Source organism: Corythoichthys intestinalis, chromosome 5, assembly GCF_030265065.1.
Source record: "Corythoichthys intestinalis isolate RoL2023-P3 chromosome 5, ASM3026506v1, whole genome shotgun sequence".
Lineage (NCBI taxonomy): Eukaryota > Metazoa > Chordata > Actinopteri > Syngnathiformes > Syngnathidae > Corythoichthys > Corythoichthys intestinalis.
The window spans coordinates 13027056-13280128 of NC_080399.1; the positions used below are offsets into that span (position 1 = coordinate 13027056).

The following is a 253073-nucleotide window of genomic DNA, read 5'->3' on the forward strand; positions in this document are numbered from 1 at the left end:
GGAGCAGCTGGATTCAGCCATGTGAATAGAGGCAGACCAGAGGGAAGTGTATCCACCCTAATCAATAAAACAAAATGCAAACACTTTCAAAATAAACCATTACAACGCCACTTTAATTAAACGAATACTCGAGGCAACAAAATTTAATTCAAATATTTTTTTCTAATCGAATACTCGAGTTAATCAATTAATCGTTGCAGCACTAATATTTCTATTCCATTTTTATACAACATTTTAATATTCATCGCTTATCCTCACAAGGGCTGTGGGGGTCCTGCAGTCTATCCTATTTAATTTTTATATATGGCGGTAAACACAGACAAGGCTGAAAAAGCAGTTTCTGCTGTTGCACCCCTCTTTAAAATAAACTGCTGTATTTTAAGCCAAAAGAACTGTTGTGTATGATAGAACAATATGTCTATATGCTGCCATAGCAGATTCATGGCGCAATAAGCCCCCAAACTATTTTTAACTTGTCCATTTTACCCTGGAGACCCCCGTTTACAGACACCGCACAACCGCTTTTGTTTCAGCCCAGCCATGAAAAGAATAATTATTATTCAAAATGTCTATCACTTTTAGCTTAGAATCATTTATTGATGTCTAATATTTAGTAAAATAAATAAATAAATAAATAGAGATTTTAAGCTTTGCAATCATGTATCACACATGCATATAGGACAATTTTTAAATTTAGCCAAATTGGGGGTCTCAGAGATGAAGTCACCTGTTTTCCGCCATTTGTATTTATTGATTTATTTCCTTTTTTATTACATATAGTTTAACATTTATTCATTTTGATATTTTGAAATATTTAAATTTGTATTATTTTTTAATTTTTTTAATTTATTTTTATGTATTGTATTTTATTTTTTGTTATTTTTATTTATTTCTTTTTTTTTTTTAATGATTTTAACATTTATTCGTGCTGGAGCTGAACCAATTCATTTTTATTTATGTTATTCAATTTATATTCATTTGTTTAAACTTTTATTTGTTTATTTACATTTTCATTTAAGTCATAATTTTTTCATTTCAACATTATTTATTTTCACTCATTTCAATTTCGCACTCTTGTTAGCTCGCGCAGCATGAAATAATTTGATCTGTGAATAAAAACACCTTTAAAAAAATAATAATAATAATTCATTCACATTCCACACCACTGATACACACAAGGGTGGCAGGGGTGCGGAAGCCTCTTTTGTTTTAGTTTTTTTCATTTATTAATTTCAATTTTTATTTATTTCATTACTTATTTGACATTAATGTACTTAATTTTTTTTTTTTAATTGGGGTATTCTACCTTGTGCAGCATGAAATAATTGGATCTGTGGAACAAGAATAACATTTAAAAAATGAAATTAAAAAATGTTTTTAAAAAATGAAAAAATGAAAATTACACCAAAAAAAGTTTAAATGAATACAAAGTTGATTACTGAATTGAATTTTTTAAATAAATTCTGAAATAAGTAAATGTAAATACATCTTCATTCAATTTTGAGATTCCTGGTCCTCCACAGCACTGGGACAAATTCTTACATCATGCCGAGTTAGCACCATTAAAGAGGAACACACATCCCAGGCTAGGTCCGCTACTGATTCCCCCACCCCTTGCATGCTCCAAGGCCACTAGAACGTTCTCCAAAGAAACATTGCATACCTCATAACAAGTAGACGCCATGTGCAAAAGTACGGAAGCGTATCGTTGCCACGCCAAAACAAACAACCAAAAAAAAGTCCAGTATTAAGTTTTCGCATATTATCATCATGTAAACACGTGATAACAATTACCGGTATGTAAAACACATGATAATTAGGTAAAAACATGAAAATCATCACGTGGTAAAGTGATGATTATCAAGTATTAATGTCATTATCATGTATTAATGTGATAATGTGTTAATTTAATAATTATTATGTAACGCGATAATTATCATGTAATAATGTGGTAATGATCATGTAATAACGTGATACCTCATGTTAAAACGTTATGCAAAAATGTTATGTAAAAAATAAAACTCACAAAAAAAATTGTGATAATTATATAAAATGTGAACATTTATCACTTTGAAACTTTGAAAGATGAATCTGTCTGCAGACTGGCTAACAATTTGAACAATTTGATTAAGTTTTATTTTATTCTTGGGTTGAGACATGGCAAGATTTTAGTTTACTAAGCATCGTGCATGGTGTTAGAATAAGTATGTGTACACTCAGATGGAATTTAAAGTGCATGCATTTCATGTTTTTACATGATAACCATTACATTTTTACATAACTTTTATGTTTTTAAATGATAATTGTCAAGTTTTTACATGATACCATCATGTAAAAACGTGATAACTCATGTATAAATGTGATAGACTTTTTTATCGTGTGGCAGCAATACGCTTTCGCACAAAACCATTGATAGAATAGCACAGTCAAAAAAATGCTTAATTTGCCCCTCTCTCTGTCTCTCAATACTTACATTAAAGGGGACATAATATGAGAATGTCCTTCTTTTTCTTTGTTTTTTTAAACATTTTGTATCGAAATACAATACTACCTCGACTAAGGAGTTTAAATCCTTGGCTACCATTCACGTCTGCAGTCGTCAATGGCAGTGAGTGAGTCAAACACCATTTAAATAGTGACCAAAAAAAGCATAGTATGACTCATTTACAAGGCTTCAAGACCCCTCTTTTTGCGCCTGAGCCAGACAAGCCTCAACACGTCTAATCCCGAAGATCCGCAGCTCTCAGATGAAACTATTTTCCCACCAGCAGCTTGCAGTCCACTAAGGAGGGAATTCGGACTCCCGCGGTCTCCCGGCAACCTCAAACCCGAGTGCTTTCCTGTCCCGAGTGAACAACCAATGAAGCCCTTTGTTTCATCAAAAAAGATTGAGGCATGTAACAGAAGTGTGCTTGTGAGGATCACCTGCAGTAAACGTCTAGATTTTGTGCTCAAGTGTATCCAAATACAGTGGAACATCTAAAGAGGTAATTTATTGGGACTTTTTTGTTTAAACCTTTATAAAGCACAATGAAATTAGAAAAAATGAACTTGAGAGTGATAAGCACTGCAATGACCAGAGTATATTTCTGTTTTTTATTATCTTCGCCAGTAGGTGAAACTTAAGGAATGTGTTTTTTTTTCTATATGTCTGCAGTAGAGATAACCCTTTTATCCATTCTTGAACTATTACCAAACTTGCAGGATATGGTTAAACTTTGAGGTGATGAGTTCAGAGGTCAGAAGAAGAATTTTGCTATGACTTAATAAAAGAATAGCCTATTTAAAGCAGCACTTGGTAACTTTTCAGTTCTGGTCGATTTTAGCGACACCGGTGGACAAAAGCGGTAGTGTTTTGCCTTAAGGAAGACTGATGAGGTCCCATTAAGACCAGCGCTGCGTTTCCAATGCGGATCAGCGCACTCCCGCAAATTATCATTAAATCATCAATTAATCAAAAATCAATTACCCAGCCGCCTGCAGATGGATTAAACAACATTTCTGTTTCCAGTTGCTGTGTGAAGGATGAATAGTAATAAGGGAATGAATCAAGTTGTGGCTAAACAATAGCATATGATGGTTAGCAACCCGTGTGGCTACACCCCTCCACCCTACCTGAACTCGCCACGTGAACGAGTTAAAGACGGGCTTTTTCCCCTCTTCAGACAAAACTTTTTGTTTCTTTTGTTGCTCTGCCATCTTTGCAGAATTCGCGCGAAAGCGTCGACTTCAGTCTTTATAATGAATCGGGAAATGGGGAAGTGACATATAACTTAAATCAGTCAGCACATTTGTAGTTTTTTTGTGTGTTTCAGGGTTCCTGCCACCCTCCTCAAAGTTAATTAGTGCCGGTGAAAGCGATAAAGACCCCCTCAAGATATAAAAGAGGTGTCATTCAACTAGTTGTCAGTCAACATATTATCACAAATGTAAAGAAAATATTTTTATAAAGGTTTATAAGTTACCTAGTGTTGCTTTAACTCAAATTTCCAGGGTAGGTGGTATGATAACAGAAAGGTTCAAAGGTCACAAAATTGCTGCTTTGAATTTGTCTGCTTAGGTGGAAGTCTGCTCCTCTAGTTGATATTATCATTATGTTATATTTTTTTAAGACATTGTATTAAATTATAATTATATTTATCCATGAATACCTATATAAAATAATGATTTATTGAATTATAATTTGAAGTTGGGACATACCCATGTGGACAATGACATTTTGTAGGCAAATCTGACCCAAAATGTGGTCTTTAAGGGGTAATTATTGTTGATCTTTAAATGCCCTCCAAAAAGTCACTTGCTATATAAAGAGTTCAAATGCATTTTAATGTAATCATAATTTATTTTTTCCTTTCAATTGTTAAATCTGCGATGTTACAGCGGCTTGTAATAATGCAAAATACACATTTTAGGGGAAAAAAAACTTTTTGATGAACACGTGGACGTTGTCTTCTACTGTATTTCACTAGCCTAATAGCATAGTTGTCTCAGTGTTATTTGAGTTTTCAGAAAACAAGAAAAATAAATTTGAGTATTTTATAATTCATTTGGTAATAGTATGTTTCTAATCGTTTTTACATTTTAATTCATTTAATTGTTTTACCTTAGAAGTTCCACTGTATCATAAGTACAAGTGTGTAAGTGCAAATCTTATATGGACAATTGTGCTGTTCTCTTAACTAGTGACCTAACACATTTTTGGTTTGGTGGTGAAAAATTAACTAAATATCAAAATAGGGCAGGAAAGCACCCCCAAAAGATTTTTACTCCAGTGGTGCCGCCACAGAGCGCAAGGACAAAACCTGGGCTGCCCCGGTGGGTCAGCATGACTCCTCCAGGGCGTTGACGACCTGCTCTAAGATGTCAGGGCAGCAGTCAGCAATCTGTTGCAGGACACAGTTGGCGTACTCCTGCAACTCGCCGCTCTCCTTCTCACAAAGTTCCAGCTCTTTCTCCAACTGGAGAATGGAAGGAAGAGGGTCAGTAACATATCGTATGATTCCGACAATAAGATGCTACTATTCTCTCTCGCTTGGATCCCGACAGCTTTAATCACAGTGTTTCATGCTTTCTTATAGCATTTAGCATTAGGAGTGTGACAAAATATCGAAATGGTGATATATCGTGATACTTTGTATCCCCAAAGGTTATCGATATGCTCCTGCCAAGAATCGAGATATCGTTTTAAAAAAGTACCAATGTCTAAAAAAAATAAATAAAAAGGAACCAACAAGTTGCTAACAAAATCTTCCACTATAGTAGTGTCTCAGTTAACTCTAAGATTGCATTGACGCTGACGGTGCTCAACGCCCAATCCATTTAGACTAGAAACGTTCGTCCATTCGAAACCAGAGCATTAACAGTCATTCTGTCTGATTTTCTGGGCATTTACAGGTCATTTCCTGTTGAGTTTGAGTAACTGCCTATTACTTTGGGTGATTCCCAGGTCACTTCCTGTTATGTAACTCAAAATAAACAGGAAGTGACCCATAAAATATCCCAAAATCAACAGGAAGTAACTGAAAATCAACAGGTAAATGACCTTAAATGGCCCAAAAATAACTCATGACCTGGCATTGGCTGCCACTGACGGCCATAACCATTCAATCCGTTTGATGTGGGAAGGATGGCAGCGAATGAACAAATATTCATTCACTGCCACCCTCCCAGTTCAAATGGATTGGACGTCTACTAGTGATAAACTCATTCCAATTCACAGCAGAAGCTTGTTTTTCTGTTTATTCTTCATTTGTAGAATATCATTGAATGATTTCCTGACCAATATATCGATAATCGTTGTATCGCCATATCGTCAGATCATCGTTATCGTGAGCTTTGTATCGCAAATCGTATCATATCGTGAGCTACCAAGAGGTTCCCACTCCTATTTAGCATACATTTAAATCATTTTGCTCAGCCTCACAGTGGCGCTGCGGTTTTTGGTACATTCAGAATCTAGAACCCCTAGCGCAAGTGTTTCATGATCCAAAAATACTCTGATTGTAACAACACTCTCACTGAGTGTATTGTTCAACATACCTTTAGCTTTGTTGTCTAGATGTAGCATTCTCATGGCTACCTATGTGAGACGTCTATGATAGTACTAAATAAGAATAATTCAGGATAACCATGTGTGGGTTGACAGATAAAACAAATTTAAGGATAGTCACAAAGTGCTATGCTAGCCAGATTCATTAAGCATTGCGTACGCAGATTTTATCACCGAAAAAGGCTGCGCCTGATGCTTAGTGCCATTACAGGAGAACATCTAGAACATCTAGTTTGCTACGACAAAGCAGCTACGCTAAGTCTACCAGTGAAAGTCGGTAGCTCCGAGCTAATCTAGCATAATTGGGTTTTTTATGAGGACTCTGAGCTGCAAGATATTACATGGTTTATGTTCTGTGTCGACCCTACGCCGTCAATAAGTATTTGAAGCTCTATGAAGAAGTGACGAATTGCGCTGTAGTGCGCCGCCCAGTCACTAGAGGGGTGTACCCTTATCTTTGTGTGGTTTCGCAGGCTTTCGCGGGGCTTCACATAGCACTCCTTGGTTTCTTTAATGTCAGAGACAGAGCAGCTGTTTCTCAAGCTGGAGCTCTTCGAAATCGAAACAGAATTGATTTTATTCTAAATGTTGAAATGCAGGAGATGCAGAAAATGTTTGCGGATGTGGTCTATCTGACCACTGAACCGGTCGAGGCAGAGAACGGGTAAATTTGCCACACTTGTTCACCCACTGAAGGGCATGGACATAGAGATGCACTTTCCAATATTTTTGGATGTCAGCGGGGAAATATTGGACGGCCTTCTTCGCCAAACTGAACCTTTAATTTTACACCAGGTGTGTGGACCAATCACAGTCCGTGCCAATCACATAGCAACATGTCACCTGACGCGTAGTCAGAATTTTTGGGAGGCGCAACAGGCGTAGGGTCCAAGCATGGTACGCCATCGACGGCATCGCCCTGACGCAGAAGCATAACAGCCCCTTAAGAAGTCAAGGCAATATGAATTTTTTCTTATTCATATTTGTAATGACCTGGGTTTTGTGGTTTCAAAATGGCTGTGAAAACACCAGCGGGACTTGTCACACTGTTTGATTGCATATGAATGATAAGGACACAATTGGCCGTGATGATGATGTTAATTTGGTTAGTAACCTATATTTAAAGTAATGTATATTCCCTCTACCTGTTCCCCCGTCATCTTCAGGAGCTCATCCTCCCAGTCGTCCGGGTCGCTGCGGTGGTAGTGGGCGGGTGGGGTGAGTTGGCTGAGGATGCTCGGGTCACGGTCGTGGCATAGGTCGGTCAGGTGGGCGATGTAGAGCTTGAGCTTGCTGCGGTTCTGGCACAGAGCTACAACAGGGGCTATCATCTGTGGCCAGAGGGAGACAGGAGAAATATGTTGTATTGCTGCAAACTGAGTGTCGTCCTGTTCATTTATGATAATTTATGGAGCCAGAACACTTATATGAAAATAAGACATATTTAAAACAAAGGGTACCTAGAATTCTGGGTTTTTTTAATTAAGAAAATGCACTCATTTATAATAAAACAATGCCTACATACAAAGTTGCACCTTGCAAGTCTTCTCATTTCGCATCTTTGTGTTTGGCGTAGCATGTGAAAGTATTACAGTGACAAAACTACGCCATTTATTTGTTTTCGCTTCACTCTCGTGGCAGCCTAGCTGAAGCTTATGCCTACAGTGCCTTGCAAAAGTATTTGGCCCCCTTGAACCTTGCAACCTTTCGCCACATTTCAGGCTTCAAACATAAAGATATAAAATTTTAATTTTTTGTCAAGAATCAACAACAAGTGGGACACAATCGTGAAGTGGAACAAAATTTATTGGATAATTTAAACTTTTTTAACAAATAAAAAACTGAAAAGTGGGGCGTGCAATATTATTCGGCCCCCTTGCGTTAATACTTTGTAGCGCCACCTTTTGCTCCAATTACAGCTGCAAGTCGCTTGGGGTATGTTTCTATCAGTTTTGCACATCGAGAGACTGACATTCTTGCCCATTCTTCCTTGCAAAACAGCTCCAGCTCAGTGTGGTTGGATGGAGAGTGTTTGTGAACAGCAGTCTTCAGCTCTTTCCACAGATTCTCGATTGGATTCAGGTCTGGACTTTGACTTGGCCATTCTAACATCTGGATACGTTTATTTTTTAACCATTCCATTGTAAATTTGGCTTCATGTTTTGGATCATTGTCCTGTTGGAAGATAAATCTCCGTCCCAGTCTCAGGTCTTGTGCAGATACCAACAGGTTTTCTTCCAGAATATTTGGCTGCATCCATCTTCCCGTCAATTTTAACCATCTTCCCTGTCCCTGCTGAAGAAAAGCAGGCCCAAACCATGATGCTGCCACCACCATGTTTGACAGTGGGGATGGTGTGTTCAGGGTGATGAGCTGTGTTGCTTTTACGCCAAACATATCGTTTTGCATTGTGGCCAAAAAGTTCAATTTTGGTTTCATCTGACCAGAGCACCTTCTTACACATGTTTGGTGTGTCTCCCAGGTGGCTTGTGGCAAACTTTAAACGAGACTTTTTATGGATATCTTTGAGAAATGGCTTTCTTCTTGCCACTCTTCCATAAAGGCCAGATTTGTGCAGTGTACGACTGATTGTTGTCCTATGGACAGACTCTCCCACCTCAGCTGTACATCTCTGCAGTTCATCCAGAGTGATCATGGGCCTCTTGGCTGCATCTCTGATCAGTTTTCTCCTTGTTTGAGAAGAAAGTTTGGAAGGACGGCCGGGTCTTGGTAGATTTGCAGTGGACTGATGCTCCTTCCATTTCAATATGATGGCTTGCACAGTGCTCCTTGAGATGTTTAAAGCTTGGGAAATCTTTTTGTATCCAAATCCGGCTTTAAACTTCTCCACAACAGTATCTCGAACCTGCCTGGTGTGTTCCTTGGTTTTCATAATGCTCTCTGCACTTTAAACAGAACCCTGAGACTATCACAGAGCAGGTGCATTTATACGGAGACTTGATTACACACAGGTGGATTCTATTTATCATCATCGGTCATTTAGGACAACATTGGATCATTCCGAGATCCTCACTGAACTTCTGGAGTGAGTTTGCTGCACTGAAAGTAAAGGGGCCGAATAATATTGCACGCCCCACTTTTCAGTTTTTTATTTGTTAAAAAAGTTTAAATTATCCAATAAATGTTGTTCCACTTCACGATTGTGTCCCATTTGTTGTTGATTCTTGACAAAAAAATTAAATTTCATATCTTTATGTTTGAAGCCTGAAATGTGGCGAAAGGTTGCAAGATTCAAGGGGGCCGAATACTTTTGCAAGGCACTGTACGTCAAATAATTCTGGTGAGCTGCAAAGATCAAAATCAATACATAAATAAGAATATCAATCAAGCCACAATTTGTAACACAAACAACTCTGAAGTCAAGGTACAACTTTATTTTGATGGGATTTTCTTTTGACTTTCAACTTAACATTAACATACTATTCTATTTTTTGAAGTGAGTGTAAGAAGGAAGTACCGTGCCGACTTCATTTATACTGTCTCATCCGCTTTTATACGAGCCGAAATCTCTGCGATCAGTGAGAATGAAATCAAAAGAGGACCCTAAAATTGTGAAGGATTTTTAAAAGTGAAAAAATAACAACAACATGAATAACCGAATGAAAATATGATTTCTATCAGTGTCAATACTTGTTTCGTCAACGAGTCAATTTACTTTTAATGCAAAAAGTTTAGTGTTCTGACACCATAAATAGTGAGAAGCGTCATTTTAGGAAAACCATGCAAAACCATGATGTTCTGTATACTCAGCTTGCGCATGCAGACATAAGTAAATAACAAAAAAGCAATTGAGACCAGCCAACATAACAATGAGCACCAACTCTGAGGGAAAGAAAATTCTCCGATGGATAAACACCAAAACAACAAATGAAGAGGAATAATACAGGAAGTAAAAGGTGGAATTTTGAAACGACAAATGATAAGACAGTGTTTGTTTTTTGTTTAGACGCGCTCACCCTTCCGAACAAAATGGCAGACAGTGAGAGAGATAGAGAGGGGGGCGGGCACAATGTTGGCTATGCCCAAATACCCTCCTCATCGTCCTGTTAGGCCATAATATAAGCCAGGCGCAGCGTAAGAGAGGAACATTTGGTTAGTGTGTATTATCGGCACACAACATTTAATCTTAGGTAATCAGAAAAGAGCAGTCAACTCATTGGCTGCCATTGACGGCGCTAGACGTCCAATCGTTGGACGTCTAGCGCCCTCAATAGCACGCAAACATTTATACATCAACAGTTTAAATACACTGGGCGTTTATTCTTGCTATGAGTGAAGGAGAAAGAACAATTTAGCCATTATCAGAGGTTGAGTACTCTACCTGGTCTGGGGAGGGCTTGTGGTTTGAGTGGTCGGGGGCCGTCTTCAGGTGTTCGTCCTCATAATTGTCTGCCATCAGCTTCATGCGGTTCTGAGTCTTGACCAGAAAAAGACACAAACACAGTTCAAAATATTATTTTATTTGATAACATTTGCTTCAATAGCACTGAAACGCGATTATTCACTGCTACTTTTTTTTGTACCGAAAAAAGTCCACCCCATTTAAACAGTTTCCAATTTCAATTTTGTATTTCTTTTCAGTATAAAACATGGTCAACACACCAAATATAGTACATGTATACAAATTACCCTTCGACTGCAATACCAAATGTAGCAGGAAATCCATAACCCAAGTGGAATTAGTGATATAATTTGGTCAAATCTTGCTTGAACTGTCTGAAATTTTTAGGGCTGTCAAACGAACAGATTTTTAATCGCGCTAATCACAGCTTTAAAATTATTTAATCGGAATTAATCGCAATTCAAACCATCTATAAAATATGCCATATTTTTCTGTAAATTATTGTTGGAATGGAAAGATAAGGCACACGACGGATATATACATTCAACATACAGTCATAAGTACAGTATTTGTTTATTATAACAATAAATCAACAAGATGGCATTAACATTAACATTCTGTTAAAGCGATCCACAGATAGAAAGACTTGTAGTTCTTAAAAGATAAATGTTAGTACAAGTTATAGAAATTTTATATTAAAACCCCTCATGTTTTCGTTTTAATATAATTCATAAAATTTTCAATCAAAAAATAAACTAGTAGCTCGCCATTGTTGATGTCAATAATTACACAATGCTCATGGTGCATAAAATCAGTCGCACCAAAGCGCCAGCAGAGGGAGACAAAAAACACAAGTAACAAGTGGACATGACACTGCTGTCATTTTAATCTGTTTGAGCGGGGCATGTGCGTTAATTGCGTCAAATATTTTAACGTGATTAATTTTTTAAAAATTGATTACCGCCCGTTAACGCGATAATTTTGACAGCCCTAGAAATTTCATATTTTAATATGAACTGAGCTGCCAGACAACCTTCCACATTGAGCAGGTTATTTAAAGGGGTGAAAAAGGACTGAAATTTGTGTGCTCTGTGAAAACATTTGAACTAAGTTGATGAGGAGTGTCTTATTCATTTTTGGCATATTTATCCGGAACTGCGCGGGGAGGGCTGTGCTGCGCTCGCTCCCACTCCGGTTGGCTGGGGCGGTGCCAGGACCCCCGTGGCGGCCCCTGTGCAACTTTTCTGCCGGACTATCACACATCGGAGTGGGCTCATGCATGACTAGGTGCAAATACGCACATTCAGGTAAATTAGATTGTCGGCGCCAGGATTAGCAACCGGGTAGCATAGAGTCGGATGTCAACCTATCAACACTTTGCCTGGCACAGCCAAACTATTCTCTGTGTATTTTTCAAACACTGTGAGAAATAGTCTGGGACCCAGCCCATTAACGGCCTGTCGAGCAAGGTACAAAATCAACCGTCCAATCAGATTCGTTTATTTGCGTGACGTGTTCTTAACGAGTAACGTCACTCTTGTGCGCCGAAAGTCGTCTCTACAACAACACAGATGGTGAACGGGAGAGCCGAGAATAAGTTCCAATCCGCGGTAAAACCAGTTTTAAATTACCAAAAACACATCGAAACAAGCCACTGACAACAGTCAAGATGGCTCGCGCTAGCCATGTTTAATAAACTTCTCCATTCTCCGCTCACGCTAATTACTTGTCGCTTTAACAACGTCATGTCTGCCCGTCGCTGATTGGTCCAATCCACTGTCTGTTTGCTGTGTCTTGCTCCGCCCCTCGGAATTTGATCCGCCGGATGGTTGCCAGACTCAAACGCTGGAACAGTGGTGAGTCTGGTATACCAGGCAAATCAACACTTACAAGTGATTTTCATAATACTGGGTTCCCCACCTCACATTTCCGGGAATGTGTAAGCTCCACCGTGCCTAACAATCTTTCTTTTTGACTTACCTTCCCTCCTCTTTCTCCCCGGTTACAAGGCCCCCCTGGTGTCAACGGGTAAATACAATTAGATTACGATAGCACCACTATGTTCTTAGGTAGCATAGGCGTTTAATAATGTACATTTTTTTGTTGTTTGTTCTTTTCCTCTTCTGTTTCCCTTCTTTCTGTCCCTCCCTGTTTGTTGCTTTCTCCAAATAAATAAAACAAAATGAACAACCACAATGGGACTATATAAAACTCCCATGTGGCACATTAAAACTGTTCAAACCATAAGAACACTCAGATTTGCATTCTCAATGTCTAAGCAGCTGAAAAGGACAGGTTAAATAAAAATTCTAATAATAATCCATGTTATTAAATTTGTTCCTCTCACCTGTTGCTTTAGCTGTTGCACCAATCGATCTTTCTCCCTCTTCAACAAGGACACTTCATCCTGGGTCTTTTTCTTCTTGGAGGACGACAACTCCAGCAGGGCTATGTTGGCATCCTTCTCACTGATTGCAGCCAACAATGCCTCCTGTCTGTTGAGGAAAAAACAAGAAAACCTACTTAACACTAGGTCTGGGACGATCCGCTTTCGTCACGATCCGATCCCGATACCTGTGTGGCGATTTGATACGCATTGCGATACTTCAACTATGGCAACATATTACCTTTTAAAATTTGTTAGGTTTATACAAACGCAATGATGCGGCGTCTTTCAAGTATTGCGCTCCCAGGCTTCTCTGGCAACAACAAAGCCTCAATAGCTGTCACTAATTGTTAACTTTAACAAGCATTCTCGAGCGCACTGTGGACTAAGAAAAGCAGCAGGATAGAGAGTGATCAGATCGGGACATCTCTAGTTGCGTTGGCGCAGCACATTAGAAGTATCTAAAGTATCGATAATCATAAAAAAAGTAGCAATACTCAGATCGTGACATAAAGGATTGCGATATATCGCCAGATATTTTTCCCAGCTCTACTCAACACTCTCTCTCCCAATTCATATGAACAGAACGTCTATTGTCGTCAATGGCACAAGCTGGTTTGCCATACATTGAACTACAGTAGTATGAAAAAGTATCTGAACCTTTTGGAATTTCTCACATTTGTGCATAAAATCACCATCAAATGTGATCTGATCTTTGTCAAAATCACACAGATGGAAAAAAAAAAACTGTCTGCTTTAATAAAACCACCCAAACATTTATAGATTTTGATAGTTTAATGAGGATACCATGCAAACAATACCAGAAGGGGAAAAATAAGTGAGGCTTATGCCTATGGAGACTTAAAGAGCAATCGAAACCTATTTTTATCAAACAATTTAAGTCAGGTGTGTGCCCAATCACTGATGAGTGGTTTAAAGCTGCCCTGCCCACTATAAACACACCTGGTAAGAATTGTCTTGATGAGGAGCATTGTCTGATGTGCATCATGGCTCGGTCAAAAGAGCTGTCTGAAGACAGTTGTTGATGTATATAAAGCTGGGAAAGGATACAAAACCATCTCAAAAGTCTGGATGTTCATGAATCGACAGTCAGAGAAGTGTTCTACAAATGGAGAGAGTTTGGCACTGTTGCTTCTCTCCCAAGGAGTGGCCGTCCACCAAAGATGACGCCAGGAGATCAGCGCAAAATACTCACAGAGGTAAAAAAGAACCCTAGGTTGTCTGCTAAAGACTTACAGAAATCACTGGCACAGTCAAATATCTATGTGTACACATCAACTACATGTAAAACTATGGCCAAGAATGGTGTTCATGGGAGGACTCCATGGAGGACATTGTTGCTCGTTTAATGTTCGCAAAAAGGCACTTGCACACTCCACAGATGTTTTGGCAAAATATTTTGCGGACTGATTAAACCAAAGTTGAATTTTTTGGGGACTAACACACAACGTCATGTGTGGAGAAAAAAATGGAATAGCTAACCAACATCAACACCACATCCCCACCGTGAACCATAGTGGAGGGAGCATCGTGATTTGGGGCTGTTTTACTATCTCAGAGCCTGGACAACTTGCAGTCATTTATGAAAGAATGAATCCAAAAGTTTATCAGGAAGTTTTGCAGGAAAACCTGAGGCTGTCTGTCAGGCAGTTGAATATAAAAAGAGGATGGATGCTGCAACAAGACAATGATCCAAAACACAGAAGTAAATAATCTTCAGAACGGTTTCAGAAGAACAAAATACACTTTCTGGAGTGGCCAAGTCAAAGTCCAGACTTGAACCCCATTGAGATGCTGTGGCGTGACCTAAAGACAGCGATTCATGCCAGACATCCCAGGAATCTGACTGAACTCCAGCAGTTTTGTAGAGAAGAATGGGCCAAAATTAGTCCTAATCGATGTGCCAGACTGATCTGCAGCTACGGGAAGCGTCTGGTTGAAGTTATTGCTGCCAATGGGGGCAGGGGGCACAAAATATTAAATGTGATGGTGCACTTATTTACCCCCTTCTGTCATTGTTTGTATAGACCCTACCCACGTGACGTCACAACTCCTTCCTCCTGACTGGTGCCGCCCAATTGTCCGTCAACACATCATGTTTACCTGTTACGGCTACGTACATTCCTCCTATTTACGACGTGTTTTTCTGCTCGTTAACATTAATAATCAAAATGGTGAAGGCGTGTGTGGCGGTCGGTTGCAATAACAGAGAAGATAGACGGAGAAGACGGAGAGACTTGGAAGTTCTACCGGATTCCGAGAGACCCGGAGAGAAGAGAGCGAGATGGGCTGCTGCAATTCGACGAGAAAACTGGGCTCCAAACGATTACCACAGATTATGTAGTAGTCATTTTATATCTGGTAAGATGCATTTAATATATATTTAGAGGGTTTTGGGCTGACAACCACAATTAAGATCATTGCTAGGCTAATCGCCGACAACATACACGTATGTATGTAGTGAGAGTGCTATCGCTAAACCATATAAACATTAAAAGCCCTAACTCCATTGACAAACGACAGGAAATACATTAGACTTGACAGTGGATGTTAGCAATAACTAAAGATTTTGAATGGAAAATTTCGTAACTCACCTTTCCAAGCACAAGATAGATTCCTGCCGAATTTTCGTGGACGAGGACCTGTTTCACCCAACCAGCAACGAAGTATTTATAAGCCTCCAAGCTCTTAAAGTTTTTCAAACTTTCGTGAGAATAGGCTGATTTTGTGTGGACAAGATAGTTGTACATATCAGGGTAGCTAGCAGATGTCAGGCAAATACGGCGGGGACAGCGGGTCGAAAAACATCGATTTAGGCATCAAATATGGATCTGGCGAATGGATAAACTGAAGCTTTTCCACATAACGCCTTTTATGCAACGCATCAAGTGAGTTTACGGCATCCGAAAGCACCGGGTCTTCCATGAAATGCATTATAAATTGCTCGATCAATTGAGACCATTGATAATACAGACACAAAATGACGGACAAGGGGGCGGAACCATACAGCGAGCACGTGATTTTGTGACGTCGGTGGGTAGGGTCTATACTATCCTCATTAAAATATGAAAACCTATAAAGGTTTGGGTGGTTTTAGTTAAAGCATAGTTTTTTCATCTGTGTGATTTTGACAAAGATTACATCACATTTGGTGATTTTATGCAGAAATGTGAGAAATTCAAAAAGGTTTAGATACTTTTTCAAACCACTGTAGCTTTCTTCCATCAATCATCCCCTTACTTCATTTCTAGCACCTCCTCTAAGTGCTTCCTGCGCTCTGCTCGCAGGGTGGTGAGGTGTGCCTCTTTCTCACATAGAGACTGCTGGGTGGAGGACAGCTTGGCCCGCATGGACTCCAGCTCCTGTTTGACCTTCTCCATGGCACCGAGAAGCTCCTCCATCTTGAAACACACATACACATGTTAGTTTAAAATACACAACAAAAAAATAGAATGTCATGAAGTTCTCTTATAAGACACGGGAACAGCTGATTACTGTGGAGGTGGCGAGTGAAGTAGCATTCAGTGATGGTTAAAGTTGTATTTACCTGTTATTTGCTACTTTTATACACACAACAATTAGGTACACCAGCACAAACTGAGTAAATCTGATTGCTCTAGGAAAAGCGCCTTAAAATAAGGCTGGATTTACATCGGGTTCCCAACTTTTTTTTCTCCTCTTGTTGCAGCATGTGATTCACCTCCATGAAATTTGCAGTAAGCACCAAAGGGAGTAACTTTTTGTCTTCTCAAATCCCATAAGCACGTGATTGTTATTGGGTTTTTTTTGCTTTAAGTAGCAGTTGGCAATTAAGCAACAGACATTGCAAGAGGGGAAAAAATCTGAGGTTTCGTTTTAGGCATATTGTCCAGCCCTAGTTTGTAGTTTGAAATACTGATGAGTTATAAAGATTTGGTCCTATTATTTTGAATGTTGACCAAGCTAATATCTAGGACAAAATATTGGAAAATTCATCACACTCCAAACTGCAACTTTGTATACAGGTGCACCTAATGCTGTCTGTTGTTCATAGGTATACTGTCGGTATAAGGTCACCAGAAAGTATTTGCTTTATTGTTAATAATCAACTTTTTAGAAGCAACCAGCAGGTAAACAAACAAGACGACTAGACAGCAACAAATCCAACACAACGCAAAACTGTGTTGACGTCCAATCCATTTCAATGAGCCAAGGAGATCAATGCCTATTGCCTTTCAGGCTGCACATGTGCAGAATCTGTTGCTGTTGACTGTGTTCTGTCATCCCTGAATGGAATTCTCACAAACACGTATACTGGGCTCGTACCTTGGACCACTTTAAGTGGGCGAGGTTGGACTCATGCATTGCATTGAGTGAGTACTTCTGACAGGCGGTGAGTAGCGGAGAAAGAAGAAAGAGAGGGGAAAAAATGACAAAGGAACTAAAAGAAGAGAAAGGGCGGCCAGTAAAGAGGAAGGATGTCAATTCAAAAAAAGGATGATGACCGAGACGCCGGTTTTCCTCCAGATAAGAGTACGCAAACCACGCTTGTACCTGTTTCTCCTGCAGACACCTGGCGGCTTCCTCCTGGGCGAGCACCATCTCGCGCTCGGCGGTGATCTGCACACTCTCTCTCAGGGCTTCCTCCAGCTCTTCTATGCGCTCTGACTTCTGACGCAAAGAGTCCTGTACACAGGTATAGCCGTGTACATTATTGGTACCAAGCTCAATATGTTTGCCTTACCTTCACCTGCAGAGAGCTCTCAGACATGTTGTCCTCACGCTTTTTGGCCTCCTCCATCAGTCGGGCGTTTTTGCTTTTCTCCACTTGCTCCTTGTGCTTCAAAGACGCCACTTTCTTTGTCTGGTCCTTCATCTGCCTACAGAGGGATAAGAAATCAGATGGGTTACTCTTCAACTAGTTAAACCGCAAGACATCATATTTATCATGTGCATCCTTGCAGGGAATCTTGTTTAATAAAGTTTAAAAAAAACACTTTCATTTTTTTTATGTGTAATAGTGGAGAACAACAAAAAATAATTTCCGGGAAGCAGTCATTTTATCAAAGCAGGTACTATTTTAGCCAAGGAAATGAGAGTACGTATTACAGATTTCAAGCCCATCTTCGTGACATCATTAATACCAATTATCACATGCATCTGTGCTCTATTTTGTTGCAGTACAACTGTAAATGAAAATAAAAAGGATATGCATCATACTGGAAAAATTTTCATTTGGCGTTATTTTTATTGGTCTAAAGTAGTATCGATTATTTTAGAAGTCGAATAATTGAGTAATCGGATGAGGAACATAAAAAATAAAAATACCTGAGCAGAGCCTCAAACAGTCCAAAAAAAATAAATAAATGAATGAGGATCTATGTTCAACAAAATAACAATTCGCTAAAGTCCGCTAGCTTAAATGCTATAATACATTTTTTTTTTTTTACAATGCTCTTAACAAATGGTCCAGACACATATTCCCACAAAAAAAAAAAAAAAAAATATATATATATATATATACCTATGAACTAAATTACGAATGCCTTAAAAAAAATTAGCTCAAACAAAAACTTAGCTTATGTTGGTCTTAACAGGGAACAGCTGGATTCGGCCATGTGAAATGAAGCAGACTAGAAGGCAGTGCATCCACCCAAATCAATAAAACTAAATGCAAACACTTTCAAAACAAACCATTACAACGCCACTTTAACTAAACCAATGCTCGAAGCAGCAAAATTTCATTTGAATCTTTTTTTTCTAATCGAATACTCGAGTTAATCGATTTATCGGTGCAGCACCAGTCTAAAGGGCCGTTTACTCTGCAACAGGGGTGAAAACGCAAAAACCTTTCCAGAGAGTCCTATCGTTTACATGGCCATAGCGTTTTGGCGGGCTGAAAACCCCTTGCACAGTGGAAATCTTGAAAGCGATCCCCCCTGTCGTCGCAGTCTAATAAGTTGACAATGCAAAGTGAGTTTTTGATGACAACCGGCTTCAGTACTCCGGAACAATAGGTGGCGATACGCTCCAATATATTTGTCAGTGAAAGGGGTAAAGAGAGGCATTAATGACATTAGTGCATGCAGACAGTCTGACAGTGTATGACAACATGGCTTCAAGTAGCAACCTTGTACACCGCCTAGCTGCGTTCAACATTATTCAAGAATCTAGTCAACTATTCACTACTGTAATTACAGAAACTGATTTAAAGTAGAGAACATTTAGCCTCACCATGTTGTCATTTTACCAGGACGAAAGAGGGAAAGGAATCAAGTTTTGGTGGTGCTGACAAATACACATTAGGAATGCATACTAAATCAGCAAATTGGAGGTTTCATGCACTTTTATGCTTCCGTGTAAACTCAGTTTTCCCCACACATAGTAGTCGTGTCAACGCGGAATTAAAACAACAGCAAAACGCCACTTTTGCGTTATTGCGTAAGATCGTTGTCGTATAAACGTGGCCTGAAACTACAGGTATCGGATCAGTATCGGCTAAATATATCATTAAATTGGATCGAAACTCAAATCCGTATTGTGACATCATTAGGCTTAGTGCTGTGCTCAAGACCCCACTATCCAAGACCAAGATTTGCTGAGGCTAGGACAAGACCAAGACTATAAAGATGTATTTTAAAAATGACAAAAATACATAATTTAACAGGCATTTACAGGGGTGGTGCAATGTTAGTACCACAAAACCGAGAACCAGTAGATCTTTGATTTACCAAGTATTTTTCTTTAAAATCACAGCCAATCCCAGACTGAGACAAGACCAAGACTTTTGGGAATTCATACCAAGACAAGACCAAGACCCTCAAAATGTGATCTCATGACTATGACAAGTTTTGAGAATTACAACAACAAAAGATAATGAAAAAAGTCATGCTTTGACAACAAAATAAATTGCAGTGAACAATGAAAAAGATGATCTGAACAAGTGCAAAGGGAGTAAAATGTACTAACCTGGTTGCCAAACTTTTAGGGTGAAGGATTTCCATTACAAAATAGAAAGCATTAAAAAAGATGAATTTAGATTAGAAGGAAAGCGAAAGAAGACTTTTTCCATTAAGCACTGTGTGTTCCGGTGCTAACCATCTCACCAGCTAAACATGTCAATTTATTCAGCGCTGGTGAAAAGTTTCACTGAATACTGTACTGTATACTGAATGTTCTTTGGCCAATGAGTTTGTGTTCCTTCCGGGACGGTAATGAAAGAAAATTTTATAAACACAGAGAAAAATACCTACCCTTCGAGCTCATTGATCTTCTTGTCTTTGTCATTTTTCTCATTTTCCATTTCCCGCAGGATCTCGAGCAAGCGGTCCACCTCTGCTTGTGCCTTCCCAGAATCCTCTTTGTGGCGGACCACTTCCTGCTCTAGGCCCTTAATGCGCTCCGCCAGCTCAGTGTTGGCTTGAGCTTCCAGAGCCGCATTCTGAGCCTAGTAATGATAGAGGAGCGACAAATCTTATATATGTTTATGAAGGCGTATCATCCTAAGGAGCAACAACATCTTACAGTGGTATGAAAAAGTATCTGAACCTCTTGGAATTTCTCACATTTCTGCATAAAATCACCATCAATGTGATCTGATCTTTGTCAAAATTACACAGATGAAAAAACAGTGTCTGCTTTAACTTAAACCACCCAAACATTTATAGGTTGTCATATTTTAATGAGGATAGTATGCAAACAATGACAGAAGGGGGTAAATAAGTAAGTGAACCATCACATTTAATATTTAACCAATAACTTTAACCAACTTCTTTTAGTTGCAGATGAGTCTGGCACATCGATCAGGACAAATTTTGGCCCATTCCTCTCTACACAACTGCTGTAGTTCACTCAGATTCCTAGGATGTCTAGTATGAATCGCTGTGTTTAGGTTACGCTACAGCATCTCAATGGGGTTCAAATCTGGACTTTGACTTAGCCCTCCAGAACGTGTATTTTGTTCTTCTGAAACCAATCTGAAGTTGATTTACTTCTGTTTTGGATCATTGTCTTGTTGCAGCATCCATCCTCTTTTTAGCTTCAACTGTCTGACAGACGGCCTCAGGTTTTCCTGCAAAATCCGGATAAACTTCTGAATTCATTCTTCCATCAATGATTGCAAGTTGTCCAGGCCCCGAGGCAGCAAAACAACAAAACAAACCATGATGCTCCCTCCACCATGTTTCACAGTGGGGAGGAGGTATTGATGTTGGTGAGTTGTTCAGTTTTTCCTCCACATGACGTTGTGTGTTAAGTCCACAAAATATTTTGCCATAACTTCTGCGGAGTGTCCAAGTGCCTTTTTGCGAACATTAAACGAGCAACAAAGTCCTCCGTGGAGTCCTCCCATGATCACTGTTTTTGGCCATAGTTTTACATAAAGTTGATGTGTGCATAGAGATATTGGACTGTGCCAGTGATTTCTGTAAGTCTTTAGCAAATACTCTATTGTTCTTTTATAACTCTCTGAGTATTCTGCACTGAACTCTTGTAGTCATCTTTGGCGGACAGCCACTCTTTAGGAGAGAAGCAACAATGCCAAACTCTCTCCATTTGTCAACAACTTCTCTGACTGTCGATTAACGAACATTCAGACTTTTAGAGATAGTTTTGTATCCTTTCCCAGTTTTATACAAATCAATAATCCTTAATCGCAGGTCTTCAGACAGCGCTTTTGACCGAGCCATGATGCACATCAGACAATGCTTCTCATCAAGACATTTCTTACCAAGTGTGTGCTTTATAGTGGGCAGGGCAGCTTTAAACCACTCATCTGTGATTCGGCACACACCTGAGTTAAAATGTTTTGTGAAAATTGGTTTCAATTGCTCTTTAAGTCTCCTTAGGCAGATGGTTCACTTACTGATTTTTCCTTCTTCTGTCATTATTTGCATACTATCCTCATTAAAATATCAAAACCTATAAGTGTTTGGGTGGTTTTAGTTAAAGCAGATACTGTATTTTCGGCTGTGTGATTTTGACGAAGATCAGTTCACATTTGATGGTTATTTTATGCAGAAATGTGAGAAATTCCAAAAGGTTCAGATACATTTTCATACCACTGTAACTCCTTCATAGCCATTGACAGCGGTAGACGGCTGGCCTCTCATTCATTTATTGTCATTGGCAACTATGGATGAAGTAGCCATCTTACCCTCTTAAGATGATTATCTAATTTCAGACATTCCTCCCTCTTCTGCTCCAGGGCAATCTCCAGACTTTTTAGTTTTGAGTCCTTCTTTAAGCCAGAGGAAGCTAGCGATGACGCGTGCTCCTTCAGGTCCAAAAGAGACGTCTACGTAAACAAACCAAAGTAGAAAACAAATTATTTCCAGCTTATTAAAGAAACACAGCAACCGTGACTCATCACGGAAGAAACTTGGAAATGTGTGAGTGCTTGTTTGTCACCTCTCTGTCTGACAAGTCTCCCTGCAGCAAGCTGAGCTTCTCCTTTAGCTCTTTCAACTCCTTCTTAGTGCAGTCCAACTCCTCAGTCTTCTCTCGGTCGTCTCTGTCTCGTTGCTCCTTTAGCCGCTCAATGATACGCTCCTACCGTAAACCGTAGAGGAAGTAAAATTAAAAATGCTCCGGACACAAATGTACAAAAATAGATGGTAAACAAGAGTCAAAATGGATGCTAGTTTACCAGCCAATAATAATCGACGAATACTGTAGCTTATCAAATTACCGTCATTTTGGAATTAGGAGATGATACTTTTTCACCTGCTTTGAGTCCAGTGCGGCTTATATGGGAACAGAGTTTTCTTGTTGTGATTTTCGCTGCGTGTACCTTGTAGTCTAAAAACTATGCTTATCACCAACTATTTTTAGTTGATTAATTCCTCCGAGACACAATTGAACTTGAAAGTCTTCTAAATTTTCTTTTTTGAGCCTCTTTAGAGTAAATATTCTCCTATTCAATTTAAAAATTTTTACCTCTACCAGTAAGTGAATCCTATGGAAGGGAGCAGTTATGAATTTGGTTCCGTAGGTCTGTTTGTATCCAAGCAAGTCTATGATCCAAGATAACTCAAGAACAAATAAAAGGATTATTAGCAATTTTGCAGGATATGTTTATAACAGGGTTGGGAACCTCTTGGTACCTCACGATACGATACGATTTGTGATACAAAGCTCACGATAGCGATGATCTCACAATATGGCAATACAACGATTATTGATACATGGGTCAGGAAATCATTCTAGGATATTCTACAAAACAAATAATAAACAGAAAAACAAGCTATCTTAATCCTTCTGTTGTAAATTTATCACTAGTAGACATCCAATCCATTTGAACTGGGAGGGTGGCAGCGAATAAACCCCTCCCACTTTAAACCGGCTCCTGGTATAATTTTGACTATGACGGTAAATTCGGTTTTTTACTGAAACGAAAAAATCAAGTGTTTTCAGCCCGCTTTGACTATGTTTGAGCGCCTTGAAAGGTGGAAAAGCGCTATATAAGCGTAACACCAACCAACCAACCAATGTGTTGTTCGGCTAAGCTCATTCTCCTTTAAGAAAATAGCCAGTGTGCTTATGTGTGAAGTCACATGGCTATCAGGAAATCAAACAAACAGAAGCCCGGTACGCTCCCACTAGCGGCTAACGCTATAAGTGAACGTGATGGAGTCGGATAATAGTGAAACGGCTACTGGTAGCCAGGCCACAGGCATTTCGAGTAAAGCATGAGTCAGCGCTCATAGTGTGGTGTTGGTGCCAAGAAAGAACTTGATGTCGCATGTCTGGAAAAAAATTCGGATTCGAGAAGGATGACGAACCATGGAGCCCATCAGTTTGACAGTCCATTTCATTGACATAGACAACATGTGGGAGCTGTTTCTCAGACGACCACACGGGTAAATTGATCTCTCCGGCCCAGAAAAAAATGCTCTCTGCGCAGGACGTGAAGTCGACATCACCACCTGTGACAGCGGCTCTAAACTTATCGAAGCGGCTGAACTTAACGAGTGGATTGGGCATGGACTGCATCTAGCAATCAGTATGTCGCGTTATTTTTTATCTGTGTATGATTTCTCTGATAGCTTTTATAATGGTATAGCATTCAGCATAAAGTATAATTCAAGAGTGTAGCCTATAATATGACCGTTTAATGGCCACAGCTATTTTTGTGTATGTGCTTGCTTTATTCTGTGTCATTACTGCCATCTTAAAATCAGTTCATTGGCATAAGAGTTAGAGCAGTATAGCTTAATGTGTGTGTGTGGAGGGGGGGGTACATGTGTGCGTGTGTGTGTTCAGAAAATGCTCTGGAAAAAAAACTGAAACCTTGAAGTAAACACTTGTTTTGAGTAATCATGTCACAGCAGCCATTAACAATAAGATGTCTGATACTCGGTCCTCTGTTTGAAGTGCCCTGTTCAAGCCCCTCTTGCTGTAAGTCATTTGTGTGACAATGCCATTTTTGCACAGTGACCATATTGATATTTATAATGTTGTACATTGTTCAAGTCATACAAGCTGTTATAGATGTTCATACTTGAATGCTTATTGTTTACAAGATAGATATTTTTATATACTTAATGTTTACACTGCATGTACAATTGTTAATTATGTTAAATTGAAAGGTGGTAAGTAATCAACGAGAAACTTAATTTGTATTTCAGCAATGATTCAGATTTTCAAATTATATAACAGTCAGCTTGGGCGATTTTATCATCATTTATTGTTATCGAGGTAAATCTGCTCACTTTACCGTGATAAGTACTTAAGGCCATATCGACCAGCCCTAATACAGATGCTATAGTTGCATAATATTTAGAGGTGCACGATAATTATCGGTCCAATAATAGGAATTATGACGTCATCCCAATAAATCCGATAACATAATATATTATCGGCCCTATTAATAATATTTTTGGCACGGTGTCGGATTGATTCCAGTATGCAAAGTTTTGTTACTGTCTTTGTTTTGTTTTTTCATTATAATAATGTTCATGTCATCATGAAAATTCTGGTTCGGTCAAAGGCAAATCTAAGATGAATCAACCACTAGTATTTTTGACCTACAGGTGTTCAAAGACTCCGGTGAACATACATTGAAAAATTATATATGTATTATCAGTTATCGTATCGGTATCGGCCTTGAGGAGCAGGAAGTTATCGATATCGGTATCGGTTTCAAAAAATGGATCTCGTGCACCCCTAATAATATTCAAAGTCCAACTTTTCTCAGTGAATGGTTTCTGGTTCCAATACATATTTCTGATTATTTGCCTCATCACAAAAATGTTCAGTGATCCGTTGACTATAAAAATAAACGTTTGGGCAGCCTAACGCCAATGTAAACTGGTGTACTATCAGGTACCTTTTCAGCAAGTGATTCCTCCAGCGTGGTAAGGGCAGTATCAGTGTTGGATGTGTCTGCCTGCAAGGACTTGACTCTCTCCTTCAAGCTGCTCATCTGCTTCTCCTTGTCCCTCAGCTGCTCCTGAAGGTTCTCAATCTGCAAGAGAAACAAAGTCAGTTTTGGCTTGCAACCTTTGGAAAATGTTTGGAATACTAATTTTTTTTAGGTGTTAAGATAATAAAATTGAAACTGAAATTACCTTCTTTTGTAGCACGTTGACTTTGCGCTCCTTCACATCAAGCATGTCTTTGAGGTCATGGATCTCTCCACTAAGTGTACCCTTCTCTTCCGAAACTTCCTGGATCTGCTTGCTCTTCTTATTTAGAGTGGCTTCCTTCTCTTCCAATCGCAGACGCAAGGCATCCACCTAACCAGGAAAGAATTGAAAGAACCTTCAGGCTGTGATTCAGTTCAGATAATTTTAGGCATATGTGTGTATACTGAATAACCTAAACCGTGGTTTGAGTGGGGAATCTGTACCTCAGTCTGTAAAATGGCAGCTCGCTGCTCCTTGGCAGTAAGAGACTCCTTGAGGACTTCAATGTGCTGTTTGCTGTCAGAAAACTGATTGGTGAGCGTCTCCAGCTTGGTCTGAAGGCCGAGAAGCTCAGTGTCCTTCCTGGAGAGGTCCTGCTTCACCTGCTCCATCTGAAGGTTGAACAAAGATTTCTTAATGGAAAACTTTAAATTAACTCAAATTTTTTATGGGAAGTTAAACATTTTTCTCCAAAGAAACCACTCATTTAATTTCCCCTAAATTCTGACCTTGTTCTTCATGAACTTTGTGTGGCTGCGATACACCTCCATTTGCTTCATCTCCTCCTGCCGCTCCTCACAGCTCAGAAGTCCATTTGACTTCATCATGAGCAGCTCCTCCTCCATGTCCCTCATGTTCCGTTCCATTGAGTTGATCTTTGCATCCTGGAGATAAAGAAATTAATGTGTCATGACTATCAATCAATCAATCAATTTTATTTCTATAGCCCTTTACAAAAACCCGAAAGGTCCTCACAGTGCTTTACAACAAAGAAAAACATGGTTCATGATAAATAAAAGGCAGTAAAGTACTATACTATGACATTTCAAAAATTTTTTTTTTTTAAATGAAAAAAAAAAACGCATCGCGATAAAAGTCAAAACAGCAAATAAAACCAATAAAATCCCAAAACATTAAAACCCTTAAAGAGCATATGACACGAGAAAAAAAGTCTTAAATGGCATTATTATGTGAATTAGAATCATATTTTGAGACGATTCGACTATATAAAACAATTTAGCAAAGCACAGATGACGAGAAATTAGTCTTTTAATCTGCCGATTAGCCACGCCTACCATTATAGGGCTTTAGCGTCCCCAACAGGTGGATGACGTCAGCGGTAGACTGGGCTCATCGGTTTTACTAGTCAGCCCATTGAGGGGGAATTATTCAGAACGAGGAAAACGCGACGAAGAGAGACGCAAAATGTCATTGTTTCAGTCTCTCTACTCCAATATTTTTACAGGATATTCTTTTTATCCAAGTATTTTTCCCCAATAGCTATATAAATGGCTTGAGAAGGACCAGTCAGCCCGTCAAAGGGGAACTATTCACAACGAGGAAAACGCGATGAAGAGAGCGGCAAAATGTCAGTGTTTCTGTCTCTTTACTTCAATATTTTTACAGGATATTCTTTTTATCCAAGTATTTTCCCCAATTGCTAAATAAATGGCATGGTCATGACAAATAACAGTCTTGTGCTGAACGGAATATGAAATAATAAAAATGCATTTATTCAGGACGACATGGCAAAATTACTCCATAATGGTCAAAACTGTCGACTTCACCTTTACTGTCGCACCTCCCAAACGATATTTTATGACACCTAAATCGGACATATGTCATTTCCCTTCCCCGGCTTCGGAGAATGTAAACAAACCAGAAGGCGTGACAGCTAGCCGACATGCTAACCCGGACCGAGTGATGTTTCAAAGTCTTCGAAGCGGAAAATCACACATAACTAGCCTGGATTATTTGACATGACGACCTGATTGTCGACTGTCTTCGCGGATCGGCAAACCGCCCGGCGGAGCGCAATTTACAGTTCGTTCCCGGAGGAGGGTGGCTGGAGTTATTGTGTAGCTAACGTGCTGCTGCTAATGAGCATTAGGAGAGCTTTTTACATGCCTATCAATGATCAAACGTAAGTAGTCCTTTATTTAGAGGAAGTTTGTAGTGTTTACTTTGTAATCGCTGTATTCTTATTTGACATAATACAAAACAAGATGTTCACTCACTTCCTCGTAAATCCAATGGTCCCACAGTAAATATCCACGGTGAATGGAAGCCTTTTGAAACTCCAAAAAGGCGCATACGCCTCTCCCTCATACAGAATGATTTTTCTGCAGCCGTTTGGCTGGCGTGATGCGAAAAATAAACGTATTAATCCGCAAAATCAGCTGAATCCTTCGTCCTCATACACAACAGTACACTGTAGCGTGAAGAGGACGTCTTCTACCGTACACGTCACAGCCCCTTCCTCCTCAATGCAAGACCGAAGCCGGAAGTCACTCATTTTCCTGGCGCGGGATTCAAAAAACTAAATAAAAATAGCGATCGCTTCCACACACATCCAAGGGGTCCATATCATTCAGGGGCATAAAATACCGCGTGTATTATGAAATAAACATGCTTTTTCGTGTCACAGGCACTTTAAGAAATAAAACCAGCCTACCCTGGTCTTGGGAAAAAAAAAAGTCTAAACAAGTCATCTTTAACCGAGATTTAAAAAGGCCTAGATTCGTAATGGAGTGGATTTCAGGGGGTAGGCTATTCGACAACCTTGGGGTAACAACTGCAAAAGATCGGTCTGCCCACTGTTTTAAGTCTCGACCTCGGAACTTGCAAAAGAAGCCGGCCGGTAGAACGAAAAGCCCTGCCAGAGTTACGGAGATTTAAAATCTCCGATAAATAAGAAGGAGCCTGGCCATTAATAGAATTAAAAACAACCAGTAAAAGTTTGAAATCAATTCTAAAATGGACTGGAAGCCAGTGGAGCAATGATAGCCTGGGGTAATATATTCATGTGACGTCTAGGCGTACCGGTTAAAAATCGAGCAGCAGCATTTTGAAAAAGTTGCAGACGAGAAATAGAGGACTTGGGAGAACCAAAATAAAGTGCATTGCAGTAGTCTAGCCTTGAACTTGAAAAAAATGACTAGGGTTGCCACAGTAAACGTACCGTACTAAGCTTTCAAAGGACGCGCTTTGTCCCGTATTAACATGAAACTCAAAAATTGTGTCTTTTTTCTAGAATGAACAAATGCTGGAATGGTGCTTTACAAGAATATGCAGGGAAATGGCATTCTCCCGCCTCTCCTGCTTTTTGACCAATGAGCTGACGGAACAATGACAATATGAAATCCCACTCATCTCATTGGTCGAGGTGCTGTCGCATACCATGATGATACCGGAAAACAAAATAAGAGTGTGGGAGAAAAAGAGGCTCGTGTTAAGCTTGAGTAAAAAGTATGTTCAAAATGATGATCATTCTTGTTCTTCTCTGTGTACAAAGACACAGGATTAGGGTCAAAAAGAGGAGAAGAAGAAGAAAAAAAGGACTACGAGGTTAAAGTCCTACTGGTGCTGCGAGAAAAAAAGTCGTATTCTTACTAGGGCTGTCAAACGATTAAAATTTTTAATTGAGTTCATCACAGCTTAAAAATTAATTAATCGTAATTAATCGCAATTCAAACCATTTTTAAAATATGCCATATTTTTCAGTAAATTATTGTTGGAATGAAAAGATAAGACACAAGACGGATATATACAGTGGGGAGAACAAATATTTGATACAGTATCAAATATTTGTTCTCCCCACTGTACATTCAACATACTGTACATAAGTACTGTATTTGTTTATTATAACAATAAATCCACAAGATGGCATTAACGTTATTAACATTCTTTCTGTTAAAGGGATCCACGGATCGAAAGACTTGTAGTTCTTAACAGATAAATGTGAGTACATGTTATAGTAATTTTATATTAAAACCCCTCTTAATGTTTTCGTTTTAATAAAATTTGTAAAATTTTCAAAAAACTAAACTAATAGCTCGCCATTGTTGACGTCGCCGAGCTGGACGTCACATGGGCTCCCTGCCGTTCTTCCACAATGTCTTTAACCACGTAAGGTAGTAATTGAAATACACCACAAGGTGTCGATGGAGAGTTTTAAATTAATTAGAGATCTAGCCAATGAGTGCGTTTTGCCCCTCGACTGATGCCGTAGTTTCAGGGTTCACTGTTCCTTACGTTCATTTGAGTGTGGACTTCACAACATACGAGACCTCTGATTGTTTGTATTTTGTGACTAAATATTGCCATCAGTGTATTTGGTGAGCTAAACGAAATGTTTGAATAGAGTTTGACCAAAGTCTGAGTAAGTTTTATGTGTATTTTGCATAGCTATTTTGATTGGGAATGCCAGTTCTCTTTGCATTGAGCGCTTTTCTTTTTGTGAATATTATTTTATTTTATAGTATATTATATTATAAATATAAATATTTATATTATTTTATTTTTTGTAGAGATAGGAATATTATTTTTGTTGTGCTTTCACTAAATTACATGCCCAAATGCATGATGGGAAGTTGGGCAACCATGACTGTCAGTGGTGGCTGCAAATGGTATATGTTCTGCATTGTGTTCAATGAAGTGTGTTAAGGAAAAGATCATCTCCTGTCATTCTTCCCCACGTTGCTCGCCACGTTACTCCCTTTAGTATGTTATTTGTGAAAGAGTTGTCAAAGCTACCACCAATAAACGGCACGATCCAATGAACGCCTGTGTCCACTCGTGTTTCTCTGCCTCTTAGCTCTCAATGTGCAAAAAAACGGCGTCATTGTAATCTGTTTGAGGCAATGCATGAGCGGGTCATTCCGCGCGTGCGTTAAATGCGTCAAACATTTTAACGTGATTAATTAAAAAATAAATTATCGCCCGTTAACCCGTTAAATTTGACAGCACTAATTATTACATAGGGTAAACCATAGGTGGGAGCTACGACGAAGCATCAATATAAAGCCAACTATTGTGGATTATAAAGGAGGCACAACATTACCGCTACATAATAGTACGACTTTTTTCTCGTAATAACCGTAGGAGTTTTTTTCTCGTATTATAGTATGGCTTTTTTCTCGTACTATTACTACGACAATAAAAGTCGTATTTTTTCATTGGGCTAATGTAGCGGAATGGACTGCGACTTACTTTACGTAGCGCTTCGCCTCCCTTAATCCAATCCACAATATTGAAATCATCATGTGTTTTAGAATCGGTTTTACAATTAAGAAAAGGAAATCCTTCAAATTTTGGCTCATCTATATCAAATCATTATCAATAGAATGATTTATTGGCTACCAACACTTCGTCGTAGCTCCCAGCTACGTAGTAGCTTTACAACGTAAGTGACATAATAGTGAATTGAAATAATATTGTGCATCTCCTGAGTCTATATTTTAGAATCTGCTTCATAAATAAGTAAATCCTTTATCTTTAATCAATAGATGACTTTAAATTAATGCTTCATCATTGCTCCAAGCTAATGTACATGTACGTAAAGTGCGTAGCGGTTTACCCATATGTAATAATACGACTTTTTTTCCCATAGTACCAGTACTACTTTAATTTTGTGGTCCTTTTTTCCCCTTCTCCGTTATTTGGCCCTAATCCTCCATCATAGTCTACTTTATTTTCACTAATTATTAGGGCTGTCAAACGATTAAAATTTTTAATCGAGTTAATTACAGCTTAAAAATTAATTAATTGCAATTAATCGCAATTCAAACCATCTATAAAATATGCCATATTTTTCTGTAAATTATATATATATTCTGTAAAATAATTTGTTGGAATGGAAAGATAAGACACAAGATGGATATATACATTTAACATACGGTAGGTACATAAGGACTGTAGTGGGCATTTCACTCCACTGTCATTTAAATCTGTCTATGCTGTCCTCACTCTGAAGCGTCTACTTTTTCCAAAGCTAGACAGCTAGTGAACGACGCCTTAATAATCAGACTTCTTTCTTTTTCATCTGATTCATTAATAAAATGGCCTCAAACCATTGTCCTCTTTAGACCGTAGTGAAACTACAAAAAAAAAAGTACACAAGCATTGCATTAGCAACAACGTTAGCTTAGCACGCTATACAGGTTCACTAAACATAAACAAAAAGCGTCTCATACAAAAAAATATAACATTTCGCTTACTAACATAATATGTACTTGCCTGGTACACCAGACTCAACGCTGTTCCAGCTATTGAGTCTGGCCACCATTCCCACGGATACAATTTCCAGGGCGGAGCAAGTCACAGCAAACAGACAGCGGAGTGGACCAATCAGCGACGGGCAGACGTGACGTTATTAACTGACGACGAAAGCACGAGGGACTTGCGCGCGGAAGTAAACATACGAAGAGAGCGGAGTTTATTCAACATGGCTAGCGCGAGACAGACTATTGTCAATGACTCGTGTCGATGTGTTTTTGGTAATTTAAAACAGAATTTACCGCGGATTGGAACAGGTTCTCGGTTATCCCGTTGACCATCTGTGTTGTGGAGACGACTTTCGACGCGCAAGAGTGACGTTGCTCGTTAAGAACACGTCACGCAAATAAACGAATCTGATTTGTCGATTGATTTTGTACCTGCTTGAAAAGGCCGTTAATGGGATGGTTCCCAGACTATTTCTCTCAGTGTTTGAAAAATACAGGGAGAATAGTTTGGCAGAGCCAGGCATAATATGTACATTCTTTACAACAACCATACTTACGGACAAATCTTGTCCAAGGATCATATAAGCACAACATTACAACGTAGGCGTCAGCCCGAGACGTCGTGCAGCCATACTGAACTGGCAAGAAAGCAATAAACCATGTCGCAAAGCGACCACAAGAGTTCGCTGTTAGACAGCACAAAAAAACCTTGCTGTAAAACTTACCAAAAGGCAGAATACTGTCTGAGCGGCAAAAGCCCCCCCAAAAAAAAGGTTAGCTCAGATTTTATGTTTGCACTTTATAGAAAAGTATTTGGGGGGAAAAAAATGACCAAAAACACACACACGCACACACATACAGTAACAAGGTTCAGGACCTTCAGGGTTAAATAATCCAGTTTTAAATTTAGCAGGACAGATGTTAATTTTATTCTAGTAGTTTTTGCATTAAAAATATATTGCTGATAATTATTGTTGTTCCATGTGCTTGTATCACTTGAATAAATACCTAATTAATTCATGTTAGAGCAAATCATTATAATATTAGAATTATTACAAAAATAAATAAATCAATAAAAATTAAAAAAAAAAAAAAATAAGAAAACTTTTCACATATAAAAATATTATCCTGTTGGCCGGCTCTACCAATAAGGTCTCCCTTCTATTTTTCAGGAATTTGGCAAACCTAGTCATGACCTACTGATCCACAGAATTCAGGTACATGTAAAGTCCTTACCTTCATGTCAATGACTGTCTGTAAAGCCTTCGTTTTGGTGGACTCTGGTGTTCCCTCATATCTACGATGAAGTTCCTGGACAGGATTTACCAACAGTATTACTGTATTATTATGTTTTCATTCTTCAATAAATTCACACGTTTTTCAGAACTTCCCAAATTGGAACATGGCATTACTTCTCTCAACGCTGTTATCTCTCTGTCTCGCTGATCCAGTAAACTTTCAAGGTGATGCCGATGCATCTCTGCATCCGCCAGCCTCCTGGTGCGCTCCTGGTCCTCCTCTGACGCTTTAGCAGATGGACCTAAAAGCACAACTCATTTTTAATGTCCTGCTTATACAACAGCAACACTGTGCTCATTTGGTTCACTTGGTTTTGGCAGCATACTAAGAGCACATGCATTTTGTATGGATATTCATTATTTTGAGAGTTAAATAATGCAACACGATGATAATTGTCGTTAGCGTGTCAATGATAACTTCCACTGTAAATTACCTTAAACTAGCACATTTTTGGGAACAAAAGACTGCAAGATTTATTTTGTATTTTTATATACAATTATGTCATTTTCTTTTTATGTGTGTTAAGTTTTACAGTTTACCTCAAGTGGAGTGTAATAAACAGCTTTAAAACCATCAACGTTGGACTCTTTGAGGGACTGCTCACTTGTCTGCCAAACTATAATCAGGATATATTTCTGCTACGTTTGATGATTAAATAGGTCACAGATGATCACCGAACTCCACCTCAATTTCTTCTCGAGAATATAATCGTCCAGGGCTATGCAGATATTTTAAATGTATTGCACAAGTCACCAACCTACCGTGAATGTAACATTATTGTCAGGCTTTTATGGCAGAACATGAATACAGGCTATGAAATTTGACTCACAGGGGTTTTGTCATTTTGACAGACAGCAACAGTTTCTCCGCGCATCGTGAAGGCATAAAAGCTGCAATCTGAACGACCAGACAAGTGCTTTCCCTTGCCAGGGATCCATAAATAACTTCAATGCGCACTGGGTCGGATGCCAGGAATCACAAACTCACAATAGACAATCCTTAGCTAAAGCTGTAAAAAAAAAAATGTTTTAGAGCTACCACCCACCTTTGCTCTGCAACATCTCCAGGAGTTTCCTGATGGATTCATCTCGAGCCCCAAGGGTTTGCTTCTGCGTATCAATCCTCATCTCCATCTCCTCCAAGGTTTTCCTAAGGAGAAAGAGCTCCTTGGCCTGCCGGTCGTGCTCGCAATGGAGCCGTCTGAAATTCTCCTCGGTCGGTTCCGACGCCAGGGCAAGGTCTCGGCCTTGGCTTGCGGGGTCTTGCTGGAGCAGCTGGTTCAGGTCCCTCTGGATCCTTAGCTCGTCCTGGAGAGCCTGCACGGTCATCTGGAGATGCTGCAGGAGGGAAAAATAATCTTAGGCAATAGACAATTATCTCGGTGGCTGCCATTGGTGGTGATAGACATCCAGTCCATTTGATCCAACCCAAATGAATTCAACATTTATCACAGCCAACAGCAGCCAATGAGTTAACAAAGATGAAAATGGACAGACTGATAAATTCCGGCTATATTGTAGATTCCAAATAGTCTTAAGCCACGCAGCAACTGCACAGCACATTTTTTTCACATGTTATGCTTTCTGAAATGCCACAAGATGGTGCCAAAAGCTTATGTACTAGTAAAGTAGTACCTCCGTGTGAGGAGCCATGTTGACATGACACCTCATGACTGAGAGACGCACCGTCTAAATGGGAGGAGCTATGGTGACGCAATAAACGGGAGGAGCCAAGTTTAACCTTGGTTGTTATTAGACCTCCACGATATGAGAAAAAGATCGGACACAAGTTTTGAATCTTATGATATTGATAATATTAATATATAAAATTACATCTTTATCGTGCCACTAAAAGAACAAAGACAACACCTTTATCATGCGCATTCCAGCATATGGAATCTTGTTTAATAAATTGAAAAAAATAGACATCACACAATGGCTGCACACTTAGGTATTATCATATTTTGTGTGTAAACAGTTTCTCCATAATTAGAGGTCTAAGAAATTCGCAGTTTATTTGAAGCGACAGTCTTTTACATGACTGTCACTGATACTATTGTTTTCCCTTTAAATATTCAGGCTGTATGTCATCTGATCTAACTAACTTTAATTGAGTCTAAACTATTATATAGGGCAAACATTTAAACCTAACAAGTGTAAACCGGCTACTGCGGATGAGGCACTGCACTGATATTGCCCAAACCATCCAACAAATGGCTTAGCCGCGGTAACAACACAGAGGAAATGTGGCCTGACGGTGACGCCTTTGCGATCGGTGTTACGTTGCACACCCAGAGCAATGCAAGTGGCGAAACCCAATCAGGATAGTTTGTGGCATTTGACGCTGGGCTCCGTTGCTATAAAGCCGTAAAGCGAGGCCGTGTCGCACTCTGGTCTGAAGCCACACGCCTTTTCACAAGGCAGAACAAAGAGACAAGTCTGCCTTCTTTTCAACCCCCGCTCGCCGTTTCTCCCACCTCCTTCCCTCGCTCCTGACGTTTGCATCCTTACACAACGTTCAGCCTCCTTCTCATCTTGCATCCAATTCTTTTCGCCTATCTTCACGCTAACCCTCCCCTTTTATCGCCTTTTCTACCCCATGACTACCGCTGACTCATTGCTGTGATGGCACCACTCGCCATCACCCACCCGCCCAACAAATATATACAGGCCAGCATTCACACCCCTGCGACTGTATATCGCTGAAACAGTATACAAAAGGTAAAAAGATACATTTATATAGTGGTACCTCAAGATTCGACATGTGCCGATTACTGGTTTCAAGGTATACCGTGGTATGAAAACATCAAGGTTTCAAAACCGCAAACGTTTCCCCTTATGCCGTCCCTGAGATATTAGCTAATTTTTTTATGTCCCAAAAATACATGGAGAAATCCCTCACTTGCAGCTGTAAGGCTCAACCCCCCCATCACTGGTTGTTGCTCAGTGTCAGTAATTCAGCTGTGCTACATGATAGCTGGAGGAGGTGAAACTCCTGAACTTTTTCCTCCATCGAAGAAAACGAAATCGCTGGTATGGGAATACTTCGGCTACAGAAAAGTTACCGACGGCCGCGGCTTAGAGGAGGAGGGCCGGCCGACATGTAAAACATGTTCGCGGGGGGTGGCTGCCGAGGAGGCAATACCTCCAATATGATTTCGCATTTATACAAAATTAAAGCTTAGTAAACACTGTCATGAACGTTTCCCAACAGCTACGAGATATGTTTATTAACAACTAGGGTTGTTCCGATCATGTTTTTTTGCTCCCGATCCGATCCCGATCATTTTAGTTTGAGTATCTGCCGATCCCGATATTTCCCGATCCGATTGCTTTTTTTTGCTCCCGATTCAATTCCAATCATTCCCGATAATTTTTCCCGATCATATACATTTTGGCAATGCATTAAGAAAAAAATGAATAAAACTCGAACGAATATATACATTCAACATAAAGTACAAAAGTACTGTATTTGTTTATTATGACAATAAATCCTCAAGATGGCATTTACATTATTAACATTCTGTGTGAGAGGGATCCACGGATAGAAAGACTTATACAGTGATACCTCGGCTCACGAACGCTTAAGCTCACGAACTTTTCGCCTCAAGAACATTAAATTCGCGAGCATATAGTCTCTGCTGGCGAACTAGTTTTCGGCGGACGAACCAAGCCACGCGGTCGGACAGCGCCACGAGAAGCTGACGCACGCTCACGGCGTCCCAGTTCGTCCCCTCCCTTTCGTTGAGTGCGGACGTGGTTTGTGTTTGATAGACATTTTGGACCATATTGAGTGTACTTTTGCTATTATGGGACCGAAAAAGAGTTACATACAGTCCTTATGGAAGGTGACTCGTGTTACCAATTCGCCCTCGACTGGTAATTGGCGGTGCTTTCAGCTTCCCACCGTCGTGAGAAGTGGACCGGCGAGTCACGTTGGCTCGTTGTCGTCGGTTGTCTTCGGTGCGCCCGATGGCGGCTTGCATACAAACACCCAGAGGTGTCGGATGGCTTTTTGTGGGCACTTTTATTAACAACCAAAAGCATGCGGGGGGCACAGCAGTGGAGTCTACGCTAACTGCGCACTTTGCCGGTAACACTCTCCTTCCAAACAGTAACTCCCTCCCTCCTCCTCCCACTCCTCCCACTCCCATACCATCGCAAAGGTAAATAAAACAACTTTATTATACAGTACAGTTTATTTCTTTAATTATAATACAATAGCACACTTATTATACATAAAATAAGGTATATTTTTGTGTAGTTTTAAGGCTTATTTAGTAGAAAATTATGTTTTATGGGGACCTGGGAACGGATTATTCTCATTTTAATGGTTTCTTATGGGAAATAAATGTTCGGAAGACGAACTTTTCGCCTCACGCACACTTTCTGGGAACCAATTATGTTCGTGAGCTGAGGTATCACTGTAATTCTTAAAGGATAACTGTGACTTTGTATATTGTGACTAAATATTGCCATCTAGTGTATTTGTTGAGCTTTCAGTAAATGATACTGTAGCCATGCCCAAATGCATGATGGGAAGTTCAACCTTGACTGTTCGTAGTGCTACCAATTGATATATCTTCTCTGCGTTGGGAAATAACCTAGGGTGTTAAGAAACAGATCAATTACTACCTTGCTTCCCCACATTGCTTCCCACGATATTTCTAATCGTAGGGAGAGGGATTCTAAGGCTTTAACCATTTAAAAATTGCTCCAAAGGCTCCCAAAATTCACTCTACTCATTTTACGCAGCCTTTTAGCTCTCTATATAGGTAAAACGGCACTATTACAGATTGAGTGCGACAATGCGTGAGTGGGTCATGCAGCGCATGCATTAATTGCGTTAAACATTTTAACGTGATAGTTTTTTAAAAAATTAATTACCGCCATTATCCTGATAAATTTGATAACCCTACCTTAAGCCTAAACTAAAGACTCTGGATGAATGTAACATATTATGTCTGTCGTGTTAAATACAATTAGAAAACGATTTAATTAAAAATATATATATATATATATTAAACAAAGGCATGTCCGATATTTTTTTGCCGATTCCGATACTTTGAAAATGACGTGATCGGACCCGATCGATCGTACATATTCTCCTAAACATAGGATGCGAGACTAGCAGCAAAAGTGGGGTAGGTGGCCTCAGGTGTGTGCCGATCGATCGGAACATCTCTATTAACTACACAAAAACATGTGGGAACGCAGCACTTGAGCCTGCTCTAACTGCGCACTTTTTCTACTCTCTCGCTCCCTCTCTCGCTCGACCACTTTCTTCCTCACTGCTCAATCTGACAATGCCTGTCACATTGAAAATAACAGCGGCCCCCTTGGCGGGTGCCGGTAACACCTGCGTCCACTCCACTTGCTTGTCTCTGCCCTTAGCTCCCAATATACTTCAAACGGCGCCATTGTAGTCTGTTCGCGGCAATGCTTGAGCGGGTCGTTCCGCGCATGCGTTAATTGATTTAAATATTTTAATTAAATTCAAAAAATTAATTACCGCCCGTTAACGCGCTCATTTTGACAGCCCTAAAATCAATTTGTGCTTTTTATTGTAATTGATTTTTAAAAAATAATTAATTGGAGTTTTTTAAATTCTTTTTTTTGATAAATTGGGCAAAAAATAATAATAATTCAATAAATTATTCCATGAGGAACTATTTGTTTCTTTGTGTAGTTTTACTTTGTTTTTGGAGGTGGGCAGCACATATAGGGACAAAGAAAATGTTATATTTCAGACATTAATTTATGTTACTTTTGTTTAACATTTTTTGTACTTCATCGGTGTCTGAAACAAATCTTAAAAAACATCTTAAATCAAATTTTGGGTAAAATAAATATGACATAATATGTACTTCTTATAGCCCAGACCTACTGTGTCATCATATCATACAAAGTTATTCCGAGATTCCCACCTTTAAATAGCTGCGTGATTAGAACAAAAAATAAATGTCAATTATTTGGGGGATTTCAGTGAGTCAATAAGAACAAAAACTATTTGGCTAAAACTAAAATGATGCCATGAATAGAAAATATGATTGTACAGATTATTGGAAAATGCCAAATGAAGGATGAGAGATGCTTTTGAGAAAAAAAAAATTATAAGACAACAAAAACAAAAAGTAAACAATGACAACAGACAGCGGACGTATTTAAGAAAAAACAAAACGCCTTAAGAACGTGCATGTGTGCTAGCGTGGGAGGTCGATGTGAAAGCAGACATCTTTAAATTACAACACCCACTGATTAGCCAGCAGCTGCTCGGGCATTACTAGAATTACTCCACGGCGATTCTGCGGCTCAGTGGGGGCAAATTACCACGATCTGCCCTTTCATTAAGGATCCCAACACAACAAAGATATTTGCATTGATTCAATTCTGCTTGCCTCGCTCTACAATCATTGTCAGTTTAGGGACAAATAACTCTTTCAGGAAATGATCAGGCATATTTATTTAACGATAAGACTGTCATCTAGGTCCTATGACAGAAACTATATGATGTTGCCCACAAAGAAAATGACTTTCACACCCAATTATTAAAGTAAGCGATGTAGATAAACTCACCTGAGATTCATCCTGAATCACGCGGTATTGTTCCTTCCACACAGAGATTTTAGACACCTCGTCTTTGCGGAGCGCTCGTTCTTTTTTCAATTCTGGACTCCAAAATGTCTTAATGGAATTCATGGATGAGCTCAGCTTGCTCTCTTTGATTTCCACTTCCCGTTGCAACAACTCGTTTTCCCTAAGAACCTAAAACACGATAATTATGACTTTACTACTGTTGTAGCATAGGTTACTGATGAATGTTCCGACTGAACCTCTGTATTGCATTTGACCTTTTTTAGGTAAATTTACCTTTTTTCATAATTTGAAAAACTTATCCTAATAAAGACCTGGTGGACATTTTGGGTCATGTAGGTCAGTGTTTTTCAACCACTGTGTCGTGGAGTAGTGTCTGGTGTGCCGTGGGAAATCATCCACTTTCACCTAATTAATGTTAAAAATGTTTACTGATGATGAATCCCCAAATTTGCCATTGCTGAGTGTGTGCTGTCAAATGGTCAGAGGTGGGTAGAGTAGCCTAAAATTTTACCCAAATAAGAGTAGCGTCACATCAAAATAATATTACTCAAGTAAAAGTAGTCATCCAAAAAATGTACTCAGGTACAAGTAAAAAAGTATTTTGTCAGAAGAATACGCAAGTAATGAGTAACATTGTGAGTAACTGCTTATACACAGATTTTTTTTTTTTTTTTTTTTTTTTTTAAACAATGGTATTTTTTTTCTCAGCGCAAAGTTCTCTTTACGAACTGTTATTACCGTATTGGCCCGAATATAAGACGACCCCCTCTTTTTCAAGACTCAAGTTTGGAAAAAAAAGACTTTTTGAACACCAAATTAATTTTTATACAGAAAATAATTACAGTACATCTGAAACAAATGATTACAACAATATATTTGAGAAAAAGCATGTTACTTTGCCTCATTCAAATCTTAATATCTGGACATTTAAATATGTAAACTAAAGTGCAATCACATTTATATAGTGTGTATATATATATATATATATATATATATATATATATGATTCGCAATAACTGCGTTAACCATCAAAGTGAGGTCTAACTGTAACTGTAATCTTGAAACAAATCTGAATCAGGAAAAACATTGCAATAAAATAATGCAAACTGGTTAAACTTGAGAGTAGCTGAGATCCGTCATGACAGAACATTACTCCTCAAGTTACTGGTGCACGGTATCGGTCCGATAATTATCGGTCCGATAATAGGAATTATGACATCATCCCGATAAATCCAATAACATTTATGATATTACCGATAATGTGTACTGTTCTGGCTTTACAGTTTCTAGTATGGGAAATCAGTTGACCATTTGCGGGCCATTGCTCCCACCTGCTGGTCAGAATAATTCACTGCATTTATTTTTTGTTACAGTAGTTTGGTTCAATCACTTACACATTGCGGTGTCTAACGGTAGCATTGACAGTCGTGAATGCTTTCTGTTACGTTTCCACCTCGGAAATATATGTAAGTATTTTATGTTTACTATAACATATGGATGTGCAATATATGTTTACTTCTGTGGTGAAGGGTCATATGTACAGAACATCATAAGTTGTTATAGAAGCCAGCCAATGCTTTAGTAGCTCAAGCTAGTGTGCTATGCTATAGATATAATAGTTGTGTATATAAGTTTATTGTGCAGTTTGTTGTATTGAATATGTGTATATTTCTGTTGTACTTTCACAATATTAAGACGAGTGTCTTCCCACAAAAGCAAAGAAAGACCAAGCCTTGTGGTTTATGGAAGTGCATTCATTCTTAGCTGGCTGTCGGGCAGTGCAGAAGTGAACCACACTGTTTTGTTCATGTCATTATGAAAAATCTGATGAGATCAAAGGGAAATCTATGTTGAATCCACCACTAGTTTTTTTTTTTTTTTAAACCTCCAGGTGTTCAAAAACTCAGGTTAATACATTTTAAAAATTATATATTTATTATCGGTTATCGATATCGGTATCGGCTTTGAGGAGCAGGAAGTTATCGATATCGGTTTCAAAAAATGGATATCTTGCACCCCTACCTCAAGTTCAGCATTCGCTTCAATGATATCTGGCTCCATCTAGCGTCGTGAATGGGTATAATGTCTAGACCCCGAATATAAGACAACTCCCACTTTTTCAGTCTTATTTTAATGCAAAAAACACCGTCTTATATTCGGGCCAATATGGTATTATCCTCTACTCTATAACCTACTACATAACCACTTTAATCCAAAGAAATACAAAAACGTCATTGAATTCTGACGAGAGAAAAAAAAAAAAAGTCTACAGAAAAGAAGCATTATTCATCCGAAGAGCATGAGCGCCCTCTAGTGGAGGAAACATATTTCCTTTTATAAAACTAAAAGGATCATATCTCCGGGTTTCTTTGGTCAATCGTTGCCCAAAAAACTGGGAGAGAGATTAAAATCCGCTCTTTCGAGTCATGTTGACAGCGGCACTCTATGTCAAATACTTAACTTTTTACGGTGCTGTAAAGACACCAAGTGATTGAACAGGCAGGCGTGATCATAGAACGGCAAGCTTGAGTATGATTGAGATAATGGAATAATGCGATTATTGTTGCGACTAGAGATGCACGATAATATCGGTCACCGATAATTATCGGCCGATAATGGCAATTATAACGTCACACAGATAATCCAGAGAAAACAAAATTCAACCGATAATGCAATCCGATAATTATATACTTGATTTAGCCTCCAAATGTGCGCAATCAACAGTTTTGTCCAATTCTGCTAGTTTTAGGGAGGTGTTTTTCCAGTGTAGTAATGTGATATGTTAGGAACAGCTTACTTTTAAAGGCATTTTTGTGCAACTTGGGTATTTATTCTCTAAGTAATTGTTGCCAAAAGCGTACCTTTACACAATGTCATTGCCATTGTTTAGATGTTCGAATTTACTACTTGTTCACATTTGATGTGGAAAAAAATAGCACTAAATTACATTTTTGCACAGTAAAATTTGATCTTTGTATACTTTAAAATTTTACATACATAATTGAATAGAATTATCGGCGTGACATTATCGGTTATCGGGTGGAAGGGGCAGGAAATTATCGGTTATCGATATCGGTTGAAAAATGTATTATCGTGCATCACTAGTTGCGACATCTCATTGGAGAAATTGGTAGAGCCACTTTTGGTGTCTCTGGCAAGAAAAAAATAATAATAAATCTAATACTGTATGTACATTAAAGAGGAAAAATGTAACGACAAGTGTAGCCCAAAAGTAGTGGAGTAAGAATAGCGTTTCCTCTACAAGACCCAAAATGGGATGTCCATACATCTAGATGCCAGCTCTCAGTGATATGATATCTATACTGTACATATTTTGCATTAAATCTATTAATCATTTTTTTCCAGAATAAATGAAATTAAAATAAAATGTTAATAAACACAAAATCAAGATGACTAAAAGCAGATTTACACTCCAGTTATTGCACACAATAATGTCAAAATGTTGATAATAAAATAATAAAAAGAATTTAAACAAAAAAATAAGCAAGTTGAAATATTTTTTTAGTAAATATGATAATATTTACTCAGAAATGACTGCCCTGGAAAAGGGAAAAATACCTCTTTAAGTTGTGCCTGAAGGTCAAGTATTGTGTTGTCCCGGGCCTGCCTTAAAGAATGAGGTACAGTGGACGCCATGTGGTGGTCCCCAAAAGCCAAAGCGTCACCCGCCATCAAGCCCGCAGGCAGCACCGCACTCGAAGGCACCGAGGTGGAGATGTTGGGCGTACTCGCGGCGACCACGCCACTTCCGCCGCCGCTTCTTGATCCGTACGTCACCCGCTGCCGCCCCATGGTTGTCACAGCCACGCCTGAGCTTTTGGGAAGGTGCTCCCCTACGGCCACTTCATTGTCGCTCAGGTACATTGGTCCCGAGGTGGCGTATGCCGCATTGAGGGACTGGATATTCTCCATGGAGAGCGTCTTGCCCCCTGCACCTCCAGGACCGCCTCCGCTGCCCCCGGTGCTGTTGGTGCGCCGGTGTCCCATTCTAGGGGAGCGAGGGAGGCGAGGGGAGCGACCTGTTCCTTGATTGCCGGTCCCGCTTGCATCCCTGCCTCCGCTGTGGTTGGCATCGCTTCTGCCGACTGAGCGAGCGCTACCGTACATATTCTCCTGAACAAAGGATGCGAGACTAGCAGCAAAAGTGGGGTAGGTAGCCTCAGGTGTGTGCTAATGATTTTGCAGATTTGTGCTTATGATTGTGGTTGCTCAACTGGAGGCAGAAGGCACAACGTTCATGATGGAAGAAGTCTCTCCACTTTGACTAACAGGCGGCATACGCAGATGTCCCGTTTCCAACAGGAGCCGATGCAGCCGCCGTTGCTAATTGCAATGCCGATCTGCAGAGAATAAACAGTTCTTTCTTGTAAACTGCAGGTGTATATGCATCATGACTTCACGTATCATTTCGACCAGCGGTGTGAAACATGAGGCCCGAGGGCAAATTGAGGCTTGCAGGACAGTAAGTTGAAGCTCCATGACTAGACACCATTATGTTAATATGGCACTTGTCTTTGAGCACTAGTCGTCAAAGCTTAAGATCATAATTAGTTATTAGTTTTCAGCATTGTTTATCCAATTTGGACAAAATAATTTAGTAACATTGGTGACTCAGTTGGAGCGTAATTCCCAAGTGACATCAGGTGGAAGAAGGTTTATCCTGTCGCCTAGTCTATGTCTTTCTCAAAACGTGTCCTGAAGAGAATATCAGGTCAAATGGGAGAGTTTTGTTGCGCACAGGGACAAGTTGATGTGACTTGTACACACAGCGAAAGTTGCAATGCCAAAGAGGTGCAATATGAGACCTTATTACTCAAATGGGCATGCTGACAAATATGGAAAAAACAGACAAATAAGAAGAGGAGACCAAGTCACAAATCTTCTGTTCTGGAATGTTATCAATAAAGATGGAGAAAACGGAATTGTGCATTGAAACCTACTTCACAGTGGGTATGAGGTGCTGTCTACACGCCAACAAGCTGTTTGGGAGGCATGCACGGAGAAAACCTTTTCTCACTCACAATCATAAACGCAAACGTCTGGAGTTCACCAAGCGGTATTGGGGCTTCAACTGGGACCGTGTGCTTTGGTCAGATGAGACCAAGATTGAGCTTTTTGGCAACATACACTCTAAGTGGGTCTGGCGTGCCACCAAAGATGCGCATGCTGAAAAGCACCTCATACCCACTGTGAAGTATGGGGGTGGGTCAGTGATGCTGTGGGGCTGTTTCGCTTCCAAAGGCCCTGGGAACCTTGTTAGGGTGCATGGCATCATGAATGCTTTGAAATACCAGGACATTTTACATGAAAATCTGTTGCCCTCTGCCCGAAAGCTGAAGATGGGTCGTCACTGGTCTTTCAGCAAGACAATGACCCTAAACATATGGCCAAATCTACACAGAAATGGCTCACCAGACACAAAATCAAGCTCCTCCCATGGCCATCTCAGTCCCCAGACCTCAACCCCATTGAAAACCTGTGGGGTGAGCTGAAGAGGAGAGTACAGAGGAGAGGACCCAGGTCCCTGGATGATTTAGAGAGATTCTGCAAAGAGGAATGACTGAAGATCCCTCTTTCTGTCTTTTCCCATCTTGTGAAACATTATAGAAGATTAGAAAGTATTAACAAAGTACAAAGTATTAACACCAGGGGTGCTAATAATTGTGACACACATTATTTGATGTCAAATAATTATTTCTTTATGTGGGATTTTTTTCCCCACTGAATAAAAGCACTTGTATTGAAGGTTGGATTTTTCTCTTGAGGTCCCATTTTATTTAGAAAAAAAAAATATTAGAAGCTAAAAAACACATAATTATTATAAATCAAATAATTATGGAGGGCACTGTAGGGAATTTAGATTCTTTCCATGTGTTGAAAGGATCAATCAATCAATCAATCAACTTTATTTGTATAGCACATTTAAAAATCCGCCAAGGAGACCAAAGTGCTTTACATAGCATAACACAACAAAATAAGTCAACTTTGAAAGATGAACACATAAAATAAAATAAGTAAAAGACGAGGTCATAAACTGTCATTGGCTGATGACTTGCATTTATTTAAAATGTATTAATTTATTTTGTACATCCATCCATTCTTAACCATTACGGACCGGTGCAGAATCCGCATTACTGCAGACGCTGCACCGATCCGGCTGTCGATCTCCCGCTCATTTATTTTCTACATCATTTATTTAAAAAATTTTATTTGCAGCTTATGGAGATTTTTCAGATAATTATACCATAATCGAGGTAAATGTTTTCATTTTTTGTTGAGTTAAGCTGTGCTTTTAGACAAAAGCAGTAGTGCTTTGCGTGAAGGAAGGCTCCATTTTTATTTATTTTTGTTAGACTCTGACTAAGAGGTTTTTTTCAGTTATACCTAACTAATGCTGCAACGATTAATCGATTAACTCGAGTATTCGATTAGAAAAAAATATTCAAATTAAATTTGTTGCTTCGAGTATTCGTTTAATTAAAGTGGCGTGGATACACTGCCCTCTGGTTTGCCTCTTTTCACATGGCTGAATTAACTGCTCCCTGTTAAGACCAACGTAAGCTAAGCTTTTGTCTGAGCTAATGTTTTTTAATGCATTCATTATTTAGTTTATAGATATATTTAGCTGTTTTTGTGGGAATATGTGTCTGAACCATTTGTTAAGAGCATTGTAAAAAAAAAACTTGCATTTTATAGCATTTAAGCAGGCGGACCTTTTCCATGTAAGTTAGCCAATTGTTCTTTTGAGGTACATGGATCCTCATTAAAAAAAATTAAAAAATTATACAGTTTGAGGCTCAGCTCAGGTATTTGAATTTTTCATGTTCTTTATCCGATTACTAGATTATTAGAACTAACTAGTCCATCGACTACTAAAATATTCGATAACTGCAGACCTATACCTAACTTAAAGGGATCCTCGGTCTTAAAGACATGTAGGCTCTAATACACCACAATTGTTCTCTTGTACTAAAATATGTTGTTAGAAATGCATAAAATGTTAAATAAATGGCAATATTTTATAATATTTAGTACATATTTTGACCGATAGTTGGCGCAGTGTTTTGCGGGCTCGAAATGACGTAATTGGGACGTTTCCAATTGTGTACAACAATTGTGTATTGCTGCCTTAACTCGCTAAGTAAAATGGCACAATGTCCTGCTTTTGGATGCAATTTCCAGTCAAATGGAAACAAGGGGATTGATGTGATTCTCCACAGATTTCCTATTGAAAAGAAGACGTGAAAGGTTTGGGAAAATGTCTGTAGACTGCCAAACTTCCCAAAGACCCAAGGCTTTGCTCTCGCCATTTTTCTCCTACCGCGTTCAAAGCTTTTAGTCGACGACAACTTATGAAAGAGCTCACCGGAGCGGCTGGATATAAACGGAGACTAAAAACAAATGCTGTTCCAACTATTTTCCCTCACAAGAAGCCTCAACGTGCTCGGATAGCGAGTGAAATGCGCGCAATAAAGCGCCAAAGACAAACTGCTGGCCGCTCTCTTAAGCAGGCAAGCCGCTCCTGTCGCTACAGCGGTAGGCGAACTTTCTGGCATAGCGCTAGTCACAGAGAAAGCTAATAATTCACCTCTACTGTCAGTTCATCAGGCAGTAAGTGTGTCTGTTCAGTATTCACGTTATATGAGTGATGCTGCCACTCAAACTGATTCAGACACGTCCGATACAGCGATACAGTGGCCAGCTGATGCGCGCCAAGCACTTAATATGGACCACCCTTACGTGGCTAAACGTGAGTTGGATGTACAACGCATGGAGGACACTCGATCCAGATGACGAATTTAATGAGGACAGACACGACTCCGATCCTGACTATCACACGTCTGCATTCATAGATTTATTACCTTCAGTGAGTTTATATTGTCAATAGTCATAAAAATAAAAATGCACGAATGACAAGGTGTGTTCAAACTTTTGGCCTGTACTGTATGTAAAGCACACGAAAGCTCTGAATGCTAACAATCTACATCATTATACTGGGATAAGTTTGATCACGCAATAGCTCACCTTGAAGATCTGCTAACAAAAACCGGAGTTTTCAACAGCATACACTCTCTCGCTCCGTTGTCATTGAGACGCACTTGCCATCACCAGTACATCACCAGTTTTGCCCAACTGTTGTCTTATCAGGTATTTTCTGCTCTGCATTTTGCCTTTGCTGCTCAACTTGTAAACGACCGACAGTCCTGTTTTGCTCTTCACTTTTCTGATCTGGTTCAAATTGGAAGGGCAGAACCAACGACATGTCAGGGTAGCTAACGAATGACACGCTGGAAGTTCAGCAACGAGCCCGGTGACATCATCGCACTGCAACGTCAACAAGAATGGCGACCTATCACTTCAAATAATTTTACAAATTTTACTAAAACGAAAACATTAAGAGGGGTTTTAATATCAAATTATTAAAACTCATACTAACATTTATCTTTTAAGAGGATCCCTTTAAAAAAAATGTTTATTTTTTTGCATTCCTGGATAGTTAAGAGATTATTAACAAGTTTGTATTTATTGTGTCTGTGTGAACATAATCTAAGTTATGTTCAAATATTGCAATTTCAATTTGATTATAATTTTTTTCAAAATGTATCTCCAGTAGTTTTTGAAAAAGGTTTGAATCTAACAGTGTATATCACCTGAACAAATACACGTGAAATTTAGTATGAGTCAATAAAGATTTATTTTGCATTAATTCATTTATCATTCATCATTTAGCCTATCAATTTATTGAGTTCATATTCGTGACAAATGTAGCCCTGACACCCCTTCACTCAATCTGTTTGGTTGTATTAATGTCCCGTCCCCAGCAAAAAGTGTACATGCAGGTTATGCTGTTATATCGTGCCTGCCAATGGTGAGACCAAACCGATGCCCTTGCTTATGGCTGTCACATTGCTGCAAAGCTACAAAGTAAAAATTAAACAAGTGAAAGGTGACTTTTGGGTGACACCGTGTTTTTGGTTACATTTTCGCTTGAGTCTATTCGTCCTGATTTATGGCCTGATTTAAGCGGAGTAACACCTATGGAATGGTTGCCGTTTAAATAAACAAGCATTTTGTCTTTGTCTGAAATACATGTATCTATGGAAATCTCAGTGAATACACATTATGTTATTATTATTATTATTACTAAGTCCTGCAATTGAACCTAATTTTAGTAAAGGTCACAATGCATGATGTAATAATTATAATAACAATTATTTTAAAAAAGGGGGGGGGCTTTGACCTCAAATTCTTCTTTCCATGCTTCAAAAATTAGGGATACAATGGTGTTTTAATGCATTTGATGCCCAATCACAATATAACCCCTCAGTCAACCTGCATGGCCTTGCTAGCCGCTAACGTTACGTCAACGTCCCGACTAACGGTGACGGCTCACCCTGTTCCCTTTCAAATTATGGAACATTTCCCCATTTTTAATAAGCGAATATTTGCCTGGTTTCATCGTTGTGTTCAAAACTAGCCACGTTTAGTCATAGTAAATGGGAGAACGAATTGTGTCAGTGCTGACGTTTACGTGTAAACTAGCAAGGAAGGGAGGGAAAGGGGGACTGTCCATTATTGTGGACGAGGGGGATGAAAAAACTCCCTCCTTGTACAAATTGATAAAGACCTTAACACCCGTCAGTCATTTAGTTACAACACATTAAATCCAACTCAACACGTGATGTAAATGTCATTGTACAGCAGGACGGGACATTTTTTTCCACAATCCAACACGGGTCCTCCGTAGTGAAGACACCCTAAATCAAGCATTTTCCTAAGCGGATTTCTCTTTAATATTTAACCACACTGTCATTGTGGAGTTTACATACCTGTCATTCCCGTCAACACACGTTCAATGTGACATATGGAGGTTGGTGTCTCGCAAGCAGAAGCTCTCTTCTTTTTTCCCCCTCGCTACTAACACAATAGCCAGTGGTGAAAACCTCTGCAATAAACTAGCTTTTTGTCGTCTGCTAGCATTCAGAATGAGCACAGCTTCCCTAAACGCTTGGACAATACACATTCGATGGCAAATGAACGTGATTTCAGATGCTAGTAGCTCGACAGTTGTCTATCAGATTTTGCCATCTTTTTTGCCAGCAGCTCACGAGAGCCAGCCAGGGTGCTTCAGTGACGTCAGCAAGCCTCCCAATGCGCGCTCCCGACACTCCTCGCCACGCTTCTGTTTCATTTCAACCATGCGAGGTCACGAGCAAGAGACTGACACTCAACTACAGTATGTACAGGGGTTGGACAACATAATGGAAACGCTTTTTAAAAATTTAAACAAATAAGTAAAATATGGTGTCGGTCCGCCTTTTGCGGAAATTACAGCCTCAGTTGTCCAAAGTATTTTAAGCCATTCTTCAGACCAACGGCGTACGTTTGCATAGGGACGGTAGGGATATAACACTACCAACTTTTCAAGATGCTCAAATTGTCCCCACCAACTTTTAAGCAACCTTATTTGCATTATATAATGAGTTCAGATATATACAGTGGGGCAAATAAGTATTTTAGAGGCCTGTAATTGTCAACATGGGTAAACCTCAACCATGACAGACAATGTGAAAAAAAAAAAAAACAGAAAATCACATTGTTTGGATTTTTAAAGATTTTATTTGCAAATGATGGTGGAAAATAAATATTTGGTCAATACCAAAAGTTCATCTCATTACTTTGTTATGTATCCTTTGTTGGCAATAACGGAGGCCAAACGTTTTCTGTAACTCTTTACAAGCTTTCCATACACTGTTGCTGGTATTTTGGCCTCCATGCAGATCTCCTCTAGAGCAGTGATGTTTTGGGCTGTGGTTGGGCAACACGAACTTTCAACTCCATCCACAGATTTTCTATGGGGTTGAGATCTGGAGACTGGCTAGGCCACTTCAGGACATTGAAATGCTTCTTACGAAGCCACTCCTTTGTTGCCCTGGCTACGTGTTAGGGATCATTGTCATGCTGAAAGACCCAGCCACATCTCATCTTCAATGCCCTTGCTGATGGAAGGAGATTTTCACTCAAAATCTCTCGATACATGGCCACATTCATTCTTTTCTTTACACAGATCAGTCGTCCTGGTCCCTTTGCAGAAAAACAACCAAAAAGCATGATGTTTCCACCCCCATGCTTCACAGTGGGTATGGTGTTCTTCGGATGCAATTCAGTATTCCTTCTCCTCCAAACACGACAACCTGTGTTTCTACCAAAAAGTTCTATTTTGGTTTCATCTGACCATAACACATTCTCCCAGTCCTCTTCTGGATCATCCAAATGCTCTCTAGCGAACCGCAGACGGGCCTGGACGTGTACTTTCTTCAGCTGGGGGACACGTCTGGCAGTGCAGGATTTGAGTCCCTGGTGGCGCATTGTGTTACTGATAGTAGCCTTTGTTACTGTGGTCCCAGCTCTCTGTAGGTCATTCACGAGGTCCCCCCCATGTGGTTCTGGGATTTTCGCTCACCGGTCTTGTTATCATTTTGCCGCCACGGGGTGAGATTTTGCATGGAGCCCCAGATCGAGGGAGATTATCAGTGGTCTTGTATGTCTTCCATTTTCTAATAATTGCTCCCACAGTTGATTTCTTTACACCAAGCGTTTTACCTAATCCAGATTCAGTCTTCCCAACCTGGTGCAGGTCTACAATTTTGTCTCTGGTGTCCTTCGACAGCTCTTTGGTCTTGGCCATAGTGGAGTTTGGAGTGTGACTGACTGAGTTGTGGACAGGTGTCTTTTATACCTATAATGAGTTAAAACAGGTGCCATTAATACAGGTAACGAGTGGAGCCTTGTTAGACCTCCTTAGACCTTGTTAGAAGAAGTTTGACTTCTTTGACAGCCAGAAATCTTGCTTGTTTGTAGGTGACCAAATACTTGTTTTCCACTCTAATTTGGAAATAAATTCTTTAAAAATCAATCAATGTGATTTTCTGTTGTTTTTTTTCCACATTCTGTCTCTCATGGTTGAGGTTTACCCATGTTGACAATTACGGGCCTCTCTTATCTTTTCAAGTAGGAGACTGCACAATTGGTGGTTGACTAAATACTTATTTGCCCCACTGTATATAGGTCATTTAGAGTGTCTTCCCATATATTTAAAGGATAAAACTGACCCTACATTTATTAAGTGAAATACTTTTATTATGTTCAGACTTACATTGACCCATTTTCACTTGCTGAATGTGCCAGTCAATTTTTTTTTTTTTTTTATCAAACGGACGTTTGATTGGCTGATGACTTGACCCCCTTCCCTCCCACACACACCTCAGCCCCGACACAAATATAACATGCCACCTCCTCCGCCACCTTCGAAGACGAGGAATATTAGTTTTTTTTCTGTCAGCAGCAGCCACTGTAAGCAATGTAAAAATACGTCAGTGTTGTGGAGGTGGGGAACACACCACTAATTTTGCTCCTGAAAATCTTAAGACAAATGTTTATTTTTGGCATACCTGGATAAATAAGAGATTATTAACAGGTTTGTATTTATTGTGTCTGTTAATATAATTTATGTTTGAATATTGCAATTTAAATTTGCTAATGAAATCCAGACATTTATTCTGCAAGTTTTCAAAATGTTTCTTTGGTAGGTTTTGAAAACAAAGGTTTGAATCAAACGGTGTATCATCTGAACCAATACATATGCACTGCAAAAACACACCTTCTTAAAACTAGTTAAATTCCCTTGTTTTTAGTGTAAATCTAGAAATATGTGAAAATATCTGCCAGTGCTTCAAGAAAATTTTGCTCACTTAGATTTCATGAAACTACTCTTTAACACTCATAACAAGATGGAGAAAATGATTTGACTAGACTTAAGAAAAAATATCAGACTAAGACATTATAAATTTGCAGTGAGAAAGTCAGAATAATACAGATTTATTTTGCATTGATCATTTAGCCTATCAATTAAAAATTCATCTTCGTGAGAAATGTAGCTCTGACCCTCGTTCACCCAATCTGTTTGGTTTTATCAATGTCCCGTCCCCAGCAACAAGTGTACATGCAGGCTATGCTGTTACAGTATATCGTCCCTACCTACGCCCCTCTAACTCTTTCTGAAACAATGGCGTTGGAAATCGACGTCTTAACTGAATCTGTAAAACTGACCATAAATACTCAATAATGATGAGGTCTGGGGATTGTGCCCATACGCGGAGATTAAGGGGAGGCCAGGGCATAGCCCCCTCCCCCCGGTGGCCAAATATGTAATCGCATGTAATTGACTTTCCAATGTATGACTTTAAAATCAAGACTTTTCTATTAAATGTTGTCTATAAAAGTTGTAAAGCAATAAAACAAGCAACAAAAATGAATCCAATAAACAAAAAAATATTTTCATAATGGGTCAAAATTAATTTTCGAACTGATCATGTGACTAGCATCTTAGAGACGGTCATTTGCTTTGCTTAGCCAAAACCACCTGAGGACAGAAGAAACAAGATGGATATACAGTGATCCCTCGCTACTTCGCGCTTCAAACTTCACGCTCTCAGTCCATCGTGGATTGGCTGATGAGTTGTCCCGAGCCGATCGCGTAGTCTCACTCTCACTTCCTCCCTCCCTGCCTCCCCCTGCTCTTTTTTCGTCAGGCACTGCACATACACGCTGAAAAATGAAATCTTCATCTCCATAAAACTTTTCAGCAGATGGAAGCATGAAGTGCTCCAAAATCTTCTGATGGCTAGCTGCATTGACCCTGCCCTTGATAAAACACAGTAAACCAACACCAGCAGCTGACATGGCACCCCAGACCATCACTGACTTTGGTTACTTGACACTGGACTTCAGGCATTTTGGCATTTCCTTCTCCCCAGTCTTACTCCAAACTCTGGCACCTTGATTTGCGAATGACATGCAAAATTTGCTTTCATCTGAAAAAAGTACTTGGGACCACTGAGCAACAGTCTAGTGCTGCTTTTCTGCAGCCCAGGTCAGGCGCTTCTGCCCCTGTTTCAGATTCAAAAGTGGCTTGACCTGGGGAATGTGGCACCTGTAGTCCATTTCCACCACACGCCAGTGCACGGTGGCTCTGGATGTTTCTACTCCAGACTCAGTCCACTGTTTCTGCAGGTCCCTCAAGGTCTGGAATTGGCCCTTCTCCACAATCTTTCTCAGGGTGCGGTCACCTCTTCTGGTTGTGTAGCTCCCATTGTTTCCTTCCCACAGACTTCCCACTGAGGTGCCTTGCTGCAGCACTCTGGAAACAGCCTATTCGCTCGGAAATTTCTTTCCGTGTCTTAGCCTCTTGCTTGAGGGTGTCAATGATGGCCTTCTGGACAGCAGTCAGGTCGGCAGTCTTGCCCATGAATGCGGTTTTGAGTAATGAACCAGGCTGGGAGTTTTTAAAAGCCTCAGGAATCTTTCGCAGGGATTTTGAGTTAATTCGTTGATTCAGATGATTAGGTTACTAGCTTCTTTAGAGTACCTTTTCATGATATGCGAATGTTTTTAGATAGGGATTTTTGCTTTTTCTTGACTTTTTTGCCAAAATCATCAATATTAAAACAATAAAAGGCTTGAACTACTGCAGTCGTGTGTAATGAATCTAAAATATATTAAAGTCCAATGTTTATCAGTACATTACAGAAAATAATGAACATTATCACAATATGATATTTTTTTTAGAAGGACCAGTATTTTGTAAAGGTTGAAAAGTTCCCTAAGTGTTACTTTAACAAGACTACATTCCGTTCCTATCATGAAAATCAGTTTCGTTGACGTGTACTGAAACATGGTGGATGTAATCTCCAATATCACCACTAGAGAGTAGTGTTGAACTATTGAAATACTTTTCCTGAGTTTATTTATAGACTACGTACTACATTCTGATGATTGTCATGTTAATTCTGCTAAGCATTTTTAAGATACCAATGCCACATTTTTTCTTTTCTTGCTGTAAATGTGCGATTAATGCCAATTGCATTAATTTTCATCTATAGGAAAATAAGCAGTTTTATAACTGTACGATCTGTTATGTTTTATTTGTATTAGTTTAGTACTAGTAGCATTTTAAACGTTCAAACGATGCTTCATTATTTAATACACGAATGAAAACGTTTTGTTGTAACTAATCTTGCTTCAAATTTCGAACGTGAACGCGCCGTGGTTATGAGGTCATTGGGCACTCGCGCATGCGCGGTCGGAAAACCTCTTTTCTTTTCGTCAATGCGAAGAAACTGCGTTGCTGGGGATTTTTTTTTTTTAAAAACCAAAATATGTCTTAGTTTGTCGGCTCACTGGACGCTATCCTGTCACATGTATTCGGATACCGACTATGTATCCATTTTTAGACGACTTCCACCGCGAGAAGCATTTTAACGCCGGTGAATGTCGGTTGTGTTGTGGATGCGAGGTAGGTCACCCGTTTATTTACTGGCTCGTAATGCCAAATTGGAGTGTTGGTGGATATAATGAACATACTGTGGAAACGTAACCGCTTCTCTGTGAAATAAATAAAAGTTTTTTTGTGGTTTAAATTTCAAATGGAGCCGACGTTGAATCGAACTGGGGTGAGGGGGGCGGGTCTAGCTTTCAGGCCATCTGCAAGACCCGCCTAGCTAATGTTTAGCACGCTAAGCTAGATGAGATGACGCTAGTTGTCACCGCCTGCCTGGTAGCTTTCCAGCCGGTGTTTCACCGGCCGAATGTACCCGGCTCGCCATGGTAGTCGCTCAGGGATGGACGCTCGACCTCAAACCGGTAACCCTATCGATTTATATACGATATTGATGCAACATTTACATCCGCCTATTTGGCTGCGTGGGAAGGCGAACAGCGGGGGGCATCCTGTTTAAAATACGCGACGTGACGTTTTGGGTTAGGCCGCCGGGGGGACGAGATTAGCTCCACGGAGCTAACTAGCTGCTAAGAAGCTAACAAAGAGCCGGTTGCTCCTTCTGGCTTTGTGCCGTTGAAAATGTTACCGTTTAAGGAGCATTCGGCGTCATATAAAGAGTCAGGGCAAACGTAGGTACACCAGACGAGTGTCAGGTAAGTCAAATGTCAATAGTTGCACGCATAAAAATTAATCCGCCGCGACTGTTTATTATTGTGCGTTTCGAATGTGCGCACGTCCATCAACGCCCGGTTCTGTTCGTGTTGTAGTTCACGCTTCTCGCACGGTAGGCTGTGGTTGACTTAATTAGCCAAATCGATATTCATTGACTGCATTTCAAATGCGTGCCAAATTAAGGTCTAAAATGGCCTTGTTGGTGGTTGGAGTGATGGTATCTATCTCGTGTATGCGCCCCCCCTCCCTCGCCTACATTATTCGGTGTTATCGTTAAGTGTTCTTAAGCGATTAATGCAATGTGATAATCTTAATTACACCTTCCCTCGTTTGAGATCTGAACCGATGACCTACGAGCAGCTGTCAGTGTGTTAAATGTGCGCTGACAAATGGTCGAGATTAAGGAGCTGCTCCTGCAATCTGGTGCATTTGACTTTTCTTTACAGGTAGTCTACATCGGTGTTGGGCACGTTACTTTAAAAAAGTAATTAGTGAAAGTAACTAGTTTCCAGGGAAAGTAACTTTCCGTTACTTTATAAAGAAGTTGTTGTATGTCAAATAATTCGAAATTTTCTGAGCAGTATTCGAGTCAGTTGAATAGAGAACAGACAGGTAGTTGTGTTATAGAACCTTGTAATATTTATTGCACCTCACCAGCAACAGATTTATCCTACACTTGTAGTGCAACAAAAATAAACAGATTTGAATTGCTTACCACAGATGTCGACAAAAGCTTTGCCCCGGGACATAAATTACACTTTACATGCACGTTCTTTCCTTTAATTTCGACCAACTTGAAATAGCGTTTATATCTCCACCTCGTAAAGGACAAATTTTCCTCTGAATGCTCTGCCATCATATCCCTCTGCATCTGTTTTGTGTGTGTGTTTGCCGCACGTGCTGTTCCGGTTTGTGTGTGAAAACACCGGCTCTGATTGGCTTACCATGACACATGACGCTAACCCTCAGCCAATCACAATCACTTCCATCGCATCTATCCAGGGGGTGCATTCAGGTAGCCTCGTCTCCCTACTCCTCCCGTCACCCTCAAAGCGTCTGCCGTCCTCAAGATGGAAGCGGCATTCTTGCTGGCTGACAGTGGGCGATGGGAACGAGGCTAGCATTCAGGTGTAGCAAACACAGAAAGTTAGCAAGCTTTGGAAAGCATTTTCTAATTGAATGAGCAGGGACAAACAGCCTGGAGTCATAAGAAGTATGTGCACTATTCTCGAACCTGAACGCACCCAAAGTCTTCGGTGACAAACAGAGCAGAGTAGACTCGCTACGGCTGGTAGTTTCTTCAATTTATTCAGAGTAAGTAATGCACCGCTTTTGACCGTCAGTAACTGTAACGGCAGAAAAAATAATTAGTTAGATTACCCCGTTACTGAAAAAAGTCGATATTTATAACGGCGTTATTCCCAACACTGGTCTACATACATGTCATTTCAAATATATTTACTCTATAAGATTAATTATGGAACTGCAAGGCACTCTTCTGGGCTCATCGAGATGTATAAAACATATCATTGGTAGTTTAACTCTTTTAAAAAATGATGGGTACTTCATAATGAAACCGTCTGAGAGGAATTTACTCGTTTATGACGTCTGAGATCAATTTACTCGTTTATGACATACAGTGGGGCAAATAAGTATTTAGTCAACCACCTAATTGTGCGAGTTCTCCCACTTGAAAATATGAGAGAGGCCTAGGCCTGTAATTGTCAACATGGGTAAACCTCAACCATGAGAGACAGAATGTGGGAAAAAAAAACAGAAAATCACATTGTTTGGATTTTTAAAGATTTTATTTGCAAATGATGGTGGAAAATAAGTATTTGGTCAATACCAAAAGTTCATCTCATTACTTTGTTATGTATCCTTTGTTGGCAATAACGGAGGCCAAGCATTTTCTGTAACTCTTCACAAGCTTTTTACACACTGTTGCTGGTATTTTGGCCCATTCCTCCATGCAGATCTCCTCTAGAGCAGCGATGTTTTAGGGCTGTCGTTGGGCAACTCGGACTTTCAACTCCCTCCTCACCACGTGGTGTCAAAATGATAACAAGAACGGGGAGCAAAAATCCCAGAACCACACGGGGGGACCTAGTGAATGACCTACAGAGAGCTGGGACCACAGTAACAAGTGCAGTCATCGCAAGGTGGAGATAACTGCATCGGGAGGGAATACGACTGCAATGTCCTCACCGAGACGCTAAGGCTCAGTCCTGGCTATACAGTTAGCTAAACTCCCAAATGATGATACAGAAGACGTTGGTATAATTTGCAGACTTTATTCAACCATCACTTGAAGAGTGAAACCAAAAATAGAAATGAAACAAATCAATTTCGTCCCCCAATAACAGGTTTGCATCAACGTAAATCAGCGATGATTAGCTGCTAATACATTAGTAACACAAACTGTTAGCATGCGTTCGCTAGCATTAGCACATCGTTTAAACCACTACACAACTTGATTTAAGTGTCCGATCGCGAGTGGAAACACACAACAACAACACAAAAGATGATACATACAGGCGTTTCCTCTGTAGATATTTTACAAACATTAACAAAGAACGTAGGCTTGTAGCAGTGTTTCCCTCTCTCACTAACTCGCTCACTCGCTTGGATCCGGCACTTCTTCGCGTGTAAGCGCGTTCGTCTTCACGTGAGGAAGCGCAAGGACGCCCCCACTTGAGCGTGAAAGCACCATAAAAACTAAAAGGCATGCATTTCAATATAATGGTAAATAATACACTTTAACACAGGGGTCCCCAAACTACAGCCAGCCTCCACATTTGGTCCGGCCCCCTGAACAATACCAGAGAGCATTTTGAATTTTTTTTATTTTTTTTTTTACTTCTCAATAGTGTTATTTCCTGTCCTTTTTCTATGAAGAACTCAGAAAGGGTCAATTTGGTTATTATCTATTTAATTAATAGTGTTATTATTATTTATCTATATTATATTATATTATATTATCATTTTTATTTTATTTACTTTTGTTCCGTGAAGAATCCAGAAAGGGTTATTTGATTGTGGCTTTCTGAAAAACAATATTTTTTTACATTTAGGCACTCCTGCAATTGTCACACTTTTTCTGTTACAACAGAGAAGGGAAAAGTTATGTGGCCCTCACAGGAAAAAGTTTGGGGACCCCTGCTTTAACACATAATGCCAAAGGCAGAACAACGACCTATATGCCAATATATACTAATATTTTTTATTTCTATTGGAAAAATGTTTCAGTAAAATGTTACACATTGTTGTGCATTTGCCACTTATTGCCACAGTTAACATTGAGGCTTTGGGCCTCTTTTGACCTCGTTGTGAGTTTGTAAGGTTGTGACTTCTGATTAAACAAACTCGATGCCAATCAAAACGTTTGTTCTTCTTTTCCCCCAAATTAGAATCAATAAGAGAATCGATAAAGAATCGAATCGTTAAGCAATATCGATAATGGAATAGGTATCGTAAAAATCGTATCAATTCCCATCCCTTGTCAGGATATATACAAGGTATAAATGAGAAGGATGACAAGATTGCGAAAGGTAAGATTTGGGTCCGCAAAAATGGTATAAAACAATCTTAATTGTTGACCCTGTTATACATATAGAGAATGACGTGTAATAAACTTAAAGAACTTTGTCTGGTAGCCTAATGCTAACACAAAATGCATAATGCAATTGATGGGTTAAGGATTAGCATTCATACTTAGTGTTATAACCCTTTAAGAAACAAGTATTCCTAGATTATAAATGTGGTCATGGAACAAATTAAAGTTTTGCGCTGAAGGCATAATTATGTGCTTTCATATAAGTCACGGTGTATTGGAGTGAAAGTGTAGTTCAATAACGCTGCCAAATACAACCACAGCCATTATTCAAATTAGCCCAATGTTATTGTAGGTCAATCAAAGCAGAATTTTAGATTGTATTCGGTCTTTAAAAATGGCACATGTACAACAAATGTTAACAAGAAAGCCACTTATGTGGCGAGCCCATGCTCCAAAATTGCACTGTCTGATCAAAGCCTTCAACAAGAGCAGTACGATACGATAAACACATGTCTGACATTATGTATTAGGTTCTGTATTTCTGTTTGTTTGTGTTCAAGATAGCTCAAGAACGAATATAGGGATTATCAAATTTGCAAGATTTGCGTGTAGTATAAAATTGAGGTCAAAGGTCACAGAGGTCAGAATAGGAATTTCTCAATAACTTAATAGCAGATTATCCTATTTAACTCAAATTTGCAGGGTGGGTGATATGAAGGTAACACAGTGATTACATTTTTGGGCATGAGGAGGTCAGAATAGGAATTTCTCAATAAATTGATAGCAGATTATGCTATTTAACTCAAATTTGCAGGGTGGGTGATATGATGGTAACAGAGTTGAAAGTGGTCTAAATTTACATGACAAATTAGCAGCGTTGTTATGATGAGTGTTGAATTTCACTGCCTTGTTGGATTATTTTTATGTTATAAGAGTATGTTTAATATTGCCAAGTATCATCCCAATAATCACCAATATAATCTTATTTATTTATTTGCAGTGGCACGTTTCCTTTGTCCAATCGGAATGATTTTTATTTTGTTCTCTCTTGCAGTAAAATCGGACGAGCCAATTCGTATTATTTTGCTCAGAGGACATCTGTAAGAAGGCACTGCGTGTTTGTTCCTCATCAACGAGTCCTTATGCTTGACAGAAGCTGCAGCCTGTGTCTCACAGAATGGGTGGTGTAGATTTCAAGAGATTTGTAGACCTGCACCAGCACTCTGTGCTTTGCTGTGGTGTTCAAATCTTTAACAAAGGAACACCTCCTATTCACCTTCTCCAGTCTAACCACTGTGTGTACGAAGACTAAGCAACAAGGAAAGGAATTTAAGTTTTTTTTTTTTTTTTTTTTTTTAAACAAATAAATCCCAAATATTGCTTAAACAAAAGCCCCTTAGCCGACATGGAAGTCTCCCTATTTTAATTTTTCAGTTCTAGTCTTCCTGTGCTCTTTGTGTGGGATGTCGGAAAAGCCTGATGACAAAATGGTGAAATTCCTGGCTCCCCCTCCGAAGAGTGGAAATGGTCCGAGCTCTGGGTCGGACTCGATGGTTAATGAATCCCGTCCAACTGAAGTGAGGCGGCGGCATCACACCATGGAGCGTGACCGCTGCAACTCCGAACACCGATTCTTGCGCCGCAGTGTCATCAGCGACTCCAATGCCACGGCTTTGGCCCTCCCTTTGCCCAGCAGGATACCAATACCTGCCGTTCAAAGGAACCCACCGCGAGAGGTCCCGGCGCTGCGCCAACAGGCCGCCGTTCACCGCACTTCGCAGGTCGAACCAAGCGTGCCTCGAAAAGCGGAGTCCGCCGAGACTCTGGAAAGCGGAGAGCCAAAAGACACGGAAATTGCCAAGGTGAACGCCGTGCCTACCAAACAGGCGTCGACCATTATACAGGATGTCTGTGATGCGGAATCAGTGGCGGAAACCCAGTCGTCGCCGGAATTGAGGCAAAGCGAGCCGGACAACTCCGCTTACACAAAGGTATCGCAAGAAGGTGACGGTGAGGATGAAGAAAAGGATGCTGCCAAGGCTCGTGCAGAGGCTGAACAGAGGGAAGCGGAAAAGAAAGTGCAGGAGGACATCGAAGAGGCTGAGACCAAAGCGGTGGGAACATCACCAGATGGGCGCTTCCTGAAGTTTGACATCGAAATTGGACGTGGCTCTTTCAAGACCGTCTACAAGGGCTTGGATACGGAGACCACTGTGGAGGTGGCTTGGTGTGAGTTGCAGGTAAGAAATTACAATAATATTTATACCTCTAGTACTTTTTGGAGTGGATGAGCATGTTTCAGTGAAGACGACAGATGTCCAATCCATTTGAACTAATAGAAAGATTGTTCCCAGTTCGAGTGGTTGGATGTCTGTCGTTGTTAGTGGCAACCAATGAGTTGAATACAATGAGTTGTACAGATTCTATGCCAAAAAAAATTGACCTAAAGGACTGGGCGATTTTAAGATCAAAGATGGAAAACAATTTTTGACCAATTTCGATGATCTGCCATGTCATATTTAATTGACCATAGGCATTTGCAAACTGAGTAGTTTGGCAGATTTTGAACAGTTCCACAAAATGAGTCCAATGTTGATGGTTTTCCAGCAGTTCGCTAAAGCACATAGAAGAAAGAAAATTGCACATATTGAACACTAAAGTACAAAATGTTTCATTTGTCGAGCAGGTACAAGCTTAATGCTACCCTAATTTTCGGACTATAAGCCGCTACTTTTTTCTTTCATTTTGAATCCTGCGGTTTATAGTCCAGTGCGGCTTATTTGTTGATTCATTTGGGTTAATAGGTAACACTTTATTTGACAGCGGTGTCATAACACTGTCATAAGACCATCATAATTATGACATGACACTATCACGGGCATTACTGAATGCTTACGACAGATGTCATTGTCATCCGGCAAATTATGTCACTAACTTTATTTATGTCCAGCTTGGAGCTGTAAGATAATTTGCAAGCTAACACTAAATAACGTCTGTTATTAGCATTCATAAATGCTCATGACAGTGTCATGTCATAATTATGATTTTCTAATGACAGTCATATGGTGCCACTATCAAATAATGTGTTAACAAATACCATCACTAGCCGTTATTAAAACAACCGGAACAGTAACTGAAGAAATAATTAGCACAGAACATGAATTTTGATTGCTATTTACATATGTAGCGCTGCAATGCACGCTAGGAGGCATGTTGGACAACAACAGAGTTGACACCAGGTGGCAGCATAAATTGACTGTCTCTCCCAAGGGAGCAGTGATGGCCAAATGAAGCTTCTTGAAGCAATGAAACTTTGCTGCCAATTGGTTCAATAAATGGTGGTTCGTTTGGTCTTTTGACAGTCTTATAATGCCACTGTCAAAGTGTTACCTGTTAATATGTTTTGGTGTAAATATACCATAATACAGCGAGAAGAGCTGCGGCTTATAGTCCAATGTGGCTTATCTATGAACAAATGCTGTTTCCGTGCCAAATTTGGTGGATAGCGGCTTATACTCAGGTGCGCCTTATAGTGCGAAAATTACGGTATTATCCAATGATGGATGCCATTGGATAAAAATTATCTGGTAAAAACAACATTAAAACCAAGATATAATCGAGAACGAACGATAGGATTAAAAGAAAAAATCTTTGCCATTTTGCCTCTTAAGTATAGAATGTAGGTTTGCAATTTGTCCCATAATAGGTTTATTATTTTACGCCTTGGCACAAAAAGGTCATAAAACCTAAGCGAAATGTCAATTTGACATAAAAACTGATTTTCCTGCCTTTTATTCCATCCATATTCTCTAGCATGTAACCTCATTAGTTTTGCAGGTGTGCTGCAAGCCTTAGTGATTGAACTGTTCCCTTAACATTGGTTTTCATTGCCGGTGATAGACTTCCAATCCATTTGAACTGGATGGGGCTAGTTTTCAAGTGGTTTAGTACACCCCAGATTAGGTTAACTGTAAAGCTAAACACATTTAGAAAATATTACACACATTGTACTCTAAAATATCAAATATATAGCGCCTGTTAGCTTAATGTTAATATACAATGATAGCCAATATTGTATAAGAAATACCAGTCAAAAAACAACACCATTAAAAAAAAAAAAGATTTTTAAATATCACGGAAATAATCGAGATCAGACGAGATGGAGAGGGAACAAATTGTGATATTTTTGGACGGCCAGGTCGCCCAAAGTTACTGTAATAGAGATGGGAACCTTTGGACAGCTCACGAAAGAATACAATTTGCAATACAAGGCTCACAATAATGATCTCAAGATATGGCGATACAACAATTATTGGTACATGGGTCAGGAAATAATACTTAAAGACAGAAAAACAAGCTCTTTTCATCCTTCTGTTGTGAATTGAAATGAGTTTATCACTAGTAGACGAACAATCCATTTGAATCTGGGGGCCATCCTGCCATTGATTTTTGGGGCATTTCATGTCATTTTCTGTTTAATTTCGGTCACCACCTATTAATTTGAAGAAGTAACCTGAAAAGACCTAAAATAAACAAAAGTGACCTGTAATTGCCCACAAAAGACGCACTGCGAATGCTCTGATTTCAGTGCCATTGATGGCGCTAGTCGATAATCCATTTTGAAATGAATTCCATGTCAAAATGAATTGGACGTCTAGTGCCGTCAGTGGCAGCCAGTGAGTTATTATAAAATTATTCTACTGGGAAATTTTGCTAGCAACCTTTTGGTTCTTTTTTCTTTTTCTTTCACCTTTTCTTCACACCTTTTCAAAACGATATTTAGATTCTTGGCGGAAACATAATAATAACCTTTTGGGATAAAAAGTGTCACGATTTATCACTATTTCGATATATTGTCACACCCCTACCATATCAACTAAACTACCAATCACAGGTTAAATGTTTCTTCTGAAATCGCACAACTATGATCAATTCACTTGCCACTTTAAAACCCTTTAACACCGGACATGTCGGCGGTGACACGTTTATGCAGGTCATCTTTGAAGCCTCGTCACGCTGTAGTTTCGTCACCCACGTGCCACTGGTTGGTCTCATTTGAAAATGCGGAAGTTGAGGTCCATGCCCGTTTTTACTTGAAGTCAATCGGCCAAGTAAAACAGGGGTTTTGTGGTGCATCAATAATCGATTTATAATCAAATCGGAGCCTCTGAATCGTAATCGAATCGTTAGGTTCCCAAAGATTCCCACCTCTAGTCAGCGCGGTCTTTGGGACGCAGTGAGGGACGGATCGAGAGTAAAAATCATGCTTGTCATTACCTGGGTAATGACAATGCTCAACTCACGGCTCTGGCTCAACTCATGCCGCTAGATTAAAAAAAACAATAATACCTGAGTGCTGCGTCAGCCGCTACAAACTACTTCCACATAATGCTATGGTAAATATCACGTGTAAAGAACTAGATGCAAAATGACAAGACTCGGCGCCGTTAGCAGCACATGTATAGAAAACTAGATGCGAAATGACAGACTTGCCGGCGTTGGTAAACAGCTGCCATCTTGAAGCAGTAGACTTCCCTGGAAGGCTGTTGTAGCGACCCTTCTAAGCATACCTAATTAACTTTTTAACTAAAATAGTCCTAATTCGGCAAAATCTCAACTTGAATCTATCTTTAAAACAGTTTTAAAACTTTCACATGTCCAAAGTAGACGGAAGGCAAATTATGGAATACCGGGAGCAATTTTAACAACTTTAACCGTTGATACACAATATTAATTGAATGTAGTTTAAAGCTACTGATACAGATTGGGGACTTAAATATTTTATTTACTGTTTTGAACCGTTAACTTGATACTGAAAGAATCTTTTATTTAAGCCTGAGAGGCTTTTTTTACAATTTTTGTAGCTAATGTACGAAACATTAGAAGCAGCTAATAGCTTGAGGATGGGGGGGTGTCATCAATAATCGATTTATAATCGAATCGTAGCCTCTGAATCGTAATCGAATCGTTAGGTGCCCCAAGATTGCACCTCTAGATAATATATATGTAATTTTTTTTTTTTGCACTGTTGGTCTACTCTACTAGTATGTAACCTGTTTTGACCATAGTAAGCGTAAAGGCCACAAACGTTTGTTGTTTGTTTTGAACTGTCAAATATAAAACCTCCGTCTACTACAGTGTTATTTTTTTCTGTTAAATGGTTATGCCAACAATTTGAATAAATATTATCAACCTTCACAATGGTTCGTCGAGCATGTTTGGTTGTAAATGGGACATCAATATTACAAATTTTGACAAGTTTTTTTTATTTTTATTTTTTCTCCTTTTGGGTTCAAATTGTTGATTCTAATTGGTCAGTGAAGAAAACAACAGTTTATGGTGTCCTGAAAAAGAGACCCAACTGGGCCATTTTGTACAATTTTGTCTTTGAAATATAAAGGCAAATTCAAAGGCATGCAAATTCGGACAAAATAAGCTCAGGTGTTTTAAAGGTTAAGGTAATGGGTTTGATGTGTGAAAGATTCATGCTTCTATGCTATGCTCTTTCATTTAGTGCTACATGATCTCCTGACTTCATTTTACTCACACATTTAAATTGCTACTTTATGGCGATAGCTGCTGTTAGCCGTAGGGTATTGGTCTTTGTCTACTGATGAATTGGCAGCTTCATTTGAGGTAAGTGTCTTGGGATTTGCCTCTGGGGACAGAGTAAGTGGTTTCTGATTTGTAGTTTTGTTCAAGAAGCAGACACTCTTTCATTTTTCTTCCTCACGTAAAGGAATATTCCAGCATATTTATTGTAGATGACCCAGTTTTTTAAAAGGAAAATAGATATACATTTTGGCAGGAAGCCAGCATCATTTCCTCTGTTACCTGAGTAACATCCGTTGACATTTACCCCGAGACTGCGCTGACTTCTCTTTCCTTTTTGATTGTTCACTGGGTGAGCAGCATAAAAACACCTGCCATTTCCCCAGTTGTGTGGTGCTTCATACACTCCTGAAATCTCTTCCTCATCTTTGGTAGGAACAGGATGTTATCTAAATGATTGTACACTGAATGTTCCTATGACTAAACATTGCTTACACTTTAGTCATTGGGAAACACTTTGGACTGGAGCTACTTGAGCACAGTTGCACTGATAACGTGCGATTTCCCCATATTGATTTACTGCCATTGCCACACTTGCACTCCATTTTGAATAGAAGGTAGAAGGAAATTCTGAATGTCAAAGACAGTGCTCTGAAGAAGTCCAAAAGCAATTAAAACTTGGACAAAGTGTAGTTAATTCCTAAATCATTCCTGCCCCTTAAAATAATTATTGGGGTTGTTAAATTGGCACTTAATGTAATTGGTCCCTTTGTGCCAAATATGCGATTGGCTTTGAATTGGAACCAATTAGTTGTGGTTGAAGAAAATATGCTCAGCAGATTAAGATAAGGAAAAAGTAGCATTGTGCCGTGTGTCCGGCCGAGGCAGCTCTATGGCCCTGAGCAAAGTTTGACCTCATTCACCACATGATTGTTGGCTTTTCCTGTCACGCTCTCAGCCTGTCGGACCAGCAGCACATATACAGCGGCCATAGCTTCACATGCACACTTCAGAACAATGTGAAGATTACAGGCACGTGCCCTTCCCCCCTACACGGCACCAGTGATGCGCATGCTCAGTCCACTCATGGTCTGAATGCTTGTGTGAATGTAAAATGGGTCACATTCCTGACAGAAGAATCTCCTGTGTGAAGCACAGCAGGCTGGCCTGCCAAGGCTTGTTTCGGCCTATCTGTCGTCCTCCCACATTGTTTTTAATCATCCTCATGAATGGCCTTGGTTCACGTTTCACGTTTATCTATTTAACCATTATATATCTTCAAGGGATGTTTTATCATTAGTATCCTTATATAGGTACAGCCAGGGAAATCATTTTTTTTTCTTCGGTCAATCATGCCATTGTCCCAAAATTTGTCCAAGCTTGCGGTCTAAAAGTTTTTCCTAAAAACATCTTCAGCGGCTGCAGTTTTTCAGTTTTAAGTTGGTATGTGTGCAAGGGTCAATCGCCAGGTGTGGGTGTTAGTAAGTCAGAGTTTCTGGTTTGTCCAGCTCAATTACGTTTGGCTATGTCCACTCAGTGTTGCGGCGAGCCTTTACTCTGCGTGTGAACGTAAATTGTAGCCTGCAGCCATTCTCAATTTGTATTTGAGTTTGACTGCCCGTTCGATAAATGGCTAAACGTGTTTCGCCAGATGGTCGGAATCGTCGGATAGTGCGGCACCTTATTGGCGGCATTATTTTTTTTCAACTTAATTTTGTTTTCCAGAAAAATTTTCTGTGGAGCAATTTGAACAAACATACATTTTAGGTTTAATTCTTTCAAAACTATAAGGAGTTAATTCAAGAAAGGCATTACCAGCCTTTGTGCAGATAGCATCTTAGCATGCAACCTGATCAAACTGTAGCGTTATGGCTGTGGAGTTAAAGCTATCTACTATAAAGTTTTAGCATTTCCTTGATTAAAAAAAAAACACATTGATTAAAAAAGAGGCATTAACAGCCTTTGGCAAGTGATCTGATCTAACACTAGCTTCCCGGCTCTGCGTTTTATTAGTTTAGTGCAGCTGACTAGGAAGTTGATAAATATTCTTGTACTACTACAAATTTTCTGAAGTGTACAGACAAAAATACGATAAGTATTTCCTTCTTTTGTTGTCACCAAAATACCCCAATTCCCGCATCATTGCCACATTTTTCACCCACGTGACTCAAAATGTAGCTACTTATAGTAACACTCTGTGCCTCGTGCCTACACTGACTCCTTCTTAGAACTCTGTTGATGTCATTGTAGTCATCAATGGGCACATGCTGTACTTGTCACCATGGTAATATTATATACAAGCCACAATTTTCTGTGCGTTTTTGACGAAGGAATGGAAATATAAAATATTTTCATCTGATTAATAGCACAAAATATTAATCCATGAATTGATTTTCAAAATAAGAGCTGTAGTCCTACATATAAGGAACTATTAGGTAACTTGGTACTACTCAGTTTAGACAGTAGAGGAAACTTGAACATTAAATAAATGTATTTGTTCACTCTTAAGGTTTAAGGAAAAATGACATCAACTGATTCTGATCAAACATGGTGTTTTTAATCATAATCAGGTGTTAGTCACGTGCACACTTGGCCTATTTTGAAATCTAAGCATGAAAACATGACACACTAAATTCCCCTGGTTGTGCTGATTTTAATTTACTGGAAATGTTCCAGTTGCACATGTGAAGCTAAAACCCCCTCACATGATTGTTAAACCTGTCCCATGATCACCCACGTTTTTTTGTTTTTCCTTTCTGACACATCCCTGGTGTGTATTTCTCAGTATACAAGTATAAGTATACTGTCATGATTTAATAGCTTTATGTTGGCAAAAATTCTGCTCAGTATTTTTAAGGCTTAGAAGTGTAGAAGCTCATTTAATTTGCTCATTGCTTTGGTTCCTGTTGATGCTGTAATCAGTGACGCAGAGATAAATCAGCTTGATATGTTCCCTAGGAGTTTGGTGCCAGATGGAAAGAGTACCCTAGCGCTTGTATGCGAATGCAACAAGTCTGACAGGTTATGCTTCCTTCTAGCCTTCGGAATTGTCTTTAACAAACGGTCGGAGGGCAGCGGGTGTGTGAGCATTTCAACACTCAAAATGTCTATGTACAAAGACCCTAAAGAGAGGGGAATTCATTTAAACTTTAAACTCTATGAACCCAAGTTGACGGGAGTCATCTAAAGCATTTGAAAGGCATACTGGAATGGAATGTGGCAGTTGTCAACATCCTGCCTTAGAAGCGACTGCAAACACTTATTTTGCCTGAACAAGTTTGTCGACCTCCACTCGTTATAACCCATGAATGAACTCCGATTTTTTTTTTTTTTTTTTTTTTTTTTTTTTTTTAGGATTTTACATTGCAGGCACGTTTGTAAAGCAAGTAGGTCAGTCTGGAAGAGGGAGGAGTACAAGTTTGGGAACTCCTTGATTCCACACTGCACTAGTCAGTCTTCATACATGTCCACTTCCAGTTGCTCCCTTCCCACCTGTTTCCTCACAAACTCTTGCCTAATGCCAAACATTCAGAAATGAGGAAGAGCACCCCCCACCCCCGGAGGCTTTCTTAGTTGCCTGTCCAGCTGGTTGTTTGTGTCTGTCCATTTGTTGGTTTACTATTGTCATTTTTTTGTCTTGATTTCTTCTTGTTATTGCTTTTCTTGGCCACTGTGCTACTATGTTGTCTTATTTATTTTTTAAATTCAATTATGATATATCACGATACTTTGTAGCCCAAAAGGTTTCCTATATGCTCCCACTGAGAAAAGATATATTGTTTTAAAAATGTGTCAATGTTTAAAAACCCAATAGGTTGCTACCAAAATCTTCCATTAGAATAGTGTCTAAGTTAGCTTACTGGCTGGCATTGGATTGGCTGGATTGGATGTCTAGCGCTGTCAATGGCACTGAAACCAGAGCATTCACAGCAAGCCTTGTGCACATTCACATGTAACTTCCTGTTCATTTTAGGCCATTTATAGGTTATTTTCTGTTGATTTTTAGTCATTTCCTATTCATTTGTGGACATTATTGAGCTACATCCTTATCAGTAACCCAAAATCAACAGTAAGTGACCTGTGAAAGTCCCAAAATCAACAGGAAGTCACCTCTATATGCCCCAAAAGGAAAAGGAAATGCCCCAAAATTAACCCGATGCCTGGCATTGGCTGCCAATGAGGGCCATAGACGTCCAATTCGGTTGAAGTGGGAAGTATGGCAGCGAATGAACTGCCATCTTCCCAGTTGTGACTGATTGAACGTCTACTAGTGATGAACTCATTCCAATTCATAGCAGACAGTTGAAAATAGTTTGTTTTTCTGTTTATTAAGCGTTTTGAAGAATATCCTAGAATGATTTTCTAGCCTATGTATCGATAATTGTTGTACACCATATCGTGTGATCGTTATCTTTAGCCTTGTATAACAAATCATATCCTAAGCTACCCAGAGGTTCCCAGACCTTCATAATCTACAAGCAGCCGTGTCTAATCAGCTCAGGCCCTTCAGAATCTGTAGTTTTAGCTCATGTAACTTCAAGATATACTTTTTTTAACCAATCAAACTTAAATTCATCATCATTTAACCCTTTATAGGGCACTCATTTACCCAATTGGCTGCCTTTGACGGTGTTAGATGTCCAGTCCATTTTGACTAGGAAAGTCTGACAGCCAATGATCCCTAGCAGCCCACTGGGCTTATAAAGCACTGGTGGAAACACTGTCTATAATTGTCATTGGTAGGCAATGAGGTAATGCTAAATATTGTTATTTATTTTCTTGTATATAAAAAAGGCTTGAATAAAAAAGATATTACTGCAGCAATACTCTTGGTTAAAGTGTATTCATTTTTTATTGGTGTTATTAGGCACCTTAACCAAAGTGTTTTTTTTTTTTTTTTTTTTATGACCATTTTTTTCCTTTGATTGTCATACTGTCAATTTCAATTGGCTGATTTGTCATGTAATTTGCAGGCAGTTTGACTGTCCGTTACACTAATCTTTGACCTACTTGCCATGAGTCACCCGCAACAACGTTGCACTCAAGCAATCATTAAGCAACAGTTTTTTGTTTTTTTTTTCTAACCATCTTAAAACACCGAGCCAAAACGCAACTGTTACACCAACAGCTCTATTTTAGTCCTCAGTGTCAACCTTAGAGCAAGGACCTGACACAGCCATCCCTCAGCATGACCAGGGGTTTTTCACTCTTATCTATTTTTAGGGGTTGTTGGGTTATTTATGATGGTCTTTGCCTAGAAGCATCTTCTGCTGTGCTGTAGCCAACCCCCTTTTGATGGGCCTCAAGAGTAGTTGGAAGTAGAACTAATAGTGTTCGATAAGTCTGATGTCATGTGATGCAAAAAAACATCCACTTGCCCATAGTTTCTATTTTACGACCATCTGAATTAATTGAGTTCATTTTTGCTACTTAGGTGTCCTGATCCCGCGTCAAACACAATAAAAGCTTTGAATAGTTTAAAAACTGTACTACTAATAACAAGAGGTGGGAATTTGAGGCACCTAACAATTCAGTTACGACTGAGAAGCTACGATTCGATTATTCATGCCCACATTCCAGCTATTAGCTACTTTTAATGTTTCGTACATTAGTTACAAAAATTGTACAAAAATCCTCTCAGGCTTAAATAAACTATTTCAGTATCAAGTTAACAGTTCAAAACAGTAAATAAAATACTCAGGTCCCCATTCTGTATCAGCAGCTTAAAACTTCATAGAATTAATTTAATGTTGTGAATCAGCCGTTAGAGTTGTTAAAATTGCTCCCATTATTCTATAATTTCCCTTCTGTCTACTTTAAACATGTGAAAGTTTTAAAACTGTTTCATCATTTAAAGATAGATTCAAGTCAAGATTTTGCTGATTTAGGAGTATTTTAGATAAAGAGTTATGTTCGCTCGGAAGTTTCGCTACAACAGCTTTCCAGAGAAATCTACTGCTTTAAGATGGCGGCTGTTTACTTACGCCAGCGAGTCTGTCATTTCGCATTTGGTTTTCTATACATGTGCTAACACCGCCGAGTCAGTCATTTCGCATCTAGTTCTATATACATGTGATATCTATCGTAGCATTATGTGTGCGTAGTTTGTGGCGGCTGTCGGCTGCAGTCAGGTATTATTGTTTTTTTTAAATAGCGGCGCGAGTTGAGCGTGATGTTTACTCTTGGTCTGTTCCTCATTGTGTCCTGAAGACCACACTGACTGTGTTTTAGTTCCGCTTTACTTGGCATATTTCAATAATCGGAATTTGGATGTTTGTGAATCTTCCACAGCCGAATCGCGAATAATCTTAGAATCGGAAATTTCACACACCTCCACTAATAACAATTACTGGTTTGTTGCGTTCCAGCAGTATCTGATTCCTTGAATTTATAAAACTTGAGTATATCTTCACGCAAGTAATCGGACCCTGCTCATTTGGGTATCGGAAAGGTTTTGTTTATATCTGTAAAAGCACGCAGGGCGTAGAAATGCGATCATTAATGGGCTCGCTTGGTATTTGTCAGGCTTAGCGTAGGAACCCTGAGCCTGACATGGCTGTCATCACATGGTGTGCAAAAGGAGAAAGAGGAACTGTATCCCTACAAAATAAACACACCAGAAAGTAGGTCAGTGGGTCTGACTGCATATTGCTGATTTAGTGTCATCGCTGACGTCTAAATTTTATTCTGTAATTTGGAATTTTACTCTAAAGTTTTGCTGGCATTTGAAACATTCAGATTTGTAAAAACAACTTCAAAATACCGCTATGAAATGCCAAAGCTATCAACCTTCACAACAAGTTTTTGTTTCTAGCACATACTTATACAGGTCAGAGGAGAGCTTATTCTCTTCTCCGTAGTGGGTTGAATTTCCTGGACAGTCGGGCTAGTATCCAAATCTCAGGGGCGGTCTTTGGCAGTGGGAACCAGTGGAAATTCAGTGGGCCAGTCTTTCTGGACTTGCGAAACTTTTTTGTGAAGAACACATGTTGAAAATGTAGGTCACGCCAGAAATTACTCAGGAAATTTGAGAAGGGCGGCGATACGCATTCCAGATTTTTGGTGCAATGCCCAACCTGCATCCCATGGTCAATGATAATGTTAGTTCCTATTCCCATTTATGTGGTGACAAATTTACGAGCCTCACGTTGAAGATGTAAATGTTACTCACTGCATTAAACCTATTAGCTTCAATGTTTTTTCTTTCCATCGCTAGGTAAGTCGTTAATATGGGCATTGGAAAACTGCCTACACAAGAGGCCTTCTTAAGCTTTTTTGGATTCTTTGCCAGATAGGCTTTTTGACAACTTTCCATCATTGTTACTGTGTAAATAACTTGCATTCCAGTGCTTAAATTTATGACAGGAATGATTGTGGCTAATACTGGCTTGGAGGGTTATTTTTAAGAAGGCTGAAATTCTTGTACATTATCCTTCAGTTCTTAGAAGTCCTGTTGGTACCACTCTCATTTTGGTTTGTTTGGAATCTAAGACAAAACCAAAAATGTATTTTTTACCCCCTTAGTTCAGAATAACCCAGATGGTTTTGAAATTTGTTTGAATGATGTTAGTCTTGCTTGCTTGCATCTTATGAAGAATTAGCAGTATTTGGCTTTCGGGTGAAATTTAAGGATTAACCTAAAATACAGTACAACCTTCACAGGTGACTTGAATTGGCACTTTAAGCCAAACAATTGGAATCTAGTCACAGGGACTCGGACTAAGTCCCAAATTTAATGACTCACAACTCGACTCGGACTTGAAGAAAAAAACCACAGACTTGGACCTGACTCGCTTGAGTTGGGAGGGTCCGAGAAACGACTCGACTTGTGAGCAGTAACTCAAGACTTGACTGATCAGGACAATGACCCGAGGCTCGACAAGCTAAGTCGAAAAACTTGGATTGTAAAGTGGTTCCCACCTGCAGACTATGCTGCAGGGTAGAGCCGGGCGGTTTACCGAAAATTTACCGTTACCGAAATGGTTCACGATGATCAACGTAATTTTGACCTTCTCGGTAAATTCTTTTTTTTTTTTTTAATGAAACGAAAAAAGTCTTTGCAGCCCGCTTTGACTATTTATTGTTCGGCTATGCTCATTTTCCTTTAAGAATGCAGCCGGTGTCCTTATGTGTGAAGTCATGTAGCTATCAGGAAATCAAACAAATAGAAGCCCGGTACGCTAACGCTAGCGCCTAACACTACAACTGAACGTGATGAAGTCAGATAATAGTGAAACGGCTACTGGTAGCCAGACCACAGGCATTTTGAGTATATCATTAAGCCTGAATTATGCTCTTGCGTTGCGGTGACGCCAAGGTGACTACGACGTCAATGAGCATTCGATAGTTCTACGGTGAGGGAAGGCGTTGCTCTGAAATTCACCGCCAAGCCACTAGAGGGGTGTGGCATTGTGTTTGTACAGTTTTGGGGCACGCTTGTCGACTTGCTCTGGTATAACGGAGAAAAAATAAACAATGCAAGATGAAACGCATGAATGTGGATCTTCTGCTCATCAACACTGAATAAATGTTAATCATAGAAATGTTGAGGCGCAGGCGACGCAGAAGACAGGTTTCGAGGTGGTCTGTCCGACTTTTGATGCCGCACAGAGAGTTCTAGCCTCGGGTGGAAACCAGCAAGCTGTGGCGGCTAGCTTCAAACTGGCGTCGGGCACTGCGTCCAGCGTTTTGTTCGAGGTCTGCAAAGCCCGATTTGTTTGCCGTGTCCTACAACTAGCCAGTGGGAAGCCATAGCAGATTTCTGGCGGCTATGGAACTCCCCAAACGTTATTGTAAAAGCACTGAGGCACTCTCAATCAGTGATGATGTATCCAGTGTGAACTGTCTGTTGTTGAAAATTAAACATCAAAACAACTCTTTTGACACCAAACCTGTGCTTTATTCTTCATATACTTGGAAGTGTGACACGTAAATAAGTCACAGACTCAAAGCAAACATATTTGCACAATAAATTATGAGTGCACCAAACAAAAATACGACAAAGTGATAAAAAGCTGGCAGTTTTTGGCCGACACACACATACTTGTCTCGGTGGTCCTTCCATTTTTTTATTCAATCACTGGCTGACCTCTAGCTCTGTATTTTCAGCAATCTTCTCCCACGAATTGCTTGCCATTTGTCAATCTTTATAAAGTCTTGACGAGACATTGTAGAAGTTGTCATACTTGTTCTTCGTTGACACTCTCGTTGGCTTGGTCCATTTTTGCGTGTAGCAAAATCATGTTTGACAATGGTGGTGATTTCGCGCTGAACCGGAAACAACAGTAGGAGTGGACCAATCACAGTCCATTTCCGCCACGTCATATGCGTCGACGTGACGCGAAGTCACAAAATTCTGTCAAGCTACGGCGAAGGGTCATAAATCGGGTCTTCCTTGACTGTGCAAGTCTGACGTGGAAGCATAACTCTGCCTTTAGTCGACGCTCATAGTGTGGTGTTGGTGCCAAGAACCTTGTCCTCTAACCTTGTCGAAGCGGCTGAATTTAATGAGTGGATTGGTAACGGACTGCATTTAGCAATCAGTATGTCGCGTTATTTTGTATCGCCGTGTGTCTGTGTGATTTCTCTGATAGCTTTTATGATGGTACAGCATTCAGCAAAAAGTATGATCCAACACTTGTGTTGAGTAATTATGTCACAGCCGCAATTAACAATAAGTTGTCTGATGCTCAGTCCTCTGTTTGAAGTGTACTGTTCAAGCCCCCCTTGCTGTAACCCATATGTTTTACAATGACATTTTTGCACAGTGGACATATTGATATTTTTAAAGTTGTACATTGTTTAAGTCATACAGGGTGTTATAAATGTTCATACTTCAATGCTTATTGTTCACATATAAGATTTTTAAATACTTAATGTTCATCTATTAATAATGAAGATTGCTGTATGTAAAACAGATCCAGGAGGCCATGTCTCTGTACACTTGCTGCTTTTATGAAGCAAAACAAAAGTTTGTGTTCAAAATATGAAAACACACCTCCTGTGATAGGACTATTGTGCTTGCGCACATTGCGATAACGTTCAAACAAAATATTGTGCAGGCCTAGATCATAGTGACTCGTGCACTTTGTTTGCTTTAAACGTTCAACAACTGTCCTGTCTTAAAACTTCAAACTTTTTTTAATTTAACCATGCTATTCAATTAACTCATTGGCTGCCATTGACAGCAGTGGACATCCAACAGTATTTTCCATCTCTAGCGCAATTAATACTATTGTCTGGGTTCATGAATTGTGTTTGGGCAAATGTTAAACTCTTTCCGTGTGACTCCCACAGGACCGAAAACTGTCCAAGACTGAGCGGCAGCGCTTTAAGGAGGAAGCAGGAATGTTAAAGGGACTTCAACATCCCAACATTGTCCGCTTTTACGACTCCTGGGAGGGACCTTCCAAGGGCAAGAAGTGTATTGTTCTGGTTACGGAGCTCATGACTTCTGGAACACTCAAAACGTATGTAAATTGTAATTAAACCGTGATTTATTTATGTTACATCATGAACATATTTTAAGCTAAGATCATTTCTCTTCCAGGTATCTGAAGAGGTTCAAGGTGATGAAGATTAAAGTGCTCCGGAGCTGGTGTCGGCAGATTCTCAAGGGGCTCCACTTCCTCCACACACGGGCACCTCCAATCATTCACCGCGACCTGAAGTGCGACAACATTTTCATCACGGGCCCAACGGGATCCGTAAAGATTGGCGACCTTGGGCTGGCCACATTAAAGCGTGCATCCTTTGCCAAGAGTGTTATAGGTATGACCCCCAACATTGTCTTTTTCCTACAGTTGCTTCTCTTGCTGCGGGGCAGTTCTGCTTCTTGGGTCATGAAAAATTTGTACTGAAAACGGTGTCTGATGGTGGGGTCCTATGACCTGATGACTTTTGGTTTTTGACGATGTGGTTCGAAAACAGACCACAGAGTTTCAGCTGTCTCTCAAACCACAGCTCAAATGGAGGCCAGTTACTGTGGTAATCTTAGGTAGATCACCACAGGGATTTCACTCTTTGCCCATTCAAGTATTGGTCATTGTACAGAATACTTTATGTTGATCCAAAATAGCTTTTTTTTTTTCCAGGCACCTACTGAATGTAAGTAGCGCCTATATTTTTCCTGCTCTTAAACAATAATACTATAATAGTTGTTATGCCTTCTTGCAGGCGTACCTGGCCATGGCTAGAGGTATGGCCGTTACATCTGTCTTAGACTGACTGACTGACTGACTTACTTGACTGGTCTTGTTCTGTGGTTTGGAAATATGTGGTCTGTTTGCTAATCAGGCACATCAAGTTTAACAAATCTATTGGTTTACCTCAACAGGTTTTTTTTCAAATAGTGTATTGTCTCTTTAAAAATTTCCAGGACTGCCAATTGTTTTTCTCTGTCATTCGTATTCCAGGGAGCTCTTCCCCACTTTCTCTCTTGTTAGCTTTTTGCTTAAAATGTAGGCTCTAGCTACAGCTGTGCCCCATTCTGCTGTTTGGAATAAATAGGGTACTGCTGATCAATGAAGAAAAGTATGAACTGTTATGGGCCTGGTAAGTCTTGACAGTGTGGTGGAACACACATCAAATTTTAAACCAAAAAATGCATTCAGTTAAACAAATGGGTTTTTCTGTGTATGACCTGAGATTGAGGGTAAACTGTTGATAAATATGAGCTGATGTTCAGAGATTCACTGAGGCAATAGTAACTAGATATGAGAGGTGCCTCTCTCAACCTTGACCGTAAAATAACATGTTTTATCTACAGGTTAAAGAGAGCTGGTAAGTTAGACTTCTAAAAAGGTAAGTGTTAAATAAAATGCAAAGCGTGTGTGGTTTGAAGGTAAGCGCTTGACAGAGGTCATTTCCATAGCTAGTTGTTGTCCTCTAACACCATTGATAAGGTTTTGAACACAATGAATTTTAGCACATACTGTTAACAACGACTTCATTCAATATGTGTATACAAATTTAGTGTTTAATTGCCACTTTGGCCAGACGTGGCATTCTGCTCATCAGCTATCTATGACGCATTTTCTTTAGTCCAAAATTGAAGGTCCTACACAGACAAACATGTGCCTTCTACTCTACAGTCTAACTAAGTGGAGCTTTTCCCTCCTTTTTTGTTTTTTCTCCTTTTTTGCCTTCCCCCTTTTTTTCCTCTCTTCTCTCTCTTTCAACTTTCACCTCACAGGGTCCACTCCAGGAGATGTCGTCAGGCCTGTCACTCTTCTCATCCTCCTGTTCCTCAACCCCTCATGGGTTAGAGGGGCAGAGAAGGGGCAGTGGGTTGCGAAGCCCACGCTGTCAGTAAGGGAGAGAGTTCTGAATAGTTGTTTTGATTTAAGGTACCCCTGAGTTCATGGCGCCTGAGATGTATGAGGAGAAGTACGACGAGTCAGTGGATGTGTATGCCTTTGGAATGTGCATGCTGGAGATGGCCACCTCAGAGTACCCTTACTCAGAGTGCCAGAATGCTGCACAGATCTACCGCAGAGTGACCAGCGTAAGTCTTCTCTTTATCCACCATGTCTCCCCCGTGCACCGCCTTCGTCATGTGCCAAGAAGTCCAAAATCCCATTTTTGAATCATTGTTTCCACACCTAATATTGAGTATACATTTGAATCTTGTATTTCATCTCACAGCTGAAATGAAATCCCATAGCTCTTAAGATGAATCAACTAGGGCTGCAGCTATCGATTATTTTAGTAGTCGATTAATCGGGGTGGCGTGGCTCAGTGGTAGAGTAGTTGTCCCCCAACCCAGAGGTTGTGGGTTCGATTCTTCGCCCTGATTAACTCGCCTAAGTATCCTTGAGCAAGATACTGAACCCCACGTTGCTCCTGGTGCTGTGTCACCAGTAGGTGAATGGCGAGATAGTGTAAAGCGCTTTGAGCGCCTTGAAAGGTGGAAAAGCGCTATATAAGTATAACACCATTTACCAATGAACTACTTAGTTCAAATAATCGCGTAATCGGATAAGGAACATAAAAATTTAAAATACCTGAGCTGAGCCTCAAACGGTATAAAAAAAAGATAAATGAGGTAAGTACAACAAAAAACAATTGGCGAACTTAAAAAAAAATTTTTTTTTTTAAACAATACTCTTAACAAATGGTTCAAACACATTCCCACAAAAACGGCTAAATATACCTATAAGCTAAATTACGAATGCAATAAAAAAAAAAAATTAGCTCAAACAAAAACTTGGCTTATATTGGTCTTAACAGGGAGCAGCTGGATTCAACCATGTGAAATGAGTTGTTATATTCACTGTTGTCACTAGAGGGCAGTGTATTCACCCAAATCAGTAAAACTAAATGCAAACACTTTCAAAACAAATCATTGCAACGCAACTTTAATTAAACGAATACTTGAAGCAGCAAAATTTAATTTGAATCTTTTTCTGATCGAATTAGTCGAGTTAATCGATTAATCGTTGCAGCACTAGAATCGACAGTCCAAATTTTTGACACACAAACCAGTCCACTGGAACCAACGAGCCCATCGTCTTTGTTTTTCTTCCTTTTTTACTTATTCGCAACCATGAATGTTTATATTGTTCAACTTGATTATGAGGGACAGAAGTCCAGCACTTGAAGCTGGACAGGTTAAGGCATATCATTGAAAAAAGTATGTATGATAAAAACAATGTGTTGTAGTAACTTATTTACCCTTTTTAGCGCACTCGTTTAGCTAGACATACAGTCCATTTTGACTGGGCCACGAAGTGTATTTGGTTTTATTCATTTTAATTGCATTTATTTTGGTTTTAATTTACATGTTATTAATTATTTCATTTATTCTTCAAAAATAGAACAATGATTATTAATAAATATTTATATATATGGTGTCCACTTATTTGGACATCACATTTTTGGTCACACAGGCCAGATTTTAAGACCAAATGTTAATATTGTGCCAGATATAATTTTTTAAAATTACATGATTAAATGGTTGTTGGTTTTGTGAGTAAAGATGTAGTTATGGAATGAATGTCAGTTTTATGTAAAAAAGCAACACTGGAGCCATGTGATGAGTCACTGTTGGCCAAAGTCTTAGTTATGTATCGTAAATAATTTTGTCATTGACATGTATTTTTGTCTGTTATCTAGTATTGGGATAGTTTTGGTGTGTCACCAAGAATGTAGTGTCAACCTTACTGTTTTGCTTGACATTTTTGGTCAGAAACAGATGTTTTTTGGTGAAACCAACTGTTGCTCTACAGCTGACATTTAATAAATTGAAAATTTTACATACTTTTTTCTCAAAGAAGATTCGACTACTTTGGTTAGTTTGATACTTAATGTCAAACGTAATGATATGTGCCTTGTAGAGAGAGAATTCAAAATTGCCTTAAACAGCTGGTAATCTATTCTAGGGAACTGATTTTTGTTTTTTAAATGGCTGGCAGTGAATGAGTTACTTGTGACACGTTTTCAATAAGTATGCAGGCTTCTGGCGTGGAGATCTAGAAGAGGCTGAATAATCACTTTTATTTATGAAGTAATCTTCCAGTAATAGACAAAGAATTTAAGATGTCATATTTCCATCATGCATCAGTCATATGATTCATACGTATGATGTGGCAACAGTCCCAGAAATGAGAAAACTTGACATGACTGCATTCTAGATTACTATCTGTAAAGTATGCACAGGCCCTTTTGAAACATAACCCAAGTAAAGAGCAAGTTTTAAAGCATTGCAAAGTGCTGAGCTGCAAGCTGACAGGATCCACAAAAAGCTAGTTTAAATGGCTTTAGGCAACCAAACTTAGTCACTGGTGAAACAATGTCTTATTGTGTTGCTGTGCTCACATTTAGGTGGAGTCACGTGTTCTAGTGTTACATTTGTCTTCCCTTAGGAGACGGGCTCATTGTTCTTAATGCATTCTCGTTCACAGCTTTAGAGTTGAGCTTCATTTGATAAACTCGGGGCACTTTGCTGCTGCTTTAAGTTACACTCAATAATGACGCTATGAATCGCTGTTAAAACAATATTTATGGCCAAGATAATAATGTTTAAGAACAAGAGTTTGAAAAAAGACATGGGACATCCTCCAACATAGGAGCACGCTTGTTGAAGGGAGAAACATTCTCATTCAGTGTTCTGTGTTTCCTGTAGGGGGTGAAGCCGGGTAGCTTTGACAAGGTGGCTATTCCCGAGGTGAAGGAGATCATCGAGGGATGTATTCGTCAGAACAAGGATGAGAGGTGTCACATTCAAGAAGAGCACAAAACATTCAGACAGAACAAGTGTTCTCTAAATACAGTCCACATTAGTTTATTGATCTGACTTTTTTCCCTCATATTTTTAGGTACTCGATCAAGGACCTTCTGAACCACGCCTTCTTCCAAGAGGACACAGGTGTGCGCGTGGAATTGGCTGAAGAGGATGACGGAGAGATGGAAGCGATTAAGTTGTGGCTGAGAATTGAGGACATCAAGAAGCTAAAAGGAAAGTACAAAGACAACGAAGCGATAGAATTTTCATTCGACCTCAACAAGGACGTCCCGGATGACGTGGCTCAGGAAATGGTGAATAGGACTCTTTTAACAAACAAATGGAACTCACGTGACCTTCACTAATCAGGTTGACGCCTTGTGTATGCTTAAGGTTGACTCTGGGTATGTTTGCGATGGTGACCACAAGACTATTGCCAAGGCCATCAAGGACAGAGTCTCCCTCATCAGTCGCAAGAGAGCACAACGACAGCAAGTATGTAAAAACATTTAAAAAAAAATATTTACTTATGTGGGCATTATAATACTTCTGGTGCTAATTGCTTTGACAGGTCAGAGAAGATCAGGAGAAGAGAATAATTGAAGAAGAACAACAGGGTCCGATACAACCGGCACCGCAACCAAGCCACCCACCCGGCAAAGAGATTCCTCTGTCCCAATCGGTGCCACAGCCTGCCACCTATGTTCCTCCTCCACTAGCCAACCAACACAGCACACCCATGTCAACTCAGCCAGCGTCTCAGCAGAGCCTTCCAAGCGCTGCCTACAATACTTCTCAACCGACCCAGCTGACCAGCTTGACGCAAGGCGTCTCTTATGTCCCCCAGTCGGCTGGGCAAGTCCCAATTCAGGGTCCGAATTTGGCTACCAGTCAGCCGGAGTCAGAAGAGCCTGAGGCTGATCCCCATCAGCACAGTGGCGGAGGTGTGTACTCGGAAACTACTGGGGGGATGCTAGACGCTAAGCTAATAACTCCCTTTCAGCGACAACTGTGGCTGGCTGGCTAGCGTGACTAAATGAGGTGCAACCAACTGCTATAAGTCAATAATCCCCCCATGGCAGTCAATAAAGCATCATTATCACTAAAAGAGGATGAGATATAATCATGTGACTCTGAGCAAGAGAACAGAAGACTAAATGCTAACTACTCACTTTACTTGAAACACAATAAGTGTTGAGGTGGTACAGTTTACAGCAGGGTTCACTAAATTCGGACCTCGGTGCCACTTTTCCTGTCGTGTTTTCCACATCTCTCCCCCCTAGCCTGATTATGATCCTGATTATTTTGATTCAGGTGTGTTAGAGGAAGGAGACATGGAAAACACGACAGGAAAAGTGGCACTGAGGTCCGGATTTAGTGAACCCTGGTTTACAGGGTTTCATTCAGAAAGCTTGAAAAGGCTTGTTGTAGAGAAGCCACACTAGCAGACCACCATGTTTTTGGGGGAAAAAAATAAAAATAGAAATCTTAACTTAGCAGGAACTTTGAAATGATAATTTTTGTTTTATTGGGCCATTTATTAACAATACTTAAACAGTCATACAAAAAGGCACACTCTTGAAATAAAAGCCTGGTAGCCCACCAGGCTTATAAAGCACTCGGGCAAACCCTGGTACTTCTTTAACTCATTTACTGCTATTCGCGACATATAATTTAGGTCATTACGGCAGCCCTCTGCCATTGTGCGACCAGGAATTAACATGTTTGTCCCACCCACCACCCCGATCTGTGACAGTCCCACTCATGGGCGACAGAGCATGTGGTTCTGAGGTTCAGCCTGCCCAGCCCGGAATGTCCTACTGCGCCCCTCCCAGTCAACAGCTTCAGCCCCAAGTGCCGTGCCCTCAGCCCCAAAATGAGCAAATGCAGCAGCAGCAGCATATGTCAATGGTGAGTCATTTTGCAAATAAGCTCGGTTCCGCTGATGACGAATCAGAAGCACCAATCCATATCTATTTATGTATTCTGGTCCAGTTTTCTCCCATGTGGACTGACTGGCTTCTAAATCAGTGTTCAGCACCTGTTCAACCAGCTGTGTTTCACCATGCATTGGCATGAATATCAATCCTTACCCCATTCCCTTGAGTCATCTTATTTTTACTCTGAACTAATTCTATTCTTTTCTTTATTTGGTGTTAAAGGTTCAACCCCAGATGCCAGGTGTCCAGACTGAACTCGCTCCCACAGGTCCCAGCAGCCAATCTGTCCCAGTGGTACCACAGCAAGTATGCACAAGCTTATTTCTTTCCATGTAGTTTAACACGTAAGCTGAGAAATGGCCTGTTTTTAGGAAATTAAAAAGTAGCACACTAGTGTAGGTGTATAAAACAGCATTACACTGACAATAAGTTGTCATGTTCTAAATGTGTCCATTTAATTATGGACTAGTCAGGACTTGTGGTGGCAGTGATGGAGCAGGTTCCAATTCCCTGAGTCCTCATTTCCTTTTTCTTTCTCCATGATTCAACTTTCCCACTCTTACCCTGTCTTATGTTTTTTTTCTTATAGTACGGAGTATACTACCAACCATCACTTCCCCCTAAGGTACATAAAATGTCCCATTTTCTTTCCTCGTTTTTTTTTTATTCCTCTCTTTTTGTGGGTATATTTGAATGCAAGTGGGTTAGGGTTACTGAATGAATAAAACTGAATGAAAATGCTCAATATAAACGGGCTGACTGGTTGAAATTTTATTTGATATTTTGTGCCTTTTTAGTTTTTTCAGAAAATCACTGATTTTTCAAAAAGTGTTTCTCCAAACCCCAATTTAAATTCTTATCAATCTATGAACCGAACATTACCTGTGAAACATGAGGTAGTTCTCTTAAAAAAGATTGAACAGTAAAAACTTTTCTTTCGGAACTACTAAATTTTAATTTTCTTTACCAAAAAATAAGATGTAGATGCAAATGTTAAGCTTTACAAAAAGAAACTAAAAATGTTCCAGGAAATTGATAGTTTTCTGAAGAAGGGAATTATTAAACTATATCAGGTCCTCAAGCTTTCACATCTTAATACTCTTTAGTGCTGAAGCAGTTTGAATGTGAGCCAAATGTGAGCCTACGCCAAGCAAGTGTTATCTGACCGAATTCACGTACAAACTTGCAAAGAAAAGATGTGGTTATCTAGCGGCCCCAAAATAACATGGAATGGGAATACAAATTTCAGTCCTTACTATATTATCGTAGCAACGAGCTTAGACATTCCAAGCATTAACATTATTTTGGGGTGGTGAAGGTATGAAAGTACCCAACAAGTACAATTGTATGCTTACATTAATGATCACGAACATCCGTTGCTAAATGCTACTGGGCTAATGTGGCTAACTCTATAAACGTGAGCAGCAGACAAGATTGGTTATAATTTTTTGTGACGGCAATCCCCCAAAATTGGTGAAATCTGCCCCAATCAATCGGCGCACCTTCATGAAAGACTACTCAAAATACTGGTACTGTTAAAAACAAAAAACAAAAAAACAGGTAAGTACAGTTATAGACTTGATAATATATTATGAAGTCTATGGTACAGTAAATGCAGTCTTAATTGTAAAGATTTCAAGGTTTCAGAAATTAGGCTTGAGTGACTAACTTCTCTATTTCCCCCATATCTTTTGGTCCCTGCAGATTTCCACCCAGCAGGGGATAATACCTGCATCTTCTCAATCATCCCCTCCTCCACCGCAACTGCAACAACAACAACAGCAGCAGCAGCAGCCAGAGAACAACACAGCCCATCAAGGCTCCTCTTTACCACAAGCACCGGCTGGAACTCAACCATTACAGGTGAGAACATTCACATTATGCATTCATACATTCATTTATTCCCCTTCCCCCTTCTTCTGCATACATTTCACACTAATCATCGTTTGTGCACTTCTCTGTGATACTCATTACCATGGCTGTCCTCTTTGATCATCTTCTTGTTTGTCATCTCCGCATGCTGCTCACTTCCTGTGTGACTGTTAGTCTTGGGCAGGTAGTCCAAATTCTTTTATCCTGTCTCCACCACCCAACGCTGAGCAGCTATTCTTCCTCTATCAGGCGTCTTGCCTCTCTGTGCTGCAGGTACTTGGCGCATCAAATACATTTTTGTGGGGTGGCATTTGTAGTTTAGGTGTGAAATCGTTAGCTCGAACTCAAGTGATGTGAAATGAATGTTTTGTGCCATTGACGGTGATCGACGTTCAATCCATTTGATGGATTGCACGTCGAGTGCCATAAATTGCAGCCAAGAGTTTTATAAATTCATAGTCATGTATGTTATTCATCACAGAATGGGAATTCATTTGCTTAATTGCAAAATTCCTTTAAGCTTAGCACAACAACAGCGTAGTACAAAAAACCCAAAGAGCATCATTGAAGAGGGCTGAGAATAAAACAATGTGAACATGAATAGGTTTAGGACCGCCAGGCTTATAAAGAATCAAAAATTGACAGTGTGCCTTATGTATGTACTGTATTCTGGTTCTGCTTAATGACCATGTACCTATTATGGGTGTGCCATTTTAGGCAATCCACGATTCGATTCCATTACGATTCAGAGTGCTACGCTTCGATTAGTGAACAATGATCACGGTATTGACGATGATAACGGTTATCACAATTATCGATGCATCGTGCATTACTAATTAATAAAGTTGCCAAACAAATTTATGTCTATTATTTATTTAAATGGTAAATGGTGTTATACTTATATAGCGCTTTTCCACCTTTCAAGGCGCTCAAAGCGCTTTACACTATCTCGCCATTCACCTACTGGTGACACAGCACCAGGAGCAACGTGGAGTTCAGTATCTTGCTCAAGGATACTTAGGCGAGTTCATCAGGGCGAAGAATCGAACCCACAACCTCTGGGTTGGGGGACAACTACTCTACCACTGAGCCACGCCACCCCACAAATAAATATCCTGATGATTCAACAGGAACGATGGACACATGCCCATGCAACAAAAAAGCTGCCCTTCGGCTGCTTTTTCATTTTTAACAAGAAAGTGCAAAAACATTAACCATTTTAAAAGCCGCGTTTTTTTCTCTCAACAATACAACAATGAATTCCACATTTTCTGGAAACAAAGTGTCTTTAGAAATAAGACTTCTTTTAACCAATATACTTTGTTTTCACAGAATTCTGAACTATTTGACATGTTTGTGGTGTTACCGCTGTACTAAATCATGGTTTTGCATGTTCTGCATATGAAATACAAGTTAGCAAATTAGCTAATTAGCTTAGCACTCGGCCCTAACTGTTAACATCTAAAAAACAATAAAGAATTAACAGTTCAAGAGGGTTCGTTTACTCCTCTTATAGACGCACATGGGTTTTAGCAACACACTCAGGACATTTTTCAATTGACATGACTTGGAACTACTGCTGGACATCTGAAAGACAAGGAGCAATGAACTATCTTTCTTCCCCTCTCGCTCTAAAAAATGCCTTGCGCACAGAAGAACGACCGCGGAGTCCCTGCCTGTCTCGTACACAATTTTATTTTCCAGTCTTTTGAAAAGGAGTAAATCTCTCCCTCAATAACCGGCAGCGTCCATCATAACGTTGTGCGTGCGTCCGTTAAAGGTGTCCGGGCGGCAGACGTGTCTTGAATTTTGTTCCGCTACAAGTGGTTGTCATAAAGTTATGAGGGAAAATCATCGTTTTTGAACCTTTATGAATCGTAATTGAATCGTCATGTGTGGAATCGCGATGCATCTAATAATCAATTTTTTTGGAACTCCCTTAATACCTATTTTTTTGGACCATTTCGGCTACTGTTGTTAAATGAGTTGTATTATTACAGTTACTTAGATAAGTATAGAGCATTTAGTTATTAATAAAGCGATTTACATTTAAAATAGTTGAAGAAGTTTTATGTTCTTTAATTAGTAGTTTTGTAAGTAGTAATTAGTAGTTTACTTTAAACTTTACAGAACCAATTTACAGTAGATACATACGTAGGTAAGTGGAAATTTAATGATTTGTGGCTTGAGAACGTACAGTTCAGCACATGGTCGAAGCTGTTGGAGGGAAACTCATATACTGCAAGAAAATTTTAAAACTTGGTACATTGGGTATCAAGGCATTGGAATCCATTTGCAAATCTGAAAGTTGTAGTGTTTTTGGTTAGGTTAAGCATTTTGTATCACAGTGTGAAAGAGGTGGGAATAAATTTGTATACTTTGCAAGTAATTCCGGGCCTCCAATTTTCCTTCATATGGTTTGTACATTTTTTGCCGGCATTGATGTGAAATGGGTTTTAAATTTGATTTATTATCAGGGGTGCACGGTATCCATTTTTTGAAACCGATATCGATAACTTCCTGCTCCTCAAGGGTGATACCGATACGATAACTGATAATATATATAACTTTTTAATGTATATCAATCAGTCAATATCATTGACGGTGTGTTCCCCTGAACAATGAGCACTGATCTAAAACAAACATAAACCCAACAGGTATTGTGCTTTGTCAGCATTAACCAAAAGGCCTCTCAATAACTTGTAAACAAAACACTGTAAAATGCAAACATTTGCTAATTGCCATAGAAAGGTTTGTAACTCAGTGATGGAAAAATACGGCCTCTAGAACAGTAAAAAAAACTTTGCGTACTGGCAAAACAGGAGTGGAAACAAACGCACACATCCCAATCCGGCACCAAAAATATTATTAATCGGCCCGATAACATATATTGTTATTGGATTTATTGGGATGACGTCATAATTCCTATTACCGGACCGATAATTATCGTGCACCTCTATTTATTATGGTCTTAAAAATTCTTTAAAAGTTTTAAATTTGGCTTAGTGAACTCTGCAGAGACCCTGGTACACTTACACACAGACATACACGTGTCATATCAGAGTGAGAGAATGAATATACAGTACATTTTTGTAGGTGTAGGTTTATAGTTTTTTCTACATTGTATTATATTTATTAATAATTATTTACATGTTTCAGACTATTATTTAATATTCTAATGATATGCATTTATAGTTTTATATACACTTATTGATATTATATATATACTACCAAAAAAAAGTGAAAATGGAGGGTGACACTACTTAGCGGTTTTTCACTTTACACGATAAGTGAGGGAGCACTGTATAAACATTTAACATTAAAATACAGGAAGGAACTAATATCATAAATGATACTTGTCCGATTCCCCACAATAATGGGGCAGGATCTGCCAGAACAAAACATCCTGCTTTAATAGGAAAATGTGCTTTAACAAGTGTTTTGTTTCAGGCCTCTGCCAGTCAGTCAACACCAGCTGAGCAGTCGTCAGTGCCGTCCTCTCTGGTGCCGCCTTCTGTTGAGAGGTGAGCACCATTGTCATTCATTTAGAATCGACGTCATTAATCTTGCACATTTCACTAATGGATACTTCCCTCTTCCAGTTGTTTGTCAGATGCAGCGTCAGGTCTGAGTGATGGTAACGAGGGCACAACATCAGGAGGCCGCCACGAAGGCCGCTCGCTTAAGCGATACCAGCGGCGGTCCGTCCGTAGCCGCTCTCGGCATGACAAGGGTGCCAAGGCCAAACTGAATGTTCTCAGTGTAGGCAACTCAAATCTATTTGCAGATGTTATTTCTTTTCAAGATCCTTCTTGTGATACCAACTGATAGCAAACCTGTTTTTATTTAGATCTCAAATGCTGGAGACAGAGTGGCAGAGTGCCAGCTGGAAACGCACAACAGGAAGATGGTGACTTTCAGATTTGATCTGGATGGTGATAATCCGGAAGAGATTGCACAGATAATGGTAATATTTTTTATTTTCACTGACTTTGGAGACTTACTTGGGTTACATAAGCACAGAAATCAATTTGAGTTTTTTGCTATTTCAGGTTGAGAGTGAGTTCATCCTGGAAAGTGAGCGAGAATCCTTCATCGAGCAGGTCCGCGAAGTCATTGAAATGGCGGATGAGAAAGGAGAGGGCATGAAGGAAGCCTTTCCTCAGGTAATTTTATGATTGTATGAGTCAAACATTTAAAGGCCGCCTTTAAATATTTCTAAATGTCTATTTAAAAAATTCCCCAGTGGCTGTATGCCAATTGTACCACAGAAGAGATAAAATCTTAAGTGTTGTTACTTGAACCAACCATTGCGCATCAAGCCAAAGGTTCATTTTAGTTTCTCTGCAGACTCAAGAAATATTTGTTCTGTCCATAGATGAGTGAGCTTCAACAGCAACCAGAGCTTTCAGTTCCCATGCTGCCTGGTACGCAGTCCTTTCACGCTCACAATACTGTTAATAATAACCCCCCCCATTTCACAGTTAACTTTTCTTGTGCTCATTCCCATAGGAATCTCGCCAAGCACTACGGCACAAGTGGTGCATTCAGCAGGACGACGGTTCATTGTCAGCCCAGTACCAGAGTCACGTCTGAAAGAGCAGTTTTTGGTCGGCGATGAGCCAGCTCCAGGTATGTTGACTTGATCTCACCTATATGTTCGAATTAGTGACCACGAATGTCCGGGACCAAATGCTAGCGGGCTAATGTGGCTAACACACAAAGGCTGCGTTCAGACTACAGGCATATCTGATTCCGGTCGGATTCCTCCTCATATCTGATTTTTACGGCTGGCTGTTCATGCTGGGCCAAATTATTGACACACCTGACAGGATGCTGTGGCAACAAAGGAGTCATTCAGCATAGTGACGTCACGTACAGTCATATCCCATTCGAGCTGTTCAGACTGAGAAGCATCTTGTCCATATCTGATATTAAACTACTTCCGTATATGCTTTCAATCAGTCTTGCATAATTCAGATTTTGATGATTGATAATTCAGATCCTTTGTGACTGTTCAGGCTACAAAAGAGCCATCCGGTTTCCATCTGGATGGGCTAAAAATCGGATTTTGGCTGCCAATATGAGCGAGGCCCAAGAGTCATTCGGCGGTTCAGAACGATTCTGTTTTTAGTGATTGATGATTACCAATCCCCCCCTAAATTATTGAAGTCTGCTCCAATCGATGAGTTGCACCTTCTAATATATCACCCATTAGCTCAATGCATTTAACATATACAACAAGTTAAATGCTACGTTTATCACCTTTGTGCATTATGTAGACTAATTTAATGAAATCGCACATTTTCTACAGGGCCAACTATGACATCAGGCCTTTCGTTGTCCGCACCTTCTGGGATTCTGCAGCAGGCTTTCAGCAAAATGAGGCAGGATCACGCAGAGCCAAGCAGCATGATTGACCCTACGAGTGTAGATCAGGAAGCTGTCACGGGCCCGCCCGCCGACGCTCAGAGTGTCCTCGCGCCTCCTGAAGCTGTACCTTCAACCACAAGTTCTGGTTTCCCCACAGTTGGGCTCGTATCCACTGCAACCACTCAGCCCCACCCCCCGAACGGAAGAGTTTCTCCTCCAGTTGTATCTACCCAGTCCCAAACTCCTGCTCCCATCATAAGTGATCCCATGCCACTGACCCAGGCGTCCCATGAAACAGGTCCCTCGCAGATGGCGCCCGCAGTCACTGTCCCTTCCTCCTCTTCCTCCATTTCTGCACCAGCGATGCAGACATCCGTCCCCGCGGCACCCACTCCCCAACTGAGTGCTAATACAGGCGCTTTACCAGCTGCTGAGCCACTACCTTTTAACAATACCGGTGCATCTTCTCAACCCATGACTTCATCCCCACAAACGTCTCAGCACACCGCCTCTCAGGGTCAGTCAGTAGCCAGTCAGAACCAAGCTCAACCAGTCGAGAGTGAAGGCGCCGAGGTTCAGAGCAAAGCAGCGGGTAGAGATGACATCCACGCCCTTGACAAGAAGCTGCGATCCCTTTTTAAAGACCAGAGTACAAGTTCCTCAAGCGCATCAGTGGATCCCAGTCAGAATACTGGGACTTCCTCCCCTCCCACCGGAACATCCTCCCCTCCACCTGGTGCCGCTCTGGTGCCTCCCTCAAATCTTCCTCTCACTTCTGGGGTACAGGGTGTCACTTCACTGTCTACAACCACTCCAGGACAGGGTTTACCGCCCGCTGGACACGCCCAAACCCCTCCGTCTAAGCCCAGGGCACAGGTTGGTGAATGATTTTACTAACAAGATTTAGGTGTTTTTTGTTTATGAATGGAATATAACAGAAATTCCCAAAGTGTGGTATGAGTAACACTAGTGGTACTGCTTTAAATTTGCCACCTGCGTGGAATGTTTAACCCTTTAGGGAGCAAGTAACTGTTTTTGTTCATTCCAAAAATAAATTAAAAAAAAAAAACAAAAAACTCATAAATACATGGCATCCATGTACGTCGACGTCACATTTTGGATTACGTAGGCAACAATATTTGGAATAAAAGTGTGGGCAACATGAATATGGTGCCACATATGTGGACAACAGGTCTCAATGATAATTACGTACAGTATATATACAGTACAGCCCAAAAGTTGAGACATAACTCATTCAACGCAGCAAAAATGATGATCCCAGTCCCATTTTTAAAAGCAAGAAATTTGACTAATTAACCCTGATAAGGAATACCTGTGAATTAAAAAACATTTTCAGGTGACTACCTCTTGAAGCTCACCGAGAGAATGTCAAGAGTGTGCAAAAATGTAATCTGAGCAAGAGGTGGCTAGGTTGAAGATAATAGAATATAAAACATGTTTTCAGTTATTTCACCTTTTTTTGCTAAGTACATAATATCACGTGTTCCGAAGAATATAACACATGTTTTTATCTTAGGTTATTTCACCTTTTTTGCTAAGTACATAATTCCACATGTTCAGAATATAAAACATGTTTTCTGTTTTTTCATCTTTTTTGCTAAGTATATAATTCCACGTGTTCATTCATAGTTTTGGTACCTCGAGTGAGAATCTACAATCAAAATTGTTTTGAAAATTAAGAAAACACACAAATGAGTAGGTGTGTCCAAACCTTTGGCCTGTACTGTATATTTTTTAATTAATCATTGTCTTATAATTATGAATTTAATTTTTTTTATTCCAGTTTTTAAATTAGTGCCCGATAAAGAGTTCAAATCTAGTACGATACATAGAATGTTACAGTTCAGTTATACTTAACTTTGACATAAAATATGTTTGCAATGATTGAATTTAGAATGGTTTGTTTTCAACCACCTATTCAGAAACTATTTGTATTCGATTTTGTGTATAATTTGTTTTCAACCACCTATTCAAAACAATGTGTATTCTATTTTGTGTGTGTAGGTAATACATTAGGACTCATTGTTTCAGTCAGTGTAGTATTTGCTTTTGCCTATACGGTATTCATATCAAGGAGTGTTTAGTATTAGAGAATGTATATATAGGGTTGAACACTACAAAGGAACTGTAGTTCAATTTTGGTCACTCTGGCAGTAATTGGAGAGAAGTATTTTTGGAGGTGGTACATGTTAGAAAATGTACTTTTCATTGTATACTATACCAAATTACTTTCCCAATGTTTTTTTGCATCATTGTAGACTTTACCTACTGGTTTTGACCAAGCTGCTACTCTGCCCTCCGACACTTTACCGCCATTCCCTGGACCAAATCAGGTGAGCCATTCTGTCGAGAGTAATACCATTTCTCTCTTGGACTCGGAACTCTTGTATACGTACCTGTTGTTAAAGGAACGGAAAACACTTGACTATCTTCAATTGAAAGACTGTTGCTCAAAGCATTTCAGTATGCAAATCGCAAATTACTTCAACCTCTGATAATAGAAAATAATGTTAAAACACCAAAATTGATACCTTTTATGAGGGTAGCCATTTTGTGACATAAGTTATACCCACACACGTACGTATACACTGATCAATTAATTATGACGTCAAGAGCAAGGGCAGGAAATTTGGAATACTTGCATTTGATTGGCAAAAATAGTATTTATAAAATGACTGCCTGTGCAAAGGACAGCTCCATCCTGGAAATGATGGCTTCTATTAATTTTTCTCAACTATGCACATGAGAAAAAAATCTATTCTGCTTATCTTTCCTTTATTAACAATATTCTTTATAGTGAATTGTATCATATTTGACCCATCAGTCCCAGCAGCAGCCTCTGGGTAATTTGGATGCCCAGCTGAGGAGAGCTTTGAGCCCAGAGACTGTCCAGGGGGCCAACATAGTCCAGCCTCCCACATCGGGTTTAACTGTCGGTCGTTTCCAAGTAAGTTTCGTGTTGGAACGCTGATGATCTTAGCATTGACTGCATTGACGGCAACAGACATTAATGACACTGAAATATGGTTGGCCATTTATCATTGTCTTCCCATGCAGGTGTCTATTGCTCCTGAGGGTGCGTCCAGTGGTTTACCAGATCCTTCCAGTGCTGTTTCCTCCTCCTCCCTCACGCCTTCTTCTACCTCCACGTCCTCTTCGTCCTCATCTTCCTCTCCGCCTTCAAGCCCCGAGAACACCCTCCACCGCTCGTCCACGCTGTCCACAGCGATGTGCGAAACAGACCATAATGCTGGAGACACGTCGGCCCCTCTCCCTTCTGCTAGCCAACCCCCCACTGTAGCAATAGGGCGCTTTCAGGTTTCCACCACCACCGATGCCAGTTCGGAACAAACGGCATCCTCCAAAGTGGGCTGCTTTTCAGTCTCAGGTGTGTAGCACCTTCATCATTTACTGCTAGGATTCTTGTTAAGAGTTATCAAATTTTCATGATTGAAAATGTGAAAGTAAGTTGACGTCTTAACCTTTTTTTTTCAAATGTGAGGGAGACCACATGAACAAAAAAAAGCAGCCAGACAACAATGTAATTACTTGAACGATCAACACAGTACACCAAACATGCAGGATGCCATACATATCTTAACAAGTATTGAGACTTTTGTTATCAATTGTTATACCAAGATTGACTTATTAGAGGCATAGCATTTCCGGTCGTGTCTTATAAGGCTGTTCTGTCATTTTTTGTATATGGATAGTTGGGCTGCTACAAAAATAATAGTCTACTAACCACTTTTTTGCGCAATTAGTTGATGAATGGGCTCATATGTAAATCAAATGTTGTTTACTGTAATATTACTGTAGTGTTAGTATTTTAGAACTAAATGTGCATTTGAACCAAAAACCTGCACTGAGAAAAATTGGACTATGAATACTAATGTTTTTTTTTTTTTTTTTTATTACAAAGAAAAATATTTTTGCAAATATTTTCATTTAATACAAGCATAATCATTCTGCTTTTATAATAAGTTTTACTGTTATGTAAACCAAAAAAAAAATGAACATATTTACGATAAGACACCCAAAAAAAAAAAGGATTCAGGCAATTTTTTTTTCTTTTCTTCGGGTATCAGAAGCAAATGGGGCAATCCACATTAAAGAGGCAATCAGCAGTAGATGTGCCCATCATCAGTTCATCAAATCCCCCTTAACTTTTGTTTTAATACATCAAACCAAACGGAAGAACCAACCCAAAAAGAAAACGGGGGGGGGGGGAATCAAGGCGAAAACCACCCCCCGTCCCCCAATACCCCCGGCACATATCTCTGACCCATGTATTGGTATTATAGTTCCCCTTTAAAGGGGAATGGAACAAAGGCTACATAACAAAAGTGTACATCTATATTATGAGAGTTTTCAGGCATATTTCAGATTCAGGCAATTCTTAGGCCATCAGCATCTATAATTGAATAGTTGACTAATGTCAATTAATTTAATAATCCATTAGTTGTCAATATATCGATTTATCGTGACAGAACCAAAGATTACAGGGTTTTAGTAGATGATAGGCTTCTGTTTTCTGACTGGCAGCATAAGGATTTGCCACTGTTAATATTAAACATAGCTAACATTTTTTCTTTTTAGGATTCCCCACTTACTATTAAACACAACAATAATGGTAATAGATTGTTGTTTTTTTCCTATCAGTGACATCTGCGACAGATTCCAGCCTATCACACAGTCCCAGTGTCCAAAACGGACCGTCCACTTCGGACCCACATAAAACACAAACACCTTATAGCAGCGACAACGATGACGATTCCGGAACGGAGGATGAAGCGTTGCAGAAAGAAGTTAGTCGTCTGAGAGAACGGTACGTCGCATTTTCAGCGCCCTGCGTTAAAAAAGCTTGCCCGTTGAACTTTCTGAATGAGCTATTACTCTTTTTCCAGACACATGCTGGAGGTCCAAGCCCTACAAACCCGCCAGAAAGAGGAAATCGAGGCCCTCTTCACCCGCTTGGGGAAAACGGCGCCACCTTCTGTGCTATCTCCGGCCGTAGCCATGGCCGGAGGTCGACGCAGGCTCAAGAGCAAAAGCCACAAATCTCCTCGCAGCAGTGGACACCCAAGCCCTGTATTCTCTGGTAAGAACACACCACTGGACAACAGCGTTTGTCTAAAGTCGAGAATAGAGGTGTGATGATACTGTATATTAAAATGGTGATGTATTGTGAAATTTTTTATCCCAAAAAGTTATCGATATGCTCCCGCCAAGAATTGATATATGTTATTTTAAAAAGGTGTAACTGTTTGAATAAGGAAAAAAAGGAACTGAAAGGTTGCTACCAAAATTGGGTTTATTAACTCATTGGCTGCCATTGACAGCGCTAGATGTCAGTTTGCCCCTCCCGGTCAATTTGGACCAGAACCAGCCTTCCCGATTTTGGGGGCATTTAAAGGTCACTTCCTGTTAATTTTAGGACATTTAAAGGTCACTTTCTATTGATTTAGAATAACTTCTTATTCGTTTTGGGACAATGCCATGTCAAGTCCTGTTCAGTAACCCAAAATCAATAGGAAATGATCCTGAAATGCCCCAAAATGAACTCATTGACGACCATAGACGTCCAATCTATTTGAAGTGGGAGGGATGGCAACGAATGAACGAATGATCATTCGCTGCCACCCTCCCACTTCATATGGATTGGTTGTCTACTACTGAGAATCTTTATTGTGAGCATTACATCGCAAATAATCTTGTATTCTGAGGTACCCAGAGGTTCCCAGCCTCAGTGAGGAAACATTGAGAGTTGAATAATCTTGTCCCTGCAAAAAGGGCAACAAACCTATACGAGGGTGTTCTTCTGCACTTTGAAATAAATCAAAACTGTATGTTTAGGATCTTCAGCCTCAGCTAACAGCGCTCCCGGCTCAGAGTCTCTCCCAAGACAAAGTCCACCTTTGGCTGGCAAAGGCCCCCAAACAGCAGTGGTAAAGCCTTTACAAGAGCTCAGATCCTCTCCATCCTTGCCAAGTCTCAGCAGTTCCGCCGCAGGTGTGTTTATATAAAAATTCTTGGCCAGCTGTCACTCACTTGACTGCATTCCTTGTCCTCAGAGGTGTCAGAAGTGCTACTGTAGCTCTCTTGAATGGGTGCACCCATCAAAAGTATCTGACCAATCAGTGATTTTTGAAAAGCCTGACCCAACGATCGCGATATTGGACGATCCCGAATTTTTCTTCATTAACAACAGCACTTTTAAAGTTCTAATACTGTAAAACATTGAACATTAGCGGTGAAACTTCGCATTCAGTACAGACATTAAAGGGTAGATAGTTTCCTTTCCAAAATGCGATACAAAATGCTAAAACTGTTTGTCTTTACAAAAAGAATTAAGAATTTGATACATTTCTGAAGAATACGGCTAAATTATACATCTTACCTTGCAGTGGTGGAAAATTTTCCATGTGAGCCAAATGCAAGTTCCACTAAACAGGTATTATCTGCCTCAATTCACTCACAAAGGAAAGACTGAGTAATGAGGCCATCTAGCGGCGACAAATCAATTGCCACATACCACAATTGTGAACATTATGTTAGGATTGTGAAAGTATGAAACTACCCAAGTTCATGATCATATAATGACCACAAAAGTCCGCTGGCTTATGTGGCTAACAGACTCCAGACCAGATCAGTGGATTTGATTGGTTGGCTGATCAATCAGGGCACTATTAGTTCCCTGTAACCCTTAACCCTGTAAGGTCCAGGCCTATTTGATCCGAATTTGCATGCCTTTCTGTTGACTTTATATTTCAAAGGAAAAAAAATGTTCACAAATGCCTGGTTGGGTCCCTTTTTGTCCAGGACACCATACCCTTCATGTCCAAACTGTCGCTTTCTTCACTGACCAATTATAATGTATAGACCCTACTCACCTACGTCACAAAATGACGTGTCGCTGTATCCGGCCGCCATATTGTCCATATTTTTTAGACTTACTGTTTTCAATTAGTCGTGCAATTTATAGAGCAATTCATGGAAGCCCCGGTGTTATCTGACGCTGTAAACTCATTGGATGCGTTGCAAAAAAGGCGTTATGTGGAAAAGCTTCAGTTTATCCATTCGCCAGATCCATATTTGATGCCTAAATCGATGTTTTTCGACCCGCTGTCTTCTACGTCTCTGCTACCCTGATATTTACAACTATCTTGTCCACACAAAATCAGCCTATTCTCACGAAAGTTTGAAAAACTTTAAGAGCTTGGAGGCTTATAAATACTTCGTTGCTGGTTGGGTGAAACAGGTCCTCGTCCACGAAAATTCGGCATCTTGTGCTCGGGAAGGTGAGTTACGAAATTTTCAATTCAAAATCTTTTGTTCTTGCTAACATCCACTGTCAAGTCTAATGTATGTCATGTCATTTGTCAATGGAGCTAGGGCTTTTAATGTTTATATGGTTTAGCGATAGCACTCTCACTACAGATTGTCCCTAGTTGAATTTATTTTTTGGCTTTTGACCTCAATAGTGAAATTGTAAATTAATTGTATGACAACTGTCTTATTATCCCCTTATAATTATATATTTTTTCAGGTAGTTCATTCACAACGTCTGAGTGTATGTTGTCGGCGATTAGCCTAGCAATGATCTTAATTGTGGTTGTCAGCCCAAAACCCTCTAAATATATATTAAATGCATCTTACCAGATATAAAATGACTACTACAGTACATAGTCTGTGGTAATCGTTTGGAGCCCAGTTTTCTCGTTGAATTGCAGCAGCCCATCTCGCTCTCCTCTCCGGGTCTCTCGGAATCCGGTAGAACTTCAAGTCTCTCCGTCTATCTTCTCTGTTATTGCAACCGACCGCCACACACACCTTCACCATTTTGATTATTAATGTTAACGAGCAGAAAAACACGCCATAATAGGAGGAATTTACGTAGCGGTAATGCATCAACAATGACGAGTTGACGGACAATATGGCGCGGGGGCGTGGTTGTGACGTCATGTGAGTAGGGTCTATATAACAATTTGGACCCAAAAAGACAAAAAAAAAAAAAGGTCCAAATTTGTCTAATTGACAACCAAACATGCGCAACGAACAGTTTTGAAGCTTGATAATATTTAACTTGTTAGGATAAACATTCAATTAAAAAAAAAAAATAAGACAATAGTTTTTTATTTGAAAATACAAGAGAAGTAACCGGTATGGTCATAGGCGTTTTTAGCCTTTATACATAGTATTATCAAAACAGGTTATATACAGTAGACCAAAAAGTGGAAAATAGTGAATATATATATATATGTTTCCCATCTAACACAAAAAGGGTTTGGAGGACATCTCTTTCTGGGGTTAGGTGTTGCACCCATCACCTTATCAAAGCTATATACATACAATCACATTTCTGGAACACACACATCTATTTTCAAATTGAAAAGATGAGTGATTTTTTCCCCCACAATCAATTGAACACTGAAAAAAAAAAGTAGCTTAAAAAATATTTACAGAAATCAGTTCAGTTCAATATCTTCAGGCATCCCTCAGTTTTGTCCTGGAACAATACACAGCGGTACGTCACACAGCCCACACTACTGTCGGTCCTTTTTCCGCCCTTTGCGCACTGCTGTCATTCTTCTAACTTGACGACTCATCCAAAGAAAACAACGACAAATCTGGCACATCCTCTTCCTAACGCAATTGCTTGCGCTAAATCTAGTTTTCAATTCATTCCGCACGTTTCACAAAGTCGCTCACTCTATCCAACCAGCCGCTGCTCGCTACTTCGCCTGCCTCTCGTTAGGTGGCGCCTCGCTCGGATATAAATAATTTTCCCTAAAAGTCTTTCCTTTGTGACCTTGCAATGGCTCCTGGGATATGTAGTTTTTCGTGGTGCTTTCCATTTTAAATATGACATAAACACATGGTCCATGCAGCGTTTTAATGTTTATTTATGAGGGCAATAAAAGTATAAAACTCAAATAAAATTATTTCCCGTTTAACTTGGCCGATTGACTTCACGTAAAAACAAGCGTGGACCTCAATTTCCGCACTTTTAAATGAGACCAACCAGCGGCACGTGGGTAACGTAATTACAACGCGACGAGGCTTCAAAGATGATATGCACGCAAGATGCGTCGACGCCTCCCCCCGACTTTAAGGGTTAAAGAACACTAACATTTACCAACTTTACCACAGGTACAAGTGGGACCACCTCCACTAATGGCTCTGGTCCCTACCAGAACCACTCTCTTTCTCTGACCCATGCGAGCGGGCCGGCTCCTGCTGCTGCTGCCGCCGCCGCCACCACCAACACACAGAAGTGCAAGGGTACCTTCACCGAGGACCTGCACCAGCTGGTGGATACCTGGGCCAAAGACATCAGTCTTTCGCAGGGCAAGAGGACTCCTAAAACTGGAGCACAGATCGCTCAGGGACATGATGTAAGTTTAAGAATGACTGTTTTGTGTCAAGTACATTCATCATCTACGTGCACCAGTTTGCAGATTTAAACCTTTCGGTTGTCATTACAGTGGACAGCTATAAAAGTTCAAGGGATCCACGGAAGACTTGTAGTTTTTAAAAGATAAACATTATTATCCCTTCTTAACGTTTTCATTTTTATACTACTTGTAAAATTAGTTTAACTAGTGGGTCACCGCTGTCAACACAAACGCATCATGGACCGAGATAAACAAACTGTGCTGCTTTTAGAGCTGGGAATCTTTGGGCACCTAACGATTCGATTACGATTCAGAGGCTCCGATTCGATTATAAAACGATTATTGATGTACCCCACTCCTTTTTTTTTTTTTTTTTTTTTTTTTTTTTTTTAAATTTGTTTTGTACATTAGTTCCAAAATTGTTCAAAAATCCTCTCAGGCTAAACCAAACTACTATTTCAGTATCAAGTTAACATATAGCAGTAAACAAATATTCAAAAATAACAGTAAATAAAAAACTCTAGTCCCCATTCTATATCAGCAGCTTTAAACTACTTTCAATTAATTTAATGTTGTGAATCAACCGTTAAAGTTGTTAAAATTGCTCGTTATTCCATAATTTCTCTTTTGTCTACTTTCAACATGTGAAAGTTTTAAAACTATTTTAAAGATAGATTCAAGTCAATATTTTACCGATTTAGGAGTATTTTAGATAAGAAGTTAATTAGGTTCGCTTGGAAGGTTCGCAACAACAGCCTTGCAGGGAAGTGTACTGCTTTAAGATGGCGGCCGTTACTAACGCCCGCATCTAGTTTTTTGTAGATGTGCTGGTAACGATACCGAAGCTATAATGCATCTAGTCCTATATAAATGATATCTACCATAACATAATGTGGCTTGTAGCAACTTTTCGGCAGCAGTCAGGTATGTTGTTTTTTTTTTTTATCTCGTGGCATGAGTTGAGCTAGAGCCGTGAGTTGAGCATTGGCGTTACCCGAGGGGCCGGGTAATGAGAAGCATGATGTTTAGCTACTCTCGCTCCGTCCCTAATTGCGTACCGAAGACCGCGTGGCGCGCTGAGTGTGTCGTACTTCTGCTTTACTTGGCATATTTCAATAATCGGAATTTGGATGTTTGTGAATCGTTCTCGAATCTTCCACGGCCGAATCGCAAATAATCTAAGAATCGGAAATTTTGCACACCTCTAGCTGCTTTAGAGATTTGCCCTCTTAACAATGGGCACACAGCAACTTCTAAAATGACCGTTTATCTTCTCTGTTACTGCAACCAACCGCCACACATGCCTTCACCATTTTGATTAATCAATGTTAACGATTGTCAGGAAGGTTTTTGGGTTCGTTTACTAGGCGGTGATTCCTTAGAAAAGCAGAAAAACACGCAGTAATAGGAGGAACGTACGTAGCGATAATTTGTAAACACGAAGAGCTGACGGACAATATGGCGGAACCAGTCGGGGGGGGCGGAGTTGTGACATCACGTGATTGGGGTCTATTCACAACTGCTCTTTTGCGTTACCCTCCTTTCAGGTCATCCCTCCTGCCAACATGGGCCGTAAGTTCTCAGCTCCCGGCTACCTCTGCCCGACCATCCCGGCGCCGACCGGCAACACCGCCGGCCCCCCCGCCAATCCCTCCGTCCCCCTGGGCCCCCGGAAGGGCTCCCTGGGCCCGGTCGGCCAAGGCTTCGGGTACACCTCGCCGCCGTACAGCGCTCCTCAGTGGGCAGGACCCACGGGCAACTGCCAGGGAGGCATGCTCAATCCCGCCCAGTACCAAGCGCCCTTGACCGCCCCGGTGTCCATGCACCAAAGCTACCACATGGGGACCTCCGCCTCACCCAGCCAGAAACCAGTCAGCCAGGGGGGACCCAATTTACGGCCGACGTAGCCTAGTCCATTTTTGAACCCCATGCGGAACAACCAGCTCTGTGTTTTTTTTCCCCCTTCTTTTATTACTATAATTATTATTATAATTTTTTTTTTTTTTTTTTTTACAATTAAATGTCGTCCTCTCGGGCAGATCTGAAGTCTGCCGGGCCCCGTCGGAGGGAGCGTGCAATACACAAACACAGCGTCCACTCGGCCTGCCCGTTATCTGTGAAATTGAGCTGTGATGAGCTGATCGGTCAGCCAAAGATGTCTTTATTTTTCTTGTTGTCGAGGGCACACGCGCGCTACGATATTTCTGCGTCTAGACGCGTGAAATTCCGCTAAACAGCGTGCTGTTTGTACGTCATTCCAAGCCAAAAGTGGGACGGAGTGCTGGCGAAGGTGAATTTGAACGAGAGACGCGTGAGAGGAAGTAGAAAGATTCAGTAAGTTTAGCAGAAGAGCGACCATGGCTTGCAATATATTCAAAGGTGAAGTCAATGCAATAATTAACCAGAAAAGAGAAGCAAACTGCCCCCCACTTTTCGTAACTGTGGCCTTAATCCTGCGAAAACATTTTTTTGTACATAGATATTCAACATATTTATGTCTGGTGTCATTTGTGGTTTTGTGTTTTCTACACTTTCGGAAGATTTAAAAAAAGAAAAATAAGCATCTTGGTGTTGAGCACCGTGAAGTGAAGACGATGCTGCTGTAGATCACAATCCGGCTGCGGGTGTTTTTTTTTGTTGTTTTTTTGTCGGTTTACACTTGAACGAATCCCACAAAGGTTCCACGCAAAACCACAAAACTCGTCACGAAAGTCAAATTAGTTTCAGGTTTTTTAGTTTTCAGGCCAAGCCACAATTAACCAACCGCTTCATTAGTGGGGTTCCCTCCTTTTCTGTGGTCTTTTTTTGTTTTGTTTTGTTTTGTACGCATCTATTTAATAAACAAAAAACGTTCTTTATGGACCTGTATTCAGCCATCAGATTTTGATGTTGTCTCACTGTAATTATTATTAAAAGGTTGTTAAACAACCTGTAGTTAAAGGAATATAAAAAAAGTGCAATTGCAGGGTTTATTATCTCTCTCCTTTCATCCTGCTGTATATGAAGCTCTTCTATCTAAACCACCACCTTTTTCCTTTTATTGTACATACTGTTAGCTTCATGTGCGCTATCTATTTTTTGTTTTTTTTTTTACTCCGCGTAGACACCACGACTCGAGAACGCACTCGCACTCTAACCCTGGAAAACGTGAGGAACATTTTAGTGCCTTGCATCCTCACTTTTGGGAAGATATTTGCGCATTATTCCATATTCTTGTATTAAGTATTTGTCCTTGCGAGGATTTGGATCCGTCATTTTCGTAAATTTCCCACACCCACGTACGCAATGTGAACGCAGCGCGAACAATGTAGAAGTTGGAAATGTTCTCTTGATTCTTCACCGCTTTTGGCTGGCTTTTTTTGTTGTTGTTTTTGGTGGATTTCTCACAAAACCATTTCACGGAGGCGCTCCAGTGGCCTGCTGGTAGTTTGGACGACTAGTTAAAACTTCTCTAGAGAAAAAAATAAGTTCCTGCAATGCAGAATATGCAACGTTTTATAGGGATGGCGGGTCGGTGGAGTCATCGCATGCTTAACAGAGGTTAACTGACTTCACCGCTTTTGATATGAGGAAATCGGTTGCCTTTTAAGGGTCATCGGCGTGTCGTTTCACCCCCCCCCCTCCCCTCCCCATTCGTATCCGCCAAAGTCACAGGCACAAGTGGAATAGCGGCGTACGTAATTCAATGTATTTTCTGCATGCTGGCCGGCATCCACTGTACAGCACAAGCTTTAAAAAAAAATACAAAAAACAAGACATGAGGCTACTGACACAATTCTACTGCTTTCCGTATTGACTTCCTGTGATTCGGTGTCTGGTTTTTGTGTATGTTTTTCACATTGTACAAAATGTAAAAACAAATTAAAAATATCAATTAAATTGCAGAGTGTGGGGTCATTCTTTTTTAAAGCCTTTTATACAGTGGGGAGAACAAGTATTTGATACACTGCCGATTTTGCTGGTTTTCCCACTTGCAAAGCATGTAGAGGTCTAATTTGTATCATAAGTTCTCTTCAACTGTGAGGGACGGAATCTAATATAAAAAAACAGAAAATCACGTATGATTTTTAAATAATTGGATTTAATTGTATGAAATAAGTATTTGATACATCACAAAAACTTGAACTTATTTGGTACAGAAACCTTTGTTTGCTATTACAGATACCAAACGTTTCCTGTAGTCCTTGACAAGGTTTGCACACACTGCAGCAGGGATTTTGGCCCACTCCTCCATGCAGATCTTCTCCAGAGCCTTCAGGTTTCGGGGCTGCTGCCGGGCAACGCGGACTTTCAGCTCCCTCCATACATTTTCTATCGGCATTGAAGCAGCCCCCCAAAATTTTTCCTCCTCCATGTTTCACGGTTGGGATGGTGTTCTTGGGGTTGTACTTATCCTTTTTCCTCCAAACACGACGAGCTGAGTTTAGACCAAAAAGTTCAATTTTGGTCTCATCCGACCACATGACCTTCTCCCATTGCTCCTCTGGATCATCCAGATGGTCAGTGGCAAACTTCAGACGTGTCTGGACATGCACTGGCTTCAGCAGCGGGACCTTGCGTGCGCTGTAGGATTTTAATCCATTGCCGCGTAATGCGTTTCCGATGGGTTTTCTTCGAGACTGTGGTTCCAGCTCTCTTCAGGTCATTGACCAGGTCCTGCCGTGTAGTTCTGGGCTGATCCCTCACCTTCCTCATGATCAGTGATGCCCCACGAGGTGAGATCTTGCACGGAGCCCCAGAACGAGGCAGATTGACCATCAACTTGAACTTCTTCCATTTTCTAATAATCGCTCCAACAGTTTTTACCTTCTCACCAAGCTGCTTGCTTATTTTCCTGTAGCCCATCCCGGCCTTGTGCAGGTCTATTATTTTATCCCTGATGTCCTTACACAGCTCTTTGGTCTTGGCCATTGTGGAGAGGTTGGAGTTTGTTTGTTTGTGCATGTGAACAGGTGTCTTTTATACAGGTAACAAGTTCAAACAGGTGCAGTTTCTTCCGGTAATGAGTGGAGAACAGGAGGGGTTCTTAAAAAAGAACTAAGAGCCGAAATATTTACTAGTTGGTAATGTTGGTAATGTATCAAATACTTATTTCATGCAGTTAAATACAAATTTATTATTTAAAAATTAGACAATGTGATTTTCTGGATTCTTTAATTAGATTCCGTCCCCCACAGTTGAAGAGAACCTATGATACAAATTACAGACCTCTACATGGCTTGCAAGTGGGAAAACCAGCAAAATCGGCAGTGTATCAAATACTTGTTCTCCCCACAGTAGTAGGCACTTGGACAAAATTTTAAAATGATCTCAGGGTTCCAGACTGCAACCAAATGGTTGTATTTTGTGATTAAAATTAGAGCCAGTGCGAGTATTTTTTTTTTTTTCATCGACATGCACATGCGCGACCAGTAATATTGCAGGTTTTTTTTTTTTTTTTCCCGTTTTTTGCCAAGGAAAAATGCAGCAGAAGAAAATGTGCAGCCGGGCGAAAATTGGGGTAGCACAAAAATTTGACTAACAGTGACAAAAAGGACAATAAGCAGGGGTGAAAGTGGGCCGGACCAAACCGGAATGTTGTCCTGTAAAAGATTCGGCGCCGGAACACCGTTCCGGTAAAAGATTAGGGATGATAACTTTAAGTCAAAATATCACGGTTTGACGGCATTGCAATTACAGCTGTAGAATGTGTTACTTTGACATAGCTAGGGTAAAAAAGATCGATGGAACAGGATTTTAATTTTTTTAAAACAGCAAAGTGGAACAAAAGTAAAATGCTATGTTAAAAAAAACAAAAACAGTATTCTAAATAAATGCCTAAACCCACAGCCACAGTTCATTATTACCATCAGAACAAAAATATTTGAATTATTTTCCATAAAAAAAGCACGTGTGTGACTCATATCATGTTTACATTATACATACACTTTCTCAACACAGAAAAACGCCACGTTTTACCACCGCTTGACACACTATACACGCTGGGGTTACCTCTCGTAGCTGGTGGGAATTGTTCAAGAAGGTGTTAACTAACCTTTAATTTTGTATAAATGCAATTCCACAAATATGTTTTACATGTCAGTTGGCCCTCCTCTAAGCCGCTGCCGTGTAACTTTTCTGTAGCTGAAGTATTCCCATACCAGCGATTTTGTTTTCTTCAATGGGGGAAAGAGTTCAGGAGTTTCACCTCCTCCATCCTTTGTGTAGCACAGCTTACTCACTAACATTGAGCAACAACTGGGGGGAGAGCGTTGAGCCTTACAGCTGCAAGTGAGGGATTTTTCCATGCATTTTTAGGACATAAAAAATAGGCAATACCTTAGGGACGGCATGATGCAAATTTTTTTGCGGTTTTGAAATCTTGATAATTTCATACCACGGTATACCTTGAAACCGGTTATCTGCACCTGTCTACAACCAAACAGTTCAAAAATCTCCCTTTACTCCACTCCATTCTACAACAATAGTCTCCTACTTCCCTTTGCAAAAACTCACAAATTCATTCATGTCCAAGTTATTTGTTATGGACTTCTATGGGCTAATTTACATTTCTCTATGTGAGAGTAGACTGGAGTGGAAAATAACTTGGCGCTGTCAATGTGCTAAATGAGTGCCCTGTAATATTTAACCCTTTCATGCAAGAATTCCTTTTGTTTAATGGTTTTATTAAACATTTGACAAAATCTGTACAGCAGAATAACTATTGTACTAAACATTTGACAAAATCTGTACAACACATAAAACAAAACGAAGGTCAAAGTCAAGGGTCCAATCTGCGTTTCTTCATGAACTGACTGCCACGGTATGGACTTCGGTGTTCAACTGAAAGAAATCCAGAAATAACTAAAGGTTTATTTTGCATAGTAGGTTAATTATGGTGTGAAAAGTGAAAACCTGGTCTTCCTTGATGCAGCCATGCTTGTCCTATGCCATCTGAGTGCTGCTGCTGCCCCGTCAGTTGTGGCATCTTTCCGCGAGTTTGCATCTTGCGATTATTAGGCGTGCTCTGCCTAAGCGCCCTGTCAGACGTGCCTTGATCCTCCACTCCATTCGGGGACAAATTCCAAAATCCGGGATCTTCTGCTCACATTTAAACAACAACAAAAAAAGCTTCAAACGCTGGAGAAGTAAATTTTGCGCAAAGCTGAGGTGGATTTGTCACCTTCTCCAAATAGAACCTCCAGGTTCTCCGTTTTGACGTCCTCCTGCTTCTGCTGTTTGGCCTCCATTTCGTTGCGGAACTTCTGTTGCTGCCCTGTTCTTTGTGGCGTCTTTCTGCGAGTTTGCATCTTGTGAGTATTGGGCGTGCTTGGCCTAAGCGCCCTGTCGGACGTGCCTGGCTCGTCCGTTCCATTCAGGGGCAAATTCCAAAATTCGGCATCATCTAAAAAAAAAAAAAAAAACCTTCAGATAAGCCAGAGAAGGTTGTATTAAGTAGAAATGCCGATCGATCGGGTCCGATCACGTCATTTTCAAAGTATCGGAATCGGCAAAAAAATATCGGACATGCCTTTTTAAAAAATATATTCTTTAATTAAATCGTTTTCTAATAGTATTTAACGTTACAGACAAAATGTGTTACACTCATCCAGAGTAGAGCTGTCCCGACTAGTCGACGTAGTCGACGTCATCGATGACGTAAATCCGTCGACGAGCACAACATCCCGTCGACGGTTAATGAAGGGTTAAAAAAATATATGTATGGAAAGTTCAGAATGTCGGATGCTCGGTATGCAAGCGGGGAAAGCGGCACAAAGCCAAAAAAAAAGCACACCAGAGTGTCTAAAACATTGACTTATTTGAAAGAAACGAAGGAGGGTACACTCTTCGGCCCTGTCGCTTCAATGCCAAGCTTGGCTGCAAGTCGGCCGTGAATAAACACCATGCGCCGCACCCAGTTTGTAAAAAAAAATTTTTTTCATTTTTTGTTAATTTCTAATTGTGGTGTTTTATCTGTGTGCACCGTAGCTCTTACAGTGTGTTTACATCAAGGATGGAATAAAAGTTGTAAACCATCAGTTTAAGAGACCATCTTTCCCAATCGGGATGCTACACTAGTTAATTCTATCAGCATTTGAACTCATTGTTTATTTGTGATTTATTATTGTTATTTACATGTTTATTTGTACTTTAATAAATAATTTAAGTGTTCCAATATATTTTTTGTGAATTGATAAGCGTCAACAAAAATTTCATTGCTAAATTAGTAAAAAAAAAATTTAAAAAAAATTTTTTTTTTTTAATTATTAGATTAGTCGACTAATCGTAAAAATAGTCGGCTGACTAATCGGGAGAAAATTAGTCGTTTGGGACAGCCCTAATCCAGAGTCTTAATTTTGGCTTAAACTAGGGCTATCAAATTTATCGCGTTAACGGCGGTAATAACTTTTAAATATTTAACGCAATTAATGCATGCGCTGCACTACCCACTCACGCATTGTCGCGTTCAATCTATAATGGCACCGTTATACGTATACATAGAGTTAAAAGGCAACGTTAAATGAGTAGAGATAATTTTGGCAGCCTATGAAGCTTTTTTTTTAATTGGCTATAAAGCCTTACAATTCCTCTCTCATCAATTAGAAATATCGTGGGGAAGAAAGGTAGTAATTGATCTTTTTCTTAACACCCTGTTTTATTTCCCAACACAGAGAAGATCTATCAATTGGTACCACTACGCACAGTCATGGTTGCACTTCCCATCACGCATTTGGCAGAAGTTAAATGGCTACAGTATCATTTACTGAAAGCTCAACAAATACACTAGATGGCAATATTTAGTCACAATATACAAGGTCACATTTATCCTTTAAGAATTACAGGTCTTTCTATCCGTGGATCCCTCTCACAGAAAGAATGTTAATAATGTAAATGCCATCTTGAGGATTTATTGTCATAATATACAAATACAGTACTTATGTACTGTATGTTGAATATATACATTGGTCCGAGTTTTATTCATTTTTTTCTTAATGCATTGCCAAAATGTATATGATCGGGAAAAATGATCAGGAATGATTGGAATTGAATCGGGAGCAAAAAAAAAAAACAATCGGATCGGGAAATATCGGGATCGGCAGATACTCAAACTAAAACGATCGGGATCGGATCGTGAGCAAAAAAATATGATCGGAACAACCCTAGTAGAAAGCTGAGGTGGATTTGTCACCTTCTCCAAAGAGCACCTCCAGGTTCTCCGTTTTGATGTCCTCTTGCTTCTGCTGCCGCTGTTTGGCCTCCAGTTCCCTGCGAAACTTCTGTTGAAGCTGCTGTTGCCGTAGCTTGCGCAGCTGCTTGGGGTCTGTGAGCAACTTGGATGAAGACGGCGTCTCCATCTGCCTGAAAGAGGCAGAATTCGGCGTTTTTTTTATCTTTGGTCCTACAACAGTTGTGAAAACCTGTGGACTCGGGATGAATAGGGCTGTCATGATTCATTGGCAACTACCGTATATACTCGCGTATAGGTCGCTTGCCTAGTTTGTGGTTGAAATAGAAAGTAGTTTAGGTTGACCCTTGTATAGGTCGCACAACACTGTAGATTTCTGGGCAAATTTTAGGACTTTTTTTTTTTTTTTTTAAACCTTTCCTGTTCAGCTGCTACAACAGGAAGAATAGACATCTGCGTGTCCTTATGATCTGAACAGTTTTAATGTATCACATGGGAATTTGATATACTCCCATTTTGGATGTTCATTATGTTTTATTTATTAAGAGAAAGCATTGAGCAGGGAGGGGTTACGGTGGAACAGAAAGGAAGGAAGCAGCCAAAAGAAGTACAAACAACAAGGACTACATTGTTACACGTCTATGCTTACCTATGAACATAATGGTTGCCATCATTAGCTAATTATATTTACCCGTGGACACGAGGCGAAAGAGATTGGGAGGTGAGTCAAAAGGAGATGTGACTAGGCAGGGTGAAGTGTACTCAAGTCAGCAATATGAGGTGTGGAACCCAGTATTATGTGAATCACAAGTAAGTGTAGATAAGTTGCCATCTATTCTATGCTACCTGATCGCTAATCCTGGCTCCGACAATCTCTCTACCTGATAGTGACTAATTGCACCCAGTCAAGCATGAACCCACTCATACGTGAAATAGTCCTGCAGAGAAGTGGCAATGCTGCGCGGGGGCTGCCCCAGCCAATCGGGGAGAGGGGGACGAGCACAGCCTACCTGTGGGACCACCACCATCCCCCAAGGACCCAAGGCGGTCCCCCGAAACAACCACGCCACCATTAAGGGAAGGGATGAGAGGACACGCCACTACAACAACCCTCTAACTAAAGCGGCACCCCCACAGCCCACTAAGCCCGGGGCAGAAGGGGACCCCCACCCGGAGATGGCGACACCCGCCGGCCCCCAACTGGCGAAATCGAGAAGGAGGAAGGCAGAAGCAAGAGAACACTGAGAGGCCACCCCGGCGCGGCACAGGAGTGCAAAAGACTGTCACGTCATCTCCCCACCCAACTGACCCCAATTGCCCCACATCTTCGGTGTATGATGCATTAAAATCAAGGGGGAGCCAACCCGGGACTGTACGGCCCTGTTCCGATTCTCCCCAAAAACCTGAATGAGTGTTTACGTGCACAAAGTGAAAGATATTTACAGTGCAAAGCAAAGAGTGCCAGAGTTAAAAGGGCTTGCTCGTGCGGCTGCCAGCCTCGGGGTGAGAGAAGCACCAGGGCTTCGACCACCCCCTGCACCCGACCACCACCAGCGTCCTCTTGGCACCCATTTCCCATCCCTGAAAGGGGGTCGCACCAACGTGCCACCAATGATTGACCAGCCTCACCCCAGATCCCACAGACCCCGGAAGGGCCCTACGATGACCCCGCTGACAGAAGGACGGCAGCCGCAGACCCAGAGAGGTGGGCAAAGCGAGAACCCTAACCCCCACACACACACACACACACTCACTCACCGGAGAGGACCAATTTTCAATACCATAATACTGAAACAAATAAAACTGGGTACATTTTTACATTATTTATCGACTGCATTTTTATTTGGTAATAACTTATATACATAGTAACAACTAAGTACACGACAAAAACAATGAGGTAAATGTTTCTAGTTGGTGTTGCTTAATTGTCTTCCGATAACTCTTCCTCATCATCATAGATGGAAGCCCTCAAATCCTTCTTCATCATCACTATTATTCTCTTTCTTATGCGCTCCTAGAGCACCCTCTTGAGGTCGCTCTGGCTGCACGATGTAAACAGTTGCAGCTTCACTGCACTGTTTGTCTAGTACTGTGCATATTTTTGTTGTTGTACAAGACGTATTTTGTTTATATTAGACATTTGTAAATCATTTTGAGCATAACTTGTCTGTACAGTTAGCGTACGAATGAACGTTCATTCGCCCCCTACAGTCAAAATGAACTGAATGTCCAAAGCTAGTCATCAGTTTAAAGAGGCACTCAGCCAACATGGTTGACAAATGTATATAAAATAATTAGCGATGAATCGACTGTCAATGGAATTGATAATGGCAGGCCAAAGGAGGAAGCTTACCTAGAGCCTCCGCTCTTATTTTCCACATCTGTAGCTGAAGGGGTGTGCGTTTCTGAAAAGCGTTTTCTCAGATCGACGACCGGCTGGGCGACGGCGGGTTGAGCCTCTCGGAGCAAGCTTTCATAACGAGCCTTCTCCAAAGAAGGCTCGGTTTCCGAGCGTTTGGTCTGGGCCGGGTCCAGAGCGGGCAGCGGCTGTCGAAAAAAGCGGCGTGTTAATCTACGGTAAAACCTTGGCGCCTTTGGGCAGGTTTTGCTTGTTTGTAGTTGTAGTTGCCACCCTCCCAGTTCAAATGGATTGTACGTCTATTAATGATAACTCATTCAATGATAAACTCAAGAACTTGTTTTTCTGTTTATTACTTGTGTTGCATACTAACGTAGAATGATCCTCAATGATAATCACGAAACTAAGATTTTTTTAAAAGTCTAAAATGTACTAATTTACCTGTTTGGGAATCTTGTTAATCGCCTGTAGGTATGTTTTGTCTAAGATGCAATTTCCCAATGCGTTTCCGAAGCACCTAAACAAAAATACAAAGGGATTAAAACCTCCACAACAACTATGAAGCAAACTAGTGCTGCATCGATTCATCGATTAACTCGAGTAATTCGATTAGAAAAACCTACAATCAAATTTTGCTGCTTTGAGGATTGGTGTACTTAGAGTTGCGTAATGTTTTTTTTTTTTAAGTGTTTGCATTTAGTTTTATTGATTTGGGTGGATACAGTGCCCTCTAGTGGCAAAACTAAATATGCCATAAGCTGTGTAACATGGTTGAATCCAGCTGCCCCATGTTTAGACCAACATAAGGTAGGTTTTTGTTTGCACTAATGTTTGTTTATGCATTCATTATGCAGTGCAGAAGTATATTTAGCAGTTTTTTGTGGGAATATAAGTTTGAACGACTTATTAGCATTTTTTAAAAAAGTTAGCCTTTTATAGCATTTAAGCTAGCAGACTTTTGCTTTACAAGTTAGCCAATTGGTCTTATGTTGTACTTCAATCCTCATTTATTTTTATTTTTTTTATACCGTGTGAGGCTGAGCTCAGGTATTTTATTTTGAAATGCATTTATTGCTATTGTGAAATGAAAGTGCAATTCTGCATACTTTGAAAAAACACTCCGGAAATTTATTTTGTATTCACATTTAATGCTCTTTTGAAAGTGCAATCTTACCAAGCCTTTGGTTTACATTTACTAAAATCGATTAACTTATTTGATTAGAAAACAAGCTTCAAATAATTTTTTCCTGCTTCATGGATTCATTTAATTAGAGTGGCGTTGTAATGGTTTATTTTGAAATTGTTTGCATTTAGTTTTATTGATTTGTGTGGATACAGTGCCCTCTCGTGGCAACATTGAATATGCCATAACTTGTCTAACAAAGCTGAATCCAGCTGCTCCCTGTTAAGAACAACATAAGTGCGAGTTTTTGTTTGAGTTAATATGATTGTTTATGCATTTGTATTTTAGAGGTATATTTAGCAGTTTTTTGTGCGGGAATATGTGTTTCAGCGATTTATTAAGAGTATTTTAAAAGACATGTTAGCATTTTATAGCATTTAAGCTAGCATACTTTTGCTTTGCAAGTTAGCTAATTGTTCTTTGGTTGTACTTCGATCCTTATTTATTAATGTCTTTATACCGTTTGAGGCTAAGATTAGGCATTTTATTTTGAAATGCATTTATTGCTCTTGTGAAAAGAAATTACAACTCTGCATAGTTTGAAAAAACACTCGGGAATTTTATTTTGTATTAGCAAGCCTTTGTTTTACATCTCCTAAAATTTATTCTGCAACGCATTAAATGTTCCTAATCCGATTACTTTATTATTCGAATAACTAATTGATAGATTAATCGATTACTTAAACAGCTGCAGCCCTAAAGCGGACTAATAAATCTTTCAGTACTTGAGCGCTCTCTTCATTCCATCAGTGACAGCCTCCTTTCTTGCTTTCTCCAGGGACAAAGCCTTCGACTTCAGACCTTCACTCACTCCGTAACCCACGTCCTCATGGAACGCTCCGTCCTGTCAGAATAAATTTTAATCAAAGTGGGAAAAACGTCAATCAAATTTGAAGTGATTCCTCACCTTTAGTTGCACTTTGACAAAAGCGCTCACGCCAACGTAGAATCTCCCGTTGACCAGGTCGACAAAGTCTAGGAGAGTAAACGCGACACAATGTCGGGTGAGCACGGTGATGGTGGTTGCCGTGGAAATGGGTTACTATGGTAACAGACAAGATAGACACCGAGGCGTACGGTACCGACGGTCTGTTGCGAGATGGAGTGAGACCAGCCGTTATATCCAAACATCTCATTGGCCAGGCTGATGACACGGTGGCCCTCGACGTAGCACACCTGCAGCAAGGAAAGAATTGATTGTTTGTCAGTGATGGGTGAGTAGCCAAAGATTTTACTCAAGTAAGAATAGTGTTACTTCAAAATAATATTACTCAAGTAAGAGTAAAAATAGTAATCCAAAAAATGTACTCAAAAAAGTATTCGGTGAAATACTCGAGTAATGAGTAACATTGTGAGTAACTGTTTACGATGCTTGATTTTTTTTGTTTTAAACAATTGTATATTTATCGCAGCACTGTTATCTATATGAATTGTAGAGCTGAAACGAATACTCGAGCAACTCGAGTTTAAAAACTGGTCCGAGTAATTTTATTCACCTCGAGGAATTGTTTGATTTTGCCAACTTTAAGCATCACGTTTTGCCCGGACTGCTTTTAATGTTGGACAACGCGATGCCGTCACGTGCGTAGAGGAACAAGCAATAATAGTTAAAAAAAAAAAAAAAAAAACTTACTGCAGCCGACAGCTGCTACAAACTACTCCAACGTTGCATCTCATAGATATCATATCTATGTAGAACTACATGCGAAATGACATACTGGGCGGCATTAGTAAACGGCCACCATCTTAAAGCAGTAAATTCTCAACGCTAATAAATAAGATGTCGCTCGCTGTCACTCGCTCACGTAACGTCAGCCCTGCGGAGGGCTAGGTTTCTATGGAGGTAGATTTGTGTCTTTATTATCCAATCAAAAAAAGTTGCTTCAATCAAAAAAAAAAAGTCGCTTCAATCAAAATATATATTTTCAATAAACAAAAAAGTCACTTCAATCAAAAAAAAAATGTTTGAAATTGAATACAAAAATAAATTTGAAACTCAAAAAAATGCATTTGAAAACTTTTTCTTTGATTGAGTTTTTTTCTTTTGATTGAAGTCGTTTTTCTTTATTATTGAAACAACGTTTTTGATTGAAGTAATATAGTTTTGCATTTGGGCCTTTATTATTTAATTGAAAAATTAGTTGCTTCAAACAAACAAATAATATTTTCAAAAGAAAAATGACTTCAATCAAAAAATTTAAAAAAATCAATCATAGAAAAAAAGATTTTGGATGCGATAAAATATTTGAGATTCAGAATTTTCCATTTGAATTTTTCATTTAAAATGTTTTCTTTGATTGAAGCAATCCTTTTTTTTTTTGTTTGGGCCATAATATGGGTACGACATCTGTGTCTAAAATCATTCAATCCCAGTAAAAGTTGCTTCAATCAAAAAAAAAAAAAAAACTATTTTCAATGAAAGACAAAATCAATTTCAAAAATAAAATTGCCCTTCCCTAAAATAGCGCACCTAAGGCGGATGACTTTGATGCGAGGCAGTGCTTATATGATCCGAGAGTACATCTGAGATGCAATTGTTGGCTGTTTTCAACAATGTACATCGAAAATAAAGACATTGATTGACTGAAAATGGTTCAATATTAGATGAAATGTCTTGTTTTCTCATGTATATTTATAATTGCTCTTTACCTAAAAAAAAAAAAAAGTTTTATCCGATTACTCGATAGAATTTTCAGTCGATTACGCAATTACTAAAATGTTCAATAGCTGCAGCCCTAATGAATTGTTAAGGTGGAAAAGCGCTATATAAGTATAAAACCATTTACCATTATTATACTGCACTAAAACCTATTACATAATGACATTAAACCTGAACTGAAGCATCATTCATCCAAAGAGCATATATGCCCTCTAGTGGAGAAAATAGTTACTCATTTTAAAGTGCGTATGACACCAAAAAGAATGTTTATTTTATATTTCACGCAGTATTTTATGCTCCTGAATGAAATGGACGCTTAGATTGCTTTATAGCATGAAGATGGACTACTGATTCAGCTGATTTTGCGGCTTAATTCGTTTATTTTTCCCACCACGCCAGCCAAATGCGCTGCAGGGATTTGTTGCTGCACCAGGGAGAGGCGTGTGAGCCTTTTTGGGTTTCAAAAAGTTCCTGTTCACCCTCGGAGAATGGCGACAACTGTAGGACCGTTGGACTTACGCGGAAGTGAGTAAACATCGTGTTTTGTATTATGTCAAATACTGGGATCATGGCACATATCTTAATAACGAAATGGCTTGCATTTTGTGGCTGACAATGCTCCTTGTCCACCGAGAATGCCACTCGGCCGACAACCGGTGGCTTGTCGCACAACCCCCTCGGTCCTTCGCGTGCCCGCCGAGAGAGCGCTATACTTGGCTTATTGCCCTCTTTGTGTGCCCGGTGTTTTGTCAAATTTTCCACCCCATCAGAACTTGCAACTTTGTCTTAAAAAAGGCAGCAAATACAGCGATTACAATTTACAAAGTAAACACTACAAACTTACTTACTTTTGATCATGGACGGACATGGAGAAGTTCTCCTCAGACACATCCTGCCATGTTAGCTGCACAACAACTGCACGCTCCTTTATCACTTTTTACGTCTTCGCTGTGTAGTTAAGTATTAATTTACGCCATATTAGTGTTGACCATGTGGCAGCTACGCACTCCGACGTCGGCCGGTTTGTCCGGCGGTCATTCTCCAGCTGCTTCCCCGGCAAACAATCTCTAATGCCCGCAGCAGGGGAACGACGAGCATTAACTTGCTCGCCGCCGGGCAGGTTGCCGATTGGCGAAGACAATTGACAACCCCGCCGCCGTGTGCAATAATCCAGGCTAGTTTTGTGTGATGTTTTTGCTTCAAAGACTTTGAAACATCACTCTGTTCGGGTTAGCATGTCGGCTAGCTTTCACGCCTCCTGGTTTGTTTACGCTTTCCGAAGCCTGGGCAGGGAAATGACAAAAGCCGGACTAACTCGGTGGAATATAATGTTCCGTTAAGAAGTCGACAGTTTTGACCATTATGGAGTAATTTTGCCATATCTTACTGAATAAATGCATTTTTAATATTTCATATTCCATTTAGCACAAGACTGTTATCTGTCATGACCATACCATTTATTTAGCAATTGGGGAAAAATACTTCCATAAAAAGAATATCCTGTAAAAATATTGGAGTAGAGAGACTGAGACAATGACATTTTGCGGCTCTCTTCGTTGCATTTTCCTCGTTCTGAATTATTCCCCCTCAATAAACTGAATTCTAAATCTGATGAAACCATGACCCTGCTGACGTCAACCTCCTGTTGGGGACGCTAGAGCGCTATAGAGACAGGCAGGGGCTAAACGGCAGATTAAAAGACTAATTTCTCATCATCTGCGCTTTGCCAAATTGTTGTATATAGTCGAATCATCTCAAAATACGATTGTAATTCAAATAATAATGCAATTTAAGACTTTTTTTTTTTTTTTTTTTTAAATCCTGTCATAGGAACTTTATCTTAAATAGTTGAATAGTTCCTTCATAGTTCCAACTTCCAATTTTAAATTTAAAAGGATCATATCTCCGGTTTTCCGTGATAAGTCAGTGCCGAATAAAAACTGGGAGTGATGTCAAGGGCAGTCCTCTATGTCAATTACCTAATTTTTTTTACAGTGCTTTAAAGACGCCACATGCTTGAACAGGCCGGCGTGATCGTAGAACAGCAAGCTTGAGTCTGATTGATATAAAGGAGTCGTGTGATTATTGTTGCGACGTCTCATTGGTGAAAATGGTCGAGCCATTGTTGGCATCTCTGGCAAAAAAAAGTAAAATCTTGAAATTACAAGCGCTCTTAAACATACAGACTATGTAACACGAAAAGAAAAATAGCGTCCACTTTTGCGAAGCGCTAGCACCTACATTTAAAATGTCTTTTATGAAGAAAAATGAAACCGACGCAAATGATTCACATTCAGGGGAGTATTTTTACGAAAATGCCTTCCAAATATAAAATGGAAAATACATCAACTCTTTATGGAGAACTTGTCTAACTAATTGGCAGCCATTGACGGGGCTAGACGTCCAATTCATTTTGAATGGGAGGGCTGTCAGCAGATCATTTGCTGCCAGCCTCTCCCCATTAAAATGGATTGGACGTCTAGCACCGTCAAGGACACTAAAAAATAAGCAGTGATTTTTCTTTTATTAGTTACTTAGAGTAAAAAGATGTTTTCACATGCCTTTTGTCCTCCTCCAGCCATCCTGGTACTGATAAATTCTGGGCCGAGCTTCTGTCGAAGTGCATTGTGAACAGCTTGCTGCTCCTCGGCTGTGTAAGCACACTAGGAGGGGGAAAAAAAGATAAATACAGTGCAAATAATTGACGACTTGTTGCATTTTCTAGACGTGCAGAGAGGAAAATATTCAAAGTTTCGTCATACCTGACCAAAGCGTGTGAGAGAAGCAGGTTTTCTGTCCTCTGAAAGGTTGGACATTTTTACAATGCTTTTAAAATAAATAATAAAACATAGACGAGTGAATTTAGACGAAATACATTTTAAAATTTTGTTTACGCGCCGTTTTCTTCGTTTTGGCGTGGCGTTGAATAGCTCATGACTGCCATCCGTGGTCGGAAGGCGAAAGGCATCCACCAATACTTTTGGCATGTATGCAAGTCCCCTTGATAACCACGAGGAGGAAGCAAAGAGCTAACTATGACCAAAGAAGATGACGCACCTGCAGAAGAATACATTTTAAATTTCCTGTTTAAGGTTGCCTTGTGTGAACGAAAGTACTCCAGAACACACAAAAGTACCCCTTATATGTGACTGAAAATATGTATTCCATGAAATTTCAAGAAACTCGTCGTTTTTCCTATATTTCAGCCTGACGTTCGAACATCCCGCTCAGACAACCCGGAAGTAGGTTTAATGGTGAGTTCAATTAATCGGAAAACTGAGTGAAAGAAATCTCCCTTCAAATGTAAAGGCACGCTTAGTCAAAATACACCGTGTCGCTACATTCTGGACATATGTTGTGTTTTAAGGTTGATAAGAATGTTGTTATTTAATTTCTTGACAAATTTACCCATATGTTCTTAGTCTCTCCAATTCAGAATGATTTGGTCTATGGGAAAACTGAGTTTCACACACTTCCAGGATTGTCAAAATACGCCCAGTACATAATACTACAACTCTATTATAGTGCTGTTATTGACCAGTATATTTAATTTCCGCGTCAACAGTAATTTTGTTAAATTTATTCGCAAATAGCTGTAGTTTTAGCTGATATTATTAGCCTCCACACGTTCCTATCTCTCACGTGTGTTCTTTGGCAAGGCAACCGGCTGCTGAAAGCAACAACCCCGCTTTGTTGTTGAGCCTTAAAGTATGTTAATGTGCTCCTCTCTGATCCAATAAGTGCAGATTAAATGTCACACGACACGCAAACATGTGTGTCGCACTGCTGGGTGAACACACAGTCACGAACGCAAGGGGCTGTTGATTTTTAGCGCAATAAAACATACTATAAAAAATAATTTTAGGGTTGTTTATAAACATTCCTTTGAGGTTGATGTAGTATTTGCATAATATAGACTGGGGTTAGTGCGTGCGTTTATGTGAAACCCATAGATATATACAACGTAAGACTAGATAACGAACGGTAGAGTTGGCGGTGTAAGTACCTGACAGCCACCTTGCATCGGGGATTTCTCATCTCATTCACTGCTAGCCCAGGTAAAAAAAAGTGTGTGTTGTGGTAGTTAGCAAAATAGGAGAATTGATATTTAAAACACCTACTGAAAGCTATTGACGTCCAATCTATTTCAACTGGTTATCGAATGATTGCTTCCAGCCCCTCACAGTTTAAATTTAATGAATTAGAAGACTATTGCCGTCAATGGCAGCCAAACACTTTTGCTATGTGAGCTGTGTTTATAAAACAAAACAATAAATAAATAAAATTTCCAGAATAAAATACAGTTACACTTAATTGAATGCATATTTTTAGTCTTTTTTCCCAATTTATTACAATTTGTTTATTATTATTATTATTATTATTTTCAATAAATCATTTTACTCATTTAAAATTATTGAGATTTTTTTAATCACTCATGATTTTTTTTTTTTTAATTAATTTGCGTTTGTTAATATTAATTTTTATGTATTACCCCAGATAGCAGACTGACATTGAATAGACGTTGATTTTCCATCAAAATCATCAGTTTGGTTGACATCGAAATTTTCGACGTCAGATGACATTGAAACGACGTTGTTCTATGGTATGTTAGGCGATTGTTGGGTTAACATTATTTTATAGTTGATGAACTTATGTTGACAAATAGTTGATTTATGATTGACTGGGAAATAGGATTGAAAACTCATTGAATTATGGATGAGCGGGCATTTTGGTCGAAAACATAACATTGATTCAGCGTTGTTCCAATATTATTAATAATCCAAATGACGTTTAAATTTGTAAGGATTTCAACGTTGAAACAACATAAATTGAAGGTGCAAAAGTGACATTGATTCAACGATATAAGATCGACAGTAAAATGTTGATCCAACATCTTTTCAACGTTGGTCTGCTATCTGGGACTATTTAAATAACTGATTGTCTTACCCATATTGGATCCTTTATTTAGTTAATTAACTTTATTTTATATTTATTTATTGTTATTGTCCATCGCAAAACATACACAGGCAACACTAATAGTACAGTTGGATGTCAAATAGGCCTGTAGAATATTGTCCCATGGTCCTTCCTTGGCCCCTAGGCTGCATGTTTGAGAAACCTGTCCTATGCGAATGTTAGAAAAACATCTCAGGAAAAAGTCATTGTATGAGAAATGTTTAAGTAGAAAATCTACTGTCTCTCTGACGTGTATGAAAACCAAACTGTTTGAAAATCGGTGAAAACTGCGATGATTCAGGCTGGTATATTGAAACGTTATAATAATTTGTGAGTGTGCAGTTAAATTGCTGTATCTCTGACGTTTACATTAAAAAGGCCATATATAAAAATAGTAATTTGTATCATCTCAAATATTCCAAATATTTAGCGAATGGCCCCGATGCAAAATGGCGGACCTCGACGACGCCCGTTCCCATTGGTCCTCAGAACCCATCGGACATCTAGTTTTACACATATGATGTCTATAGTGAAACCGAGCTCATTGTTTTGGGTGTGTTTGTGTTGTTCAGGGACTTCTCGGAAATCCCACAACCGAGCACTTTCAACATGACACCTCCTTGCGTAAATAAACACCGTCGCGCGCGTGCGTGTGAATGTAGCGCTGCCGGATCGCGTGCATCTGGTCAAAACAAAGCGGGGGCGCGCGCACGGGAGCGAGCGGAGGCGCATGCTTCATGAATGAGTCCTCCGCGGTCTGCTCTCCGAACGCCGCCTCATCCTCCGCCACAGGACCTCACATCCTCGGACCCGTCGCCCGACTGGAAGCACCTAAAGGCAGACTCAGCCCCGGCGAGCCACCGATGAGCCCGGACGTAGCCGACCTGACATCGGAGCTTTATGCGCGCGTCATCTCGGCTGCAAGCGGGCGACAGGACACGGAACGGTGAGCGTGGCAACTTGAGGTTCCACCCTGATGCTTTTTGGACTTGTGGTCGGAAAACACCTCCGATCGCTCCCGATTGGATCAACGTGGACTGTTGCTCTCGTACGCGATTGCTTGGCCATTTTGCGGGCAAGAATCGGGCTCGGCTGCCGTTGTCTCGCGCTAGGCCAGTAATGCTGCGAGGCGCTCGTAAAAAATGTTATCGTAAAAAGACAAAGAGCAGAAAGGGGAGGGTGAAGGGGTCCACGATGCCCCCTCCTAGTCTGGCCTGGCGTGCTTCAGCTTTGGCTCAAGACATAAAACCACATCCATGCTGTTTTAGTTGTAGACGGGCATTTAAAAAGGCGTGCGTCGTTTGTTCATTTTGTCTTAAATTTTAAAAAAAATACTCAAAGCCCAGACTGTTGTTCACCCTTTTGATCAGTAGGTAGCGCGTTTCTATGGTGAGACACCCAAATAAAAGGAGTGCCAGGTCACTCTTCATTGGAAAGATGTTGGAGCATTTATTCCATAGCATAGTAAGGAGTGGCAAGTACTGGCTACCTCCCGATCACGATTATACAACCCCTAGCAAAAAGTATGGAGTCGCCCGTCTCGGACGAGCACTCACGCAGACATTTGGTCATGTAGAAGAAACTCGGATAAACAGCTTGAAAAAATAATGAATTAGTTCAAAAGTGCAACTCTTCAGCATTCAGAAACACTAAAAGAAATGAATAAAAAACATTGTGGTGGTCAGCAGGGCCGGCCCAGCCTATACGCAGACTATGCAGCTGCTTAGGGCCCCTGACCACTAAGGGGCTCCCAATCTGGCAATTGTTTAATTTATATTCTATTTTGTTTAGTACAGTTTGCTTTATTTGACTTTTGTGAATTTTGATACTTGATTACAAGCTTAAAAAAATAAGTTCTTCCTTCTTTCTTTCCTGTTTTAGAAAAAGGTTTGGCGCTATGTACTGTAAGTACTGACAATCATTTGGGGTGAGAAGTTTGAAGTATGCAGTGCAACAAAATCTGATTAATATACAAAATATGGACGTATGGGTTGGATTGCATGTATGGGTTTCACAGTACACTGTGACGAAATGGTGGGCCAAAAATATGGGCCCCTTTGCATTATTTTGCTTAGGGCCCCCAAATGGCCTGGGCCGGCCCTGGTGGTCAGTAAATGTTACTTTTAAAGAGCAAGTGCAGGGAAATATACTGTATATGTAATCACTCCATTCTGAGGGGGAAAAAATGGAATCATGAGAAACAAACAAAGAAATAACAATCAAAACACATCTCTAGTATTTAGTAGCGCCACCTCTGGCTTTTATGTCAGCTTGCGGTCTCTGAGGCATGGACGTGGTGAGTATTCTTCATCAATTTGGTGCCAACTCTCTTTGATTGCAGTTGCCAGATCATCCTTGCAGGTCGGAGCCTTGCTGTGGACCTTTTTTTTTTTTTTTTCTTCAAAATTTCCACAATAGGTTATCAATAGGGTTGAGATCTGGCCTATTTGCAGGCCATGACATTGACTGGATGAGTCTTTCTCCAAGGAATGCTTTAACAGTTTTAGCTCTGTGGCATGATGCATTGTCATCTTGGAAATGACATATTTTCAATTGAAGGGATAAGAAAGATGTCTAAAATTTCAATGTAAACTTGTGCATTTATTGAAGATTTAACCACAGCCATCTCCCCAGTTCCTTTGCCTGACGTGCAGCCCCATATCATCAAGGACTGAGGGGATTTTTTTATGTTTTCTTCTGGCAGTCATCTTTGTAAATCTCACTGGAACAGCACCAAACAAAAGTTCCAGCATCATCACCTTGTCCAATGCAGATTCTTGACTCTAGACACCTTGTCCAATGCAATGTCCTCTTGACATACGAAAACCTAAAAATGTTTGACTGGTTTTGTTTAAAGCAGACACTGTTTTTTTCATCTGTGTGATTTTGACAAAGATCAGATCACATTTGATGGTGATTTAATGCGGAAATGTGAGAAATTCCAAAAGGTTCAGATACTTTTTCATACCACTGTATTACTGTAACATTTTTTTAAGTCCACTTGTCCAATCTGAAAGAAAAAAAAATCTTATAATATATTGTTTTTTTAAAACTGTAAATCATGGTAGAAAAAAGTAATACTCCAATTTTTTTGTACAATAATTTACCAAAAAATATAATTAGTCATAGTTTTTGACTGTTGATTGCTGTAAAAACAATAGTTAAGCTATAATAATTTTATACAGTAGTTGTCGTGAATATAACAGTGAACATTTTACAGTTTTTCTAGAGCTAGAATGCTGTCAATTTGACGTCTATCTCCGTCATATCTAGCATAGTGCACTAGTACTGAATTTCAAGGAGATGCGCTAACTGCTCAAATGGCCTTCACTTGGGTGCCTTGTGCTGCAGTGCCAAAGACTGCACATGCTCATACATGTTTTTCCTCTTGGTTACAGTGTGTGTATTAAGTAGAAGTACAAGTTAAGCAAATATTGCAAAACACTTGTTGTGGAAATCTAACAGAGTCCTGCACATGTAACGCTTGCACTTTAAAGCAGTTCAAAATGAGGATCTCCTTGACATTTCGTGAACCAATTAAAGAAACTTTGCTCATGTTACTCTACCTATATATCAATAAGCAAATGGAAGTGGAGTTATATGACGGGATGAATACGTGTGGAACACAAATTTCGCTGTTTTTAGTTCATTTTTGGGTGAAGGCTTCAAAATTTACCTGTTCGCTTTCACGTCAACTTACTGAACAAGCTGATCCCTGTTTTCTTGAAAAATCTGAACAGTATTGTACTTAACGTGCTTACAGTTGTGGTCAAAAGTTTACATACACTTGTGAAGAGCATAATGTCATGGCTCTCTTGAGTTTCCAGTTATTTCTACAACTCTGATTTTTCTCCGATAGAGTGATTGGAACAGATACTTCTTTGTCACAAAAAACTTTCATGAAGTTTGGTTCTTTTATGACTTTATTATGGGTTAACAGAAAAAAGTGATCAAATCTGCTGGGTCAAAAATATACATACAGCAGCGCTAATATTTGGTCACATGTCCCTTGGCCATCTTCACTTCAATTAGGCGCTTTTGGTAGCCATCCCAAGCTTCTGGCAAGCTTCTGGTTGAATCTTTGACCACTCCTCTTGACAGAATTGGTGCAGTTCAGTTAAATTTGATGGCTTTCTGACATGGACTTGTTTCTTCAGCATTGTCCACAAGTTCTCAATGGGGTTTTGGGAAGGCCATTCGAAAACCTTAATTCTAGCTTGATTTAGCCATCCCATTACCACTTTCGATGTGTGTTTGGGGTCATTGTCCTGTTGGAACACCCAACTGCGCCCACGACCCAATCTTCGGGCTGATGACGTTAGGTTATCTTGAAGAATTTGAAGGTAATCCTCCTTCTTCATTATCCCATTTACTCTCTGTAAAGCACCAGTTCCATTGGCAGCAAAACAGCCCCACAGCATAATACTACCGCAACCGAGCTTGACGGTAGGCATGGTGTACTTGGGGTTAAGGGCCTCACCTTTTCTCCTCCAAACATATTGCTGGGCATTGTGGCCAAACAGCTCAATTTTTGTTTCGTCTGACCACAGAACTTTCCTCCAGAAGGTCTTATCTTTGTCCATGTGATCAGCAGCAAACTTCAGTCGAGCCTTAAGGTGCCGCTTTTGGAGCAAGAGCTTCCTTCTTGCACGGCAGCCTCTCAGTCCATGGAGATGCAAAACACGCTTGACTGTGGACACTGACACCTGTGTTCCAGCAGGTTCTAATTCTTGGCAGATCTGCTTTTTGGTGATTCTCTGTTGAATCTTCACCCTCCTGACCAATTTTCTCTCAGCAGCAGGTGATAGCTTGCGTTTTCTTCCAGATCGTGGCAGTGACAAAACAGTGCCATGCCCTTTATATTTATACAAACAATTGTTTGCACTGTTGCTCTTGGGACCTGCAGCTGCTTTGAAACGGCTCCAAGTGACTTTCCTGACTTGTTCAAGTCAATGATTGTTCAAGTCAGTAATCACTCACAAGAAATTGCTAATTCGTGTTGCTGTATGTATATTTTTGACCCAGCAGATTTGATCACTTTTTCTGTTAACCCATAATAAAGTCATAAAAGAACCAAACTTCATGAATGTTTTTTGTGACAAAGAAGTATCTGTTCCAATCACTCTAAGAAAAATCAGAGTTGTAGAAATAACTGGAAACTCAAGAGACCCATGACATTATGTTCTTCACAAGTGTATGTAAACTTTTGACCACAACTGTATGTTAATAAAAAAAAAAAAAAAAAACAATGTCAAATATTGACATAAAGTGGAAAAAACAGGCATGACTGTATTGTTTAATAAATAAATAAATATATATATATATATATACATATATATTTTTTTTTACAAAGGATATTGCTAGTAGTGAAAACATAGTATATTGTCAGTTAGATATTAGAAAATCTTGACATGATTACATTTTTTAAAACTGCCCAGAGGGAGGGGTCAAGATCTAACACGCTTTGTCCTTGTTCTCCTTGGTATACTAAAATTGCTATTCATTCTTTATGTATCCAGTTAGTTGTCTAAAATTAACCTGTTTTTCGCTTTCACGTCAAGTTTCTGAACTAACTGATCCCTTTTTTCTTGAAAAATCTGAGCAATATTGTACTTAACATGCTAGTTTTGTGAAAAACAATGTCAATTATTGACATAAAGTGCGGAAAAAACAGGCATGACTGTATTGTTTACGATATTTTTTTTTTCTTTCAAAGGATATTGCTAGTAGTGACAACAAAGTATATCGTAAGTCAGCTATTGAGAAAACATTTGACATGATTACATTTTTTAAACTGCCCAGAGGGAAGGCGCAAGATCTAACACGCTTTTTCCTCGTTCTTATTGGTGAGAACGCTAACTAAAACATTTAGGGGTGTGACAATACATTGAAATTGTGATGTATCGCAATATTTTGTATCCCGAAAGGTTATCTATATGCTGCCCACAGGAACTGATATGTGATTCTAAAATAGTGTCAGTGTTTAAAAAAAATAAAAGGATAGGTTGCTAGCAAAAATTTTCAGTAGAATATTGTATATGTTAAGTCGTTGGCTGCCATTGAAGGCTCTGGACGTCCAGTTCAATTTCAATTCAATCCATTTTGACCGTCAAAATAAATTGGTTGTCTCGCAACATCAATGGCTCTGAAACCAGATCATGCACAGCCAGTTTGGGGACATTTAGAGGTCACTTCCTATTCATTTTAGGGCATCTACAGGTCACTTCCTGCTGATTGTGAGTAGTGCAGCAACGATTAATCAATTAACTCGAGTAATTTGATTAGAAAAAGATTTGAACTAAATTTTGCTTCTTTGAGTAGTCGTTTATTTTGAAAGTGTTTGCATTTAGTTTTATTGATTTGGGTGGATACACTGCCCTCTAGTGGCAACAGTGAATATCACTAATTTCACATGGCTGAATTCAGCTGCTCCTTGTTAAGGCCAATATAAGCTAAGTATTAGTTTGAGCTAATGTTTTTTTTAATGCATTTGTAATTTAGTTTATAGGTATATTTAGCCGTTTTTTGGTGGGAATATGTGTTTGAACCATTTAACAGCATTGTAAAAAAAAAAAAAAAAAAAAACATTTGATTAGGGCTGTCAAAATTATCGCGTTAACGGGTGGTAATTACATTTTTTTAATTAATCACGTTAAAATATTTGACGCAATTAACGCACATGCCCCGCTCAAACCGATTAAAATGACAGCACAGTATCATGTGCACTTGTTACTTGTGTTTTTTGGAGATTTTTCGCCCTCTGCTGGCGCTTGGGTGCGACTGATTTTATGGCTTTCAGCACCATGAGAATTGTGTAATTATTGACATCAACAATGGCGAGCTTCTAGTTTATTTTTTGATTGAGAATTTTACAAATTTTATTAAAACGAAAACATTAAAAGGGGTTTTAATATAAAATTTCTATAACTTGTACTAACATTTATCTTTTAAGAACTACAAGTCTTTCTATCCATGGATCGCTTTAACAGAATGTTAATGTTAATGCCATCTTGTTGATTTATTGTTATAATAAACAAATACAATACTTATCTACAGTATGTTGAATGTATATATCCGTCGTGTCTTATCTTTCCATTCCAACAATAATTTACAGAAAAATATGACATATTTTATAGATGGTTTGAATTGCGATGAATTACGATTAATTAATTTTTAAGCTGTGATTAACTCGATTAAAAATTTGACAGCCCTACATTTTATAGAATTTAAGCTGGCAGACTTTTGCTATCTAAGTTAGCTAATTCTTCTTTTGTTGTACTTAGATCGTCATTTATTAACGTTTTAATACTGTTCGAGGCTCAGCTCAGGTGTTTTAATTTTTTTATGTTATGTATGCCTGTCACTGCCTATTCATTTGGGGACAATCCTAGGTCACTTCCTCTTTAGTAAACCCAAATCAACAGGGAGTGACCCAGAAATGCACCAAAATAAAAAGGAAATGACCGAAAGTTGGTAGGTGTCCAATGAACGCATGTCCAAGTAATAATGGATCAGACCAGGTCATTCACAACCAAACTTAACGGTTTTTGGGGCATTTATAGGTCACTTCCTTTTCGTTTTAGGACATTTATAGGTCAATTACTATTTATTTTGACACGGTTCCCATTCATTTTGGGCCGATGCTGGGTCCCTTCGTATTCAATAGCCCTAAAATCAACAGAAAGTGACCTGTAAATGGCCCAAAATGAACAGGAAATGATTGAAAATCCACAGGAAATTACCTGAAATGCACCAAAATTAACTCATTGACGGCCATAGCATAAGGGGAGTTTAAGGGGGGGGCAGGGGGTCCAGGCCACCCAATGGCCGAAAACTGTCATTGCATGTAATTGACTTTCCTATATATATATATATATATAAGTTGTAAAGCATTAAAGGAAACAACAAAAATTAGTAAACGGACAAAAAAGATTTTTATAATTGGTCAAAATAATTTTTCGAACAGATCATGTGACTAGCACCTTAAACAGTCATTTGCTTTGCATATTATTTAAAAAAAAAAGAAGGAGGGAAATTTTATTTTTCAAATGATTTTTACCTTTGTTTGAATTTATTTATTTATTTATTTTTTTAAACTTTTGGCGGGATTTAAGGACTTAGACACACAATATGGCCCCTACACAAAAAGGACTGCTAAAATCAAAGAAAACGTTTTAAATTAAAAATTAAATGTGTGCAAATGCAAATATTTGATTCCCAAATATTTTTTCGCATTCAAAAACTTTTTTTCTATGATTGAAATGCTTTTTTTTTTTTTTTTTTTTTTTTTTTTTTGATTGAAGTGATTTTTCGTTTGAAAATATGTATTTTTTTTGTTGAATAATAAAGACACAAATGTCCTAGCCAAAATGTGGCCCAAACGCAAAACAACATTACTTCAATCAGTTGCTTCAAAAAAAAAATGACTTCAATTCCCCCCAAAAAATTCAAAGAAAAATATATTTCAAATGCATTTTTTGGAGTTTCAGATTGATTTTTGCATTCAAACACATTTTTTGATAGAATAATGAAGACACAAATCTACCTCCATATGGCTCCGCCCAGGGGATACCATTTTTGACTGGGGTAACTACATTGGCACGACACTGGCCGGTGTACCTTATTCAATGGATGACGTTCTTGGCGAAAAGTATAGCTGTCCTAACCAGCCTGATTTAGAATTCCCCTCAAGAATGATGGGAAACAAAAAAAACGCTCATTTTCAACTTATTATTATAAATATTCTTGTAAGTTAATTTTATTGCTGACACTGCGTTTTGGGGTCATCAACATGTTGTGCCCCCCCCGGCCCAAAAGTCAAACTCCACCTATGGGCCATAGACGTCCAATCCGTTTGAAGTGTGAGGGTGGCAATAAATGAACAAATGGATTGGATGTTTACAAGTGATAAACTCATTTCAATTCACAGTAAAAGGATGAAAATAGCTTGTTTTTCGTTTTATTAGTTGTGTAGTAGAATATCCTAGAATGATTTCCTGACCCATATATCGATGAGATCATTGTTATCGTAAGCCTTGTATCGCAAATCTACAGTGGGGAGAACAAGTATTTGATACACTGCCGATTTTGCTGGTTTCCCCACTTGCAAGCCATGTAGAGGTCTGTAATTTGTATCATAAGTTCTCTGCAACTGTGATGGACGGAATCTAATACAAAAATCCAGAAAATCCGATTGTCTAATTTTTAAATAATAAATATGTATTTAAATGCATGAAATAAGTATTTGATACATTACCAGCTAGTAAATAGTTCGGCTCTCAGTTCTTTTTTAAGAACCCCTTCTGTTCTCCACTCATTACCGGAAGTAACTGCACCTGTTTGAACTTGTTACCTGTATAAAAGACACCTGTTCACATGCTCAAACAAACAAACTCCAACCTCTCCACAATGGCCAAGACCAAAGATCTGTGTAAGGACATCAGGGATAAAATAATAGACCTGCACAAGGCTGGGATGGGCTACAGGAAAATAAGCAAGCAGCTTGGTGAGAAGGTAACAACTGTTGGAGCGATTATTAGAAAATGGAAGAAGTTCAAGTTGACGGTCAATCTGCCTCGTTCTGGGGCTCCGTGCAAGATCTCACCTCGTGGGGCATCACTGATCATGAGGAAGGTGAGGGATCAGCCCAGAACTACACGGCAGGACCTGGTCAATGACCTGAAGAGAGCTGGAACCACAGTCTCGAAGAAAACCAATTGGAAACACATTACGCCGTCATGGATTAAAATCCTACAGCGCACGCAAGGTCCCGCTGCTGAAGCCAATGCATGTCCAGACACGTCTGAAGTTTGCTACTGACCATCTGGATGATCCAGAGGAGCAATGGGAGAAGGTCATGTGGTCGGATGAGACCAAAATTGAACTTTTTGGGCTAAACTCGGCTCGTCGTGTTTGGAGGAAAAAGAAGGATGAGTACAACTCCAAGAACACCATCCCAACTGTGAAACATGGAGGAGGAAACATTTTTGGGGGCTGCTTCTCTGCCAAGGGTACAGGACGACTGCACCGTATTGAGGGGAGGATAGATGGGGATATGTATCGCCAGATCTTTGCTGACAACCTCCTTCCTTCAGTGAGAGCCCTTAAGATGGGTCGTGGCTGGGTCCCAAAGCACACAGCCAAGGCAACTAAAGAGTGGCTCCTTAAGAAGCATCTTAAGGTCCTGGAGTGGCCTAGCCAGTCACCAGATCTGAACCCGATAGAAAATGTATGGAGGGAGCTGAAAGTTTGTGTTGCCCGCGGCAGCAGCCCCAAAACCTGAAGGCTCTGGAGAAGATCTGCATGGAGGAGTGGGCCAAAATCCCTGCTGCAGTGTGTGCAAACCTTGTCAAGGACACAGGAAACGTTTGGTATCTGTAATAGCAAACAAAGGTTTCTGTACCAAATATTAAGTTGGATTTTTGTGATGTATCAAATACTTATTTCATGCAATTAAATGCAAATTTATTATTTAAAAATCATACAACGTGACTTTCTGTTTTTTTGTATTAGATTCGGTCCCTCACAGTTGAATAGAACTTATGATACAAATTACAGACCTCTACATGCTTTGCAAGTGGGAAAACCAGCAAAATCGGCAGTGTATCAAATACTTATTCTCCCCACTGTAGCTACAACTAACATTTTTTTCCCCCTGTGATCATTCATTTTTCCATAACTGACTATCCGGCGAACGTCTATTACTGTACAGCCAATGCATGAATTTTCCTGAAAATTCTAAGATCACTGTTTCCACGTAGATGCTGGACGGACTCAGGCGGCGGCACGCCTCACGTTCCTCCCCGCGGCCCCTCTCCCTCAACTTCAGCACCTTCTCGGCGCCTCCCCCGAGCCCGGACTTGGACGGCGGCAATGAGCATCCAATCAGGAGGTGAGCATCACTCACCCGTCAAGATTAACGCTTCCTAAAACCCAGCTTTCCGGGTAATCTACTTATCCGCGTGCCGTTAAATCCCACCGTCTCTCGTCTCCATCAAGTCGAAACCGTCTTTTGATGTTTATACTGCATAATTTGATCCAGTAGAAGTACACCGACCCGACTGGGAAGGACGACCGTATTCGTCAGATTATAAATCGCAGTCACGAAAAAAGTGCAGGATGAAGAAGGGAATAAATACATGTCAGACTGGAGTTTTAAGCAGGGGTGAATGTGGCTAGAATTTCTTGCCGGAACTCTCTTGGCATGAATGTCGCCATGGAGCCAGAATTTTTTTTTTTTGGTGGGGGGGGGGTGGATGTCAAACCTCCTAAAACCACTGAAATGCAGAGAAAACTGTTTTAAGCACAGTTATACCTAGGGATGGGAATCGAAATCCGATTCCAATTCCGAACCGGTTCCTAGTGTTTGGAGGCCTCGACATCACAATGAAAAAGCCTGAACGATCCGTTTAACGATTCCTAAAGACACGTATTGCGTCGTGACGTGTCTTGTTGTCTAGACGCGTCAAACTAGCATGGCGCCAAGAACCACTCGCTCCAAAGTTTGGCTACAGTTCACCAGGAAAGAGGGTGAAAATGAAAGGTTACGATGGTTTAGCACGAGCATTGCAGCCGTAAACATAACAATGACGTAGGTTAAAACGCACGAAAGTGTGTCTTCACTTCACGAGGAAACATTACAACAAAGCGACTTGCAGTCATTGCAAGGTGGAGATAACTGCATCGGGAGGGAATGAATACGACAGCACAGAGACGCGAAGGCCCTGTCCTGGCTATACAGCTAGCTAAACTCCCAAATGACGATGCAGAAGACGTTGGTATAATTTGCTGACTTTATTCAACCATCACTTGAAGAGTGAAACTAAAAATAGAAATGAAACAAATCAATTTCGTCCCCAATAACAAACAGGTTTGCATCAACGTAAATCAGCGATGATTAGCAGCTAATACAAGAATAATAAACGGTTAGCATGCGTTCGCTAGCATTAGCACATCGTTCAAACCACTACACAACTGGATTTAAGTGTCCGATCGCGAGTGGAAACGCACCACAACAACAACAACAACACAAAAGATGATACATACAGGCGTTGCCTCTGTAGATATTTTACAAACATTAACAAAGAACGTCGGCTCGTAGCAGTGTTTCCCTCTCTTACTAACTCGCTCACTCGCTTGGATGCGGCATTTCTTCTTCGTGTGTAAGCGCGCTCTTCTTCACGTGAGCGCATTCTTCTTCGCGTGAGGAAGCACAAGGGCGCCCCCACTTGAGCGTGAAAGCGCCATAAAAACTAAAAGGCATGCGTTAATGGTAAATAATACACTTTGCCAGGAGTCCCCAAACTACGGCCCGCCTCCACATTTGGTCCGGCTCCCCGAACAATTTATTTATTTTTTTTTCACTCGTGTTATTTATTTCCTGTCTTTTTCTGTGAAGAACTCAGAGAGGGTTATTTGGTTATTATCTTTTTAATTAATAGTGTTTTTATTATTATTATTATATTATATTATTATTTTTATTTTATTTACTTTTGTTCCGTGAAGAATCCAGAAAGGGTCATTCGAGTGTGGCTTTCTGAAAAACAATACATTTTTACATTTAGGCACTCTGCAATGTCACACTTTTCTGTTACAAACTGACCCCGGCCCCTCATCAGAGAAGGGAAAAGTTATGTGGCCGTCACAGGAAAAGTTTGGGGACCCCTGCGTTTAACACATATTGCCAAAGGCAGAACAACGACCTATATTCCAATATAAACCAATATTTTTTATTTCTATTAGAAAAAAGTTTCAGTAAAATGTTACACATTCTTGTGTATTTGCCACTTATTGCCACAGTTAACATTGAGGCTTTGGGCCTCTTTTGACCTCGTTGTGAGTTTGTAAGGTTGTGACTTCTGATTGAACAAACTCGATGCCAATCAAAATGTTTGTTTTTTCCCCCCAAATTAGAATCGACAAGAGAATCGATAAAGAATCGTTAAGCAATATCGATAATGGAATCGGAATCGTAAAAATCCTATCAATTCCCATCCCTAGTTATACCTATAACGCATACACACAAATAAATTGTTTTACACATGCATTAGGCTACCGTATTATACATAGTGTCATAAGGCATACAGTGAGGTGAAAAAAAGTATTTGAAAACCCTGCGATATTGCAAGTTCTCCCACTTAAAATTGATGGGCCGGTTTGAGATTTTCATGGTAGGTGCTTGCCCGCTGTGAGAGACAATATAAAATTGTTATAACCGTAATGTATGGACTATAAGGCGCACCTGTCTATAAGCCGCCAGCCATCAATTTTGACACGAAAATGGTTTTTGTTCAGAGATAAGCCGCACTGGACTATGGGATAGTTACACCAGTAACAGTTTTTTCGATAGCCACATCATTAGACTGTCATAAGACCAAATGAACCACCATAAAGCTTTGAACCAATTGGCTGCAAAGCTTCAATGCTTCAAGAAGTTTCATTTGGCCATCACTGCTCCCTTAGAGACAGTAAACCTTTGCTGCCACCTGCTGTCAACATTGTTGTCGTCCAACATGCCTCCTAGCATGCATTGCAGCGTTACCGGCAAATTTTCTCATTTTTAAATGGATGTAAAATATCCGAGCTGGACATAAATGGAGTTAGTGACATATTTGCCGGATGACACTTAATGACAGCTCTCATAAGCTTTCATTAATGCCTATGATAGTGTCATGTCATAATTATGATGGTCTCATGACAGTCTAATAGTGCCACTGTCAAATAAAGTGTTGCCAAATACCATAACTAATAAGGTTGTAACGGTACATGTATTTGTATTGAACCGTTTCGGTACGGGGTGCTCGGTTCAGAACGGAGGCGTACCGAACGAGTTTCTGACGTAATATAACCCTTACTTTTCGAGTCTGCGAGTCGATCGGGTTACAGTTTCTTTGTGTAGATTATATTTACTCCGTCTTCTCTGCTATAATGAGGACCAACACGAGAGGACAGTATAACCCAGAAACGTCAACGGCGCGACAACGTGGCCACCGCGAGAACGCAGTGAAACGCTGGCGTTAAAGTCAATCAGCCAATGCACACTAGTCGCAGTGCGGCCGCGTGTTAGACGCGTCCCAGAAGCGGCTCAACACGACGCACATCGAAAAGAACGGCAGAGTTTATTATTTGACGCGAGATGCGGCCCTCTTGCGTCAATACTACTAGCTAGGATCAGGCAGACCGGAAGTCACTCGTGTAAAAATACAGTGGATCCGGTCGATTTTCAAACTAATATGCAATCGTAACCCACTTTTTGAGTCCATCAGATCTCTTGAGTGGTAGATCGGGGCACAGTTGACTTGTCTTTGTTGATTTACTGCTGTCTTCTCTGCTATAATAATAACCAACATGGCCCCGTGTTCAATACAAAACCCTCCTACCACAACAAAACAAGTAGGAACTAATATTCACATAGGAACTAAAGTTATACAAAATAAAATACAAGATATAAATGAATACTCCATCACGTTTGTAAAATACAAACACATAATAAAATAAATAATAGCCCATTTAAATAAAATAAATTGAAATGAGCTAAAACACCTGTAATTAAATAATAAGAATAATACACAGATCCTGCTTACACAATTAAATTTATTAATTTCTGTGTGGCGCTTTAACTTGTGAAAATCCACCAATAAAGCTTTTGAAAACTGTTCATGAGGGGAAAAAAATGATTAATTGAGGCATTTCATTTGTAAAATCCATGTTAAAATCTTTGTCATTGGGATTGCTTTTCTCTTTAGCACAGGACTTCTTTTTTTCTTCTTTCTTTCAGAAAGAAAGCTCATCAATATGCGAGGTCTGAAAGGCAAATTGTTGTTGGATTATCTTTAAATAACTGCTACTTTTTGAGCAGAGTTCTAGCTTTGTATAGGCTAATGTTCCTATTGTTGAAAGCACAAAAGTGTGTAATAAACTAGCACATTTATATTTTGCATTTTGTTTTCTTACTGTACCGAAAATGAACCGAACTGTGACCTCAAAACCGAGTTACGTACCGAACAGAGATTTTTGTGTACCGTTACACCCCTAATAGCTATAGTGCCGCAATGCATGCTATGAGGCATGTTGGGCGATAACAGTGTTGACAGCAGGTGGCAGCAGAGGTTGACTATCTCCCTTAAGGTATTTGTGATGGCCAAATGAAGCTTCTTAAAGCAATGAAGCTTTGCAGCGAATTGGTTCAAAGCTTCATGGTGGTTCATTTGGTCTTATGGCAGTCTTATGAAGCTGCTGTCAAATAAAGTGTTACCTATTAACCCAAATAAATCTACAAATAAGCTGCACTAGACTATAAGCCGCAGGATTCAAAATAAGGGGGAAAAAGTAGCGCTTTATAGTCCGAAAATTATTATTATCTTCATTATTTTTTCTCAATGCTGGGCACTCACTGCTGGAGTTAAATGCAAAAGAAGAGTTAAATGGCAGGTTTCAATATTGGATTTATTGCCAGGAACGTGAAAACAAAGCTCTTCAAAACACAACTGGTAACCGCAAACAGCATGCATGGGACAAAAACGTAACCTGAAGACACTGTCGAAGCTTCCTTCTGAAGGTCCAACAAGTGAAAACACACTGGCACAGAACAAGACACAAGACGAGCATATAAGGAGTACGACTAATGACTAACAGGAGTGTGCAATCAGGTAATCGTGGGTGGAAAACGAAGCTGACAAAGTTAACACAAATTAACAGGAACCCACCAAATTAAAACTGGGCAGGCAGGAACATTTATCAACGCCGCTGACGGCAGCGTTTAACACTTCTGAACTACTCTACCAACTCCAGAAGTAGATTTATGGCTGTTGTGTGATAAAAACAAAGAAATCAAACCTGAGTATAAGTTGCAGCCCAGCCAAACTATGAAGAAAATGCAACTTATAGTCCAGAAAATGCAGTATTTTATTGTCGTGTAATGTAATTAGCGTACTTCCTACTTGCTCGCTGAGTGACAAGCACTTGGCTGGTGCTTACCCCGCACTTTTACTGGCATCTTTGTGTTGCATAAATATTTGTTGGCATCAATGCCGCTATTGTTTGTGAATCCCATCGGTGCCTCTGTTCTCTCCACTCTCGAAAACTCGGGGCGGCGTCCGTCCTTCTCTCTTATCTTGTATAACTCCACCGTTTTTTACTCCTATCGTCGTCTCTGTTTTGCTAACCAATGTCTTCGATGACTCCCGTAAGGACTCTGCACCGCCTCAAGCTGATGAGCTCGCCCAGCCTTAGCGAGCTAGCTAAGAGCGACAAGGGTTCACCGGAGGACAGAGGCGAGAAGCAGAAGAGGGCGGGAGCTAATGCCACCTGGAACAGGTATGTTTATTTGGGTTGTCGCTAGGGTTGCCAACTCCCTGAAAAAATTGGTGGAGCCGGCCAGCCTCATAACCGTCACCCTTTAATTATTTTTTTTGTATGTAAAAAATGATTTAAAAATAAATAAATAAATAATAATTGTGATATAATAATTTGACCCCATGTGAGCTCAATATGTGACATGCACTTTTGTTTCTGAATACGGGATGATTCCGGTTTTCAAGGGACGGTTGGCAACCCTCGTTGTGGCAACCCTGCATATTCCCACTTCAAAATAAACAATATTCCAACAAGGAATTTATGACCGCCAAACAATTTGAAAACCACAAATCTACAACTCTACCTGTTTATTTAACTGCTAAATCAGTTCATGGTCATGGGAAAGACTGGAGTCTATCCCAGCTGCAAGGCCAGAGGTGAGATATGGCCTGGATTGGTTGCTAGCCAACTGTAGAGACTGACTACAGTCGTCAGCAAGTATTTTACCTCTTTCAGGGACGGTTTTTCCGATTCAAAAGCTATCATTAGCTTAACTTGTTGATTGCCAGCCCAGGTCACAGAGTACTGTATGTGTTAGTTAGTTAGTTAGGTAGTTTGTAAAAGAGGTAAATTGATATTCAAAACACCTATTGCTGTCAGTGGCAGCTATGTGAAGTCACAAGAGATGTATCAAACAAAATAAAAAGATAAATAAATCAACTTCCCAGAGAAAAATGAACACAGGCCAGATTTATTTGAATTCATGGACAGTGATCCCTCGCTATTTCGCGCTTTAAACTTCGCGCCCTCAGTCCATCGCAGATTTTTTTTCCAATTACGAGGCGTATTCAAAAAGTAATGCACCCAACTTTATTACAGTGGGGAGAACAAGTATTTGATACACTGCCGATTTTGCTGGTTTTCCCACTTGCAAAGCATGTAGAGGCCTGTAATTTGTATCATAAGTTCTCTTCAACTGTGAGGGACGGAATCTAATACAAAAAAAACAGAAAATCATGGTGTATGATTTTTAAATAATAAATTTGCATTTAATTGCATGAAATAAGTATTTGATACATCACAAAAATCGAACATAATATTTGGTACAGAAACCTTTGTTTGCTATTGCAGATACCAAACATTTCCTGTAGTCCTTGACAAGGTTTGCACACACTGCAGCTGGGATTTTGGCCCACTCCTCCATGCTGAAGGGGAAACGATATCGTCATCGCACACACCATATAACTGTTTGCATTAGTCTAACACATATATAGTCTAACACATACATATGGTACAGGTTTTCGTAGGCACCGTCTAACTGTTTGCATTAGGCTAACACACGTAATATAATTAATCAGGAAATGTGTATCATTTTCATATTTACGGTAGGACTACACTACTAATATAAAATAAATAGCACACCATAGTTTAATGAGAAGAAATAGAGATACACAATGCCGTCTTATCACAAGAGTGACGCACATACTCGGGGAATCTGCTCTCAGCAAACTCCAAGGACAAAGCGCTTTGTCCTAAAACAAGCACCACCAGCCCGGACAGCAAAGTTGATAGCGGGCGTCCCAATCCGCGCACGAACCTAAACCGCCCAAAACCGGCCACAGCGGGGGCGGCCCCAAAGCAACGCCCAGAAACGCCTTCGACGAGACCCGCGTCAGCAAAGACTTCAAAAAGACTGGACACTGAGATAAGACAGATTTTCTTCTGCTCGGAAACATGTAGCCTTGTTTTGGATCCAGAATTGTCCCTCCGTCGTCTGTTTTTGCCTTGTCTTTGACCATTGTCGACGAATAAATTGTCAACCTGTTTTCGGCGAGTGTTCTTCAAGCTTTTGAAACATGGAGTCAGTGTGCAAAGGGTTAACACAGGAACGCGCGGAGTTTAGCTTCCTCCTTAGCCTGGCTCCTCGGGGGAGTCAGCGACGGAGCACATTTCCGTTCTGTTGCCGGCCTCCCCGTGCAGTTTGGGCTGGGAGGACTAAATTCCTTCAGTTGGTGACCCGACGTGATGGTTTGACGACGTGATAGGCCCAGACGACGGAGGGGATGGACGAACGGCTGCGGAAGAGTCAACTGGAGCCCTTTTAGGTGCACCGCTAAAAGCCGAAAAGGTAAAAAGACGTTTTGTCATAATTTAAGGCGGGTGAAAGTTGGCTTGAAGCGACCTTCGACCATTTTGTGTTTTGTCTAACTGTGATTTGTGCATTCGGTTGAAGGAATAAGGGGAAACAAGTGTAGTGTAACATCAGTCTTCATTAGTCTTAGCACTAGAGGGGTAGATTCAGAAAGAGTGCAACATATACGCCATGCGTCGCGTAGTTTAGGCTGGGCGAAGGAAAAAAAAAAAAGAAAAAACAGGACAAGCTTAGGTTATTAGGAAGCGGTGTCCCCGGAGCCTCATTAAATTGCGAGAAACTTAACAACACAAAAGAGGTTGTGAGCCGGTGCCTGCGCCTGTCGCGCGCACTTGCGCGCGCACGTCTATGTGCGCTCGCAACCGCGCGACCCTCTCCATTCCTTTCCTACATACTAAAATACTATAATTATATCACAAATACTAAATAAAATGCTAAAATAAATATGTAAGAGGATCCTGCTAAAATAAAAAATAAAAGAACAATAATTTAGAAAATACTAAGAAAAAAAAAAAAAAAAAAAACACTCTAAGACTAAAAACTAAAAAACCATTAGCCAGTTACTGGCTACTCATTCCTAAATATTAAATAAAAGAACAATAATTTAGAAAATACTTAAACACCAATCTTCCGTGAACACCAGACCCCCACCCCTTTATCAACTTCACCCTCCCCACTCGCGCTTCCCAACCACAGGTTGGGACACAGCGTTTCCCTCCCGCTCAGGCTGGTTGGCTCCTAGACAACAGGTTGTTGTTTCCCGATTTGATGTGGTGGGACATACGTAATATATACATGCGCATGTATGCATATACATACAAAGATATGTGTATGGGATAGATATGGGCATGTATATTTGAGTATAGAGTAGATGCGACGACCCACTTTTTAAGTTAGATGAGGGGTCTGTTACGCGCAATATGTGTATGCATTTATATGTATATTTAGAGGTATACATATAAATTTGGATAGACATATACTTGTCCTGAAGGTTGTGGTGGTTTGGCTGGCGGGCAGCGTCAGGCCGGGCCAAAGCCACCGGGACTGGAACGTAGCGGTTCCGCACCTCAGGGCTGACGAGTCGGAGGTTTGAGAGCTGGGTTGTGGAGGCCCTAGGAAGTGGTCCCCCCTTAAAAAAGAATAAAGGTATTAAGCCCGCTGTTGGAAGTGACGCCCAACAGCAAAGAGGGCCTCGCTGCTTGCGGTAAGCAGAACAATAAACATGGCCATGAACACATTCGCCCAGCGGAGATTTAGGTCAGGGACCCGTGACAAATGGCTATATGAATGCGCTAAGGAGGGCTGTGAGGGTACAGGGAAGAAATTAGACGAGTTGTTGTGTCGTGTAGTCTCTAGTTAAAGTAAGTGGACGTTTTGTTTTGCTTAGTGTTGTTCGAAATGAAGCCGAAAAAATAGGAAGCGCCCCTGTTAACGTTCTGGGAGACAGCCGTTGGCATGGCGCCTGGAGTTGGGCTATCTGATTAGAAAAGAACACTGTGTTCAAAATAAGGAGGGCGGGCCGTCGGTGGCCCCTATTTGCAACATGGGGTCCTCGACGGCATCCGCTGGGTTGTTTGCCAAGATTGATTATAAGGGGAGGCTAGAATTGAAGCTGGGAATTTTCCAGTCCTTGTTTAACATTTTAAGATAAAATTGAGAGCCAAAAAAGGGACAATATGTAAAAAATTCTAAAAAATCAGTAGATCTGATTAGAAAAGGAACACAGTGTTCAAAATGAGGTGCGCGGGCCGATGGGCGGGAGGCCCCTCTTGCTCTTGTTCAGGCCAAGCAGAGCAAGGAGGGCTGAAGTCCCTGGATGTTTGGTAAAGTTATAGATTTTAAAAAAAAAAAAAAAAAAAGCTTTTTCTAACAAGAAGATTTTTACTCACAAAAGAATGTAGAGAAACAAAAGAATATTAAAGTGATGCGTTCAACCACGAACTTACAATTATTAGAATAACAAACATGCAAACCGAACCAGCAAAGAACACCTTAAAATTAGTAACGGGGAATTGATATCATGGCTCGCTTCTAGTATGACGAATAGTTTGAAATGTAATTTTTAGGGGATTCAAGCATGATGAATATGGGGAAAGTGTCACTTTTGGATCACATGTTGATAGAATTGGCTGTCGTGAATTCAGCTGGGATCCAAAGAACAACAGGATAACTTTATTGATTTTAGTTTTGATATAAGAAGACAATTAAAATTGAACTAATTTTTGCTGTTATGAAAATAGAGTAGGAAATAAGTGGCCAACTTTGTCGAGACAGGCCATGACCAAAGTTAATTGACAAATTATCAAATAGGGGGCCACAATAAAACATGTAACAATGCAATATAAGAATTGTAAATATTTGAGCTAATTGACATTCATAACACCCCTTAAAGTAACTAGAACATCTTTGAAAAAAAAAAAAAAAAAAAGCAAATGGTTCTTTCATAACACTTATCACGATTCCAAATTTACATCGGAGATAACGTTCCCAGAATGAGATAAATAGTAAGTCTTATTAGTTTTTATTTTTATCTTAACTTGGATATTTTCTTTTCATTGTTGACACTTGAAGGAAATAATTTCATTTAGTATATTTTCTTTTCCTTTTGCACTTTCGTAAAACTGATTTTGGAGTTATTTTGTAGTTCCGTTTAATTTGGAGTCTATAGAAGCTAATTTAAGTTTGAGATGCCTTGCCTAAAGGGTTAAAGTTTAGGAAAGAGCAAAGTTTTAAAGTGGGTCATCTCAAGCTCAAGTCTCTGGTTGTTTTGGTAAAACGATAGATAAGACAGTCCTTCCCTAGCCACTATTGACTCCCGGAAGAATGCGGAGGGAGAATCTCCTATATGTGTTAATTTTGATATACGGGACAATGTAAAAGTGGATTTAGGTTTTTAAAAAGACTTGAAAATGCCAGATTCCACTAAAATATAATCTTTTGGGTCACCTGCGGATAGAATTGGGCTATCCTTGCAAAAAAGAAATCAAGAAATGAATAAAATAAAATAAAAAAGGGGAATAAGACATTTTCACCAATTTCATGATCTGGGATGAAAAGACAAGACCAATGTAGGTAAATTTTGTGCTTTGAAATTATAGGGGAAATTAGCAACCAATTTTTTAAGAGAAAGACCACAGTAGGAATCGAATTAACAAATTACATAAGAGGGGAGGAATTAAATTTGAGAACGTAAACAAACACGGGCATCGTGCCAAATGCAATTTATTATGCTGGGGAAGTTGCTTATGTTAAAAGTTAAGAATAATACTCGAACGATACAACGATAATGAGACAGAATCTAGAGATGAGTTAATTTAATTTCAGAATACCTTTCCAAGTCTACTGCCTATAAATACAATTTCCCCAGTATAAGACAATTTTTATGTTTTCATTTTGGATTTTTGTTCTTGATCTTTTGATGAATTACTCTCATGTGATATTTTTCCATTCCTTTGGACACCTTTATGGAACAGATTTTTATTTTTAAGGACTTGAATAATATTTAAAAAAAACAAACAAAAAAAGGAGGAGTGGAGAAAGTGTTGTTTAGTTCCATGTCTGTGCTAACTGTATTTTTCATATTTTTTTAGAATTTTTTCTAAAAATTCTATTCATCTATTTCTATTCTTTTCCATTTTTTATAAAAAGTCAAACTGGTTGACTTGCATTTATTCTATTGATCCTATTCACTGGTTTGTTATTTTGCAATTATTTTCGGGGGACCTAATTGTTTCACAAAAGGGGAGAAAGATACATATTTTGAATGACATAAGGAACAAAGGAAAAGGCATCACTTTCCAAGACATAAATATTTTAATTATTGCTGAGTGGCTTTGTTTGGGATCTGAATTGGACATGAGGGGTTTGTAAACTGGAAATAATAAGACATATAAATGTTTTTGTGTTGATTGTTGCAATGGTAACCATTGAACAGTTTAAACGTGTAGTAGACAACCACACACTGTAGAAATGAATGTACAACTCCCATCCTTTGACAAAATGATTCCTTGTGACTAGGGTTGTTGACGATCAATATTATTAAGCTTATTGGTAAAAAAAAAAAAAAAAAAAAAAAAAAAAAAAAAAAAAGGAGTTAGAATCTCAAATGATGGCATTTAGACCACCATAGGGGATAGTTTTTGATTTGGTCTAGATAATTGGGGTATCACACAAGCTGATGTAACTTGGGAATGATAACATGTACTGGGTATTCATAATGCACTTTGAGTAGTAGCTATGAGTGATATAGCCATGCTTACAATTGCAATTGTGGGCATGGCTAGAGGGGGTTAAGTGGGCAAAGATAACACCAACATTATTACTGAAAGTTAATATGGATGCGGACAACTGTAAACTGTAACTGTAGTTTAGCTTCCTCCTTAGCCTGGCTCCTCGGGGGAGTCAGCGACGGAGCACATTTCCGTTCTGTTGCCGGCCTCCCCGTGCAGTTTGGGCTGGGAGGACTAAATTCCTTCAATGCGGATCTTCTCCAGAGCCTTAAGGTTTCGGGGCTGCTGCCGGGCAACACGGACTTTCAGCTCCCTCCATAGATTTTCTATCGGGTTCAGATCTGGTGGCTGGCTAGGCCACTCCAGGACCTTAAGATGCTTCTTACGGAGCCACTCTTTAGTTGCCTTGGCTGTGTGCTTTGGGTCGTTGTCATGCTGGAAGACCCAGCCACGACCCATCTTCAGGGCTCTCACTGAAGGAAGGAGGTTGTCAGCCAAGATCTGGCGATAATTAGCCCCATTCATCCTCCCCTCAATACGGTGCAGTCGTCCTGTACCCTTGGCAGAGAAGCAGCCCCAAAAAATGATGTTTCCTCCTCCATGTTTCACGGTTGAGATGGTGTTCTTGGGGGTTGTACTCATCCTTCTTTTTCCTCCAAACACGACAAGCCGAGTTTAGACCAAAAAGTTCAATTTTGGTCTCATTCGACCACATGACCTTCTCCCATTGCTTCTCTGGATCATCCAGATAGTCAGTGGCAAACTTCTGGCGTGTCTGGACATACACTGGCTTCAGCAGCGGGACCTTGCGTGCGCTGTAGGATTTTAATCCATGACGGCGTAATGCGTTTCTGATGGTCTTCTTCGAGACTGTGGTTCCAGCTCTCTTCAGGTCATTGACCAGGTCCTGCCGTATAGTTCTGGGCTGATCCCTCACCTTCCTCATGATCAGTGATGCCCCACGAGGTGAGATCTTGCACGGAGCCCCAGAACGAGGCAGATTGACCATCAACTTGAACTTCTTCCATTTTCTAATAATCGCTCCAACAGTTGTTACCTTCTCACCAAGCTGCTTGCTTATTTTCCTGTAGCCCATCCCAGCCTTGTGCATGTCTATTATTTTATCCCTGATGTCCTAACACAGCTCTTTGGTCTTGGCCATTGTGGAGAGGTTGGAGTTTGCTTATTAAAGTTAACAATGAGTGACAGACGTTTAATGTTTGATCTTGTCACAGACGCCTGGATGCCGAAGCTTCAAAGCGCCGCATGCGTCAATCATCGTTTAACTTGTTAAACAGTTGCTGTGGCAACTCATTGTGTGTAAGTGAGCAGCTTGAGCGGATTTGAGTGGACTCACTCAATTATTATTGTTCTTGTATACTCATTTATTAAAATATATATGTGGCGGAAAATGTGGCCAAATTTCAAAATTGTCCTATATGCATGTGTGATACATGATTGGAAAGCTTAAAATCTTAATTTTCTGGGGGAAGAAACATTTTGAACAGGAGGGCATTTAAAAAAAATAAATAAATGTTTAAAACCCTAACTCCAGGTGAGAGCATGAGAGAGCATAATTAAAGACACCATGATTTTAATGAGATATTATCGCGTACTTACATTGTTTCGATCCAAAAACTCAGTGTAGCATGTCTCAACGAGTGTCAAGACACAGGTCTGACCGGCTACAGTCGGATTTTTGGGGGATTTTATGGGTGAAACACGGTAATATAACAAGGGACGCACTGCAGAAATCGCAGACATCAAGAAGTGGTGAAGATTTTCTTTTTCAAATATTTACCCTTTTAAACATTTATTTTTTATTTTTTTTTTACATTTAAAAAAAAAAAATCTTTGTTTGGATTGATTATTTACTGTATCATCTAAAATAATTGGGAAAATGCGACAGTAAAAAAAACAAAAACAATTAAGCGATAGTTATGAGGTAGATAACTTTGAACTATTTACAGACACTATTTTTTTCATTGTGACGCAATTTGTTTAAAAGTTTGAAATATGCGGGTGAATAATTTCATGAAGTTGTTTTTTTTAAATGGGTTTTATGGCTGGGTTGAAACAAAAGCAGTTACGCGGTGTCTGTAAACGGGGGTCTCCAGGGTAAAACGAACAAATTAAAAATAGTTCAGGGGCTTAATGCGCCCCAAAACTGCTATGGCAGCATATAGACATATTGTTCTATCAATCACAACAGTTCTTTTGGCTTAAAGCACAGCAGTTTATTTTAAAGAGGGGTGCAAGAGCAGAACCTGCCTTGTCTGTATTTTCCGCCATATACATAAAAGTTTTTTTTTTTTTTTTTAAATTATAATTTGGGGAAAAAAAGTGAAAAAGGGTCTTATATCTATCTCTTTCCAATGCTAAATCTGAATAAATACATTGAACACACAAAAAAATCTTTTTTTTTTAAGTTTTAATTAAAAAAAAAAATCATTTCATTGTATTTAGAATTATTTTTTTAAAATTCTTTTTTATTTTTTACTATTTAAATATTTTTTACCCCCCAATTCAGTTAATTGATTTTATTTAAAATTATTTATATATTTTTTTATTGCCCATCGCAAAATACATGCGAGCAACCCTAATATTACAATTGGATGTCAAAGGGGGGCCACAAACTATTGTCCCATGGGCCGTAATTGGCCCTTGGACTTCAAGTTGGAGACCCCTGCCCTAAATGAATGTAAGGGTTCATGAATAAATTAGCCTTCTTGATTAATCTAAACAGACATTTTGCCACAGAAATTGCATTGGCACACTCAAGACTGGTCACTAGCCAAACTAATGTTTTTGCTGTTAGTTACACAAAAATGTGGTTTTAAGTTAAATTTGTGTGTCCTTGCAGCATCCACAACGCCGTCATCTCAGTCTTCCAGAAGAAAGGTTTGGCCGACAACGAACTTTACGCTCTCAATGAAGGCGTCCGGTAAGTTGTTGTATTGTACTTTCAGTTACTTCATGTAAATTTAGCTAACAGTATATCACCAAGCAAAACTGCATTTTTTTTTTGTTTTACTCTATCTAGAAAACATTTAAAATGCAAACACCAAGGGACGTGCGAGGAATGTGTGTCGAAAAATGATTTTATCAATTAATATTGATATTAAATATTATTATTGCTATTGACATCAATAGATGTCCGCTCCATTTCAGACTGGAATGGATCAAATAAACGTTCATTTGTCCCATCCCAGTCAAAACTGGATTGGACGTCTATCGCCGTCAATGGCAATGAGAGTTAAACGTGTCAGAAACAGAATTTTTATAACTGTAATCCAATTGTAAACATGTACCACTAACCTTCATTAAGCCAATCAGAACACATTTAATATTCAAAATATCTATTTTTTACAAAAAGAAAGGTCAATTTGACGTTTATGACTAAATATACTAATATAAAATAACAACATTAATAATTTCACTGCAAAATATGTGTTAAAATGTTTCATAAATAAAAATGAAACTATTTAAAATAGGCAAAAAACAGGTCTATTTGCCCGCTTCATTTGGCCATCACTGTTTCCTTGGGGAGACAGTCAACCTCTGCTGGCATCTGCTGTCAACACTATTTTCAGCCAACATGCCTCCTAGCATGCATTGCAGCGCTAAAGATGTAAAAACACTCCAAATTCCTGTTCTGTGCTTATTATTTCTTCAGTTACTGTTCCAGTTGTTTCATTAATTGCTAGTTATGGTGTTTGGTAACACTTTATTTGACAGTTGCGCTATAAGACTGTCATAAGACCATCATAATTAAGACATGACACTGCACTACATCCATTCAAAAGTGACATAATTTTCCGGATAACACTTAATGACATCTGTCTTAAGCATTCATTAATGCTCATGATAGTGTCATGTCATAATAATGACAGTCTTATGTCAGTCTAATGACGTCAACAAATAAGATTCACTGGACTAGAAGCCGCATAGTGACTTAACGTCTGCTAGCTTAATGCTAACACATAATGGAAACAACACTGCTAGCCTTACAAAACTAGCATAGCTGTCTCAGCAATTATAAGCCTTTTAACAACATTCACGTGAACACAAGTGATAGCAACACAGACATTAAACAATACGGAAACAGATTAACTGCATTTCCATTCACATCAATGGAGACAAATGGTTTCGGATACAAGTGTTTGCGCTGCTTGCGCTCTAAAATGTGCTGACGGCACGCGTTGCGCTAGGGACGCCAATCCATGTGCCGTGTGGTCGTAGCAGATATGTCATTATCTCAAGCCGTCTCGCGCACATACGCAGTCATTACGGAACAGTTCTGTAAACAAGGGCAGTTCCACACAGAAACAAAGATAAAGTAGACACACAATATCCTGTTTTGTAACAGAAAAGTCAACATTTGTACAGGTTTTAAACCGTGACTTAATGTGTTCCTCCACTAGGCACCTGCTGAAAACTGAGCTGGGTTCTTTCTTCACGGAATACCTTCAGGTAATTCCAGAAACCTTATCACATGATTAGAAAGGCTAGTGGTTGCCAAAGCACATAAAGAACAACAAAAAGCACAAAAGTTTTTACCCTCAGACACACTTTTTCAAGAAACTGAAAACTTGCTCTCACAGTTCTCCAAATTTTGATGCAATAGTCTCTATCAGCCATTATATCCGACTACCTCCTTTTCAAATAACAACCAATCTGTATTTGAAGAACTGTAACCTGTGTTTTATGCCTGAAAGTAATGAGCTTTTTTACTTTAAAATTGACACATAAAACACAAAAATAAACACTGTACTGTATATTCAAATACAAAAAAATTCAACCAAATCAGTCAACAAAACTCCATTAGTTAGATGTTAACAAATCATGTGAAACACCATCGACTGGCTAACAAATTAGCTAGCATTGGGATTGTTAGATAATCAAAATTGTATATTCAGACACAAAAACATTCAACCAAATCACATTCATTTCACAAGGCTCCATTAGTTTGATGCTAACGAGTTTTGTGGAATGCCATTGCACACAAACAAAACCTAAGCTAGCATTAGCATTGCGAGATGACCAAACATTTTATATTCAAACAACAAAAGCTCAACCAAATCACATTCATTTAACCCAAAATTTGTTTGATTCTAAAAAATCTTGTGAAAATCTTGTGACTGGCTAACAAAAAATTTGCATTGCCGCAACATTATTAGACCCCCAAAAAATTTATCCAAATCACATCACTTCGTTAAACGAAATTCCATTAGTTTGACGCTAACAAATCTTAGGAAACGTCATCAACTGGCTTACAAAAAAATTAGCTAGCATTAGCACTGACAGATAATGAACATTTTCTATTCAAACACAAAAAGTTAAACCAGGTCACATTCATTGAACAGAAATTCATTAGTTTGATCCTAACAAATCATGTGAAACATCATAGACTGGCTAACAAAAAACTAGCATTGCCACAACATTGTCAGCCCCCCAAAAATTCACCCAAACCACATGATTTCATTTACTGAAATTCCATTAGTTTGATACTAACAAATCCTGTGAAGCGCCATTGACTGGCAAACAAAAAATTAGCTAGCATTAGCATTGATAAAGTTCAACCAAATCACATTCATTTAACAAAACTCCATTTGTTTGACACAAACAAATCTTGCGAAATGCCATCGACTGACTTACAAAAAAATTAGCTAGCATTAGCATTGACAGATAATCCAATTCAAACACAAAAAGTTCTACCAAGTCACATTCATTTAACAAATTCCTCTAGTTTGTTAACAAATTATGTGAAACGCTATCGACGGGCGCAGAAAAACTAAGCTAGCATTAGCATTGCGAAATGATCAAATGTTTTATATTCAAACAACAAAAACTTCAACCAAATCACATTTATTCAGCAAAACTCCCTTTGTTAGATACTGACAAATCTTTTGAAACGCCATTGACTGGCTAACAAAAATTAACATTGCCGCAACATTATCAGACCCAAAAAAATTTACCCAAACCACATCACTTCATTAAACGAAATTCCATTAGTTTGAAGCTAACAAATATTGGGAAACGCCATCGACTGGCTAACAAAACAAAAAAAAAGCTAGCATTAGCACTGACAGATAAGGAACATTTTCTATTTTACCAGGTCACATTCATTTAACAGAAATTCATTAGTTTGATGCTAACAAATCATGTGAAACATCATAGACTGGCTAACAAAAAATAGCATTGCCACAGCATTGTCAGCCCAAAACAAAATCACTCAAACCACATGATTTCATTAAATGAAAGTCCATTAGTTTGACACTAACAAATCTTGTGAAGCGCCATTGACTGGCTAACAAAAAAATAGCTAGCATTAGCGTTGATGAAGTTCAACCAAATCACATTCATTTAACAAAACTCCATTTGTTTGACACAAACAAATCTTGCGAAATGCCATCGACTAGCTAACAAAAAAAAAGCTAGCATTTGCATTGACAGAAAATCCAATTCAAACACAAAAAGTTCCACCAAGTCACATTCATTTAACAAATTCCATTAGTTTGATGTTAACAAATCATGTGAAATGCCATCGACCGGCGCAGAAAAAACTAAGCTAGCATTAGCATTGCGAGATGATCAAATGTTTTATATGCAAACAACAAAAAGTTCAACCAAATCACATTTATTTAGCAAAACTCCATTTGTTAGATACAAACAAATCTTTTGAAACGCCAGTGACTGGCTAACAAAAATTAGCATTGCCACAACATAGTCAGCCCAAAAAATTCACCCAAACCCATTTCATTAAACAAAATTCCATCAGTTTGACGGTAAGAAATCTTGTGAAACGCCATCGACCAGCTAACAAAAAAAAAAAAAAAAACTTCGTCACATTCATTTGACAAAACTTCATGAGTTTGATGCTAACAAATCATGTGAAATGCCATCGACGGGCACACAAAAACTAAGCTAGCATTAGCATTGGCGGATACTTAAAATTTTGTGTTCAAGCACCAAAAAGTTCAACTGAAACGCATAATTTCATTTCACTATTAGTTCATTGGTAAACGTCAGCGATTGGCTAACAAGAATTAGCATTGCCACAACATTGTCAGACCAAAAAAATCACCCAAACCACATCATTTCATTAAATGAAATTCCATCAGTTTGACGCTAAGAAATCTTGTGAAACACCATCAAATGGCTAACAAAAAATTAGCTAGCATTAGCATTGCCGGATAATCAAAACTTCATGTTCAAACACTAAAAGTCCAACTGAAATGCATCATTTCATTTCACAATTATTTTGATGCTAAACGTCACAGACTGGCTAACAAGAATTAGAATTGTTATATAACGCTTTTATTTCTTGGAATGTTCCAGAACCAGTTGCTGACAAAGGGCATGGTCATCCTGAGGGACAAAATAAGGTTCTACGAAGGTACGGTTTTGAGTCACTGGCTGCCATTGACGGTGATAGACATCCAATCCATTTGAAATCAATCAATATCACCGTCAATGGCATTGAATCTAATATTCCAATTTGCAGGTCAGAAATTACTGGACTCTCTAGCAGAGACGTGGGACTTCTTCTTCTGTGATGTGCTCTCCATGTTGCAGGCCATTTTTCATCCAGTCCAGGTTGGCAGTCTTCTCAACAAGCTAAAGCCTAAATCCATATATGCGTCAGCTGTTACTTTTTGGGTTTAGGGGAAGGAACCGTCCGTCCGCCAGCTGGCTCTGCTCCACTTCCGGAGCACCATTGTCCTGAGCGTCAAGCTGGAAGACGCCCTGTCACGGCCACGGGCGCGAGTGCCGCCTTCCGTCACGCAGATGCTGCTCGTGTTGCAGGTAGACGCGCTCTCGCTATTTTTAACATACTGTATTTCAATATGGAACGTTTGATACGGACGGGGATAATGTCGCTGCAGGGTGTCCACGAGTCACGCGGTGTGAATGAGGACTACCTGAGGTTGGAATCTTTGCTTCAGAAGGTGGTATCGCCTTACTTGGGAACTCACGGACTTTATTCGGGAGATGACACGGAGGACCACTGTTGTGTTTTAGGTGAGCATTAAATCAACAAAAGAGGGAAAAAAATTACATTATAAGTATAGGTAGCATGTCCGCCTCACAGTTCTGAGATCAAGGGTTCCGGCCTTCCTGTGTGGAGTTTGCATGTTCTCTTCGTGCCTGCGTGGGTTTTCTCCGGGGATTTCCTCCAACATCCCAAAAACATGCATGGTAGGCTGATTGAACACCCTAAATCAGGGGGCCCTCAAATACAAATCTTGAAGGTCCACAATTATTTTTTTCATACAAGCATGGGTCCATTTAGTAATGGCAGTCAAGTACAAAACAGGTCAAAGGTGGTAAAGGTGGTTTTCTTTTTACCAAACAAAAATACAGTGCAGTCTGAATAAATAAAAACAAATTAACTAAACATTTTCTTGACTTAAAATAAAAATACAAAAAAAACTCCATGCAAGTACAATGTTTACACATGTACACTAAATAATTGACAAATTATTTCCTCAAAGTTAATTAGTGCCAATGAAAGTGATACAGACCCCCTCAAGATATAAAAGAGGTGTCATTCAACTAGCTGTCAGTCGACATATCCTCACAAATGTTATGAAAATATTTTATAAAGGTTGAACAATTACCTAGTGTTGCTTTAAAGAAAAAGTCTTTATCTTAATTGTATTTAATAGTCTATTTTTTTAAAATAAGTTTTTTAATTATTAAACAATTTTTCCTGTTTTGTCCATAAGCGGATTTTAAGGGGGAGGGCCAGGCCTCCCCCCTGGTGGCCGAAAAGTGTTGTTGCATGAAATTGACTTTCCTATATATATATAAAAGTTGTAGAGCAATAAAACTGCAACAAAAAAATGAATGAAATGAACAAAAAAAAAAAAATTATAATGGGTCAAAATTATTTTTTCGAACAGATCATGTGACTAGCACCATAGATGGCCATTTGCTTTGCATACAATTAAAAAAAAATTATGGTTGGACAATTTTATTTTTCAAATGATTTTTTTCTTTGAAAATATTTTTTTTTGATTGAAGCAACTTTTTTTAAGTGTTCGAATGCAAATTTTTCAATCTCATATTTTTTCACATTCAAAAACATTTTCTATGATTGAATTTTTTCTTTTTTTTTTGATTGAAGTGATTTTTCTTTTTGAAAATATATATATTTTTTGAAGCAACTTATTTTTTGATTGAATAATAAAGACAAAAACGTCCTGGCCAAAATGTGGCCTAAACACATATCAACATTACTTCAATCAAAAAAAGTTGCAAAAAAAAAAAAATCATTAAAAGAAATAAAGCTTCCACATGCATTTTTTTGAGTTTCAAATTTATTTTTGCATTCAAACACTTTTTTTTAATTGAAGCGACTTTTTTTTTATTGAAAATATATATTTTGACTGAAGCAACTTTTTTTTGATTGAATAATAAAGACACAAATTTACCTCCATATGGCTCCGCCCAGGTGATACAATTTTTGACTGGGGTAACTACATTGGCACGACACCGGCGTGCATACCATATACAATGGATGACGATCTTGGCGAAAAGTATTGCTTTAGCAGCCCAATTTAGAGTTCCCCTCAAGAATGATAGGAAATAAAAAACGCTCATTGTCAACTTTATTGCTGACACTGCGTTTCGGGGTCATCAACATGTTGTGCCCCAAACTCCGCCTATGGTTTTGTCCCTCAGAGAAGCGCTTCCAGTGGGGCTGGTCCAAGTCGGCCGAGCACCTGTCCAAGAACCCCGTGGTACGTTCCAAAAGCTACAACATTCCACTGCTGCTGACGCCAGTGGCGGAGTACGACGCAGACTGCGGATCGGTGGGCAGCGGGGGGATCCGCCGTCACTCAGCCTGCGAGATCTCCTCCTGCTTAGAAGAGCAAAAGTTGAACTACGCCGAGCCACTCTGCGGCTCTGCCTCCAACAGGCTTTGTGTGGGCTCGCACTACAAAGGTAAAACTTAGCCCATATTCAGAGGTGGGTAGAGTAGCCAAAAATCTTACTCTATTAAGAGTAGCGTTACTTCTCAATAATATTAGTCAATTAAAAGTAGTCAGTCAAAAATGTACTCGAGTACAGATAAAAAAAAAGTATTCATTGAAAAGAACACTCAAGTAATGAGTAACATTTTTAGCAACTGCTTACAGTGTCTGATTTTTTTCTAATAATGATACATCTTTTTTGTCAACACACCTTTATCTAAATGACCAGTTATTGTCATACTATGTATTTATATAACCAATTACATGGCCATATTAGGCCAAAATGATCACACAAAAATCATCAAATTCGGACCAGAACAACACTATGAAACATCACCTGTCCAAAGAACATGAGTGCCCTCTAGTGGAGAAAAAACATTGTTACCTCTGATTGGTATAATGGAGTCATGTGGTTATTGTTGCAACGTCTCATTGGTGAAACTGAGACAGACAGTCTCGGCAACTCGAGCAAAAATAAAGTCAATATGTAAAATAAAGAGGAAAAATGTAACGACTCTAGTGCAGCCCAAAGAAGTGGAGTAAGAATAGTGTTTCTTCTTCACAAATCTACTGAAGTAAAAGTATAAAGTATGCAGTGGCGCCACCAGGGGGTCGCCAGGGGTGGCCATGGCCACCCCTATAAATTGGTTGGCCACCCCACTGGCCACCCCGCTTATCAGAATATCGTTAGATTGTTGTAGCATCAGTTATGCATTTCATCCCATTTATATTGTTTTGTTAAATGTAGGGCTGTCAAATTTATTGCGTTAACGGGCGGTAATTAATTTTTAAAAAATTAATCACGTGAAAATATTTATCGCAATTAACGCATTCGCAGTACGACTCATTCACGCATTGCCTCAAACAGTCTACAATGGTGCCGTTTTACTTATATACAGAGATAAGAGGCAGAGTGGAGTAGATACAAGCATTCATTGGGGCCGTGCTTTTAATTGGCAAAGGCTTTGTCATCTCTCCCACAGCAACTATAATTATTGTGAGAAGCGACGTGGGGAAGAATGAAAAGAGTTGACCTTTTTCTTAACACCCTGTAGTGTACCCAACGCAGAGAAGATATAGCATTTGCAGCCACCAAACACAGTCATGGTTGCACCACTTCCCATCATGCATTTGGGCAGAACAGTTAAGTCGCTACAGTATCATTTATTGAAAGCTCAACAAATACACTAGATGGCAATATTTAGTCACAATATACAAACTCACATTTATCCTTTAAGAATTGCAAGTCTTTCTATCCGTGGATCCCTTTCACAGAAAGAATGTTAATAATGTTAATGCCATCTTGTGGATTTATTGTTATAATAAACAAATAGAGTACTTATGTAAAGTATGTTGAATGTATACAGTATATCCGTCTTGTCTTTCCATTCCAACAGTAATTTACAGGAAAAAAATTGCATATTTTAGAGATGGTTTGAATTGCGATTAATTACGATTAATTAATTTTTAAGCTGTGATTAACTCGATTAAAATTTTTAATCGTTTGACAGCCCTAGTTAAATCTTATGCCTAGTATATACATAACACAATAAAACAGAGTTGTTGTGGAACTCAAAATGTTGACTGGACAGTTACGGACTATGCATATTAAATCATTAGTAACATCAGATATTACACAATACACCAAAGTATATCAGTAGCTGTGTCCTTAAGTCTTTCTGATAGATTTCCCCTGACCTTTTTACTGCAATGATATAATGAAAACCTGAAATTATGGCTTTTAGTTTTGGCCACCCCAAGATTTTAAGTGGCCCCATCTGGCCACCCCTAAGAAAAAATTCTGGAGGTGCCACTGAAAGTATGGTGTGGTAAACCTACACTAAGAAATACATTTCTCCCAAAAATTTACTCATGTAAATGTAACAGAGTAAATGTAACGTGTTACTGCCCACCTCTGGTACTAGTTATGTGTTAGAGTTATTGTTTCAAATTCAAATCAATTCAATTCAAATGGATTGGACGTTAACTAGCAATAAACTAGTGAGAGTAATCTCCAGAAAAACCAACGTAAAATGACGTCCCCCTTTTTTTTCAGGTGCCATGGCGACAGGCGGCGCCTCCGCCGATCTCCCTCCGTCACCTCCGTCCATCCTGCGCTCGTCGGGGGCCCTCCACGGCACCGAGGCTACCACCACCGTCACCGACCTGGGCCGAGCGGCGTCCTGCTCGCCGCCCAGCGAGTCGTCCAGCCCCGAAACCATCATAGGGCAAGCGCTCCGCTCCGCCGACTCCGACTCGGACGGGATATTCATCGACTTCCCGCCTCGCTCGTCCGCTCGCGAGAGCAGGCAAAGCACGGTGTAGCACGCGCACGTATCGATGGTGATCGTTGTTAGAAGTACATTTCTCAGATTTCAATTCAGGTTGTTTTTCTTTTTTGGGGCTTTTTTTGAATCGTGTTTATAACATAAGAATATTAAAGCTAATGATGGGTTTTGCTGTTATTTTAGTAACATAAAAACAGCCTAGCTTAAATTTTCAGAAATTTACAGAAAATTTGTCATTCATTTGTGCCGAAAAAGTTTTCGTTTGTGCTGCTGTCATTTTTCAGATATTAACAATTATTTGATAGGTTAATCTGAGGTCAACCAGCCCTCCATTTTGATTAAAAATTGCGTCAATAATTTGTGCTGTAAAATTTTGGGATGGCGTCATGCAGTCTCCAATTTATTGCAAAATGGATACAAAATGGTTTATTTTTGCCATGTGGCATTTTTTTGCCATGTGGCAAAAATGATTTTGCCATCTGGCATTTTTTATTGGTATGTGGCAAAATGGATTTTGGTTTGTGGCATTTTTGGGGGGTATATGGCATTTTTGCAGGACATGCACTTGCATGCCATTGACGGCTATGCACGTCCAAATTTTCCGTTCATTTTAAATGGCAGAAAAACATGTGTGGCTGTGATTTTTGACTATACACTTACTATCAGAGCGCATTGACATTCAACTGGCACCCGAGTAAGGCTATGCCATTGACGGCTATGCACGTCCAAATTTTCCATTCATATTACATGGCAGAACAAAACGTGTGGCTGTGATTTTTGACCATACACTTACCATTGCAGCGCATTGACATTCAACTGGCACCCAAGTCAGGCTATGCCATTTACGGCTGTGCATGTCCAAATTTTCCATTCATTTTGAATGGCAGAAAAACTTGTGGTTTTGATTTTTGACGGTACACTTTACATTACAACGCATCCATTTTGCCACAAAAAAAAAAAAAAAATGCCACATATCAAAATACATTTTGCAACATGGCAAAAAATGCCACATTGCAAAATCAATGTTGCCACATGGCAAAAAAATATGCCACATGGCAAAATCAATTTTGCCACATGGCAAAAAAAATCCCACATAGAAAAATCCATTTTGCCACATGGCAAATACCCCTTTTCGTTCTCCGCCCTGCTGCAAAAGACATTAACCTGAAACGCTTGATTTGACAGCGGCATCTTAAGACTGTCATAAGATCAAATGAACCACCATGAAGTTTTGAACCAATTAGCTGCACGTTTCATTGCTTCAAGAAGCTTCATTTGGCCATCACTGCTCCCTTGGGGGAGACAGTCAACCTTTGCGGCCACTTGCTGGCAACTCTGTTATCGTCCAACATGCCTCCTAGCATGCATTGTAGCGCTACAGATGTAAATAACAATCCAAATTCATGTTCACGGGACTGCAAAATGGATCTGGAGGGATCCCATTTGTTTGTGTTCGTTTCCGCTAGTTGTTGGGAACACATTGAGAGAGTTGGTACACTCCGTGAGCCGCGAGAGTTGGATACGGAAAAGTTGCGAGTGACGTCAAAACAATAGCAGCACAAAATAATTTTTTTACAGCACAAACGTAGCATAAACAAATGGCACAGTTTTGGGTCGATTGTGCAATAAATGGCGGGGCTGCTTGACGTCATCACTCGAAATTAATATCTCAAAACCGATAGCAGCACAAACCAACATTTTTACAGCACAAACCTAGCACAAACGATTGACGCCGTTTTTCATCAAAATGGGGGGCTGGTTGACCTCAGATTGACCTATAAAAATTGGAAGTATCTCAAAAAGTATAGCAACGAAGATGAAATTTTTTTAAAGCACAAACGAATGACTTTTTTTTTTTTTTTTTTTTAAATAAATTTGCATCCTAATCAGGGGCCAACTTCACGGAGGTCAACTACCTTTTTACAACAATTGACCAAAAAAAATTGCTATTATTTATTTTTTAAGTATATAAAACGTAAAGGAAGTTCTCCTTAATTTCGGCAAAGCTTTCCAAAAAGAAGTGTTTTTGTGCAAAATTTGCCTATGAAAAGCATGGATTGCACTTTTTTTGTGGGGGGAAAAAATTGTAAAATAACTTTAAAAAATAGATGCATAGTATACACTTATGCATACACTTATTTGCAGGTGTGTTTTATTTTTTGTTTTTGTTTTTTTGCATAATTTATTTCAAAAACCAAAAACTTAACAATTTACTTTCAGTTGGAATACAAAACCCAGAAAAATGTAAGAAATGTTAAAATGAAAAAAAAAAAGATAAAGCTATTATAATGCTTTTTAAAAGAAGGAAATCAATATGCTGATAAATATTTTTTTTTTAAAATCCCTTCCTTTTTGGGGGATAAAAGATTTGATTAGAATACATGCGCCGCAAAAAGGACAAGTCCAAATGAACTACAACCGACCGGTACCCCAACAAGACGTGGCGCAATACTGCCATCTTTTGGATAACTAGTAACTGGTAAGTAAAACCTTTCGGTTAAAAATTAGGAAAACGTGCAGTGCCTGTTAGTCAAACCAGGTACCAAGTAATACTGCCACCCCTTGGATAGCTGAAGTAACCACATAACAAGTTTGCAAATCTGCAACAAATTAATCAGCCCTGAGAACTATAAGTAAATATTATTAATAGTTGGATGCATCCACCTTTTTGTGGGTATATTTTTCCCAAATATTATTCATCTAAAAAAACAAAACAAATCCTCAAACATATTTTTTGGAGGTGGAACAAATTGTAGAATTCTGAAAGATTTACACATTTTTTGAGTTTAAAAAAAAAGCTAAATTTATGGAGGAAAATAAAATGTTAAAGCTGTTATAATTCTTTTTGAAAAGTGAGGAATCAATATGGCGATGCATAATTTTAAAATTGGAAAAAACAACATTTTTTTTAGAATTGGTTAGAATGTAGAAATAAACTAAAACCATCCTTAACTGGTTTTGGATAACTGGATTAACTACTTAGAATTCCGCAATTTATTAATCAAAAAAATCTAATTGAGCTCCAAGGAGTGATGCATACACATCCCTAGACTATACCTACAAAAATTTAATTCTGCTCCGTCAATGAATAATCACAAATTAGCCATTTTAGTTCATGTCCTCACCAAAGACAACAACAAAGCGAGTGACTTTTTGAGCCCTCCTATGGATGCTCTGAAAAAAATGGAGATGCTAACTAGATTTTTAAAAAATAATAATAAAAAAAGACCATACATTGGCAATGCTTTTTCCCCAAAAACAAAACCATGCTTTTCAATGCTAACTCATTGGCTACCATTGACAACGCGAGATGTCCAATCTATTTTGACCCAATCCCTCCCAGTCAAAATTAACTGGACATCTAGCGCTGTCAACGGCACTGATACATAAGCCCTCATAACCTGTCCTCTCCAAGTGAAATGAATACAGTGGTGCCTCAAGATACAAAGCTAATTTGTTCCAGAGAGACTTTCTTATCATGAATTTTTCGTATAATGAATCGCGTTCTACAGGTAAATCGCCTATTTAGTTCCAAGCTTTGCAATGCTTTGTCACCCCCTAGTGGCTCTTAAGTGACCTAGTTTGTTAGGTTCCATCTCTTTCCACAAACGTTATTACTTGACTACTCGGAGTTCTAAAAGACAAGCTAACTTCGACAGCCGTTGCAATTTCACCTCGCTTTTTGTGCCTTGTAAGTTTTTTTTTTTTTTTATTTGTCATGTACATGAGCATACTGTGGCAAATTGTCTGTTTACATTCACGTAGTGACATTATTGCATTGCTCCAACCGGGAATTATCACTAGAGATGTCCCGATCGCCGATCAATCGGGTCCGATCACGTCATTTTCAAAGTATCGGAATCGGCAAAAAAATATCGGACATGCCTTTTTTTAATATATATATATTTTAATTGAATTGTTTTCTAATTGTATTTAACGTTACAGACATAATATATTACACTTATCCAGAGTCTTTAGGCTTAAGGTAGGGTTATCAAATTTATCCCGATAACGGCGGTAATTAATTTTTTAAAAAATGCATCACGTTGAAATATTTAACGCAATTAATGAATGCGCTGCACGACCCACTCACGCATTGTCGCGCTCAATCTGTAATTGCGCTGTTTTACCTATTTAGAGAGCTAAAAGGTAGCGTAAACTGAGTAGAGTGAATTTTGGCAGCCTTTGGAGTCTTGTTTTAAATGGCTAAAGCCTTACAATCCCTCTCCCTATGATTAGAAATATCAGAAATTTCCCAACGCAGAGAAGATATATCAATTGGTAGCACTAAGCACAGTCATGGTTGCACTTCCCATCATGCATTTGGGCAGAACAGTTAAATGGCTACAGTATCATTTACTGAAAGCTCAACAAATACACTAGATGGCAATATTTAGTCACAATATACAAAGTCACATTTATCCTTTAAGAATTACAACTCTTTCTATCCGTGGATCCCTCTCACAGAAAGAATGTTAATAATGTAAATGCCATCTTGAGGATTTATTGTCATAATAAACAAATACAGTACTTATGTACTGTATGTTAAATGTATATATTCGTCCAAGTTTTATTCATTTTTTTCTTAATGCATTGCCAAAATGTATATGATCGGGAAAAATTATCGGGAATGATTGGAATTGAATCGGGAGTAAAAAAAATAGCAATCGGATCGGGAAATATCGGGATCGGCAGATACTCAAACTAAAACGACCGGATCGGGAGCAAAAAAACATGATCGGAACAACCCTAATTATCACAGTATGTATTCTTTCATAAAATGATTAATTTTTCATAATATGAAGTTAAAAAGCTTCGAAAATGAATTTTTCACAAACAAAACTTTCGTATCTTGAAGTACCACTATATATCTTATGTTGTTAAGCAGGGAAATTAGAGAATTTAGCAGTCCGTGTGATCAAGTTGTACGTCAATATTTTTATCGGGCATTGATTGTGTTTTTAATCCAGGTACAAGAGCTCCTCTTCTATTATTTATTGACTGAAATAATAACACAGTAATCCCCTACCACTTCATGTTTTCATTCTTCTTCTTTAGTCAAATTTTAACTCTGTGAGGTCATCAACCAAAACCCGAGTTTAGGGGGATTACTGTTTCGAGCAGCTTCATTCCAATGATCTTTTTTTTTTTTTTAATGAATGTAAAAAATGTCATTCCATTTTCTACGCATTTCTGAACGTGTCGTGTTGCTCTTTATGCATTTGGTGGATGTGTCTCACGCTTGTAGAAGTCCAAAAAAGGGAGAAAAGTCGCTTTTTAGATGCTGCCCTTGTTTTTATTTTGTGCTTTGTTGGGCTTTATGAATTGTTTACATTTCAAGACAATTGTACTGAATGTTGTCACACACTGCATTTTGCACCTTGTTATGGCAAGTGCGTTGGTTGTTTTTACAGACGGTCACGGTGGATGAATCTTTTAATAATAAGGGCTTTTTTAAAATACCTTTTTCAACAGTAAAAAAAAGTTTTACCTCAAGGTTTTTTGTACTTTACTTTTTTGGACAATCTATGGAGTTGTAATTTGTATTCATTTGTTATACTTGCCTGGTATAAAAAATAGATTTGAATAAAATGTTCAAATGTGGGTTGTCACATTTTGGGGTGTTTTTGTGTATTTACGAAACAAGGCTAATATTTAAAAAAATGCAATATTTACTTAAATGGCTCAATATTATGACAATACTGTAACATTCTGACTATAAGACACTACTTTTTCCTTCATTTTGAATCCTTTGGCTAATAGTCTAGTGCGGATTATTTGTTGATTTATTTGGGTTAATAGGTACGCGTTCTCCCTTAGAGATAGGATGAGAAGCTCGGTCATCCGGGAGGGACTCGGCGTCGAGCCGCTACTCCTCCGCGTAGAGAGGAGCCAGCTGAGGTGGCTCGGGCATCTGGTTCGGATGCCTCCCGGACGCCTCCCTGGAGAGGTGTTCCGGGCATGTCCCACCGGCGGGAGGCCCCGGGGACGACCCAGGACACGCTGGAGAGACTATGTCTCTCGGCTGGCCTGGGAACGCCTTGGGATCCCGCCGGAGGAGCTGGTTGAAGTGGCTGGGGAGAGGGAAGTCTGGGCTTCCCTGTTAAAGCTGCTGCCCCCGCGACCCGACCCCGGAACAAGCGGAAGATAATGGATGGATGGATGGATGGTACGCTTTATTTGACAGTGGCGTCTCGGCATGTGCCGGTTACTGGTTTCAAGGTTTACCATGGTATGAAAACGTCACGTTTTCAAAACCCCTATAATTTTTAAAGACGTCCGATCACGTCATTTTCAAAGTATCAGAATCGGCAAAAAAATATCGGACATGCCTTTTTTTAATATATATATATATATTTAAATCGTTTTCTAATTGTATTTAACGTTACAGACAAAATGTCTTACACTCATCCAGAGTAGTTTTGGCTTTAAGTAGAGCTGTCAAATTTAATGCGTTAACAAAAGTAATTTCATTCAATTAATCACGTTAATAATTAACACATGCGCTGCACGACCCACTCACGCATTGTCGCGTTCAATCTATATAAACGTCGTTTTACTTATACATAGCACTAAAAAGACAGCGTATAATGAGTAGAGAGAATTTTGACAGCCTTTGGAGACATTTTTTTATGTGGCTAAAGCCTTAAAATACCTCTCTCAGCAATTAAAAATAATGTGGGAGGCAATGTAGGGAAGAAAAGTAGTAGTTAATCATTTTCTTTACACCCTATTTTCTTTCCCAACGCAGAGAAGATATATCAATTGGTGCCCCTACGCACAGTCATGGTTGCACTTCCCATCATGCATTTGGGCAGAAGTTAAATGGCTGCATTATCATTTACTGAAAGCTCAACAAATACACTAGATGGCAATAGTTAGTCACAATATACAAAGTCACATTTATCCTTTAAGAATTACAAATCTTTCTATCCGTGGATCCCTCTCACAGAAAGAATGTTAATAATGTAAATGCCATCTTGAGGATTTATTGTCATAATAAACAAATACAGTACTTATGTACTGTATGTTGAATGTATATATTCGTCCGAGTTTAATTCATTTTTTTCTTAATGCATTGCCAAAATGTATATGATCGGGAAAAATTATCGGGAATGATTGGAATTGAATCGGGAGCAAAAAAAAAACAGCAATTGGATCGGGAAATATCGGGATCGGAAAATACTCAAACTAAAACAATCGGATCGGGAGCAAAAAAACATGATCGGAACAACCCTAATAATTTTCCATCATACCGTAGTACGGTATTATCTGTTTTTTAGGTCCCAAAAATGCAGTGAGAAATCCGTGGCTTGGAGCTCATCCCTCCCCCTCTATACTACATCTGAGCTTCCCCCCCCACTCAAAAAAAAGACAACATCGCTAGTATGGGAGTACTTCGGCTTCTCAAAAGAAACATGGCCGCGGCTTAGAGGAGGAAGGACACCCGACATGCTTGCGGAAGGTGGTTGCCAGGGGAAGCAACACCTCCAACATGATTTCACTTTTCACATTTGCTTGACCATCATCTGTCACTCTACACAAAATTTAATAGTCTGTCATGAATGTTTCCCACCAGCTACGAGAGTTCACTCTAACATGTTTAGTGTGTCTAGTGATGGTAAAACAAATACTATAATGTAGGCTTGTTAACGAGGCCGATAACGTGGCTAGTTAGCATGCCAAGATGGCTAATTTTCTTTCTACAATTAGCCTACTTTTGTAAAGTCTTCCGCAATTGTAAACATCTGATCAAAAAAACTTTTTCATAATCCAGCATGTGGTATTTTTTCTCTCTGGCGCCTTTCTATGTTGAGACAGGGTGTGTGTGTGTGTGTGTGTGTGTGTGTGTATATAATCTGTAAATAATGATACGAGTCATACACACGCGCTCTGTCTCTAACTATTGCTCTCCATTAACATTCAACTAATTAATATTAATAGTGGTAGTGGTAGTGGTTTTACATAAAATCAATTTGATCATATATTGTTAAAGTCCAGTTTTACATTACCAAGTGTTCTTGTTCTAATGTTGAGCAACTTAAGCTGTGGCTGTTTTATTTATTTCAGTCTTATTTAAAATATTTCAGTTATTTATTTTTGTTATTTAATTGATTTATTTTAACATTGTATTCCTGTTGATGTTCCAATTTGCAAAATAATTTCAATACCGTAAAACCGCTGTATTTTTGCTTATCATACCATCAAAATCTCATACCGTCACATGCCTAGTGGCATCATAATACTGTCATAAGACCGTAATAATTATGACATGACACTATCATAGAAATTACTGAATGCTTATGACTGATTATTAAGTGTCGTCCGGCAAATTATGGCACTAACCTCATTTATGTCCAGTTCTGCGCTTTTACATTTATTCCAAAGTGAGATCGTTTGCCGGATGATACGAAATAACATCTGTTATAAGCATTTATTAATGCTCATGACAGTGTCATGTCATAATTATGATTGTCTTATGACAGTCGTATAACACCACTGTCAAATAAAGTGTTACCAAATACCATAACTAGCAATTAATGAAACAATTGGCACAGTAACTTAAGAAGTAACATGAATTTTGATTGTTATTTACATCTGTAGCGCTGCAACGCATCCTAGGAGGCATGTTGGTCAACAACAGTGTTGACAGCAGGTGGCAGCAGAGGTTGAGTGTGGGAACAGTGATGGCCAAATTGAGCTTCTTGAAGCAATGAAGCTTTGCATCCAATTGGTTTAAAGCTTCATGGTGGTTCATTTGATCTTCTGACAGTCTTATGATTCCGCTGTCAAATAAAGTGTTACCGGGTAATATCTTTTGGTGTAAATATCCCATAATACAGTGAGGACAGCTGCGGCTTATCTATGAGCAAATGTCGTTTTCGTGTCAAATTTTGTGGATGGCGATTTATAGTCAGGTGCGCCTTATAATCCGAAAATTACGGTAATTTGTTCTTAGAAAACAAAAAAAATCTATCGAAGTGAAATATGTTTCATAAACAGAAAAATGAGACGTGCTTTCTAAAAAGAGGAAACGTTCTTTTTAAAACGTTTTTTTTAGAATGAAAATAAAATTACAAAACAATCATGAAAAAAAAAATATAGTTTTAGAGACAAAACGCTAGAAAATACATACTTTGTAGATAAAAAGCACAAAATTGAGTTAACTACGGAGTTAAAGGAAGGAAATTCTGTAAAATTAACAAAAATGAACAAGAAAAGGCTTTGTTTCAGTAAAAATCAGTATTTATGATTTTTTTTTTTGTCAATTAAATGAGAATCCTTTATTTTTGGGTTACAAAATTGGGTTTTTTGAAGAAAATTAACATCAAATCCTTTAAAAGACTACCATGCATACAGAAACGCTCGTCTGGATTCCTTTTATTGTGACAGGCAGCGTCAACTTTCCGCTTCCTGTCGGGATGGCGGCTAACGCTTTACTCGAAGCAACTCGAAGCTAAACAGAAACTCTTCTCCTAACAAATTGACAAGTTTGCTCCTCAAAAGAACGCCAAAATCTCTCTTTGAATTTGGCCAAACATTTGCTCGGAGGTGGTGAAGCTTCTGCTTGAGCTCGGTAAGACGTTTTCGGCAATGTTTTTGTTTTCGTGCTAAACTTCCGCTAACGTGCAGTGAGGTGACAGCGAAACCAGGTTAACAAACGTCGCATTTTTTAAAGAAACGAATCACATTCAGAGCAACTTTTTTTTAATCGAGACCAGAAAGCAGAACGTGCCCGCCGTGATAAGTAGAATTATTCGGCTCGGATGAAACAAGTACAGTAACGAAAAATGCTTTGTACGATTTTTTTTAATGTTGGGGAGAACTGGGTTCTTTGTCCCATTAGTGTTGTATCGGTCGCGAACGATTCGTTCTTTTTGAACGAATTGTTTGGGTGAACGAGACCGAACTAATCACCATCTGCACTGATTCGTTCTATGAAGTTGGTGGCGCTTGTTCGCTGCGTGGGAGGGCGTTGAGCAAGCGGCAGCGTCTTCTGACATCGCACACGACCAATCAGACGCCAGCCTCATCGCGGGCAGGGGAGGGAGCGGAAACAGAATCATGGCGTATGTCACTCATTTCCACGTGTGGCCAATAAGCAGCCAGCGTGCAGGCAGGGGGGAAAGACTGAGTTTTGTCACTTCCCGTTCAGTGATTCGGTCCTCCGGTTCCTGACCTAGCTTGCTGCTAACTTGACTTTCCAGTAATGACTATGCGGTGAACGAGTCATAAAATGAAAGGAAACGACTTTGTCACATATTTGTTAACGTGGAGCCTATCAAATGCTGCTCAAAAAGACAAAAACACCACACAAATCTAGCGAGCATGGTTTAGTGTTCTACTTTTCTCAACAGACTCGGGACTGTGCCTATGACGATATACTATCAAATTTACAGTAATTTAAAACACGCGTAGCTACGAGGCAAGCAAAACCTGAGCTGCGGTCGCGTGACGGCAGTGAAGCGGGCAGAGAACTGTCACTATATGGAGGCTTCATGGCAGCGATATGTACCTCATATGTGCACAGAAAAAAAATAATATTTAGTATGATCACCATAATACTGATTTACAATGAAACTGTATATACATGTCAATTTTTTCCGAGTGGTTTTTTTTTTTTTTTTTTTCGTGTCAGAGGGTGTCGGTTGGTTTGACAAATTATGTCAATCCGTCCATCATGTGCTACTCAAGCGCCCCAAAAACAAAGCGCGCGGACACGGGAGATGTCGCAATATGTCTACATTTTTCTTAACAGACTGATGAGAGTAGAAAGACGAAATCATAAAGCAAACAATTATTTCTCGTCGTCAGCATTTGACGATCTGAGATGCGGGGACGACAGGGGAGCTGACCGGATTATTTTATTTATTAATACCAGTGCAAAAATTCAAAACGATCATCTTAATAATAAAAAACAAAAATACAACAGAGCGAGAGGTTAATATGATGTGTTGGCCGTTCCATAATTAGAAATTAAACTTTCGATTTATTTTTATTTTCGTGACAGCAAGCATGCCGCGTTGGCTGTTAGCAGCAGCATTGTATATGTGAGCAAGATCATGCTAAAGAAAGTCCGTGCGCCCCCGACCCCAAACCCCGACTTCCCCCTCAAAAGGAAAATGTTTAACCGTGTCCTAATTCGAAATGCAAGCACGAGCCATGACTTTGAGCCCATAGAACTAGGACAGACGACGCGGAAGTTCTCCCTCGCTTTTGCAGCAGCGGGAGGGAGACGAGGCTGTCTCTGAGAGCAGAATGATATCGCCTGTCACTCATTTCTGAAACTACGACGAGTGGTCAATGTGCAAGAGAGGGAGGGACCAAGCAATGTCACTTCCCGTTCAGTTATACTGCGAAGCGGTCTTTGGTGATTCGTTCGGCAACGTCACTTCCCGTTCACTAACCGAACGATTCATTTGGGTGGGTAGGGAGATGAGGGGGGCGAACGATTCGTTGAACGATTCGTTTGAACGAATCGTTTTACTGAACGAACCGGAATGGATTCGTTTACTCAAGTGAACGACAGATCCCGTCACTATGTCCCATGGGTTGGTTGCAACACTTGTAATAACCTCCACCAGAGGGCGGTGTTTCACAATAGCAGTATTGAAATGATCGTAGTTCTGCTCTCCCAAAAAGATTTTTTTAAAAAAATTACGAGCAATTTTTTTCTTTATGAACTGTTGTATTTTATTTTTGTATTTGTACTGACTACTTTTAGAAATTTATTTATTTGGTCAAAATAAGCATGATATTTTTTTTTCCAAACAAAAGCAAAAAGTTTATCATTACAAGTGGTATAGCAAAAAAAAAAATGGTTGGAAAAAATTTAAATTTTAAGATGTATCTGGGGAGGAAAAAAATGTTATTTTCAATAAATTTGGCAGAAAATGTTTACGTAGGGCTAATAAAGCTGAATGAGTAGCTATGTACTTCATGTAGCACGTTGCCGCTGCCGTTAAAGTCAACAATATTAAAAGCATCTTGTTTTAGAATTGGTTTAACAAATAAGGAAATCCTTAATATTTTGCCTCACCTACATCAAATTATAATCAATAGATTTATTCTAATGCGTCGTTCTAGCTCTAAGCTACGCTACATGTACGTAAAATGCGTATTAGTCTTACGTAATACTACTTTATTTTTTTTATTTTTTTATTTTATTTTATTTGGCCCTAATACGTACTGCATTACCACAACAGTTATAGTCCTCCTGTTAACGAACCCTCGTCTGTTGACAATAGGGCTGCAGCTATGGATTATTTTGGTAGTTGATTAATCTATCAACAAGTTAGTTCGAATAATCGAGTAACTGGATTATGAGCATTTAATGTGTTGCACAATCAATTTTAGGAGATGTAAAGCAAAGGCTTGTTAAGATTGCACTTTCAAAAGTGCAATAAATGCAAATACAAAATTACCGAATGTTTCTTCAAACTATGCACTTGCACTTTTATTTGAAAATAAATTAAAATACCTGAGCTTAGCCTCAAATGGTATTAAAAAAAATAATGATCTAAATACAAGAAAACAAATGACTAATTTGAATAGCAAAAGTCCGCTAGCTTAATTGCTATAAAATGCTAGTATTTTTTTTAACAATACTCTTAACAAATCGTTTTTACACATATTCCCACAAAAACGGCTAAATATACCTATGAACTAAATTACGAATGCAGAAAAAAAAACATTAGCTCAAACAAAAACCTACCTTTTGTTGGCCTTAACAGGGAGAAGCTGAATTCAGCCATGTTAATGGAGTTATGTCATATTCATTGTTGCCACTAGACGGCAATGTATCCACCCAAATCAATAAAACTATATGCAAACACTTTCAAAACAAACCATTACAACGCCACTGATTTAATGTATACTCGAAGCAGCAAAATTTAATTCGAAGCTTTTTTTAGGTTTTTGTTTTTTGAAATCGAATTACTCGAGTTAATCGATTAAGCAGCACTGGTTGACAACTTAAATTTTGTCTAAATAATTCAAAATATTCATCTGAAATTACAACCAGTGACATCAATGAACAAATGCTATGCTAGGATGCGGCGATTCGGGTCAAATACAAGCATAAAAAGCTTAAGCGTTATGTCAATGTCAATATTAGGGTAGGCTTAAACCCTAATAACATTCATTAACTTGAAATACCTTTCTGTGGATTTTTCTCCCGATTTCCAACTCCGCGCAACGTAGTCAGGCACAAGCTTGCAACAGGAGAACCGATGTGATTTTCCAAATAACGCGTGTACTGTAAAGGAACCATTTGAATTTGATGCGCTATTTCAGACAACTTCTGGCTAATAGTGTTTAAACAATGAGCTATATATTCGTTTAGACGTATTGTTAAATTATACAAATTAGGGTGAATCTTTAAATCTTAAAGGGAATCTCGGACTAATAGACTTGTAGGCTCTAATAAGCCACAATTGTTCTCTTTTACTAAAGTGTTATTAGAAACATATATTGTTGCCATTGATTTAAAAATCATCTGTACATGTTTTGACCTATGGAGGGCGCAATGGACGCTTGGGGTGATGACATAGTTAGCCTGGACTGGGAGAATAGCTGTGCACGCTAGCAAGCGAAGCTAGTATGACAACTGGCATGATTTTGTCACATTCTGCTGCTGGTCAGATTATTTTGTTACAGAACTGTGGGATCAGTTCCCGATGTCGTACCTGCATCCAATTCCAGCTCTTTAAACCGATCCTAGGCAGGTTGCTAAGATATTGACTTGCTGCCATTTGACAGTTTTCTCAATCCCTTTGTTGCTTGTCTTGGGTTTTTACGAGGCAAGACGTCCAACGCATGCGCACATCGGTTAAAAGTGGCGAGTACTTACTATGTGTTTTTGTCGAATATTTTATTACTTTTTAATTGCCTCAAAATACTTTTTGCATGCGTTTCCCGCTCATACTTTTAAGCATAGTGTTTTCTTGTGGTAGCTTTAAAGCAGATTGTTGATCTGTAGACCACATTAGTCACGTATCATGTTTAAACTAGAGATGATATTGGATCGGACGCCGATATGGGCAAAAAAAATGCACATCGGTATCGGATCGGAACACGGGAAAAATTCCGATCCAGACTTCCGATCAGTTTTTTTGGAAAATCCGGTCCGGGTTTTCCAGCGCACCGTTTACATAATCCATTCCAGCTTTGGTTTCCCTAAAATCCGGTCCGCATTTTATGGCACACCTTCAACAAACTACATTTACATTACCATCTCCCAATTTACCGAGAGACTTTATCGGTAAAAATGTCAGCTGTGTGGGATCATTTCACCTTAAAGGACGACAAAGACGAAGAGGCAGAGCGCAACAATAAAGTCAAGCGTAGTGGTAAAGCTGTAAGAAGTTTTAATGCAACCAACCTAATCAAGCATTTGGCGAACTACCGCCACAAACAATATGAGGAGTATGTTAAGAAAACCGAAGACAAAAAGAAAGGTCCTACGCAACTAACAGTGGCAGAAACTTTTGCTATGCGTGACAAACTGGCACTCGACAGTCCCAAAGCCCAGGGAATAACAAGAGTCATTGCCGGAGAATTCATTCTGGATGACGAGCCATTATCTCACGTGAGTAAAGACGCACCATCCAACACGCAATTCGGCCGCTGAAGATTCGAGAACGATTCACAAACATCCAAATTCCGATTATTGAAATATGTCAAGTAAAGCAGAAGTAATACACAGCGTGGTCGCATTGCGTCCTGAAAGTAAACATAACTTGTCTTAGACCCGGGTAATGCCAATGCTCAACTCACGGCTTTAGCTCAACTCATGCCGCTGGATAAAAAATACAAGAATACCTGACTTCTGCTGACAGCCGCGACAAACTACGTCAACGTCGTTGTGTTTTACTGGAGATAATAGATATCGTATGTATATAGAACCATATGCTACATGACAGACTCGACCGCGTTAGCAACATTGAAGTATTGAAAACCTGATGCGTTAGTAAACAGCCGCCATCTTAAAGCAGAAGACTTCCCTAGTAGGCTGTTGTGAACCTTCCAAGCGAACCTAATTAACTTTTTATCGAAAATACTCCTAAATCGGCAAAATCTTGACTTGAATCAATCTTCAAAACAGTTTTAAAACTTTCACATGTCGAAAGTAGACAGAAGAGAAATTATGGAATAACGGGAGTAATTTTCACAACTTTAACAGTTGATTCTCAAAATTAAACGAATTGAATGTAGTTTAAAGCTGCTGATACAGAATGGGGACTTGAGTATTTTAATTAGTTTTAAAATGTTAACTTGATACTGAAATAGTAGTTTATTTAAACCTGAGAGGCTTTTTTTATACAATTTTTGTAACTAATGCACGAAACATTAAAAGCGTCTAATAGCTTGGGGGATTTGTGGGATTTCCCACTGAGTTTGTTGGCGTGTTTTGCTTTTTTAAGACAGTTTACAATATTATTTGCACGTTTTACTGACTGACTATGCCATTTCTGTTTGGTATTTATAATGTTTTGTGTTTATCACTGAATAAACAGGTCAGTTTCTTGTTACCAACCGTTGTGTGTTATTCAAACTCACCTAATTCAGCTGGCTAGTTGTTATCAAGGGTACTAAAACCTTTTTCAACATGAGTCTGACAACTAAGTAAGGAGGCTAAATAACTTTAAACTTTAACACATGCTCAGATAGGTCGATATCGGTATCGGCCAGTATCGGTATCGGATCGGAAGTGCAAAACAATATCGGTATCGGATCGGAAGTGCAAAAACCCGGATCGGGACATCCCTAATTTAAATCGCTCTTATTTGATATTACTGCGTTTAAGTATTTTCTTAAGGCATCTTTAGTATGTTCTCCCTGTATGCATCTAAACAAAACAAGCTGAAAGCGCACGGTAGTACTTTGGGTGTCAAATTTGCCTCTTGTCGACGTTTTGCCAGTGTAGCACGTTTTAGCAGAACACCGGTTTTGTCCTACTCTCGTCTCGTCTCATCCAGTCTTTCCTGTTCATTTTGCTTTTGGTGCTCGTTTTGTGAAATATCGACAGTTCTGTCATGCTCATTAATGTTCCTCTCAGGTTCAAATTGAAAGGGCTGAACAGATGACATGTCGCCAATCATACTCTGGAAGTCCGGCAGCATAACCCAGGACGTCACCAACAATGGCGACCTACTAGTTAAACTAATTTTACAAATTGTATAAAAACGAAAAACATTGAGGTCTTTTATAGGGCTGTCAAACGATTAAAATTTTTAATCGAGTTAATTACAGCTTAAAAATTAATTAATCGTAATTAATCGCAATTAATCGCAATTCAAACCATCTATAAAATATGCCATATTTTTCTGTAAATTATTGTTGGAATGGAAAGATAAGACAAGATGGATATATACATTCAACATACGGTACATAAGGCCTGTATTTGTTTATTATAACAATAAATCAACAAGATGGCATTAACATTATTAACATTCTGTTAAAGTGATCCATGGATAGAAAGACTTGTAGTTCTTAAAAGATGAATATTAGTACAAGTTATAGAAATGTTATATTAAAACGCCTCTTAATGTTTTCGTTTTAATAAAATGTGTAAAATTTTCAATCAAAAAATAAACTAGTAGCCCTATTCTGTCCTCAATGTGTATGAGTACACAAATTGACAGATAGCGAACATAAGTTCCAAAAAGAAATCAGACGGTGTGGCAAAGTTGCATGGGCTTTACTGAAGTCATCTCTTTTTGACAGGAGCACGTTTCTTGTATTTTTGTAAAACTGAAAATAACAAGGCAATGTGTCAATAACTTGCATAAATCACAAAATAACATAAAATGTACACACACGTGTCCATTTGAGCAGTAGCACTAGCCAATTAGCTGACAAGCATCTAACAATGTAACTGCATTTCACCATATATGTGAACAAATTCAAATACACATCATCAATAACTATCTAATGCTCATGAATATAAACAAAGGAGGAATATAACTCACAAGCGATGCATGTATTAGACACAAACAGTGTGATGAGGCTATGAGAACTGCCACTGAATACTGGATGCGGACGTTAGCTGGTCTGAATAGCACTGTCTATTAGTGTGAGTTCGCGTCGACATATAACACGTCAGAAAAGCGCGCCGAAACCCAAATAATCAGCTGCACTGAATCGCCAGCAGAGGGCGACATTACGCCACATAATATATGCAAGTCACACCCAAGCGCCAGCAGAGGGCGGAAAAACTCCATAAAACACAATTAACAAGTTGGCCTTTCACTGTACTGACATTTAAATCTGTCTGAGCGGGCCTAGTGCGTTAATTGCGTCAAATATTTTAACGTGATTAATTTAAAAAATCAATGCCCGTTAACGCGATAATTTTGACAGCCCTAGTCTTTTAATATAAAATTATTTTAAGTCTATCAGTGGTTCCCTTTAAAAAAAAAAAAAAAAAAACATTTGCAAGGCAAGGTGGCTTTTATTTTGGTGTGGCGGTGCGCCACAATCTTATTATGTAGGGGAAACTCTGAACCTATGCACAACTTTCGCCTTACGTAGGTTTTACCTACACACAGAGATATTTTTATATCCTATCTTTTGGTTGACTATCAAAATAGTTGTCACCTGATCATCACGGTCCATTTTTAGAGCAACCTAGCTTGTCTTTCTCCGTTCACTAACAGCCAACGGGTTAATGATGAACTTATTGTTTAGTTCTGCGAGCACTGCGTCGATGAAGATGTCCTTGGTGCAGCGGGTGTTCCTGTCGTGGATTTTCAGCCTGATCTTCCTCATCATGCTGGTCCTGAAACTGGAGGCCAAGGTGCAATGGAACTGGTTCGTCATCTTCCTTCCCGTGTGGACGCTGGACGCCGTACTGGTCCTCCTGCTGCTGGTCAAGCTGGCCGGCCGCTGCAAGGCCGACCCGGAGGCGCGGGAGGGGTTGACTCTTACCCGCCGCTTGTGCTGCCTGGCGGCCGTCGGGCTGAAGGCGGCTTTCTGTCTCAGCCTTTGCTCCCGCCTTGAGAAACTGACAGACGTGTGGCTCAGCGTGGTGTGCGTACCTCTTTGGGTCCTACTAGTGGGCGCCCTGGTGCAGCTGGGCCGCAGCGTCTTCCGCTCACACAGGGACTGAACTTTAGTGGACCCATTTTTTGCATAACACACGCAGTTTGTGGGGGGGTCTTTCTGACACCATGAAATTTTTTACGAGATGTACTTAATGCCTTATTTTTGCAATATTCTTGATTTTTCAACAGAAAAATGTCACTTTACTCTCACAGCTTATCAGCTTTTTATAGTTTAATTTTTGTAACATTATGAATTTGAATAGATTTCCAAAACTATCACAACATTCTCCATTTTTTCTGTACTTTATTTTTGTAAATGTGAATTTGGGATATAAGTCAGCTTTTGGTGAAATCCCTGTATAGGTACACAAACTTTCCAGAGGGGGCCTGTGTCAGGCAATGGCGTACCGCAAGCAACACGCCACTTTTGCTCATTGTAGTGGACCAAACATACACGCGGACACTGGTGTTTCAACTTAGGTAAAAATTCCATTTAATAAAGTTACAAAACAAACAGTTTAACACAAACCTGTTTGTGCAACATAAAAGAGGCCAACATAACAAAGGGCTTCGACCAAACTGACCTGACCTCCAGACACATCTCTGTGGGCGTTTAAATCAGGGCGGACTCGACTAACGACCACTTGAAGGAGGTATGACAAATTAACCAAACATTGTCAACTTAATAAATCAACAGATGGAATATATATATATATATATATATATATTTTTTTTTTTTTTTGCGATCATGTTCTCTGAAGGGTTTACTTGGTAGGAGGGGAGGGGAAGACTGTATTGACCGCAAGTTTGAATGCATGGACACTTCATATTGTTGTACACTAGATGGCGGTATGCACCTGAAAGTTTCTTGTAATGCGCCATTCACTCATTTGCTCCCAAAAACGTATAAATACGTTCTATTTTTAATTGTTTCAGTGTCCCAAAGACGTAACCATAAGAGACATCTCTGGGTTCTGATTCAACTGAGCTCCAAAGCACAAAGCTGAAAATCCATTTTAAAGCAAAAAAACTGGCCACTGGAGGGCAGTAGCGCATTTGGTAAGACCCGCAACCCGATTCAACGGCAGCACGGCCAGGGCGCCGGCGGATGGATGCCAGGCGGCGGACGACCGAGCAGAACAGCCGAGAGGACGCCCGGCGCTGGACGACCGGGAGAATCCCCGGGACCACCAGTGCAGCGGACAATGTCGTTGAGTCCGTGCTGCTCGCCGAGCAGACCCCGCAGAGACTCAAAAAAATCCATCTTTATGAGACAGGCGGCGATGAGGGAAAAGTCGCAGCCACAACAGCGTCATCTCGGTTATGTGTAAATAAATTGTTACTTTGCTATCAAAAGCTCTATTTGTCTTATCTTATTAAAACATTATTCAGATGTTTCGGATGTAACTAAAAGAAAATAGCTGTGTATAAGCCAGTTATTTTTTAAATCTATGCTTTCACAAAAAGCTCGATTTCTCGTTTTTTCATCAGATATTGGAAAATTTCTCAAACTAAGCTATATTCTCATGCTGAGTTCTAAAGAATGGAAAAAGATATGAACTTTTTTTTTTCCTGCTAAAAGAAGAGTCTAATCTTTTGGTGGGTTCCATGTTCATATGGAAATAGAACAGAATTGTCTGTGGGCCTTGCAAAATCAGTCAAAATCCAGTAAAACGGCCGGGAGTGAATGAGTTAATCAAAAGAATTTTTACGTGCTGCAATGTCCCTAGGGCAGGGGTGTCCAAACTTTTTGCAATGGGGGCCAGATTTGGAGTGATAAAAATGTGGGGGGCCGACCTTGACTGACGTCCTTTATGTAGAACAATATATTTAAGCAAATTTTAGCCATTCTGTGTGTGACATTTGCTTTATTATTTTTTCTAAATAATTTCAACTAGCCTTTGTGGCGCTCTGTTTCATCTCTCGGGCTCTTGCGAAATACTGCTGCTGTAAAATTTAACTTCAAGTTGCTTCATTTTCTTGCTACGTATCTCCCCTGTAATCTTGTCGTACATGTCAGCGTGTCTTGTTTGATAATATCGCCTCACATTGAACTCTTTAAAAACAGCGACTGTCTCTTTGCAAATGAGGCAGACACAATTTGCACCTATCCTTGAAGCGTTGGCCGTCGCAGTCAACTTTCTTTTTTTTTGTTGATTCTCGCCAATTTAGAAAAGTGGGAGTAAAGGGTCACACGGGGTAATGTTGCTTAGAGTACTGCTGCCTTTTAGTGGGTAAATGAGGAGCAGCATTTAGTGTGGAGGCAACTTCATATGCTGGTAGCAGTACTGCTGACCAATTTATTTGGTCTGTGTGCGGGCCAGACGTTATTGATTTTATGACAGGGGCTGGGGGCCGGATGAAATTTGACCGCAGGCCGCATTTGGCCCCCGGGCCGGACTTTGGACATGTCTGCCCTAGGGTGATTTATATGTTAAATTCAGAATTGTACATTTTGCGCTGCATTGGTACATTATTTCTTAGTGCACGCTGATATGGATACCTGCATTTATTTGCCTTATCGGTGCCACACTACAGGTGACATGAATGGGTAAATTAAAAATTGTAAAACTGGATGTTTACCATTTACGATTTACTATTAAGACAAAGAAACAAAAAACAGGATTTGGACAATTTTTAGTTCAATTACTTGACTCCAGCTCATATATTATTACCCTATGCAGGTTTTTAAAAAATTAAATAAATAAAACTCAAATTAAAGTTGCAAATATTTTAAAAGTAATTACATTTTTGAAAGTCAAAATTTAAAAGATATTCACTTTATTATAGTATATAAAGAGACAACTTACTATTAAGATAAAAAAATATCGCGAATAGACCATTTTTAGATCAACCATGTGTTTAAACTTTGAATCGACTAACTGTCGATTCTTCATGGCAACCCTAATCGAAACCAAGAGAACAAAATATGAATCAGCAAAATCCGTATTTTTGAACCATTTATTGAGGTTCCAATCAGAGTATAAATCACACTACCAAGTCTTGTCTTAGCAAATAAAATGTATTTACATTTTGTTTAAAAAAATCCAACCAAACAAACAAAACAAAAAAAAAAAACATCCACATGTTGTCTTCAAATAAAAACAAGACAGTTAAATGATATAAATAAGTTCTATGGAAAATAAAACTCATCTTAGAAAAAAATATATGCGATTTCTGTATACATTTCCTCACATGGTGCTAATAACATCTATTTATGCTGTACAGTTTTTGGTACATACAGTATCATTTACATACAACGGAGTTTTGGGGCCCAAACAAAGAAAAACAATAGGACTACGAGAATAAAGTCATAATATTATGAGAAAAAAGTCGTAATATTACGAGAATTAAGTCTTACGTTGTAATATTACGAGATGAAAATTGTAATTCACCGCAATTTTACATATTATGAGAAAAAGTCATTATGTTACGAGTTGAAAGTCGTAATATTACGAGAAAAAAGTGTGAAGTATTCCATAGCTTTACGCATTATTACGAAAAGTTGTAATGTTATGAGATCAGTCATTACAAGCTTAAAGTCATACCATTACGATTTTAAAGTTATAATAATACGTATCTTTACGAGAAGTAATGTTACGTAATATTAAAAAATCGTAATATTGCGGGACCACAACCTAACTTTACATATTGTTACGAGAAAAAAGTCATGATGTTCTGTAATTTTACGTGATACGAGAAAAATGTCAATGTTACATAACTTTACGTAATATTACTAATAAAGTAATAATATTAGCAGATTATAAAGTCTTCGTATTACCAGAAAAGTCATAATACATAACTATGCATTACGGGGAAAAAAATAGTAATGTTACGAGAAGACATCATGAGATCAAAGTCATAATATTACAAAATATAATTCAAAATATTACGAGATTACGACGTAACTTTACGTTTGATTACGAGGAATAAAACTGTAAAGCTACGTAATTATGTAATTTACGAAAAAGTCAGTTTGAAGTCGTGATACAGCTTTACGAATTATTATGTGAAAAGTATTGTATTATGAGATTAAAGAATTTGATAAAACAATATTACAAGATTAAAGTTGGATTACTACCAGAAAAAAAGTCGCAATATTACGATTTTAACGTCAGAATATTATGAGGTTGAAGTCGTAATACAACATAACTACGTTTTACGAGAAGTAATGTTACGTGAATTACGTAATATGACGAGATCAAAATCTTAATTTTTCAAATTCTAAGTTTAAAGTCGTATTACGAGAAAAAAAACAATTTACGAGATGACTATGTATACATATTACAAAAGAAGGTAGTAATGTCACGATAACTTTACGTAATATTACAATATGATAAAAAAAAACTCTGTAATATTATGACTTTAACCTCGTAATATTACAATGTATGACTTTTTTCCTAATAGCATTACAACGCATTACTTGGTCGCAATTTTTACGAGAACTTTTTATAATTTATGAGGGGAAAAAAACAGTCATAATTTACGAGTTCAAACTTGTAATATCGTTTAACTTTACTTAGTATTACGAGGTTCATAATATTACGAGGTTGAAGTCGTAATAGTACGTGACCACGTATTATGTGATTCCGACATAACTTTACGTAATATTATTGTAGGTTTTAAGAGTTAAATTGTAAAATCACGAGAAAAAAGTAACATTTTTACGAGAAAACGTCTTAACTAGAGCTGAAACGAATACTCGAGTAACTCGAGTTTAAAAATTAATCCGAGTAATTTTATTCGCCTTGAAGAATCATTTAATTTTGCCAGCTTTAAGCATCACGTTTTGCCCGGACTACTTTTAATGCGGGACAACGCACCGATACTGTACCTACAAACTATGCCAACATTGCTACAAACTACGCCCGCATGATGCTACGGTGGTAGCGTCTGATGCTTCCCATAGATATCACATGTACAATGGTATGAAAAAGTATCTGAACCTTTTGGAATTTCTCACGTTTCTGCATAAAATCACCATCAAATGTGATCTGATCTTTGTCAAAATCACCCAGATGAAGAAACTGTCTGCTTTAACTAAAACCACCCAAACATTTATAGGTTTTCATATTTTAATGAGGATAGTATGCAAACAATGACAGAAGGGGGGAAAAATAAGTAAGTTAATCATCACATTTAATATTTTGTGGTAACTTCAACCGGACGTTTCCTGTAGCTGGAGATCAGTCTGGCACATCGATCAGGACTAATCTTGGCCCATTCTTCTCGACAAAACTGCTAGTTCAGTCAGATTCCTGGGATGTCTGGAATGAATCTTTAGGTCACGCCACAGCATCTTAATGGGGTTCAAGTCTGGACTTGGCCACTCCAGAACGTGGATTTTGTTCTTCTGAAACCATTCTGAAGTTGATTTACTTCTGGTTTTGGATCATTGTCTTGTTGCAGCATCCATCCTCTTTTTAGCTTCAAATCTCTGACAGACGGCCTCAGGTTTTCCTGCAAAATGACCAGATGAACTTTTGAATAAATTCTTCCATTAATGACTGCAAGTGGTCCAGGCTCTGAAGTAGCAAAACAGCCCCAAATCATGACGCTCCCTCCACCATGCTTCAAGGTAGGGATGACAAGTTGATGTTGGTGAGCTGTTCCATTTTTCCTCCACACATGATGTTGTGTGTTACTCCCTAACAATTCAACTTTGGTTTCATCAGCACACAATATATTTTGCCAAAACTTCTGTGGAGTGTCCAAGTGCCTTTTTGCGAACATTAAACGAGCAACAATGTTTTTTTAGACAGCCACGGCTTCCTCCGTGGAGTCCTCCCATGAACACCATTCTTGGTCATAGTTTTACATAGATTTGATGTGTGCACAGGGATATCGACCGTGCCAGTGATTTCTGTAAGTCTTTAGCTGACACTCTAGGGTTCTTTTTTACCTCTCTGAGTATTCTGCACTGACTCCTGGCATCATCTTTGGTGGACGGCCAAACTCTCTCTATTTGTAGACAACTTCTCTGACTGTCGATTGATGAACATCAAGACTTTTAGAGATGGTTTTGTATCCTTTCCCAGCTTTAAACAAATCAACAATCCTTCATCACAGGTCTTCAGACAGCTCTTTTGACCTAGGCATGATGCACATCAGACAATGCTTCTCATCAAGACATTTCTTACCAGGTATGTTTTATAGTGGACAGGGCAGCTTTAAACCACTCATCTGTGATTGAGCACACACCTGACTTAAAATGTTTGGTAAAAAATAGGTTTCAATTGCTCTTTAAGTCCCCTACGGCAGAAGGTTCACTTAATTATTTTTCCTCCTTCTGTCGTTGTTTGCATGCTATCCTCATTAAAATACGAAAACCTATAAATGTTTGGGTGGTTTTAGTTAAAGCACTGTTTTTTCATCCGTGTGATTTTGACAAAGATCAGATCACGCAAAAATGTGAGAAATTCCAAAAGGTTCAGATACTTTTTCAAACCAATACATATGGAAATAGATGCGAAATGACAGACTCACCAGCGTTGGTAAACAGCCGCCATCTTGAAGCAGTAGACTTCACTGCGCTAATAAATAAGATTAACATTACTGTACCTTGCTAACGTAACGTTAGCCTGAGGCGGGCTAGGTTTCCATTAATTATGACTACTTTCGATGCGTGGTTAACGTGTCTTTACACACAGGCTTGATTTAATCTGTAAAAACACAGCGCTGTAGAGTGATGAGGGTGTAAAATAAAAACATAATACAGCTAACTTTAAATTTTATCTCAGTAGTCATTGCTGGATAAAACACCAAGTAGCATTGGTGCCTAATGTGCTCCAATACAGCAGGTATCATACATTTATTTTGAATACTGCAAAAACTCAAAATCCTATCAGGACTTACAATTTAGACTAACTTAAAACTTAACTAGAACTTAAAAATAGCTTGACACATAGACTTCATAATTATATTGACCGGTCACATTCCACATACACTAGGCTACGCCTTCAAGTAGGGGGCCACCCCACACTCCGCTTCAGTTATTCGCAGTCGATTGCAGCGACATGCAGTGATCCGACACCGGATTTAGGTTGAAAAACTACAAAAGCTATACCGCCTACAAACAGGTGGGATTGTCTCAGGAGTGATTTGTTCGAGGATTCAAGGTAATCATTATATTTTTCGTACCATGCATGCATTTTGAACATATTTACGTAAAATAATTGCTTAATAATCTTTTTAAAAAGATCAAAGACTGTTTTACGTACATTTTAGGGGTGTCAAACGATTAAAATTTTTAATCGAGTTAATTACAGCTTAAAAATTAATTAATCGCAATTTATCGCAATTCAAACCATCTATAAAATATGCCATATTTTTCTGTAAATTGTTGGAATGGAAAGATAAGACAAGATGGATATATACATTCAACATACGGTACATAAGTACTGTATTTCTTTACTATAACAATAAATCAACAAGATGGCAATACCATTATTAACATTGTTAAAGCGATCCATGGATAGAAAGACTTGTAGTTCTTAAAAGATAAATTTTAGTTATAGAAATTTTATATTAAAACCCCTCTTCATGTTTTCGTTTTAATAAAATTTGTAAAATTTTCAATCAAAAAATAAACTAGTAGCCCGCCATTGTTGATGTCAATAATTACTTAGACAATGCTCATGGGTGCTGAAGCCTATAAAATCAGTCGCACCCAAGCGCCAGCAGAGGGCGGCAAAACTCCAAAAAACACAACAAGCACAGCTTTCACTCTGCTGTCATTTTAATCTGTTTGAGCAGGGCATTTGTGCGTTAATGGCGTCAAATAATTTAACGGGATTAATTTAAAAAATTAATTACCGCTCGTTAACGCGATAATTTTGACAGCCTTAGTACATTTGTATAAGAATTTGGGGATTTAAGCAATTATTCACAAGAATTTTCAACGTAAAAAGCTCTTTGTTGTAAGGCTGCCGCCACATTGACTAACAGACTAGCATCGTAGTTCAACATATTTACGTAAAATAAGTGCTAACTGCACTTTTCTTTTTTTTCCCTGCTTTTTACCAAGAATCGAGACTGTTTTACGTCCATATCTAAACAGAATTCAGGGATTTAAGCGTTTATTCACATGAATTTTCACCGGAAAAGCTATGTTTTCATAAGGCTGCCGCTACATTTGCTAACTGACTAGCATCATAGTTCGCAATATTTACGTCAAATAAATGCTAAATGCACGTTTTTTTTTGTTTTTTTTTTGCTTTTTACCAAGAATCGAGACTGTTTTACGTCCATATCTATAAAGAATTCAGGGATTTAAGTATTTATTCACGAGAATTTTCAACAGAAAAAGCTCTTTGTCTGCAATTCCACTCTGTCAGCTTTAACGGGCTCGCCAACAATGCAGGCCCCCTATTAATTGGCCCCGCACCCCGTGTGCCGTCAATACATTATGAAGTCTATGCTTGACACAAATGGAACTTCAATTGAAACACGTCTGAAAAACACCCAACTTTTAAGTGATGTGTGTTATCAAGCGTAATGACATTTTTAGGTAAGAAATAAGATTTTTTTTTTTTAATAGAAGTGAATTTGTGTAAATTTGTTTTTTTTTTTTCTAGTCACATCTGAGATGCAATTGTTGGCTGTTTTCAACAATGTAGATCGAAAATAAAGACATTGATGGTCATGCATATTTATAATTGCCCTTTACCTAAAAAATGTTTTATCCGATTACTCGATTAATCCATAGAATTTTCAGTCGAATACTCGAATACGAAAATATTCGATAGCTGCAGCCCTAGTCATGTTATATAACTACGTAATATTACTAATAAATAATAAAAAAGCTAACATTGACTTTAATCTCGTAATATTACCATGTATGACTTTATTGTCATATTACAACTTGTTTCCTCATAGTATTACGACATGACTTCATTTGTGCAATATCACGACTTTAATCTCATAATATTATGACTTCATTCTCATAATCCCATTTTTTCTTCTTTGTTTAGTCCTAATACTCCGTCGTAACTTGGAAGTTCCGACCGATAAAAAAAAAAAAAAACGCATTTTTGCGTAGTGTCCTCCCGAAAATTAAAAAAAAAACGTCAAACAAGATTCAGTAGAAGCTCAGTATTGTGTCATCATGATTGTGTGTTTGTCGTACCTTTACTTGGTTGGTTTAAAACTCAAAAACTAAAAGTAGTGCGTAGGCACTGAATGACACCGTCGGTACATTCACGGACCAAATTAAAAACAACAACAAAAAAAGACATTCTTCCTCCGTTCGATTATGTTGGGAGTGCATCGAGTTTTGAGTTGAAATTTGAAGACAAAATTTTTTTTGACGGCTGTGGACATCTAATCCATTTTGACTGGAAGAACGTTCATTCGCCTCTTCTAGTCAAAATGGATCGGACGTCCGTGGCCGTCAACGGCGCAGATTCCTCCCCAAATAACGTGCGTGTGTGCGGAATGCTCACCCCGAAAACGTTGGACATTCATAGCAGGAAATCTTTGTGTGTCTTGAGCGTCTGCTTGAGCTGCTGCGTTTGGGAGTCGGCGCTTTTGACTTTGCTCCCTTTAAAAGGAACCTGCAGCGTCCGGCCGTCGGCGGACTTGGCGTGGTGAGTTTTAAAAGACAGCGCCACCGTCTGGTGGGCCTCCATGGGCTTGAAGAGATCGAAAGTGATGAGAGTCCTGGGGGTCTTCTTGGGCTCCTCTTTTTTGCCGTCCCGCCTCGGGATTGGGGGCTTATTGAGCGAGGATTTGTTGTCGGTCCGCTGACCGCTTTTCTCCTTCTTCCCTTGCGAAGACTTGTGTTTGTCCCGCGTCTCCTCGGGACGGGCGTTTAGAGACAAAAGGGAGACGCCGCCGCAGCCCGATGCCTCCTTTTCCTTCTTTCTCGCGAGTGCCGTTCCGTCGCTCTTTAGCTTCTCTTTCTCCTTTAGCCGGTGCTTCCGTTCCCGATCTTTGCTCTTATCTTTCCTCTCCTTCTCCTCTTTAGTCCTTTCTTTCACCTCTTTACTCCTCTCCTTTTCCTCTTTAGTCCTTTCCTCTTTACTCCTCTCTGGTTTCGTCCTCTCCCTTTCCTCTTTAGTCTTGTCGTCTTCCGGAGGCCTTCTCTCCTTCTCCTCTTTACTTCGGTCTTGTTTCGTCCTCTCCCTTTCCTCTTTACTCTTCTCATCTTCTTGAGGTTTTCCCTCTTTACTCCTCTCATCCTCTTTAATTCTCTCCTTCTCTCCTTCAGTCCTGTCCTCCTCCCATCGCACTTTCTCCTTCTTGATGGTTTTGAGGTCCTCCTGGATTTCACTTCGACACCTTTCCTCCTCTTTTTTCACCTCCTCCACCACGAGCGCTTCCGACTCCTCTTCCTCCTTACACAGCCGCGGTAAGGGGAGCTCCTCCGCCAGTTTCACCACCTTCTCCTCGAGCTCCTCCTCTTTGATCTGTAGCCCGACGTCACTGGCCGCGCACGTCATCTCCTCGTCCTCCTCTTTCTCCTCTTCCTCGACGTCGTTCTGGTGGTACTGTTTGAGGCGGATGTGCCAGGCCAAGCTGCAGACTGCTGACACCGTCTTGAACTGGTGGATGACGCCCCGGGGGATGAAGTAGATGTCGTCGTGGTACAACTGGATGCGGGCGTAGCGGATGCCCTCGCGCCGCAGTTGGTTCAGCTTGGCGTCGTCGATCCACTGAACGCACTGCAGACACATGGCAAAGGTTGAAATAACCGCAGTAGCAGTGTTCATAGATTAACCCTTTAATACCTAAGCCTATTTTGGCCGAATTTGCATGCATTTGATGTTGCCTTTATATTTCAAAGAACAGATTGTTTACAATGGCCAAATTGGGTCCCTTTTTTCAGGGCACCTTGAACTTCATGTCTAAACTTGTTTTCTTCACTGACCAATTATAATCCACATTTTGGACCCAAAAAGACAAAAAAATCCCAAAATCTTTTTTCAAAATTTGTAATGTTGACGCCCCATTGACAACCAAACATGCTCGACCAACCGTTTTGAAGCTTGATAATATTTATTCAACTTGTTAGGATAAACATTACATCGAAAAAAATAAGATTGAATAGTTTTATGTTTGACAATTCAACACAAACAGCAGGTATGGTCATAGGCGTTTTTGGCCTTTACACATACTATGGTCAAAACAGGTTATATACTGTGCAAAATAGTGAGAGAAAAAAATTATATACTGTATATCATTTAACACAAAAAGGGTTTGGAAGATATCTCTTTGTGAAGTTAGGTGTTGTACCCATCACCTTATCAAAAGCATATACGTACATGCAATCAAGCTTCTCGAACACACATCTACATAAAAATTGAAAAGATTATAGTGAAGAAAAAATATATATAACATTGAAAAAAAGTGTTTTAAAAAATATTGACAAGTAGTTACATTCAAATTTTTCAGGCATGCGACCCAGTAAAGTTTTTTTTTTCTTTTTTCTTTTTTTGCGCACTCAATAAAGCTTCTTCTTGAACAGGTCACAGAGCTGCGTCACACACAACGTCACACAGCCTACTCTTTTGCCGTTCGCGCGCTACTGTCACTTCTACTCGCCGAGACGCCGATTCATCAGAGGAAAACAATGACAAATACGACTCATCTTCTACCTTGAGTTAATGAAATAATGCATTAGCTTGTGCTAAATGTAGTTTGAGATTTATTCTGCACGTTTCAAAGTCGCTCGCTCAAACCAACCGGCTGTTGCTTGCTTCGCATGCCTCCCTTTCAATAGTTGGCGCCTCGCTCGGAAATTTATTAAAAATGATCACATTCGGTTCGTCCTTCTAGACATCACAACGACTCTTGGGATAAGTAGTCTTTTGTGCTGCTTTCGGTTTTGAAAAAGGACAAGAAATGATGGAAATATGGAGATGGATACATGGTCCATGCAGCGTTTTAATGCATATTTATGAGTGCTATAAAACTATAAAACTCAAATGACATTATCTCCCGTTTTTCTTGGCCGATTGACCTCAAATAAAAACTGGTGTGGACATCAACTTCCGCACTTTCAAATGAGACCAATCAGCGGCACGTGGGTGATGTAATTACAGCGTGACGAAGCTTCAAAGACGATATGTGTGAACGCGTCGCTGCCGACACGTTCGGTGTTAAAGGGTTAAAGCAGTGCTTCTAAATTATTTTCTGTTATGCTCCCCCGCCATCAAGGGAGACTTGAACAACCCCAACTCTCTGCCACCACTGTAAATACAGATAGTCCCCAGGTTACAAAAAAGTTCCGCTCCTACGCTGGCGACATAACCCTAATTTCAGTGTAAATCGGAATTAGCCCTTTAAGTTCACCTAAATCTCAAAATAATAGAGGTGTAACGGTACACAAAAATCTCGGTTCGGTACGTACCTCGGTTTTGAGGTCACGGTTCGGTTAATTTTCGGTACAGTAAGAAAACAAAATGCAAAATATAAATGTGCTAGTTGTTTATTACGCACCTTTGTGCTTTCGACAATAGGAACATTAGCCTACACAAAGCTAGAATTCTGCTCAAAAAGTAGCGGATATTTAACGATAATCCAACAACAATTTGCCTTTCAGACTACAGTATTGGTCAGCTTTCTTTCTGAAAGAAAGAAGAAAAAAGTCCTGTGCTAAAGGGAAAAGCAATCCCAATGACAACGATTTTAACATGTATTTTACAAATGAAATGCCTCAATGAATCATTTTTTTTTTCTTATGAACGGTTTTCAAAAGCTTTATTGGTGGATTTTCTCAAGTTAAAGCGCCAAACAGAAATTAATACATTTAATTGTGTAAGCAGGATCTGTCTATTATTCTTACTATTTAATTACAGGTGTTTTAGCTCATTTCAATTTATTTGATTTAAGGGAGCTATTATTTATTTTATTATGTGTTTATATTTTACAAATGTGATGTAGTATTCATTTTAGGCCTGTCAACAATAACACGTTAACGACCACGATTAATCTGGAAATATTAACGCATTGAAAAAAAATAACGCAATTTACCTCTCACACTAAGTTTGGCCACAACTGCCTCCCATAGTCCCACACGCTGATGTTTACATTCCCTGCGCGGCAGTGCAGCCAGCCACGATGAGTGAGGATGAATGAGGATGACGACCAAATTCCGTTTTAAAAAGCCGCCTAATGGAAATCTGGATAAAACCAAAGTTGTGTGCACATACTGATGTAATGAACTGTCCTTCGATCGAAGCTCAACCAGCCTAAAGTACCACCACCGGGCAAAGCATATCTTTGCTAGTGCTAACACTGTGGGAACAAGCCGCAATCATCAAGCTACACTGGCAGAGTGCGGACTCGGACTTGCCAACAAAAAGTAGGTTGACTACTGCTATCGCTACATGGGTAGCCAGAGACTGTAGAGTGTAGACCAGGGGTCAGCAACCTTTTTGGTGTGGCGTGCCACTTTCAAATTTTCTTGTCAATCAGTGTGCCACACCAAGATTAATGACGCACATCCGAATTTTTATATCCAACAGAGCTGTAATTTTGCTCCAAAGAAAACAACATGAACATACGTTGAAATCTTACAACTACCATTCTTCTTTAACAAATAACTAAAAAATAAAAGTATATTGTAGAAAACATCAAAACTTGAGCATCATCTTATGTAAACATATCACACACACACAACCCAGCAAGAAAAGGGGAACAAGCGTGATTCTCAGTGCAGGTCTCTCACAGTACAGAGCGGGCTGTTTTAACCTTCAAAGTCAGGCGACTACTTTGTCTTTTTCACTAACAGTGAATTCTATGCACAATTTTAGATTTTATATAACAAATACAAAAGACCTTAATGTGATCCCTGGCCCTGTTTTCCATGAATTTCATGTTTCGTCTCGTAGTTGCGTTTGACACTTGTTATGCGACACACACACAACGCTCCCGAGGCATAATGCACAGAGCAAGCGGAAGTAACCAGCCAACCAGTTGTTACCGGCACCCCCAAGGGGCCGCTGTCACCTACAGTATGACCAGCTTACTAGTTAAGCGTGAGAAAAAGAGAGGCAAGGAGCAAGGTGTTGAGAGAGAGTTGTGCGAAGAGCGCCACATCACCACCTCTCTGAAGTAATAAGCACCGGGCGAATCGACGACAACAAGCCACGTTAATCGCCTGTCCACTACACCCTACGGTGCAGAGTTGCAATTACCAAAAAGTGCAATTGGTAACACAGTGTACTTCCGCCAGCTCTCTGATTGGTCGGCTTCGTAACATGTTAGCAGTGTGGGCTGAATTAAACGCGCAGAGAAAAAAAATCCGACAAGCGCAGGAGTCGAGAAATTGGGGAAGAGCTGGAGGTGTGCTCAAAATCAATTATTGCTCGCATATAACGCCACAGGCTGAGTGGGTGAGAGGGGCGGTCCCGTAAAGCCCCTAAATAACAGGGCGCGCAACTGAAAATGCCTTAATTTCCGGTAAAAAGGCACATTGTAAATGGGCTCGCTTCCGCTATCCAAACAGCTAAACATGAAAAGGTTCACACTCCGGATGTTTTCAGTAATCCTTTATCTGTGTCTTTTCTTTTTTATGAAACTAAAACAATGAAAAAATACATGCAATCGGCAACAATGCTGCAAATAACAAAAATGCCATCCATATATGCAAACACAATTTGCCTGTATTCAGTAGTTCTTAATTAGAAATATCAAACACATTTCCCCTCAAACATGCAACCTAAAGACAATATAAAGAGTGTAATTCTCAATTTGACAACAAAATACTCACAGACGTTGCTCTAAAGAACACAAATGCCACTCAAGTTGTGAGAGTGGAGCTGCCATGTAACACACTGAATCCCATTTGAAGAACTTCCTATTTGCATTTTTCTTGTACTGTTTTAGAACCAATAAATAAAACGGCCACAAGATGGGGCGCTTCAGCAAGTGATAAAGATACAACCGACAATGAACATAACACGCTTTTTTTTTTTTTTTTTTGCCATGCCCTCGCGTGTCACTGGTTAACCCTTCGCGTGCCAGTGCTGACACGCGTGTCATAGGTTGCCGACCCCTGGTGTAGACCCATTAACATAGTCGAAGACGAGGGCCTTGAAAATCCAATGACAACAAACAACAACAACCAATGACAAACCACTAGACAGGTACAAGGCAGTGCCAGCATGGACTCATGTCAAATACAGTGGTGGTCTGCGCACAATGGTGCCCACAGTAAGCTGGCCCACCTAGCAAAAAAAGTATCTGGTCACACCTGCCACAACCGTTCTTTGCGAGAGACTGTTTTCTTTGACAGGGCACACTGTTCAAAAGAAAAGGTCTGCTCTGTTATCTGAAAATGTCAACAAGCTAGTTTGCCTGAGCAGTTGGTTGAAAAAATATAGAGTATGACCGGATAACTTAAGCAGTGTTTCTAAACACCTTTACACACAGTTTAGTGTAATGTTTTACAGTTAAGTGTGTGAAAATGGACAATTTATTTATTTTTTTTTTATATCTCACACAGCTTTCAGGCCATTTAGTGTGAAACTGCAAATGCTGCATTTAATTGCGTGAAATGTTCAATTTAACAGACAAGTTGTTTACACATTTTTTGAAACACTAGCTATTGTTACTGTATTGTGCTTGTCTGCTCTGTAAATTGGAAGTTAATTTTGGATAATATGCCATTGTCAGTCTGAGGCACTTTAATCTGTTAAAACTCTTTGCTGTGTAATACAGACAATTTATTTTTTATTTTATACGATCTAAGTTGTTAAATAAAATTTTAAAACTCAATTTGGTTAAGTATTAATTCATTCATACATTATACATTTCATCTTCAAACAAATTTTAAGTCAATTACAGTATTTTCTAAGCCTGTCGCAATATGCAATAATTCCATTTATCGCGCGGTATATAAAAATGAAGCCGGTAATTTTCGTGCTGCGATTTATCGCCTCGCGTGCACGTGCGCGCGTTTGTCGCGTAAGTGCGTGCGCGCGCACGACGCACGCGCTTGCGGCAGATGTGTGGCAGATGTGCTTGACAGCGCTGTTTAAAGTTCAGCTTCCTTGTGCCACTCTGTTTTATTGACTTCTGGGTATGTTCGTTTTATACATTTGAGTTCGAGTGAACGTCATTGAATGGATGGAGGCAGGGCCGAGTGCACTGTCGGCGCACAGCAATGAGCGAGCGGAATGAGGAAGAGGACGAACCAGTCTGCAAAATGTTTTTGGAGGTTGTTTCAACAAAGATGGCCAACAGAATAAATCTACATGCTCATTTGAAACACTATTATCCTCTCCAGTTTTCACTGCTTAGTAAGAAAACGGCATCGCAACAAGCGGAGCCTCTTCGTCACGTTAATTGACAATTAGAGGTATTCGCTTGATGTGAGAAATACAGACGACACCGCGCAAAATAGCGTTCCCTCACGGAAAGTGAATTCCGCTACATTGTTGAAGAAATGAGACCGTTTTACCTCTGTTAAATGATATTTGATACCTTTGGGAGCCAAATTTTTGTTACTGCTACTTAATTAGTCTATTTTTCTCTGTTGTTGTTGAAGTGCAATTACTGTGACTGCAACTTTATACCTATATGCCTAAATGCTTCAGTTATTAAGTGCAATTTTATTTTTTCTTGAAAAAAAAAAACATTTATTATGTGTTTCTGTGCGGTATTATTATTGTTGTCTTTTACTTGAAAGAGGCATGGTCTATTGTTTTTAGTTGTGATTTCTTAAAAGGTATTTTTTAATTTAAAAGTAAACATTTATTGCGTTCAAATGGGTGTACTTGATCTATTAATATATACTGTATTCTCACTGTGTTATTGAAAATCGGTTAAAAGGGGACAGGACTTGATAAGCATATTCTTCTCTCGTCAGCCCTATCTTTTCTTTGTTTTTTCCGGGTTGCTCATATCACATCTGGCAACCGTCAATGATACCGATGATGATGACAATAAGTAAATAAACGCTCAAAAAATTTTTTTTTCTATATATGGGGGCGCAATAATATCGCATATCGCAATAACTTATGAGATAATTTATCGCCCACTAAAATTTGTTATCGCGACAGGCCTAGTATTTTCGTAGATTTTTTTTTTCCTGAAGAGCAACTTTATTCATCCCGAGAGAAATGTCATTAATCCTGATTAATCACACAGTTGACATATGATTAACTAGATTCAATTTTTTAATCGTTTGACAGCACTAATTCATTTATATTGTATATTTTATGTTATATAACTTTAGTTCCTATGTGAATATTAGTTCCCACTTGTTTTGTTGTGGTAGGAGGGTTTTGTATTGAACACAGGGCCGCGTTGGTTATCATTATAGCAGAGAAGACAGGCAGTAAGTCAACAAAGACAAGTCAACTGTGCCCTGATCTGCCACACAAGAGATCTGATGGAGTCAAAAAGTAAATTACGATTGCATATTAGTTCCACCGTATTTTTACACGAGTGACTTCTGGTCTGCCAGATCCTAGCTACCGGTAGTAGTATTGATGCAGGAGGGTCGCTTCTCGCGTCAAATAATAAACTCTGCTGTTCTTTTCGCGTGCGTCGCGTTGAGCAGCTTTTGGGACGCGTTTAACACGCAGCCGCACTGCGACTGGTGTGCATTGGCTGCTCGACTTTAACAGTCGCGTTTCACTGCGTTCTCTCGGCGGCCACGTTGTCGTGCCTTTGACGTTTCTGGGTTATATACTGTCCTACCATGTTGGTCCTCATTATAGTAGAGAAGACGGAGTAAATATAATCTACACAAAGAAACTAACCCGATCGACTCACAGCCTCGATAAGTAAGGGTTACATTACGTCAGTAACTCGTTCGGTACGCCTCCGTTTCGAACAGAGCACCACGTACCGAAACGGTTCAATACAAATACATGTATCGTTACACCCTTACAAAATAACTATCTAATAGTCCAAAAGTATTGTATTTTTTAACCCTTTAACATCAAATGTGTCGGCGGCGACAAAATTACGCATATCATCTTTGAAACCTCATCACGCTGTAATTACGTCACCCACGTGCCGCTCGTTGATCTCATTTGAAAGTGCGGAAGTTGAGGTCCTCGCCCGTTTTTACTTGAAGTCAATTGACCAAGTAAAATGGGACATAATGTCATTTGAGTTTTAAAGTTTTATTGCACTCATAAATAAGCATTAAAACACTTCAAGGACCATGTGTTTACAGCATATTTGCGTAATTCCTTGTCCTTTTCAAAACCGAAAGCACCACGAAATACTACATATCCCAGGAGCCATTATGAGGTCAAGAAGGTCGGACGTAATGTGAACATTTTTAATAAATTGCCAAGCGAGGTACCAACAAAGGACAGGGAGGCGAGGTAGTTAGCGACGGCCTGTTGGATTGAGCGAGCGACTTTGAAACGTGCAGAATGAATCGAAAACTAAATTTAGCGCAAGGCAATACATTATTTCATCAACTCGAGGAAGAACATGGACCAGATTTCTCGCTGTTTTCTTCGGATTAGTCGGCGAGTTGGGAAAGGTAACAGGCTGACAGCGCAAACAGCGGAAGAGTGGGCTTTGTAACGTTGTGTATGATGTATCCCTTTGTCTTGTTCAAGGGGGAACTGAGTGGCATGCCTGAAAAAAAATTGAACTGAACTAGTTTTTTGTCAATAAAAAGACTTAAAAAAAATCACTATCAATCTTTTCCAATTGTATATAGATGTTTGTGTTTGAGAAACTTGAATGCATTTATATACTTTTGATAAGGTGATGGGTACAATACCTAACCGCACAAAGATATCCTCCAAAACCCTTTTTGTGTTAGATGATATATATTTTCCCATTAGCTGCCATTGACACCGCTAAACGTCCAAACCATTTGAACTGGGAGGGTGGCAGCGTATTCATTCGAGGCTATGAATTGGATCTCTACTAGTGATAAACTCTTTAAAAGATGTTCCATCTTATCTTTAAGAACCACGTGATTGGATTCCTATCATCTTCACCCAATTTGTGTCGTTTTTGTTAACGCACCTGAGACAGCGGTGGCTCGTGGAGGTCCAGCTGCAGCCTCATGACCACATCTGGGAAATCGGCAGCGTGAAAGCACACCACATCTTTGGTGATGCGCGCAGGTGTGTCGCTCCTGCAACAACAACAAAAAAAAAACACAAACATGAGCACAAAAGACAAAAATTCTGCAGCACGACTCCAATAATACAATCAAATGTTCTAAAAATGCCATTTGATTCCATATATGACTTCAGGAATTCTTTCCTTGCAAAATGATTACAAAAAAAAAAAAAAAAAAGTTTAAAATTGCCACGAAACGCCATATTGTGAGATAATAGTTATTGTGAGCCTTTTACCACAAATCGTATCATATCAAGAGGTACCCAGAGTTGGGAGTCATGAAGAAAGGTTCTAGTCCACCTTAAGAAGTCGGGAAACAGAGAGAATGTGATTTCAAGTTTGAGGCTGTCGGCGAGCATTCGAGTCATGCAATTGGTCTGCAATAGCATACACGTAGTCCCCGAGATACTAACGAGTTCCGTTCCTACGCTGGCGGCGTAAACAAAGTTTCCGCGTAAATCGGAATTAACCCTTTAAGTACCCCTGAATAACTATTTGAAAAGTCCAATAGTATTGTATTTTGTTCAATGATGGAGGAAACACTTGTTGGGTCCGAGTGGACTGACGCCTTATGACTGAGGAGCAGATTCTAGGTTGTTTCAGCTAATATATGATTGTGTACACAATTGTAATTAAGTTTACAGCTACAGTTTGTGGATTTACGTCTGAGCGATTTGCTATAAGAATTGTTAATACGTTAGCATTCGTAGCATTTAAGATAGCTGACTTTTTTTAGGCAAATTAGGCTAATTTAATCTACTAAATTTACATATGATCAGACTAGATGGACGTTAGAACACCAATTGTTTCGTGTCAAATGTTTTATTGTTAAAATGTGTGTTGTTTTGAACATATGTGTACATAATATGTGTTACAGCTTAATAATTGTCAAAAGTGAAGGAAGTCGTTAAGTCGAAATTGCGTAAGTCTCATACATCGTAACGTATTGTTTATTACTGTTATTGTTGTATTGTATTGAAATATATTTACACTGAAATGTCACTATAAATGTCCAATTGTATTGAAATATATTTACACTGAAATGTCACTATAAATGTCCAATTAAAGAAAATAGGTTGATTTACCTTAACTGAATAAATAAGTCGAACACCATTTCGACAATACTACACTTTAATCCACGTGTCCTATGATCGCCTGCCTGTATTTGTAATTCATTGTCCCCTCTTCATAATTAAAGCATCCAGTCGGACATTACAATACATTCAGCAATAATATGTTAAGTCTACAACCACATATATCGGGATGGGACTTTGGAGTTGGACAACATATTAGGGCTGCAGCTATCGAATATTTTAGTAATCGAGTAATCGACTGAAAATTCTATCGATTAATCGAGTAATCGGATAAAACAAATATATTTTTAGGTGAAGAGCAATTTTAAATATACATGAGAAAACAAGACATTTCATCAAATCTTGAACCATTTTCAGTCAATCAATGTCTTTATTTTCAATGTATATTGTTGAAAACAGCCAACAATTGCATCTCAAACTGTAACTAGAATTAAAAAAAAAAGACTAATTCACTGCTTTCACTCGAAAAACTTTTTAGATCTTATATATATATACGTAAATATCTTACCTTAAAAATGCCGTTACGCTTGATAAAACACATCACTTTTTTCCCATGTGTTTCAATTGAATTTCTCTTGGTGTCAAGCCATTTTTAAGTTCTAGTTAAGTTTTAAGTTAGTCTAAACTGTAAGTCCTGTTAGGATTTTGAGTTTTTGCAGCGTTCAAAATAAATGTATGATACAGGCTGTATTGGAGCACATTAGGGACCAGTGCTACTTGGTGTTTTATCCAGCAATGACTACTGAGCTAAAATTGATAGTTAGCATTATTGAGTTTTTATTTTACACCCTCATCACTCCACAATGCTAAGTTATGTTAAAGCCTGTATGTAAGACATGTTAGCCACGCATCGACAGTGGTCATAATTAATAGAAACCTAGCCCTCCGCAGGGCTAACGTTACGTGAGCTAGTAATGACAGTAACGTTAATCTTATTTATTAGCGCTTATAGCTCTTTATTAGCGCTTAGCGCTCTACTGCTTTAAGATGGCGGCTGTTTGCTAACGCTGCCCAGACGCGGCCGAGTCGGATATGGTGCATCTAGGTCAACATACATGTGATCTTTATGAGACGCAGCAGACGCTAACGGCAAGTAGCATCGTGCGGGCTAGTATTTAACAACGTCGGCGTCGCTTGTAGCGGCTTTCAGCTGCAGTAAGTTTTTTTTTCCCCCTTCTTCCTCCCCGCACGTGACATCAGCGCGTTGTCCCGCATTAAAAGTAGTACGAGCAAAACGTGATGCTTAGAGCTGTCAAAATAAACGATTACTCGAGGTGAATAAAATTACTCGGATCAGTTTTTAAACTCGAGTTACTCGAGTTGCTCGAGTATTCGTTTCAGCTCTACAACATATTGGTTAAACAGTAATCAACGAAAAATTCTAGTGGAAATGTACAATGTTTACTCACTCTTCTCCACAGCGCACGGCCTTGAGCACGCCCACGGCAGCCGTGGTCTGTCTCTCGAAGCCCTGACCGATATGATCGGCGTGGGCTCGTGTCCGGTCTTCGAACAGCATCTCGCGGGGCTCGCTGGCTCTGGGCAGGTACTGCAAGTTCTTGATCTCGTTGGTGGACCTGCGACGCAACACCAATATTAATGACCCCAAATGATGGCTTTTCAACTTATTGAACCTAAATATGTGGCATTGTCGACAAAAATAATCAAGTTATTTTGTGGATTGGCCCCTTTTCCAAAAACCAATGTTAACTTTTCTACATCACAAAGAGTGAGCTCCCACCTCCAACTTCAAAGTCCCATCTTGCCTTCCTCAATACTGGTGAGAGACGGATAAATTTTATATAGGGGTGGAAGGCTTTGCCAACCAAGTTATACTTGTGGCTGCAGCTGTATATACCATTCGATTAAAAAACGGATGAACAAATAAGTAAAACGTAGAGCTGTCCCGACTAGTCGACATAGTCGACGTCATCGATGACGTAAATCCGTCGACGAGCAAAACATCCCGTCGATGGTTAATGAAGGGTTAAAAAAATATATGCGTGGAAAGTTCAGAATGTCGGACGCTCTGTATGCAAACGGGGAAAGCGGCACAAAGCCAAAAAAGCGCACCAGAGTGTCCAAAACATTGACTTATTTCAAAGAAACAAAGGAGGGTACACTTTTTTCCTGTCTTTTCAATGCCAAGCTTGGATGCATGTCGGCCGTGAATAAACACCTAAAGCGCCGTCACCCAATTTGTAAGTCCATCTAACTAGCTAACGACATGTTTTATTGAAGTTGCTAAGCCTGTCACGATATGCAACGAGTCCATTTATCGCACGGCAAATAAAAATGAGGCCGGTAATTTTCACGGCTGCCTTTTATCGCTGCGCACGTGCGTGCGTGCATACATTGGTGCGTGCGTGCTGATGGCATATGAGACTCCACTTCCTTTCTCTTATCAAGACGCTGTAGAAATTGCTGGTTAACAGCATTTGCAAACGAAAAAAAATTACCCAAAAAATCTATTACTGACACTACATGCAATTACATTTTTTGCGGAGTGTAAAGCTGAAGTTAGCGGTTTAGCAAACGTACTTCCGGTGAACATTTCAAAATAAAAGCATGTCATGTTCTTCATATAAATAGCGATTTCTGGAGTTAATGCCACATACTTCAAAATTCAGATTCTACACTAAGAATACCTTTAAAATGACACCCTTTATGAAAAATCTGATTGCAATGAATAATTATTATAATTATTATAATACTATTAAATATAGTACTATACTATAATATTAATGAGAGGTGTTTTTTTAAGAATTGTTTTGAATCATGTTGGAAAGGCGAAGTCAGTGTTCTGAATCTGTTTACATTCCATTCTTTTGCACTAGTTAATTCTATCAGCATTTGAACTCGTTGTTTATTTTTTGATTTATTATTGTTATTTATGGGTTTATTTGTAATTAAATAAATAATTTACGTGTTCCAATATGTTTTTGTGAATTGATAAGCGTCAACAAAAATTTCATTGCTAAATTAGTATAAAAAAAAAAAAAAAATAATAATAATCAAAAAACTGTAAATATTAGATTAGTCGACTAATCGTAAAAATAGTCGGCTGACTAATCGGGAGAAAATTAGTCGTTTGGGACAGCCCTAGTAAAATGTTTACTTTCTTTGATAAAAGCATTAAAGCAACCAGAGTTGTCCAGTAATCACGACCAATAAAAGCATTTAAAATAATTTTGCAAAATTTCGGCACCGTTTTGCACTTCGTATGCTGAGCCTTTGTGGATGGGCTGGTCACAGCTTAGCACAGCAACTGTGCTTAGAGTGACCTCCAGATATCGCTAAACCAAGATGCTTGGGATTTGTTAACTGAAGCCCCTAATCACTCATGGTGCACAAATAATGAAATATGATGAATTATAAACTCATCAAAAATAATGTGTCACCAGATAGAAATAGTAACTAAGAAAAGTAATAAAACAATTATAAATAAAAAAATGTGTGCAAAAGCCCAGCAAATTGCATCTTGGGGACTGTCAATGGATTGGCATGTCCTATAAATTGCCTGCTTGTATTTGTATTGCTTTGTCAACCCCTTTTGGCCCTTTGGGGTAACTAGTACAAATGTGATTTATTTGCGACTTATTCTTTTTATATAATTATGGACATTTTGGCTCATTTCAATTAATTTTATTTATATGAGACATTTCTTTGGCACTTTTTCTTCAGTTGAAGTTGTTCTCTTATTTTTCACAGAATGTTTATTTTATTTGGCTACCCTCCAGACAGCTGTCAACACAAAAATTTTTTTTTGCGTTTTCAACCAGAGGAATTTTTAGAATTTTGATTTTTCCGCCCCCCCAAAACACTGTTTCCATCTCAAAGGTATGGACATCTGGTAAAGTTTTTTTAGTTTTCTCCTCTTTATCGTTCTTGTGGATACAGCCCATAGGATGATGAAAGACCATTTTAACTTGGGATTTAAAAAAAAAAAAAAAAAAAAAAAAAAAAAAAAAAAAAAGTAAAATATACATAAAGGGGAACCCACCTTTTTCTCTTGAAGGGAGACTTGGGCATGTCAGCCATGGGGATCATTTGTTCCCCGGGTCGGACCCACATGATGGGGCCGTCGTCGCTCTCGGTCGGGCTCTGCAGCCGAAGACTAGAAAAAGTTCCCCAGGGCAGCGTCCGCTGTGAAAAAAATATGATAATCAAGGAAGGAAATCAGTCGCACACACTTATCTTAAGTTTGAAAAGTTGGGTTATTTTCAACGTTGAAACTTATCAGAATAAATATGAATGTAGGTGTTTAAATTCTTATGGAAAAAAATGACCAGAAACAAGAAACGGTTCTCCAAGATGAATAAATGGCTACCTCTAGAAAGGGAGAATCCTCCAACATTTGGATGAACTCAGGAAAGTAGTCGCCAACCTCCTCATCAACGGCGCCCACCAGACTGACTTGGCGCATGGCGCCGGCCCGATACGTTCCCTGGGAGTATGTCCGCTTAACCTGCAGCAGACATTAAAGCAGGAAGGCAAAAATTAGTTCACTATAACGCTCCGGGCCACTAAGCAAAATGAATGAAAGAAGGAAGCTAGCGTGCTAGCTTGCTAGTGAAAATCCACAGAAATACTGCTTTGTCTCTCAATCTGTAAAATACAATAAACACTACCAACATTGCCACAACTCCATAATGTAAATTAACTAATTTGCTGCCATTAGCATTGCTAGACAAATGTGAGTTGTTCTAAAAAGAAATAGTTTTTACGAGAGTTGTCCCAATCATATATTTTGCACCAGAGTTCAAGTTACCTGGTGATTAGGAGTGGGAACCTCTTGGTACCTCACGATACGATACGATTTGCGATACAAAGCTCACGATAACGATGATCTGACGATATGGCGATACAACAATTATCGATACATTGGTCAGGAAATCATTCTAGGATATTATACAAACAACTAATAAACAGAAAAACAAGCTTCTGCTCTGAATTGGAATGAGTTTATCACTAGTCGACGTCCAAACCGTTTGAACTGGGAGGGTGGCAGCGAATGAGCATTCGTTTATTCGTTGCCAACCCTCCCACTTCTAACGGATTGAACATCTATGGCCGGTAGCGGGAGCCAATGCCACTCGATTCTGATGTTGAAAATAACATGCTTGGGTCCAGTTTCTAATGATATGAACGGATCGTGGACTAGAGCAGGGCGGTAAACCGAAAATTTACCGGTACCGAAATTCTTTACGATGACCGACATCATTTTGACCATGACGGTAAATTCGGTAATTTAATAAAACAAGAAAATATAGTCTTTTCATCCCGCTTTGACTCTGTTGTTCGACTATGTTCATTCCCCTTTAAGAAAGCAGACAGTGTGCTTACGTATGGAGTCACGTGGTTATCAGGAAGCCAAACAAACGAGCCCGGTAGGCTAACGCTACAAGCAAACGTGATGGAGTGTTGCTTAAGGGAGGTTCGCCAAACTTTCACCCGACATTAAATAGACTCTTGGCGGCACCCAGACAGGCTTTCACCCGCTGTCCTCCCTTGTTCTCACAATTTCCAAAGAGGATGGTTTCTACTGGTAGCCAAGCCACAGGCTAACGCTAGTGGCTAACACTAGCGGTTAATGCTACAAATGAACGTGATGGAGTCGGATAGCGGCTCTAAACTTGTCGAAACAGCTGAACTTAACGAGTGGATTGGTCTCGGACTGCATCTAGCAATTATGCAGCGTTCCAGAAAAGTGGGACGTCGGACTTTTCCGACCTCCGAGTAGGAAAATATCATTGGAACGCCACTCGAACTGGGAGGTCCAAGTCGCGAAGTCGGAGAAAAAAATAACTACCCCGGCTTCCAAGTTGTTTCAATCTGACGTCACTGGACAAAATGGTGCTCATGAAAACGTATTGAATGATAACACAATAATGAAGTAAATCAAGTTTATTTGAGACGCCATGTATTTTTTTTCTCATACAGTGAATTATCTTTGTTGTGCTGTTTTTATATTGACCATCAGCAAAGGATGTAACTTAAAAAAAGGCAGTTTACAGTGTGGGCTATAACCCAGCCGTCGTTTTTCCTCTACTACTCGATCACTTATAGGAAGGCAGGTTCGCTGGAGGTCAAAATGTCTTTGGATGGCCAAAATAAAAAACACCTCGTCGTGATCAGCCATCTTTGTTGTTTACATTTGCTTGGAACGCTTTGAGGTCGGAACTGGTACCATCCGAGCGGGATAAATCCGACTTCCCACTTCTCTGGAATGCGGCATTAGTTTATCACGTTATTGTGTATCTCTTGTCTGTGTGTGATTTCTCTGATAGCTTTTGTGATGGTAAAGCATTCAGCATAAAGTACAATCTAACAGTGAAAATTATAACTGTTTAATGGCCCCAGCTATTTTTCTGTATGTGCTTAATTCTGTGTCATTAGATCAATGCAGCTTTAATGTGAGTGTGTATGTATTAAAAAATGCACTGGGGGAAAAAAAAACCTGAAACCTTGCAGTAAACACTTGTGTTGAGTAATTATGTCACAGCAGCCATTAACAATAAGTTGTGTTTTTGAAGTGTACTGTTCAAGCTGTAAGGAATTTGTGTTACAATGACATGTTTGCACAGGCATATTGATTTTGACAATGTACATTGTTCAAGCCATACAAGCTGTTTTAAATGTTCATACTTGATTCTTTTTCTTTACAATAAATTTTTGTATACTTAATGTTTAGCCTGCATGTACAATTGTTAAATATATTAAATTGAAAGCTGGTAAATAAATCAACAACAAACGGTTAATCTGTATTTCATGCATTGATTCTGATTTTCAAATTATATAACAGTCTGCTTGGGTAAATTTATCGTCATTTATCGTTATCGAGGTAAATCTGCTCAATTTATCGTGATACGTGCTTAAGGCCATATCGCCCAGCCCTATCGTGGACATCCCTAATCATTATACCTCTGCGTTATTTTATCTCTTGTAGCCCTTAAGAGCTTTAGGTGTAAAAAATTTAGATGTAAAATTTATTTTAAATGGGAAGGCTGGCATAAAGTGATGATGTTTAACTGCCCTAGATGTCCAGTCCAATTTGACTCGGAGTCAAAACAGGTTAGCTGTCTATCACTGTCAATGGCATCCAATGAGTTTGTTGATTGGCCCCTTTTCCAAAAACCAACGTTAGCTTTTCTACATCACAAAAAGCTAGCTCCCACCTCCAACTTCAAAGTCCCATCTTGCCTCCCTCAAAACTTGTGAAAGACGGATACATTTTATATAGGGTGGAAGGCTTTGCCAACGAAGTTATACTTGTGGCTGCAGCTGTACCTACCATTCGATTAAAAAACGGAGCAGCTTTAGCAAAGTGCTTAACAGAACACATGACAAAAAAATTAAATACGATCAACAAGTCACATGTCCGTTCCTAAATGCTCCTTCTTTGAAGTGGTTCTACATAGATGAAAGGACTGATTTGAAGTCTTCTTTCATAGTGGATCAAAGATGGCGTGATCACAGTGTGCGTGACTTCACTAACGTACGCTAACAAGTTAAGTTTGAAAGGAAACAACCATCTGTAGCGTCAGTTGGTAAATAACATGCGTACATACAGAAAGAATTAGAGGTTGATCGATATAGGATTTTCAAATGGCAGTGCCGATATCGATTTTTTAAAAATCCGATTGTCAATGTCAAAAGTAGATATTTGAAGCCGATTTACTTTTTAATAGCACGTTGAATATGTGAAGCAACTAAAACACTGAGTATATAAATGCATCAATTCAGTTAAATTTTCATTCTGCTACTTCATTTTGTAACACCTAGATGCTAACTAGGTTGTGCAAGATCAATTCGAAGTTCTATTTTTCTACTACTGATTCCTTTCGTAACACTGTCCTCTAGGTGGTGCAAAATCACATTTAACAAAGATCATCACCCAAACAGTGAACATAATTTATCGTAGTCCATCACCTTTATATCGGCTTATCTGGAAAAATCCATATATCGGCCAGCCAATATATCATCACCAATACAGTGAGCATAACAGTTATCCTGTTATATCGGTTGGATATCAGCCGATGGCCGATGTTGAAAAAGGTCCATATACCGGACCGATATATCGGTTTGGAAAGAATGTTTCAATTCTCAGATCCGTGGGTCTGTAATGAATCCACTGTATCACTATTTGTTATATTTCGTCACATTTTTAAGAGGATGCGCTTCGTCACCCGTCAGTGATTTCAGCAGCATCACATCCTGTCACATTGCGGCACGCTTTGACTTTTCTCCCCTCAACATGTGTCAGCACTTTTCCCTCCCGCTCACTGCTTGAACACTCCACTCCGGCTGTAAAAATGTTCATTTGAAAGAGCCGCAAAATCAATATGCAGAAAGCAGAGGTTTCTATTTTTGGTAGTGTTGGGCGATACAGCAAAAAAATATATATGTATCAAGATATGGGCCATTTTATATAATGATAACGATATGATACAATGTATCATATTTTAAATTATTTGACTAAAAATTATTTTTCAAACTCACTTTACTGTGAAATGTAATCCTAACACTATAAACTCCCAAAAGGTTTTTTTCAATTCTCGATTTTTAAAAAAATAGTGAATAGGCATGTGCCCGTATGAGATTCTGACGGTATGATGAGCCAAAATGTCACACAAAACATTCAACAGGATGTTTATTTTTCAAAGCATTTTAGCAAATTGGAACATAAGTATGTTAAAACACAAAAAATAACCAGGGGTGCACATATTTTTTTTTGCCCAGGTTCTCAGAGGAGGACCTGGAGATGTGACTTGGTCCTCATTGAGCTTTTTGGGTCCAAAATGTTGATTATAATTGGTCAGTAAAGAAAAACAACAGTTTGGACATAAAGGTTATAGTGTCCTGAAAAAAGGGACCCAACCAGGCCATTGTGAACAAGTTTTTTCTTTGAGATGTACAAGCAACATTAAAGGCATGCAAATTCGGATAAAATAGACTCCGTTAACCCTTTAAACCGAACGTGTCGGCAGCAACGCGTTTACGCATATCGTCTTTGAAGCTTCGTCACGCTGTAATTACGTCACCCACGTGCTGCTGGTGGGTCTCGTTTGAAAGTGCGGAAGTTGATGTCCACACCAGTTTTTGTTTGAAGTCAATCGGCCAAGAAAAACGGGAGATAATGTCATTTGAGTTTTATAGTTTTATTGCACTCATAAATATGCATTAAAACGCTGCATGGACCATGTATCCATCTCCATATTTCCATCATTTCTTGTCCTTTTTCAAAACCGAAAGCAGCACAAAAGACTACATATCCTAAGAGCCGATCTGATGTCAAGAAGGACGAACCGAATGTGATCATTTTTAATAAATTTCCGAGCGAGGCGCCAACTACTGAAAGGGAGGCATGCGGCGCAAGCAACAGCCGGTTGGTTTGAGCGAGCGACTTTGAAACGTGCAAAATGAATCTAAAACTACATTTAGCGCAAGCTAATGCATTATTTTATTAACTCAAGCAAGAAGATGAGCCGTATTTGTCGTTGTTTTCTTGGGATGAGTCGGCGTCTCGGCAAGTAGAAGTGACAGCAGCGCGCAAACGGCGAAAGAGTAGGCTGTGTGTGTGTGAGACGTTGTATGTCACGCAGCTCCGTGACTTGTTCAAGAAGAAGCTTTATTGAGTGCGCGCAAAAAACAAAACAAAACTAAAAAACTTTATTGGGTCGCATGCCTGAAAAATTTGAATTGAACTGAACTACTTGTCAATATTTTTTTAAATACTTTTTTTCAATGTTATATATATTTTTTCTTCACTATAATCTTTTCAATTTTTATGTAGATGTGTGTTCGAGAAGCTTGATTGCATGTACGTATATACTTTTGATAAGGTGACGGGTACAACACCTAACTTCACAAAGAGATATCCTCCAAACCCTTTTTGTGTTAGATGATATATATAATTTTTTTCTCACTATTTTGCACAGTATATAACCTGTTTTGACCATAGTATGTGTAAAGGCCAAAAACGGCTATGACCATACCTGCTGTTTGTGTTGAATTGTCAAACATAAAACTATTCAATCTTACTTTTTTCTATTGAATGTTTATCCTAACAAGTTGAATAAATATTATCAAGCTTCAAAACGGTTGGTCGAGCATGTTTGGTTGTCAATGGGACATCAACATTACAAATTTTGAAAAAAGATTTTGGGAGTTTTTTGTCTTTTTGGGTCCAAAATGTGGATTATAATTGGTCAGTGAAGAAAACAACAGTTTAGACATGAAGTTCAAGGTGTCCTGAAAAAAAAGGGACCCAACTTGGCCATTGTAAACAATTTTTTCTTTGAAATATAAAGGCAACATCAAATGCATGCAAATTCGGCCAAAATAGGCTTAGGTGTTAAAGGGTTAACAAAAGCTGCTTTTTAGTTTTAGCCAATAAAACAAATTAATTTTCAGAAATGCTGTGCTTTTTTTCTGTTGCACCGAATCGTGACCCCCGTACCGAGGTGCGTACCGACTTGTGTGTACTGTTACACCCCAAATTTATATTGTCATATCAGCCAGCACCAATTTCTGTTGTTTTTTTTGTCATTTTTCAGAAATTCAGCAATTCCACCTCGATTGAAAAAGATATCAAATTCTATGTTTTAATTACAATACATTTTTCCAGATTTTTGTTTGACAGTAAAATGGCAAACAACCCTGAAATAAGATGGCATTTTGACTGCCCACTTTCAATTTAATGCCGGTTGTACTGTCTTGTTTCGTTGTACAGTTAAAGTGAAGCATATCTGTTACTGCTTTGTTTACACATAAAACTACCCACATGTGCTTGTAAATACCTCTCGTAGTAAAAACACAGACATAAACAAGAATAGACGAGAAACACTTATTCAGTTATTTTAAAAATTCTACAGTGTTTAATTGGCTTGGGCGGGCTTGCCCATTGATTTTAACACTCGATAACTCATTCTCCGCCAGCCCTCCAAGTTCAAATGCGATGCAGGTCTCGTATTCACGCTTAAAAGTGCATTTAAACCAGGACTTGTTGTCAAAGTGTATCCTAATGCGCTCTCGGCTCGTCAAGACGGCAGCCAAAGATTTTTAAATCGTCCAGCCGCCGCTACTTTGCCAAAAATTGATCTCGTCGGGGCATATGTGAATCCCAGAGCAGCTCGAGCGAGAAAATATGCTAATAATCAAGCAGCGGGAGAGAGTCGGCGCGTGCCGCCGTGTGGGTGCGCCGAGGGGATGGAGTAATCTGATTACAAAGCTCTATGAAGGAGACCTTGGCAAACGCTCGTCGTAGAGAGGGGCCCCTGGATGGAATAATTTTAGGTTAGTGTGACCTAAATGGATCCCTCGCAGCGTTTCACTGCGCAGGAGGCACATTTTATGACTGCTGCTAAACCGGAATATAATTTAAGTGCAGTCATATCAAGCCCCACGCAGCAGCGTTCCGACGTGGATATAATTAGACGCTTCGTAATATATCTAGAAAGTGCTGAGGTATAATTTACATTCTTGGTTTTCGAACCTTTAGCATGTCGTTGAGGGCCGAACATTTTTGTACGACCGGTATGCTAAGTTTGGTTGGGCTTTTATTAATTTTCACTAGGGCTGTCAAACGATTAAATTTTTTAATCGAGTTAATTACAGCTTAAAAATTAATTAATCGTAATTAATCGCAATTAATCGCAATTCAAACCATCTAAAAAATATGCCATATTTTTCTGTAAATTATATATATATTCTGTAAAATAATTTGTTGGAATGGAAAGATAAGACATAAGATGGATATATACATTCAACATACGGTACATAAGGACTGTAGTGGGCATTTCACTCTACTGTCATTTAAATCTGTCTATGCTGTCCTTACTCCGAAGCGTCTACTTTTTCCAAAGCTAGACAGCTAGTGAACGACGCCTTAATAATCAAGACTTCTTCCTTTTTCATCTGATTTATTAATAAAATGGCCTCAAACCACTGTCCTCTTTAGACCGTAGTGAAACTACAAAAAAAAGTACACAAGCATTGCATTAGCAACAACGTTAGCTTAGCACGCTATACAGGTTCACTAAACAAACAAAAAGCGTCTCATACAAAAAATATTACATTTCATTTACTAACATAATATGTACATTCTTTATAACAACCATACATACGGACAAATCTTGTCCAAGGATCATATAAGCACAACATTACAACGTAGGTGTCAGCCCGAGACGTCGTGCAGCTATATTGAACTGGCAAGAAAGCAATAAACCATGTCGCAGAGTGACCACAAGAGTTCGCTGTTAGACAGCACAAAAAAACTTGCTGTAAAACTTACCAAAAGGCAGAATACAGTCTGAACGGGACATGTGCGTTAATTGCGTCAAATATTTTAACGTGATTAATTTAAAAAATTAATTACCACGCGTTAACGCGATAATTTTGACAGCCCTAATTTTCACATTTAGTTTTTCAATATAAAATGTGGAATAACAGCATTTACTACAATTTCACTTTCATTCAAATTCATCCATTTCAAATAATAACCTTGGAAGTTGCCTGATCAGTTGTCGGCGATGGAGTCGGCGATGGACGTCCAAATTCCTCTGGACTGGGAAGGACAAAGTGTATTGGACGTCCTTCACCGTCAATGGCAGAAAAACATGATCACTCAATGCAGTGTTGTTTTCGTCAACGATGACTCTAATATTTCGTGATTATGACAAGACCATAACGAGCTAAAAACTAAGCTTGAGAATGATGAACCGACACGACCGGATATCCGGTTTTACAGGTGCGAGATACAGCTTTATCGATAGTAAACTTACCATTCGACAGTAATTTGGCTATCGGGAGCACAAGAATCGGCTTCTAATGCCTAGTTCAATGCATTGTTTAATATGATAATAATTTAGCTTTTACCTCACATGCTGCGCTTGTGTCATTCACCACACAGCGCACTTAGATTGTGACCGCCGTCGTGGTTGCCTCAACTTCCCATTTATTTCGGCAGAACCGCTAGAAGTCGCTGTCATTACCCGATCGTCACGGGCGTGTCATAACAATGCGAGAGCTAACAAAACCACTGTAACGCATGCTCCGTAGCGTTTTCTTCACAGCCCAAAACGAAACTAGTAGTGGCAACGAAGCAACATGCTAAAACAATGGACAGTTTGCGCACCACGCCAGCGACGTGCAGCAATTGATTTTCAACGCACCCCGGAAAACAAAAGTCGGGCTTTGAAGTGACGAAGGCAGCCAGATCTGTTCGCATGGGACAGAGCTAGTGTGAAGCGATCATGAGTTTTTAACCCTGACAAATAACCCACTACAATGGTGGAAAGGGCGGCATATTGTTTCCACGAAACGCAGTCTACTTAAACATGAACATGGGGATCAGTTGATCTTCCTCAACAAAAATCTGCCCTTCAAAAAAGATCTAGATAGTGATGAGGAATAAAAAATGTGGAAGCACGGGCATAAGTGAATGACTTTGCTGTGTATAAGGTTAAAGTAATGATTATAGACCAGTCGGTCTAAAATGCCATGTTTTTATTCCCCCAGTTATACCAGTGGTAAAGCATAATTTATTACTTATTTATGATAACACCAGGGTTTGATTTTTTTTCCTAGAGCTGCTGCATATAATTAATATTTTTTGCTTGTAAGATGTTTACGTTGAAAGTTTGCACTTAAATTACTTACCTATTGTGTTCAAAACACCAGAAAATACAGGAAATAAATTACTGTACTTTATTGTTGTCTGTCACTGGAGTTTTATTTTATTATCAATCCCATCCAACAAAATGACGGTTTTCACGAAAAAATAAAACATAACATTAGTGTGACATTTTCTTGTTTAATTTAATCTTTAGTATTTTTTATATGTTTAAAATACTGTATGAACACACACAACAAATGTTCACTATCGTATCGTTTTCACTCTGTATCGAACCGTATCGTTCTTAAACTGTATCGAATCATATCGAATCGCTCGGCCTTAAAAATGTATCTTTTTTTAATCGAATCGTTACCTGTGTATCTAGATACATATTGAATTGTTTTCATGCCAGAGATTCCCAACCCTACTAAAAACGTGTTTTGGGAGACTAAAACGTAACGAGACTAGTGCCGAGACATAAATGCGCTATAGTTTCCGTCACATGATTACAATGTGTGACATTTTATGTGTAGTTGGCCTGCATCGTAGCAGTCGCTGGTTGTGTCACTCATGTAGCGCTTCAACATCGGCCGGTTTGTCCACCAAGAATGCGCCATTTTCGGTGGTCATTTAAGAGGTGTCCCAACTAGTCGACGTCATCGATGACATAAATGCGTCGACGAACACAACATCCTGTCGACGGTTAATGAAGGGTTAAAAAAAATATATGTGGAAAATTGAGAATGTCGCACGCTCGGTATGCAAGCGGGGAAAGCGGCACAAAGCCAAAAAAGTGCACCAGAGTGGCCAAAACGTTGACTTATTTCAACGAAACAGAGGAGAGTACACTGTTGTCTATTCAATGCCAAGCTTGGCTGCACGTCGGCCGCGAATGAACACCTAAAGCGGCGTCACCCAGTTGTGATTTTCGAAGACGACAGGAGACAACAAGCTGGCAGATCGTAATACTGCTGCAACGATTAATCGATTAACTCGAATTCGAATTCAATTTTGCTTCTTCGACCATTGTTTTAATTTAAATGTCGTTGTAATGGTTTATTTTGAAAGTGTTTGCATTTAGTTTTATTGATTTGGGTGGATACACTGCCTTCTAGTCCGCCTCATTTCACATGGCTGAATCCAGGCGCTCCCTGTTAAGACCAACATAAGCCAAGTTTTTGTTTGAGCTATTTTTTTAAAATGCATTCATAATTTATAGATATATTTAGCCTATTTTTGTGGGAATACGTGTCTGAACCATTTGCTAAGAGCATTGTAAAAAAGTTAGCATTTTATAGAATTTAAGTTCAGACATACAACATAAGGAAACACATCTATATTAAATACTGTAAACGTTAGCATTGCCACATTGAGGCTATAAAAACATGAGCAGTCTTCTCCAAAACGCAAACATGTGGTTAAACATGAACCCTTCAAACACATTTTTTGTGGATTGTAAAGGTTACGTTTAGCGGTTTAGTGAACGTACTTCCGGTGAACATTTCAAAACAAAAGCACGTCATGTTCGTCATATAAATAATGATTTCTGGAGTTAATCCCACAAACTTCAGAATTCAGATTCTACACTAAGGATAGCTTTAAAAAGACGCCCTTTATGAAAAATCTGATTGGCAATCATTGTTTATTTGCGATTTATTGTTATTTACGTGTTTATTTATACTTTAATAAAGAATTTAAGTCTTCCAAAAATGTTTTTGTGAATAAGTGTGAACAAAATTTTCATTGCAAAATTAGTTAAGAAAAACAAAACAAAAAAAAAAACCCAAAAAAACATTAGCTTAGTCGACTAATCGTAAAAATAGTTGGCTGACTAATTGGGAGAAAATTAGTCGTTTGGGACAGCCCTAGTTCAGTTCCCTCTGCGTCCCGGGCGACGAGCACTGCCTGCCTGTCGGGGCCGCAGCAGAACGACAAGCCGAAACTCGCTTGTCGCCGGGGGCTGGCCGATCGGTGAAGACAGTCACTCCTGCCGCAGTGTGTGACATGAGTCAGGGTAATTTTGTGTGATTTTTCATTTTTCGAAAGGCAAGGAAGAGACTTTGAAGAGCCGCTCAGTTCGGGTTAGCATGTCGCCTAGCTGTCACGCCTCCTGTTTTGTTTACGCTCTTTCCGAAGGCAGGGAAATGACAAAAGCCGGACCAACTCCGGTGGCACAAAATACCGTTCGGGAGGTTTAAGAAGTCAGCATTTTTTTACCATTACGCAGCCCTGTTGTACTGAATAAATGCATTTTAGTATTTCATTTAGAACAAGCTTGTTATTTGTCATGACTATACAATTTTATTTAGCAATTTGGGAAAATAAAATTAGATAAAAGGAATCTCCTGTAAAATTATTGGAGTAGAGAGAAAAACTGATGACATTTTGCTGACATTTTGCTGCTCTCTGTCGCATTTTCCTCGTTCTGAGTCTTCCTTCTCCATTGGGCTGAATTCTAAATCTGAAATCGTTACTCTGCCGACGTCATCACTCACATGGAGGCGCTGCAGCGCTTTAATGACAGGCGGGGCTAAATGGCAGATTAAAAGAGTCATTCCTCGTCATCTGCGCTTTGCCAATTTTTTTTTATATAGTCGAATCGTCGCAAAATATGATTTTAATTCACATAGCAATGCTATTTAAGATTTTTTTATGGTGTCACAGGCACTTTATTAAAGTTGCTGTATTTATATGCGGAAGTGACTCTACACACAAAAATTGCCAATGAACGAAAAATCTCACCTGAGTGTGGAAGTTAGCCATGGTGGTCGTCTCGATGTCCTTCTTCCCGAGCACCTCCATCTTGACAGGGGCATTGGGGAACTTGTAGGAGAAGTAATCCAGAAAGTCCGGGAGGTAGGCCGCCGCTCCGTGAATGATCCCCATGACGAAACGCGCCGCCTGGGCCTCGTCCTCGCTGAAAGACAGCGTGACAAACTCCTGGGCGAAGCGCTGCATTTCGGCGGGCGACAGGCCTGAGAGCTGCTCGCTGTAGGCGTGCGCCACCGAGGCGCCGCCGTTGGCCTGAATCTCCACATTGATCAGATGGCCGAACTCCAGCCCGGGCAGACTCGGCGTGGGCGTGCAGCGGAGCGGTGAGCTGTAGCCCGGTCTGTCCCTGACAATGGCGGAAGGGTCTTGGTAGCGCACTCCGTAATGCCCGCCGGCGCCGCTGTTGCCGTTGATTCGGCTGAGGAAGTCGGCCAACCCGAGGGAGACGGCGGAATAAACAGTCTGGCACGAGCGGTGGTACATTTTAGGGCGGCCGTGCCGCTCTTTGGCCCGCTCGCCGTCTTTGTGCTTCTTTTTCTTCTTCTTTTTCAGCTTCTTGAGCAAGAGGTCTTCTTGGGACGTGGCTTTGGGTTTCTCCTTGGGCTCTGGCACAGAGGACGAGACAAAATTAGCACTACTGTATTTAACAGAACAAAAAAAGGGACTGATCATGTTTTAAATCAAATGCTCGCTTTAGAGCAAATGATCACTGCCAGCCTTCACAGTCAAATGTATTAGACGTCTATCGCTAAAGGTGCAACAATAATCGACAAATAATCAATTAGCAAATTAATCGACAACTATTTTGATAACCAATTTATCGTTTAGGACATTCTTCACATTAAACTTGTCTAAAATTGTCTTGAAATTATAACATATATATATATGTTACTTCTCAGTTGTAAATATTTATTATTATATTTGACCAAAGCACCGTGTTCCAGTTGAAGCCTGGGACCGTGTACTTTGGTCAGATGAGACCAAGATTGAGCTTTTTGGAACCAAACACTCTAAGTGGGTCTGGCGTGTCACGAAAGATGCGCATGCTGAAAAGCACCTCATACCCACTGTGAAGTATGGGGGTGGGTCAGTGATGCTGTTGGGCTGTTTCGCTTCCAAAGGCGCTGGGAACCTTGTTAGGGTGCATGGCATCATGAATGCTTTGAAATACCAGGACATTTTAAATCAAAATCTGTTGCCCTCTGCCAGAAAGCTGAAGATGGGCACTGGGTCTTTCATCAAGACAATGACCCTAAACATATGGCCAAATCTACACAGAAATGGTTCACCAGACACAAAATCAAGCTCCTCCCATCGCCATCTCAGTCCCCAGACTTTGTTTTGTTGGCAAAGGGGGTTGTACAAAGTATTAACACCAGGGGGTGCTAATAATTGTGACACACATCATTTGATGTCAAATAATTATTTCTTTATGTGGGATTTTTTTCCCCACTGAATAAATGCACTTGTATTGAAGGTTGGATTTTTCTTTTTTTCCATTAAGGTCCCATATTATTTGAATAAAAAAAAATATTAGAAGCTAAAAAACACATCTTAACCAGGGGTGCCAATAGTTATGCAGGGCACTGCATGTGCTCATCTGCCTATGTTCTTTCGAAATTGTTGAAAACCTTCATTTATTCACTAAAACTTTTAAATTTTACAGACGAAAACATTTTCAGTAAATGTCGACTAAAACTACACAAAATTTGTTTGAGATTTTGCCCAGTGAAACTAGATGATGCAAACATTTTGAAATGACTATGACTAAATTAGATCTTCTAATTTAAGACTAAAAAGACTAAAGATTAAAGACTTTTAATGTAAGACTAAATAGATCTTCATCTAAAAGACTAAGACAAACATTGAAACGGTTGCCAAAAACAACATTGCTTGGCAAGAGAGAATATTCAATATTGCTTTAGCCTTTAAAGGTCTGTGCTGAGTGAGCTCATCACACACTGAATGTAACACATCACGTTAGCATAGTATTCACGTTAGCATTAGCGTGACGAACATTTTCTTAAAATACTAGCCAGAGTAAAGCAGAGCCACTTGGCTTTTCTGGTCAGTAAAGCCAAATTTATGCTTCTGCGTCGTCAATGAGCATTCGAAGTTCTGCGTCATGGGGAACGCGTTGCTCTGTAATACATCGCCAAGCCACTAGAGGGGTGTGCCATTGTGTTTGTAAGGTTTTGGGGGACTCTTGCCAAATTCCTTTAGTTTTCTTCCGGTTAGACAACAATGGCAACGGAAATGGAACGCTTGAATGTGGATATTCAGCTCATCAACATTGAACAACAAATGTTGATGTGTGAATAGTAGATGTATTTGTGTGAATATTTTGAGACAAATCTCTCCCCATAGTGGGAAGCCATAGCAGATTTCCGCGTTGGAAGCCTTGATGGTAAACACGTTATCATAAAAGCACCGAGGCACTCTCAATCAGTGTTGATGTATCAAGTGCTTGCAATTTAACCCAGTGTGCTCTTTCACTCTAGTCGTTAGACACTCGTTGTAGTCGCCTATTGAAACCAGTTACTGGTTTCAATAGAAGACTACAACATTCAAAGTTGCCGTTCCGTCCAAGACGGCCGTCCAATAATCACTTTCGCCGAAAAGTCTGATCAAAAATACTGTAATGCCCCGGATGGGGGGGAAGAAGGAGAGGAGTCTGTATTGGCTTACCCACTTTATTGTGGCAACAATAATAAAGAACAACAATAAACAAAATAACAGCGGGCTTCTGTGACATGAGACCGCTATCTCGCTCATTCTCCTTCTCGCTTCCCTCTACTTCACAGCTCCTCGTCTAATCGTCTCTTTAGGGGGCCTCCCATAGTTACGGACATTACAATACACAATGAATAGGTTGCCGCTGAACCCTTCACACTAGGCTGGCACTAGTTTGAAACGGCCTTAAAAAAAATTATTATTTTTTTAAACATCTCTTTTGCAAGGCGTGGCGGCTTTTATTTTGGTGTGGCGGTGCGCCACAATAATTAATATGTAGGGGACACCCTGCAGTAACCATAAACTAATCCCTTGGATTGAGAAATTCATTCAACAAAAATGTATGTACACCTTGAAATGTGTACATGCAGTTCATGGCTTCTAGGTGGGTTTAAATGAAAATAATGTACTGCTTTTCTTCACGAGTGTGTATTCTCATCACAAGGTTGGCGTTGTCCTGGTAGACACTACAATATGTTCTCATCAATGTTCATTCGAAATTATTGGAAACCTTAATTTTTGGACTAAAACTTGAATTTTACAGACCAAAAAATTTGAGCAACTGTCAACTAAAACTAGACGAAGACAAACACATTTTGAAATGACTAAACTATGACTAAGACTAGAGCTGAAAGTCAATTTTAAAAATTGGTCGAGGAATTTTTTACGCCTTGAGGAATCGTTTAATTTTGCCAGCTGTAAGCATGACGTTTTGCCCGGACTACTTTTAACGTCACGTGCATACAGGAAGAAGAAAGAGGCAGCGGACATGTTTGATTTCGAACATGCGTGAATATACAGGTAACAACGAACACGTCAACGAAAGCGAAAAGAAAAGCACCAAGAAAAAGCAGAATATGTCAAAAGTGGGGGAACATCTTAAGCTGGAGACCAAGGCGAACACCATTTCATGTATTTACTATAAGATGCATAACACTACAGCATGTCTTCAAAGCTGCAGCTCCACTGAAGGGACCCCATTTACTCGAAGAGTGGAGGAGCAATACTCGGGACAAGGTAAAATTAAGTTAGCGTAGCGCTAATAAATAAGATTAACGTTACTGTACCTTGCTAACGTAACGTTAGCCCTGTGGAGGGCTACTTTTTTATTGATTATGACTACTGTCGATGCGTGGCTAACATGTCTTTCTTACAGCCTTTTTTAATCTGTACAAATGCAGCGCCGCATTGATGAGGGTGTAAAATAAAAACATAATGAAGCTAACCGTCAATTTTAGCTCAGTAGTCATTGATAAAACGGAAGTAGCACTGGTGCCTAATGTGCTCCAACAGAGCAGGTATCATATATATATATTTCGAACACTGCAAAAACTCAAAATCCTGTCAGGACTTACAATTTAGACAAACTTAAAACTTAACTAGAACTTAAATGTAGCTCGACACAATTGAAATTCAATTAAAACACGTGGGGAAAAACACCTTACTTTTAAGTGATGTGTTTTATCAAGCACAATGACATTTTTAGGTAAGAAATAAGAATTATTTTTAGAAGACCTTAAGTTTTTTGAGTGAAAGAAGCTAATTTGTTGTTGTTGTTTTTCTTCTAGTCACATCTGAGATGCAATTGCTGGCTGTTTTCAACAATGTACATTTAAAATAAATAAACTGTCTAAAACGGGTTCAATATTAGGGGGAAATGTCTTGTTTTCTCATGTATATTTGTAATTGCTCCTTAATTAAAAAAAAATATTTTATCCGATTACTCGAGTAATCGATGGAATTTTCAGTAGAATACTCGATTATTAAAATATTCGATAGCTGCAGCCCGAAGACTAACAAGTATTTTCGTCCTAAAGACTACGGCTAAGGCAAAAATTAAAAGGGCTGCAAAAACAACAGTAAATTTGTTAAAATGTGTGTGCTGGACATGTCCACTTTTTACATCCTGTTCTGGGCGTCCGGCGGGTTTTATAAATTCATTAAAATGTTTGGTTTTTTGACTGATGATTTGCACAGGATACTACGGTATTGTCAGGCCTGTGACGTGTTCACAAAGAGCCTGCACAGTTGTTAAGACTTGTTTTCAATACGTATATAATCAAATGCTCATGTACCTAAAAGTGTAATTAGATCAAAAATACCTTTATTCTACTTTGGATACAAATTTGCGCATGTGTGCGCATTTACAGACTGACCTTATAATGGCATAAACTGTCAATCAACCTTTCGGCAACTGTTTACTTCTGTCAGAGCTTTGTACTGGTGTGATCTGTAAAATCCCGTTTGGTGGAACATCGTTACGCTGCCGATGATTGTAAACTTTTATAGAAATGTTTGATTTTTGCCTTGGCTCCCGGTGCTAGCTGTCAGTGAGGTAAACTGCACTAGGCATTATGGGATATCTAGTTTTGAAGTGCTGCGTTTGGAAACATGCTGGTTGAATAGTTTTTTATTTCGGTTATTGTCTGTGTGTAATCTAGAACAGTCTTTTTCAACCTGTGTATAGTGTGCCGTGAGAGATCGTTAGCTGTGCTGCGAGAAATCGTCAGGTGTGCCTTAAGAAATAATCCAATATCTTTTTTTTTTTTTTTTAAATCGTCCGGCGGAGTTGCAGTAGGAAGGATCCTTCCTTCCTACTGCTACTCCGCCCAATAGGTAGAAAGTTCTCCGCCGTGTGCAGATGAGCGAGGTATTGCTCGTGTTGCGTTCAAAATTTGCTCAGATTTCTAGCCATCAGCCACCTTGCTGTCCGCGACAATGTGGAACCCAGCACATCTACTGTACATCATTTGATTACTCGTCAAGTGTCAATATACACGAAAGTGTCCTTTCCATTTTCTCCATATGTGACGACCATCAATCCTCCCCTTGGGTTTTATTCCAACACAGTGTCGAGGACAGCAAGGTGGACACCCGTTGCTTCAAACTAGGCCTGAACGATATTGGAAAAAACTATTGCTGCGATTTTTTTGGGGTTTGCAATATATTGCGATATTAAAAAATATATATATATATATATTAAAAGAAATTGTTACTGGATGACTTGAATAACTATTTGGGAAGACTTTGGATGACTCATCATGACCACAGTGTACAGTATTCCATCGTTTTTCGTGGTTAATAGGGACCAGAACCAGCAGCGATAAGTGAAAAACCGCGAAGTAGCGCCCAACCCCCCCACCCCCATTTTTTTTGTGTGTGTGTGCTCAATGTATTTATTAAGATCTAGCACTGGAAATCTGTATATATGTATCTCTGGAAAGAGATACATATAAGACATGTTTTTTCTCACTTCCCCCCCCCCAAAGTATGATTTAAAAAATGTATATATTATATATTATAATAAATGCTTTTTAAGCACTTCAAATGTAATAATTATGATCAGTTTTAAACATAACTGTCCCACTGAATCATTTTTAAACAAGAATAAAGTACTGTAGTAGAAAAATGCTTGGCTTTATTAAATGCTTCCGTTTACCTAATGGCTGTGACTTTTGGAGTGACATGTAGAAATTACAAACTCCTCATAATAATTTCTGGCGTTTATTTTATATGTCTCGAACGTCTCCACATTCTCCCCCCACAGACACACACATTCATTCCAGCCCGCGCTTCTTTGCAGAAACTGTTTAACAAGTTAAACGATGATTGACAGATTGCTGCCCAGCTTCTTTGACTAGATCAAAGCCATCGTTAACTTTAATAAGCAAGTGCCGCGGTGACTGAGCGCTGGGAAAGGGGGTGAGAGAGGCTGTGTGAGCGAATGGAGCAGATCAAAGGTTTGTGGATTGAAAAAAGAAAAAAAAAAAACTATCGCGCGTCCTCGCAATGGGACTATCGCGCATGCGCAAATCGCGATGTTTAAACGATATATCGTTCAGGCTTACTTCAAACTATGGACTATTTTGTTCGCCTTTGTGAAAACACCGAGAAAGGGGCAACTTTTTTGAGAAAAACTACAAAGGTAAATGAGAAAGCCCTTCAAAGTCAGTTAGCTTGTTACTGAACATGTTGCTAAGTCCAAAAAGCCCCACACTGTGGCAGGGACATTAATACTACCTGTCTGCAAAGCCACTGTCAGCGAGACGCTCGGCCCTGATGCAGTTAAAGACATTGCAAAAGTCCCTGTCTGATGATTATGAGCTTTTCAAGCCGAACTGCTATAAAAAATAAAAACAGAGCGAGACAGAGAGCTGTTGAAGAAGATTCCTCTCAGTATATCGGCTTTGTATTAATCTAAACAGACTTAAGTTTCTCACAAAGTATAAATTCTGAGAAAATACTTTCTAATTAAATATACTGTACAGCAAGTAATTTTGGAACATTTTTGGTTTGTGGTGTGCCGCGAGATTTTTTCCACTGTAAAAATGTGCCGTGATTCAGAAAAGGTTGAAAAACACTGATCTACAACATTGAATGAGAATAATAATTGAGTGGGAATAACAATTTGTCAATGACAGTTTTAGTGGTAGTCTTGAGGCTATGGTTTATTTAACATTATTTTCCTGGAAAGAGAAAACAAGCTTTTTGTTAAAACTGTATTTTCTACAAAAGAGGTATCATTTAGAACCTTGTTTCAGATTATTTATTTGTACGGTAAGAATTGAAAAGACAGCTATTATTTTGTTCAAGAATTCAAGGATTCGCCAATACAGAAGAGAATTTTTTTTTAAAAATCACTATTCAATTCCAGTGTTTTTGCGTTATTATTAGAGGCGTGCGAAATTTTCCATCCTTAGATTATTCGCGATTCGGCCGCAGAAGATTCGAGAACGATTCACAAACATCTGAATTCTGATTATTGAATTATACCAGGTAAAGCGGAAATAAAACAGTCAAGCGCAGTCTTTGGGACGCAATGAGGAACGGACCGAGAGTAAATATCATGTTCAACTCATGCCGCTAGATTAAAAAAAAAAAAAAAAAAAAAAAAAAAAAAAAAACCTGTATTTTCCCGTATTTTTTTACCGTATAAAGTCGCACTAGCCATAAAATGCCCAACGAAGAGGAAAAAAACATATATAAGTCGCATTTTTGGGGGAAAATTACTTGATTAAATCCAACACATAGAACAGATACGTCATCTTGAAAGGCCATTTAAAATAAAAATACAATAGAGAAAAGCATGCTGAATAAGTGTACCGTATGATAATGTTACATGATGCATGAACAATGAAATGCGAACATGGCCGGTATGTTAACGTAACATAGCTATTAAGACTTATTCAGATAGCTATAGCATAAAGAACATGCTAGCAAGTTTACCAAACCATTAGCGTCTCTCCAAAGCACAAAAATAACGTGCAATTATATAATAACATGTTTAAATTTCACACATAAGTCGCTCCAGAGTATAAATCGCTCCAGAGTATAAGTCGCACCCCCAACCAACCAAACTATGAAAAAAACTGCAATTTATAGTCCGAAAAATACGGTAATCCCTGACTGCGGCCGACAGCCGCTACAAACAGCGCCCAGTTGCTAGTTGCTAAAAACATACGACAACATACGGCTATGGTAGATATCACATATACCGTATTGGCCCGAATAGAAGATGGTGTTTTTTGCATTGAAATAAGACTGAAAAAGTGGGAGTCGTCTTATATTCGGGGTCTAGACATTATACCCCTTCACGACGCTAGATGGCGCCAGATATCAATTAAGCGAATGCTGAACTTGGGAGAAATGTTCTGTCATGACAGATCTAAAGTTTAACCAGTTTGCATTATTTTATTGCAATGTTTTTCCTTATTCAGATTTGTTTCAAGACTACAGTTACAGTTAGACCTCACTTTGATGGTTAATGTAGTTTATTGCAATTTTGTTGTTGTATCACAATAGATTGGTTTATTTTAGGGCTGTCAAAATTATCGCGTTAACGGGCGTTAATTAATTTTTAAAATTAATCACGTTAAAATATTTGACGCAATTAACGCACTAGGCCCGCTCAGACAGATTTAAATGTCAGTACAGTGAAAGGCCAACTTGTTAATTGTGGTTTATGGAGTTTTTCCGCCCTCTGCTGGCACTTGGGTGTGACTTGCATATGTTATGTGGCGTAATGTCGCCCTCTGCTGGCGATTCAGTGCAGCTGATTATTTGGGTTTCAGCGCGCTTTTCTGACGTGATTATATGTCGACGCGAACTCACACTAATAGACAGTGCTAACTAATAGACCAGCTAACGTCCGCATCCAGTATTCAGTGGCCCTTCTCATAGCTCCATCACACTGTTTGTGTCTAATACATGCATCGCTTGTGAGTTATATTCCTCCTTTGTTTATATTCATAAACATTAGATAGTTATTGATGATGTGTATTTAAATTTGTTCACATATATGGTGAAATGCAGTAACATTTTTAGATGCTTGTGAGCTAATTGGCTAGTGCTACTGCTCAAATGGACACGTGTGTGTACATTTTATGTTATTTTGATATTTATGCAAGTTATTGACACATTGCCTTGTTATTTTTAGTTTTACAAAAATACAAGAAACGTGCTCCTGTCAAAAAGAGATGACTTCAGTAAAGCCCATGCAACTTTGCCACACCGTCTGATTTCTTTTTGGAACTTATGTTCGCTATCTGTCAATTTGTGTACTCACACACATTGAGGAAAGAATAGGGCTACTAGTTTATTTTTTTAATTGAAAATTTTACAAATTTTATTAAAACGAAAACATTTAGACGCGTTTTAATATAACATTTCTATAACTTGTACTAATATTCATCTTTTAAGAACTACAAGTCTTTCTATCCATGGATCACTTTAACAGAATGTAAATAATGTTAATGCCATCTTGTTGATTTATTGTTATAATAAACAAATACAGTCCTTATGTACCGTATGTTGAATGTATATATCCATCTTGTCTTATCTTTCCATTCCAACAATAATTTAGAGAAAAATATGGCATATTTTATAGATGGTTTGAATTGCGATTAATTGCGATTAATTACGATTAATTAATTTTTAAGCTGTAATTAACTCGATTAAAAATTTTAATCGTTTGACAGCCCTAGTTTATTTACATTTCAAAAACCAGAAGCCATTCATTTACGAATGTGATTGCTTTTTAGTTTACATATTTAAATGTTCAGATATTAAGATTTGAATGAGGAAAAAATAACATGCTTTTCCTCTCAAATATATTGTTATAATCATTTGTTTCAGATGTACTGTAATTATTTTCTGTATAAAAAATAATTTGGTGTTCAAAAAGTCTTCTTTCAAACTTGAGTCTTGAGTAGTCTTATAATCAGGGTCGTCTTATATTTGGGCCAATACGGTATGTAGAAGTAGATGCGAAATGACGGTCAGCGGCGTTAGAACATGTACAGAGCACTAGATGTGAAATGACTTGCCGGCACTAGTAAATAGCCGCCATCTTAAAGCAGTAGACTTCTTTAGAAGGCTCTGTTGTAGCGAACCTAATTACCTTTGATCTAAAATACCCCTAAATCGGCAAAATCTTTAAATGATGAAACAGTTTTAAAACTTTGACATGTCCAAAATAGACAGAAAGGAAATTATGGAATAACGGGAGCAATTTTAACAACTTTGACGGTTGATTCACAACATTAAATTGATTGAATGTAGTTTAAAGCTGCTGATACGGAATGGGGACTTGAGTATTTTATTTACTGTTTTTAACTGTCAACTTGATACTGAAATAGTAGTTCGGTTTAGCCTGAGAGGATTTTTGAACAATTTTGGAGTCAGTGTACAAAACATTAAAAGAGGGAGGCGGGGTGGGGGGTTTGCGCATCAATAACCGATTTAAAATCGAATTGCAGCCTCTGAATCGTAACCGAATCGTTAGTTGCCCAATGATTCCCACCTCTAGTTATTATTTTAGGAATAACAAAGCCTGTTACGTAACCTCTGCGAATTTGAATTTGTGTTTTTGGGTATATAGCCATTTTATTTTTATTTTTTCATCCAGACGGAGGAGGCACACTTTAAATATATTAAAGTGATAAGGCATCTTTGAGTGAACTTCAAGTAAAATTTAAGTATCTCGAGGCCGGGCCGTGTCAAGGTAAAATATGGCCACCCTATATTATATGCACAATAATGGTCATGCTTTTCCCATGTTAGTCCAGAACATTTCCTTCACTGTAAACAGCAGTTGATTAGCAGTGTGAATCCAACCTTTGATGTGAGCTGTAGCTTTTTTCTGCCTACCTTTCTGAGGAGGAAACACCACTTCCCCGTTTTCCTTTGAGATGTCACGTTCTGGAGGCAGTTTGTGATTTTTCCACTCTTTGCTACTCTTTTCCTTCTTGCTCTCCCGCTCCTTGTCCTTGCTGTTATGATCTGCGAGCAAAAAATCCAATAAAAGTAAAGCTTATTATTAAAGTGATACTAAAGTGATAAACATTTCCACGTGGAAGTGAGTAGTCCACATGTATGCAATATTCGGGGCCTGATGTACACGCAATATGCGTACAGTGGCCTGCGGCACAAGCCCCGGAAAATAGTCCAGCAGATGTTTTAATCGTTAAAATAGGGTTTGTTTGAGGTTTGAGAGGAAAAGAGCGTGGACCGAGGAGGTCTCGGACGTACCTCTCTGCGGCGCCTTGACATCGCTGTTCTCGGTCTTTGTATGGCAGCTAGCGGGGTTGACTTTCTCCACAGACGCTGTCGAAATGCGCTGCGCTTCGCCGCTTTTCTCCCTGTGCCGCTTTTCCTTGGCCCGTTTCTCTTTGGACGGCGAGGCGAGGAAGTTGCTTATTTTGAAGATTTTCCGAGCGGGAGTCGCTGCTCCTGGTACCACCACCGCGGCGGCGGCGGCGGCGACGGAGGCGGTGGAGTGGCTCGCCTTGGCCGGGCCGAAACTCCATTTCGCTGGGCTCCCACAACTCGCTTTCCCGTTGTGTTTTTCCCCTGCGCACACCTCTCCGTTGACTTTCCTGTGCTTGGGCCGCTTCTCCTCCACGCGGACCTTCTTTGGGGGCGGCGGGTGAATGTCGCTGGAAGACTGCGGTCGGCTCTCCGGCGGCCGTTTAGCTAGCAGCGCTTGGGGGGAATTTGTTTGGCTGTTCGCTGCGAAATGCATGGAGTCCACGGACTCGGCCATCTTGGAAGTTTCTATTTTTTACGGCCAGACGTAACTGGTGCGTCAGAGCCAATAGGAGGCGGGGCCTAGAGGCTTACGTAAGCACGTACGGTTGCGGAAGTGTCACACGGAAGTTTGATTTTTTATTTTATTTTGTAAACTTTATTCATAAATAATACAAATATTTACAACAACAACAAATAAATAAATAAAAAATAATAATAATAAATAAAAGGGTCGGGGTTATTTTCAACACAAGCTATATTGTTTGCAAAGTGTCTTGGTCCTTATAGCCTTGCGGTTCAAAGAGATACTTAAATCGTCCATATAGGCCTATAAAGAAAACATTTTTTTCAAAAACATGAACATTTGGTCTTTGAACTACATATTTTACACAGGGCATGTTGAATTTTACTAAAATTAAGACAATACTTATACAGTAATTCCGTACCGAATGGCACCAAACTTCACACAGATGTCTTATACCTAAAGATGAACAAAAATAGCCTTGTGGGGGTTAAATTCAAAAACCATTATGCGACGGAAATTACGGTGTGTCTATATATATATATATATCAAACGATTAAAATTTTAATAGAGTTAATTACAGTTTAAAAATTAATTAATTGTAATTAATCACAATTCAAACCATCTATAAAATATGCCATATTTTTCTGTAAATTGTTGTTGGAATGAAAAGATAAGACACAAGACGGATATATACATTCAACATACGGTACATAAGTACTGTATTTGTTTATTATAACAATAAATCAACAAGATGCCATTAACATTATTAACATCCTCTCAAAGCGATCCATGGATAGAAAAACTTGTAGTTCTTAAAAGATAAATGTTAGTACAAGTTATAGAATTTTTTTAATAAAACCCCTCTTAATGTTTTCGTTTTATTAAAATTTGTAAAATTAACTAGTAGCTCGCCATTGTTGATGTCATTACACCATGCTCACTTTGCCTGGCACGGCCAGACTGTTCTCCCTGTATTTTTCAAACACTGAGAGAAAAGTCTGGGACCCAGCCCATTAACGGCCTCTCGAGCAGGTACAAAATCAATCGACAAATCAGATTCGTTTATTTGCGTGACGTGTTCTTAACGAGCAACGTCACTCTTGCGCGTCTGGAGTCGTCTCCACAACAACACAGATGGTGAACAGGAGAGCCGAGAATATGTTCCAATCCACTGTAAAATCAGTTTTAAATTACCAAAAAACACATCGACACGAGTCATTGATAACAGTCTGTCTCGCGCTAGCCATGTTGAACAAACTCTGCTCTCCTTGTATGTTTCCTTTCGCGCGCAAGTCCCTCGTCCTGCCCTCGTCGTTTTACTAACGTCACGTCTGCCCGTCGCTGATTGGTCCACTCCGCTGTCTGTTTGCTGTGGCTTGCTCCGCCCTGGAAATTGTATCCGCTGAATGGTGGCCAGACTCAATAGCTGGAACAGCGGTGAGTCTGTTGTACCTGGCAAATGCTCACTCCCCAAACCCATAAAATCCTTTGGACCCAAGCGCCAGCAGAGGGCGCCAAACAACAAAAAAAACGGGTAACAAGTTACAAGCGGACATTACACTGCTGTCATTTGAATCTGAGCGGAGCATGTGCGTTAATTGCGTCAAATATTTTAACGTGATTAATTTAAAAAATTAATTACCACCCGTTAACGCAATAATTTTGACAGCCCTAATATATATACATATATACGGTAATTTTCGGACTATAAGCTGCTACTTTTTTCCTTCATTTTGAATCCTGCAGCTTATAGTCCAATCGGGCCTATTTGTTGATTTATGTGGGTTAATAGGCAACACTTTATTTGACAGCGGCATCATAACACCGTCATAATTATGACATGACACTATCATGGGCATTACTGAATGCTTATGACAGATGTCATTAAGTGTCATCTGGCAAATTATGTGGCTAACTCCATTTATGTCCTGCTCGGCTCTTTTACATCCATTCAAAAGTGACATAATTTGACGGATAATACTAAATGGCATCTGTTATAAGCATTCATTACTGCTCATGACAGTGTCATATCATAATTATGATTGTCTAAAGACAGTCTTATGGTGCCACTGTCAAAAATATTGTTATCAAATACCATAACTAGCAATTAATGAAAGAACTGGAACAGTAACTGAAGAAATAAATAGCACCGAACATGAATTTTGATTGTTATTTACATATGTAGCACTGCAATGCATGCTAGGAGGCATGTTGGACAACAACAGTGTTGACAGCAGGTGGCAGCAGAGGTTGACCTTCTCTCCCAAGGGAGCAGTGATGGCCAAATGAAGCTTCTTGAAACAATGAAGCTTTGAAGCCAGTTGGTTCAAAGCCTCATGGTGGTTCATCTGGTCTTATGACAGTCGTATGATGCCGCTGTCAAAGTTTTACGGGTTAATATCTTTTGTATCTTGTGTAAATATGGTTGAGGACAGCTGTGGCTTATAGTCCAATGCAGCTTATCTATGAACAAATGTCATTTTTGTGTCAAATTTGGTGGGTGGTCCTTATAGTCAGGTGCACCTTATAGTGCGAAAATTATGGTATATATTTTATTTATTTATTTTTTATTTTTTTAAATTTTATGCATGTCCTACTTTATTATTTTTGTACGTGGCCTACTAATTAGTGTTTTATACTTAATTCTTATACTATGCACCCGATCAAATGTGTTTTAAAAAGTACAGATATTTTAGCCATAATGTTTGTATGTATGGTTCTGAAATAAATGAAAAATGTCATAAACATGTTAAGTGACTGTATTTTTATTGAAAAAAACAACAACATACGGTTGGTGGCTTGAATTTTTAGGTTGTAGTTATAATGTGAGGAAAAAACTCTCTCTTTTCCTCATGCAGATTCTTCTGCCGTGGTCTACAACAGTGCTTCTCAATTATTTTTCTATTACGCCAGGAACATGTAAGCGTTTCATGCCCCACCAACTATCTGTCGCAACTGTACATGGTATCATTTGTCGATAAAATTATTATAAGTACACCTCTGCAAAATATTTTGCCTTTTATAAAATTAAAGATAAAAGGTTATATCACTACCTGATAGAGAAGTCTATGGATCAACTTACAATAAAGTGTAACTTTATTAACATTGTTTTGTTTGTAACAGAAAAGACTTGAAGCGCATCCAAACTGTAAACATACACTCTAGGTACATTTTTTGACCATTTGATACTGAAAGATAAAATGTAATAAAATCAATAAATAATAATAAATTCAAATCGATTAGCAACATTAACTCATCATTAACTCAGGAGGACAATATGCCAAATAGTTTGACCGAAAAAAAAAAAAAAAATAGAACAAAAATGACAGTGTCATTGGACAGAGGGACAGTTTTTATTTTTGCTGCAGGCAGTATCAGCTCCTTTGTTATGGTGTGGGGTTATTTTGTACTGAGCAACTTGGTATGCCACCTTAAATGATGCTAAGAGTGCTCGCTGGTTTACTAATGTTACACTGACAAAGCGGGACGATTATTGGAAATATTTGGCACATTTTCACTGAAAAAAAAAGAAGCGGCTTATCAATGTGACGGGAGTCTAATGTCTTTAAGTGACGTCTTCATTAATTTTGTTTCCTCCTGTCCGCTGCAAACATTTTTAGACACAGTTAACAGACTGATCTTTCCTCATCTCCCACTGTATTAAAAGTCTAAGCCAAAAGTCAAACACTACATAAGCTTCGTCATATTTCCCCATCTTAGCTCTTCATATCTCCAGTGCTCTTTGGTGTTTGCTCTTGTTTGGTTAAAAAATACTGCGCACACTCTGTCCACTGAGTGGATATGCAATCACACTTTATTTGATTACAGCAAAAAGTATGTTCCCTGAGATCACATGCCCCCGGGGGGGGTGGGGGGGCGCCCCACTATTTGAGAAGTACTGGCCTGCAAACAAAAATGTTCACCCCATACGTACAGTGCCTTGCAAAAGTATTCGGCCCCCTTGAACCTTGCAACCTTTCGCCACATTTCAGGCTTCAAACATAAAGATATCAAATTTTAATTTTTTGTCAAGCATCAACAACAAGTGGGACACAATCGTGAAGTGGAACAACATTTATTGGATAATTTAAACTTTTTTAACAAATAAAAAACTGAAAAGTGGGGCGTGCAATATTATTCGGCCCCCTTGCGTTAATACTTTGTAGCGCCACCTTTTGCTCCAATTACAGCTGCAAGTCGCTTGGGGTATGTTTCTATCAGTTTTGCACATCGAGAGACTGACATTCTTGCCCATTCTTCCTTGCAAAACAGCTCGAGCTCAGTGAGGTTGGATGGAGAGTGTTTGTGAACAGCAGTCTTCAGCTCTTTCCACAGATTCTCGATTGGATTCAGGTCTGGACTTTGACTTGGCCATTCTAACACCTGGATACGTTTATTTTTGAACCATTCCATTGTAGATTTGGCTTTATGTTTTGGATTATTGTCCTGTTGGAAGATAAATCTCCGTCCCAGTCTCAGGTCTTGTGCAGATACCAACAGGTTTTCTTCCAGAATGTTCCTGTATTTGGCTGCATCCATCTTCCCGTCAATTTTAACCATCTTCCCTTTCCCTGCTGAAGAAAAGCAGGCCCAAACCATGATGCTGCCACCACCATGTTTGACAGTGGGGATGGTGTGTTCAGGGTGATGAGCTGTGTTGCTTTTACGCCAAACATATTGTTTTGCATTGTGGCCAAAAAGTTCAATTTTGGTTTCATCTGACCAGAGCACCTTCTTCCACATGTTTGGTGTGTCTCCCAGGTGGCTTGTGGCAAACTTTAAACGAGACTTTTTATGGATATCTTTGAGAAATGGCTTTCTTCTTGCCACTCTTCCATAAAGGCCAGATTTGTGCAGTGTACGACTGATTGTTGTCCTATGGACAGACTCTCCCACCTCAGCTGTAGATCTCTGCAGTTCATCCAGAGTGATCATGGGCCTCTTGGCTGCATCTCTGATCAGTTTTCTCCTTGTTTGAGAAGAAAGTTTGGAAGGACGGCCGGGTCTTAGTAGATTTGCAGTGGTCTGATGCTCCTTCCATTTCAATATGATGGCTTCCACAGTGCTCCTTGAGATGTTTAAAGCTTGGGAAATCTTTTTGTATCCAAATCCGGCTTTAAACTTCTCCACAACAGTATCTCGGACCTGCCTGGTGTGTTCCTTGGTTTTCATAATGCTCTCTGCACTTTAAACAGAACCCTGAGACTATCACAGAGCAGGTGCATTTATACGGAGACTTGATTACACACACGTGGATTCTATTTATCATCATCGGTCATTTAGGACAACATTGGATCATTCAGAGATCCTCACTGAACTTCTGGAGTGAATTTGCTGCACTGAAAGTAAAGGGGCCGAATAATATTGCATGCCCCACTTTTCAGTTTTTTATTTGTTAAAAAAGTTTAAATTATCCAATAAATGTTGTTCCACTTCATGATTGTGTCCCACTTGTTGTTGATTCTTGACCAAAAAATTAAATTTCATATGTTTATGTTTGAAGCCTGAAATGTGGCGAAAGGTTGCAAGATTCAAGGGGGCCGAATACTTTTGCAAGGCATTGTACTTGACATGGAATAACAAGGGCATTCTGTATTAGAACTGGGTAGAGAACAGGTGCTTTTTGTTCGGCAATTATTTAACAGTAATTGACAACTTATATCCTATTATGAATTTTTAGGCTGTTTCAAATTTCCAGTCACTCGCAGACAATATATTTTATGCTGAACCCACAGGAGTGGGAATATAAATAACAACAATCGGACTCCACCAAACTCCCATGTGGAATTTTAAAACTCTTGTTCAGTCTATAATGACAGTCAGATTCCAATTGTACATGTCTAAGCAGCTGGCTGGGCAATTTAAAAAAAAAAAAAAAAAAAGAAAGAAAAAAACAAAAACAAAAACAAACGAAGAACATGCAAGTTCTTATAACGCCGCTAGAGGACAGTATAGTAAAATGAAAAGCTGTTTACAAAGTTGCTCATTGATGCTTGAATTCAATGTACTGTACTGCAAATACTGGGGGAATGCATAAGTACATAAAATAGCAATAATAATAGCAACAAGAAGAAAAATATCTCTATATAAAGAAAATTAAGTTGAAAAACACAGCTAAAAATAGGGTAATCAAAAATTTTAAGAAATCATAAAAAATATAAAAATAAAAAGTACAAGAAATGTATAAAAATAATACCAAAAATATATTTAAATCAGAAATTAATGTAAAATAATTAATAAAAAGTGGGGGATTCATTAATACATTCCTCCTTTTCATTTATTTTAAAAATGTAAGATTTTGATTGTTATTTTTAATAATTTTTTTAATATTTAGTTTAATTTCTTGTTATTAAAAACACTTTTGCAATTTATTTTTTTAATTTTTTTTATTTTAGGATTTTTCATTTTTAGATGAATTTTTCCAATGTAATTTTCCATAACTAAAACTAGACGAAGATGAAAACATTTTGAAATGACTAAAATTTGACTAAAACTAGATGAAATTTGTATGAGATTCCGTCGACTAAAACTAGGTGAAGACGAAAACATTTTTAAATGACTAAAATATGACTAAGACTAATAAATATTTTCGTCCAAAAGACCAAGACCAGGGCAGTTCCTGACCAATTTGGTGCCCTAGGCAACATATTTATTGCCCCCCCCCCCCCCCCCCCCCCCCATTTTCACCACATATATTTCAACACTCACACTGAAAAAGCACGTAATCTCTTTGTAATTTATTATATAAAAAAAGACAATGAACAAGTGCGGAAATTAAAAGAACCAATGAAAACGCTTTTAAAACAAATGCATTAAATAAATTACAATTGTTATTACAATATAATTAAAACCCACCCACACAAACCTATATAAAGACACACAGAACACTTTAAAATGTAACTTTTTTCTTTACCTTGACTTATAACCCTACTCACCTTGTCTTCACTGATGCAAAAGTATCTATTGCACTTTCATAAGACAGTTGTTTTGGAAGGTGCACTTCTTTCCTGGACTTGGTGGACTTGGTGGGCTTGGACTTGGTGCTGATGTGGATAAGTTCACTGTAAAAGATGGCCCAGGATGTACAGAGGTAGAAAGAAAATATTTCAGAAGAGCATCTACAAAGAGAAGAAAGTGGAATGTTACATTATATTAGTCAAATATCTGTTGATTGTGAAACCAGCATGACATAACCATAATAGCGCCTAAATTCTTGCAGCCTACTGTACCTGTCTATTGGATCCGGCCACTATCTTTGATGGGTGTAGTCAGTGCTGAAGGTGGGCCAGAACGGTCAGAAACGCAGTTCCGGTATAAGATTCAGGGCCAGAACGCAGTTCCGGTATAAGATTCAGGGCCGGAATGCTGTTCCGGTTTAAGATTCAGGTTACGGTACATGGTTTTCTGATTCCGAAAAAACGACGGCAACGCTAAAAATTAACAACAAGCATAATAAAGTGCTTGTGTAGCGTTATCCGTTTCCACCAATATTTATTATTTATTTTATCCCACGGACGGCATGGAGGTTTCCCCAGCTGCTGCAGTTATCTGAGTCTGACGATGATGAGTCACGTCAATGTGCGAATGCACGCAGCAAAGCAAACCGCCTAGACTCATTCATCCATTCATTTGGCTGACATACTGACATGTGATCAGCAGAGATAGCTCTGATTGGTTCAAATGTGCATGTTTTCTGGTACAGCAAAAAAAAAAAAAAAAAAAAAAGGTTGAATTGATGCGACAAAAAATGGGCAATGCAACATAAAATGATCAAATCTTTAAGAGCAACGAAAGAGTTGAGGAGGCTTATTTATCATATTTAGTTTTATTTGCTCTGATAGGGAGGTTCAGAACATCTTAGCTGCCAATGTGCGGACCTATATTGTTCATTTATGTTAGGCTACTTATTCATTTCCTTATGATTTAAAAAAGTAAATGTTTGCGCGATCTTCAAAATATATTCCATTTCACTCTGCATAATATAAGTCATTTGTACTTATTTTTCTGAATGTATGTTACTTATTTCTTTATTATTAAAAAATAAAATAGTTAAAATTGAGATTTGGCATCTAATATGTGAGGAAATGAGGGAAAATAAAATTTAGGAGATGGAGGTTGGGGTTATAGCTGTTTTTGTTAACTTTTATTTTGCAAATCATCGAAAAAAAATACAATTTTGAATGAAAATCAGTTTTTGTAAGTGTTATAGAAATAACAGTGCTAAAACAGTTTTCTTTGTATTTCAGTAAGTTAAGAGGTTTGACCCCCCCCCCCCAAAAAAATGAAAGAAAAAATAAATACAATTTCTGCCTCCGTGGCAACCAGTGTTGTTAATTTTACTTTTAAAAAGTAATTAATTACAGTTACAAATTACTTCTCCCAAAAAGTAATTGCGTTAGTAACTCAGTTACCTGAATGTAAGAGTAATTAGTTCCTTGGCAAAGTAACTAGTGATAATTTTCATGTTCTTTTTTCTCAAAAACAAACAAACAAACAAAAAACAAACCGGTCACACAATGTGAAGTTTAAAGGGTTTTGGGGACAATTGGCCCTAGCCCAATTCTTTACCCTCCACTTAACTAGACACAAGGGTATTGCGATAACTAGATAGTAACCTTTGCTATGTGTGGAAGTCATTTAAAGTTGTGACTCAACCATTAAAGTTGTTAAAATTGCTCCCGTTATTGCATTAGTTCCCTTCTGTCTACTTTCAACATGTGTAAGTTTTAAATCGGTTTCATCATTTAAAGATTAAGTCAAGATTTTGCCGATTTAGGAGCATTTTAGATTAAAAAAAAGTTACTTAGGTTCGCTAGGAAGGATCTCTACATCAGAGCCTTCCTGAGAGGTCTACTGCTTTAAGATGGCGGCTGTTTACTAACGCATGTAGTCCTTAAAACATGTTGCCAATGCAGCCGTGTCTGTCATTGCATCTAGTTATATAATATGTGATATTTACCGTATCATGTTGGCGTAGTTTGTAGGCTATGGCTACAGTCTGGTATTATTGGAGCCACCTAGTATCGCGTTTGCAACGGCGTCTTCCCCACTCCTGCTCTGCTCTCTCTTCTCCGTGAGTCCGTCTCTCTCAGACTTTTTTTAGTCAACCAACTTAGTAACGCATAGTAACGCACGCCTTTCCCGCCTCAGTAATGGTAACGGCGTTGCCAAGATGAGAAAAGTAATTAATTAGATTACTCATTACTGAAAAAAATAACGCCGTTATATTCTAACGTCGTTATTAACAACACTGGTGGCAACCTTCACGTCAGGCAGTTCCGGCAAGAAATACTAGGCACTTTCACCCCTGGGCGTAGTTTAAAGAAAATAAATTCTTGAAGCACAGCAACTACGCAGGACTATCCAATAATAATGAATTAAATAATATATGATAGGAAAAAAATTAATAAATTGAATATGTTTTTACATGAATGTGATCGCCATTTTAATGAATTAACGACACATTTAATAACAAATGTTTGCATTTAAATCCGTGGCACTTTTAGTCCCCAATACCACAGAACTTTAAATTATTAATTCCATATTTAATGCTGTATTTATTTAATTAACCTTGGCACTTTTAGGCAAGGCAAATTTATTTGAAAAGCACAATTTAACACAAGGTAAAAGTGGTTCACATCATGTGAAAATAAGCAAGACAATTTTAGTCTCTCATACACTTTGTCCAAATTTCTCTAAAATTGGAGGGGGAGTAAATTTAACTGAAACTAATCCACAGCTGGCTGAATAGTGAAAATATTTCTAAAACAACAGCCTGGCAAATGATACAGTATAATTTTGCTTTAGCACTAAGTCATCTAAGCTCTATGTAGATAATCGCTAGCTTGCAGTTGCGCTAAGTCTACGTGCTTATGCTGTTGAAAAAAATCATCACAACAAACTTGTTTTTCTTCACGTCTTTGCTGTCTTCTTTCTTTTTCTTCTGATCCCAAGGGCTTTTGCTTTTGTCTTTTCATGAAGCTGACTTGTCACTAGAGATGTCCCGATCGATCGGGTCCGATCACGTCATTTTCAAAGTATCGGAATCAGCCAAAAAAATATCGGCCATGTCTTTTTTTAATATATATATATATATATATATATATATATATATATATATATATATATATTAGGCCTGAACGATATATCGTTTAAACATCGCCATCGCGATGTGCGCATGCGCAATAGTCCCATCGCAAGGACGTGCGATAGTTTTTTCATTTCATTTTTTTAAATCCACAAACGTTTGTTTTGAGGAAGGAGAGAGAAGGAGAGCGCACAGCTGCTCTTTCCCTCCAGCAAGTCATCGGCTCCTCCCCCTCCCCCCGCGGCAGCGGAGTGGAGGGAGGAGGGGCCGAACAGCAGAGCGGAGGGAGGAGGGGCCGTTCTCAAAGTGAAAGCAAGAAAGCAACACGTTGAAGCAAGGAAACGAGGCAAGACCATCTCCAAAAGGAGTTTTGGAAGTATTTTGGCAAGAAAAAGACTATAAGGGACAAAAAACAGCCCTGTCGACAGTGCCTCGCCATGGTTGCATCAACAAGAAGTAATCTGTCGAACATGTGGGACCATTTAAAACGCAGGTATCTATGCATTCCTGCTAAGACCTTCCCATCAGAGGCTTTTTAGTACAGGTGGGAACATTGTTACGTGCCAACGTTCTTGTCTCAAGCCTGCAATAGTGGATAAACTAGTAGTCTTGGCCAAAAACCTATGAGACCCAGTTGAGAATTGCTGAGCAAGGAAGGTGGACGATATGCAGACAAATACATAACACAGCTGGAGGAATGTCTTTTCTTCTTTTTATTCATGTGACAGCTATCAGGAAGGCAGGAAATTTGGTTCTGTTATTCATCAGTTATTTGCAGTTATTCAGGTCAATTATTTACAAGTTCAATTGAGTTTCTGTTTCTTTTATATTTATTGTAAATCGTATTTTTCAAATAACTATATATAGTACTGCTGCACATAAAGTTTTGACACTTAATATTTTTGTTTAAATATTTTTACAACTTTGTTGCCGTTTTGCAGTTTTATATTGTAATATTTTGTGTAAACAGCTCAGGGGACTAATGCACTTGCACTTTTATTAGTCAGATTTAATATTTAAGTTCAAATATGTTGACAACTTTGTTGTTTTACTGAGGTTTTTATTTATTGTTATAGTTTGTGAACAACTCTTTTGTCATATTTAATATTTTTGTTCAAATATGTTTACAACTTTGTTGTTATTTTACAGAAGTTTTTATTTATTGTTATATTTTGTCAAAAACTTAGGGGACTAATGCACCTGCTCTTTTATTTATCATTTAATGTATTTGCTGCTGTTGAAGTGTAAAATATTGTGTTCAATAAATGATCTATTTTGTGCAGACATGGCTTCCTGGATCCCTTCATAAAGCAATCTTCATCATTCACAAATGAAACGGTATTATATGAATACACTGTGGTCACGGTGTGTCAAGTAAAGTATTTCCAAACAGCTATTCAAGTCATCTAGTGAAAATTTCTTCAAAAAAGATTTAAAAAAAATATATATAATATCGCAATATATTGCAAACCTCAAAAAAATTGCAACAATAGTTTTTTCCAATATCGTTTAGGCCTAATATATATATATATATATATATATATATATATATATATATATATATATATATATATATATATATATATATATATATATATTTTTTTTTTATTAAATGGTTTTCTAATTGTATTTAACGTTACAGACATAATATGTTATACTTATCCAGAGTCTTTAGTTTAGACTTAAGGTAGGGTTATCAAATGTATCCCATTCACGGCGGTATTTAATTTTTTTTAAAAATGTACCACGTTAAAACATTTAACGCAATTAATGCATGCGCTGCACAACCCACTCACGCATTGTCGCGCTCCATCTGTAATGAGGCCGTTTTGCCTATTCAGAGAGCTGAAAGCCAGCGTATAATGATAAGAGTGAATTTTGGCAGCCTATGGAACCCTATTTTAATTGGCTAAAGCCTTACAATCCCTCTCCCTACGATTAGAAATATCATGGGAAGAAATGTGGGGAAGCAAAGTAGCAATGGATCATTTTCATAACACATTAAGTTATCTCCCATCGCAGAGAAGATATATGAATTGGTAGCACTACGCACAGTCGTGGTTTCACTTGTCATGGTTCCACTTCCCATCATGCATTGGGCATGGCCTTCAGTATCATTTACTGAAAGCTCACCAAATACACTAGATGGCAATATTTAGTCACAATATACAAAGTCACAAGTCTTTCTATCCGTGGATCCCCCTCACAGAAAGAATGTTAATAATGTAAATGCCATCTTGAGGATTTATTGTCATAATAAACAAATATAGTACTTATGTACTGTATGTTGAATGTATATATTCGTCCGAGTTTTATTCATTTTTTTCTTAATGCATTGCCAAAATGTATATGATCGGGAAAAATTATCGGGAATGATTGGAATTGAATCGGGAGCAAAAAAAAGCAATCGGACCGGGAAATATCGGGATCGGCAGATACTCAAACTAAAACGATCGGGATCGGATCGGGAGCAAAAAAACATAATCGGAACAACCCTACTTGTCACCGTAACGTCGCTCAGCTGCGGAGGCTAAATATAGCACCTTCAGGTAGCTCACTGGTCTGCTGGGTGGTGAGACCTGCCTCCGTGGTGAATTTATCGCATCACAGGAAAAAGTGAAACGGGCAAAAGGCACACTAGAAAAATTATTTCATTATTATTTAAAGACTTCTTACAGTATGAACGTTTTTGTTGTTCTTTTGTTTTATTGTTTTGTATAATTTTTTGAATACTGCTTTCATCAAATATTATTTGAATATTTTTCTTGACGCCTTTTTGGACGCTGGTGCGCCCTTAGGCGGTTGCTTAAATTGCCTTATGGGCGGCACGGGTCTGACTAAGACTAAAACTAAAATTAAAATGGTTGCCAAAAACAACACTGGTGTGTGTAAGGCAAATTGAACCGTTTGATCCAGAGTCTTTGTTAGCTGTTTGTGAAGTTTTGTGCTTGTATGCTGCGTTCACTTACATCCTGTGCAACTCCTGGGGGCTAAGCCCCCCCGTTCTTAAAACCTAGTGACGCCCCTGGATATTAATTTGCTAGCTTAGATATAGCAGTATTGAATTTGAAATCTAATTCCGAAATGTTTGGGGGATGCACCTGTGAAACTCGTAGGGTTCGGTACCTTTAGCAAGGTTAAGAACCACTGCTATAGAGGTTAGTGACTGACAACCTGACCAAGCTTTTTCAGCAAATCCATCCCAGATGTGTCGGGACAAATCCCATTGTTTTCAAGTGACTGTTAAAAGTCATCCTGACACACGGTAAAAGAATGTCTCTTCTTATGAGGCGTTAAGTGGATAAAAGAGTGTGACAAAAGACGTTTCAAGATTTTTTTTTTGTTCCCCTCAACAATATGACTTAGAGGGAGATGAAGTAGCCTGCCTGTCTGGAAGCTGAACGAATGGTCAGATGTTTGTTTTATCAATGCGGGGAAAAAAGGGAACAGTGTTTACACCAGACGGGACAGAGAGTGGGCCAAGGCGGCTCACTGGGGGGAATTCAAAACACTGTTTACCAGCATGGTACAATGAGGATGACAACCTGCTGTCCATAAATGGATAAAAGCCTTCAGAGAAGCCATTAGTGAGAAGGGTCAACTGCTACACTTTGCTGTAATTTTATTCAACAATATTTATATTATATCATATTTGCCTTTGCACTTGATGGTACTACATAAGCAGTGGCGAACCGTGAGAACTGGCCTTCACTATAAAAAAAATAATAAATCATCAAAGCAACAATGAATAAAAACATAAATACACACTGGTTGTGGCTCACACGCGTAAGAATCGATACAGACGGAGTTTTAATCGATATGAGAATTGTGTGACATAATATTGCGATATATCTCAGAATCGATTTTTAAAAACACACCTAGTGATTGTAAATATGGTCTTTAGAAGACTGATTTCTTTTGATATCTTCAACTACGGCACTACTTTTAGGCCTTGTTCAGACTGGCAGCCAAAATTTTGATTTTTAGCCCATCCAGATTATAACTGGATGACTATTTTGTAGTCTGAACAGTCACTCACAGAGCACAGAAATTTAATTTTTAGGTGGATTGAAACCATAAGCGGAGTTTAAGAGGGGGCCCTGGTGGCCGAAAAGTGTCATTGCATGTAACTGACTTAAGACCCTATATATGAATATATATGTCATAAAGCAATAAAGCAAACAACAAAAATGAATGAAATGAACAAAGAAAAATATTTTTATAATGGGTCAAAATTATTTTTCGAACAGATCATGTGACTAGCACCTTAGACGGTCATTTGCTTTGCATATATATATATTTTTTTTTAATTAGGCGTGGGCAATTTTATTTTTTCCATATTTGAATATATTTCATATGCTTCATATTTGAAGCAACTTTTTTGGTGATTGAATGATTTAGACACAAATGTCCTACCCATGATATGGGCCAAATACAAAAAGGCTTGCTAAAATCAACTTTTTAAAATTAAAAATAAAGTGTTCAAATGCAAATATTTGAGTCTCAAATATTTTTTTCGCATTCAAAAACTTCTTTTCTATGACTGAATTTTTTTCTTTTTTTGACTGAAGTGATTTTTCATTTGAAAATATATTTTTTTGGTTTGAAGCAACTTATTTTTAGATTGAATAATAAAGACACAAATGTCCGAGCCAAAAAGTGGCCCGAACGCAAAACAACATTACTTCAATCAAAAAAGTTGCTTCAATAAAAAAAATTTGACATCCCAAAAAAAAAAAACAAAAAAAAAAAAAATCAAAGAAAAATAGCTTTCAAATGCATTTTTTTGAGTTTCAAATTAATTTTTGCATTCAAACACATTTTTTGGGATCGAATAAGACACAAATCTACCTCCGTATGGCTCCTCCCAGGGGATACAATTTTTGACTGGGGCAACTACATTGGCACAACACCGGCGGGCGTACCGTATTCAATGGATGATGATCTTGGCGAAAAATATAGCTGTCCTAAGCAGCCTGTTTTAGAATTCCCCTCAAGAATAATGTGAAACAAAAAAAACGCTCATTTTCAACTTATTTTTATAAACATTCTTGTAAGTTCATTTTATTGCTGACACTGCTTTTTGGGGTCATCAACATGTTCTGCCCCCCCCCGGCCCATAAGTCAAACTCCGCCTATGATTGAAACCACATACAAGAGGTAGTTTCATATCATATATGGACAAGATGCTTCTCAGTCTGAACAGTTCAAATAGGATTTGACAGTCTGTGACGTCACTCTATGCTAGATGACGTTGTCGTTGCCACAGCAACCTGTCAGGTGTAGGGATGGGAATTGAAATCCGATTCCAATTCGGAACCGGTTCCGAGTGTTTCGAGGCCTCGACATCACAATGAAAAAGCCTTAACGATCCCTTTAACGATTCCTAAAGACGTGTATTGCGTCGTGACGTGTGTTGTTGTCCAGACGCATCAAACTAGCATGGCGCCAAGAACCACTCGCTCCAAAGTTTGACTACACTTCACCAGGAAAGAGTGTGAAAATGAAAGGTTACGACGGGTAAGCGCGAGCATTGCAGCCATAAACATAACAATGACAGCACGTAGGTTCAAACGCTCGAAAGTGTGTCTTCACTTCACGAGGAAAAATTACAACAAAGCGACTTGCAGTCATTGCAAGGTGGAGATAACTGCATCGGGAGGGAATACGACTGCGCTGTCCTCACAGAGAGGCTAAGGCTCAGTCCTGGCTATACAGCTAGCTAAACTCCCAAATGACGATGCAGAAGACGTTGGTATAATTTGCTGACTTTATTCAATCATCACTTAAAGAGTGAAACTAAGAATAGAAATAAAACAAATCAATTTCGTCCCCAAGAACAAACAGGTTTGCATCAACGTAAATCTGCTAATAACAGTATGGTTAGCATTCGTTCGCTAGCATTAGCACATCGTTCAAACCACGACACAAATTAATTTAAGTGTCCAATCGCGAGTGGAAACACAACAACAACAACACAAAAGATGATACATACAGGCGTTGCCTCTGTAGATATTAACATTAACAAAGAACGTAGGCTCGTAGAAGTGTTTCCCTCTCTCACTAACTCTCTCACTCACTTGGATGCGGCATTTCTTCTTTGGGTGTAAGCGCACTCTTCTTCACGTGAGTGCGTTGTTCTTCGCGTGAGGAAGCGCAAGGGCGCCCCCACTTGAGCGTGTAAGCGCCACAAAAACTAAAAGGCATGCAATTCAATGTAATGGTAAAATAATACACGTTAACGTTAACGCTCAAACTGCGGCCCGCGGCCCAAATACGGCCCGCCTCCACATTTGGTCCGGCCATTTTGAATTTTTTTTTTTTTTCTCAATCGTGTTATTTATTTTCTGGCCTTTTCCTTGAAGAATTCAGAGGGTTATTTGGTTATTAACTATTTAATTAATAGTGTTTTTATTATTAATAATAATAATAATTATTATTATTATAAAGAATCCAGAAAGGGTTATTTGATTGTGGCTTTCTGAAAAACAATATTTTTTTTACATTTATGCACTTCTGCAATCGTCACACTTTTTCTGTTACAAACTGACCCCGGCCCCTCATCAGAGAAGGGAAAAGTTATGTGGCCCTCACAGGAAAAAGTTTGGGGACCCCTGCTTTAACACTTATTGCCAAAGGCAGAACAAAAACCTATCTGCCAATATATACCAATATTTTTTATTTCTATTAGATAAATGTTTCAGTAAAATGTTACACATTCTTGTGTATTTGCCACTTATTGCCACAGTTAACATTGAGGCTTTGGGCCTCTTTTGATCTCGTTGTGAGTTTGCAAGGTTGTGACTTCTGATTAAACAAACTCGATGCCAATCAAAACGGTTGTTCTTCTTTTTCCCCAAATTAGAATCGATAAAGAATCGAATCGTTAAGTAATATTGATAATGGAATCGGAATCGTAAAAATCCTATCAATTCCCATCCCTAGTCAGGTGTGTTGATAATGTTGCCCTGTCTAAACAGGAGCAGATCTGATTTGGACACTTGCTAAAAATAAAGTGAACAGTAAGCCTTAAAAATAAGATTTGCGGAGGAATCTGCAGTTTCTGGAGAAATTACTCTGGGTCTTTGCTGTGTGGAGATACAGATCTTGGGACATTTGGGGGGCGTGGTTTGGTCATATCAGGTCATTTGGGAACATTTGGGGGGCGTGGCCTGGTCATGTCAGATCATTTGGGGCATTTGAGAGGCATGGCCTGGTCACATCAGGTCATTGGCGGACATTTGGGGGGCGTGGTTTGGTTATATCAGGCATTTTGGGAACATTTGGGGGGCGTAGCATGGTCATATCAGGTCATTTGGGGACATTTGGGGGGCGTGGCCTGGTCATATCAGGTCATTTGGGGGCGTGGCCAAGTCATATTAGATCATATGGGGACATTTGGGAGGCATGGCCTGGTCACATCAGGTCATTTGGGACATTTGGGGGGCGTGGCCTGGTCATATCAGGCCATTTGTGCCATTTGGGAGGCGTGGCCTGGTCATATTAGATCATATGGGGACATTTGGGGGGCGTGGCCTGGTCATATCAGGTTATTCAGGGACATTTGGGGGGCCCACATATGCGTCAATGGAATCCAAGTACATTGGCATTAATAGATTCGACATATATGGCCGTCAATGGCATCAACGTCACAAGCACCTGCTATCAACTTTGTTATCCGGGCTGGCACTACTTGTTTTAGGACAAAGCGCGCTGGTCTTTGTCCTTGTTCGTTTGTCAGGAGGACTGATTGCCAGAGTTGGTGCGTCAATCTTGCTCGTGGTGCACACGTTTTGGGCTTCTGTGATAAGATGGCGTTGTGTATCTATTCTGTTTCTTTAAACTATGTTGTGCTATTCATTTTACATTAGGTGTGTTAGAGTAGTGCAGTCCTACAGTGAATATGAGAAATGATACTATTCCCTGATTGATTATATTACGTGTGTTCGAGTAATGCAAACAGTTAAGACAGTGCCTACGAGAAACGGTACCATTTTTCTTTTTCTCCCTCATGAGCGCCGATAAGGTGAGTCACTTTACTGTGTTCAAGGCCACTGAGTGGAGTCTGCCTAAACTATAGTTAAATGAATGTGTTATACTAATGCAAACAATTATATGTTGTGTGCGAGAACGGTACCTTTTCCCTTCAACCGGAACAACGTTCCGGCCCTGAATCTGCATTCTGGCCCTGATCCTTATAACGGAACTGCGTTCCAGCCCTGAATCTTATACCGGAACTGCGTTCCTGGCCGTTCATGCCCACTTTCACGCCTGAGTATGACGGAAAATTTTTGCTGTTTTGAAACCATGACGTTTTCATACCACGGTACACCCTGAAACTGGTAATTGGCAAATGTCTAGTGTGCACGCCTTGATTGGAGAAAACACGCGAGCATAAAAAATTTGGACCAAAATGGTTGTTTTTAGATGGGAAACACTAAAAAAGATCCTCAGCACCCACTACAGTGAGTGACTTCCAGCGCCCGTGGTTTCATACCTTTCGACTTTCATTTGACGTGCGCTCACAGCTTATCTCTTTCACAGTTTATCTTTCACTTTACTTTCCATTTAAGAGCGCGTGCTTCCCACACTCGTAGCCAAACGCTCTCCTTTGTCATGACTAAAAAGACAGCTGAGAAATGTCTCTAGCCTCGTGTCGTCAAGACAACCAACCAGAAAAAGAAAAAACAATTCAAAAGTTCACCACATGCAAGCTTAAAGTGGTGCTCCGAGCGCAAACCCCCGCTAAGGCTCATCAGTCCTCGCAAAGTGCACATCTTCAGATGCGGTACCCACCTCCTGCATATTTTCTCTGTAAGATCACGAGTTATACAAGTTGAAATGAATGAAAACAACCCAATGTCGCAATGTTAACACAAGTGGAAAAACACATTCCCTGGATCTGCACCGTTAGCCGGAGCCGCACCAAAATTTTATGGGCTTCTTTTGGCCCGTGCGCCACTCCTTCTGGACGTTTTGCGCCAATGGCTGGAGCATTTTTTTTTTGTGAGTGAAATCCCCCTAAAAAAACACATAAATAAGCGAGTGATAAAAACAGAACGTTGCTGGGTGGAGGTGAGGAAACCAGTATAATACTTTAATAAACATTGGAACAGCAAGACTAAGTGAGCTTAGCAACCCACAAGAGAGGGGCTGTCATCTAATCGTTACGTTAAGAAACTAAAAGACATTCGAGCTAAATTAAATTAAATAATAATACACAGTGAGCTTAGCAAATCACAAGAGAGGCTGTCTAGTCTCTAATTTAATTCAAATCAAATTAAATGAGGATAATCAAATGACAAAAGATGATACATTTGAGTGGGATACCGTTAATTCAAACAAAATCAAGTACAACTAAAGACTTTTATTGTTACATCGATACAAAATTTATCGAACAGAGTTAATCCAAATGAACACTTTCAGGGACAGTGGTCACTACAAAACATCGATCAAGTTATCATCAGTCTTAACTAGGGATGCCAACCGTCCCTTATTGTACTCCACAGTATCTTATTTTTTACTTTAATTTATCAATATGACGTGTTCTGTCCTCACTATAAACAAGAAGTTGTTCAGCTTTACAGACATCAAACAATTGTACTTTTTGAAGCATTTGACTTCCTTCACTTTTGACAATTTGTAAAGCTGTAGCACACATTTGTCCACTTACAGTTGTGGTCAAAAGTTTACATACACTTGTGAAGAACATAATGTCATGGCTCTCTTGAGTTTCCAGTTATTTCTACAACTCTGATTTTTCTCCGATAGAGTGATTGGAACAGATACTTCTTTGTCACAAAAAACATTCATGAAGTTTGGTTCTTTTATGACTTTATTATGGGTTAACAGAAAAAGTGATCAAATCTGCTGGGTCAAAAATATACAGTACATACATGGATCTGAAAAAGCGAATCATTGACTTGAACAAGTCAGGAATGTCACTTGGAGCCATTTCAAAGCAGCTGCAGGTCCCAAGAGCAACAGTGCAAACAATTGTTTGTAAGTATAAAGTGCATGGCACTGTTTTGTCACTGCCACGATCAGGAAGAAAACGCAAGCTATATTCAACTGAGAATCACCAAAAAGCAGATCTGCCAAGAATTAGAAGCTGCTGGAACACAGGTGTCAGTGTCCACAGTCAAGCATGTTTTGCATCTCCATGGACTGAGAAGCTGCAGTGCATGAAGGAAGCCCTTGCTCCAAAAGCGGCACCTTAAGGCTCGACTGAAGTTTGATGCTGATCACACGGACAAAGATAAGACCTTCTGGAGGAAAGTTCTGTGGTCAGACGAAACAAAAATCGAGCTGTTTGGCCACAATGCCCAGCAATATGTTTGGAGGAGAAAAGGTGAGGCCTTTAACCCCAAGTACTCCATACCTACCGTCAAGCACGGTGGTGGTAGTATTATGCTGTGGGGCTGTTTTGCTGCCAATGGAACTGGTGCTTTACAGGGAGTAAATGGGATAATGAAGAAGGAGGATTACCTTCAAATTCTTCAAGATAACCTAACGTCATCAGCCTGAAGATTGGGTCTTGGGCGCAGTTGGGTGTTCCAACAGGACAATGACCCCAAACACACATCAAAAGTGGTAATGGAATGGCTCGAATGGCCTTCCCAAAGTCCTGACTTAAACCCCATTGAGAACTTGCGGACAATGCTGAAGAAACAAGTCCATGTCAGAAAGCCATCAAATTTAACTGAACTGCACCAATTCTGTCAAGAGGAGTGGTCAAAGATTCAATCAGAAGCTTGCCAGAAGCTTGTGGATGGCTACCAAAAAGTGCCTAATTGACGTGAAAATGGCCAAGGGACATGTTACCAAATATTAGCGCTGCTGTGTGTATATTTTTGACCCAGCAGATTTGATCACTTTTTTCTGGTCACCCATAATAAAGTCATAAAAGAACCAAACTTCATGAATGTTTTTTTGTGACAAAGATGTATCTGTTCCAATCACTCTATGAGAGAAAAATCAGAGTTGTAGAAATAACTGGAAACTCAAGAGAGCCATGGCATTATGTTCTTCACAAGTGTATGTAAACTTTTGACCACAACTGTATGTTCAAAACGACATTTTTAAAGTAAAACACTTGACACAAAACAATTGTTTTTCAAACGTCCATCTAGTCCCGATAAATATGTACATTTAGTAGATTAAATTAGTAATAAAATTACTAACTCTGTAGCTCTAAACTTAATTACAAACATATATTAGCTGAAACAACTTACAGACTTACAGTCATGTGAAAAAAATAGGACACCCCATTAAATAATCAGTTCTTTATCAAGAAATCCGAATCCGAGACCATGGTCCTCAGTCGGAAAAGGGTGGAGTGTCCTCTCCGGGTCGGGGATGAGATCCTGCCCCAAGTGGAGGAGTTCAAGTATCTTGAGGTCTCGTTCACGAGTGAGGGTAGGAGGTAGCGAGAGATCGACAGGCGGATCGGTGCACCGGTCCGTAGTGGTGAAGAAGGAGCTGAGCCGAAAGGCAAAGCTCTCGATTTATCAGTCGATCTACGTTCCTACTCTCACCTATGGTCGCGAGCTGTGGGTCGTGACCGAAAGAACAAGATCCCGGATACAAGCGGCCGAGATGAGTTTGCTTCGCAGGGTGTCCGGGCTCTCCCTTAGAGATAGGGTGAGAAGCTCTGTCATCCAGGAGGGACTCGGCATTGAGCCGCTACTCCTCCGCGTTGAGAGGAGCCAGCTGAGGTGGCTCGGGCATCTGGTTCGGATGCCTCCGGGACGCCTTTCCGGAGAGGTGTTCCGGGCATGTCCCACCGGCGGGAGGCCCCGGGGACGACCCAGGACACGCTGGAGAGACTATGTCGCTCGGCTGGCCTGGGAACGCCTTGGGAAACCGCCGGAGGAGCTGGTTGAAGTGGCTGGGGAGAGGGAAGTCTGGGCTTCCCTGTTAAAGCTGCTGCCCCCGCGACCCGACTCTGGAGCAAGCGGAAGATAATGGATGGATGGCTGGATGGATATCAAGAAATGTTCACATATCTTTCACGGAAGTTCAACTTTGAACTCCTAGACAAGTGTTACCTCGATAGCTCAATTAGAGAAATGAATCAGACCCCAACCATGGATTGATTTGCTTCGAAGGCTTTATGAACAAGAGCTCTCCGGTACAAAATGCTGTGATTCAGCCAGGAGCTGTGATCACCCAGAAGTACAATAGAGGCTAGACATTTATACTGTTGAAAGGGTGGTGCTGAAGCCCACCGTGAAACGAAACTTACTATGAAACGAAACTCATTTTCTCACCAACCTGGGTTTTTTTCCATACAAAAACATCTTTGAGCTGAGACCTTGAACACCTGCTCTGGCTAGAAAGATGACGAGCTCAGCCTTATAAGCCACAGTCCTCCCTTGTATTCATTCAGGGTATATTGGAAAACACAGGGACATAACAGTCCATATTTGGGCATATTGTGATACAGTTTACAATAGTCAAGGCTATGCAGAGGCACACTCAAACAGATTAATATAACAATGACGCTCTATGCTACAATGTTCTCATGCAAGCATAACAAAGCATACAAAATATAATGTATAATGGTTGTGTTTTAAGCATGAATAAAATTCTCTCGCAATATCAATGCCTGATCTTGTTTTTCTTCATCTCTGGAAAAGACAGTGAAATAATTGCAGGTAAACGACAAAAAATAACATTGTTTTACACATTAAACCAAATATATCAACAAAAATGCATATTCTGACTGAGGAAAAGTTAGGACACCCTACCACCGAATAGCTAGTGTTACCAAGGGTGAAAGTGGCTAGAATTTCTTGCCGGAACTCCCCGACGCGAAGGTCGCCAAGGAGCCAGAAATTTTTTCTTTCTTTCTTTCTTTCTGGGTGGGGGGTGTCAAACTTCATAAACTACTGAAATGCAAAGAAAACTGTTTTAGCACAGTTATTTCTATAACACATACAAAAACTTTTCCTATTTTTTCAATGATTTGCAAAATAAAAGTTAACAAAAACAGCAATAACCCCAACCTCCAGCTCCTAATTTTTATTTTCCCTCATTTCCTGACATACTAAATGCCAAATCTTCATTTTAACTACTTAAGAACATAGGATGTATGTTAAAATTGAAGTTAAGGTAAACATTTATTTATTTTTTTAAATAACAAAGATATAAGTAACATACATTCAGAAAAATAAGTACAAATGATTTATATTATGCAGAGTGAAATGGAATTTGTTTTGAAGATTGCGCAAACATTGACTTTTTTAAATCATAAGGAAATGAATAAATAGCCTAACATAAATGAACAAATTTAAGTCCAAAGTGCACATTGACAGCTACGATGTTCTGAACCTCCCCATTAGAGCAAATAACACTAAATATGATAAATAAGCCTCCTCAAGTCTTTCGTTGTTTTAAAAGATTTGATCCGTTTTATGTTGCATTTCCCTTTTTTGTCGCATCAATGCAACAACCTTTTTTTTTTTTTGCTGTCATGGCGTCTGTAATTCTGCTCTTGCGTGCTCTCACCTCCAGATAGGGTTTTGCTGTTTAAGAAAAAAAAAAAAAAAATTGAAATGCCCTCCTGTTCAAAAATTTTGTTTCCCCAGAAAATTGAGATTTTAATCTTTCCATTGATGTACCACACGTGTATATCGGACAATTTTGAAATTGATTGGGGGTCTCAGAGCGGAACTTCAAGTCACCTGAGGGTTTTCCGCCGTATGTAAATCTGATGTTGGTAGATAGTTTTCTTCTTGGAGATGAAATGCATGTGTGGCAGCTTAGCATTTATTTATTTTTTTTTACATAGCGTTTTGACAGTTGCCGTCATATTTTCGGAATCAAAGCATCGTGTACCGGAACAGCATTCCGGCCCTGAATCTTATACCGGAACTGCGTTCTGGCCCTGAATCTTATACCGGAACTGCGTTCCTGAGCGTTCTGGCCCACTTTCACTCCTGAGTGTTACCCTCTTTGGCTGAAATAACTTCAGTGAGAAGCATTTTATAACCATCTACCAGTCTTTGACATCGGTCTGAAGAAAGTTTGCCCCACTCCTCAATGCAGAATACTTTCAATAGTGACTGACTCAACACGAAGTGAGAGAAAACAGCATTGTGAGATCAAAGGAGCTGTCTGAGGCATTCAAAACAGAAGATTGTAGATGCTTATGAGTCTGGTAAGGAATTTCAAAAGATCTCAAAAGAATATAAAATCAGCCATTCCACTGTCCGGAAAATAGTCTACAAGTGGAGGACATTCCAAACAACTGCCAACATGCCCAGGTCTGGCCGTACAAGCAAGTTTCCCCCAAGAGCGGACCGCAATATGCTAAAAGAAGTCTCCAAAAACTCTCAAATGTCGTCCCGAAACCTACAGCAGGCTCTTGCTTCTGTTGGTGTGAAAGTGCCGTCGCGTACCATTAGGCAAACCAGGCAATTGCCTAGGGCCCCCAGCCAGCAGGGGCCCCCAAAGGGCCAACAGATTTAGCACACGCAGCTTAACTGGACTCTCACAGCGACAAGTGCCAGTGAAAGCCTTGTGTCTGAGTTCCCTGAAGGGGCCCCTTCACTCGCTCTACCCCCCCCCCCCCCCCCACGTGACTCAGAGTGTGAGTGAACGGCGATTAGGCTCTTTTTTAATTGGCGTATATCCAAAATGAAGAGAAGTTATCCTTCTGGAAGCGACAAAAGAAAGAAAAAAAGCAGAAGAGGAGAAAAGGAAGCAAGACAGCGGTGAGTGTACTATGTTACTGTAGTTTTATGTCCCAGTGTAGTAGAAGCCGGGCACTTTGAGTTTCCTAAAAAAAGCTCTGTGAGACTGAGGCATTATTATTAGGGCTGTCAAATTTATCGCGTTAACGGGCGGTAATTAATTTTTAAAATAAATCACGTTAAAATATTTAACGCGTTTAACGCATGCCCGGGACGACTCACTCATGCATTGCCACAAACAGACTACAATGTCGCCGTTTTATGTATATTGAGAGCTAAGAGGCAGAGACAAGCGAGAGGAGCGGACTCAGGCATTCATTGGGGCCTCGCTATTTATTGGTATAGGATTTGGCATCTCTTCCAAAACAATTATAACTATTGTGGCGAGCGACGTGGGGTAGAATGACAGAAGATAATCTTTTTCTTAACACCCTTGTTAGAATTTAGTCCCCCCGGCCAAAGCTGCACGGGAACGGCGGCAGCCGAACGGAACTGGTGCTCCGCTGTTTACCGCCCCCGCGAGCCAAACAGGGAGGAAACAAAACTCCGCGCGTTCTCTTCTTATTTTAACCCTTTGTACTGACTCCATGTTTCAAAAGTTTGAAGACTCACCGAAAACAGGTTGACAATTTATTCGTCGACAATGGTCAAAAACAAGGCAAAATCAGACGACAGAGGGACCATTCTGGATCCATAGCAAGGCTACATAGAAAATGTATCCGAGCAGCAAATCTGTGTTATCTCAGTGTCCAGTGTTTTTAAGTCCGTGATGTAGGAGGTCGGGCCGAAGGTGTGGCTGCGTGTTGTCCCGGGACCATCTCTCTGGGGTCGGTTTTAGGCAGTTAGATTCGTCCGTGGACGGGACGTGGTTGCCACAGCGACCGACGCTGGTCTTGACGTCCCAAGCGCCTGCTATCAACTTTGTTATCCAGGCTGGCTCTACTTGTTGTCAGACAAAGAGCGCTTTGTCCTTGCAGAACTGATTTGCAAGTTTTGGCGCGTCAATCTTGCTCGTGGCGCACACGTTGGGCTTCTATGATAAGATGGCGTTGTGTATTTATTCTGCTTCTTTTCATTAAACTATGGTGTGCTATCTATTCTACACTAGGTGTGTCAGAGCAGTACAGTCCCACAGTAAATATGAGAAATGATACTATTCCCTGATTAATTGTATTCCAAGTGTTCCAGTAATGCAAACAGTTAGACGGTGACTACGAGAAACGGTACCATTTTTCCATTTCCCCCTCAGGAGCCCCGATAAGGTGATTAACTTTACTGTGTCAAGGCCACTGAGTGAAGTCTGCCTAAACTATAGTTAAATGAATGTGTTAGACTAATGCAAACAATTATATGGTGTGTGCGAGAACGGTACCTTTTCCCTTCACCCTGTATTGAACACAACGCAGAGATAGATATACCATTTGCAGCCACCAATGACAGTCACGGTTGCCCAACTTCCCATCGTGCATTTGGGCGGAACAGTTAAGTCGCTACAGTATCATTTACTGAAAGCACAACAAAAATAATATTCCTATCTCTCAAAAAAAAAAAATGTTCACAAAAAGAAGACACGCTCAGTGCAAAGAGAACTGGCATTCCCAGTCAAAATAGCTATGCAAAATAATACTCAGATTTGGTCTCTATCCACTCTGTTCAAACATTTCGTTTAGCTCAACAAATACACTAGATGGCAATATTTAGTCACAATATACAAACTATCAGAGGTCTCGTACGTTATGAAGTCAACATTCAAATGAACGTGAGGTAAAATGAACCTGGAAACTATGGCGTCAGTCGAGGGGTAAAAAAGCACTAGAAAAACTTGGCTAGATCTCTAATTAATTCAAAACTCGCCCTTGACACCTTGTGGTGTATTTCAATCACTACCTCCCACAATGGTCAATGGCGAGCTATTAGTTTATTTTTTGATTGAAAATTTTACAAATTTTATTATAATAATTTTTTAAAATATAAAATTACTATAACTTGCACTCACATTTATCTTTTAAGAATTACAAGTCTTTCTATCCGTGGATCCCTTTCACAGAAAGAATATTAATAATTTTAATGCCATCTTGTGGATTTATTTTTATAATAAAAAAATACAGTACTTATGTACAGTATGTTGAATGTATATATCCGTCATGTCTTGTCTTTCTATTCCAACAATAATTTACAGAAAAATAGGGCATATTTTCGAGATGGTTTGAATTGCGATTAATTACGATTAATTTTTAAGCTCGATTAAAAATTTTAATCTTTTGACAGCCCTAGTTATTATACTTTTATTAAACATGCTATTGCTCTAAGTCCAACTGTTGACAGCCCTAGTTATTATACTTTTATTAAACATGCTATTGCTCTAAGTCCAACTACCCTCCGTACTTGCACACGCTCGAAGGGTTGCTTATTGCCTGGGGCCCCCAGGGGCCCTTGCTTCGCCTCTGCCTCTACAATCAGAAAGAGACTTCACAAGTTTAATCTTCATGGGAGGTGTGCAAGGAGGAAATCTTTGTTCTCCAAGAAGAACATGAAGACCAGTCTGAAGTTTGCCAGAGTGAATGTAGACAAAGACCAGGACTTCTGGAATAATGTTCTTTGGACAGATGAATCTAAAATTTGAATTATTTGGACACCAGAACAGAGGACATGTTTGGCGTAAACCCAATACAGCAGTCCAGGAACAGAACCTCATGCCAACTGTGAAGTATGGAGGTAGAAGTGTCATGGTTTGGGGATGCTTTGCTGCAGAAGGACCTGGCCAGCTCACCATTATAGAATCCACCATAAATTCTATCGTGTATCAGAGGGTGCGTGAGGAACATGTGAGATCAGATCATCTGTGAAAAAAATTAAAGCTGAAGCGAAACTGGACCCTGCAACATGACAATGACCCAAAACATACCAGTAAATCCACCAAGGACTGGCTGAAAAGGAAGAGAGTTCTGGAATGGCCGAGTCAAAGCCCAGATCTTAATCCCATTGAGACGCTGTGGGGTGACTTGAAACAGGCTATGCATGCAAGAAACCCCTAAAACATCTCCTCGCTGAAAATATTTGGCGTTGGGGAGTGGGGAAAACTTTCTTCAGACCGATGTCAAAGACTGGTAGATGGCTACAAAAAGTGTCTCACTGAAGTTCTGTCAACCAAAGGGGGTAACACTAACTATTAGGTGGTAGGGTGTCCTAACTTTTTCCTTAGTTAGAATCAGAGGTTGCGCTAGACTTTTTCGTTGTCTGTCATTTTGACTGACAGGGTCATAAAAATCTGGTCATAATCTATTTTTACCTGTCACTTAAATTTTTTAAATGATAATAATGACATATTCAATAGCAGTGTTGGTCAAAAGCGGTGCGTTACTTACTCAACTCTGAATAAATTGAAGAAACTACCAGCCATGTTGTGTCTACTCTCTGCTCTGTTGATTTGTCATCCAAGACTCGGGGTGCGTTCAGGTTTGACAATAGCGCACGTACTTCTGACTCCAAGCTGTTTGTCCCTGCTCATTCAATTAGGCTACGTTCATACTACAGGTCTTAATGCACAAATCCGATTTTTTTGTCATATCCGTTTTTTGGCGTGCCCGTTCCGACTGCTTTTGTCCATTGAGACCATTCAAGTATTACGCATGCGCTCTAATTCGCAGTCCGACACGCGCCGGTGCGCAGAAGCATCAAAACAAATGACAAGTCATCCGTCATTCCAGGGATATCATATTTTGCTTTTCAAAAGGAGGAGACAAATAACAGACATAAATAATCCCCGTTTAGGCTTATATTCACAGTTTATATGGATCGATAGCATGCACGCACTGTCCGTGCATGTCACACACACATACGGGCAGTTCGCCCCGACTCTCCAAGACGGGCTGCAGCCAGACCCCTCTCCCGACTCTTGGCCGTGTAGGAAATGTTGAAATATAGCTCACATAGAGCAGAGAGAAAACCGATCATTCTCATGCTTATCCTCAACCCATTTTTATTTTTTTATGACTGTTGTCAAACCCGGCCCTTCCCCAAAAGCCGTGTTCACTGCAAGCTAGGCGCTAATAACGCATAGCTGAAATCGGATTTGGGACACTGAACGGTACAGACCGCCGCGACAGTCTGGAAAAATGTGGCCCAGATCGGATTTGAAATGGTCCACTTCTATGCGACTTGTCCCGTTCAGACCGTCAAGTTAATGCCTGACTCGAGTCGGAAAAACTCGAAAAAATTCGATTCGTGCATTAAGACCTGTAGAATGAACGTAGCCTTAGACAATGCTCTCCAAAGCTTCCTAACGTTTCCGTGTTTGCTACACCTGAATGCTAGTTCAGACATTTTTCCGACTAAGGCCAACGACGTCATGCATCAAGAGCGACAATAGCTAATTAATATGCTCACTCGCCATCCTGTGGTCTGGGGTGTGAATTGCACCCTGTCAAAATGACGGATGGACTTCAGTTTTTTCCGTCACCGTTTTAAAACCGGTCAACGATGGAAAATATTCGGTTAACGCGACTCCTGGTTAGAATAGGCATTTTTGAATGAACTATGCTAATTTTTGTTGTTTACCTGCAATTAAATCACTTTTCCAGAGATAAAGAAAAACAAGATCAGACATTGATATGTGAACTACAGATGGATCGGGTCCGATCACGTCATTTTCAAAGTATTGGAACCGGCAAAAAAATATCGGACATGCCTTTTTTTAATATATATATATATTTTTTAATTAAATCGTTTTCTAATTGTATTTAACGTTACAGACATAGTAATATGTTACACTCATCCAAAGTCTTTAGTGTAGGTTTAAGGTAGGGTTATCAAATTTATCCCGATAACGGCGGTAATTAATTTTTAAAAAAAAATGTATCATGTTAAACTATTTAACGCAATTAATGCATGCGTTGCACGACCCACTCACGCATTGTCGTGTCAATCTGTAATGGCGCCGTTTTACCTATATAGAGAGATAAAAGGCAGCGTAAAATGAGTAGAGTGAATTTTGGCAGCCTTTGGAGTCTTTTGTAATTGGCTAAAGCGTTAAAATCCCTCTTCCCACGATTAGAAATATAATGGGAAGCAATGTGGGGAAACAAGGTAGCAATTGATCTTTTTCTTAACACCTTATGTTATTTCCCAACGCAGAGAAGATATATCAATTGGTAGCACTCCGCACAGTCATGGTTCCGCTTCCCATCATGCATTGGTGCATGGCTACAGTATCATTTACTGAAAGCTCAACAAATACACTAGATGGCAATATTTAGTCACAATATACGAAGTCACAAGTCTTTCTATCCGTGGATCCCTCTCACAGAAAGAACGTTAATAATGTAAATGCCATTTTGAGGATTTATTGTCATAATAAACAAATACAGTACATATGTACTGTATGTTGAATGTATATATTTGTCTGAGTTTTATTCTTTTTTTCTTAATGCATTGCCAAAATGTATATGATCAGTAAAAATTATCGGGAATGATTGGATTGAATCGGGAGCAAAAAAAAAAAGCAATCGGATCAGGAAATATCGGGATCGGCAGATACTCAAACTAAAACGATCGGGATCGGATCGAAAGAAAAAAACATGATCGGAACAACCCTAATGTGAACATTTCTTAATAAAGAACTGAATATTTAATCGGGTGTCCTAATTTTTTCACATGACTGTATGTGGGCCAAACCGGAGCACAGCTATCCTTTACCTATGTCAGACATCTCAGTCATACAAGGTGACAGTCCAGGCAGACCCAACGCTGCCACTAGAGGTCAGTGTATCCTCCATCATGAAACAAAATACAATACTTTTGGACTTTTTGCATAGTTATTTTGGGGTACTCACAGGGTTGATTCTGACATTCACAGAAATTACATTGCCGGCGTAGGAACTCGTGCATAAACCGGGGACTAGCTGTATTCAGAAACAGAAGTGCGCGCCCCATGATGAGCTTTCAAGGGATGCGCTCCGTCCCATATTATCATGAAACTTGAAAATAGTGTCTTATTTGTAGAACAAATGGAATACTGGTATGCAGTGTAGGGAAAGTTCATTTTCTACCTGAACTAGTTCAAATTGCAGTTCACAAATGTATAAATGAACTGTTCAGTTCATACTTTACATATCATAATTTTGAAGTGAAGTTCATGGTTCCAAAAAATGAACTTGTAGTTGTAGTTTTTTTTCTTCCCCCCATTAATTGTTGAGTTGATGTTAGAACCGCAGACAGCACTTATCTTATCCATTTAAACACTGAAACTGTGTCAAATTCTTCATATTTACAGTGCCTTGCAAAAGTATTCGGCCCCCTTGAACCTTGCAACCTTTCGCCACATTTCAGGCTTCAAACATAAAGATATACAATTTTAATTTTTTTGTCAAGAATCAACAACAAGTGGGACACAATCGTGAAGTGGAACAACATTTATTGGATAATTTAAACTTTTTTAACAAATAAAAAACTGAAAAGTGGGGCGTGCAATATTATTCGGCCCCCTTGCGTTAATACTTTGTAGCGCCACCTTTTGCTCCAAATCCAGCTGCAAGTCGTTTGGGGTATGTTTCTATCAGTTTTGCACATCGAGAGACTGACATTCTTGCCCATTCTTCCTTGCAAAACAGCTCGAGCTCAGTGAGGTTGGATGGAGAGTGTTTGTGAACAGCAGTCTTCAGCTCTTTCCACAGATTCTCGATTGGATTCAGGTCTGGACTTTGACTTGGCCATTCTAACACCTGGATACGTTTATTTTTTAACCATTCCATTGTAGATTTGGCTTTATGTTTTGGATCATTGTCCTGTTGGAAGATAAATCTCCGTCCCAATCTCAGGTCTTGTGCAGATAACAACAGGTTTTCTTCCAGAACGTTCCTGTATTTGGCTGCATCCATCTTCCCGTCAATTTTAACCATCTTCCCTGTCCCTGCTGAAGAAAAGCAGGCCCAAACCATGATGCTGCCACCACTATGTTTGACAGTGGGGATGGTGTGTTCAGGGTGATGAGCTGTGTTGCTTTTACGCCAAACATATCGTTTTGCATTGTGGCCAAAAAGTTCAATTTTGGTTTCATCTGACCGGAGCACCTTCTTCCACATGTTTGGTGTGTCTCCCAGGTGGCTTGTGGCAAACTTTAAACGAGACTTTTTATGGATATCTTTGAGAAATGGCTTTATTCTTGCCACTCTTCCATAAAGGCCAGATTTGTGCAGTGTACGACTGATTGTTGTCCTATGGACAGACTCTCCCACCTCAGCTGTAGATCTCTGCAGTTCATCCAGAGTGATCATGGGCCTCTTGGCTGCATCTCTGATCAGTTTTCTCCTTGTTTGAGAAGAAAGTTTGGAAGGACGGCCGGGTCTTGGTAGATTTGCAGTGGT

General features: G+C 39.3%; 6 protein-coding genes across 14 annotated transcripts; 3 read left to right on the forward strand and 3 right to left on the reverse strand.

Moving 5' to 3' along the window:
• Window positions 1-2491: 2491 nt before the first annotated feature.
• Window positions 2492-49475, reverse strand: LOC130916182 (ELKS/Rab6-interacting/CAST family member 1-like). Of its 3 annotated transcripts, XM_057836688.1 has the most exons (21): window positions 49176-49475; window positions 42904-43685; window positions 39304-39492; window positions 33774-34065; window positions 32842-32969; window positions 32666-32740; window positions 25934-26089; window positions 25649-25816; window positions 25368-25535; window positions 25127-25264; window positions 22207-22347; window positions 21953-22093; window positions 20052-20245; window positions 17543-17678; window positions 17353-17484; window positions 17125-17181; window positions 16060-16220; window positions 12760-12907; window positions 10392-10487; window positions 7195-7380; window positions 2492-4958 (listed from the first exon to the last, which is right to left on the reverse strand). In XM_057836688.1, exons 2-21 carry the CDS (start codon window positions 43450-43452, stop codon window positions 4821-4823), a joined length of 3393 nt encoding a protein of 1130 aa, XP_057692671.1. In that variant the 5' UTR covers window positions 43453-43685; window positions 49176-49475; the 3' UTR covers window positions 2492-4820. The 3 variants fall into 3 exon arrangements, 2 of the variants coding, with proteins under 2 accessions (XP_057692671.1, XP_057692672.1); XM_057836689.1 differs by lacking the exon at window positions 17125-17181; XR_009063238.1 differs by lacking the exons at window positions 2492-4958; window positions 17125-17181 and adding an exon at window positions 10027-10113 and having other exon boundaries at window positions 7232-7380.
• Window positions 49476-54495: 5020 nt separating this feature from the next.
• LOC130916048 (serine/threonine-protein kinase WNK1-like) lies at window positions 54496-103219 on the forward strand. 4 transcript variants are annotated; one of them, XM_057836415.1, is made up of 28 exons: window positions 54496-54700; window positions 59968-61153; window positions 75762-75934; window positions 76015-76235; window positions 77813-77970; window positions 80590-80678; window positions 80783-81002; window positions 81082-81183; window positions 81260-81632; window positions 82445-82599; window positions 82851-82934; window positions 83218-83253; window positions 84333-84491; window positions 87951-88024; window positions 88103-88262; window positions 88351-88467; window positions 88553-88666; window positions 88879-88927; window positions 89013-89132; window positions 89815-90749; window positions 92153-92227; window positions 92719-92841; window positions 92952-93282; window positions 94557-94722; window positions 94802-94995; window positions 95751-95906; window positions 99048-99292; window positions 100840-103219. In XM_057836415.1, exons 2-28 carry the CDS (start codon window positions 60377-60379, stop codon window positions 101197-101199), a joined length of 5766 nt encoding a protein of 1921 aa, XP_057692398.1. In that variant the 5' UTR covers window positions 54496-54700; window positions 59968-60376; the 3' UTR covers window positions 101200-103219. The 4 variants fall into 4 exon arrangements, with proteins under 4 accessions (XP_057692398.1, XP_057692401.1, XP_057692399.1 ...); XM_057836416.1 differs by lacking the exon at window positions 54496-54700 and adding an exon at window positions 54890-55047; XM_057836417.1 differs by lacking the exon at window positions 54496-54700 and adding an exon at window positions 55223-55338.
• A 2623-nt stretch (window positions 103220-105842) lies between these two features.
• rad52 (RAD52 homolog, DNA repair protein) lies at window positions 105843-118733 on the reverse strand. Of its 3 annotated transcripts, none has more exons than XM_057836419.1 (11): window positions 117422-118733; window positions 117221-117322; window positions 113068-113176; window positions 112908-112975; window positions 112726-112844; window positions 111259-111334; window positions 110812-111005; window positions 108462-108631; window positions 106455-106676; window positions 106187-106372; window positions 105843-106135 (listed from the first exon to the last, which is right to left on the reverse strand). In XM_057836419.1, the coding sequence occupies exons 1-11, from the start codon at window positions 117644-117646 to the stop codon at window positions 106053-106055; spliced, it is 1554 nt and encodes a 517-aa protein (XP_057692402.1). In that variant the 5' UTR covers window positions 117647-118733; the 3' UTR covers window positions 105843-106052. The 3 variants fall into 3 exon arrangements, with proteins under 3 accessions (XP_057692402.1, XP_057692404.1, XP_057692403.1); XM_057836421.1 differs by having other exon boundaries at window positions 105845-106114; window positions 117422-118730; XM_057836420.1 differs by having other exon boundaries at window positions 105845-106135; window positions 113083-113176; window positions 117422-118729.
• Window positions 118734-120192: 1459 nt separating this feature from the next.
• prr5a (proline rich 5a (renal)) lies at window positions 120193-160157 on the forward strand. The gene is made up of 11 exons (XM_057836699.1): window positions 120193-120561; window positions 130376-130506; window positions 135804-135929; window positions 145153-145233; window positions 146714-146762; window positions 149631-149688; window positions 149797-149888; window positions 149958-150098; window positions 150179-150314; window positions 151980-152243; window positions 154329-160157. Exons 2-11 carry the CDS (start codon window positions 130376-130378, stop codon window positions 154595-154597), a joined length of 1347 nt encoding a protein of 448 aa, XP_057692682.1. The 5' UTR covers window positions 120193-120561; the 3' UTR covers window positions 154598-160157.
• A 3809-nt stretch (window positions 160158-163966) lies between these two features.
• Window positions 163967-176058, forward strand: LOC130916077 (transmembrane protein 60-like). 2 transcript variants are annotated; one of them, XR_009063225.1, is made up of 3 exons: window positions 163967-164137; window positions 172252-173260; window positions 173544-176058. XR_009063225.1 is itself a non-coding variant. In XM_057836464.1 (2 exons), exon 2 carries the CDS (start codon window positions 172271-172273, stop codon window positions 172670-172672), a length of 402 nt encoding a protein of 133 aa, XP_057692447.1. In that variant the 5' UTR covers window positions 163967-164137; window positions 172252-172270; the 3' UTR covers window positions 172673-176058. The 2 variants fall into 2 exon arrangements, 1 of the variants encoding a protein (XP_057692447.1); XM_057836464.1 differs by having other exon boundaries at window positions 172252-176058.
• On the reverse strand, window positions 175555-220925 carry LOC130916076 (lysine-specific demethylase RSBN1L-like). The gene is made up of 8 exons (XM_057836463.1): window positions 220404-220925; window positions 220023-220154; window positions 209112-209746; window positions 197082-197219; window positions 196755-196897; window positions 194161-194328; window positions 191559-191670; window positions 175555-183271 (listed from the first exon to the last, which is right to left on the reverse strand). Exons 1-8 carry the CDS (start codon window positions 220915-220917, stop codon window positions 182069-182071), a joined length of 3045 nt encoding a protein of 1014 aa, XP_057692446.1. The 5' UTR covers window positions 220918-220925; the 3' UTR covers window positions 175555-182068.
• Between the last annotated feature and the right edge of the window lie 32148 nt (window positions 220926-253073).

Bases quoted from the DNA above. Each gene is read 5' to 3' on its own strand.
- rad52 (XM_057836419.1), bottom strand. From the start codon at position 117,646: ATGCCAAAAGTATTGGTGGATGCCTTTCGCCTTCCGACCACGGATGGC. The intron at 111,006-111,258 runs GTAAATTAGTAC...TTTTTTCGACAG, and splicing joins TTAACAAGATTCCCAAACAG to CCGCTGCCCGCTCTGGACCC. The intron at 106,373-106,454 runs GTGACAAATCCA...AAATGTGAGCAG, and splicing joins GGAGGTTCTATTTGGAGAAG to AAGATCCCGGATTTTGGAAT.
- LOC130916077 (XM_057836464.1), top strand. From the start codon at position 172,271: ATGAAGATGTCCTTGGTGCAGCGGGTGTTCCTGTCGTGGATTTTCAGC.
- LOC130916048 (XM_057836415.1), top strand. From the start codon at position 60,377: ATGTCGGAAAAGCCTGATGACAAAATGGTGAAATTCCTGGCTCCCCCT. The intron at 76,236-77,812 runs GTATGACCCCCA...TTTTGATTTAAG, and splicing joins CTTTGCCAAGAGTGTTATAG to GTACCCCTGAGTTCATGGCG. The intron at 89,133-89,814 runs GTATGTTGACTT...CATTTTCTACAG, and splicing joins CGGCGATGAGCCAGCTCCAG to GGCCAACTATGACATCAGGC.
- LOC130916182 (XM_057836688.1), bottom strand. From the start codon at position 43,452: ATGTACGGTAGCGCTCGCTCAGTCGGCAGAAGCGATGCCAACCACAGC. The intron at 22,348-25,126 runs GTACCTGATAGT...GGTTTACGGTAG, and splicing joins AGGAATCACTTGCTGAAAAG to GAGCGTATCATTGAGCGGCT. The intron at 22,094-22,206 runs GTGACAAACAAG...TTGTTTACGTAG, and splicing joins GAGACTTGTCAGACAGAGAG to ACGTCTCTTTTGGACCTGAA.
- prr5a (XM_057836699.1), top strand. From the start codon at position 130,376: ATGCTGGACGGACTCAGGCGGCGGCACGCCTCACGTTCCTCCCCGCGG. The intron at 149,689-149,796 runs GTACGGTTTTGA...TCCAATTTGCAG, and splicing joins CAAAATAAGGTTCTACGAAG to GTCAGAAATTACTGGACTCT. The intron at 149,889-149,957 runs GTTGGCAGTCTT...TTTTGGGTTTAG, and splicing joins CCATTTTTCATCCAGTCCAG to GGGAAGGAACCGTCCGTCCG.
- LOC130916076 (XM_057836463.1), bottom strand. From the start codon at position 220,917: ATGGCCGAGTCCGTGGACTCCATGCATTTCGCAGCGAACAGCCAAACA. The intron at 209,747-220,022 runs GTAGGCAGAAAA...CCTCTGTGCCAG, and splicing joins GGTGTTTCCTCCTCAGAAAG to AGCCCAAGGAGAAACCCAAA. The intron at 183,272-191,558 runs GTGCGTTAACAA...ATGTGTCTGCAG, and splicing joins ACGAGCCACCGCTGTCTCAG to TGCGTTCAGTGGATCGACGA.